General features: G+C 54.3%; 1 protein-coding gene and 1 long non-coding RNA gene across 2 annotated transcripts; both read left to right on the top strand.

The window, feature by feature from the left end:
• Window positions 1–46,594: 46,594 nt before the first annotated feature.
• Window positions 46,595–197,187, top strand: LOC142484982 (tripeptidyl-peptidase 1-like). Its single transcript, XM_075584221.1, has 4 exons — window positions 46,595–46,747; window positions 47,120–47,278; window positions 178,895–179,029; window positions 193,786–197,187. The coding sequence occupies exons 1-4, from the start codon at window positions 46,610–46,612 to the stop codon at window positions 193,921–193,923; spliced, it is 570 nt and encodes a 189-aa protein (XP_075440336.1). The 5' UTR covers window positions 46,595–46,609; the 3' UTR covers window positions 193,924–197,187.
• LOC142484981 (uncharacterized) lies at window positions 183,458–184,278 on the top strand. The gene is made up of 3 exons (XR_012798327.1): window positions 183,458–183,777; window positions 183,886–183,939; window positions 184,102–184,278. It is a non-coding gene; the product is annotated as an uncharacterized LOC142484981 (long non-coding RNA).
• Window positions 197,188–284,441: the final 87,254 nt, after the last annotated feature.

The following is a 284,441-nucleotide window of genomic DNA, read 5'->3' as shown; positions in this document are numbered from 1 at the left end:
ATGGGGGAAGGTGGGGATGGATAACATGGGGAAGGTGGGGGTGGATAACATGGGGAAAGGTGGGGATGGATAACATGGGGGAAGGTGGGGATGGATAACATGGGGGAAGGTGAGGATGGATAACATGGGGAAAGATGGGGATGGATAACATGGGGGAAGGTGGGGATGGATAACATGGGGGAAGGTGGGGATGGATAACATGGGGGAAGGTGGGGATGGATAACATGGGGAAGGTGGGGATGGATAACATGGGAGAAGGTGGAGATGGATAACATGGGGGAAGGTGGGGATGGATAACATGGGGGAAGGTGGGGATGGATAACATGGGGGAAGGTGGGGATGGATAACATGGGGGAAGGTGGGGATGGATAACATGGGGGAAGGTGGGGATGGATAACATGGGGGAAGGTGGGGATGGATAACATGGGGGAAGATGGGGATGGATAACATGGGGGAAGGTGGGGATGGATAACATGGGGGAAGGTGGGGATGGATAACATGGGGGAAGGTGGGGATGGATAACATGGGGGAAGGTGGGGATGGATAACATGGGGGAAGGTGGGGATGGATAACATGGGAGAAGGTGGGGATGGATAACATGGGGGAAGGTGGGGATGGATAACATGGGGGAAGGTGGGGATGGATAACATGGGAGAAGGTGGGGATTGATAACATGGGGGAAGGTGGGGATTGATAACATGGGGGAAGGTGGGGTTGGATAACATGGGGAAGGTGGGGATGGATAACATGGGGAAAGATGGGGATGGATAACATGGGGGAAGGTGGGGATGGATAACATGGGGGAAGGTGAGGATGGATAACATGGGGAAAGATGGGGATGGATAACATGGGGGAAGGTGGGGATGGATAACATGGGGGAAGGTGGGGATGGATAACATGGGGGAAGGTGGGGATGGATAACATGGGGGAAGATGGGGATGGATAACATGGGGGAAGGTGGGGATGGATAACATGGGGGAAGGTGGGGATGGATAACATGGGGGAAGGTGGGGATGGATAACATGGGGGAAGGTGTGGATGGATAACATGGGGAAAGATGGGGATGGATAACATGGGGAAGGTGGGGATGGATAACATGGGAGAAGGTGGGGATGGATAACATGGGGGAAGGTGGGGGATGGATAACATGGGGGAAGGTGGGGATGGATAACATGGGGGAAGGTGGGGATGGATAACATGGGAGAAGGTGGGGATGGATAACATGGGGGAAGGTGGGGATGGATAACATGGGGGAAGGTGGGGATGGATAACATGGGAGAAGGTGGGGATTGATAACATGGGGGAAGGTGGGGATTGATAACATGGGGGAAGGTGGGGATGGATAACATGGGAGAAGGTGGGGATGGATAACATGGGGGAAGGTGGGGATGGATAACATGGGGGAAGGTGGGGATGGATAACATGGGAGAAGGTGGGGATTGATAACATGGGGGAAGGTGGGGATTGATAACATGGGGGAAGGTGGGGATGGATAACATGGGGGAGGGTGGGGATGGATAACATGGGGGAAGGTGGGGATGGATAACATGGGGGAAGGTGGGGATGGATAACATGGGGGAAGGTGGGGATGGATAACATGGGGGAAGGTGGGGATGGATAACATGGGGGAAGGTGGGGATGGATAACATGGGGAAGGTGGGGATGGATAACATGGGAGAAGGTGGGGATGGATAACATGGGGGAAGGTGGGGATGGATAACATGGGGGAAGGTGGGGATGGATAACATGGGGGAAGGTGGGGATGGATAACATGGGAGAAGGTGGGGATGGATAACATGGGGGAAGGTGGGGATGGATAACATGGGGGAAGGTGGGGATGGATAACATGGGAGAAGGTGGGGATTGATAACATGGGGGAAGGTGGGGATTGATAACATGGGGGAAGGTGGGGTTGGATAACATGGGGAAGGTGGGGATGGATAACATGGGGAAAGATGGGGATGGATAACATGGGGGAAGGTTGGGATGGATAACATGGGGGAAGGTGAGGATGGATAACATGGGGAAAGATGGGGATGGATAACATGGGGGAAGGTGGGGATGGATAACATGGGGGAAGGTGGGGATGGATAACATGGGGGAAAGTGGGGATGGATAACTTTGGGAAGGTGGGGATGGATAACATGGGAGAAGGTGGGGATGGATAACATGGGGGAAGGTGGGGATGGATAACATGGGGGAAGGTGGGGATGGATAACATGGGGGAAGGTGGGGATGGATAACATGGGAGAAGGTGGGGATGGATAACATGGGGGAATGTGGGGATGGATAACATGGGGGAAGGTTGGGATGGATAACATGGGGGAAGGTTGGGATGGATAACATGGGGGAAGGTGGGGATGGATAACATGGGGGAAGGTGGGGATGGATAACATGGGGGAAGGTGGGGATGGATAACATGGGGGAAGGTGGGGATGGATAACATACAGTAGGAGAAGGTGGGGATGGATAACATGGGAGAAGGTGGGGATGGATAACATGGGGGAAGGTGGGGATGGATAACATGGGGGAAGGTGGGGATGGATAACATGGGGGAAGGTGGGGATGGATAACATGGGGAAAGATGGGGATGGATAACATGGGGAAGGTGGGGATGGATAACATGGGAGAAGGTGGGGATGGATAACATGGGGGAAGGTGGGGATGGATAACATGGGGGAAGGTGGGGATGGATAACATGGGGGAAGGTGTGGATGGATAACATGGGTAAAGATGGGGATGGATAACATGGGAAAGGTGGGGATGGATAACATGGGAGAAGGTGGGAATGGATAACATGGGGGAAGGTGGGGATGGATAACATGGGGGAAGGTGGGGATGGATAACATGGGGGAAGGTGGGGATGGATAACATGGGGGAAGTTTGGGATGGATAACATGGGGGAAGGTGGGGATGGATAACATGGGGGAAGGTGGGGATGGATAACATGGGGGAAGGTGTGGATGGATAACATGGGGAAAGATGGGGATGGATAACATGGGGAAGGTGGGGATGGATAACATGGGAGAAGGTGGGGATGGATAACATGGGGGAAGGTGGGGATGGATAACATGGGGGAAGGTGGGGATGGATAACATGGGGGAAGGTGGGGATGGATAACATGGGAGAAGGTGGGGATGGATAACATGGGGGAAGGTGGGGATGGATAACATGGGGGAAGGTGGGGATGGATAACATTGGAGAAGGTGGGGATTGATAACATGGGGGAAGGTGGGGATGGATAACATGGGAGAAGGTGGGGATGGATAACATGGGGGAAGGTGGGGATGGATAACATGGGGGAAGGTGAGGATGGATAACATGGGGGAAGGTGGGGATGGATAACATGGGAGAAGGTGGGGATTGATAACATGGGGGAAGGTGTGGATGGATAACATGGGGGAAGGTGGGGATGGATAACAGTGGGGAATGTGGGGATGGATAACATGGGGGAAGGTTGGGATGGATAACATGGGGGAAGGTTGGGATGGATAACATGGGAGAAGGTGGGGATGGATAACATGGGGGAAGGTGGGGATGGATAACATGGGGAAGGTGGGGATGGATAACATGGGAGAAGGTGGGGTTGGAGAACATGGGGGATGGTGGGGATGGATAACATGGGAGAAGGTGGGGATGGATAACATGGGGGAAGGTGGGGATGGATAAAATGGGGAAGGTGGGGATGGATAACATGGGGGAATGTGGGGATGGATAACATGGGGGAAGGTGGGGATGGATAACATGGGGGAAGGTGGTCATGGATAACATGGGAGAAGGTGGGGATGGATAACATGGGGGAAGGTGGGGATGGATAACATGGGGGAAGGTGGGGATGGATAACATGGGAGAAGGTGGGGATTGATAACATGGGGGAAGGTGGGGATGGATAACATGGGAGAAGGTGGGGATGGATAACATGGGGGAAGGTGGGGATGGATAACATGGGGGAAGGTGAGGATGGATAACATGGGGGAAGGTGGGGATGGATAACATGGGAGAAGGTGGGGATTGATAACATGGGGGAAGGTGTGGATGGATAACATGGGGGAAGGTGGGGATGGATAACAGTGGGGAATGTGGGGATGGATAACATGGGGGAAGGTTGGGATGGATAACATGGGGGAAGGTTGGGATGGATAACATGGGAGAAGGTGGGGATGGATAACATGGGGGAAGGTGGGGATGGATAACATGGGGAAGGTGGGGATGGATAACATGGGAGAAGGTGGGGATGGATAACATGGGGGATGGTGGGGATGGATAACATGGGAGAAGGTGGGGATGGATAACATGGGGGAAGGTGGGGATGGATAAAATGGGGAAGGTGGGGATGGATAACATGGGGGAATGTGGGGATGGATAACATGGGGGAAGGTGGGGATGGATAACATGGGGGAAGGTGGGCATGGATAACATGGGAGAAGGTGGGGATGGATAACATGGGGGAAGGTGGGGATGGATAACATGGGGGAAGGTGGGGATGGATAACATGGGAGAAGGTGGGGATTGATAACATGGGGGAAGGTGGGGATTGATAACATGGGGGAAGGTGGGGATGGATAACATGGGGGAGGGTTGGGATGGATAACATGGGGGAAGGTGGGGATGGATAACATGGGGGAAGGTGGGGATGGATAACATGGGGGAAGGTGGGGATGGATAACATGGGGGAAGGTGGGGATGGATAACGTGGGGAAGGTGGGGATGGATAACATGGGAGAAGGTGGGGATGGATAACATGGGGGAAGGTGGGGATGGATAACATGGGGGAAGGTGGGGATGGATAACATGGGGGAAGGTGGGGATGGATAACATGGGGGAAGGTGGGGATGGATAACATGGGAGAAGGTGGGGATTGATAACATGGGGGAATGTGTGGATGGATAACATGGGGGAAGGTTGGGATGGATAACATGGGGGAGGGTGGGGATGGATAACATGGGGGAAGGTGGGGATGGATAACAAGGGGGAAGGTGGGGATGGATAACATGGGGAAGGTGGGGATGGATAACATGGGAGAAGGTGGGGATGGATAACATGGGGGAAGGTGGGGATGGATAACATGGGGGAAGGTGGGGATGGATAACATGGGGGAAGGTGGGGATGGATAACATGGGAGAAGGTGGGGATGGATAACATGGGGGAAGGTGGGGATGGATAACATGGGGGAAGGTGGGGATGGATAACATGGGAGAAGGTGGGGATTGATAACATGGGGGAAGGTGGGGATTGATAACATGGGGGAAGGTGGGGATGGATAACATGGGGAAGGTGGGGATGGATAACATGTGGAAAGATGGGGATGGATAACATGGGGGAAGGTGAGGATGGATAACATGGGGAAAGATGGGGATGGATAACATGGGGGAAGGTGGGGATGGATAACATGGGGGAAGGTGGGGATGGATAACATGGGGGAAGGTGGGGATTGATAACATGGGGGAAGGTGGGGATGGATAACGTGGGGAAGGTGGGGATGGATAACATGGGAGAAGGTGGGGATGGATAACATGGGGGAAGGTGGGGATGGATAACATGGGGGAAGGTGGGGATGGATAACATGGGGGAAGGTGGGGATGGATAACATGGGAGAAGGTGGGGATGGATAACGTGGGGGAAGGTGGGGATGGATAACATGGGAGAAGGTGGGGATGGATAACATGGGGGAAGGTGGGGATGGATAACATGGGGGAAGGTGGGGATGGATAACATGGGGGAAGGTGGGGATGGATAACATGGGAGAAGGTGGGGATGGATAACGTGGGGGAAGGTGGGGATGGATAACATAGGGGAAGGTGGGGATGGATAACATGGGAGAAGGTGGGGATTGATAACATGGGGGAAGGTGGGGATTGATAACATGGGGGAAGGTGGGGATGGATAACATGGGGAAGGTGGGGATGGATAACATGTGGAAAGATGGGGATGGATAACATGGGGGAAGGTGAGGATGGATAACATGGGGAAAGATGGGGATGGATAACATGGGGGAAGGTGGGGATGGATAACATGGGGGAAGGTGGGGATGGATAACATGGGGGAAAGTGCGGATGGATTACATGGGGAAGATGGGGATGGATAACATGGGAGAAGGTGGGGATGGATAACATGGGGGAAGGTGGGGATGGATAACATGGGGGAAGGTGGGGATGGATAACATGGGGGAAGGTGGGGATGGATAACATGGGAGAAGGTGGGGATGGATAACATGGGGGAAGGTGGGGATGGATAACATGGGGGAAGGTTGGGATGGATAACATGGGGGAAGGTGGGGATGGATAACATGGGGGAAGGTGGGGATGGATAACATGGGGGAAGGTGGGGATGGATAACATGGGGGAAGGTGGGGATGGATAACATGGGGGAAGGTAGGGATGGATAACATGGGGGAAGGTTGGGATGGATAACATGGGGGAAGGTGGGGATGGATAACATGGGGGAAGGTGGGGATGGATAACATGGGGAAGGTGGGGATGGATAACATGGAGGAAGGTGGGGATGGATAACATGGGGGAAGGTGGGGATGGATAACATGGGGAAGGTGGGGATGGATAACATGGAGGAAGGTGGGGATGGATAACATGGGGGAAGGTGGGGATGGATAACATGGGGGAAGGTGGGGATGGATAACATGGGAGAAGGTGTGGATTTATAACATGGGGGAAGGTGGGGATGGATAACATGGGGGAAGGTGGGGATGGATAACATAGGGGAAGGTGGGAATGGATAACATGGGGGAAGGTGGGGATGGATAACATGGGGGAAGGTGGGGATGGATAACATGGGGGAAGGTAGGGATGGATAACGTGGGGATGGATAACATGGGGGAAGGTGGGGATGGATAACATGGGGGAAGGTGGGGATGGATAACATGAGGGAAGGTGGGGATGGATAACATGGGAGAAGGTGGGGATGGATAACATGGGGGAAGGTGGGGATGGATAACATGGGGGAAGGTGGGGATGGATAACATGGGGAAGGTTGGGATGGATAACATGGAGGAAGGTGGGGATGGATAACATGGGGGAAGGTGGGGATGGATAACATGGGGGAAGGTGGGGATGGATAACATGGGAGAAGGTGTGGATTTATAACATGGGGGAAGGTGGGGATGGATAACATGGGGGAAGGTGGGGATGGATAACATAGGGGAAGGTGGGGATGGATAACATGGGGGAAGGTGGGGATGTATAACATGGGAGAAGGTGGGGATGGATAACATGGGGGAAGGTGGGGATGGATAACATGGGAGATGGTGGGGATGGATAACATGGGGGAAGGTGGGGATGGATAACATGGGAGAAGGTGGGGATGGATAACATGGGGGAAGGTGGAGATGGATAACATGGGAGAAGGTGGGGATGGATAACATGGGGGAAGGTGGGGATGGATAACATGGGGGAAGGTGGGGATGGATAACATGGGGGTAGGTGGGGATGGATAACAAGGGGGAAGGTGGGGATGGATAACATGGGAGAAGGTGGGGATGGATAACATGGGGGTAGGTGGGGATGGATAACAAGGGGGAAGGTGGGGATAGATAACATGGGAGAAGGTGGGGATGGATAACATGGGGGAAGGTGGGGATGGATAACATGGGGGAAGGTGGGGATTGATAACATGGGAGAAGGTGGGGATGGATAACATGGGAGAAGGTGTGGATGGATAACATGGGGGAAGGTGGGGATGGATAACATGGGAGAAGGTGGGGATGGATAACATGGGGGAAGGTGGGGATGGATAACATGGGGGAAGGTGGGGATGGATAACATGGGGAAGGTGGGGATGGATAACATGGAGGAAGGTGGGGATGGATAACATGGGGGAAGGTGGGGATGGATAACATGGGGAAGGTGGGGATGGATAACATGGGGAAGGTGGGGATGGATAACATGGAGGAAGGTGGGGATGGATAACATGGGGGAAGGTGGGGATGGATAACATGGGGGAAGGTGGGGATGGATAACATGGGGAAGGTGGGGATGGATAACATGGAGGAAGGTGGGGATGGATAACATGGGGGAAGGTGGGGATGGATAACATGGGGGAAGGTGGGGATGGATAACATGGGAGAAGGTGTGGATTTATAACATGGGGGAAGGTGGGGATAGATAACATGGGGGAAGGTGGGAATGGATAACATGGGGGAAGGTGGGGATGGATAACATGGGGGAAGGTGGGGATGGATAACATGGGGGAAGGTAGGGATGGATAACGTGGGGATGGATAACATGGGGGAAGGTGGGGATGGATAACATGGGGGAAGGTGGGGATGGATAACATGGGGGAAGGTGGGGATGGATAACATGGGAGAAGGTGGGGATGGATAACATGGGGGAAGGTGGGGATGGATAACATGGGGGAAAGTGGGGATGGATAACATGGGGAAGGTTGGGATGGATAACATGGAGGAAGGTGGGGATGGATAACATGGGGGAAGGTGGGGATGGATAACATGGGGGAAGGTGGGGATGGATAACATGGGAGAAGGTGTGGATTTATAACATGGGGGAAGGTGGAGATGGATAACATGGGGGAAGGTGGGGATGGATAACATAGGGGAAGGTGGGGATGGATAACATGGGGGAAGGTGGGGATGGATAACATGGGAGAAGGTGGGGATTGATAACATGGGGGAAGGTGGGGATTGATAACATGGGGGAAGGTGGGGATGGATAACATGGGGGAGGGTTGGGATGGATAACATGGGGGAAGGTGGGGATGGATAACATGGGGGAAGGTGGGGATGGATAACATGGGGGAAGGTGGGGATGGATAACATGGGGGAAGGTGGGGATGGATAACGTGGGGAAGGTGGGGATGGATAACATGGGAGAAGGTGGGGATGGATAACATGGGGGAAGGTGGGGATGGATAACATGGGGGAAGGTGGGGATGGATAACATGGGGGAAGGTGGGGATGGATAACATGGGAGAAGGTGGGGATTGATAACATGGGGGAATGTGTGGATGGATAACATGGGGGAAGGTTGGGATGGATAACATGGGGGAGGGTTGGGATGGATAACATGGGGGAAGGTGGGGATGGATAACAAGGGGGAAGGTGGGGATGGATAACATGGGGAAGGTGGGGATGGATAACATGGGAGAAGGTGGGGATGGATAACATGGGGGAAGGTGGGGATGGATAACATGGGGGAAGGTGGGGATGGATAACATGGGGGAAGGTGGGGATGGATAACATGGGGGAAGGTGGGGATGGATAACATGGGAGAAGGTGGGGATGGATAACATGGGGGAAGGTGGGGATGGATAACATGGGGGAAGGTGGGGATGGATAACATGGGAGAAGGTGGGGATTGATAACATGGGGGAAGGTGGGGATTGATAACATGGGGGAAGGTGGGGATGGATAACATGGGGAAGGTGGGGATGGATAACATGTGGAAAGATGGGGATGGATAACATGGGGGAAGGTGAGGATGGATAACATGGGGAAAGATGGGGATGGATAACATGGGGGAAGGTGGGGATGGATAACATGGGGGAAGGTGGGGATGGATAACATGGGGGAAGGTGGGGATGGATAACATGGGGGAAGGTGGGGATGGATAACGTGGGGAAGGTGGGGATGGATAACATGGGAGAAGGTGGGGATGGATAACATGGGGGAAGGTGGGGATGGATAACATGGGGGAAGGTGGGGATGGATAACATGGGGGAAGGTGGGGATGGATAACATGGGAGAAGGTGGGGATTGATAACATGGGGGAATGTGTGGATGGATAACATGGGGGAAGGTTGGGATGGATAACATGGGGGAGGGTGGGGATGGATAACATGGGGGAAGGTGGGGATTGATAACATGGGGGAAGGTGGGGATGGATAACATGGGGAAGGTGGGGATGGATAACATGGGAGAAGGTGGGGATGGATAACATGGGGGAAGGTGGGGATGGATAACATGGGGGAAGGTGGGGATGGATAACATGGGGGAAGGTGGGGATGGATAACATGGGGGAAGGTGGGGATGGATAACATGGGAGAAGGTGGGGATGGATAACATGGGGGAAGGTGGGGATGGATAACATGGGGGAAGGTGGGGATGGATAACATGGGGGAAGGTGGGGATGGATAACATGGGGGAAGGTGGGGATGGATAACATGGGAGAAGGTGGGGATGGATAACGTGGGGGAAGGTGGGGATGGATAACATGGGGGAAGGTGGGGATGGATAACATGGGAGAAGGTGGGGATTGATAACATGGGGGAAGGTGGGGATTGATAACATGGGGGAAGGTGGGGATGGATAACATGGGGAAGGTGGGGATGGATAACATGTGGAAAGATGGGGATGGATAACATGGGGAAGGTGAGGATTGATAACATGGGGAAAGATGGGGATGGATAACATGGGGGAAGGTGGGGATGGATAACATGGGGGAAGGTGGGGATGGATAACATGGGGGAAAGTGCGGATGGATTACATGGGGAAGATGGGGATGGATAACATGGGAGAAGGTGGGGATGGATAACATGGGGGAAGGTGGGGATGGATAACATGGGGGAAGGTGGGGATGGATAACATGGGGGAAGGTGGGGATGGATAACATGGGAGAAGGTGGGGATGGATAACATGGGGGAAGGTGGGGATGGATAACATGGGGGAAGGTTGGGATGGATAACATGGGGGAAGGTGGGGATGGATAACATGGGGGAAGGTGGGGATGGATAACATGGGGGAAGGTGGGGATGGATAACATGGGGGAAGGTGGGGATGGATAACATGGGGGAAGGTGGGGATGGATAACATGGGGGAAGGTTGGGATGGATAACATGGGGGAAGGTGGGGATGGATAACATGGGGGAAGGTGGGGATGGATAACATGGGGAAGGTGGGGATGGATAACATGGAGGAAGGTGGGGATGGATAACATGGGGGAAGGTGGGGATGGATAACATGGGGAAGGTGGGGATGGATAACATGGAGGAAGGTGGGGATGGATAACATGGGGGAAGGTGGGGATGGATAACATGGGGGAAGGTTGGGATGGATAACATGGGGGAAGGTGGGGATGGATAACATGGGGGAAGGTGGGGATGGATAACATGGGAGAAGGTGGGGATGGATAACATGGGGGAAGGTGGGGATGGATAACATGGGGGAAGGTGGGGATGGATAACATGGGAGAAGGTGTGGATTTATAACATGGGGGAAGGTGGGGATGGATAACATGGGGGAAGGTGGGGATGGATAACATAGGGGAAGGTGGGAATGGATAACATGGGGGAAGGTGGGGATGGATAACATGGGGGAAGGTGGGGATGGATAACATGGGGGAAGGTAGGGATGGATAACGTGGGGATGGATAACATGGGGGAAGGTGGGGATGGATAACATGAGGGAAGGTGGGGATGGATAACATGGGAGAAGGTGGGGATGGATAACATGGGGGAAGGTGGGGATGGATAACATGGGGGAAGGTGGGGATGGATAACATGGGGAAGGTTGGGATGGATAACATGGAGGAAGGTGGGGATGGATAACATGGGGGAAGGTGGGGATGGATAACATGGGGGAAGGTGGGGATGGATAACATGGGAGAAGGTGTGGATTTATAACATGGGGGAAGGTGGGGATGGATAACATGGGGGAAGGTGGGGATGGATAACATACACTGGCGACACACTTTATTCGAGCTCGGCTAGTACCCCGAATTCGGGTATACCCGGGTGTATTGAGGTTTGTGACTGTTTTCTGCCCGGGTGCATTGAGGTATTTTCCAAGCAGGGATTGAAGCATTTTATTCCCGCTGGCTGCAATACTGCACAGTATATATATATATACTGCATTACAATTCATGAATTTATGCCATCTGGTAGACACGCGAAGCATTGCAGCCTATTAAATCCTAATCATTATCATTTAACAGATCAGCCGCCTGTCAGCCAGGCATGAACCCAGGCTGGGAAGGCAAACACAACGGGGCTTGTCAGAGGTGAGGAGCGGCGCATTCCAGGTATCTGCCAGGTACATACTGGGTATTTGCTCGAATAAAGTGTGTCGGTGCAGTAGGGGAAGGTGGGGATGGATAACATGGGGGAAGGTGGGGATGTATAACATGGGAGAAGGTGGGGATGGATAACATGGGGGAAGGTGGGGATGGATAACATGGGAGATGGTGGGGATGGATAACATGGGGGAAGGTGGGGATGGATAACATGGGAGAAGGTGGGGATGGATAACATGGGGGAAGGTGGAGATGGATAACATGGGAGAAGGTGGGGATGGATAACATGGGGGAAGGTGGGGATGGATAACATGGGGGAAGGTGGGGATGGATAACATGGGGGTAGGTGGGGATGGATAACAAGGGGGAAGGTGGGGATGGATAACATGGGAGAAGGTGGGGATGGATAACATGGGGGTAGGTGGGGATGGATAACATGGGGGAAGGTGGGGATGGATAACATGGGAGAAGGTGGGGATGGATAACATGGGGGAAGGTGGGGATGGATAACATGGGGGAAGGTTGGGATGGATAACATGGGGGAAGGTGGGGATGGATAACATGGGGGAAGGTGGGGATGGATAACATGGGGGAAGGTGGGGATGGATAACATGGGGGAAGGTGGGGATGGATAACATGGGGGAAGGTGGGGATGGATAACATGGGGGAAGGTTGGGATGGATAACATGGGGGAAGGTGGGGATGGATAACATGGGGGAAGGTGGGGATGGATAACATGGGGAAGGTGGGGATGGATAACATGGAGGAAGGTGGGGATGGATAACATGGGGGAAGGTGGGGATGGATAACATGGGGAAGGTGGGGATGGATAACATGGAGGAAGGTGGGGATGGATAACATGGGGGAAGGTGGGGATGGATAACATGGGGGAAGGTGGGGATGGATAACATGGGAGAAGGTGTGGATTTATAACATGGGGGAAGGTGGGGATGGATAACATGGGGGAAGGTGGGGATGGATAACATAGGGGAAGGTGGGAATGGATAACATGGGGGAAGGTGGGGATGGATAACATGGGTGAAGGTGGGGATGGATAACATGGGGGAAGGTAGGGATGGATAACGTGGGGATGGATAACATGGGGGAAGGTGGGGATGGATAACATGGGGGAAGGTGGGGATGGATAACATGAGGGAAGGTGGGGATGGATAACATGGGAGAAGGTGGGGATGGATAACATGGGGGAAGGTGGGGATGGATAACATGGGGGAAGGTGGGGATGGATAACATGGGGAAGGTTGGGATGGATAACATGGAGGAAGGTGGGGATGGATAACATGGGGGAAGGTGGGGATGGATAACATGGGGGAAGGTGGGGATGGATAACATGGGAGAAGGTGTGGATTTATAACATGGGGGAAGGTGGGGATGGATAACATGGGGGAAGGTGGGGATGGATAACATAGGGGAAGGTGGGGATGGATAACATGGGGGAAGGTGGGGATGTATAACATGGGAGAAGGTGGGGATGGATAACATGGGGGAAGGTGGAGATGGATAACATGGGAGATGGTGGGGATGGATAACATGGGGGAAGGTGGGGATGGATAACATGGGAGAAGGTGGGGATGGATAACATGGGGGAAGGTGGAGATGGATAACATGGGAGAAGGTGGGGATGGATAACATGGGGGAAGGTGGGGATGGATAACATGGGGGAAGGTGGGGATGGATAACATGGGGGTAGGTGGGGATGGATAACAAGGGGGAAGGTGGGGATGGATAACATGGGAGAAGGTGGGGATGGATAACATGGGGGTAGGTGGGGATGGATAACAAGGGGGAAGGTGGGGATAGATAACATGGGAGAAGGTGGGGATGGATAACATGGGGGAAGGTGTGGATGGATAACATGGGGGAAGGTGGGGATTGATAACATGGGAGAAGGTGGGGATGGATAACATGGGAGAAGGTGTGGATGGATAACATGGGGGAAGGTGGGGATGGATAACATGGGAGAAGGTGGGGATGGATAACATGGGGGAAGGTGGGGATGGATAACATGGGGGAAGGTGGGGATGGATAACATGGGGAAGGTGGGGATGGATAACATGGAGGAAGGTGGGGATGGATAACATGGGGGAAGGTGGGGATGGATAACATGGGGAAGGTGGGGATGGATAACATGGGGAAGGTGGGGATGGATAACATGGAGGAAGGTGGGGATGGATAACATGGGGGAAGGTGGGGATGGATAACATGGGGGAAGGTGGGGATGGATAACATGGGGAAGGTGGGGATGGATAACATGGAGGAAGGTGGGGATGGATAACATGGGGGAAGGTGGGGATGGATAACATGGGGGAAGGTGGGGATGGATAACATGGGAGAAGGTGTGGATTTATAACATAGGGGAAGGTGGGGATAGATAACATGGGGGAAGGTGGGAATGGATAACATGGGGGAAGGTGGGGATGGATAACATGGGGGAAGGTGGGGATGGATAACATGGGGGAAGGTAGGGATGGATAACGTGGGGATGGATAACATGGTGGGAAGGTGGGGATGGATAACATGGGGGAAGGTGGGGATGGATAACATGGGGGAAGGTGGGGATGGATAACATGGGAGAAGGTGGGGATGGATAACATGGGGGAAGGTGGGGATGGATAACATGGGGGAAAGTGGGGATGGATAACATGGGGAAGGTTGGGATGGATAACATGGAGGAAGGTGGGGATGGATAACATGGGGGAAGGTGGGGATGGATAACATGGGGGAAGGTGGGGATGGATAACATGGGAGAAGGTGTGGATTTATAACATGGGGGAAGGTGGGGATGGATAACATGGGGGAAGGTGGGGATGGATAACATAGGGGAAGGTGGGGATGGATAACATGGGGGAAGGTGGGGATGGATAACATGGGAGAAGGTGGGGATGGATAACATGGGGGAAGGTGGGGATGGATAACATGGGAGATGGTGGGGATGGATAACATGGGGGAAGGTGGGGATGGATAACATGGGAGAAGGTGGGGATGGATAACATGGGGGAAGGTGGAGATGGATAACATGGGAGAAGGTGGGGATGGATAACATGGGGGAAGGTGGGGATGGATAACATGGGGGAAGGTGGGGATGGATAACATGGGGGTAGGTGGGGATGGATAACAAGGGGGAAGGTGGGGATGGATAACATGGGAGAAGGTGGGGATGGATAACATGGGGGTAGGTGGGGATGGATAACAAGGGGGAAGGTGGGGATAGATAACATGGGAGAAGGTGGGGATGGATAACATGGGGGAAGGTGTGGATGGATAACATGGGGGAAGGTGGGGATGGATAACATGGGGGAAGGTAGGGATGGATAACGTGGGGATGGATAACATGGGGGAAGGTGGGGATGGATAACATGGGGGAAGGTGGGGATGGATAACATGGGGGAAGATGTGGATGGATAACATGGGAGAAGGTGGGGATGGATAACATGGGAGAAGGTGTGGATGGATAACATGGGGGAAGGTTGGGATTGATAACATGGGAGAAGGTGGGGATGGATAACAAGGGGGAAGGTGGGGATGGATAACATGGGAGAAGGTGTGGATGGATAACACGGGGGAAGGTTGGGATTGATAACATGGGAGAAGGTGGGGATGGATAACATGGGGGAAGGTGGGGATGGATAACATGGGGGAAGGTGGGGATGGATAACATGGGGGAAGGTGGGGATGGATAACATGGGGGAAGGTAGGGATGGATAACGTGGGGATGGATAACATGGGGGAAGGTGGGGATGGATAACATGGGGGAAGGTGGGGATGGATAACATGGGGGAAGATGTGGATGGATAACATGGGAGAAGGTGGGGATGGATAACATGGGAGAAGGTGAGGATGGATAACATGGGGGAAGGTTGGGATTGATAACATGGGAGAAGGTGGGGATGGATAACATGGGGGAAGGTGGGGATGGATAACATGGGGGAAGGTGGGGATGGATAACATGGGAGAAGGTGGAGATGGATAACACGGGGGAAGGTGGGGATGGATAACATGGGGGAAGGTGGGGATAGATAACATGGGGGCAGGTGGGGATGGTTAACATGGGGAAGGTGGGGATGGATAACATGGGGGAAGGTGGGGATGGATAACATGGGGAAGGTGGGGATGGATAACATGGGAGAAGGTGTGGATGGATAACATGGGGAAAGGTGGGGATGGATAACATGGGGGAAGGTGGGGATGGATAACATGGGGGAAGGTTGGGATGGATAACATGGGGGAAGGTGGGGATGGATATCATGGGGGAAGGTGGGGATGGATAACATGGGAGAAGGCGGGGATGGATAACATGGGGAAGGTGGGGATGGATAACATGGGGGAAGGTGGGGATGGATAACATGGGAGAAGGTTGGGATGGATAACATAGGGGAAGGTGGGGATGGATAACATGGGGGATGGTTGGGATTGATAACATGGGTGAAGGTTGGGATGGATAACATGGGAGAAGGTGTGGATGGATAACATGGGGGAAGGTGGGGATGGATAACATGGGGGAAGGTGGGGATGGATAACATGGAGGAAGGTGGGGATGAATAACATGGGGGAAGGTGGGGATGGATAACATGGAGGAAGGTGGGGATGAATAACATGGGGGAAGGTGGGGATGGATAACATGGGAGAAGGTGGGGATGGATAACATGGGGGAAGGTGGGGATGGATAACATGGGGGAAGGTGGGGATGGATAACATGGGAGAAGGTGGGGGTGGATAACATGGGAGAAGGTGGGGATGGATAACATGGGGGAAGGTGGGGATGGATAACATGGGGGAAGGTGGGGGTGAATAACATGGGAGAAGGTGGGGATGGATAACATGGGGGAAGGTGGGGATAGATAACATGGGGGAAGGTGGGGATGGATAACATGGGGGAAGGTGTGGATGGATAACATGGGGGAAGGTTGGGATGGATAACATGGGGGAAGGTGGGGATGGATATCATGGGGGAAGGTGGGGATGGATAACATGGGAGAAGGTGGGGATGGATAACATGGGGGAAGGTGGGGATGGATAACATGGGGGAAGGTGGGGATGGATAACATGGGGGAAGGTGGGGATGGATAACATGGGAGAAGGTGGGGATGGATAACATGGGGGAAGGTGGAGATGGATAACATGGGAGAAGGTGGGGATGGATAACATGGGGGAAGGTGGGGATGGATAACATGGGGGAAGGTGGGGATGGATAACATGGGGGTAGGTGGGGATGGATAACAAGGGGGAAGGTGGGGATGGATAACATGGGAGAAGGTGGGGATGGATAACATGGGGGTAGGTGGGGATGGATAACAAGGGGGAAGGTGGGGATAGATAACATGGGAGAAGGTGGGGATGGATAACATGGGGGCAGGTGTGGATGGATAACATGGGGGAAGGTGGGGATGGATAACATGGGGGAAGGTAGGGATGGATAACGTGGGGATGGATAACATGGGGGAAGGTGGGGATGGATAACATGGGGGAAGGTGGGGATGGATAACATGGGGGAAGATGTGGATGGATAACATGGGAGAAGGTGGGGATGGATAACATGGGAGAAGGTGTGGATGGATAACATGGGGGAAGGTTGGGATTGATAACATGGGAGAAGGTGGGGATGGATAACAAGGGGGAAGGTGGGGATGGATAACATGGGAGAAGGTGTGGATGGATAACACGGGGGAAGGTTGGGATTGATAACATGGGAGAAGGTGGGGATGGATAACATGGGGGAAGGTGGGGATGGATAACATGGGGGAAGGTGGGGATGGATAACATGGGGGAAGGTGGGGATGGATAACATGGGGGAAGGTAGGGATGGATAACGTGGGGATGGATAACATGGGGGAAGGTGGGGATGGATAACATGGGGGAAGGTGGGGATGGATAACATGGGGGAAGATGTGGATGGATAACATGGGAGAAGGTGGGGATGGATAACATGGGAGAAGGTGAGGATGGATAACATGGGGGAAGGTTGGGATTGATAACATGGGAGAAGGTGGGGATGGATAACATGGGGGAAGGTGGGGATGGATAACATGGGGGAAGGTGGGGATGGATAACATGGGAGAAGGTGGAGATGGATAACATGGGGGAAGGTGGGGATGGATAACATGGGGGAAGGTGGGGATAGATAACATGGGGGCAGGTGGGGATGGTTAACATGGGGAAGGTGGGGATGGATAACATGGGGGAAGGTGGGGATGGATAACATGGGGAAGGTGGGGATGGATAACATGGGAGAAGGTGTGGATGGATAACATGGGGAAAGGTGGGGATGGATAACATGGGGGAAGGTGGGGATGGATAACATGGGGGAAGGTTGGGATGGATAACATGGGGGAAGGTGGGGATGGATATCATGGGGGAAGGTGGGGATGGATAACATGGGAGAAGGCGGGGATGGATAACATGGGGAAGGTGGGGATGGATAACATGGGGGAAGGTGGGGATGGATAACATGGGAGAAGGTTGGGATGGATAACATAGGGGAAGGTGGGGATGGATAACATGGGGGATGGTTGGGATTGATAACATGGGTGAAGGTTGGGATGGATAACATAGGGGAAGGTGGGTATGGATAACATGGGAGAAGGTGTGGATGGATAACATGGGGGAAGGTGGGGATGGATAACATGGGGGAAGGTGGGGATGGATAACATGGAGGAAGGTGGGGATGAATAACATGGGGGAAGGTGGGGATGGATAACATGGGAGAAGGTGGGGATGGATAACATGGGGGAAGGTGGGGATGGATAACATGGGGGAAGGTGGGGATGGATAACATGGGAGAAGGTGGGGGTGGATAACATGGGAGAAGGTGGGGATGGATAACATGGGGGAAGGTGGGGATGGATAACATGGGGGAAGGTGGGGGTGAATAACATGGGAGAAGGTGGGGATGGATAACATGGGGGAAGGTGGGGATAGATAACATGGGGGAAGGTGGGGATGGATAACATGGGGGAAGGTGTGGATGGATAACATGGGGGAAGGTTGGGATGGATAACATGGGGGAAGGTGGGGATGGATATCATGGGGGAAGGTGGGGATGGATAACATGGGAGAAGGTGGGGATGGATAACATGGGGGAAGGTGGGGATGGATAACATGGGGGAAGGTGGGGATGGATAACATGGGGGAAGGTGGGGATGGATAACATTGGGGAAGGTGGGGATGGATAACATGGGGGAAGGTGGGGATGGATAACATGGGGGAAGGTGGGGATGGATAACATGGGAGAAGGTGGGGATGGATAACATGGGAGAAGGTGTGGATGGATAACATGGGGGAAGGTTGGGATTGATAACATGGGAGAAGGTGGGGATGGATAACATGGGGGAAGGTGGGGATGGATAACATAGGGGAAGGTGGGGATGGATAACATGGGAGAAGGTGGGGATGGATAACATGGGGGAAGGTGGGGATGGATAACATGGGGGAAGGTGGGGATGGATAACATGGGGGCAGGTGGGGATGGTTAACATGGGGAAGGTGGGGATGGATAACATGGGGGAAGGTGGGGATGGATAACATGGGGAAGGTGGGGATGGATAACATGGGAGAAGGTGTGGATGGATAACATGGGGAAAGGTGGGGATGGATAACATGGGGGAAGGTGGGGATGGATAACATGGGGGAAGGTTGGGATGGATAACATGGGGGAAGGTGGGGATGGATAACATGGTGGTGGGGATGGATAACATGGGGGAAGGTGGGGATGGTTAACATGGGGGAAGGTGGGGATGGTTAACATGGGGGAAGGTGGGGATGGTTAACATGGGGAAGGTGGGGATGGATAACATGGGGAAGGTGGGGATGGATAACATGGGGAAGGTGGGGATGGATAACATGGGGGAAGGTGGGGATGGATAACATGGGGGAAGGTTGGGATGGATAACATGGGGGAAGGTGGGGATGGATAACATGGGAGAAGGTTGGGATGGATAACATAGGGAAGGTGGGGATGGATAACATGGGGGATGGTTGGGATGGATAACATAGGGGAAGGTGGGGATGGATAACATGGGAGAAGGTGTGGATGGATAACATGGGGGAAGGTGGGGTGGATAACATGGGGGAAGGTAGGGATGGATAACATGGAGGAAGGTGGGGATGGATAACATGGGGGAAGGTGGGGATGGATAACATGGGAGAAGGTGGGGATGGATAACATGGGGGAAGGTGGGGATGGATAACATGGGGGAAGGTGGGGATGGATAACATGGGAGAAGGTGGGGGTGGATAACATGGGAGAAGGTGGGGATGGATAACATGGGGGAAGGTGGGGATGGATAACATGGGGGAAGGTGGGGGTGAATAATATGGGAGAAGGTGGGGATGGATAACATGGGGGAAGGTGGGGATGGATAACATGGGGGAAGGTGGGGATGGAGAACATGGGGGAAGGTGTGGATGGATAACATGGGGGAAGGTTGGGATGGATAACATGGGGGAAGGTGGGGATGGATAACATGGGAGAAGGTGGGGATGGATAACATGGGAGAAGGTGGGGATGGATAACATGGGGGAAGGTGGGGATGGATAACATGGGGGAAGGTGGGGATGGATAACATGGGGGCAGGTGGGGATGGTTAACATGGGGAAGGTGGGGATGGATAACATGGGGGAAGGTGGGGATGGATAACATGGGGAAGGTGGGGATGGATAACATGGGAGAAGGTGTGGATGGATAACATGGGGAAAGGTGGGGATGGATAACATGGGGGAAGGTGGGGATGGATAACATAGGGGAAGGTTGGGATGGATAACATGGGGGAAGGTGGGGATGGATAACATGGTGGTGGGGATGGATAACATGGGGGAAGGTGGGGATGGTTAACATGGGGGAAGGTGGGGATGGTTAACATGGGGGAAGGTGGGGATGGTTAACATGGGGAAGGTGGGGATGGATAACATGGGGAAGGTGGGGATTGATAACATGGGGAAGGTGGGGATGGATAACATGGGGGAAGGTGGGGATGGATAACATGGGGGAAGGTTGGGATGGATAACATGGGGGAAGGTGGGGATGGATAACATGGGAGAAGGTTGGGATGGATAACATAGGGAAGGTGGGGATGGATAACATGGGGGATGGTTGGGATTGATAACATGGGGGAAGGTTGGGATGGATAACATAGGGGAAGGTGGGGATGGATAACATGGGAGAAGGTGTGGATGGATAACATGGGGGCAGGTGGGGGTGGATAACATGGGGGAAGGTGGGGATGGATAACATGGAGGAAGGTGGGGATGGATAACATGGGGGAAGGTGGGGATGGATAACATGGGAGAAGGTGGGGATGGATAACATGGGGGAAGGTGGGGATGGATAACATGGGGGAAGGTGGGGATGGATAACATGGGAGAAGGTGGGGGTGGATAACATGGGAGAAGGTGGGGATGGATAACATGGGGGAAGGTGGGGATGGATAACATGGGGGAAGGTGGGGGTGAATAATATGGGAGAAGGTGGGGATGGATAACATGGGGGAAGGTGGGGATGGATAACATGGGGGAATGTGGGGATGGATAACATGGGGGAAGGTGTGGATGGATAACATGGGGGAAGGTTGGGATGGATAACATGGGGGAAGGTGGGGATGATAACATGGGAGAAGGTGGGGATGGATAACATGGGGGAAGGTGGGGATTGATAACATGGGGGAAGGTGGGGATGGATAACATGGGAGAAGGTGGGGGTGGATAACATGGGAGTAGGTGGGGATGGATAACATGGGGAAGGTGGGGATGGATAACATGGGAGAAGGTGGGGATGGATAACATGGGGGAAGGTGGGGATGGATAACATGGGGGAAGGTGGGGATGGATAACATGGGGGAAGGTGTGGATGGATAACATGGGGGAAGGTAGGGATGGATAACGTGGGGATGGATAACATGGGGGAAGGTGGGGATGGATAACATGGGGGAAGGTGGGGATGGATAACATGAGGGAAGGTGGGGATGGATAACATGGGAGAAGGTGGGGATGGATAACATGGGGGAAGGTGGGGATGGATAACATGGGGGAAGGTGGGGATGGATAACATGGGGAAGGTTGGGATGGATAACATGGAGGAAGGTGGGGATGGATAACATGGGGGAAGGTGGGGATGGATAACATGGGGGAAGGTGGGGATGGATAACATGGGAGAAGGTGTGGATTTATAACATGGGGGAAGGTGGGGATGGATAACATGGGGGAAGGTGGGGATGGATAACATAGGGGAAGGTGGGGATGGATAACATGGGGGAAGGTGGGGATGTATAACATGGGAGAAGGTGGGGATGGATAACATGGGGGAAGGTGGGGATGGATAACATGGGAGATGGTGGGGATGGATAACATGGGGGAAGGTGGGGATGGATAACATGGGAGAAGGTGGGGATGGATAACATGGGGGAAGGTGGAGATGGATAACATGGGAGAAGGTGGGGATGGATAACATGGGGGAAGGTGGGGATGGATAACATGGGGGAAGGTGGGGATGGATAACATGGGGGTAGGTGGGGATGGATAACAAGGGGGAAGGTGGGGATGGATAACATGGGAGAAGGTGGGGATGGATAACATGGGGGTAGGTGGGGATGGATAACAAGGGGGAAGGTGGGGATAGATAACATGGGAGAAGGTGGGGATGGATAACATGGGGGAAGGTGTGGATGGATAACATGGGGGAAGGTGGGGATTGATAACATGGGAGAAGGTGGGGATGGATAACATGGGAGAAGGTGTGGATGGATAACATGGGGGAAGGTGGGGATGGATAACATGGGAGAAGGTGGGGATGGATAACATGGGGGAAGGTGGGGATGGATAACATGGGGGAAGGTGGGGATAGATAACATGGGGAAGGTGGGGATGGATAACATGGAGGAAGGTGGGGATGGATAACATGGGGGAAGGTGGGGATGGATAACATGGGGAAGGTGGGGATGGATAACATGGGGAAGGTGGGGATGGATAACATGGAGGAAGGTGGGGATGGATAACATGGGGGAAGGTGGGGATGGATAACATGGGGGAAGGTGGGGATGGATAACATGGGGAAGGTGGGGATGGATAACATGGAGGAAGGTGGGGATGGATAACATGGGGGAAGGTGGGGATGGATAACATGGGGGAAGGTGGGGATGGATAACATGGGAGAAGGTGTGGATTTATAACATAGGGGAAGGTGGGGATAGATAACATGGGGGAAGGTGGGAATGGATAACATGGGGGAAGGTGGGGATGGATAACATGGGGGAAGGTGGGGATGGATAACATGGGGGAAGGTAGGGATGGATAACGTGGGGATGGATAACATGGGGGAAGGTGGGGATGGATAACATGGGGGAAGGTGGGGATGGATAACATGGGGGAAGGTGGGGATGGATAACATGGGAGAAGGTGGGGATGGATAACATGGGGGAAGGTGGGGATGGATAACATGGGGGAAGGTGGGGATGGATAACATGGGGGAAGGTGGGGATGGATAACATGGGGGAAAGTGGGGATGGATAACATGGGGAAGGTTGGGATGGATAACATGGAGGAAGGTGGGGATGGATAACATGGGGGAAGGTGGGGATGGATAACATGGGGGAAGGTGGGGATGGATAACATGGGAGAAGGTGTGGATTTATAACATGGGGGAAGGTGGGGATGGATAACATGGGGGAAGGTGGGGATGGATAACATAGGGGAAGGTGGGGATGGATAACATGGGGGAAGGTGGGGATGGATAACATGGGAGAAGGTGGGGATGGATAACATGGGGGAAGGTGGGGATGGATAACATGGGAGATGGTGGGGATGGATAACATGGGGGAAGGTGGGGATGGATAACATGGGAGAAGGTGGGGATGGATAACATGGGGGAAGGTGGAGATGGATAACATGGGGGAAGGTGGGGATGGATAACATGGGGGAAGGTGGGGATGGTTAACATGGGGGAAGGTGGGGATGGTTAACATGGGGAAGGTGGGGATGGATAACATGGGGAAGGTGGGGATGGATAACATGGGGAAGGTGGGGATGGATAACATGGGGGAAGGTGGGGATGGATAACATGGGGGAAGGTTGGGATGGATAACATGGGGGAAGGTGGGGATGGATAACATGGGGGAAGGTAGGGATGGATAACGTGGGGATGGATAACATGGGGGAAGGTGGGGATGGATAACATGGGGGAAGGTGGGGATGGATAACATGGGGGAAGATGTGGATGGATAACATGGGAGAAGGTGGGGATGGATAACATGGGAGAAGGTGTGGATGGATAACATGGGGGAAGGTTGGGATTGATAACATGGGAGAAGGTGGGGATGGATAACAAGGGGGAAGGTGGGGATGGATAACATGGGAGAAGGTGTGGATGGATAACACGGGGGAAGGTTGGGATTGATAACATGGGAGAAGGTGGGGATGGATAACATGGGGGAAGGTGGGGATGGATAACATGGGGGAAGGTGGGGATGGATAACATGGGGGAAGGTGGGGATGGATAACATGGGGGAAGGTAGGGATGGATAACGTGGGGATGGATAACATGGGGGAAGGTGGGGATGGATAACATGGGGGAAGGTGGGGATGGATAACATGGGGGAAGATGTGGATGGATAACATGGGAGAAGGTGGGGATGGATAACATGGGAGAAGGTGAGGATGGATAACATGGGGGAAGGTTGGGATTGATAACATGGGAGAAGGTGGGGATGGATAACATGGGGGAAGGTGGGGATGGATAACATGGGGGAAGGTGGGGATGGATAACATGGGAGAAGGTGGAGATGGATAACATGGGGGAAGGTGGGGATGGATAACATGGGGGAAGGTGGGGATAGATAACATGGGGGCAGGTGGGGATGGTTAACATGGGGAAGGTGGGGATGGATAACATGGGGGAAGGTGGGGATGGATAACATGGGGAAGGTGGGGATGGATAACATGGGAGAAGGTGTGGATGGATAACATGGGGAAAGGTGGGGATGGATAACATGGGGGAAGGTGGGGATGGATAACATGGGGGAAGGTTGGGATGGATAACATGGGGGAAGGTGGGGATGGATATCATGGGGGAAGGTGGGGATGGATAACATGGGAGAAGGCGGGGATGGATAACATGGGGAAGGTGGGGATGGATAACATGGGGGAAGGTGGGGATGGATAACATGGGAGAAGGTTGGGATGGATAACATAGGGGAAGGTGGGGATGGATAACATGGGGGATGGTTGGGATTGATAACATGGGTGAAGGTTGGGATGGATAACATAGGGGAAGGTGGGTATGGATAACATGGGAGAAGGTGTGGATGGATAACATGGGGGAAGGTGGGGATGGATAACATGGGGGAAGGTGGGGATGGATAACATGGAGGAAGGTGGGGATGAATAACATGGGGGAAGGTGGGGATGGATAACATGGGAGAAGGTGGGGATGGATAACATGGGGGAAGGTGGGGATGGATAACATGGGGGAAGGTGGGGATGGATAACATGGGAGAAGGTGGGGGTGGATAACATGGTAGAAGGTGGGGATGGATAACATGGGGGAAGGTGGGGATGGATAACATGGGGGAAGGTGGGGGTGAATAACATGGGAGAAGGTGGGGATGGATAACATGGGGGAAGGTGGGGATAGATAACATGGGGGAAGGTGGGGATGGATAACATGGGGGAAGGTGTGGATGGATAACATGGGGGAAGGTTGGGATGGATAACATGGGGGAAGGTGGGGATGGATATCATGGGGGAAGGTGGGGATGGATAACATGGGAGAAGGTGGGGATGGATAACATGGGGGAAGGTGGGGATGGATAACATGGGGGAAGGTGGGGATGGATAACATGGGGGAAGGTGGGGATGGATAACATTGGGGAAGGTGGGGATGGATAACATGGGGGAAGGTGGGGATGGATAACATGGGGGAAGGTGGGGATGGATAACATGGGAGAAGGTGGGGATGGATAACATGGGAGAAGGTGTGGATGGATAACATGGGGGAAGGTTGGGATTGATAACATGGGAGAAGGTGGGGATGGATAACATGGGGGAAGGTGGGGATGGATAACATAGGGGAAGGTGGGGATGGATAACATGGGAGAAGGTGGGGATGGATAACATGGGGGAAGGTGGGGATGGATAACATGGGGGAAGGTGGGGATGGATAACATGGGGGCAGGTGGGGATGGTTAACATGGGGAAGGTGGGGATGGATAACATGGGGGAAGGTGGGGATGGATAACATGGGGAAGGTGGGGATGGATAACATGGGAGAAGGTGTGGATGGATAACATGGGGAAAGGTGGGGATGGATAACATGGGGGAAGGTGGGGATGGATAACATGGGGGAAGGTTGGGATGGATAACATGGGGGAAGGTGGGGATGGATAACATGGTGGTGGGGATGGATAACATGGGGGAAGGTGGGGATGGTTAACATGGGGGAAGGTGGGGATGGTTAACATGGGGGAAGGTGGGGATGGTTAACATGGGGAAGGTGGGGATGGATAACATGGGGAAGGTGGGGATGGATAACATGGGGAAGGTGGGGATGGATAACATGGGGGAAGGTGGGGATGGATAACATGGGGGAAGGTTGGGATGGATAACATGGGGGAAGGTGGGGATGGATAACATGGGAGAAGGTTGGGATGGATAACATAGGGAAGGTGGGGATGGATAACATGGGGGATGGTTGGGATTGATAACATGGGGGAAGGTTGGGATGGATAACATAGGGGAAGGTGGGGATGGATAACATGGGAGAAGGTGTGGATGGATAACATGGGGGAAGGTGGGGTGGATAACATGGGGGAAGGTAGGGATGGATAACATGGAGGAAGGTGGGGATGGATAACATGGGGGAAGGTGGGGATGGATAACATGGGAGAAGGTGGGGATGGATAACATGGGGGAAGGTGGGGATGGATAACATGGGGGAAGGTTGGGATGGATAACATGGGAGAAGGTGGGGGTGGATAACATGGGAGAAGGTGGGGATGGATAACATGGGGGAAGGTGGGGATGGATAACATGGGGGAAGGTGGGGGTGAATAATATGGGAGAAGGTGGGGATGGATAACATGGGGGAAGGTGGGGATGGATAACATGGGGGAAGGTGGGGATGGAGAACATGGGGGAAGGTGTGGATGGATAACATGGGGGAAGGTTGGGATGGATAACATGGGGGAAGGTGGGGATGGATAACATGGGAGAAGGTGGGGATGGATAACATGGGAGAAGGTGGGGATGGATAACATGGGGGAAGGTGGGGATGGATAACATGGGGGAAGGTGGGGATGGATAACATGGGGGCAGGTGGGGATGGTTAACATGGGGAAGGTGGGGATGGATAACATGGGGGAAGGTGGGGATGGATAACATGGGGAAGGTGGGGATGGATAACATGGGAGAAGGTGTGGATGGATAACATGGGGAAAGGTGGGGATGGATAACATGGGGGAAGGTGGGGATGGATAACATAGGGGAAGGTTGGGATGGATAACATGGGGGAAGGTGGGGATGGATAACATGGTGGTGGGGATGGATAACATGGGGGAAGGTGGGGATGGTTAACATGGGGGAAGGTGGGGATGGTTAACATGGGGGAAGGTGGGGATGGTTAACATGGGGAAGGTGGGGATGGATAACATGGGGAAGGTGGGGATTGATAACATGGGGAAGGTGGGGATGGATAACATGGGGGAAGGTGGGGATGGATAACATGGGGGAAGGTTGGGATGGATAACATGGGGGAAGGTGGGGATGGATAACATGGGAGAAGGTTGGGATGGATAACATAGGGAAGGTGGGGATGGATAACATGGGGGATGGTTGGGATTGATAACATGGGGGAAGGTTGGGATGGATAACATAGGGGAAGGTGGGGATGGATAACATGGGAGAAGGTGTGGATGGATAACATGGGGGAAGGTGGGGTGGATAACATGGGGGAAGGTGGGGATGGATAACATGGAGGAAGGTGGGGATGGATAACATGGGGGAAGGTGGGGATGGATAACATGGGAGAAGGTGGGGATGGATAACATGGGGGAAGGTGGGGATGGATAACATGGGGGAAGGTGGGGATGGATAACATGGGAGAAGGTGGGGGTGGATAACATGGGAGAAGGTGGGGATGGATAACATGGGGGAAGGTGGGGATGGATAACATGGGGGAAGGTGGGGGTGAATAATATGGGAGAAGGTGGGGATGGATAACATGGGGGAAGGTGGGGATGGATAACATGGGGGAATGTGGGGATGGATAACATGGGGGAAGGTGTGGATGGATAACATGGGGGAAGGTTGGGATGGATAACATGGGGGAAGGTGGGGATGATAACATGGGAGAAGGTGGGGATGGATAACATGGGGGAAGGTGGGGATTGATAACATGGGGGAAGGTGGGGATGGATAACATGGGAGAAGGTGGGGGTGGATAACATGGGAGTAGGTGGGGATGGATAACATGGGGAAGGTGGGGATGGATAACATGGGAGAAGGTGGGGATGGATAACATGGGGGAAGGTGGGGATGGATAACATGGGGGAAGGTGGGGATGGATAACATGGGGGAAGGTGTGGATGGATAACATGGGGGAAGGTAGGGATGGATAACGTGGGGATGGATAACATGGGGGAAGGTGGGGATGGATAACATGGGGGAAGGTGGGGATGGATAACATGAGGGAAGGTGGGGATGGATAACATGGGAGAAGGTGGGGATGGATAACATGGGGGAAGGTGGGGATGGATAACATGGGGGAAGGTGGGGATGGATAACATGGGGAAGGTTGGGATGGATAACATGGAGGAAGGTGGGGATGGATAACATGGGGGAAGGTGGGGATGGATAACATGGGGGAAGGTGGGGATGGATAACATGGGAGAAGGTGTGGATATATAACATGGGGGAAGGTGGGGATGGATAACATGGGGGAAGGTGGGGATGGATAACATAGGGGAAGGTGGGGATGGATAACATGGGGGAAGGTGGGGATGTATAACATGGGAGAAGGTGGGGATGGATAACATGGGGGAAGGTGGGGATGGATAACATGGGAGATGGTGGGGATGGATAACATGGGGGAAGGTGGGGATGGATAACATGGGAGAAGGTGGGGATGGATAACATGGGGGAAGGTGGAGATGGATAACATGGGAGAAGGTGGGGATGGATAACATGGGGGAAGGTGGGGATGGATAACATGGGGGAAGGTGGGGATGGATAACATGGGGGTAGGTGGGGATGGATAACAAGGGGGAAGGTGGGGATGGATAACATGGGAGAAGGTGGGGATGGATAACATGGGGGTAGGTGGGGATGGATAACAAGGGGGAAGGTGGGGATAGATAACATGGGAGAAGGTGGGGATGGATAACATGGGGGAAGGTGTGGATGGATAACATGGGGGAAGGTGGGGATTGATAACATGGGAGAAGGTGGGGATGGATAACATGGGAGAAGGTGTGGATGGATAACATGGGGGAAGGTGGGGATGGATAACATGGGAGAAGGTGGGGATGGATAACATGGGGGAAGGTGGGGATGGATAACATGGGGGAAGGTGGGGATGGATAACATGGGGAAGGTGGGGATGGATAACATGGAGGAAGGTGGGGATGGATAACATGGGGGAAGGTGGGGATGGATAACATGGGGAAGGTGGGGATGGATAACATGGGGAAGGTGGGGATGGATAACATGGAGGAAGGTGGGGATGGATAACATGGGGGAAAGTGGGAATGGATAACATGGGGGAAGGTGGGGATGGATAACATGGGGAAGGTGGGGATGGATAACATGGAGGAAGGTGGGGATGGATAACATGGGGGAAGGTGGGGATGGATAACATGGGGGAAGGTGGGGATGGATAACATGGGAGAAGGTGTGGATTTATAACATAGGGGAAGGTGGGGATAGATAACATGGGGGAAGGTGGGAATGGATAACATGGGGGAAGGTGGGGATGGATAACATGGGGGAAGGTGGGGATGGATAACATGGGGGAAGGTAGGGATGGATAACGTGGGGATGGATAACATGGGGGAAGGTGGGGATGGATAACATGGGGGAAGGTGGGGATGGATAACATGGGGGAAGGTGGGGATGGATAACATGGGAGAAGGTGGGGATGGATAACATGGGGGAAGGTGGGGATGGATAACATGGGGGAAGGTGGGGATGGATAACATGGGGGAAGGTGGGGATGGATAACATGGGGGAAAGTGGGGATGGATAACATGGGGAAGGTTGGGATGGATAACATGGAGGAAGGTGGGGATGGATAACATGGGGGAAGGTGGGGATGGATAACATGGGGGAAGGTGGGGATGGATAACATGGGAGAAGGTGTGGATTTATAACATGGGGGAAGGTGGGGATGGATAACATGGGGGAAGGTGGGGATGGATAACATAGGGGAAGGTGGGGATGGATAACATGGGGGAAGGTGGGGATGGATAACATGGGAGAAGGTGGGGATGGATAACATGGGGGAAGGTGGGGATGGATAACATGGGAGATGGTGGGGATGGATAACATGGGGGAAGGTGGGGATGGATAACATGGGAGAAGGTGGGGATGGATAACATGGGGGAAGGTGGAGATGGATAACATGGGGGAAGGTGGGGATGGATAACATGGGGGAAGGTGGGGATGGTTAACATGGGGGAAGGTGGGGATGGTTAACATGGGGAAGGTGGGGATGGATAACATGGGGAAGGTGGGGATGGATAACATGGGGAAGGTGGGGATGGATAACATGGGGGAAGGTGGGGATGGATAACATGGGGGAAGGTTGGGATGGATAACATGGGGGAAGGTGGGGATGGATAACATGGGAGAAGGTTTGGATGGATAACATAGGGAAGGTGGGGATGGATAACATGGGGGATGGTTGGGATTGATAACATGGGGGAAGGTTGGGATGGATAACATAGGGGAAGGTGGGGATGGATAACATGGGAGAAGGTGTGGATGGATAACATGGGGGAAGGTGGGGTGGATAACATGGGGGAAGGTAGGGATGGATAACATGGAGGAAGGTGGGGATGGATAACATGGGGGAAGGTGGGGATGGATAACATGGGAGAAGGTGGGGATGGATAACATGGGGGAAGGTGGGGATGGATAACATGGGGGAAGGTGGGGATGGATAACATGGGAGAAGGTGGGGGTGGATAACATGGGAGAAGGTGGGGATGGATAACATGGGGGAAGGTGGGGATGGATAACATGGGGGAAGGTGGGGGTGAATAATATGGGAGAAGGTGGGGATGGATAACATGGGGGAAGGTGGGGATGGATAACATGGGGGAAGGTGGGGATGGATAACATGGGGGAAGGTGTGGATGGATAACATGGGGGAAGGTTGGGATGGATAACATGGGGGAAGGTGGGGATGGATAACATGGGAGAAGGTGGGGATGGATAACATGGGAGAAGGTGGGGATGGATAACATGGGGGAAGGTGGGGATGGATAACATGGGGGAAGGTGGGGATGGATAACATGGGGGCAGGTGGGGATGGTTAACATGGGGAAGGTGGGGATGGATAACATGGGGGAAGGTGGGGATGGATAACATGGGGAAGGTGGGGATGGATAACATGGGAGAAGGTGTGGATGGATAACATGGGGAAAGGTGGGGATGGATAACATGGGGGAAGGTGGGGATGGATAACATAGGGGAAGGTTGGGATGGATAACATGGGGGAAGGTGGGGATGGATAACATGGTGGTGGGGATGGATAACATGGGGGAAGGTGGGGATGGTTAACATGGGGGAAGGTGGGGATGGTTAACATGGGGGAAGGTGGGGATGGTTAACATGGGGAAGGTGGGGATGGATAACATGGGGAAGGTGGGGATTGATAACATGGGGAAGGTGGGGATGGATAACATGGGGGAAGGTGGGGATGGATAACATGGGGGAAGGTTGGGATGGATAACATGGGGGAAGGTGGGGATGGATAACATGGGAGAAGGTTGGGATGGATAACATAGGGAAGGTGGGGATGGATAACATGGGGGATGGTTGGGATTGATAACATGGGGGAAGGTTGGGATGGATAACATAGGGGAAGGTGGGGATGGATAACATGGGAGAAGGTGGGGTGGATAACATGGGGGAAGGTGGGGATGGATAACATGGAGGAAGGTGGGGATGGATAACATGGGGGAAGGTGGGGTGGATAACATGGGGGAAGGTGGGGATGGATAACATGGAGGAAGGTGGGGATGGATAACATGGGGGAAGGTGGGGATGGATAACATGGGAGAAGGTGGGGATGGATAACATGGGGGAAGGTGGGGATGGATAACATGGGGGAAGGTGGGGATGGATAACATGGGAGTAGGTGGGGGTGGATAACATGGGAGAAGGTGGGGATGGATAACATGGGGGAAGGTGGGGATGGATAACATGGGGGAAGGTGGGGGTGAATAATATGGGAGAAGGTGGGGATGGATAACATGGGGGAAGGTGGGGATGGATAACATGGGGGAAGGTGGGGATGGATAACATGGGGGAAGGTGTGGATGGATAACATGGGGGAAGGTTGGGATGGATAACATGGGGGAAGGTGGGGATGGATAACATGGGAGAAGGTGGGGATGGATAACATGGGGGAAGGTGGGGATTGATAACATGGGGGAAGGTGGGGATGGATAACATGGGAGAAGGTGGGGGTGGATAACATGGGAGTAGGTGGGGATGGATAACATGGGGAAGGTGGGGATGGATAACATGGGAGAAGGTGGGGATGGATAACATGGGGGAAGGTGGGGATGGATAACATGGGGGAAGGTGGGGATGGATAACATGGGGGAAGGTGTGGATGGATAACATGGGGGAAGGTTGGGATGGATAACATGGGGGAAGGTGGGGATGGATATCATGGGGGAAGGTGGGGATGGATAACATGGGAGAAGGTGGGGATGGATAACATGGGGGAAGGTGGGGATGGATAACATGGGGGAAGGTGGGGATGGATAACATGGGGGAAGGTGGGGATGGATAACATTGGGGAAGGTGGGGATGGATAACATGGGGGAAGGTGGGGATGGATAACATGGGGGAAGGTGGGGATGGATAACATGGGAGAAGGTGGGGATGGATAACATGGGAGAAGGTGTGGATGGATAACATGGGGGAAGGTTGGGATTGATAACATGGGAGAAGGTGGGGATGGATAACATGGGGGAAGGTGGGGATGGATAACATAGGGGAAGGTGGGGATGGATAACATGGGAGAAGGTGGGGATGGATAACATGGGGGAAGGTGGGGATGGATAACATGGGGGAAGGTGGGGATGGATAACATGGGGGCAGGTGGGGATGGTTAACATGGGGAAGGTGGGGATGGATAACATGGGGGAAGGTGGGGATGGATAACATGGGGAAGGTGGGGATGGATAACATGGGAGAAGGTGTGGATGGATAACATGGGGAAAGGTGGGGATGGATAACATGGGGGAAGGTGGGGATGGATAACATGGGGGAAGGTTGGGATGGATAACATGGGGGAAGGTGGGGATGGATAACATGGTGGTGGGGATGGATAACATGGGGGAAGGTGGGGATGGTTAACATGGGGGAAGGTGGGGATGGTTAACATGGGGGAAGGTGGGGATGGTTAACATGGGGAAGGTGGGGATGGATAACATGGGGAAGGTGGGGATGGATAACATGGGGGAAGGTGGGGATGGATAACATGGGGAAGGTGGGGATGGATAACATGGGGAAGGTGGGGATGGATAACATGGGGGAAGGTGGGGATGGATAACATGGGGAAGGTGGGGATGGATAACATGGGGGATGGTTGGGATTGATAACATGGGGGAAGGTTGGGATGGATAACATAGGGGAAGGTGGGGATGGATAACATGGGAGAAGGTGTGGATGGATAACATGGGGGAAGGTGGGGTGGATAACATGGGGGAAGGTGGGGATGGATAACATGGAGGAAGGTGGGGATGGATAACATGGGGGAAGGTGGGGATGGATAACATGGGAGAAGGTGGGGATGGATAACATGGGGGAAGGTGGGGATGGATAACATGGGGGAAGGTGGGGATGGATAACATGGGAGAAGGTGGGGGTGGATAACATGGGAGAAGGTGGGGATGGATAACATGGGGGAAGGTGGGGATGGATAACATGGGGGAAGGTGGGGGTGAATAATATGGGAGAAGGTGGGGATGGATAACATGGGGGAAGGTGGGGATGGATAACATGGGGGAAGGTGGGGATGGATAACATGGGGGAAGGTGTGGATGGATAACATGGGGGAAGGTTGGGATGGATAACATGGGGGAAGGTGGGGATGGATAACATGGGAGAAGGTGGGGATGGATAACATGGGGGAAGGTGGGGATTGATAACATGGGGGAAGGTGGGGATGGATAACATGGGAGAAGGTGGGGGTGGATAACATGGGAGTAGGTGGGGATGGATAACATGGGGAAGGTGGGGATGGATAACATGGGAGAAGGTGGGGATGGATAACATGGGGGAAGGTGGGGATGGATAACATGGGGGAAGGTGGGGATGGATAACATGGGGGAAGGTGTGGATGGATAACATGGGGGAAGTTTGGGATGGATAACATGGGGGAAGGTGGGGATGGATATCATGGGGGAAGGTGGGGATGGATAACATGGGAGAAGGTGGGGATGGATAACATGGGGGAAGGTGGGGATGGATAACATGGGGGAAGGTGGGGATGGATAACATGGGGGAAGGTGGGGATGGATAACATTGGGGAAGGTGGGGATGGATAACATGGGGGAAGGTGGGGATGGATAACATGGGGGAAGGTGGGGATGGATAACATGGGAGAAGGTGGGGATGGATAACATGGGAGAAGGTGTGGATGGATAACATGGGGGAAGGTGGGGATGGTTAACATGGGGGAAGGTGGGGATGGTTAACATGGGGAAGGTGGGGATGGATAACATGGGGAAGGTGGGGATGGATAACATGGGGAAGGTGGGGATGGATAACATGGGGGAAGGTGGGGATGGATAACATGGGAGAAGGTGGGGATGGATAACATGGGGGAAGGTGGGGATGGATAACATGGGGGAAGGTGGGGATGGATAACATGGGGGCAGGTGGGGATGGTTAACATGGGGAAGGTGGGGATGGATAACATGGGGGAAGGTGGGGATGGATAACATGGGGAAGGTGGGGATGGATAACATGGGAGAAGGTGTGGATGGATAACATGGGGAAAGGTGGGGATGGATAACATGGGGGAAGGTGGGGATGGATAACATGGGGGAAGGTTGGGATGGATAACATGGGGGAAGGTGGGGATGGATAACATGGTGGTGGGGATGGATAACATGGGGGAAGGTGGGGATGGTTAACATGGGGGAAGGTGGGGATGGTTAACATGGGGGAAGGTGGGGATGGTTAACATGGGGAAGGTGGGGATGGATAACATGGGGAAGGTGGGGATGGATAACATGGGGGAAGGTGGGGATGGATAACATGGGGAAGGTGGGGATGGATAACATGGGGAAGGTGGGGATGGATAACATGGGGGAAGGTGGGGATGGATAACATGGGGAAGGTGGGGATGGATAACATGGGGGATGGTTGGGATTGATAACATGGGGGAAGGTTGGGATGGATAACATAGGGGAAGGTGGGGATGGATAACATGGGAGAAGGTGTGGATGGATAACATGGGGGAAGGTGGGGTGGATAACATGGGGGAAGGTGGGGATGGATAACATGGAGGAAGGTGGGGATGGATAACATGGGGGAAGGTGGGGATGGATAACATGGGAGAAGGTGGGGATGGATAACATGGGGGAAGGTGGGGATGGATAACATGGGGGAAGGTGGGGATGGATAACATGGGAGAAGGTGGGGGTGGATAACATGGGAGAAGGTGGGGATGGATAACATGGGGGAAGGTGGGGATGGATAACATGGGGGAAGGTGGGGGTGAATAATATGGGAGAAGGTGGGGATGGATAACATGGGGGAAGGTGGGGATGGATAACATGGGGGAAGGTGGGGATGGATAACATGGGGGAAGGTGTGGATGGATAACATGGGGGAAGGTTGGGATGGATAACATGGGGGAAGGTGGGGATGGATAACATGGGAGAAGGTGGGGATGGATAACATGGGGGAAGGTGGGGATTGATAACATGGGGGAAGGTGGGGATGGATAACATGGGAGAAGGTGGGGGTGGATAACATGGGAGTAGGTGGGGATGGATAACATGGGGAAGGTGGGGATGGATAACATGGGAGAAGGTGGGGATGGATAACATGGGGGAAGGTGGGGATGGATAACATGGGGGAAGGTGGGGATGGATAACATGGGGGAAGGTGTGGATGGATAACATGGGGGAAGTTTGGGATGGATAACATGGGGGAAGGTGGGGATGGATATCATGGGGGAAGGTGGGGATGGATAACATGGGAGAAGGTGGGGATGGATAACATGGGGGAAGGTGGGGATGGATAACATGGGGGAAGGTGGGGATGGATAACATGGGGGAAGGTGGGGATGGATAACATTGGGGAAGGTGGGGATGGATAACATGGGGGAAGGTGGGGATGGATAACATGGGGGAAGGTGGGGATGGATAACATGGGAGAAGGTGGGGATGGATAACATGGGAGAAGGTGTGGATGGATAACATGGGGGAAGGTGGGGATGGTTAACATGGGGGAAGGTGGGGATGGTTAACATGGGGAAGGTGGGGATGGATAACATGGGGAAGGTGGGGATGGATAACATGGGGAAGGTGGGGATGGATAACATGGGGGAAGGTGGGGATGGATAACATGGGGGAAGGTTGGGATGGATAACATGGGGGAAGGTGGGGATGGATAACATGGGAGAAGGTTGGGATGGATAACATAGGGAAGGTGGGGATGGATAACATGGGGGATGGTTGGGATTGATAACATGGGGGAAGGTTGGGATGGATAACATAGGGGAAGGTGGGGATGGATAACATGGGAGAAGGTGTGGATGGATAACATGGGGGAAGGTGGGGTGGATAACATGGGGGAAGGTGGGGATGGATAACATGGAGGAAGGTGGGGATGGATAACATGGGGGAAGGTGGGGATGGATAACATGGGAGAAGGTGGGGATGGATAACATGGGGGAAGGTGGGGATGGATAACATGGGGGAAGGTGGGGATGGATAACATGGGAGAAGGTGGGGGTGGATAACATGGGAGAAGGTGGGGATGGATAACATGGGGGAAGGTGGGGATGGATAACATGGGGGAAGGTGGGGGTGAATAATATGGGAGAAGGTGGGGATGGATAACATGGGGGAAGGTGGGGATGGATAACATGGGGGAAGGTGGGGATGGATAACATGGGGGAAGGTGTGGATGGATAACATGGGGGAAGGTTGGGATGGATAACATGGGGGAAGGTGGGGATGGATAACATGGGAGAAGGTGGGGATGGATAACATGGGGGAAGGTGGGGATTGATAACATGGGGGAAGGTGGGGATGGATAACATGGGAGAAGGTGGGGGTGGATAACATGGGAGTAGGTGGGGATGGATAACATGGGGAAGGTGGGGATGGATAACATGGGAGAAGGTGGGGATGGATAACATGGGGGAAGGTGGGGATGGATAACATGGGGGAAGGTGGGGATGGATAACATGGGGGAAGGTGTGGATGGATAACATGGGGGAAGGTTGGGATGGATAACATGGGGGAAGGTGGGGATGGATATCATGGGGGAAGGTGGGGATGGATAACATGGGAGAAGGTGGGGATGGATAACATGGGGGAAGGTGGGGATGGATAACATGGGGGAAGGTGGGGATGGATAACATGGGGGAAGGTGGGGATGGATAACATTGGGGAAGGTGGGGATGGATAACATGGGGGAAGGTGGGGATGGATAACATGGGGGAAGGTGGGGATGGATAACATGGGAGAAGGTGGGGATGGATAACATGGGAGAAGGTGTGGATGGATAACATGGGGGAAGGTTGGGATTGATAACATGGGAGAAGGTGGGGATGGATAACATGGGGGAAGGTGGGGATGGATAACATAGGGGAAGGTGGGGATGGATAACATGGGAGAAGGTGGGGATGGATAACATGGGGGAAGGTGGGGATGGATAACATGGGGGAAGGTGGGGATGGATAACATGGGGGCAGGTGGGGATGGTTAACATGGGGAAGGTGGTGATGGATAACATGGGGGAAGGTGGGGATGGATAACATGGGGAAGGTGGGGATGGATAACATGGGAGAAGGTGTGGATGGATAACATGGGGAAAGGTGGGGATGGATAACATGGGGGAAGGTGGGGATGGATAACATGGGGGAAGGTTGGGATGGATAACATGGGGGAAGGTGGGGATGGATAACATGGTGGTGGGGATGGATAACATGGGGGAAGGTGGGGATGGTTAACATGGGGGAAGGTGGGGATGGTTAACATGGGGGAAGGTGGGGATGGTTAACATGGGGAAGGTGGGGATGGATAACATGGGGAAGGTGGGGATGGATAACATGGGGAAGGTGGGGATGGATAACATGGGGGAAGGTGGGGATGGATAACATGGGGGAAGGTTGGGATGGATAACATGGGGGAAGGTGGGGATGGATAACATGGGAGAAGGTGGGGATGGATAACATGGGGGAAGGTGGGGTGGATAACATGGGGGAAGGTGGGGATGGATAACATGGAGGAAGGTGGGGATGGATAACATGGGGGAAGGTGGGGATGGATAACATGGGAGAAGGTGGGGATGGATAACATGGGGGAAGGTGGGGATGGATAACATGGGGGAAGGTGGGGATGGATAACATGGGAGAAGGTGGGGGTGGATAACATGGGAGAAGGTGGGGATGGATAACATGGGGGAAGGTGGGGATGGATAACATGGGGGAAGGTGGGGGTGAATAATATGGGAGAAGGTGGGGATGGATAACATGGGGGAAGGTGGGGATGGATAACATGGGGGAAGGTGGGGATGGATAACATGGGGGAAGGTGTGGATGGATAACATGGGGGAAGGTTGGGATGGATAACATGGGGGAAGGTGGGGATGGATAACATGGGAGAAGGTGGGGATGGATAACATGGGGGAAGGTGGGGATTGATAACATGGGGGAAGGTGGGGATGGATAACATGGGAGAAGGTGGGGGTGGATAACATGGGAGTAGGTGGGGATGGATAACATGGGGAAGGTGGGGATGGATAACATGGGAGAAGGTGGGGATGGATAACATGGGGGAAGGTGGGGATGGATAACATGGGGGACGGTGGGGATGGATAACATGGGGAAAGGTGGGGATGGATAACATGGGGGAAGGTGGGGATGGATAACATAGGGGAAGGTGGGGTTGGATAACATGGGAGAAGGTGGGGATGGATAACATGGGGGAAGGTGTGGATGGATAACATGGGGGAAGGTGGGGATGGATAACATGGGGGTAGGTGGGGATGGATAACATGGGGGAAGGTGGGGATGGATAACATGGGGGAAGGTGGGGATGGATAACATGGGAGAAGGTGGGGATGGATAACATGGGGGAAGGTGGGGATGGATAACATGGGGGAAGGTGGGGATGGATAACATGGGGGAAGGTGGGGATGGATAATATGGGGGAAGGTGGGGATGGATAACATGGGGGAAGGTGGGGATGGATAATATGGGGGAAGGTGGGGATGGATAACATGGGGGAAGGTGGGGATGGATAACATGGGGAAGGTGGGGATGGATAACATGGAGGAAGGTGGGGATGGATAACATGGGGGAAGGTGGGGATGGATAACATGGGGGAAGGTGGGGATGTATAACATGGGGGATGGTGGGGATGGATAACATGGGGGAAGGTGGGGATGGATAACATGGGGAAGGTGGGGATGGATAACATGGGGAAGGTGGGGATGGATAACATGGGGAAGGTGGGGATGGATAACATGGGGGAAGGTGGGGATGGATAACATGGGGATAGGTGGGGATGGATAACATGGGAGAAGGTGGGGATGGATAACATAGGGGAAGGTAAGGATGGATAACATAGGGGAAGGTAAGGATGGATAACATGGGGGAAGGTGGGGATGGATAACATGGGGGTAGGTGGGGATGGATAACATGGGAGAAGGTGGGGATGGATAACATGGGGGAAGGTGGGGATGGATAACATGGAGGAAGGTGGGGATGGATAACATCGGGTTAGGTGGGGATGGATAACATGGGGGAAGGTTGGGATGGATAACATGGGGGAAGGTGGGGATGGATAACATGGGGGAAGGTAGGGGATGGATAACATGGGGGAAGGTGGGGATGGATAACATGGGGGATGGTGGGGATGGATAACATGGGGGAAGGTGGGGATGGATAACATGGGGAAGGTGGGGATGGATAACATGGGGAAGGTGGGGATGGATAACATGGGGAAGGTGGGGATGGATAACATGGGGGAAGGTGTGGATGGATAACATGGAGGAAGGTGGGGATGGATAACATGGGGGAAGGTGGGGATGGATAACATGGGGGAAGGTGGGGATGGATAACATGGGGGAAGGTGGGGATGGATAACATGGGGAAGGTTTGGATGGATAACATGGGGGAAGGTTGGGATGGATAACATGGGGGAAGGTGGGGTTGGATAACATGGGGGAAGGTTGGGATGGATAACATGGGGGAAGGTGGGGATGGATAACATGGGGGAAGGTGGGGATGGATAACATGGGGGAAGGTGGGGATTGATAACATGGGGGAAGGTGGGGATTGATAACATGGGGGAAGGTTGGGATTGATAACATGGGGGAAGGTGGGGATGGATAACATGGGGGAAGGTGGGGATGGATAACATGGGGAAGGTGGGGATGGATAACATGGGGGAAGGTGGGGATGGATAACATGGGGGAAGGTGGGGATGGATAACATGGGGGAAGGTGGGGATGGATAACATGGGGGAAGATGGGGATGGATAACATGGGGGAAGATGGGGATTGATAACATGGGGGAAGATGGGGATTGATAACATGGGGGAAGGTTGGGATTGATAACATGGGGGAAGGTGGGGATGGATAACATGGGGGAAGGTGGGGATGGATAACATGGGGAAGGTGGGGATGGATAACATGGGGGAAGGTGGGGATGGATAACATGGGGGAAGGTGGGGATGAATAACATGGGGGAAGGTGGGGATGGATAACATGGGGGAAGGTGGGGATGGATAACATGGGGGAAGGTAGGGATGGATAACATGGGGGAAGGTGGGGATGGATAACATGGGGGAAGGTTGGGATGGATAACATGGGGGAAGGTGGGGATGGATAACATGGGGGAAGGTGGGGATGGATAACATGGGGGAAGGTGGGGATAGATAACATGGGGGAAGGTGGGGATAGATAACATGGGGGAAGGTGGGGATTGATAACATGGGGGAAGGTTGGGATTGATAACATGGGGGAAGTTTGGGATTGATAACATGGGGGAAGGTGGGGTGGATAACATGGGGGAAGGTGGGGATGGATAACATGGGGAAGGTGGGGATGGATAACATGGGGGAAGGTGGGGATGGATAACATGGGGGAAGGTGGGGATGGATAACATGGGGGAAGGTGGGGATTGATAACATGGGGGAAGGTGGGGATTGATAACATGGGGGAAGGTTGGGATTGATAACATGGGGGAAGGTGGGGATGGATAACATGGGGGAAGGTGGGGATGGATAACATGGGGAAGGTTGGGGATGGATAACATGGGGGAAGGTGGGGATGGATAACATGGGGGAAGGTGGGGATGGATAATATGGGGGAAGGTGGGGATGGATAACATGGGGGAAGGTGGGGATGGATAATATGGGGGAAGGTGGGGATGGATAACATGGGGGAAGGTGGGGATGGATAACATGGGGAAGGTGGGGATGGATAACATGGAGGAAGGTGGGGATGGATAACATGGGGGAAGGTGGGGATGGATAACATGGGGGAAGGTGGGAATGTATAACATGGGGGATGGTGGGGATGGATAACATGGGGGAAGGTGGGGATGGATAACATGGGGAAGGTGGGGATGGATAACATGGGGAAGGTGGGGATGGATAACATGGGGAAGGTGGGGATGGATAACATGGGGGAAGGTGGGGATGGATAACATGGGGGAAGGTAGGGATGGATAACATGGGGATAGGTGGGGATGGATAACATGGGAGAAGGTTGGGATGGATAACATAGGGGAAGGTAAGGATGGATAACATGGGGGAAGGTGGGGATGGATAACATGGGGGTAGGTGGGGATGGATAACATGGGAGAAGGTGGGGATGGATAACATGGGAGAAGGTGGGGATGGATAACATGGGGGAAGGTGGGGATGGATAACATGGAGGAAGGTGGGGATGGATAACATCGGGTTAGGTGGGGATGGATAACATGGGGGAAGGTTGGGATGGATAACATGGGGGAAGGTGGGGATGGATAACATGGGGGAAGGTAGGGGATGGATAACATGGGGGAAGGTGGGGATGGATAACATGGGGGATGGTGGGGATGGATAACATGGGGGAAGGTGGGGATGGATAACATGGGGAAGGTGGGGATGGATAACATGGAGGAAGGTGGGGATGGATAACATCGGGTTAGGTGGGGATGGATAACATGGGGGAAGGTTGGGATGGATAACATGGGAGAAGGTGGGGATGGATAACATGGGGGAAGGTGGGAAAGGATAACATGGAGGAAGGTGGGGATGGATAACATGGGGGAAGGTGGGGATGGATAACATGGGAGAAGGTGGGGATGGATAACATGGGGGAAGGTGGGGATGGATAACATGGAGGAAGGTGGGGATGGATAACATCGGGTTAGGTGGGGATGGATAACATGGGGGAAGGTTGGGATGGATAACATGGGGGAAGGTGGGGATGGATAACATGGGGGAAGGTAGGGGATGGATAACATGGGGGAAGGTGGGGATGGATAACATGGGGGATGGTGGGGATGGATAACATGGGGGAAGGTGGGGATGGATAACATGGGGAAGGTGGGGATGGATAACATGGGGAAGGTGTGGATGGATAACATGGAGGAAGGTGGGGATGGATAACATGGGGGAAGGTGGGGATGGATAACATGGGGGAAGGTGGGGATGGATAACATGGGGAAGGTTTGGATGGATAACATGGGGGAAGGTTGGGATGGATAACATGGGGGAAGGTTGGGATGGATAACATGGGGGAAGGTGGGGTTGGATAACATGGGGGAAGGTTGGGATGGATAACATGGGGGAAGGTGGGGATGGATAACATGGGGGAAGGTGGGGATGGATAACATGGGGGAAGGTGGGGATAGATAACATGGGGGAAGGTGGGGATTGATAACATGGGGGAAGGTGGGGATTGATAACATGGGGGAAGGTTGGGATTGATAACATGGGGGAAGGTGGGGATGGATAACATGGGGGAAGGTGGGGATGGATAACATGGGGAAGGTGGGGATGGATAACATGGGGGAAGGTGGGGATGGATAACATGGGGGAAGGTGGGGATGGATAACATGGGGGAAGGTGGGGATGGATAACATGGGGGAAGATGGGGATGGATAACATGGGGGAAGATGGGGATTGATAACATGGGGGAAGATGGGGATTGATAACATGGGGGAAGGTTGGGATTGATAACATGGGGGAAGGTGGGGATGGATAACATGGGGGAAGGTGGGGATGGATAACATGGGGAAGGTGGGGATGGATAACATGGGGGAAGGTGGGGATGGATAACATGGGGGAAGGTGGGGATGGATAACATGGGGGAAGGTGGGGATGGATAACATGGGGGAAGGTGGGGATGGATAACATGGGGGAAGGTAGGGATGGATAACATGGGGGAAGGTGGGGATGGATAACATGGGGGAAGGTTGGGATGGATAACATGGGGGAAGGTGGGGATGGATAACATGGGGGAAGGTGGGGATGGATAACATGGGGGAAGGTGGGGATAGATAACATGGGGGAAGGTGGGGATAGATAACATGGGGGAAGGTGGGGATTGATAACATGGGGGAAGGTTGGGATTGATAACATGGGGGAAGTTTGGGATTGATAACATGGGGGAAGGTGGGGTGGATAACATGGGGGAAGGTGGGGATGGATAACATGGGGAAGGTGGGGATGGATAACATGGGGGAAGGTGGGGATGGATAACATGGGGGAAGGTGGGGATGGATAACATGGGGGAAGGTGGGGATTGATAACATGGGGGAAGGTGGGGATTGATAACATGGGGGAAGGTTGGGATTGATAACATGGGGGAAGGTGGGGATGGATAACATGGGGGAAGGTGGGGATGGATAACATGGGGAAGGTTGGGGATGGATAACATGGGGGAAGGTGGGGATGGATAACATGGGGGAAGGTGGGGATGGATAACATGGGGGAAGGTGGGGATGGATAACATGGGGGAAGGTGGGGATGGATAACATGGGGGAAGGTAGGGATGGATAACATGGGGGAAGGTGGGGATGAATAACATGGGGGAAGGTGGGGATGGATAACATGGGGGAAGGTGGGGATTGATAACATGGGGGAAGGTTGGGATTGATAACATGGGGGAAGTTTGGGATTGATAACATGGGGGAAGGTGGGGTGGATAACATGGGGGAAGGTGGGGATGGATAACATGGGGAAGGTGGGGATGGATAACATGGGGGAAGGTGGGGATTGATAACATGGGGGAAGGTTGGGATTGATAACATGGGGGAAGGTGGGGATGGATAACATGGGGGAAGGTGGGGATGGATAACATGGGGGAAGGTAGGGATGGATAACATGGGGGAAGGTGGGGATGAATAACATGGGGGAAGGTGGGGATGGATAACATGGGGGAAGGTGGGGATGGATAACATGGGGGAAGGTGGGGATGGATAACATGGGGGAAAGTGGGGATGGATAACATGGGGGAAGGTAGGGATGGATAACATGGGGGAAGGTGGGGATGGATAACATGGGGGAAGGTGGGGATGGATAACATGGGGGAAGGTGGGGATGGATAACATGGGGGAAGGTGGGGATGGATAACATGGGGGAAGGTGGGGATTGATAACATGGGGGAAGGTTGGGATGGATAACATGGGGGAAGGTGGCGATGGATAACATGGGGGAAGGTGGGGATTGATAACATGGGGGAAGGTGGGGATTGATAACATGGGGGAAGGTGGGGATGGATAACATGGGGAAGGTGGGGATGGATAACATGGGGGAAGGTGGGGATGGATAACATGGGGAAGGTGGGGATGGATAACATGGGGGAAGGTGTGGATAAATAACATGGGGGAAGGTGGGGACTGATAACATGGGGGTAGGTGGGGATGGATAACATGGGGGAAGGTGGGGATGGATAACATGGGGGAAGGTGGGGATGGATAACATGGGGGAAGGTGGGGATGGATAACATGGGGGAAGGTGGGGATGGATAACATGGGGGAAGGTGGGGATGGATAACATGGGGGAAGGTGGGGATGGATAACATGAGGGAAGGTGGGGATGGATAACATGGGGGAAGGTGGGGATGGATAACATGGGGGAAGGTGAGGATTGATAACATGGGGGAAGGTGGGGATGGATAACATGGGGGAAGGTGGGGATGGTTAACATGGGAGAAGGTGGGGATGGATAACATGGGGGAAGGTGGGGATGAATAACATGGGGGAAGGTGAGGATTGATAACGAGGGAAGGTGGGGATGGATAACATGGGGGAAGGTGGGGATGGATAACATGGAGGAAGGTGGGGATAGATAACATGGGGAAATACAACTGTGGTTGCTATGTTATAGACATGAAGGAGAAATGGTTACAAAGTAAAATATCATCTTTTGTATCTGAAGAGTCCCAGGGTTACAGAGTATCTTCCCTTGGATCTGAGGGATCTCAGGGTTGAGGAGTATCTTCCCTTGGATCTGAGGGATCTCATGGTTACAGAGTATCTTCCCTTGGATCTGAGGGATCTCAGGGTTACAGAGTATCTTCCTTGGATCTGAGGGATTTCAGGGTTACAGAGTATTTTCTTAATGTTGCAGAGAGCAAGCTTCCTATTGTATCTGCTCCTGAGCTAGGCAGTATGGACGCGTGTTCCATAGCTGGTTAGAGGAGTATTATTGTCACAGTGTTTATGTTACCTCTGATCATGGGTCTAATGTTAAATAAAAGAGCACAGTCCTGCATTCAGGATGTTCTGCTCCTGCGGTTGGAAGAGGCCTTGTGTGTCGGGACATCTTCTCCTAGCCCGTGTGCTTTGATAATGTGCGCTTGCTGTTCAGAGAATGAAGGAGCGTGTGATTGTGGAATTATGGTAGAAAGGTCCTCACATTAACGGGGTGAGGGGAAATCTTATGGAGTGATGGCTGGTTATGGGAAGTCTATTTATTGTGTTAAGATTTGAATAAATATAGGGGTAATAGTCGTAGAGGTAATATCAGTTGTACTGAGTTTGTTTGATATTGGGACACTGCTCAGGTACAGTATGCGATTGGATACACACAAATCTCCTGTGGTTAAGATGTCTATTTATGGTGATTAGGAAATATGAGAAGACCCATATTGGAGCTCCTTCCAGAGCTGTGTATCTCCTCGTATCACAGGTCATAATAAAATCCCTCTTTATTATGGTGTCTCCTCACAGCCCCTATGTAACCTCAGTGGGGGGGACATCCTTTAAGAACCCCTTCCAGGTGACCTGCGAGGTGACAGATTACATCAGTGGCGGCGGCTTCAGCAATGTCTTCCCCATGCCAGACTATCAGGTACTGGAAGGTCTATCTCTCTAGGCCTTTGTGGTGATTAGTCATTTTAGTGTTTTTCTCTTGTTCCAGGACTGTCCCTCTCTGTATCTCCCTGAGTGGATGTCTTCTGCACTCTCTCTATTGAATATTCCCCAATGAGTAAGAAAATGATACATAGTTCCATGTGGCACAATCTCACTGTACTGAATAAGCCCCGGTGTGTCTGCAGTGGATAACTCTTCCTCTATAAACTGTCTAACATTTACTTTGCCTCTCTCCAGGTCTCCATGTGGGTTGCTCTCTTCTCTCTGTAAATGATTGTCCTGCTGTCCCTCTTTCTATCTGTGACTAGCTGTCTCTGTTCTCCATCTCTCTCTCTTGCTCTGTCTCCAGGTCTCTGCCGTGGGGCGATATCTGAAGGCTCCGGTAAAGTTGCCCCCGGGTAGTTATTATAACCGCAGCGGGCGAGCTTACCCTGATGTGGCAGCTCTGTCTGACAACTACTGGGTGGTGACAAACCGTGTCCCGATCCCATGGGTGTCTGGCACCTCGGTGAGTGTCAGAGTTCATACGTTTACCCTCGGGCTACTGGAGCATGTCTTTAAATGTAGTTACATTGTATCTCGTCCTCTTGGTCACCTCACTGTGAGGTCAGTCTGTGTATTGTTATCTCCTTCTCAGGTCATTCTCAGTATATGGGATGTGCTTCTCTCTCTATTACACTGTATCTCCTCTCTCAGGCTGTGTGTGCTTCTCTCTCTCTCACACTGTACCTCCTCTCTCAGGCTGTGTCTGCTTCTCTCTCTGTTACACTGTACCTCCTCTCTCAGGCTGTGTCTGCTTCTCTCTCACACTGTATCTCCTCTCTCAGGCTGTGTCTGCTTCTCTCTCTATTACACTGTATCTCCTCTCTCAGGCTGTGTCTGCTTCTCTATCACACTGTATCTCCACTCAGGCTCTGCCTGCTTCTCTCTCACACTGTATCTCCTCTCTCAGGCTGTGTCTGCTTCTCTCCCTGTTACACTGTATCTCCTCTCTCAGGCTGTGCCTGCTTCTCTCTCTATTACACTGTATCTCCTCTCTCAGGCTGTGTCTGCTTCTCTCTCTATTACACTGTATCTCCTCTCTCAGGCTGTGTCTGCTTCTCTCTCACACTGTATCTCCTCTCAGGCTGTGCCTGCTTCTCTCTCACACTGTATCTCCTCTCTCAGGCTGTGTCTGCTTCTCTCCCTGTTACACTATATCTCCTCTCTCAGGCTGTGTCTGCTTCTCTCTCTGTTACACTGTAACTCCTCTCTCAGGCTGTGTCTGCTTCTCTCCCTGTCACACTGTATCTCCTCTCTCAGGCTGTGTCTGCTTCTCTCTCTGTTACACTGTATCTCCTCTCTCAGGCTGTGCCTGCTTCTCTCCCTGTCACACTGTATCTTCTCTCTCAGGCTGTGTCTGCTTCTCTCTCTGTTACACTGTATCTCCTCTCTCAGGCTGTGTCTGCTTCTCTCCCTGTCACACTGTATCTCCTCTCTCAGGCTGTGCCTGCTTCTCTCTCTGTTACACTGTATCTCCTCTCTCAGGCTGTGTCTGCTTCTCTCTCTGTTACACTGTATCTCCTCTCTCAGGCTGTGTCTGCTTCTCTCTATTACACTGTATCTCCTCTCTCAGGCTGTGTCTGCTTCTCTCTCTATTACACTGTATCTCCTCTCTCAGGCTGTGTCTGCTTCTCTCTCTGTTACACTGTATCTCCTCTCTCAGGCTGTGTCTGCTTCTCTCTCTATTACACTGTATCTCCTCTCTCAGGCTGTGTCTGCTTCTCTCTCTGTTACACTGTATCTCCTCTCTCAGGCTGTGTCTGCTTCTCTCTCTGTTACACTGTATCTCCTCTCTCATGCTGTGTCTGCTTCTCTCCCTTTCACACTGTATCTCCTCTCTCAGGCTGTGTCTGCTTCTCTCTCTGTTACACTGTATCTCCTGTCTCAGGCTGTGTCTGCTTCTCTCTCTGTTACACTGTACCTCCTCTCTCAGGCTGTGCCTGCTTCTCTCCCTGTCACACTGTATCTCCTCTCTCAGGCTGTGTCTGCTTCTCTCTCTGTTACACTGTATCTCCTCTCTCAGACTGTGTCTGATTCTCTCTCTGTCACACTGTACCTCCTCTCTCAGGCTGTGTCTGCTTCTCTCTCTGTTACACTGTATCTCCTCTCTCAGACTGTGTCTGATTCTCTCCCTGTTACACTGTATCTCCTCTCTCAGGCTGTGTATGCTTCTCTCTCACACTGTACCTCGTCTCTCAGGCTGTGCATGCTTCTCTCCCTGTTACACTGTACCTCCTCTCTCAGGCTGTGTCTGCTTCTCTCTCACACTGTACCTCCTCTCTCAGGATGTGCCTGCTTCTCTCTCACACTGTACCTCCTCTCTCAGGCTGTGCCTGCTTCTCTCTCACACTGTACCTCCTCTCTCAGGCTGTGTCTGCTTCTCTCTCACACTGTACCTCCTCTCTCAGGCTGTGCCTGCTTCTCTCTCACACTGTACCTCCTCTCTCAGGCTGTGCCTGCTTCTCTCTCTCACACTGTACCTCCTCTCTCAGGCTGTGCCTGCTTCTCTCTCACACTGTACCTCCTCTCTCAGGCTGTGCCTGCTTCTCTCTCACACTGTACCTCCTCTCTCAGGCTGTGCCTGCTTCTCTCTCTCACACTGTACCTCCTCTCTCAGGCTGTGCCTGCTTTTCTCTCACACTGTACCTCCTCTCTCAGGCTGTGCCTGCTTCTCTCTCACACTGTACCTCCTCTCTCAGGCTGTGTCTGCTTCTCTCTCACACTGTACCTCCTCTCTCAGGCTGTGCCTGCTTCTCTCTCACACTGTACCTCCTCTCTCAGGCTGTGCCTGCTTCTCTCTCTCACACTGTACCTCCTCTCTCAGGCTGTGCCTGCTTCTCTCTCACACTGTATCTCCTCTCTCAGGCTGTGCCTGCTTCTCTCTCACACTGTATCTCCTCTCTCAGGCTGTGCCTGCTTCTCTCTCACACTGTATCTCCTCTCTCAGGCTGTGCCTGCTTCTCTCTCACACTGTACCTCCTCTCTCAGGCTGTGGGTGCTTCTCTCTCACACTGTACCTCCTCTCTCAGGCTGTGTCTGCTTCTCTCTCACACTGTACCTCCTCTCTCAGGCTGTGCCTGCTTCTCTCACACACTGTATCTCCTCTCTCAGGCTGTGCCTGCTTCTCTCTCACACTGTATCTCCTCTCTCAGGCTGTGTCTCCTTCTCTCTCTCACTGTACCTCCTCTCTCAGGCTGTGCCTGCTTCACTCTCTCTCACACTGTACCTCCTCTCTCAGGCTGTGTCTGCTTCTCTCTCACACTGTATCTCCTCTCTCAGGCTGTGTCTGCTTCTCTCTCACACACTGTACCTCCTCTCTCAGGCTGTGTCTGCTTCTCTCTCACACTGTACCTCCTCTCTCAGGCTGTGTCTGCTTCTCTCTCACACTGTATCTCCTCTCTCAGGCTGTGTCTGCTTCTCTCTCTCACACTGTACCTCCTCTCTCAGGCTGTGTCTGCTTCTCTCTCTCACACTGTATCTCCTCTCTCAGACTGTGTCTGCTTCTCTCTCACACTGTACCTCCTCTCTCAGGCTGTGTCTGCTTCTCTCTCACACTGTACCTCCTCTGTCAGGCTGTGTGTGCTTCTCTCACACTGTATCTCCTCTCTCAGGCTGTGCCTGCTTCTCTCTCACACTGTATCTCCTCTCTCAGGCTGTGTCTGCTTCTCTCTCTGTTACACTGTATCTCCTCTCTCAGGCTGTGTCTGCTTCTCTCTCTGTTACACTGTATCTCCTCTCTCAGGCTGTGTCTGCTTCTCTCTCTGTTACACTGTACCTCCTCTCTCAGGCTGTGCCTGCTTCTCTCCCTGTCACACTGTATCTCCTCTCTCAGGCTGTGTCTGCTTCTCTCTCTGTTACACTGTATCTCCTCTCTCAGACTGTGTCTGATTCTCTCTCTGTCACAATGTACCTCCTCTCTCAGGCTGTGTCTGCTTCTCTCTCTGTTACACTGTATCTCCTCTCTCAGACTGTGTCTGATTCTCTCCCTGTTACACTGTATCTCCTCTCTCAGGCTGTGTATGCTTCTCTCTCACACTGTACCTCGTCTCTCAGGCTGTGCATGCTTCTCTCCCTTTTACACTGTACCTCCTCTCTCAGGCTGTGTCTGCTTCTCTCTCACAATGTACCTCCTCTCTCAGGATGTGCCTGCTTCTCTCTCACACTGTACCTCCTCTCTCAGGCTGTGCCTGCTTCTCTCTCACACTGTACCTCCTCTCTCAGGCTGTGTCTGCTTCTCTCTCACACTGTACCTCCTCTCTCAGGCTGTGCCTGCTTCTCTCTCACACTGTACCTCCTCTCTCAGGCTGTGCCTGCTTCTCTCTCTCACACTGTACCTCCTCTCTCAGGCTGTGCCTGCTTCTCTCCCTGTTACACTGTATCTCCTCTCTCAGGCTGTGTATGCTTCTCTCTCACACTGTACCTCGTCTCTCAGGCTGTGCATGCTTCTCTCCCTGTTACACTGTACCTCCTCTCTCAGGCTGTGTCTGCTTCTCTCTCACAATGTACCTCGTCTCTCAGGCTGTGCATGCTTCTCTCCCTGTTACACTGTACCTCCTCTCTCAGGCTGTGCCTGCTTCTCTCTCACACTGTACCTCCTCTCTCAGGCTGTGTCTGCTTCTCTCTCACACTGTACCTCCTCTCTCAGGCTGTGCCTGCTTCTCTCTCACACTGTACCTCCTCTCTCAGGCTGTGCCTGCTTCTCTCTCTCACACTGTACCTCCTCTCTCAGGCTGTGCCTGCTTCTCTCTCACACTGTACCTCCTCTCTCAGGCTGTGCCTGCTTCTCTCTCACACTGTATCTCCTCTCTCAGGCTGTGCCTGCTTCTCTCTCACACTGTATCTCCTCTCTCAGGCTGTGCCTGCTTCTCTCTCACACTGTATCTCCTCTCTCAGGCTGTGCCTGCTTCTCTCTCACACTGTACCTCCTCTCTCAGGCTGTGTGTGCTTCTCTCTCACACTGTACCTCCTCTCTCAGGCTGTGTCTGCTTCTCTCTCACACTGTACCTCCTCTCTCAGGCTGTGCCTGCTTCTCTCACACACTGTATCTCCTCTCTCAGGCTGTGCCTGCTTCTCTCTCACACTGTACCTCCTCTCTCAGGCTGTGCCTGCTTCACTCTCTCTCACACTGTACCTCCTCTCTCAGGCTGTGTCTGCTTCTCTCTCACACTGTACCTCCTCTCTCAGGCTGTGTCTGCTTCTCTCTCACACTGTACCTCCTCTCTCAGGCTGTGCCTGCTTCTCTCTCACACTGTACCTCCTCTCTCAGGCTGTGTCTGCTTCTCTCTCACACTGTATCTCCTCTCTCAGGCTGTGTCTGCTTCTCTCTCATACTGTACCTCCTCTCTCAGGCTGTGTCTGCTTCTCTCTCACACTGTATCTCCTCTCTCAGGCTGTGTCTGCTTCTCTCTCACACTGTACTTCCTCTCTCAGGCTGTGTCTGCTTCTCTCTCATACTGTACCTACTCTCTCAGGCTGTGTCTGCTTCTCTCTCACACTGTACCTCCTCTGTCAGGCTGTGTCTGCTTCTCTCTCACACTGTACCTCCTCTCTCAGGCTGTGTCTGCTTCTCTCTCACACTGTACCTCCTCTCTCAGGCTGTGTCTGCTTCTCTCTCACACTGTACCTCCTCTCTCAGGCTGTGCCTGCTTCTCTCTCTCACACTGTACCTCCTCTCTCAGGCTGTGTCTGCTTCTCTCTCACACTGTATCTCCTCTCTCAGGCTGTGCCTGCTTCTCTCTCACACTGTATCTCCTCTCTCAGGCTGTGTATGCTTCTCTCTCACACTGTACCTCCTCTCTCAGGCTGTGTCTGCTTCTCTCTCACACTGTATCTCCTCTCTCAGGCTGTGCCTGCTTCTCTCTCACACTGTACCTCCTCTCTCAGGCTGTGTCTGCTTCTCTCTCACACTGTACCTCCTCTCTCAGGCTGTGTCTGCTTCTCTCTCACACTGTACCTCCTCTCTCAGGCTGTGCCTGCTTCTCTCTCACACTGTATCTCCTCTCTCAGGCTGTGCCTGCTTCTCTCTCACACTGTACCTCCTCTCTCAGGCTGTGTCTGCTTCTCTCTCACACTGTACCTCCTCTCTCAGGCTGTGCCTGCTTCTCTCTCACACTGTATCTCCTCTCTCAGGCTGTGCCTGCTTCTCTCTCACACTGTACCTCCTCTCTCAGGCTGTGCCTGCTTCTCTCTCACACTGTATCTCCTCTCTCAGGCTGTGCCTGCTTCTCTCTCACACTGTACCTCCTCTCTCAGGCTGTGCCTGCTTCTCTCTCACACTGTACCTCCTCTCTCAGGCTGTGCCTGCTTCTCTCTCACACTGTACCTCCTCTCTCAGGCTGTGCCTGCTTCTCTCTCACACTGTATCTCCTCTCTCAGGCTTTGCCTGCTTCTCTCTCACACTGTATCTCCTCTCTCAGGCTGTGTCTGCTTCTCTCTCACACTGTATCTCCTCTCTCAGGCTGTGCCTGCTTCTCTCTCACACTGTACCTCCTCTCTCAGGCTGTGCCTGCTTCTCTCTTTCTCACACAGTACCTCCTCTCTCAGGCTGTGTCTGCTTCTCTCTCCCACTGTAACTCCTCTCTCAGGCTGTGCCTGCTTCTCTCTCACACTGTACCTCCTCTCTCAGGCTGTGTCTGCTTCTCTCTCTCACACTGTACCTCCTCTCTCAGGCTGTGCCTGCTTATCTCTCACACTGTACCTCCTCTCTGAGGCTGTGCCTGCTTCTCTCTCACACTGTACCTCCACTCTCAGGCTGTGTCTGCTTCTCTCTCACACTGTACCTCCTCTCTCAGGCTGTGTCTGCTTCTCTCTCTCACACTGTATCTCCTCTCTCAGGCTGTGTCTGCTTCTCTCTCTCACACCGTATCTCCTCTCTCAGGCTGTGTCTGCTTCTCTCTCTCACTGTATCTCCTCTCTCAGGCTGTGTGTGCTTCTCTCTCACACTGTACCTCCTCTCTCAGGCTGTGTCTGCTTCTCTCACACACTGTACCTCCTCTCTCAGGCTGTTTCTGCTTCTCTCTCACACAGTACCTCCTCTCTCAGGCTGTGTCTGCTTCTCTCTCACACTGTTCCTCCTCTCTCAGGCTGTGCCTGCTTCTCTCTCACACTGTACCTCCTCTCAGGCTGTGCCTGCTTCTCTCTCACACTGTACCTCCTCTCTCAGGCTGTGTCTGCTTCTCTCTCACACTGTACCTCCTCTCTCAGGCTGTGTGTGCTTCTCTCTCACACTGTACCTCCTCTCGCAGGCTGTGTCTGCATCTCTCTCACACTGTATCTCCTCTCTCAGGCGGTGTCTGCTTCTCTCTCACACTGTACCTCGTCTCTCAGGCTGTGTCTGCTTCTCTCTCACACTGTACCTCCTCTCTCAGGCTGTGCCTGCTTCTCTCTCACACTGTACCTCGTCTCTCAGGCTGTGTCTGCTTCTCTCTCTCACACTGTACCTCCTCTCTCAGGCTGTGTCTGCTTCTCTCTCTCACACTGTATCTCCTCTCTCAGGCTGTTTCTTCTTCTCTCTCACACTGTACCTCCTCTCTCAGGCTGTGCCTTCTTCTCTCTCACACTGTACCTCGTCTCTCAGGCTGTGTCTGCTTCTCTCTCACACTGTACCTCCTCTCTCAGGCTGTGTCTGCTTCTCTCTCACACTGTACCTCCCCTCTCAGGCTGTGCCTGCTTCTCTCTCACACTGTATCTCCTCTCTCAGGCTGTGCCTTCTCTCTCACACTGTACCTCGTCTCTCAGGCTGTGTCTGCTTCTCTCTCACACTGTACCTCCTCTCTCAGGCTGTGCCTGCTTCTCTCTCACACTGTATCTCCTCTCTCAGGCTGTGCCTGCTTCTCTCTCACACTGTACCTCCTCTCTCAGGCTGTGCCTGCTTTTCTCTCACACTGTATCTCCTCTCTCAGGCTGTGCCTTCTTCTCTCTCACACTGTATCTCCTCTCTCAGGCTGTGCCTGCTTCTCTCTCACACTGTACCTCGTCTCTCAGGCTGTGTCTGCTTCTCTCTCACACTGTACCTCCTCTCTCAGGGTGTGTGTGCTTCTCTCTCACACTGTATCTCCTCACTCAGGCTGTGTCTGCTTCTCTCTCACACTGTACCTCCTCTCTCAGGCTGTGCCTGCTTCTCTCTCACACTGTACCTCCTCTCTCAGGCTGTGCCTGCTTCTCTCTCACACTGTACCTCCTCTCTCAGGCTGTGTCTGCTTCTCTCTCACACTGTACCTCCTCTCTCAGGCTGTGTCTGCTTCTCTCTCACACTGTACCTCGTCTCTCAGGCTGTGTCTGCTTCTCTCTCACACTGTACCTCCTCTCTCAGGCTGTGTCTGCTTCTCTCTCACACTGTACCTCCTCTCTCAGGCTGTGTCTGCTTCTCTCTCACACTGTACCTCCTCTCTCAGGCTGTGTCTGCTTCTCTCTCACACTGTATCTCCTCTCAGGCTGTGCCTGCTTCTCTCTCTGTTACACTATATCTCCTCTCTCAGGCTGTGCCTGCTTCTCTCTCACACTGTATCTCCTCTCTCAGGCTGTGTCTGCTTCTCTCTCACACTGTATCTCCTCTTTCAGGCTGTGTCTGCTTCTCTCTCACACTGTATCTCCTCTCTCAGGCTGTGTCTGCTTCTCTCTCACACTGTACCTCCTCTCTCAGGCTGTGCCTGCTTCTCTCTCACACTGTACCTCCTCTCTCAGGCTGTGCCTGCTTCTCTCTCACACTGTACCTCCTCTCTCAGGCTGTGTCTGCTTCTCTCTCACACTGTACCTCCTCTCTCAGGCTGTGTCTGCTTCTCTCTCACACTGTACCTCCTCTCTCAGGCTGTGTCTGCTTCTCTCTCACACTGTATCTCCTCTCTCAGGCTGTGTCTGCTTCTCTCTCACACAGTACCTCCTCTCTCAGGCTGTGCCTGCTTCTCTCTCACACTGTATCTCCTCTCTCAGGCTGTGTCTGCTTCTCTCTCACACTGTATCTCCTCTCTCAGGCTGTGCCTGCTTCTCTCTCACACTGTATCTCCTCTCTCAGGCTGTGTCTGCTTCTCTCTCTCACACTGTATCTCCTCTCTCAGGCTGTGCCTGCATCTCTCTCTGTTACACTGTATCTCCTCTCTCAGACTGTGTCTGCTTCTCTCTCACACTGTATCTCCTCTCTCAGGCTGTGTCTGCTTCTCTCTCTCACACTGTATCTCCTCTCTCAGGCTGTGCCTGCTTCTCTCTCACACTGTACCTCCTCTCTCAGGCTGTGCCTGCTTCTCTCTCACACTGTACCTCCTCTCTCAGGCTGTGTCTGCTTCTCTCTCACACTGTACCTCCTCTCTCAGGCTGTGTCTGCTTCTCTCTCACACTGTACCTCGTCTCTCAGGCTGTGTCTGCTTCTCTCTCACACTGTACCTCCTCTCTCAGGCTGTGTCTGCTTCTCTCTCACACTGTACCTCCTCTCTCAGGCTGTGTCTGCTTCTCTCTCACACTGTACCTCCTCTCTCAGGCTGTGTCTGCTTCTCTCTCACACTGTATCTCCTCTCAGGCTGTGCCTGCTTCTCTCTCTGTTACACTATATCTCCTCTCTCAGGCTGTGCCTGCTTCTCTCTCACACTGTATCTCCTCTCTCAGGCTGTGTCTGCTTCTCTCTCACACTGTATCTCCTCTTTCAGGCTGTGTCTGCTTCTCTCTCACACTGTATCTCCTCTCTCAGGCTGTGTCTGCTTCTCTCTCACACTGTACCTCCTCTCTCAGGCTGTGCCTGCTTCTCTCTCACACTGTACCTCCTCTCTCAGGCTGTGCCTGCTTCTCTCTCACACTGTACCTCCTCTCTCAGGCTGTGTCTGCTTCTCTCTCACACTGTACCTCCTCTCTCAGGCTGTGTCTGCTTCTCTCTCACACTGTACCTCCTCTCTCAGGCTGTGTCTGCTTCTCTCTCACACTGTATCTCCTCTCTCAGGCTGTGTCTGCTTCTCTCTCACACAGTACATCCTCTCTCAGGCTGTGCCTGCTTCTCTCTCACACTGTATCTCCTCTCTCAGGCTGTGTCTGCTTCTCTCTCACACTGTATCTCCTCTCTCAGGCTGTGCCTGCTTCTCCCTCACACTGTATCTCCTCTCTCAGGCTGTGTCTGCTTCTCTCTCTCACACTGTATCTCCTCTCTCAGGCTGTGCCTGCTTCTCTCTCTGTTACACTGTATCTCCTCTCTCAGACTGTGTCTGCTTCTCTCTCACACTGTATCTCCTCTCTCAGGCAGTGTCTGCTTCTCTCTCTCACACTGTATCTCCTCTCTCAGGCTGTGCCTGCTTCTCTCTCTGTTACACTGTTCCTCCTCTCTCAGGCTGTGTCTGCTTCTCTCTCTCACACTGTATCTCCTCTCTCAGGCTGTGCCTGCTTCTCTCTCTGTTACACTGTATCTCCTCTCTCAGACTGTGTCTGCTTCTCTCTCACACTGTATCTCCTCTCTCAGGCTGTGCCTGCTTCTCTCTCACACTGTATCTCCTCTCTCAGGCTGTGCCTGCTTCTCTCTCACACTGTACCTCCTCTCTCAGGCTGTGCCTGCTTCTCTCTCACACTGTATCTCCTCTCTCAGGCTGTGCCTGCTTCTCTCTCACACTGTACCTCCTCTCTCAGGCTGTGTCTGCTTCTCTCTCACACTGTACCTCCTCTCTCAGGCTGTGTCTGCTTCTCTCTCACACTGTACCTCCTCTCTCAGGCTGTGCCTGCTTCTCTCTCACACTGTACCTCCTCTCTCAGGTTGTGTCTGCTTCTCTCTCACACTGTACCTCCTCTCTCAGGCTGTGCCTGCTTCTCTCTCTCTCACACTGTATCTCCTCTCTCAGGCTGTGTCTGCTTCTCTCTCTCACACTGTACCTCCTTTCTCAGGCTGTGTCTGCTTCTCTCTCACACTGTACCCCCTCTCTCAGGCTGTGCCTGCTTCTCTCTCTCTCACACTGTATCTCCTCTCTCAGGCTGTGTCTGCTTCTCTCTCTCACACTGTATCTCCTCTCTCAGGCTGTGCCTGCTTCTCTCTCTCACACTGTACCTCCTCTCTCAGGCTGTGTCTGATTCTCTCTCACACTGTTTTTCCTCTCAGGCTGTGCCTGCTTCTCTCTCACACTGTACCTCCTCTCTCAGGCTGTGTGTGCTTCTCTCTCACACTGTACCTCCTCTCTCAGGCTGTGTCTGCTTCTCTCTCACACTGTACCTCCTCTCTCAGGCGGTGTCTGCTTCTCTCTCACACTGTACCTCCTCTCTCAGGCTGTGTCTGCTTCTCTCTCAAACTGTATCTCCTCTCTCAGGCTGTGCCTGCTTCTCTCTCACACTGTACCTCCTCTCTCAGACTGTGTCTGCTTCTCTCTCACACTGTACCTCCTCTCTCAGGCTGTGTCTGCTTCTCTCTCACACTGTATCTCCTCTCTCAGGCTGTGCCTGCTTCTCTCTCACACACTGTATCTCCTCTCTCAGGCTGTGTCTGCTTCTCTCTCACACTGTACCTCCTCTCTCAGGCTGTGTCTGCTTCTCTCTCACACTGTATCTCCTCTCTCAGGCTGTGTCTGCTTCTCTCTCTCACACACTGTATCTCCTCTCTCAGGCTGTGCCTGCTTCTCTCTCTCTCACACTGTACCTCCTCTCTCAGGCTGTGCCTGCTTCTCTCCCTGTTACACTGTATCTCCTCTCTCAGGCTGTGCCTGCTTCTCTCTCACACTGTATCTCCTCTCTCAGGCTTTGCCTACTTCTCTCTCACACTGTATCTCCTCTCTCAGGCTGTGCCTGCTTCTTTCTCTCTCACACTGTATCTCCTCTCTCAGGCTGTGCCTGCTTCTCTCTCACACTGTACCTCCTCTCTCAGGCTGTGTATGCTTCTCTCTCACACTGTACCTCCTCTCTCAGGCTGTGCCTGCTTCTCTCTCACACTGTACCTCCTCTCTCAGGCTGTGCCTGCTTCTCTCTCACACTGTACCTCCTCTCTCAGGCTATGCCTGCTTCTCTCTCACACTGTACCTCCTCTCTCAGGCTGTGCCTGCTTCTCTCTCACACTGTATCTCCTCTCTCAGGCTGTGCCTGCTTCTCTCTCACACTGTATCTCCTCTCTCTGGCTGTGCCTGCTTCTCTCTCACACTGTATCTCCTCTCTCAGGCTGTGCCTGCTTCTCTCTCACACTGTACCTCCTCTCTCAGGCTGTGCCTGCTTCTCTCTCACACTGTACCTCCTCTCTCAGGCTGTGTCTGCTTCTCTCTCACACTGTACCTCCTCTCTCAGGCTGTGCCTGCTTCTCTCTCACACTGTACCTCCTCTCTCAGGCTGTGTCTGCTTCTCTCTCACACTGTATCTCCTCTCTCAGGCTGTGTGTGCTTCTCTCTCACACTGTATCTCCTCTCTCAGGCTGTGTCTGCTTCTCTCTCACACTGTATCTCCTCTCTCAGGCTGTGTGTGCTTCTCTCTCACACTGTATCTCCTCTCTCAGGCTGTGTCTGCTTCTCTCTCTCTCTGTTACACTGTACCTCCTCTCTCAGGCTGTGTCTGCTTCTCTCTCTCACACTGTATCTCCTCTCTCAGGCTGTGTGTGCTTCTCTCTCACACTGTATCTCCTCTCTCAGGCTGTGTCTGCTTCTCTCTCTCAAACTGTACCTCCTCTCTCAGGCTGTGTCTGCTTCTCTCTCTCACACTGTATCTCCTCTCTCAGGCTGTGCCTGCTTCTCTCTCACACTGTACCTCCTCTCTCAGGCTGTGTCTGCTTCTCTCTCACACTGTATCTCCTCTCTCAGGCTGTGCCTGCTTCTCTCTCACACTGTACCTCCTCTCTCAGGCTGTGTCTGCTTCTCTCTCACACTGTACCTCCTCTCTCAGGCTGTGTGTGCTTCTCTCTCACACTGTATCTCCTCTCTCAGGCTGTGTGTGCTTCTCTCTCACACTGTATCTCCTCTCTCAGGCTGCGTCTGCTTCTCTCTCACACTGTATCTCCTCTCTCAGGCTGTGTGTGCTTCTCTCTCACACTGTATCTCCTCTCTCAGGCTGTGTCTGCTTCTCTCTCACACTGTATCTCCTCTCTCCGGCTGTGCCTGCTTCTCTCTCACACTGTACCTCCTCTCTCAGGCTGTGCCTGCTTCTCTCTCACACTGTACCTCCTCTCTCAGGCTGTGTCTGCTTCTCTCTCATACTGTACCTCCTCTCTCAGGCTGTGTCTGCTTCTCTCTCACACTGTATCTCCTCTCTCAGGCTGTGTCTGCTTCTCTCTCACACTGTATCTCCTCTCTCAGGCTGTGTCTGCTTCTCTCTCACACTGTATCTCCTCTCTCAGGCTGTGTGTGCTTCTCTCTCACACTGTATCTCCTCTCTCAGGCTGTGTCTGCTTCTCTCTCACACTGTATCTCCTCTCTCAGGCTGTGCCTGCTTCTCTCTCACACTGTACCTCCTCTCTCAGGCTGTGTCTGCTTCTCTCCCTGTTACACTGTACCTCCTCTCTCAGGCTGTGTCTGCTTCTCTCCCTGTTACACTGTATCTCCTCTCTCAGGCTGTGTCTGCTTCTCTCTCACACTGTACCTCCTCTCTCAGGCTGTGTGTGCTTCTCTCTCACACTGTATCTCCTCTCTCAGGCTGTGTGTGCTTCTCTCTCACACTGTATCTCCTCTCTCAGGCTGTGTCTGCTTCTCTCTCACACTGTATCTCCTCTCTCAGGCTGTGTCTGCTTCTCTCTCACACTGTATCTCCTCTCTCAGTCTGTGTCTGCTTCTCTCTCACACTGTATCTCCTCTCTCAGGCTGTGTCTGCTTCTCTCTCACACTGTATCTCCTCTCTCAGGCTGTGCCTGCTTCTCTCTCACACTGTACCTCCTCTCTCAGGCTGTGTCTGCTTCTCTCCCTGTTACACTGTACCTCCTCTCTCAGGCTGTGTCTGCTTCTCTCCCTGTTACACTGTATCTCCTCTCTCAGGCTGTGCCTGCTTCTCTCTCACACTGTACCTCCTCTCTCAGGCTGTGTCTGCTTCTCTCTCTCCCTGTTACACTGTACCTCCTCTCTCAGGCTGTGTGTGCTTCTCTCTCACACTGTATCTCCTCTCTCAGGCTGTGTCTGCTTCTCTCTCACACTGTTCCTCCTCTCTCAGGCTGTGCCTGCTTCTCTCTCACACTGTTCCTCCTCTCTCAGGCTTTGTCTGCTTCTCTCTCACACTGTATCTCATCTCTCAGGCTGTGCCTGCTTCTCTCTCACAATGTACCTCCTCTCTCAGGCTGTGTCTGCTTCTCTCTCACACTGTATCTCCTCTCTCAGGCTGTGGCTGCTTCTCTCTCACACTGTACCTCCTCTCTCAAGCTGTGCCTGCTTCTCTCTCTCTCACACTGTATCTCCTCTCTCAGGCTGTGTCTGCTTCTCTCTCTCACACTGTATATCCTCTCTCAGGCTGTGCCTGCTTCTCTCTCTCACACTGTACCTCCTCTCTCAGGCTGTGTCTGCTTCTCTCTCACACTGTATCTCCTCTCAGGCTGTGCCTGCTTCTCTCTCACACTGTACCTCCTCTCTCAGGCTGTGTGTGCTTCTCTCTCACACTGTACCTCCTCTCTCAGGCTTTGTCTGCTTCTCTCTCACACTGTACCTCCTCTCTCAGGCTGTGTCTGCTTCTCTCTCACACTGTATCTCCTCTCTCAGACTGTGTCTGCTTCTCTCTCACACTGTACCTCCTCTCTCAGGCTGTGTCTGCTTCTCTCTCACACTGTATCTCCTCTCTCAGACTGTGTCTGCTTCTCTCTCACACTGTACCTCCTCTCTCAGGCTGTGTCTGCTTCTCTCTCACACTGTACCTCCTCTCTCAGGCTGTGTGTGCTTCTCTCACACTGTATCTCCTCTCTCAGGCTGTGTATGCTTCTCTCTCACACTGTATCTCCTCTCTCAGGCTGTGTCTGCTTCTCTCTCTGTTACACTGTATCTCCTCTCTCAGGCTGTGTCTGCTTCTCTCTCTGTTACACTGTATCTCCTCTCTCATGCTGTGTCTGCTTCTCTCCCTTTCACACTGTATCTCCTCTCTCAGGCTGTGTCTGCTTCTCTCTCTGTTACACTGTATCACCTGTCTCAGGCTGTGTCTGCTTCTCTCTCTGTTACACTGTACCTCCTCTCTCAGGCTGTGCCTGCTTCTCTCCCTGTCACACTGTATCTCCTCTCTCAGGCTGTGTCTGCTTCTCTCTCTGTTACACTGTATCTCCTCTCTCAGACTGTGTCTGATTCTCTCTCTGTCACACTGTACCTCCTCTCTCAGGCTGTGTCTGCTTCTCTCTCTGTTACACTGTATCTCCTCTCTCAGACTGTGTCTGATTCTCTCCCTGTTACACTGTATCTCCTCTCTCAGGCTGTGTATGCTTCTCTCTCACACTGTACCTCGTCTCTCAGGCTGTGCATGCTTCTCTCCCTGTTACACTGTACCTCCTCTCTCAGGCTGTGTCTGCTTCTCTCTCACACTGTACCTCCTCTCTCAGGCTGTGCCTGCTTCTCTCTCACACTGTACCTCCTCTCTCAGGCTGTGCCTGCTTCTCTCTCACACTGTACCTCCTCTCTCAGGCTGTGTCTGCTTCTCTCTCTCACACTGTATCTCCTCTCTCGGGCTGTGTCTGCTTCTCTCTCACACTGTATCTCCTCTCTCAGGCTGTGCCTGCTTCTCTCTCACACTGTATCTCCTCTCTCAGGCTGTGCCTGCTTCTCTCTCACACTGTATCTCCTCTCTCAGGCTGTGCCTGCTTCTCTCTCACACTGTATCTCCTCTCTCAGGCTGTGCCTGCTTCTCTCTCACACTGTACCTCCTCTCTCAGGCTGTGTGTGCTTCTCTCTCACACTGTACCTCCTCTCTCAGGCTGTGTCTGCTTCTCTCTCACACTGTATCTCCTCTCTCAGGCTGTGTGTGCTTCTCTCTCACACTGTACCTCCTCTCTCAGGCTGTGCCTGCTTCTCTCACACACTGTATCTCCTCTCTCAGGCTGTGCCTGCTTCTCTCTCACACTGTACCTCCTCTCTCAAGCTGTGCCTGCTTCACTCTCTCTCACACTGTACCTCCTCTCTCAGGCTGTGTCTGCTTCTCTCTCACACTGTATCTCCTCTCTCAGGCTGTGTCTGCTTCTCTCTCTCACACTCTACCTCCTCTCTCAGGCTGTGTCTGCTTCTCTCTCACACTGTACCTCCTCTCTCAGGCGGTGTCTGCTTCTCTCTCACACTGTATCTCCTCTCTCAGGCTGTGCCTGCTTCTCTCTCACACTGTATCTCCTCTCTCAGGCTGTGCCTGCTTCTCTCTCACACTGTATCTCCTCTCTCAGGCTGTGCCTGCTTCTCTCTCACACTGTATCTCCTCTCTCAGGCTGTGCCTGCTTCTCTCTCACACTGTACCTCCTCTCTCAGGCTGTGTGTGCTTCTCTCTCACACTGTACCTCCTCTCTCAGGCTTTGTCTGCTTCTCTCTCACACTGTATCTCCTCTCTCAGGCTGTGTGTGCTTCTCTCTCACACTGTACCTCCTCTCTCAGGCTGTGCCTGCTTCTCTCACACACTGTATCTCCTCTCTCAGGCTGTGCCTGCTTCTCTCTCACACTGTACCTCCTCTCTCAGGCTGTGCCTGCTTCACTCTCTCTCACACTGTACCTCCTCTCTCAGGCTGTGTCTGCTTCTCTCTCACACTGTATCTCCTCTCTCAGGCTGTGTCTGCTTCTCTCTCTCACACTGTACCTCCTCTCTCAGGCTGTGTCTGCTTCTCTCTCACACTGTACCTCCTCTCTCAGGCTGTGTCTGCTTCTCTCTCACACTGTATCTCCTCTCTCAGGCTGTGTCTGCTTCTCTCTCACACTGTACCTCCTCTCTCAGGCTGTGTCTGCTTCTCTCTCTCACACTGTACCTCCTCTCTCAGGCTGTGTCTGCTTCTCTCTCACACTGTACCTCCTCTCTCAGGCTGTGCCTGCTTCTCTCTCACACTGTACCTCCTCTCTCAGGCTGTGCCTTCTCTCTCACACTGTATCTCCTCTCTCAGGCTGTGTCTGCTTCTCTCTCACACTGTACCTCCTCTCTCAGGCTGTGTCTGCTTCTCTCTCACACTGTATCTCCTCTCTCAGGCTGTGCCTGCTTCTCTCTCACACTGTACCTCCTCTCTCAGGCTGTGTGTGCTTCTCTCACACTGTATCTCCTCTCTCAGGCTGTGCCTGCTTCTCTCTCACACTGTATCTCCTCTCTCAGGCTGTGTCTGCTTCTCTCTCTGTTACACTGTATCTCCTCTCTCAGGCTGTGTCTGCTTCTCTCTCTGTTACACTGTATCTCCTCTCTCAGACTGTGTCTGCTTCTCTCTATTACACTGTATCTCCTCTTTCAGGCTGTGTCTGCTTCTCTCTCACACTGTATCTCCTCTCTCAGGCTGTGCCTGCTTCTCTCTCACACTGTACCTCCTCTCTCATGCTGTGTCTGCTTCTCTCTCACACTGTACCTCGTCTCTCAGGCTGTGTCTGCTTCTCTCTCACACTGTACCTCCTCTCTCAGGCTGTGTCTGCTTCTCTCTCACACTGTATCTCCTCTCTCAGGCTGTGCCTGCTTCTCTCTCACACTGTACCTCCTCTCTCAGGCTGTGCCTGCTTCTCTCTCACACTGTACCTCCTCTCTCAGGCTGTGCCTGCTTCTCTCTCACACTGTATCTCCTCTCTCAGGCTGTGCCTGCTTCTCTCTCTCACACTGTATATCCTCTCTCAGGCTGTGTCTGCTTCTCTCACACACTGTACCTCCTCTCTCAGGCTGGGTCTGCTTCTCTCTCTGTTACACTGTATCTCCTCTCTCAGGCTGTGTCTGCTTCTCTCTCTCTCACACTGTATCTCCTCTCTCAGGCTGTGTCTGCTTCTCTCTCACACTGTACCTCCTCTCTCAGGCTGTGCCTGCTTCTCTCTCACACTGTATCTCCTCTCTCAGGCTGTGCCTGCTTCTCTCTCACACTGTATCTCCTCTCTCAGGCTGTGCCTGCTTCTCTCTCACACTGTATCTCCTCTCTCAGGCTGTGCCTGCTTCTCTCTCACACTGTACCTCCTCTCTCAGGCTGTGTGTGCTTCTCTCTCACACTGTACCTCCTCTCTCAGGCTGTGTCTGCTTCTCTCTCACACTGTATCTCCTCTCTCAGGCTGTGTGTGCTTCTCTCTCACACTGTACCTCCTCTCTCAGGCTGTGCCTGCTTCTCTCACACACTGTATCTCCTCTCTCAGGCTGTGCCTGCTTCTCTCTCACACTGTACCTCCTCTCTCAAGCTGTGCCTGCTTCACTCTCTCTCACACTGTACCTCCTCTCTCAGGCTGTGTCTGCTTCTCTCTCACACTGTATCTCCTCTCTCAGGCTGTGTCTGCTTCTCTCTCTCACACTCTACCTCCTCTCTCAGGCTGTGTCTGCTTCTCTCTCACACTGTACCTCCTCTCTCAGGCGGTGTCTGCTTCTCTCTCACACTGTATCTCCTCTCTCAGGCTGTGCCTGCTTCTCTCTCACACTGTATCTCCTCTCTCAGGCTGTGCCTGCTTCTCTCTCACACTGTATCTCCTCTCTCAGGCTGTGCCTGCTTCTCTCTCACACTGTATCTCCTCTCTCAGGCTGTGCCTGCTTCTCTCTCACACTGTACCTCCTCTCTCAGGCTGTGTGTGCTTCTCTCTCACACTGTACCTCCTCTCTCAGGCTTTGTCTGCTTCTCTCTCACACTGTATCTCCTCTCTCAGGCTGTGTGTGCTTCTCTCTCACACTGTACCTCCTCTCTCAGGCTGTGCCTGCTTCTCTCACACACTGTATCTCCTCTCTCAGGCTGTGCCTGCTTCTCTCTCACACTGTACCTCCTCTCTCAGGCTGTGCCTGCTTCACTCTCTCTCACACTGTACCTCCTCTCTCAGGCTGTGTCTGCTTCTCTCTCACACTGTATCTCCTCTCTCAGGCTGTGTCTGCTTCTCTCTCTCACACTGTACCTCCTCTCTCAGGCTGTGTCTGCTTCTCTCTCACACTGTACCTCCTCTCTCAGGCTGTGTCTGCTTCTCTCTCACACTGTATCTCCTCTCTCAGGCTGTGTCTGCTTCTCTCTCACACTGTACCTCCTCTCTCAGGCTGTGTCTGCTTCTCTCTCTCACACTGTACCTCCTCTCTCAGGCTGTGTCTGCTTCTCTCTCACACTGTACCTCCTCTCTCAGGCTGTGCCTGCTTCTCTCTCACACTGTACCTCCTCTCTCAGGCTGTGCCTTCTCTCTCACACTGTATCTCCTCTCTCAGGCTGTGTCTGCTTCTCTCTCACACTGTACCTCCTCTCTCAGGCTGTGTCTGCTTCTCTCTCACACTGTATCTCCTCTCTCAGGCTGTGCCTGCTTCTCTCTCACACTGTACCTCCTCTCTCAGGCTGTGTGTGCTTCTCTCACACTGTATCTCCTCTCTCAGGCTGTGCCTGCTTCTCTCTCACACTGTATCTCCTCTCTCAGGCTGTGTCTGCTTCTCTCTCTGTTACACTGTATCTCCTCTCTCAGGCTGTGTCTGCTTCTCTCTCTGTTACACTGTATCTCCTCTCTCAGACTGTGTCTGCTTCTCTCTATTACACTGTATCTCCTCTTTCAGGCTGTGTCTGCTTCTCTCTCACACTGTATCTCCTCTCTCAGGCTGTGCCTGCTTCTCTCTCACACTGTACCTCCTCTCTCATGCTGTGTCTGCTTCTCTCTCACACTGTACCTCGTCTCTCAGGCTGTGTCTGCTTCTCTCTCACACTGTACCTCCTCTCTCAGGCTGTGTCTGCTTCTCTCTCACACTGTATCTCCTCTCTCAGGCTGTGCCTGCTTCTCTCTCACACTGTACCTCCTCTCTCAGGCTGTGCCTGCTTCTCTCTCACACTGTACCTCCTCTCTCAGGCTGTGCCTGCTTCTCTCTCACACTGTATCTCCTCTCTCAGGCTGTGCCTGCTTCTCTCTCTCACACTGTATATCCTCTCTCAGGCTGTGTCTGCTTCTCTCACACACTGTACCTCCTCTCTCAGGCTGGGTCTGCTTCTCTCTCTGTTACACTGTATCTCCTCTCTCAGGCTGTGTCTGCTTCTCTCTCTCTCACACTGTATCTCCTCTCTCAGGCTGTGTCTGCTTCTCTCTCACACTGTACCTCCTCTCTCAGGCTGTGCCTGCTTCTCTCTCACACTGTACCTCCTCTCTCAGGCTGTGTCTGCTTCTCTCTCACACTGTATCTCCTCTCTCAGGCTGTGTCTGCTTCTCTCTCACACTGTACCTCCTCTCTCAGGCTGTGCCTGCTTCTCTCTCACACTGTACCTCCTCTCTCAGGCTGTGTCTGCTTCTCTCTCACACTGTACCTCCTCTCTCAGGCTGTGCCTGCTTCTCTCTCACACTGTATCTCCTCTCTCAGGCTGTGTCTGCTTCTCTCTCACACTGTACCTCCTCTCTCAGGCTGTGTCTGCTTCTCTCTCTGTTACACTGTATCTCCTCTCTCAGGCTGTGCCTGCTTCTCTCTCACACTGTACCTCCTCTCTCAGGCTGTGTGTGCTTCTCTCTCACACTGTATCTCCTCTCTCAGGCTGTGCCTGCTTCTCTCTCACACTGTATCTCCTCTCTCAGGCTGTGTCTGCTTCTCTCTCACACTGTACCTCCTCTCTCAGGCTGTGTCTGCTTCTCTCTCTCTCACACTGTACCTCCTCTCTCAGGCTGTGTGTGCTTCTCTCACACTGTATCTCCTCTCTCAGGCTGTGCCTGCTTCTCTCTCACACTGTATCTCCTCTCTCAGGCTGTGTCTGCTTCTCTCTCTCTCACACTGTATCTCCTCTCTCAGGCTGTGTCTGCTTCTCTCTCACACTGTACCTCCTCTCTCAGGCTGTGCCTGCTTCTCTCTCACACTGTATCTCCTCTCTCAGGCTGTGTCTGCTTCTCTCTCTGTTACACTGTATCTCCTCTCTCAGGCTGTGCCTGCTTCTCTCTCACACTGTACCTCCTCTCTCAGGCTGTGTGTGCTTCTCTCTCACACTGTACCTCCTCTCTCAGGCTGTGCCTGCTTCTCTCTCACACTGTACCTCCTCTCTCAGGCTCTGCCTTCTCTCTCACACTGTATCTCCTCTCTCAGGCTGTGTCTGCTTCTCTCTCACACTGTACCTCCTCTCTCAGGCTGTGTCTGCTTCTCTCTCACACTGTATCTCCTCTCTCAGGCTGTGCCTGCTTCTCTCTCACACTGTACCTCCTCTCTCAGGCTGTGTGTGCTTCTCTCACACTGTATCTCCTCTCTCAGGCTGTGCCTGCTTCTCTCTCACACTGTATCTCCTCTCTCAGGCTGTGTCTGCTTCTCTCTCTGTTACACTGTATCTCCTCTCTCAGGCTGTGTCTGCTTCTCTCTCTGTTACACTGTATCTCCTCTCTCAGACTGTGTCTGCTTCTCTCTATTACACTGTATCTCCTCTTTCAGGCTGTGTCTGCTTCTCTCTCACACTGTATCTCCTCTCTCAGGCTGTGCCTGCTTCTCTCTCACACTGTACCTCCTCTCTCAGGCTGTGTCTGCTTCTCTCTCACACTGTACCTCGTCTCTCAGGCTGTGTCTGCTTCTCTCTCACACTGTACCTCCTCTCTCAGGCTGTGTCTGCTTCTCTCTCACACTGTATCTCCTCTCTCAGGCTGTGCCTGCTTCTCTCTCACACTGTACCTCCTCTCTCAGGCTGTGCCTGCTTCTCTCTCACACTGTACCTCCTCTCTCAGGCTGTGCCTGCTTCTCTCTCACACTGTATCTCCTCTCTCAGGCTGTGCCTGCTTCTCTCTCTCACACTGTATATCCTCTCTCAGGCTGTGTCTGCTTCTCTCACACACTGTACCTCCTCTCTCAGGCTGGGTCTGCTTCTCTCTCTGTTACACTGTATCTCCTCTCTCAGGCTGTGTCTGCTTCTCTCTCTCTCACACTGTATCTCCTCTCTCAGGCTGTGTCTGCTTCTCTCTCACACTGTACCTCCTCTCTCAGGCTGTGCCTGCTTCTCTCTCACACTGTATCTCCTCTCTCAGGCTGTGTCTGCTTCTCTCTCACACTGTACCTCCTCTCTCAGGCTGTGCCTGCTTCTCTCTCACACTGTACCTCCTCTCTCAGGCTGTGTCTGCTTCTCTCTCACACTGTACCTCCTCTCTCAGGCTGTGCCTGCTTCTCTCTCACACTGTATCTCCTCTCTCAGGCTGTGTCTGCTTCTCTCTCACACTGTACCTCCTCTCTCAGGCTGTGTCTGCTTCTCTCTCTGTTACACTGTATCTCCTCTCTCAGGCTGTGCCTGCTTCTCTCTCACACTGTACCTCCTGTCTCAGGCTGTGTGTGCTTCTCTCTCACACTGTATCTCCTCTCTCAGGCTGTGCCTGCTTCTCTCTCACACTGTATCTCCTCTCTCAGGCTGTGTCTGCTTCTCTCTCACACTGTACCTCCTCTCTCAGGCTGTGTGTGCTTCTCTCTCACACTGTACCTCCTCTCTCAGGCTGTGCCTGCTTCTCTCTCACACTGTACCTCCTCTCTCAGGCTGTGCCTGCTTCTCTCTCACACTGTACCGCCTCTCTCAGGCTGTGTCTGCTTCTCTCACACACTGTACCTCCTCTCTCAGGCTGTGTCTGCTTCTCGCTCTCACACTGTATCTCCTCTCTCAGGCTGTGTCTGCTTCTCTCTCACACTGTACCTCCTCTCTCAGGCTGTGTCTGCTTCTCTCTCTCACACTGTATCTCCTCTCTCAGGCTGTGTCTGCTTCTCTCTCACACTGTACCTCCTCTCCCAGGCTGTGTCTGCTTCTCTCTCACACTGTACCTCGTCTCTCAGGCTGTGCCTGCTTCTCTCTCACACACTGTATCATCTCTCTCAGGCTGTGCCTGCTTCTCTCTCTCTCACACTGTACCTCCTCTCTCAGGCTGTGTCTGCTTCGCTCTCTGTTACACTGTATCTCCTCTCTCAGGCTGTGCCTGCTTCTCTCTCACACTGTACCTCCTCTCTCAGGCTGTGCCTGCTTCTCTCTCACACTGTACCTCCTCTCTCAGGCTGTGCCTGCTTCTCTCTCACACTGTACCTCCTCTCTCAGGCTGTGCCTGCTTCTCTCTCACACTGTACCTCCTCTCTCAGGCTGTGTCTGCTTCTCTCTCACACTGTACCTCGTCTCTCAGGCTGTGTCTGCTTCTCTCTCACACTGTACCTCCTCTCTCAGGCTGTGCCTGCTTCTCTCTCACACTGTATCTCCTCTCTCAGGCTGTGCCTGCTTCTCTCTCACACTGTACCTCCTCTCTCAGGCTGTGTCTGCTTCGCTCTCTGTTACACTGTACCTCCTCTCTCAGGCTGTGCCTGCTTCTCTCTCACACTGTATCTCCTCTCTCCGGCTGTGTGTGCTTCTCTCTCACACTGTACCTCCTCTCTCAGGCTGTGTCTGCTTCTCTCTCTGTTACACTGTATCTCCTCTCTCAGGCTGTGTCTGCTTCTCTCTCACACTGTACCTCCTCTCTCAGGCTGTGTCTGCTTCTCTCTCTCACACTGTATCTCCTCTCTCAGGCTGTGTCTGCTTCTCTCTCACACTGTACCTCCTCTCTCAGGCTGTGTCTGCTTCTCTCTCACACTGTACCTCCTCTCTCAGGCTGTGCCTGCTTCTCTCTCACACTGTACCTCCTCTCTCAGGCTGTGCCTGCTTCTCTCTCACACTGTACCTCCTCTCTCAGGCTGTGTCTGCTTCTCTCTCACACTGTACCTCCTCTCTCAGGCTGTGTCTGCTTCACTCTCATACTGTACCTCCTCTCTCAGGCTGTGCCTGCTTCTCTCTCACACTGTATCTCCTCTCTCAGGCTGTGTATGCTTCTCTCTCACACTGTACCTCCTCTCTCAGGCTGTGTCTGCTTCTCTCTCACACTGTATCTCCTCTCTCAGGCAGTGCCTGCTTCTCTCTCACACTGTACCTCCTCTCTCAGGCTGTGTCTGCTTCTCTCTCACACTGTACCTCCTCTCTCAGGCTGTGTCTGCTTCTCTCTCACACTGTACCTCCTCTCTCAGGCTGTGCCTGCTTCTCTCTCACACTGTATCTCCTCTCTCAGGCTGTGCCTGCTTCTCTCTCACACTGTACCTCCTCTCTCAGGCTGTGTCTGCTTCTCTCTCACACTGTACCTCCTCTCTCAGGCTGTGCCTGCTTCTCTCTCACACTGTATCTCCTCTCTCAGGCTGTGCCTGCTTCTCTCTCACACTGTATCTCCTCTCTCAGGCTGTGCCTGCTTCTCTCTCACACTGTATCTCCTCTCTCAGGCTGTGCCTGCTTCTCTCTCACACTGTACCTCCTCTCTCAGGCTGTGCCTGCTTCTCTCTCACACTGTATCTCCTCTCTCAGGCTGTGCGTGCTTCTCTCTCACACTGTACCTCCTCTCTCAGGCTGTGCCTGCTTCTCTCTCACACTGTATCTCCTCTCTCAGGCTGTGCCTGCTTCTCTCTCACACTGTACCTCCTCTCTCAGGCTGTGTCTGCTTCTCTCTCACACTGTACCTCCTCTCTCAGGCTGTGCCTGCTTCTCTCTCACACTGTATCTCCTCTCTCAGGCTGTGTCTGCTTCTCTCTCACACTGTACCTCCTCTCTCAGGCTGTGCCTGCTTCTCTCTCACACTGTACATCCTCTCTGAGGCTGTGCCTGCTTCTCTCTCACACTGTACCTCCACTCTCAGGCTGTGTCTGCTTCTCTCTCACACTGTACCTCCTCTCTCAGGCTGTGTCTGCTTCTCTCTCTCACACTGTATCTCCTCTCTCAGGCTGTGTCTGCTTCTCTCTCTCACACCGTATCTCCTCTCTCAGGCTGTGTCTGCTTCTCTCTCACACTGTATCTCCTCTCTCAGGCTGTGTGTGCTTCTCTATCACACTGTACCTCCTCTCTCAGGCTGTGTCTGCTTCTCTCTCACACTGTACCTCCTCTCTCAGGCTGTGTCTGCTTCTCTCTCACACTGTATCTCCTCTCTCAGGCTGTGTCTGCTTCTCTCTCACACTGTATCTCCTCTCAGGCTGTGCCTGCTTCTCTCTCACACTGTACCTCCTCTCTCAGGCTGTGTCTGCTTCTCTCTCACACTGTAACTCCTCTCTCAGGCTGTGTGTGCTTCTCTCTCACACTGTACCTCCTCTCGCAGGCTGTGTCTGCATCTCTCTCACACTGTATCTCCTCTCTCAGGCTGTGTCTGCTTCTCTCTCACACTGTATCTCCTCTCTCAGGCTGTGTCTGCTTCTCTCTCACACTGTACCTCCTCTCTCAGGCTGTGCCTGCTTCTCTCTCACACTGTACCTCCTCTCTCAGGCTGTGCCTGCTTCTCTCTCACACTGTACCTCGTCTCTCAGGCTGTGTCTGCTTCTCTCTCTCACACTGTACCTCCTCTCTCAGGCTGTGTCTGCTTCTCTCTCACACTGTACCTCCTCTCTCAGGCTGTGCCTGCTTCTCTCTCACACTGTACCTCGTCTCTCAGGCTGTGTGTGCTTCTCTCTCACACTGTACCTCCTCTCGCAGGCTGTGTCTGCATCTCTCTCACACTGTATCTCCTCTCTCAGGCTGTGTCTGCTTCTCTCTCACACTGTACCTCGTCTCTCAGGCTGTGTCTGCTTCTCTCTCACACTGTATCTCCTCTCTCAGGCTGTGCCTGCTTCTCTCTCACACTGTACCTCGTCTCTCAGGCTGTGTCTGCTTCTCTCTCTCACACTGTATCTCCTCTCTCAGGCTGTGTCTGCTTCTCTCTCACACTGTACCTCGTCTCTCAGGCTGTGTCTGCTTCTCTCTCACACTGTACCTCCTCTCTCAGGCTGTGCCTGCTTCTCTCTCACACTGTACCTCGTCTCTCAGGCTGTGTCTGCTTCTCTCTCTCACACTGTACCTCCTCTCTCAGGCTGTGTCTGCTTCTCTCTCACACTGTATCTCCTCTCTCAGGCTGTGTCTGCTTCTCTCTCTCACACTGTACCTCCTCTCTCAGGCTGTGTGTGCTTCTCTCTCACACTGTATCTCCTCTCTCAAGCTGTTTCTTCTTCTCTCTCACACTGTACCTCCTCTCTCAGGCTGTGCCTTCTTCTCTCTCACACTGTACCTCGTCTCTCAGGCTGTGTCTGCTTCTCTCTCACACTGTACCTCCTCTCTCAGGCTGTGTCTGCTTCTCTCTCACACTGTACCTCCCCTCTCAGGCTGTGCCTGCTTCTCTCTCACACTGTATCTCCTCTCTCAGGCTGTGCCTTCTTCTCTCTCACACTGTACCTCGTCTCTCAGGCTGTGTCTGCTTCTCTCTCACACTGTACCTCCTCTCTCAGGCTGTGTGTGCTTCTCTCTCACACTGTATCTCCTCTCTCAGGCTGTTTCTTCTTCTCTCTCACACTGTACCTCCTCTCTCAGGCTGTGCCTTCTTCTCTCTCACACTGTACCTCGTCTCTCAGGCTGTGTCTGCTTCTCTCTCACACTGTACCTCCTCTCTCAGGCTGTGTCTGCTTCTCTCTCACACTGTACCTCCCCTCTCAGGCTGTGCCTGCTTCTCTCTCACACTGTATCTCCTCTCTCAGGCTGTGCCTTCTCTCTCACACTGTACCTCGTCTCTCAGGCTGTGTCTGCTTCTCTCTCACACTGTACCTCCTCTCTCAGGCTGTGCCTGCTTCTCTCTCACACTGTATCTCCTCTCTCAGGCTGTGCCTGCTTCTCTCTCACACTGTACCTCCTCTCTCAGGCTGTGCCTGCTTTTCTCTCACACTGTATCTCCTCTCTCAGGCTGTGCCTGCTTCTCTCTCACACTGTATCTCCTCTCTCAGGCTGTGCCTGCTTCTCTCTCACACTGTACCTCGTCTCTCAGGCTGTGTCTGCTTCTCTCTCACACTGTACCTCCTCTCTCAGGCTGTGCCTGCTTCTCTCTCACACTGTACCTCGTCTCTCAGGCTGTGTCTGCTTCTCTCTCTCACACTGTACCTCCTCTCTCAGGCTGTGTCTGCTTCTCTCTCACACTGTACCTCCTCTCTCAGGCTGTGCCTGCTTCTCTCTCACACTGTACCTCGTCTCTCAGGCTGTGTGTGCTTCTCTCTCACACTGTACCTCCTCTCGCAGGCTGTGTCTGCATCTCTCTCACACTGTATCTCCTCTCTCAGGCTGTGTCTGCTTCTCTCTCACACTGTATCTCCTCTCTCAGGCTGTGTCTGCTTCTCTCTCACACTGTACCTCCTCTCTCAGGCTGTGTCTGCTTCTCTCTCACACTGTACCTCCTCTCTCAGGCTGTGCCTGCTTCTCTCTCACACTGTACCTCCTCTCTCAGGCTGTGCCTGCTTCTCTCTCACACTGTACCTCCTCTCTCAGGCTGTGTCTGCTTCTCTCTCACACTGTACCTCCTCTCTCAGGCTGTGTCTGCTTCACTCTCATACTGTACCTCCTCTCTCAGGCTGTGCCTGCTTCTCTCTCACACTGTATCTCCTCTCTCAGGCTGTGTCTGCTTCTCTCTCACACTGTATCTCCTCTCTCAGGCTGTGTCTGCTTCTCTCTCACACTGTATCTCCTCTCTCAGGCTGTGTGTGCTTCTCTCTCACACTGTACCTCCTCTCTCAGGCTGTGTCTGCTTCTCTCTCACACTGTACCTCCTCTCTCAGGCTGTGTCTGCTTCTCTCTCACACTGTACCTCCTCTCTCAGGCTGTGCCTGCTTCTCTCTCACACTGTATCTCCTCTCTCAGGCTGTGCCTGCTTCTCTCTCACACTGTACCTCCTCTCTCAGGCTGTGTCTGCTTCTCTCTCACACTGTACCTCCTCTCTCAGGCTGTGCCTGCTTCTCTCTCACACTGTATCTCCTCTCTCAGGCTGTGCCTGCTTCTCTCTCACACTGTATCTCCTCTCTCAGGCTGTGCCTGCTTCTCTCTCACACTGTATCTCCTCTCTCAGGCTGTGCCTGCTTCTCTCTCACACTGTACCTCCTCTCTCAGGCTGTGCCTGCTTCTCTCTCACACTGTATCTCCTCTCTCAGGCTGTGCGTGCTTCTCTCTCACACTGTACCTCCTCTCTCAGGCTGTGCCTGCTTCTCTCTCACACTGTATCTCCTCTCTCAGGCTGTGCCTGCTTCTCTCTCACACTGTACCTCCTCTCTCAGGCTGTGTCTGCTTCTCTCTCACACTGTACCTCCTCTCTCAGGCTGTGCCTGCTTCTCTCTCACACTGTATCTCCTCTCTCAGGCTGTGTCTGCTTCTCTCTCACACTGTACCTCCTCTCTCAGGCTGTGCCTGCTTCTCTCTCACACTGTACATCCTCTCTGAGGCTGTGCCTGCTTCTCTCTCACACTGTACCTCCACTCTCAGGCTGTGTCTGCTTCTCTCTCACACTGTACCTCCTCTCTCAGGCTGTGTCTGCTTCTCTCTCTCACACTGTATCTCCTCTCTCAGGCTGTGTCTGCTTCTCTCTCTCACACCGTATCTCCTCTCTCAGGCTGTGTCTGCTTCTCTCTCACACTGTATCTCCTCTCTCAGGCTGTGTGTGCTTCTCTATCACACTGTACCTCCTCTCTCAGGCTGTGTCTGCTTCTCTCTCACACTGTACCTCCTCTCTCAGGCTGTGTCTGCTTCTCTCTCACACTGTATCTCCTCTCTCAGGCTGTGTCTGCTTCTCTCTCACACTGTATCTCCTCTCAGGCTGTGCCTGCTTCTCTCTCACACTGTACCTCCTCTCTCAGGCTGTGTCTGCTTCTCTCTCACACTGTAACTCCTCTCTCAGGCTGTGTGTGCTTCTCTCTCACACTGTACCTCCTCTCGCAGGCTGTGTCTGCATCTCTCTCACACTGTATCTCCTCTCTCAGGCTGTGTCTGCTTCTCTCTCACACTGTATCTCCTCTCTCAGGCTGTGTCTGCTTCTCTCTCACACTGTACCTCCTCTCTCAGGCTGTGCCTGCTTCTCTCTCACACTGTACCTCCTCTCTCAGGCTGTGCCTGCTTCTCTCTCACACTGTACCTCGTCTCTCAGGCTGTGTCTGCTTCTCTCTCTCACACTGTACCTCCTCTCTCAGGCTGTGTCTGCTTCTCTCTCACACTGTACCTCCTCTCTCAGGCTGTGCCTGCTTCTCTCTCACACTGTACCTCGTCTCTCAGGCTGTGTGTGCTTCTCTCTCACACTGTACCTCCTCTCGCAGGCTGTGTCTGCATCTCTCTCACACTGTATCTCCTCTCTCAGGCTGTGTCTGCTTCTCTCTCACACTGTACCTCGTCTCTCAGGCTGTGTCTGCTTCTCTCTCACACTGTATCTCCTCTCTCAGGCTGTGCCTGCTTCTCTCTCACACTGTACCTCGTCTCTCAGGCTGTGTCTGCTTCTCTCTCTCACACTGTATCTCCTCTCTCAGGCTGTGTCTGCTTCTCTCTCACACTGTACCTCGTCTCTCAGGCTGTGTCTGCTTCTCTCTCACACTGTACCTCCTCTCTCAGGCTGTGCCTGCTTCTCTCTCACACTGTACCTCGTCTCTCAGGCTGTGTCTGCTTCTCTCTCTCACACTGTACCTCCTCTCTCAGGCTGTGTCTGCTTCTCTCTCACACTGTATCTCCTCTCTCAGGCTGTGTCTGCTTCTCTCTCTCACACTGTACCTCCTCTCTCAGGCTGTGTGTGCTTCTCTCTCACACTGTATCTCCTCTCTCAAGCTGTTTCTTCTTCTCTCTCACACTGTACCTCCTCTCTCAGGCTGTGCCTTCTTCTCTCTCACACTGTACCTCGTCTCTCAGGCTGTGTCTGCTTCTCTCTCACACTGTACCTCCTCTCTCAGGCTGTGTCTGCTTCTCTCTCACACTGTACCTCCCCTCTCAGGCTGTGCCTGCTTCTCTCTCACACTGTATCTCCTCTCTCAGGCTGTGCCTTCTTCTCTCTCACACTGTACCTCGTCTCTCAGGCTGTGTCTGCTTCTCTCTCACACTGTACCTCCTCTCTCAGGCTGTGTGTGCTTCTCTCTCACACTGTATCTCCTCTCTCAGGCTGTTTCTTCTTCTCTCTCACACTGTACCTCCTCTCTCAGGCTGTGCCTTCTTCTCTCTCACACTGTACCTCGTCTCTCAGGCTGTGTCTGCTTCTCTCTCACACTGTACCTCCTCTCTCAGGCTGTGTCTGCTTCTCTCTCACACTGTACCTCCCCTCTCAGGCTGTGCCTGCTTCTCTCTCACACTGTATCTCCTCTCTCAGGCTGTGCCTTCTCTCTCACACTGTACCTCGTCTCTCAGGCTGTGTCTGCTTCTCTCTCACACTGTACCTCCTCTCTCAGGCTGTGCCTGCTTCTCTCTCACACTGTATCTCCTCTCTCAGGCTGTGCCTGCTTCTCTCTCACACTGTACCTCCTCTCTCAGGCTGTGCCTGCTTTTCTCTCACACTGTATCTCCTCTCTCAGGCTGTGCCTGCTTCTCTCTCACACTGTATCTCCTCTCTCAGGCTGTGCCTGCTTCTCTCTCACACTGTACCTCGTCTCTCAGGCTGTGTCTGCTTCTCTCTCACACTGTACCTCCTCTCTCAGGCTGTGCCTGCTTCTCTCTCACACTGTACCTCGTCTCTCAGGCTGTGTCTGCTTCTCTCTCTCACACTGTACCTCCTCTCTCAGGCTGTGTCTGCTTCTCTCTCACACTGTACCTCCTCTCTCAGGCTGTGCCTGCTTCTCTCTCACACTGTACCTCGTCTCTCAGGCTGTGTGTGCTTCTCTCTCACACTGTACCTCCTCTCGCAGGCTGTGTCTGCATCTCTCTCACACTGTATCTCCTCTCTCAGGCTGTGTCTGCTTCTCTCTCACACTGTACCTCGTCTCTCAGGCTGTGTCTGCTTCTCTCTCACACTGTACCTCCTCTCTCAGGCTGTGCCTGCTTCTCTCTCACACTGTACCTCGTCTCTCAGGCTGTGTCTGCTTCTCTCTCTCACACTGTATCTCCTCTCTCAGGCTGTGTCTGCTTCTCTCTCACACTGTACCTCGTCTCTCAGGCTGTGTCTGCTTCTCTCTCACACTGTACCTCCTCTCTCAGGCTGTGCCTGCTTCTCTCTCACACTGTACCTCGTCTCTCAGGCTGTGTCTGCTTCTCTCTCTCACACTGTACCTCCTCTCTCAGGCTGTGTCTGCTTCTCTCTCACACTGTATCTCCTCTCTCAGGCTGTGTCTGCTTCTCTCTCTCACACTGTACCTCCTCTCTCAGGCTGTGTGTGCTTCTCTCTCACACTGTATCTCCTCTCTCAAGCTGTTTCTTCTTCTCTCTCACACTGTACCTCCTCTCTCAGGCTGTGCCTTCTTCTCTCTCACACTGTACCTCGTCTCTCAGGCTGTGTCTGCTTCTCTCTCACACTGTACCTCCTCTCTCAGGCTGTGTCTGCTTCTCTCTCACACTGTACCTCCCCTCTCAGGCTGTGCCTGCTTCTCTCTCACACTGTATCTCCTCTCTCAGGCTGTGCCTTCTTCTCTCTCACACTGTACCTCGTCTCTCAGGCTGTGTCTGCTTCTCTCTCACACTGTACCTCCTCTCTCAGGCTGTGTGTGCTTCTCTCTCACACTGTATCTCCTCTCTCAGGCTGTTTCTTCTTCTCTCTCACACTGTACCTCCTCTCTCAGGCTGTGCCTTCTTCTCTCTCACACTGTACCTCGTCTCTCAGGCTGTGTCTGCTTCTCTCTCACACTGTACCTCCTCTCTCAGGCTGTGTCTGCTTCTCTCTCACACTGTACCTCCCCTCTCAGGCTGTGCCTGCTTCTCTCTCACACTGTATCTCCTCTCTCAGGCTGTGCCTTCTCTCTCACACTGTACCTCGTCTCTCAGGCTGTGTCTGCTTCTCTCTCACACTGTACCTCCTCTCTCAGGCTGTGCCTGCTTCTCTCTCACACTGTATCTCCTCTCTCAGGCTGTGCCTGCTTCTCTCTCACACTGTACCTCCTCTCTCAGGCTGTGCCTGCTTTTCTCTCACACTGTATCTCCTCTCTCAGGCTGTGCCTGCTTCTCTCTCACACTGTATCTCCTCTCTCAGGCTGTGCCTGCTTCTCTCTCACACTGTACCTCGTCTCTCAGGCTGTGTCTGCTTCTCTCTCACACTGTACCTCCTCTCTCAGGCTGTGCCTGCTTCTCTCTCACACTGTACCTCGTCTCTCAGGCTGTGTCTGCTTCTCTCTCACACTGTACCTCCTCTCTCAGGCTGTGTGTGCTTCTCTCTCACACTGTATCTCCTCACTCAGGCTGTGTCTGCTTCTCTCTCACACTGTACCTCCTCTCTCAGGCTGTGCCTGCTTCTCTCTCACACTGTACGTCCTCTCTCAGGCTGTGCCTGCTTCTCTCTCACACTGTACCTCCTCTCTCAGGCTGTGTCTGCTTCTCTCTCACACTGTACCTCCTCTCTCAGGCTGTGTCTGCTTCTCTCTCACACTGTACCTCGACTCTCAGGCTGTGCCTGCTTCTCTCTCACACTGTATCTCCTCTTTCAGGCTGTGTCTGCTTCTCTCTCACACTGTATCTCCTCTCTCAGGCTGTGTCTGCTTCTCTCTCACACTGTACCTCCTCTCTCAGGCTGTGCCTGCTTCTCTCTCACACTGTACCTCCTCTCTCAGGCTGTGCCTGCTTCTCTCTCACACTGTACCTCCTCTCTCAGGCTGTGTCTGCTTCTCTCTCACACTGTACCTCCTCTCTCAGGCTGTGTGTGCTTCTCTCTCACACTGTACCTCCTCTCTCAGGCTGTGCCTGCTTCTCTCTCACACTGTACCTCCTCTCTCAGGCTGTGCCTGCTTCTCTCTCACACTGTAACGCCTCTCTCAGGCTGTGTCTGCTTCTCTCTCTCACACTGTATCTCCTCTCTCAGGCTGTGTCTGCTTCTCTCTCACACTGTACCTCCTCTCTCAGGCTGTGTCTGCTTCTCTCTCTCACACTGTATCTCCTCTCTCAGGCTGTGTCTGCTTCTCTCTCACACTGTACCTCCTCTCTCAGGCTGTGTCTGCTTCTCTCTCACACTGTACCTCGTCTCTCAGGCTGTGCCTGCTTCTCTCTCACACTGTACCTCCTCTCTCAGGCTGTGTCTGCTTCTCTCTCACACTGTACCTCGTCTCTCAGGCTGTGTCTGCTTCTCTCTCACACACTGTATCATCTCTCTCAGGCTGTGCCTGCTTCGCTCTCTGTTACACTGTATCTCCTCTCTCAGGCTGTGCCTGCTTCTCTCTCACACTGTACCTCCTCTCTCAGGCTGTGCCTGCTTCTCTCTCACACTGTACCTCCTCTCTCAGGCTGTGTCTGCTTCTCTCTCACACTGTATCTCCTCTCTCAGGCTGTGCCTGCTTCTCTCTCACACTGTACCTCCTCTCTCAGGCTGTGCCTGATTCTCTCTCACACTGTATCTCCTCTCTCAGGCTGTGCCTGCTTCTCTCTCACTCTGTATCTCCTCTCTCAGGCTGTGCCTGCTTCTCTCTCACACTGTACCTCCTCTCTCAGGCTGTGCCTGCTTCTCTCTCACACTGTATCTACTCTCTCTGGCTGTGCATGCTTCTCTCTCACACTGTACCTCCTCTCTCAGGCTGTGCCTGCTTCTCTCTCACACTGTACCTCCTCTCTCAGGCTGTGCCTGCTTCTCTCTCACACTGTACCTCCTCTCTCAGGCTGTGCCTGCTTCTCTCTCACACTGTACCTCCTCTCTCAGGCTGTGTCTGCTTCTCTCTCACACTGTACCTCCTCTCTCAGGCTGTGTCTGCTTCTCTCTCATACTGTACCTCCTCTCTCAGGCTGTGCCTGCTTCTCTCTCACACTGTATCTCCTCTCTCAGGCTGTGTATGCTTCTCTCTCACACTGTACCTCCTCTCTCAGGCTGTGTCTGCTTCTCTCTCACACTGTATCTCCTCTCTCAGGCTGTGCCTGCTTCTCTCTCACACTGTATCTCCTCTCTCAGGCTGTGCCTGCTTCTCTCTCACACTGTATCTCCTCTCTCAGGCTGTGCCTGCTTCTCTCTCACACTGTATCTCCTCTCTCAGGCTGTGTCTGCTTCTCTCTCACACTGTACCTCCTCTCTCAGGCTGTGCCTGCTTCTCTCTCACACTGTATCTCCTCTCTCAGGCTGTGCGTGCTTCTCTCTCACACTGTACCTCCTCTCTCAGGCTGTGCCTGCTTCTCTCTCACACTGTATCTCCTCTCTCAGGCTGTGCCTGCTTCTCTCTCACACTGTACCTCCTCTCTCAGGCTGTGCCTGCTTCTCTCTCACACTGTACTTCCTCTCTCAGGCTGTGCCTGCTTCTCTCTCACACTGTATCTCCTCTCTCAGGCTGTGCCTGCTTCTCTCTCACACTGTATCTCCTCTCTCAGGTTGTGCCTGCTTCTCTCTCACACTGTACCTCCTCTCTCAGGCTGTGCCTGCTTCTCTCTCACACTGTATCTCCTCTCTCAGGCTGTGCCTGCTTCTCTCTCACACTGTATCTCCTCTCTCAGGCTGTGTGTGCTTCTCTCTCACACTGTACCTCCTCTCTCAGGCTGTGCCTGCTTCTCTCCCTGTTACACTGTATCTCCTCTCTCAGGCTGTGTCTGCTTCTCTCTCACACTGTATCTCCTCTCTCAGGCTGTGCCTGCTTCTCTCTCACACTGTACCTCCTCTCTCAGGCTGTGCCTGCTTCTCTCTTTCTCACACAGTACCTCCTCTCTCAGGCTGTGTCTGCTTCTCTCTCACACTGTAACTCCTCTCTCAGGCTGTGCCTGCTTCTCTCTCACACTGTACCTCCTCTCTCAGGCTGTGTCTGCTTCTCTCTCTCACACTGTACCTCCTCTCTCAGGCTGTGCCTGCTTCTCTCTCACACTGTACCTCCTCTCTGAGGCTGTGCCTGCTTCTCTCTCACACTGTACCTCCACTCTCAGGCTGTGTCTGCTTCTCTCTCACACTGTACCTCCTCTCTCAGGCTGTGTCTGCTTCTCTCTCTCACACTGTATCTCCTCTCTCAGGCTGTGTCTGCTTCTCTCTCTCACACCGTATCTCCTCTCTCAGGCTGTGTCTGCTTCTCTCTCACACTGTATCTCCTCTCTCAGGCTGTGTGTGCTTCTCTCTCACACTGTACCTCCTCTCTCAGGCTGTGTCTGCTTCTCTCTCACACTGTACCTCCTCTCTCAGGCTGTGTCTGCTTCTCTCTCACACTGTATCTCCTCTCTCAGGCTGTGTCTGCTTCTCTCTCACACTGTACCTCCTCTCAGGCTGTGCCTGCTTCTCTCTCACACTGTACCTCCTCTCTCAGGCTGTGTCTGCTTCTCTCTCACACTGTACCTCCTCTCTCAGGCTGTGTGTGCTTCTCTCTCACACTGTACCTCCTCTCGCAGGCTGTGTCTGCATCTCTCTCACACTGTATCTCCTCTCTCAGGCTGTGTCTGCTTCTCTCTCACACTGTATCTCCTCTCTCAGGCTGTGTCTGCTTCTCTCTCACACTGTACCTCCTCTCTCAGGCTGTGCCTGCTTCTCTCTCACACTGTACCTCGTCTCTCAGGCTGTGTCTGCTTCTCTCTCTCACACTGTACCTCCTCTCTCAGGCTGTGTCTGCTTCTCTCTCTCACACTGTATCTCCTCTCTCAGGCTGTGTCTGCTTCTCTCTCTCACACTGTACCTCCTCTCTCAGGCTGTGTGTGCTTCTCTCTCACACTGTATCTCCTCTCTCAAGCTGTTTCTTCTTCTCTCTCACACTGTACCTCCTCTCTCAGGCTGTGCCTTCTTCTCTCTCACACTGTACCTCGTCTCTCAGGCTGTGTCTGCTTCTCTCTCACACTGTACCTCCTCTCTCAGGCTGTGTCTGCTTCTCTCTCACACTGTACCTCCCCTCTCAGGCTGTGCCTGCTTCTCTCTCACACTGTATCTCCTCTCTCAGGCTGTGCCTTCTTCTCTCTCACACTGTACCTCGTCTCTCAGGCTGTGTCTGCTTCTCTCTCACACTGTACCTCCTCTCTCAGGCTGTGTCTGCTTCTCTCTCACACTGTATCTCCTCTCTCAGGCTGTTTCTTCTTCTCTCTCACACTGTACCTCCTCTCTCAGGCTGTGTCTGCTTCTCTCTCACACTGTACCTCCTCTCTCAGGCTGTGCCTGCTTCTCTCTCACACTGTACCTCCTCTCTCAGGCTGTGTCTGCTTCTCTCTCACACTGTATCTCCTCTCTCAGGCTGTGTCTGCTTCTCTCTCACACAGTACCTCCTCTCTCAGGCTGTGCCTGCTGCTCTCTCACACTGTATCTCCTCTCTCAGGCTGTGTGTGCTTCTCTCTCACACTGTATCTCCTCTCTCAGGCTGTGTGTGCTTCTCTCTCACACTGTACCTCCTCTCTCAGGCTGTGTCTGCTTCTCTCTCTCTCACACTGTATCTCCTCTCTCAGGCTGTGTCTGCTTCTCTCTCTCACACCGTATCTCCTCTCTCAGGCTGTGTCTGCTTCTCTCTCACACTGTATCTCCTCTCTCAGGCTGTGTGTGCTTCTCTCTCACACTGTACCTCCTCTCTCAGGCTGTGTCTGCTTCTCTCTCACACTGTACCTCCTCTCTCAGGCTGTGTCTGCTTCTCTCTCACACTGTATCTCCTCTCTCAGGCTGTGTCTGCTTCTCTCTCACACTGTACCTCCTCTCAGGCTGTGCCTGCTTCTCTCTCACACTGTACCTCCTCTCTCAGGCTGTGTCTGCTTCTCTCTCACACTGTACCTCCTCTCTCAGGCTGTGTGTGCTTCTCTCTCTCTCACACTGTATCTCCTCTCTCAGGCTGTGTCTGCTTCTCTCTCACACTGTATCTCCTCTCTCAGGCTGTGCCTGCTTCTCTCTCACACTGTACCTCCTCTCTCAGGCTGTGCCTGATTCTCTCTCACACTGTATCTCCTCTCTCAGGCTGTGCCTGCTTCTCTCTCACTCTGTATCTCCTCTCTCAGGCTGTGCCTGCTTCTCTCTCACACTGTACCTCCTCTCTCAGGCTGTGCCTGCTTCTCTCTCACACTGTATCTACTCTCTCTGGCTGTGCATGCTTCTCTCTCACACTGTACCTCCTCTCTCAGGCTGTGCCTGCTTCTCTCTCACACTGTACCTCCTCTCTCAGGCTGTGCCTGCTTCTCTCTCACACTGTACCTCCTCTCTCAGGCTGTGCCTGCTTCTCTCTCACACTGTACCTCCTCTCTCAGGCTGTGTCTGCTTCTCTCTCACACTGTACCTCCTCTCTCAGGCTGTGTCTGCTTCTCTCTCATACTGTACCTCCTCTCTCAGGCTGTGCCTGCTTCTCTCTCACACTGTATCTCCTCTCTCAGGCTGTGTATGCTTCTCTCTCACACTGTACCTCCTCTCTCAGGCTGTGTCTGCTTCTCTCTCACACTGTATCTCCTCTCTCAGGCTGTGCCTGCTTCTCTCTCACACTGTATCTCCTCTCTCAGGCTGTGCCTGCTTCTCTCTCACACTGTATCTCCTCTCTCAGGCTGTGCCTGCTTCTCTCTCACACTGTATCTCCTCTCTCAGGCTGTGTCTGCTTCTCTCTCACACTGTACCTCCTCTCTCAGGCTGTGCCTGCTTCTCTCTCACACTGTATCTCCTCTCTCAGGCTGTGCGTGCTTCTCTCTCACACTGTACCTCCTCTCTCAGGCTGTGCCTGCTTCTCTCTCACACTGTATCTCCTCTCTCAGGCTGTGCCTGCTTCTCTCTCACACTGTACCTCCTCTCTCAGGCTGTGCCTGCTTCTCTCTCACACTGTACTTCCTCTCTCAGGCTGTGCCTGCTTCTCTCTCACACTGTATCTCCTCTCTCAGGCTGTGCCTGCTTCTCTCTCACACTGTATCTCCTCTCTCAGGTTGTGCCTGCTTCTCTCTCACACTGTACCTCCTCTCTCAGGCTGTGCCTGCTTCTCTCTCACACTGTATCTCCTCTCTCAGGCTGTGCCTGCTTCTCTCTCACACTGTATCTCCTCTCTCAGGCTGTGTGTGCTTCTCTCTCACACTGTACCTCCTCTCTCAGGCTGTGCCTGCTTCTCTCCCTGTTACACTGTATCTCCTCTCTCAGGCTGTGTCTGCTTCTCTCTCACACTGTATCTCCTCTCTCAGGCTGTGCCTGCTTCTCTCTCACACTGTACCTCCTCTCTCAGGCTGTGCCTGCTTCTCTCTTTCTCACACAGTACCTCCTCTCTCAGGCTGTGTCTGCTTCTCTCTCACACTGTAACTCCTCTCTCAGGCTGTGCCTGCTTCTCTCTCACACTGTACCTCCTCTCTCAGGCTGTGTCTGCTTCTCTCTCTCACACTGTACCTCCTCTCTCAGGCTGTGCCTGCTTCTCTCTCACACTGTACCTCCTCTCTGAGGCTGTGCCTGCTTCTCTCTCACACTGTACCTCCACTCTCAGGCTGTGTCTGCTTCTCTCTCACACTGTACCTCCTCTCTCAGGCTGTGTCTGCTTCTCTCTCTCACACTGTATCTCCTCTCTCAGGCTGTGTCTGCTTCTCTCTCTCACACCGTATCTCCTCTCTCAGGCTGTGTCTGCTTCTCTCTCACACTGTATCTCCTCTCTCAGGCTGTGTGTGCTTCTCTCTCACACTGTACCTCCTCTCTCAGGCTGTGTCTGCTTCTCTCTCACACTGTACCTCCTCTCTCAGGCTGTGTCTGCTTCTCTCTCACACTGTATCTCCTCTCTCAGGCTGTGTCTGCTTCTCTCTCACACTGTACCTCCTCTCAGGCTGTGCCTGCTTCTCTCTCACACTGTACCTCCTCTCTCAGGCTGTGTCTGCTTCTCTCTCACACTGTACCTCCTCTCTCAGGCTGTGTGTGCTTCTCTCTCACACTGTACCTCCTCTCGCAGGCTGTGTCTGCATCTCTCTCACACTGTATCTCCTCTCTCAGGCTGTGTCTGCTTCTCTCTCACACTGTATCTCCTCTCTCAGGCTGTGTCTGCTTCTCTCTCACACTGTACCTCCTCTCTCAGGCTGTGCCTGCTTCTCTCTCACACTGTACCTCGTCTCTCAGGCTGTGTCTGCTTCTCTCTCTCACACTGTACCTCCTCTCTCAGGCTGTGTCTGCTTCTCTCTCTCACACTGTATCTCCTCTCTCAGGCTGTGTCTGCTTCTCTCTCTCACACTGTACCTCCTCTCTCAGGCTGTGTGTGCTTCTCTCTCACACTGTATCTCCTCTCTCAAGCTGTTTCTTCTTCTCTCTCACACTGTACCTCCTCTCTCAGGCTGTGCCTTCTTCTCTCTCACACTGTACCTCGTCTCTCAGGCTGTGTCTGCTTCTCTCTCACACTGTACCTCCTCTCTCAGGCTGTGTCTGCTTCTCTCTCACACTGTACCTCCCCTCTCAGGCTGTGCCTGCTTCTCTCTCACACTGTATCTCCTCTCTCAGGCTGTGCCTTCTTCTCTCTCACACTGTACCTCGTCTCTCAGGCTGTGTCTGCTTCTCTCTCACACTGTACCTCCTCTCTCAGGCTGTGTCTGCTTCTCTCTCACACTGTATCTCCTCTCTCAGGCTGTTTCTTCTTCTCTCTCACACTGTACCTCCTCTCTCAGGCTGTGTCTGCTTCTCTCTCACACTGTATCTCCTCTCTCAGGCTGTGTCTGCTTCTCTCTCACACAGTACCTCCTCTCTCAGGCTGTGCCTGCTGCTCTCTCACACTGTATCTCCTCTCTCAGGCTGTGTGTGCTTCTCTCTCACACTGTATCTCCTCTCTCAGGCTGTGTGTGCTTCTCTCTCACACTGTACCTCCTCTCTCAGGCTGTGTCTGCTTCTCTCTCTCTCACACTGTATCTCCTCTCTCAGGCTGTGTCTGCTTCTCTCTCTCACACCGTATCTCCTCTCTCAGGCTGTGTCTGCTTCTCTCTCACACTGTATCTCCTCTCTCAGGCTGTGTGTGCTTCTCTCTCACACTGTACCTCCTCTCTCAGGCTGTGTCTGCTTCTCTCTCACACTGTACCTCCTCTCTCAGGCTGTGTCTGCTTCTCTCTCACACTGTATCTCCTCTCTCAGGCTGTGTCTGCTTCTCTCTCACACTGTACCTCCTCTCAGGCTGTGCCTGCTTCTCTCTCACACTGTACCTCCTCTCTCAGGCTGTGTCTGCTTCTCTCTCACACTGTACCTCCTCTCTCAGGCTGTGTGTGCTTCTCTCTCACACTGTACCTCCTCTCGCAGGCTGTGTCTGCATCTCTCTCACACTGTATCTCCTCTCTCAGGCTGTGTCTGCTTCTCTCTCACACTGTATCTCCTCTCTCAGGCTGTGTCTGCTTCTCTCTCACACTGTACCTCCTCTCTCAGGCTGTGCCTGCTTCTCTCTCACACTGTACCTCGTCTCTCAGGCTGTGTCTGCTTCTCTCTCTCACACTGTACCTCCTCTCTCAGGCTGTGTCTGCTTCTCTCTCTCACACTGTATCTCCTCTCTCAGGCTGTGTCTGCTTCTCTCTCTCACACTGTACCTCCTCTCTCAGGCTGTGTGTGCTTCTCTCTCACACTGTATCTCCTCTCTCAAGCTGTTTCTTCTTCTCTCTCACACTGTACCTCCTCTCTCAGGCTGTGCCTTCTTCTCTCTCACACTGTACCTCGTCTCTCAGGCTGTGTCTGCTTCTCTCTCACACTGTACCTCCTCTCTCAGGCTGTGTCTGCTTCTCTCTCACACTGTACCTCCCCTCTCAGGCTGTGCCTGCTTCTCTCTCACACTGTATCTCCTCTCTCAGGCTGTGCCTTCTTCTCTCTCACACTGTACCTCGTCTCTCAGGCTGTGTCTGCTTCTCTCTCACACTGTACCTCCTCTCTCAGGCTGTGTCTGCTTCTCTCTCACACTGTATCTCCTCTCTCAGGCTGTTTCTTCTTCTCTCTCACACTGTACCTCCTCTCTCAGGCTGTGTCTGCTTCTCTCTCACACTGTACCTCCTCTCTCAGGCTGTGCCTGCTTCTCTCTCACACTGTACCTCCTCTCTCAGGCTGTGTCTGCTTCTCTCTCACACTGTATCTCCTCTCTCAGGCTGTGTCTGCTTCTCTCTCACACAGTACCTCCTCTCTCAGGCTGTGCCTGCTTCTCTCTCACACTGTATCTCCTCTCTCAGGCTGTGTGTGCTTCTCTCTCACACTGTATCTCCTCTCTCAGGCTGTGTGTGCTTCTCTCTCACACTGTACCTCCTCTCTCAGGCTGTGTCTGCTTCTCTCTCTGTTACACTGTATCTCCTCTCTCAGGCTGTGCCTGCTTCTCTCTCACACTGTATCTCCTCTCTCAGGCTGTGTCTGCTTCTCTCTCACACTGTATCTCCTCTCTCAGGCTGTGTCTGCTTCTCTCTCACACTGTACCTCCTCTCTCAGGCTGTGCCTGCTTCTCTCTCACACTGTACCTCCTCTCTCAGGCTGTGCCTGCTTCTCTCTCACACTGTACCGCCTCTCTCAGGCTGTGTCTGCTTCTCTCTCACACTGTACCTCCTCTCTCAGGCTGTGTCTGCTTCTCTCCCTCACACTGTATCTCCTCTCTCAGGCTGTGTCTGCTTCTCTCTCACACTGTACCTCCTCTCTCAGGCTGTGTCTGCTTCTCTCTCTCACACTGTATCTCCTCTCTCAGGCTGTGTCTGCTTCTCTCTCACACTGTACCTCCTCTCTCAGGCTGTGTCTGCTTCTCTCTCACACTGTACCTCGTCTCTCAGGCTGTGCCTGCTTCTCTCTCACACTGTACCTCCTCTCTCAGGCTGTGTCTGCTTCTCTCTCACACTGTACCTCCTCTCTCAGGCTGTGTCTGCTTCTCTCTCACACTGTATCTCCTCTCTCAGGCTGTTTCTTCTTCTCTCTCACACTGTACCTCCTCTCTCAGGCTGTGTCTGCTTCTCTCTCACACTGTACCTCCTCTCTCAGGCTGTGCCTGCTTCTCTCTCACACTGTACCTCCTCTCTCAGGCTGTGTCTGCTTCTCTCTCACACTGTATCTCCTCTCTCAGGCTGTGTCTGCTTCTCTCTCACACAGTACCTCCTCTCTCAGGCTGTGCCTGCTTCTCTCTCTCACACTGTATCTCCTCTCTCAGGCTGTGTCTGCTTCTCTCTCACACTGTACCTCCTCTCTCAGGCTGTGTCTGCTTCTCTCTCTCACACTGTATCTCCTCTCTCAGGCTGTGTCTGCTTCTCTCTCACACTGTACCTCCTCTCTCAGGCTGTGTCTGCTTCTCTCTCTCACACTGTATCTCCTCTCTCAGGCTGTGTCTGCTTCTCTCTCACACTGTACCTCCTCTCTCAGGCTGTGTCTGCTTCTCTCTCACACTGTACCTCGTCTCTCAGGCTGTGCCTGCTTCTCTCTCACACTGTACCTCGTCTCTCAGGCTGTGTCTGCTTCTCTCTCACACTGTACCTCCTCTCTCAGGCTGTGTCTGCTTCTCTCTCACACTGTATCTCCTCTCTCAGGCTGTTTCTTCTTCTCTCTCACACTGTACCTCCTCTCTCAGGCTGTGTCTGCTTCTCTCTCACACTGTACCTCCTCTCTCAGGCTGTGCCTGCTTCTCTCTCACACTGTACCTCCTCTCTCAGGCTGTGTCTGCTTCTCTCTCACACTGTATCTCCTCTCTCAGGCTGTGTCTGCTTCTCTCTCACACAGTACCTCCTCTCTCAGGCTGTGCCTGCTTCTCTCTCACACTGTATCTCCTCTCTCAGGCTGTGTGTGCTTCTCTCTCACACTGTATCTCCTCTCTCAGGCTGTGTGTGCTTCTCTCTCACACTGTACCTCCTCTCTCAGGCTGTGTCTGCTTCTCTCTCTGTTACACTGTATCTCCTCTCTCAGGCTGTGCCTGCTTCTCTCTCACACTGTATCTCCTCTCTCAGGCTGTGTCTGCTTCTCTCTCACACTGTACCTCCTCTCTCAGGCTGTGTGTGCTTCTCTCTCACACTGTACCTCCTCTCTCAGGCTGTGCCTGCTTCTCTCTCACACTGTACCTCCTCTCTCAGGCTGTGCCTGCTTCTCTCTCACACTGTACCGCCTCTCTCTGGCTGTGTCTGCTTCTCTCTCACACTGTACCTCCTCTCTCAGGCTGTGTCTGCTTCTCTCTCTCACACTGTATCTCCTCTCTCAGGCTGTGTCTGCTTCTCTCTCACACTGTACCTACTCTCTCAGGCTGTGTCTGCTTCTCTCTCTCACACTGTATCTCCTCTCTCAGGCTGTGTCTGCTTCTCTCTCACACTGTACCTCCTCTCTCAGGCTGTGTCTGCTTCTCTCTCACACTGTACCTCGTCTCTCAGGCTGTGCCTGCTTCTCTCTCACACTGTACCTCCTCTCTCAGGCTGTGTCTGCTTCTCTCTCACACTGTACCTCGTCTCTCAGGCTGTGTCTGCTTCTCTCTCACACACTGTATCATCTCTCTCAGGCTGTGCCTGCTTCGCTCTCTGTTACACTGTATCTCCTCTCTCAGGCTGTGCCTGCTTCTCTCTCACACTGTACCTCCTCTCTCAGGCTGTGCCTGCTTCTCTCTCACACTGTACCTCCTCTCTCAGGCTGTGTCTGCTTCTCTCTCACACTGTATCTCCTCTCTCAGGCTGTGCCTGCTTCTCTCTCACACTGTACCTCCTCTCTCAGGCTGTGCCTGCTTCTCTCTCACACTGTATCTCCTCTCTCAGGCTGTGCCTGCTTCTCTCTCACACTGTATCTCCTCTCTCAGGCTGTGCCTGCATCTCTCTCACACTGTACCTCCTCTCTCAGGCTGTGCCTGCTTCTCTCTCACACTGTATCTACTCTCTCTGGCTGTGCATGCTTCTCTCTCACACTGTACCTCCTCTCTCAGGCTGTGCCTGCTTCTCTCTCACACTGTACCTCCTCTCTCAGGCTGTGCCTGCTTCTCTCTCACACTGTACCTCCTCTCTCAGGCTGTGCCTGCTTCTCTCTCACACTGTACCTCCTCTCTCAGGCTGTGTCTGCTTCTCTCTCACACTGTACCTCCTCTCTCAGGCTGTGTCTGCTTCTCTCTCATACTGTACCTCCTCTCTCAGGCTGTGCCTGCTTCTCTCTCACACTGTATCTCCTCTCTCAGGCTGTGTATGCTTCTCTCTCACACTGTACCTCCTCTCTCAGGCTGTGTCTGCTTCTCTCTCACACTGTATCTCCTCTCTCAGGCTGTGCCTGCTTCTCTCTCACACTGTACCTCCTCTCTCAGGCTGTGTCTGCTTCTCTCTCACACTGTACCTCCTCTCTCAGGCTGTGTCTGCTTCTCTCTCACACTGTACCTCCTCTCTCAGGCTGTGCCTGCTTCTCTCTCACACTGTATCTCCTCTCTCAGGCTGTGCCTGCTTCTCTCTCACACTGTACCTCCTCTCTCAGGCTGTGTCTGCTTCTCTCTCACACTGTACCTCCTCTCTCAGGCTGTGCCTGCTTCTCTCTCACACTGTATCTCCTCTCTCAGGCTGTGCCTGCTTCTCTCTCACACTGTATCTCCTCTCTCAGGCTGTGCCTGCTTCTCTCTCACACTGTATCTCCTCTCTCAGGCTGTGCCTGCTTCTCTCTCACACTGTATCTCCTCTCTCAGGCTGTGTCTGCTTCTCTCTCACACTGTACCTCCTCTCTCAGGCTGTGCCTGCTTCTCTCTCACACTGTATCTCCTCTCTCAGGCTGTGCGTGCTTCTCTCTCACACTGTACCTCCTCTCTCAGGCTGTGCCTGCTTCTCTCTCACACTGTATCTCCTCTCTCAGGCTGTGCCTGCTTCTCTCTCACACTGTACCTCCTCTCTCAGGCTGTGCCTGCTTCTCTCTCACACTGTACCTCCTCTCTCAGGCTGTGCCTGCTTCTCTCTCACACTGTATCTCCTCTCTCAGGCTGTGCCTGCTTCTCTCTCACACTGTATCTCCTCTCTCAGGCTGTGCCTGCTTCTCTCTCACACTGTATCTCCTCTCTCAGGCTGTGTCTGCTTCTCTCTCACACTGTATCTCCTCTCTCAGGCTGTGCCTGCTTCTCTCTCACACTGTACCTCCTCTCTCAGGCTGTGCCTGCTTCTCTCTCACACTGTATCTCCTCTCTCAGGCTGTGCCTGCTTCTCTCTCACACTGTATCTCCTCTCTCAGGCTGTGTCTGCTTCTCTCTCACACTGTATCTCCTCTCTCAGGCTGTGCCTGCTTCTCTCTCACACTGTACCTCCTCTCTCAGGCTGTGCCTGCTTCTCTCTTTCTCACACAGTACCTCCTCTCTCAGGCTGTGTCTGCTTCTCTCTCACACTGTAACTCCTCTCTCAGGCTGTGCCTGCTTCTCTCTCACACTGTACCTCCTCTCTCAGGCTGTGTCTGCTTCTCTCTCTCACACTGTACCTCCTCTCTCAGGCTGTGCCTGCTTCTCTCTCACACTGTACCTCCTCTCTGAGGCTGTGCCTGCTTCTCTCTCACACTGTACCTCCACTCTCAGGCTGTGTCTGCTTCTCTCTCACACTGTACCTCCTCTCTCAGGCTGTGTCTGCTTCTCTCTCTCACACCGTATCTCCTCTCTCAGGCTGTGTCTGCTTCTCTCTCACACTGTATCTCCTCTCTCAGGCTGTGTGTGCTTCTCTCTCACACTGTACCTCCTCTCTCAGGCTGTGTCTGCTTCTCTCTCACACTGTACCTCCTCTCTCAGGCTGTGTCTGCTTCTCTCTCACACTGTATCTCCTCTCTCAGGCTGTGTCTGCTTCTCTCTCACACTGTACCTCCTCTCAGGCTGTGCCTGCTTCTCTCTCACACTGTACCTCCTCTCTCAGGCTGTGTCTGCTTCTCTCTCACACTGTACCTCCTCTCTCAGGCTGTGTGTGCTTCTCTCTCACACTGTACCTCCTCTCGCAGGCTGTGTCTGCATCTCTCTCACACTGTATCTCCTCTCTCAGGCTGTATCTGCTTCTCTCTCACACTGTATCTCCTCTCTCAGGCTGTGTCTGCTTCTCTCTCACACTGTACCTCGTCTCTCAGGCTGTGTCTGCTTCTCTCTCACACTGTACCTCCTCTCTCAGGCTGTGCCTGCTTCTCTCTCACACTGTACCTCCTCTCTGAGGCTGTGCCTGCTTCTCTCTCACACTGTACCTCCACTCTCAGGCTGTGTCTGCTTCTCTCTCTCACACTGTACCTCCTCTCTCAGGCTGTGTCTGCTTCTCTCTCTCACACCGTATCTCCTCTCTCAGGCTGTGTCTGCTTCTCTCTCACACTGTATCTCCTCTCTCAGGCTGTGTGTGCTTCTCTCTCACACTGTACCTCCTCTCTCAGGCTGTGTCTGCTTCTCTCTCACACTGTACCTCCTCTCTCAGGCTGTGCCTGCTTCTCTCTCACACTGTATCTCCTCTCTCAGGCTGTGTCTGCTTCTCTCTCACACTGTACCTCCTCTCAGGCTGTGCCTGCTTCTCTCTCACACTGTACCTCCTCTCTCAGGCTGTGTCTGCTTCTCTCTCACACTGTACCTCCTCTCTCAGGCTGTGTGTGCTTCTCTCTCACACTGTACCTCCTCTCGCAGGCTGTGTCTGCATCTCTCTCACACTGTATCTCCTCTCTCAGGCTGTATCTGCTTCTCTCTCACACTGTATCTCCTCTCTCAGGCTGTGTCTGCTTCTCTCTCACACTGTACCTCGTCTCTCAGGCTGTGTCTGCTTCTCTCTCACACTGTACCTCCTCTCTCAGGCTGTGCCTGCTTCTCTCTCACACTGTACCTCGTCTCTCAGGCTGTGTCTGCTTCTCTCTCTCACACTGTACCTCCTCTCTCAGGCTGTGTCTGCTTCTCTCTCTCACACTGTATCTCCTCTCTCAGGCTGTGTCTGCTTCTCTCTCTCACACTGTACCTCCTCTCTCAGGCTGTGTGTGCTTCTCTCTCACACTGTATCTCCTCTCTCAAGCTGTTTCTTCTTCTCTCTCACACTGTACCTCCTCTCTCAGGCTGTGCCTTCTTCTCTCTCACACTGTACCTCGTCTCTCAGGCTGTGTCTGCTTCTCTCTCACACTGTACCTCCTCTCTCAGGCTGTGTCTGCTTCTCTCTCACACTGTACCTCCCCTCTCAGGCTGTGCCTGCTTCTCTCTCACACTGTATCTCCTCTCTCAGGCTGTGCCTTCTTCTCTCTCACACTGTACCTCGTCTCTCAGGCTGTGTCTGCTTCTCTCTCACACTGTACCTCCTCTCTCAGGCTGTGTGTGCTTCTCTCTCACACTGTATCTCCTCTCTCAGGCTGTTTCTTCTTCTCTCTCACACTGTACCTCCTCTCTCAGGCTGTGCCTTCTTCTCTCTCACACTGTACCTCGTCTCTCAGGCTGTGCCTGCTTCTCTCTCACACTGTACCTCCTCTCTCAGGCTGTGCCTGCTTCTCTCTCACACTGTATCTCCTCTCTCAGGCTGTGCCTGCTTCTCTCTCACACTGTACCTCCTCTCTCAGGCTGTGTCTGCTTCTCTCTCACACTGTACCTCCTCTCTCAGGCTGTGTCTGCTTCTCTCTCACACTGTACCTCCCCTCTCAGGCTGTGCCTGCTTCTCTCTCACACTGTATCTCCTCTCTCAGGCTGTGCCTTCTCTCTCACACTGTACCTCGTCTCTCAGGCTGTGTCTGCTTCTCTCTCACACTGTACCTCCTCTCTCAGGCTGTGCCTGCTTCTCTCTCACACTGTATCTCCTCTCTCAGGCTGTGCCTGCTTCTCTCTCACACTGTACCTCCTCTCTCAGGCTGTGCCTGCTTTTCTCTCACACTGTATCTCCTCTCTCAGGCTGTGCCTTCTTCTCTCTCACACTGTATCTCCTCTCTCAGGCTGTGCCTGCTTCTCTCTCACACTGTACCTCGTCTCTCAGGCTGTGTCTGCTTCTCTCTCACACTGTACCTCCTCTCTCAGGCTGTGCCTGCTTCTCTCTCACACTGTACCTCGTCTCTCAGGCTGTGTCTGCTTCTCTCTCACACTGTACCCCGTCTCTCAGGCTGTGTGTGCTTCTCTCTCACACTGTATCTCCTCACTCAGGCTGTGTCTGCTTCTCTCTCACACTGTACCTCCTCTCTCAGGCTGTGCCTGCTTCTCTCTCACACTGTACCTCCTCTCTCAGGCTGTGCCTGCTTCTCTCTCACACTGTACCTCCTCTCTCAGGCTGTGTCTGCTTCTCTCTCACACTGTACCTCCTCTCTCAGGCTGTGTCTGCTTCTCTTTCACACTGTACCTCGTCTCTCAGGCTGTGTCTGCTTCTCTCTCACACTGTACCTCCTCTCTCAGGCTGTGTCTGCTTCTCTCTCACACTGTACCTCCTCTCTCAGGCTGTGTCTGCTTCTCTCTCACACTGTACCTCCTCTCTCAGGCTGTGTCTGCTTCTCTCTCACACTGTATCTCCTCTCAGGCTGTGCCTGCTTCTCTCTCTGTTACACTATATCTCCTCTCTCAGGCTGTGCCTGCTTCTCTCTCACACTGTATCTCCTCTCTCAGGCTGTGTCTGCTTCTCTCTCACACTGTACCTCCTCTCTCAGGCTGTGTGTGCTTCTCTCTCACACTGTATCTCCTCTCTCAGGCTGTTTCTTCTTCTCTCTCACACTGTACCTCCTCTCTCAGGCTGTGCCTTCTTCTCTCTCACACTGTACCTCGTCTCTCAGGCTGTGCCTGCTTCTCTCTCACACTGTACCTCCTCTCTCAGGCTGTGCCTGCTTCTCTCTCACACTGTATCTCCTCTCTCAGGCTGTGCCTGCTTCTCTCTCACACTGTACCTCCTCTCTCAGGCTGTGTCTGCTTCTCTCTCACACTGTACCTCCTCTCTCAGGCTGTGTCTGCTTCTCTCTCACACTGTACCTCCCCTCTCAGGCTGTGCCTGCTTCTCTCTCACACTGTATCTCCTCTCTCAGGCTGTGCCTTCTCTCTCACACTGTACCTCGTCTCTCAGGCTGTGTCTGCTTCTCTCTCACACTGTACCTCCTCTCTCAGGCTGTGCCTGCTTCTCTCTCACACTGTATCTCCTCTCTCAGGCTGTGCCTGCTTCTCTCTCACACTGTACCTCCTCTCTCAGGCTGTGCCTGCTTTTCTCTCACACTGTATCTCCTCTCTCAGGCTGTGCCTTCTTCTCTCTCACACTGTATCTCCTCTCTCAGGCTGTGCCTGCTTCTCTCTCACACTGTACCTCGTCTCTCAGGCTGTGTCTGCTTCTCTCTCACACTGTACCTCCTCTCTCAGGCTGTGCCTGCTTCTCTCTCACACTGTACCTCGTCTCTCAGGCTGTGTCTGCTTCTCTCTCACACTGTACCCCGTCTCTCAGGCTGTGTGTGCTTCTCTCTCACACTGTATCTCCTCACTCAGGCTGTGTCTGCTTCTCTCTCACACTGTACCTCCTCTCTCAGGCTGTGCCTGCTTCTCTCTCACACTGTACCTCCTCTCTCAGGCTGTGCCTGCTTCTCTCTCACACTGTACCTCCTCTCTCAGGCTGTGTCTTCTTCTCTCTCACACTGTACCTCCTCTCTCAGGCTGTGTCTGCTTCTCTTTCACACTGTACCTCGTCTCTCAGGCTGTGTCTGCTTCTCTCTCACACTGTACCTCCTCTCTCAGGCTGTGTCTGCTTCTCTCTCACACTGTACCTCCTCTCTCAGGCTGTGTCTGCTTCTCTCTCACACTGTACCTCCTCTCTCAGGCTGTGTCTGCTTCTCTCTCACACTGTATCTCCTCTCAGGCTGTGCCTGCTTCTCTCTCTGTTACACTATATCTCCTCTCTCAGGCTGTGCCTGCTTCTCTCTCACACTGTATCTCCTCTCTCAGGCTGTGTCTGCTTCTCTCTCACACTGTATCTCCTCTCTCAGGCTGTGTCTGCTTCTCTCTCACACAGTATCTCCTCTTTCAGGCTGTGTCTGCTTCTCTCTCACACTGTATCTCCTCTCTCAGGCTGTGTCTGCTTCTCTCTCACACTGTACCTCCTCTCTCAGGCTGTGCCTGCTTCTCTCTCACACTGTACCTCCTCTCTCAGGCTGTGCCTGCTTCTCTCTCACACTGTACCTCCTCTCTCAGGCTGTGTCTGCTTCTCTCTCACACTGTACCTCCTCTCTCAGGCTGTGTCTGCTTCTCTCTCACACTGTACCTCCTCTCTCAGGCTGTGTCTGCTTCTCTCTCACACTGTATCTCCTCTCTCAGGCTGTGTCTGCTTCTCTCTCACACAGTACCTCCTCTCTCAGGCTGTGCCTGCTTCTCTCTCACACTGTATCTCCTCTCTCAGGCTGTGTCTGCTTCTCTCTCACACTGTATCTCCTCTCTCAGGCTGTGCCTGCTTCTCTCTCACACTGTACCTCCTCTCTCAGGCTGTGCCTGCTTCTCTCTCACACTGTACCTCCTCTCTCAGGCTGTGTCTGCTTCTCTCTCACACTGTATCTCCTCTCTCAGGCTGTGCCTGCTTCTCTCTCACACTGTACCTCCTCTCTCAGGCTGTGCCTGCTTCTCTCTCACACTGTATCTCCTCTCTCAGGCTGTGCCTGCTTCTCTCTCACACTGTATCTCCTCTCTCAGGCTGTGCCTGCATCTCTCTCACACTGTACCTCCTCTCTCAGGCTGTGCCTGCTTCTCTCTCACACTGTATCTACTCTCTCTGGCTGTGCATGCTTCTCTCTCACACTGTACCTCCTCTCTCAGGCTGTGCCTGCTTCTCTCTCACACTGTACCTCCTCTCTCAGGCTGTGCCTGCTTCTCTCTCACACTGTACCTCCTCTCTCAGGCTGTGCCTGCTTCTCTCTCACACTGTACCTCCTCTCTCAGGCTGTGTCTGCTTCTCTCTCACACTGTACCTCCTCTCTCAGACTGTGTCTGCTTCTCTCTCATACTGTACCTCCTCTCTCAGGCTGTGCCTGCTTCTCTCTCACACTGTATCTCCTCTCTCAGGCTGTGTATGCTTCTCTCTCACACTGTACCTCCTCTCTCAGGCTGTGTCTGCTTCTCTCTCACACTGTATCTCCTCTCTCAGGCTGTGCCTGCTTCTCTCTCACACTGTACCTCCTCTCTCAGGCTGTGTCTGCTTCTCTCTCACACTGTACCTCCTCTCTCAGGCTGTGTCTGCTTCTCTCTCACACTGTACCTCCTCTCTCAGGCTGTGCCTGCTTCTCTCTCACACTGTATCTCCTCTCTCAGGCTGTGCCTGCTTCTCTCTCACACTGTACCTCCTCTCTCAGGCTGTGCCTGCTTCTCTCTCACACTGTACCTCCTCTCTCAGGCTGTGTCTGCTTCTCTCTCACACTGTATCTCCTCTCTCAGGCTGTGCCTGCTTCTCTCTCACACTGTACCTCCTCTCTCAGGCTGTGCCTGCTTCTCTCTCACACTGTATCTCCTCTCTCAGGCTGTGCCTGCTTCTCTCTCACACTGTATCTCCTCTCTCAGGCTGTGCCTGCTTCTCTCTCACACTGTACCTCCTCTCTCAGGCTGTGCCTGCTTCTCTCTCACACTGTACCTCCTCTCTCAGGCTGTGCCTGCTTCTCTCTCACACTGTACCTCCTCTCTCAGGCTGTGTCTGCTTCTCTCTCACACTGTACCTCCTCTCTCAGGCTGTGTCTGCTTCTCTCTCATACTGTACCTCCTCTCTCAGGCTGTGCCTGCTTCTCTCTCACACTGTATCTACTCTCTCTGGCTGTGCATGCTTCTCTCTCACACTGTACCTCCTCTCTCAGGCTGTGCCTGCTTCTCTCTCACACTGTACCTCCTCTCTCAGGCTGTGCCTGCTTCTCTCTCACACTGTACCTCCTCTCTCAGGCTGTGCCTGCTTCTCTCTCACACTGTACCTCCTCTCTCAGGCTGTGTCTGCTTCTCTCTCACACTGTACCTCCTCTCTCAGGCTGTGTCTGCTTCTCTCTCATACTGTACCTCCTCTCTCAGGCTGTGCCTGCTTCTCTCTCACACTGTATCTCCTCTCTCAGGCTGTGTATGCTTCTCTCTCACACTGTACCTCCTCTCTCAGGCTGTGTCTGCTTCTCTCTCACACTGTATCTCCTCTCTCAGGCTGTGCCTGCTTCTCTCTCACACTGTACCTCCTCTCTCAGGCTGTGTCTGCTTCTCTCTCACACTGTACCTCCTCTCTCAGGCTGTGTCTGCTTCTCTCTCACACTGTACCTCCTCTCTCAGGCTGTGCCTGCTTCTCTCTCACACTGTATCTCCTCTCTCAGGCTGTGCCTGCTTCTCTCTCACACTGTACCTCCTCTCTCAGGCTGTGTCTGCTTCTCTCTCACACTGTACCTCCTCTCTCAGGCTGTGCCTGCTTCTCTCTCACACTGTATCTCCTCTCTCAGGCTGTGCCTGCTTCTCTCTCACACTGTATCTCCTCTCTCAGGCTGTGCCTGCTTCTCTCTCACACTGTATCTCCTCTCTCAGGCTGTGCCTGCTTCTCTCTCACACTGTATCTCCTCTCTCAGGCTTTGTCTGCTTCTCTCTCACACTGTACCTCCTCTCTCAGGCTGTGCCTGCTTCTCTCTCACACTGTATCTCCTCTCTCAGGCTGTGCGTGCTTCTCTCTCACACTGTACCTCCTCTCTCAGGCTGTGCCTGCTTCTCTCTCACACTGTATCTCCTCTCTCAGGCTGTGCCTGCTTCTCTCTCACACTGTACCTCCTCTCTCAGGCTGTGCCTGCTTCTCTCTCACACTGTACCTCCTCTCTCAGGCTGTGCCTGCTTCTCTCTCACACTGTATCTCCTCTCTCAGGCTGTGCCTGCTTCTCTCTCACACTGTATCTCCTCTCTCAGGCTGTGCCTGCTTCTCTCTCACACTGTACCTCCTCTCTCAGGCTGTGCCTGCTTCTCTCTCACACTGTATCTCCTCTCTCAGGCTGTGCCTGCTTCTCTCTCACACTGTATCTCCTCTCTCAGGCTGTGTCTGCTTCTCTCTCACACTGTATCTCCTCTCTCAGGCTGTGCCTGCTTCTCTCTCACACTGTACCTCCTCTCTCAGGCTGTGCCTGCTTCTCTCTTTCTCACACAGTACCTCCTCTCTCAGGCTGTGTCTGCTTCTCTCTCACACTGTAACTCCTCTCTCAGGCTGTGCCTGCTTCTCTCTCACACTGTACCTCCTCTCTCAGGCTGTGTCTGCTTCTCTCTCTCACACTGTACCTCCACTCTCAGGCTGTGCCTGCTTCTCTCTCACACTGTACCTCCTCTCTGAGGCTGTGCCTGCTTCTCTCTCACACTGTACCTCCACTCTCAGGCTGTGTCTGCTTCTCTCTCACACTGTACCTCCTCTCTCAGGCTGTGTCTGCTTCTCTCTCTCACACCGTATCTCCTCTCTCAGGCTGTGTCTGCTTCTCTCTCACACTGTATCTCCTCTCTCAGGCTGTGTGTGCTTCTCTCTCACACTGTACATCCTCTCTCAGGCTGTGTCTGCTTCTCTCTCACACTGTACCTCCTCTCTCAGGCTGTGTCTGCTTCTCTCTCACACTGTATCTCCTCTCTCAGGCTGTGTCTGCTTCTCTCTCACACTGTACCTCCTCTCAGGCTGTGCCTGCTTCTCTCTCACACTGTACCTCCTCTCTCAGGCTGTGTCTGCTTCTCTCTCACACTGTACCTCCTCTCTCAGGCTGTGTGTGCTTCTCTCTCACACTGTACCTCCTCTCGCAGGCTGTGTCTGCATCTCTCTCACACTGTATCTCCTCTCTCAGGCTGTATCTGCTTCTCTCTCACACTGTATCTCCTCTCTCAGGCTGTGTCTGCTTCTCTCTCACACTGTACCTCGTCTCTCAGGCTGTGTCTGCTTCTCTCTCACACTGTACCTCCTCTCTCAGGCTGTGCCTGCTTCTCTCTCACACTGTACCTCCTCTCTGAGGCTGTGCCTGCTTCTCTCTCACACTGTACCTCCACTCTCAGGCTGTGTCTGCTTCTCTCTCTCACACTGTACCTCCTCTCTCAGGCTGTGTCTGCTTCTCTCTCTCACTCCGTATCTCCTCTCTCAGGCTGTGTCTGCTTCTCTCTCACACTGTATCTCCTCTCTCAGGCTGTGTGTGCTTCTCTCTCACACTGTACCTCCTCTCTCAGGCTGTGTCTGCTTCTCTCTCACACTGTACCTCCTCTCTCAGGCTGTGTCTGCTTCTCTCTCACACTGTATCTCCTCTCTCAGGCTGTGTCTGCTTCTCTCTCACACTGTACCTCCTCTCAGGCTGTGCCTGCTTCTCTCTCACACTGTACCTCCTCTCTCAGGCTGTGTCTGCTTCTCTCTCACACTGTACCTCCTCTCTCAGGCTGTGTGTGCTTCTCTCTCACACTGTACCTCCTCTCGCAGGCTGTGTCTGCATCTCTCTCACACTGTATCTCCTCTCTCAGGCTGTATCTGCTTCTCTCTCACACTGTATCTCCTCTCTCAGGCTGTGTCTGCTTCTCTCTCACACTGTACCTCGTCTCTCAGGCTGTGTCTGCTTCTCTCTCACACTGTACCTCCTCTCTCAGGCTGTGCCTGCTTCTCTCTCACACTGTACCTCGTCTCTCAGGCTGTGTCTGCTTCTCTCTCTCACACTGTACCTCCTCTCTCAGGCTGTGTCTGCTTCTCTCTCTCACACTGTATCTCCTCTCTCAGGCTGTGTCTGCTTCTCTCTCTCACACTGTACCTCCTCTCTCAGGCTGTGTGTGCTTCTCTCTCACACTGTATCTCCTCTCTCAAGCTGTTTCTTCTTCTCTCTCACACTGTACCTCCTCTCTCAGGCTGTGCCTTCTTCTCTCTCACACTGTACCTCGTCTCTCAGGCTGTGTCTGCTTCTCTCTCACACTGTACCTCCTCTCTCAGGCTGTGTCTGCTTCTCTCTCACACTGTACCTCCCCTCTCAGGCTGTGCCTGCTTCTCTCTCACACTGTATCTCCTCTCTCAGGCTGTGCCTTCTTCTCTCTCACACTGTACCTCGTCTCTCAGGCTGTGTCTGCTTCTCTCTCACACTGTACCTCCTCTCTCAGGCTGTGTGTGCTTCTCTCTCACACTGTATCTCCTCTCTCAGGCTGTTTCTTCTTCTCTCTCACACTGTACCTCCTCTCTCAGGCTGTGCCTTCTTCTCTCTCACACTGTACCTCGTCTCTCAGGCTGTGCCTGCTTCTCTCTCACACTGTACCTCCTCTCTCAGGCTGTGCCTGCTTCTCTCTCACACTGTATCTCCTCTCTCAGGCTGTGCCTGCTTCTCTCTCACACTGTACCTCCTCTCTCAGGCTGTGTCTGCTTCTCTCTCACACTGTACCTCCTCTCTCAGGCTGTGTCTGCTTCTCTCTCACACTGTACCTCCCCTCTCAGGCTGTGCCTGCTTCTCTCTCACACTGTATCTCCTCTCTCAGGCTGTGCCTTCTCTCTCACACTGTACCTCGTCTCTCAGGCTGTGTCTGCTTCTCTCTCACACTGTACCTCCTCTCTCAGGCTGTGCCTGCTTCTCTCTCACACTGTATCTCCTCTCTCAGGCTGTGCCTGCTTCTCTCTCACACTGTACCTCCTCTCTCAGGCTGTGCCTGCTTTTCTCTCACACTGTATCTCCTCTCTCAGGCTGTGCCTGCTTCTCTCTCACACTGTATCTCCTCTCTCAGGCTGTGCCTGCTTCTCTCTCACACTGTACCTCGTCTCTCAGGCTGTGTCTGCTTCTCTCTCACACTGTACCTCCTCTCTCAGGCTGTGCCTGCTTCTCTCTCACACTGTACCTCGTCTCTGAGGCTGTGTCTGCTTCTCTCTCACACTGTACCCCGTCTCTCAGGCTGTGTGTGCTTCTCTCTCACACTGTATCTCCTCACTCAGGCTGTGTCTGCTTCTCTCTCACACTGTACCTCCTCTCTCAGGCTGTGCCTGCTTCTCTCTCACACTGTACCTCCTCTCTCAGGCTGTGCCTGCTTCTCTCTCACACTGTACCTCCTCTCTCAGGCTGTGTCTGCTTCTCTCTCACACTGTACCTCCTCTCTCAGGCTGTGTCTGCTTCTCTTTCACACTGTACCTCGTCTCTCAGGCTGTGTCTGCTTCTCTCTCACACTGTACCTCCTCTCTCAGGCTGTGTCTGCTTCTCTCTCACACTGTACCTCCTCTCTCAGGCTGTGTCTGCTTCTCTCTCACACTGTACCTCCTCTCTCAGGCTGTGTCTGCTTCTCTCTCACACTGTATCTCCTCTCAGGCTGTGCCTGCTTCTCTCTCTGTTACACTATATCTCCTCTCTCAGGCTGTGCCTGCTTCTCTCTCACACTGTATCTCCTCTCTCAGGCTGTGTCTGCTTCTCTCTCACACTGTATCTCCTCTCTCAGGCTGTGTCTGCTTCTCTCTCACACTGTATCTCCTCTTTCAGGCTGTGTCTGCTTCTCTCTCACACTGTATCTCCTCTCTCAGGCTGTGTCTGCTTCTCTCTCACACTGTACCTCCTCTCTCAGGCTGTGCCTGCTTCTCTCTCACACTGTACCTCCTCTCTCAGGCTGTGCCTGCTTCTCTCTCACACTGTACCTCCTCTCTCAGGCTGTGTCTGCTTCTCTCTCACACTGTACCTCCTCTCTCAGGCTGTGTCTGCTTCTCTCTCACACTGTACCTCCTCTCTCAGGCTGTGTCTGCTTCTCTCTCACACTGTATCTCCTCTCTCAGGCTGTGTCTGCTTCTCTCTCACACAGTACCTCCTCTCTCAGGCTGTGCCTGCTTCTCTCTCACACTGTATCTCCTCTCTCAGGCTGTGTCTGCTTCTCTCTCACACTGTATCTCCTCTCTCAAGCTGTGCCTGCTTCTCTCTCACACTGTATCTCCTCTCTCAGGCTGTGTCTGCTTCTCTCTCACACACTGTATCTCCTCTCTCAGGCTGTGCCTGCTTCTCTCTCTGTTACACTGTATCTCCTCTCTCAGGCTGTGTCTGCTTCTCTCTCACACTGTATCTCCTCTCAGGCTGTGCCTGCTTCTCTCTCTGTTACACTATATCTCCTCTCTCAGGCTGTGCCTGCTTCTCTCTCACACTGTATCTCCTCTCTCAGGCTGTGTCTGCTTCTCTCTCACACTGTATCTCCTCTCTCAGGCTGTGTCTGCTTCTCTCTCACACTGTATCTCCTCTTTCAGGCTGTGTCTGCTTCTCTCTCACACTGTATCTCCTCTCTCAGGCTGTGTCTGCTTCTCTCTCACACTGTACCTCCTCTCTCAGGCTGTGCCTGCTTCTCTCTCACACTGTACCTCCTCTCTCAGGCTGTGCCTGCTTCTCTCTCACACTGTACCTCCTCTCTCAGGCTGTGTCTGCTTCTCTCTCACACTGTACCTCCTCTCTCAGGCTGTGTCTGCTTCTCTCTCACACTGTACCTCCTCTCTCAGGCTGTGTCTGCTTCTCTCTCACACTGTATCTCCTCTCTCAGGCTGTGTCTGCTTCTCTCTCACACAGTACCTCCTCTCTCAGGCTGTGTCTGCTTCTCTCTCACACTGTACCTCCTCTCTCAGGCTGTGTCTGCTTCTCTCTCACACTGTATCTCCTCTCAGGCTGTGCCTGCTTCTCTCTCTGTTACACTATATCTCCTCTCTCAGGCTGTGCCTGCTTCTCTCTCACACTGTATCTCCTCTCTCAGGCTGTGTCTGCTTCTCTCTCACACTGTATCTCCTCTCTCAGGCTGTGTCTGCTTCTCTCTCACACTGTATCTCCTCTTTCAGGCTGTGTCTGCTTCTCTCTCACACTGTATCTCCTCTCTCAGGCTGTGTCTGCTTCTCTCTCACACTGTACCTCCTCTCTCAGGCTGTGCCTGCTTCTCTCTCACACTGTACCTCCTCTCTCAGGCTGTGCCTGCTTCTCTCTCACACTGTACCTCCTCTCTCAGGCTGTGTCTGCTTCTCTCTCACACTGTACCTCCTCTCTCAGGCTGTGTCTGCTTCTCTCTCACACTGTACCTCCTCTCTCAGGCTGTGTCTGCTTCTCTCTCACACTGTATCTCCTCTCTCAGGCTGTGTCTGCTTCTCTCTCACACAGTACCTCCTCTCTCAGGCTGTGCCTGCTTCTCTCTCACACTGTATCTCCTCTCTCAGGCTGTGTCTGCTTCTCTCTCACACTGTATCTCCTCTCTCAAGCTGTGCCTGCTTCTCTCTCACACTGTATCTCCTCTCTCAGGCTGTGTCTGCTTCTCTCTCACACACTGTATCTCCTCTCTCAGGCTGTGCCTGCTTCTCTCTCTGTTACACTGTATCTCCTCTCTCAGACTGTGTCTGCTTCTCTTTCACACTGTATCTCCTCTCTCAGGCTGTGCCTGCTTCTCTCTCACACTGTATCTCCTCTCTCAGGCTGTGTCTGCTTCTCTCTCACACTGTACCTCCTCTCTCAGGCTGTGCCTGCTTCTCTCTCACACTGTACCTCGTCTCTCAGGCTGTGTCTGCTTCTCTCTCACACTGTACCCCGTCTCTCAGGCTGTGTGTGCTTCTCTCTCACACTGTATCTCCTCACTCAGGCTGTGTCTGCTTCTCTCTCACACTGTACCTCCTCTCTCAGGCTGTGCCTGCTTCTCTCTCACACTGTACCTCCTCTCTCAGGCTGTGCCTGCTTCTCTCTCACACTGTACCTCCTCTCTCAGGCTGTGTCTGCTTCTCTCTCACACTGTACCTCCTCTCTCAGGCTGTGTCTGCTTCTCTTTCACACTGTACCTCGTCTCTCAGGCTGTGTCTGCTTCTCTCTCACACTGTACCTCCTCTCTCAGGCTGTGTCTGCTTCTCTCTCACACTGTACCTCCTCTCTCAGGCTGTGTCTGCTTCTCTCTCACACTGTACCTCCTCTCTCAGGCTGTGTCTGCTTCTCTCTCACACTGTATCTCCTCTCAGGCTGTGCCTGCTTCTCTCTCTGTTACACTATATCTCCTCTCTCAGGCTGTGCCTGCTTCTCTCTCACACTGTATCTCCTCTCTCAGGCTGTGTCTGCTTCTCTCTCACACTGTATCTCCTCTCTCAGGCTGTGTCTGCTTCTCTCTCACACTGTATCTCCTCTTTCAGGCTGTGTCTGCTTCTCTCTCACACTGTATCTCCTCTCTCAGGCTGTGTCTGCTTCTCTCTCACACTGTACCTCCTCTCTCAGGCTGTGCCTGCTTCTCTCTCACACTGTACCTCCTCTCTCAGGCTGTGCCTGCTTCTCTCTCACACTGTACCTCCTCTCTCAGGCTGTGTCTGCTTCTCTCTCACACTGTACCTCCTCTCTCAGGCTGTGTCTGCTTCTCTCTCACACTGTACCTCCTCTCTCAGGCTGTGTCTGCTTCTCTCTCACACTGTATCTCCTCTCTCAGGCTGTGTCTGCTTCTCTCTCACACAGTACCTCCTCTCTCAGGCTGTGCCTGCTTCTCTCTCACACTGTATCTCCTCTCTCAGGCTGTGTCTGCTTCTCTCTCACACTGTATCTCCTCTCTCAAGCTGTGCCTGCTTCTCTCTCACACTGTATCTCCTCTCTCAGGCTGTGTCTGCTTCTCTCTCACACACTGTATCTCCTCTCTCAGGCTGTGCCTGCTTCTCTCTCTGTTACACTGTATCTCCTCTCTCAGACTGTGTCTGCTTCTCTTTCACACTGTATCTCCTCTCTCAGGCTGTGCCTGCTTCTCTCTCACACTGTATCTCCTCTCTCAGGCTGTGCCTGCTTCTCTCTCACACTGTATCTCCTCTCTCAGGCTGTGCCTGCTTCTCTCTCACACTGTACCTCCTCTCTCAGGCTGTGCCTGCTTCTCTCTCACACTGTATCTCCTCTCTCAGGCTGTGCCTGCTTCTCTCTCACACTGTACCTCCTCTCTCAGGCTGTGTCTGCTTCTCTCTCTCTCACACTGTATCTCCTCTCTCAGGCTGTGTCTGCTTCTCTCTCACTGTACCTCCTCTCTAAGGCTGTGTCTGCTTCTCTCTCACACTGTACCTCCTCTCTCAGGCTGTGTCTGCTTCTCTCTCACACTGTACCTCCTCTCTCAGGCTGTGCCTGCTTCTCTCTCACACTGTACCTCCTCTCTCAGGTTGTGTCTGCTTCTCTCTCACACTGTACCTCCTCTCTCAGGCTGTGCCTGCTTCTCTCTCTCTCACACTGTATCTCCTCTCTCAGGCTGTGTCTGCTTCTCTCTCTCACACTGTACCTCCTTTCTCAGGCTGTGTCTGCTTCTCTCTCACACTGTACCCCCTCTCTCAGGCTGTGCCTGCTTCTCTCTCTCTCACACTGTATCTCCTCTCTCAGGCTGTGTCTGCTTCTCTCTCTCACACTGTATCTCCTCTCTCAGGCTGTGCCTGCTTCTCTCTCTCACACTGTACCTCCTCTCTCAGGCTGTGTCTGATTCTCTCTCACACTGTTTTTTCTCTCAGACTGTGTCTGCTTCTCTCTCACACTGTATCTCCTCTCTCAGGCTGTGCCTGCTTCTCTCTCACACTGTATCTCCTCTCTCAGGCTGTGCCTGCTTCTCTCTCACACTGTATCTCCTCTCTCAGGCTGTGCCTGCTTCTCTCTCACACTGTACCTCCTCTCTCAGGCTGTGCCTGCTTCTCTCTCACACTGTATCTCCTCTCTCAGGCTGTGCCTGCTTCTCTCTCACACTGTACCTCCTCTCTCAGGCTGTGTCTGCTTCTCTCTCTCTCACACTGTATCTCCTCTCTCAGGCTGTGTCTGCTTCTCTCTCACTGTACCTCCTCTCTCAGGCTGTGTCTGCTTCTCTCTCACACTGTACCTCCTCTCTCAGGCTGTGTCTGCTTCTCTCTCACACTGTACCTCCTCTCTCAGGCTGTGCCTGCTTCTCTCTCACACTGTACCTCCTCTCTCAGGTTGTGTCTGCTTCTCTCTCACACTGTACCTCCTCTCTCAGGCTGTGCCTGCTTCTCTCTCTCTCACACTGTATCTCCTCTCTCAGGCTGTGTCTGCTTCTCTCTCTCACACTGTACCTCCTTTCTCAGGCTGTGTCTGCTTCTCTCTCACACTGTACCCCCTCTCTCAGGCTGTGCCTGCTTCTCTCTCTCTCACACTGTATCTCCTCTCTCAGGCTGTGTCTGCTTCTCTCTCTCACACTGTATCTCCTCTCTCAGGCTGTGCCTGCTTCTCTCTCTCACACTGTACCTCCTCTCTCAGGCTGTGTCTGATTCTCTCTCACACTGTTTTTCCTCTCAGGCTGTGCCTGCTTCTCTCTCACACTGTACTTCCTCTCTCAGGCTGTGCCTGCTTCTCTCTCACACTGTATCTCCTCTCTCAGGCTGTGTCTGCTTCTCTCTCACTGTACCTCCTCTATCAGGCTGTGTCTGCTTCTCTCTCACACTGTACCTCCTCTCTCAGGCTGTGTCTGCTTCTCTCTCACACTGTACCTCCTCTCTCAGGCTGTGCCTGCTTCTCTCTCACACTGTACCTCCTCTCTCAGGTTGTGTCTGCTTCTCTCTCACACTGTACCTCCTCTCTCAGGCTGTGCCTGCTTCTCTCTCTCTCACACTGTATCTCCTCTCTCAGGCTGTGTCTGCTTCTCTCTCTCACACTGTACCTCCTTTCTCAGGCTGTGTCTGCTTCTCTCTCACACTGTACCCCCTCTCTCAGGCTGTGCCTGCTTCTCTCTCTCTCACACTGTATCTCCTCTCTCAGGCTGTGTCTGCTTCTCTCTCTCACACTGTATCTCCTCTCTCAGGCTGTGCCTGCTTCTCTCTCTCACACTGTACCTCCTCTCTCAGGCTGTGTCTGATTCTCTCTCACACTGTTTTTCCTCTCAGGCTGTGCCTGCTTCTCTCTCACACTGTACTTCCTCTCTCAGGCTGTGCCTGCTTCTCTCTCACACTGTACCTCCTCTCTCAGGCTGTGTCTGCTTCTCTCTCACACTGTACCTCCTCTCTCAGGCGGTGTCTGCTTCTCTCTCACACTGTACCTCCTCTCTCAGGCTGTGTCTGCTTCTCTCTCTCACACTGTACCTCCTCTCTCAGGCTGTGTCTGCTTCTCTCTCACACTGTACCTCCTCTCTCAGGCTGTGCCTGCTTCTCTCTCACACTGTACCTCGTCTCTCAGGCTGTGTGTGCTTCTCTCTCACACTGTACCTCCTCTCGCAGGCTGTGTCTGCATCTCTCTCACACTGTATCTCCTCTCTCAGGCTGTGTCTGCTTCTCTCTCACACTGTATCTCCTCTCTCAGGCTGTGTCTGCTTCTCTCTCACACTGTACCTCCTCTCTCAGGCTGTGTCTGCTTCTCTCTCACACTGTACCTCCTCTCTCAGGCTGTGCCTGCTTCTCTCTCACACTGTACCTCCTCTCTCAGGCTGTGCCTGCTTCTCTCTCACACTGTACCTCCTCTCTCAGGCTGTGTCTGCTTCTCTCTCACACTGTACCTCCTCTCTCAGGCTGTGTCTGCTTCACTCTCATACTGTACCTCCTCTCTCAGGCTGTGCCTGCTTCTCTCTCACACTGTACCTCCTCTCTCAGGCTGTGCCTGCTTCTCTCTCACACTGTACCTCCTCTCTCAGGCTGTGCCTGCTTCTCTCTCACACTGTACCTCCTCTCTCAGGCTGTGCCTGCTTCTCTCTTTCTCACACAGTACCTCCTCTCTCAGGCTGTGTCTGCTTCTCTCTCACACTGTAACTCCTCTCTCAGGCTGTGCCTGCTTCTCTCTCACACTGTACCTCCTCTCTCAGGCTGTGTCTGCTTCTCTCTCTCACACTGTACCTCCTCTCTCAGGCTGTGCCTGCTTCTCTCTCACACTGTACCTCCTCTCTGAGGCTGTGCCTGCTTCTCTCTCACACTGTACCTCCACTCTCAGGCTGTGTCTGCTTCTCTCTCACACTGTACCTCCTCTCTCAGGCTGTGTCTGCTTCTCTCTCTCACACCGTATCTCCTCTCTCAGGCTGTGTCTGCTTCTCTCTCACACTGTATCTCCTCTCTCAGGCTGTGTGTGCTTCTCTCTCACACTGTACCTCCTCTCTCAGGCTGTGTCTGCTTCTCTCTCACACTGTACCTCCTCTCTCAGGCTGTGTCTGCTTCTCTCTCACACTGTATCTCCTCTCTCAGGCTGTGTCTGCTTCTCTCTCACACTGTACCTCCTCTCAGGCTGTGCCTGCTTCTCTCTCACACTGTACCTCCTCTCTCAGGCTGTGTCTGCTTCTCTCTCACACTGTACCTCCTCTCTCAGGCTGTGTGTGCTTCTCTCTCACACTGTACCTCCTCTCGCAGGCTGTGTCTGCATCTCTCTCACACTGTATCTCCTCTCTCAGGCTGTATCTGCTTCTCTCTCACACTGTATCTCCTCTCTCAGGCTGTGTCTGCTTCTCTCTCACACTGTACCTCGTCTCTCAGGCTGTGTCTGCTTCTCTCTCACACTGTACCTCCTCTCTCAGGCTGTGCCTGCTTCTCTCTCACACTGTACCTCCTCTCTGAGGCTGTGCCTGCTTCTCTCTCACACTGTACCTCCACTCTCAGGCTGTGTCTGCTTCTCTCTCTCACACTGTACCTCCTCTCTCAGGCTGTGTCTGCTTCTCTCTCTCACACCGTATCTCCTCTCTCAGGCTGTGTCTGCTTCTCTCTCACACTGTATCTCCTCTCTCAGGCTGTGTGTGCTTCTCTCTCACACTGTACCTCCTCTCTCAGGCTGTGTCTGCTTCTCTCTCACACTGTACCTCGTCTCTCAGGCTGTGTCTGCTTCTCTCTCACACTGTATCTCCTCTCTCAGGCTGTGTCTGCTTCTCTCTCACACTGTACCTCCTCTCAGGCTGTGCCTGCTTCTCTCTCACACTGTACCTCCTCTCTCAGGCTGTGTCTGCTTCTCTCTCACACTGTACCTCCTCTCTCAGGCTGTGTGTGCTTCTCTCTCACACTGTACCTCCTCTCGCAGGCTGTGTCTGCATCTCTCTCACACTGTATCTCCTCTCTCAGGCTGTATCTGCTTCTCTCTCACACTGTATCTCCTCTCTCAGGCTGTGTCTGCTTCTCTCTCACACTGTACCTCGTCTCTCAGGCTGTGTCTGCTTCTCTCTCACACTGTACCTCCTCTCTCAGGCTGTGCCTGCTTCTCTCTCACACTGTACCTCGTCTCTCAGGCTGTGTCTGCTTCTCTCTCTCACACTGTACCTCCTCTCTCAGGCTGTGTCTGCTTCTCTCTCTCACACTGTATCTCCTCTCTCAGGCTGTGTCTGCTTCTCTCTCTCACACTGTACCTCCTCTCTCAGGCTGTGTGTGCTTCTCTCTCACACTGTATCTCCTCTCTCAAGCTGTTTCTTCTTCTCTCTCACACTGTACCTCCTCTCTCAGGCTGTGCCTTCTTCTCTCTCACACTGTACCTCGTCTCTCAGGCTGTGTCTGCTTCTCTCTCACACTGTACCTCCTCTCTCAGGCTGTGTCTGCTTCTCTCTCACACTGTACCTCCCCTCTCAGGCTGTGCCTGCTTCTCTCTCACACTGTATCTCCTCTCTCAGGCTGTGCCTTCTTCTCTCTCACACTGTACCTCGTCTCTCAGGCTGTGTCTGCTTCTCTCTCACACTGTACCTCCTCTCTCAGGCTGTGTGTGCTTCTCTCTCACACTGTATCTCCTCTCTCAGGCTGTTTCTTCTTCTCTCTCACACTGTACCTCCTCTCTCAGGCTGTGCCTTCTTCTCTCTCACACTGTACCTCGTCTCTCAGGCTGTGCCTGCTTCTCTCTCACACTGTACTTCCTCTCTCAGGCTGTGCCTGCTTCTCTCTCACACTGTATCTCCTCTCTCAGGCTGTGCCTGCTTCTCTCTCACACTGTACCTCCTCTCTCAGGCTGTGTCTGCTTCTCTCTCACACTGTACCTCCTCTCTCAGGCTGTGTCTGCTTCTCTTTCACACTGTACCTCCCCTCTCAGGCTGTGCCTGCTTCTCTCTCACACTGTATCTCCTCTCTCAGGCTGTGCCTTCTCTCTCACACTGTACCTCGTCTCTCAGGCTGTGTCTGCTTCTCTCTCACACTGTACCTCCTCTCTCAGGCTGTGCCTGCTTCTCTCTCACACTGTATCTCCTCTCTCAGGCTGTGCCTGCTTCTCTCTCACACTGTACCTCCTCTCTCAGGCTGTGCCTGCTTTTCTCTCACACTGTATCTCCTCTCTCAGGCTGTGCCTGCTTCTCTCTCACACTGTATCTCCTCTCTCAGGCTGTGCCTGCTTCTCTCTCACACTGTACCTCGTCTCTCAGGCTGTGTCTGCTTCTCTCTCACACTGTACCTCCTCTCTCAGGCTGTGCCTGCTTCTCTCTCACACTGTACCTCGTCTCTCAGGCTGTGTCTGCTTCTCTCTCACACTGTACCCCGTCTCTCAGGCTGTGTGTGCTTCTCTCTCACACTGTATCTCCTCACTCAGGCTGTGTCTGCTTCTCTCTCACACTGTACCTCCTCTCTCAGGCTGTGCCTGCTTCTCTCTCACACTGTACCTCCTCTCTCAGGCTGTGCCTGCTTCTCTCTCACACTGTACCTCCTCTCTCAGGCTGTGTCTGCTTCTCTCTCACACTGTACCTCCTCTCTCAGGCTGTGTCTGCTTCTCTTTCACACTGTACCTCGTCTCTCAGGCTGTGTCTGCTTCTCTCTCACACTGTACCTCCTCTCTCAGGCTGTGTCTGCTTCTCTCTCACACTGTACCTCCTCTCTCAGGCTGTGTCTGCTTCTCTCTCACACTGTACCTCCTCTCTCAGGCTGTGTCTGCTTCTCTCTCACACTGTATCTCCTCTCAGGCTGTGCCTGCTTCTCTCTCTGTTACACTATATCTCCTCTCTCAGGCTGTGCCTGCTTCTCTCTCACACTGTATCTCCTCTCTCAGGCTGTGTCTGCTTCTCTCTCACACTGTATCTCCTCTCTCAGGCTGTGTCTGCTTCTCTCTCACACTGTATCTCCTCTTTCAGGCTGTGTCTGCTTCTCTCTCACACTGTATCTCCTCTCTCAGGCTGTGTCTGCTTCTCTCTCACACTGTACCTCCTCTCTCAGGCTGTGCCTGCTTCTCTCTCACACTGTACCTCCTCTCTCAGGCTGTGCCTGCTTCTCTCTCACACTGTACCTCCTCTCTCAGGCTGTGTCTGCTTCTCTCTCACACTGTACCTCCTCTCTCAGGCTGTGTCTGCTTCTCTCTCACACTGTACCTCCTCTCTCAGGCTGTGTCTGCTTCTCTCTCACACTGTATCTCCTCTCTCAGGCTGTGTCTGCTTCTCTCTCACACAGTACCTCCTCTCTCAGGCTGTGCCTGCTTCTCTCTCACACTGTATCTCCTCTCTCAGGCTGTGTCTGCTTCTCTCTCACACTGTATCTCCTCTCTCAAGCTGTGCCTGCTTCTCTCTCACACTGTATCTCCTCTCTCAGGCTGTGTCTGCTTCTCTCTCACACACTGTATCTCCTCTCTCAGGCTGTGCCTGCTTCTCTCTCTGTTACACTGTATCTCCTCTCTCAGACTGTGTCTGCTTCTCTTTCACACTGTATCTCCTCTCTCAGGCTGTGCCTGCTTCTCTCTCACACTGTATCTCCTCTCTCAGGCTGTGCCTGCTTCTCTCTCACACTGTATCTCCTCTCTCAGGCTGTGCCTGCTTCTCTCTCACACTGTACCTCCTCTCTCAGGCTGTGCCTGCTTCTCTCTCACACTGTATCTCCTCTCTCAGGCTGTGCCTGCTTCTCTCTCACACTGTACCTCCTCTCTCAGGCTGTGTCTGCTTCTCTCTCTCTCACACTGTATCGCCTCTCTCAGGCTGTGTCTGATTCTCTCTCACTGTACCTCCTCTCTCAGGCTGTGTCTGCTTCTCTCTCACACTGTACCTCCTCTCTCAGGCTGTGTCTGCTTCTCTCTCACACTGTACCTCCTCTCTCAGGCTGTGCCTGCTTCTCTCTCACACTGTACCTCCTCTCTCAGGTTGTGTCTGCTTCTCTCTCACACTGTACCTCCTCTCTCAGGCTGTGCCTGCTTCTCTCTCTCTCACACTGTATCTCCTCTCTCAGGCTGTGTCTGCTTCTCTCTCTCACACTGTACCTCCTTTCTCAGGCTGTGTCTGCTTCTCTCTCACACTGTACCCCCTCTCTCAGGCTGTGCCTGCTTCTCTCTCTCTCACACTGTATCTCCTCTCTCAGGCTGTGTCTGCTTCTCTCTCTCACACTGTATCTCCTCTCTCAGGCTGTGCCTGCTTCTCTCTCTCACACTGTACCTCCTCTCTCAGGCTGTGTCTGATTCTCTCTCACACTGTTTTTTCTCTCAGACTGTGTCTGCTTCTCTCTCACACTGTATCTCCTCTCTCAGGCTGTGCCTGCTTCTCTCTCACACTGTATCTCCTCTCTCAGGCTGTGCCTGCTTCTCTCTCACACTGTATCTCCTCTCTCAGGCTGTGCCTGCTTCTCTCTCACACTGTACCTCCTCTCTCAGGCTGTGCCTGCTTCTCTCTCACACTGTATCTCCTCTCTCAGGCTGTGCCTGCTTCTCTCTCACACTGTACCTCCTCTCTCAGGCTGTGTCTGCTTCTCTCTCTCTCACACTGTATCTCCTCTCTCAGGCTGTGTCTGCTTCTCTCTCACTGTACCTCCTCTCTCAGGCTGTGTCTGCTTCTCTCTCACACTGTACCTCCTCTCTCAGGCTGTGTCTGCTTCTCTCTCACACTGTACCTCCTCTCTCAGGCTGTGCCTGCTTCTCTCTCACACTGTACCTCCTCTCTCAGGTTGTGTCTGCTTCTCTCTCACACTGTACCTCCTCTCTCAGGCTGTGCCTGCTTCTCTCTCTCTCACACTGTATCTCCTCTCTCAGGCTGTGTCTGCTTCTCTCTCTCACACTGTACCTCCTTTCTCAGGCTGTGTCTGCTTCTCTCTCACACTGTACCCCCTCTCTCAGGCTGTGCCTGCTTCTCTCTCTCTCACACTGTATCTCCTCTCTCAGGCTGTGTCTGCTTCTCTCTCTCACACTGTATCTCCTCTCTCAGGCTGTGCCTGCTTCTCTCTCTCACACTGTACCTCCTCTCTCAGGCTGTGTCTGATTCTCTCTCACACTGTTTTTCCTCTCAGGCTGTGCCTGCTTCTCTCTCACACTGTACTTCCTCTCTCAGGCTGTGCCTGCTTCTCTCTCACACTGTACCTCCTCTCTCAGGCTGTGTCTGCTTCTCTCTCACACTGTACCTCCTCTCTCAGGCGGTGTCTGCTTCTCTCTCACACTGTACCTCCTCTCTCAGGCTGTGTCTGCTTCTCTCTCAAACTGTACCTCCTCTCTCAGGCTGTGCCTGCTTCTCTCTCACACTGTACCTCCTCTCTCAGACTGTGTCTGCTTCTCTCTCACACTGTAACTCCTCTCTCAGACTGTGTCTGCTTCTCTCTCACACTGTACCTCCTCTCTCAGGCTGTGTCTGCTTCTCTCTCACACTGTACCTCCTCTCTCAGGCTGTCTGCTTCTCTCTCACACTGTATCTCCTCTCTCAGGCTGTGTCTGCTTCTCTCTCTCACACACTGTATCTCCTCTCTCAGGCTGTGCCTGCTTCTCTCTCTCTCTCACTGTACCTCCTCTCTCAGGCTGTGTCTGCTTCTCTCCCTGTTACACTGTATCTCCTCTCTCAGGCTTTGCCTACTTCTCTCTCACACTGTATCTCCTCTCTCAGGCTGTGCCTGCTTCTCTCTCTCTCACACTGTATCTCCTCTCTCAGGCTGTGCCTGCTTCTCTCTCACACTGTACCTCCTCTCTCAGGCTGTGTATGCTTCTCTCTCACACTGTACCTCCTCTCTCAGGCTGTGCCTGCTTCTCTCTCACACTGTACCTCCTCTCTCAGGCTGTGCCTGCTTCTCTCTCACACTGTACCTCCTCTCTCAGGCTGTGCCTGCTTCTCTCTCACACTGTACCTCCTCTCTCAGGCTGTGCCTGCTTCTCTCTCACACACTGTATCTCCTCTCTCAGGCTGTGCCTGCTTCTCTCTCACACTGTACCTCCTCTCTCAGGCTGTGCCTGCTTCTCTCACACTGTACCTCCTCTCTCAGGCTGTGTCTGCTTCTCTCTCACACTGTATCTCCTCTCTCAGGCTGTGCCTGCTTCTCTCTCACACTTTATCTCCTCTCTCTGGCTGTGCCTGCTTCTCTCTCACACTGTATCTCCTCTCTCAGGCTGTGCCTGCTTCTCTCTCACACTGTATCTCCTCTCTCAGGCTGTGCCTGCTTCTCTCTCACACTGTACCTCCTCTCTCAGGCTGTGTCTGCTTCTCTCTCACACTGTACCTCCTCTCTCAGGCTGTGCCTGCTTCTCTCTCACACTGTACCTCCTCTCTCAGGCTGTGTCTGCTTCTCTCTCACACTGTATCTCCTCTCTCAGGCTGTGTGTGCTTCTCTCTCACACTGTACCTCCTCTCTCAGGCTGTGTCTGCTTCTCTCTCACACTGTATCTCCTCTCTCAGGCTGTGTGTGCTTCTCTCTCACACTGTATCTCCTCTCTCAGGCTGTGTCTGCTTCTCTCTCACACTGTACCTCCTCTCTCAGGCTGTGTCTGCTTCTCTCTCTCACACTGTATCTCCTCTCTCAGGCTGTGTGTGCTTCTCTCTCACACTGTATCTCCTCTCTCAGGCTGTGTCTGCTTCTCTCTCACACTGTACCTCCTCTCTCAGGCTGTGTCTGCTTCTCTCTCTCACTCTGTACCTCCTCTCTCAGGCTGTGTCTGCTTCTCTCTCTCACACTGTATCTCCTCTCTCAGGCTGTGCCTGCTTCTCTCTCACACTGTACCTCCTCTCTCAGGCTGTGTCTGCTTCTCTCTCACACTGTATCTCCTCTCTCAGGCTGTGCCTGCTTCTCTCTCACACTGTATCTCCTCTCTCAGGCTGTGTCTGCTTCTCTCTCACACTGTATCTCCTCTCTCAGGCTGTGTGTGCTTCTCTCTCACACTGTATCTCCTCTCTCAGGCTGTGTCTGCTTCTCTCTCACACTGTACCTCCTCTCTCAGGCTGTGCCTGCTTCTCTCTCACACTGTATCTCCTCTCTCAGGCTGTGTCTGCTTCTCTCTCACACTGTATCTCCTCTCTCAGGCTGTGTCTGCTTCTCTCTCACACTGTACCTCCTCTCTCAGGCTGTGTCTGCTTCTCTCCCTGTTACACTGTACCTCCTCTCTCAGGCTGTGTCTGCTTCTCTCCCTGTTACACTGTATCTCCTCTCTCAGGCTGTGCCTGCTTCTCTCTCACACTGTACCTCCTCTCTCAGGCTGTGTGTGCTTCTCTCTCACACTGTATCTCCTCTCTCAGGCTGTGTGTGCTTCTCTCTCACACTGTATCTCCTCTCTCAGGCTGCGTCTGCTTCTCTCTCACACTGTATCTCCACTCTCAGGCTGTGTGTGCTTCTCTCTCACACTGTATCTCCTCTCTCAGGCTGTGTCTGCTTCTCTCTCACACTGTATCTCCTCTCTCCGGCTGTGCCTGCTTCTCTCTCACACTGTACCTCCTCTCTCAGGCTGTGCCTGCTTCTCTCTCACACTGTACCTCCTCTCTCAGGCTGTGTCTGCTTCTCTCTCATACTGTACCTCCTCTCTCAGGCTGTGTCTGCTTCTCTCTCACACTGTATCTCCTCTCTCAGGCTGTGTCTGCTTCTCTCTCACACTGTATCTCCTCTCTCAGGCTGTGTCTGCTTCTCTCTCACACTGTATCTCCTCTCTCAGGCTGTGTGTGCTTCTCTCTCACACTGTATCTCCTCTCTCAGGCTGTGTCTGCTTCTCTCTCACACTGTACCTCCTCTCTCAGGCTGTGTCTGCTTCTCTCTCACACTGTATCTCCTCTCTCAGTCTGTGCCTGCTTCTCTCTCACACTGTACCTCCTCTCTCAGGCTGTGTCTGCTTCTCTCCCTGTTACACTGTACCTCCTCTCTCAGGCTGTGTCTGCTTCTCTCTCACACTGTATCTCCTATCTCAGGCTGTGCCTGCTTCTCTCTCACACTGTACCTCCTCTCTCAGGCTGTGTCTGCTTCTCTCCCTGTTACACTGTATCTCCTCTCTCAGGCTGTGTCTGCTTCTCTCCCTGTTACACTGTATCTCCTCTCTCAGGCTGTGCCTGCTTCTCTCTCACACTGTACCTCCTCTCTCAGGCTGTGTCTGCTTCTCTCTCACACTGTATCTCCTCTCTCAGGCTGTGTCTGCTTCTCTCCCTGTTACACTGTACCTCCTCTCTCAGGCTGTGTCTGCTTCTCTCCCTGTTACACTGTATCTCCTCTCTCAGGCTGTGCCTGCTTCTCTCTCACACTGTACCTCCTCTCTCAGGCTGTGTGTGCTTCTCTCTCACACTGTATCTCCTCTCTCAGGCTGTGTCTGCTTCTCTCTCACACTGTTCCTCCTCTCTCAGGCTGTGCCTGCTTCTCTCTCACACTGTTCCTCCTCTCTCAGGCTTTGTCTGATTCTCTCTCACACTGTATCTCATCTCTCAGGCTGTGCCTGCTTCTCTCTCACAATGTACCTCCTCTCTCAGGCTGTGTCTGCTTCTCTCTCACACTGTATCTCCTCTCTCAGGCTGTGTCTGCTTCTCTCTCACACTGTACCTCCTCTCTCAGGCTGTGCCTGCTTCTCTCTCTCTCACACTGTATCTCCTCTCTCAGGCTGTGTCTGCTTCTCTCTCTCACACTGTATATCCTCTCTCAGGCTGTGCCTGCTTCTCTCTCTCACACTGTACCTCCTCTCTCAGGCTGTGTCTGCTTCTCTCTCACACTGTATCTCCTCTCAGGCTGTGCCTGCTTCTCTCTCACACTGTACCTCCTCTCTCAGGCTTTGTCTGCTTCTCTCTCACACTGTACCTCCTCTCTCAGGCTGTGTCTGCTTCTCTCTCACACTGTACCTCCTCTCTCAGGCTGTGTCTGCTTCTCTCTCACACTGTACCTCCTCTCTCAGGCTGTGCCTGCTTCTCTCTCACACTGTACCTCCTCTCTCAGACTGTGTCTGCTTGTCTCTCACACTGTAACTCCTCTCTCAGACTGTGTCTGCTTCTCTCTCACACTGTAACTCCTCTCTCAGGCTGTGCCTGCTTCTCTCTCTGTTACACTGTATCTCCTCTCTCGGGCTGTGTCTGCTTCTCTCTCTCTCACACACTGTATCTCCTCTCTCAGGCTGTGTCTGCTTCTCTCTCACACTGTATCTCCTCTCTCAGGCTGTGTCTGCTTCTCTCTCACACTGTATCTCCTCTCTCAGGCTGTGTGTGCTTCTCTCTCACACTGTATCTCCTCTCTCAGGCTGTGTCTGCTTCTCTCTCACACTGTACCTCCTATCTCAGGCTGTGTCTGCTTCTCTCTCACACTGTATCTCCTCTCTCAGGCTGTGCCTGCTTCTCTCTCACACTGTACCTGCTCTCTCAGGCTGTGTCTGCTTCTCTCCCTGTTACACTGTACCTCCTCTCTCAGGCTGTGTCTGCTTCTCTCCCTGTTACACTGTATCTCCTCTCTCAGGCTGTGCCTGCTTCTCTCTCACACTGTACCTCCTCTCTCAGGCTGTGTCTGCTTCTCTCTCACACTGTATCTCCTCTCTCAGGCTGTGTGTGCTTCTCTCTCACACTGTATCTCCTCTCTCAGGCTGTGTCTGCTTCTCTCTCACACTGTATCTCCTCTCTCAGGCTGTGTGTGCTTCTCTCTCACACTGTATCTCCTCTCTCAGGCTGTGTCTGCTTCTCTCTCACACTGTATCTCCTCTCTCAGGCTGTGTCTGCTTCTCTCTCACACTGTATCTCCTCTCTCAGGCTGTGCCTGCTTCTCTCTCACACTGTACCTCCTCTCTCAGGCTGTGTCTGCTTCTCTCCCTGTTACACTGTACCTCCTCTCTCAGGCTGTGTCTGCTTCTCTCCCTGTTACACTGTATCTCCTCTCTCAGGCTGTGCCTGCTTCTCTCTCACACTGTACCTCCTCTCTCAGGCTGTGTGTGCTTCTCTCTCACACTGTATCTCCTCTCTCAGGCTGTGTCTGCTTCTCTCTCACACTGTTCCTCCTCTCTCAGGCTGTGCCTGCTTCTCTCTCACACTGTTCCTCCTCTCTCAGGCTTTGTCTGCTTCTCTCTCACACTGTATCTCATCTCTCAGGCTGTGCCTGCTTCTCTCTCTCACACTGTACCTCCTCTCTCAGGCTGTGTATGCTTCTCTCTCACACTGTACCTCCTCTCTCAGGCTGTGTCTTCTTCTCTCTCACACTGTACCTCCTCTCTCAGGCTGTGTATGCTTCTCTCTCACACTGTACCTCCTCTCTCAGGCTGTGTCTGCTTCTCTCTCACACTGTATCTCCTCTCTCAGGCTGTGTCTGCTTCTCTCTCACACTGTACCTCCTCTCTCAGGCTGTGCCTGCTTCTCTCTCTCTCACACTGTATCTCCTCTCTCAGGCTGTGTCTGCTTCTCTCTCTCACACTGTATATCCTCTCTCAGGCTGTGCCTGCTTCTCTCTCTCACACTGTACCTCCTCTCTCAGGCTGTGTCTGCTTCTCTCTCACACTGTATCTCCTCTCAGGCTGTGCCTGCTTCTCTCTCACACTGTACCTCCTCTCTCAGGCTGTGTGTGCTTCTCTCTCACACTGTACCTCCTCTCTCAGGCTTTGTCTGCTTCTCTCTCACACTGTACCTCCTCTCTCAGGCTGTGTCTGCTTCTCTCTCACACTGTACCTCCTCTCTCAGGGTGTGTCTGCTTCTCTCTCACACTGTACCTCCTCTCTCAGGCTGAGCCTGCTTCTCTCTCACACTGTACCTCCTCTCTCAGACTGTGTCTGCTTCTCTCTCACACTGTAACTCCTCTCTCAGACTGTGTCTGCTTCTCTCTCACACTGTAACTCCTCTCTCAGGCTGTGCCTGCTTCTCTCTCTGTTACACTGTATCTCCTCTCTCGGGCTGTGTCTGCTTCTCTCTCTCTCACACACTGTATCTCCTCTCTCAGGCTGTGCCTGCTTCTCTCTCTCACACTGTACCTCCTCTCTCAGGCTGTGTCTGCTTCTCTCTCACACTGTATCTCCTCTCAGGCTGTGCCTGCTTCTCTCTCACACTGTACCTCCTCTCTCAGGCTTTGTCTGCTTCTCTCTCACACTGTACCTCCTCTCTCAGGCTGTGTATGCTTCTCTCTCACACTGTACCTCCTCTCTCAGGCTGTGCCTGCTTCTCTCTCACACTGTACCTCCTCTCTCAGGCTGTGCCTGCTTCTCTCTCAAACTGTACCTCCTCTCTCAGGCTGTGCCTGCTTCTCTCTCACACTGTACCTCCTCTCTCAGGCTGTGCCTGCTTCTCTCTCACACTGTATCTCCTCTCTCAGGCTGTGTCTGCTTCTCTCTCACACTGTACCTCCTCTCTCAGGCTGTGTCTGCTTCTCTCTCACACTGTACCTCCTCTCTCAGGCTGTGTCTGCTTCTCCCTCACACTGTACCTCCTCTCTCAGGCTGTGCCTGCTTCTCTCTCACACTGTACCTCCTCTCTCAGGCTGTGCCTGCTTCTCTCTCACACTGTACCTCCTCTCTCAGGCTGTGTCTGCTTCTCTCTCTCACACTGTATCTCCTCTCTCAGGCTGTGTGTGCTTCTCTCTCACACTGTATCTCCTCTCTCAGGCTGTGCCTGCTTCTCTCTCACACTGTATCTTCTCTCTCAGGCTGTGCCTGCTTCTCTCTCACACTGTACCTCCTCTCTCAGGCTGTGTCTGCTTCTCTCTCACACTGTATCTCCTCTCTCAGGCTGTGTGTGCTTCTCTCTCACACTGTATCTCCTCTCTCAGGCTGTGCCTTCTTCTCTCTCACACTGTACCTCCTCTCTCCGGCTGTGCCTGCTTCTCTCTCACACTGTACCTCCTCTCTCAGGCTGTGTCTGCTTCTCTCTCTCACACTGTATCTCCTCTCTCAGGCTGTGCCTGCTTCTCTCTCACACTGTACCTCCTCTCTCAGGCTGTGTCTGCTTCTCTCTCACACTGTATCTCCTCTCTCAGGCTGTGTCTGCTTCTCTCCCTGTTACACTGTACCTCCTCTCTCAGGCTGTGTCTGCTTCTCTCCCTGTTACACTGTATCTCCTCTCTCAGGCTGTGCCTGCTTCTCTCTCACACTGTACCTCCTCTCTCAGGCTGTGTGTGCTTCTCTCTCACACTGTATCTCCTCTCCCAGGCTGTGTCTGCTTCTCTCTCACACTGTTCCTCCTCTCTCAGGCTGTGCCTGCTTCTCTCTCACACTGTTCCTCCTCTCTCAGGCTTTGTCTGATTCTCTCTCACACTGTATCTCATCTCTCAGGCTGTGCCTGCTTCTCTCTCACAATGTACCTCCTCTCTCAGGCTGTGTCTGCTTCTCTCTCACACTGTATCTCCTCTCTCAGGCTGTGTCTGCTTCTCTCTCACACTGTACCTCCTCTCTCAGGCTGTGCCTGCTTCTCTCTCTCTCACACTGTATCTCCTCTCTCAGGCTCTGTCTGCTTCTCTCTCTCACACTGTATATCCTCTCTCAGGCTGTGCCTGCTTCTCTCTCTCACACTGTACCTCCTCTCTCAGGCTGTGTCTGCTTCTCTCTCACACTGTATCTCCTCTCAGGCTGTGCCTGCTTCTCTCTCACACTGTACCTCCTCTCTCAGGCTTTGTCTGCTTCTCTCTCACACTGTACCTCCTCTCTCAGGCTGTGTCTGCTTCTCTCTCACACTGTACCTCCTCTCTCAGGCTGTGTCTGCTTCTCTCTCACACTGTACCTCCTCTCTCAGGCTGTGCCTGCTTCTCTCTCACACTGTACCTCCTCTCTCAGACTGTGTCTGCTTGTCTCTCACACTGTAACTCCTCTCTCAGACTGTGTCTGCTTCTCTCTCACACTGTAACTCCTCTCTCAGGCTGTGCCTGCTTCTCTCTCTGTTACACTGTATCTCCTCTCTCGGGCTGTGTCTGCTTCTCTCTCTCTCACACACTGTATCTCCTCTCTCAGGCTGTGTCTGCTTCTCTCTCACACTGTATCTCCTCTCTCAGGCTGTGTCTGCTTCTCTCTCACACTGTATCTCCTCTCTCAGGCTGTGTGTGCTTCTCTCTCACACTGTATCTCCTCTCTCAGGCTGTGTCTGCTTCTCTCTCACACTGTACCTCCTATCTCAGGCTGTGTCTGCTTCTCTCTCACACTGTATCTCCTCTCTCAGGCTGTGCCTGCTTCTCTCTCACACTGTACCTGCTCTCTCAGGCTGTGTCTGCTTCTCTCCCTGTTACACTGTACCTCCTCTCTCAGGCTGTGTCTGCTTCTCTCCCTGTTACACTGTATCTCCTCTCTCAGGCTGTGCCTGCTTCTCTCTCACACTGTACCTCCTCTCTCAGGCTGTGTCTGCTTCTCTCTCACACTGTATCTCCTCTCTCAGTCTGTGTGTGCTTCTCTCTCACACTGTATCTCCTCTCTCAGGCTGTGTCTGCTTCTCTCTCACACTGTATCTCCTCTCTCAGGCTGTGTGTGCTTCTCTCTCACACTGTATCTCCTCTCTCAGGCTGTGTCTGCTTCTCTCTCACACTGTATCTCCTCTCTCAGGCTGTGTCTGCTTCTCTCTCACACTGTATCTCCTCTCTCAGGCTGTGCCTGCTTCTCTCTCACACTGTACCTCCTCTCTCAGGCTGTGTCTGCTTCTCTCCCTGTTACACTGTACCTCCTCTCTCAGGCTGTGTCTGCTTCTCTCCCTGTTACACTGTATCTCCTCTCTCAGGCTGTGCCTGCTTCTCTCTCACACTGTACCTCCTCTCTCAGGCTGTGTGTGCTTCTCTCTCACACTGTATCTCCTCTCTCAGGCTGTGTCTGCTTCTCTCTCACACTGTTCCTCCTCTCTCAGGCTGTGCCTGCTTCTCTCTCACACTGTTCCTCCTCTCTCAGGCTTTGTCTGCTTCTCTCTCACACTGTATCTCATCTCTCAGGCTGTGCCTGCTTCTCTCTCTCACACTGTACCTCCTCTCTCAGGCTGTGTATGCTTCTCTCTCACACTGTACCTCCTCTCTCAGGCTGTGTCTGCTTCTCTCTCACACTGTACCTCCTCTCTCAGGCTGTGTATGCTTCTCTCTCACACTGTACCTCCTCTCTCAGGCTGTGTCTGCTTCTCTCTCACACTGTATCTCCTCTCTCAGGCTGTGTCTGCTTCTCTCTCACACTGTACCTCCTCTCTCAGGCTGTGCCTGCTTCTCTCTCTCTCACACTGTATCTCCTCTCTCAGGCTGTGTCTGCTTCTCTCTCTCACACTGTATATCCTCTCTCAGGCTGTGCCTGCTTCTCTCTCTCACACTGTACCTCCTCTCTCAGGCTGTGTCTGCTTCTCTCTCACACTGTATCTCCTCTCAGGCTGTGCCTGCTTCTCTCTCACACTGTACCTCCTCTCTCAGGCTGTGTGTGCTTCTCTCTCACACTGTACCTCCTCTCTCAGGCTTTGTCTGCTTCTCTCTCACACTGTACCTCCTCTCTCAGGCTGTGTCTGCTTCTCTCTCACACTGTACCTCCTCTCTCAGGGTGTGTCTGCTTCTCTCTCACACTGTACCTCCTCTCTCAGGCTGAGCCTGCTTCTCTCTCACACTGTACCTCCTCTCTCAGACTGTGTCTGCTTCTCTCTCACACTGTAACTCCTCTCTCAGACTGTGTCTGCTTCTCTCTCACACTGTAACTCCTCTCTCAGGCTGTGCCTGCTTCTCTCTCTGTTACACTGTATCTCCTCTCTCGGGCTGTGTCTGCTTCTCTCTCTCTCACACACTGTATCTCCTCTCTCAGGCTGTGTCTGCTTCTCTCTCTCTCACACACTGTACCTCCTCTCTCAGGCTGTGCCTGCTTCTCTCTCACACTGTACCTCCTCTCTCAGGCTGTGTATGCTTCTCTCTCACACTGTACCTCCTCTCTCAGGCTGTGCCTGCTTCTCTCTCACACTGTACCTCCTCTCTCAGGCTGTGCCTGCTTCTCTCTCAAACTGTACCTCCTCTCTCAGGCTGTGCCTGCTTCTCTCTCACACTGTACCTCCTCTCTCAGGCTGTGCCTGCTTCTCTCTCACACTGTATCTCCTCTCTCAGGCTGTGTCTGCTTCTCTCTCACACTGTACCTCCTCTCTCAGGCTGTGTCTGCTTCTCTCTCACACTGTACCTCCTCTCTCAGGCTGTGTCTGCTTCTCTCTCACACTGTACCTCCTCTCTCAGGCTGTGTCTGCTTCTCCCTCACACTGTACCTCCTCTCTCAGGCTGTGCCTGCTTCTCTCTCACACTGTACCTCCTCTCTCAGGCTGTGCCTGCTTCTCTCTCACACTGTACCTCCTCTCTCAGGCTGTGCCTGCTTCTCTCTCACACTGTACCTCCTCTCTCAGGCTGTGTCTGCTTCTCTCTCTCACACTGTATCTCCTCTCTCAGGCTGTGTGTGCTTCTCTCTCACACTGTATCTCCTCTCTCAGGCTGTGCCTGCTTCTCTCTCACACTGTATCTCCTCTCTCAGGCTGTGCCTGCTTCTCTCTCACACTGTACCTCCTCTCTCAGGCTGTGTCTGCTTCTCTCTCACACTGTATCTCCTCTCTCAGGCTGTGTGTGCTTCTCTCTCACACTGTATCTCCTCTCTCAGGCTGTGCCTTCTTCTCTCTCACACTGTACCTCCTCTCTCCGGCTGTGCCTGCTTCTCTCTCACACTGTACCTCCTCTCTCAGGCTGTGTCTGCTTCTCTCTCTCACACTGTATCTCCTCTCTCAGGCTGTGTGTGCTTCTCTCTCACACTGTATCTCCTCTCTCAGGCTGTGCCTGCTTCTCTCTCACACTGTATCTCCTCTCTCAGGCTGTGCCTGCTTCTCTCTCACACTGTACCTCCTCTCTCAGGCTGTGTTTGCTTCTCTCTCACACTGTATCTCCTCTCTCAGGCTGTGTGTGCTTCTCTCTCACACTGTATCTCCTCTCTCAGGCTGTGCCTTCTTCTCTCTCACACTGTACCTCCTCTCTCCGGCTGTGTCTGCTTCTCTCTCACACTGTACCTCCTCTCTCAGGCTGTGCCTGCTTCTCTCACACTGTACCTCCTCTCTCAGGCTGTGTGTGCTTCTCTCACACTGTATCTCCTCTCTCAGGCTGTGCCTGCTTCTCTCTCACACTGTACCTCCTCTCTCAGGCTGTGCCTGCTTCTCTCTCACACTGTACATCCTCTCTCAGGCTGTGTCTGCTTCTTTCTCACACTGTACCTCCTCTCTCAGGCTGTGTCTGCTTCTCTCTCACACTGTATCTCCTCTCTCAGGCTGTGCCTGCTTCTCTCTCACACTGTATCTCCTCTCTCAGGCTGTGCCTGCTTCTCTCTCACACTGTACCTCCTCTCTCAGGCTGTGTGTGCTTCTCTCTCACACTGTATCTCCTCTCTCAGGCTGTGTCTGCTTCTCTCTCACACTGTTCCTCCTCTCTCAGGCTGTGCCTGCTTCTCTCTCACACTGTTCCTCCTCTCTCAGGCTTTGTCTGCTTCTCTCTCACACTGTATCTCATCTCTCAGGCTGTGCCTGCTTCTCTCTCACACTGTACCTCTTCTCTCAGGCTGTGTCTGCTTCTCTCTCACACTGTTCCTCCTCTCTCAGGCTTTGTCTGCTTCTCTCTCACACTGTACCTCCTCTCTCAGGCTGTGTCTGCTTCTCTCTCACACTGTACCTCCTCTCTCAGGCTGTGTCTGCTTCTCTCTCACACTGTATCTCCTCTCTCAGGCTGTGTCTGCTTCTCTCTCTCACACTGTATATCCTCTCTCAGGCTGTGCCTGCTTCTCTCTCTCACACTGTACCTCCTCTCTCAGGCTGTGCCTGCTTCTCTCTCTCTCACACTGTATCTCCTCTCTCAGGCTGTGTCTGCTTCTCTCTCTCACACTGAATATCCTCTCTCAGGCTGTGCCTGATTCTCTCTCTCACACTGTATCTCCTCTCTCAGGCTGTGTCTGCTTCTCTCTCACACTGTATCTCCTCTCAGGCTGTGCCTGCTTCTCTCTCACACTGTACCTCCTCTCTCAGGCTGTGTGTGCTTCTCTCTCACACTGTACCTCCTCTCTCAGGCTTTGTCTGCTTCTCTCTCACACTGTACCTCCTCTCTCAGGCTGTGTCTGCTTCACTCTCACACTGTACCTCCTCTCTCAGGGTGTGTCTGCTTCTCTCTCACACTGTACCTCCTCTCTCAGGCTGTGTCTGCTTCTCTCTCTCACACTGTATCTCCTCTCTCAGGCTGTGTGTGCTTCTCTCTCACACTGTATCTCCTCTCTCAGGCTGTGCCTGCTTCTCTCTCACACTGTATCTCCTCTCTCAGGCTGTGCCTGCTTCTCTCTCACACTGTACCTCCTCTCTCAGGCTGTGTCTGCTTCTCTCTCACACTGTATCTCCTCTCTCAGGCTGTGTGTGCTTCTCTCTCACACTGTATCTCCTCTCTCAGGCTGTGCCTTCTTCTCTCTCACACTGTACCTCCTCTCTCCGGCTGTGTCTGCTTCTCTCTCACACTGTACCTCCTCTCTCAGGCTGTGCCTGCTTCTCTCACACTGTACCTTCTCTCTCAGGCTGTGTGTGCTTCTCTCACACTGTATCTCCTCTCTCAGGCTGTGCCTGCTTCTCTCTCACACTGTACCTCCTCTCTCAGGCTGTGCCTGCTTCTCTCTCACACTGTACCTCCTCTCTCAGGCTGTGTCTGCTTCTCTCCCTGTTATACTGTACCTCCTCTCTCAGGCTGTGTCTGCTTCTCTCTCACACTGTATCTCCTCTCTCAGGCTGTGTCTGCTTCTCTCTCACACTGTACCTCCTCTCTCAGGCTGTGTCTGCTTCTCTCTCACACTGTATCTCCTCTCTCAGGCTGTGCCTGCTTCTCTCTCACACTGTATCTCCTCTCTCAGGCTGTGTCTGCTTCTCTCTCACACTGTATCTCCTCTCTCAGGCTGTGCCTGCTTCTCTCTCACACTGTACCTCCTCTCTCAGGCTGTGTGTGCTTCTCTCTCACACTGTATCTCCTCTCTCAGGCTGTGTCTGCTTCTCTCTCACACTGTATCTCCTCTCTCAGGCTGTGCCTGCTTCTCTCTCACACTGTACCTCCTCTCTCAGGCTGTCTCTGCTTCTCTCTCACACTGTATCTCCTCTCAGGCTGTGTCTGCTTCTCTCTCACACTGTATCTCCTCTCTCAGGCTGTGTCTGCTTCTCTCCCTGTTACACTGTACCTCCTCTCTCAGGCTGTGTCTGCTTCTCTCCCTGTTACACTGTATCTCCTCTCTCAGGCTGTGCCTGCTTCTCTCTCACACTGTACCTCCTCTCTCAGGCTGTGTGTGCTTCTCTCTCACACTGTATCTCCTCTCTCAGGCTGTGTCTGCTTCTCTCTCACACTGTTCCTCCTCTCTCAGGCTGTGCCTGCTTCTCTCTCACACTGTTCCTCCTCTCTCAGGCTTTGTCTGCTTCTCTCTCACACTGTATCTCATCTCTCAGGCTGTGCCTGCTTCTCTCTCACACTGTACCTCCTCTCTCAGGCTGTGTCTGCTTCTCTCTCACACTGTATCTCCTCTCTCAGGCTGTGTCTGCTTCTCTCTCACACTGTACCTCCTCTCTCAGGCTGTGCCTGCTTCTCTCTCTCTCACACTGTATCTCCTCTCTCAGGCTGTGTCTGCTTCTCTCTCTCACACTGTATATCCTCTCTCAGGCTGTGCCTGCTTCTCTCTCTCACACTGTACCTCCTCTCTCAGGCTGTGTCTGCTTCTCTCTCACACTGTATCTCCTCTCAGGCTGTGCCTGCTTCTCTCTCACACTGTACCTCCTCTCTCAGGCTGTGTGTGCTTCTCTCTCACACTGTACCTCCTCTCTCAGGCTTTGTCTGCTTCTCTCTCACACTGTACCTCCTCTCTCAGGCTGTGTCTGCTTCTCTCTCACACTGTACGTCCTCTCTCAGGGTGTGTCTGCTTCTCTCTCACACTGTACCTCCTCTCTCAGGCTGTGCCTGCTTCTCTCTCACACTGTACCTCCTCTCTCAGACTGTGTCTGCTTCTCTCTCACACTGTAACTCCTCTCTCAGACTGTGTCTGCTTCTCTCTCACACTGTAACTCCTCTCTCAGGCTGTGCCTGCTTCTCTCTCTGTTACACTGTATCTCCTCTCTCGGGCTGTGTCTGCTTCTCTCTCTCTCACACACTGTATCTCCTCTCTCAGGCTGTGTCTGCTTCTCTCTCTCTCACACACTGTACCTCCTCTCTCAGGCTGTGCCTGCTTCTCTCTCACACTGTACCTCCTCTCTCAGGCTGTGTATGCTTCTCTCTCACACTGTACCTCCTCTCTCAGGCTGTGCCTGCTTCTCTCTCACACTGTACCTCCTCTCTCAGGCTGTGCCTGCTTCTCTCTCAAACTGTACCTCCTCTCTCAGGCTGTGCCTGCTTCTCTCTCACACTGTACCTCCTCTCTCAGGCTGTGCCTGCTTCTCTCTCACACTGTACCTCCTCTCTCAGGCTGTGCCTGCTTCTCTCTCACACTGTACCTCCTCTCTCAGGCTGTGTGTGCTTCTCTCTCACACTGTATCTCCTCTCTCAGGCTGTGTCTGCTTCTCTCTCACACTGTATCTCCTCTCTCAGGCTGTGCCTGCTTCTCTCTCACACTGTACCTCCTCTCTCAGGCTGTGTCTGCTTCTCTCTCACACTGTATCTCCTCTCAGGCTGTGTCTGCTTCTCTCTCACACTGTATCTCCTCTCTCAGGCTGTGTCTGCTTCTCTCCCTGTTACACTGTACCTCCTCTCTCAGGCTGTGTCTGCTTCTCTCCCTGTTACACTGTATCTCCTCTCTCAGGCTGTGCCTGCTTCTCTCTCACACTGTACCTCCTCTCTCAGGCTGTGTGTGCTTCTCTCTCACACTGTATCTCCTCTCTCAGGCTGTGTCTGCTTCTCTCTCACACTGTTCCTCCTCTCTCAGGCTGTGCCTGCTTCTCTCTCACACTGTTCCTCCTCTCTCAGGCTTTGTCTGCTTCTCTCTCACACTGTATCTCATCTCTCAGGCTGTGCCTGCTTCTCTCTCACACTGTACCTCCTCTCTCAGGCTGTGTCTGCTTCTCTCTCACACTGTATCTCCTCTCTCAGGCTGTGTCTGCTTCTCTCTCACACTGTACCTCCTCTCTCAGGCTGTGCCTGCTTCTCTCTCTCTCACACTGTATCTCCTCTCTCAGGCTGTGTCTGCTTCTCTCTCTCACACTGTATATCCTCTCTCAGGCTGTGCCTGCTTCTCTCTCTCACACTGTACCTCCTCTCTCAGGCTGTGTCTGCTTCTCTCTCACACTGTATCTCCTCTCAGGCTGTGCCTGCTTCTCTCTCACACTGTACCTCCTCTCTCAGGCTGTGTGTGCTTCTCTCTCACACTGTACCTCCTCTCTCAGGCTTTGTCTGCTTCTCTCTCACACTGTACCTCCTCTCTCAGGCTGTGTCTGCTTCTCTCTCACACTGTACCTCCTCTCTCAGGGTGTGTCTGCTTCTCTCTCACACTGTACCTCCTCTCTCAGGCTGTGCCTGCTTCTCTCTCACACTGTACCTCCTCTCTCAGACTGTGTCTGCTTCTCTCTCACACTGTAACTCCTCTCTCAGACTGTGTCTGCTTCTCTCTCACACTGTAACTCCTCTCTCAGGCTGTGCCTGCTTCTCTCTCTGTTACACTGTATCTCCTCTCTCGGGCTGTGTCTGCTTCTCTCTCTCTCACACACTGTATCTCCTCTCTCAGGCTGTGTCTGCTTCTCTCTCTCTCACACACTGTACCTCCTCTCTCAGGCTGTGCCTGCTTCTCTCTCACACTGTACCTCCTCTCTCAGGCTGTGTATGCTTCTCTCTCACACTGTACCTCCTCTCTCAGGCTGTGCCTGCTTCTCTCTCACACTGTACCTCCTCTCTCAGGCTGTGCCTGCTTCTCTCTCAAACTGTACCTCCTCTCTCAGGCTGTGCCTGCTTCTCTCTCACACTGTACCTCCTCTCTCAGGCTGTGCCTGCTTCTCTCTCACACTGTATCTCCTCTCTCAGGCTGTGCCTGCTTCTCTCTCACACTGTATCTCCTCTCTCAGGCTGTGTCTGCTTCTCTCTCACACTGTACCTCCTCTCTCAGGCTTTGTCTGCTTCTCTCTCACACTGTACCTCCTCTCTCAGGCTGTGCCTGCTTCTCTCTCACACTGTACCTCCTCTCTCAGGCTGTGTCTGCTTCTCTCTCTCACACTGTATCTCCTCTCTCAGGCTGTGTGTGCTTCTCTCTCACACTGTATCTCCTCTCTCAGGCTGTGCCTGCTTCTCTCTCACACTGTATCTCCTCTCTCAGGCTGTGCCTGCTTCTCTCTCACACTGTACCTCCTCTCTCAGGCTGTGTCTGCTTCTCTCTCACACTGTATCTCCTCTCTCAGGCTGTGTGTGCTTCTCTCTCACACTGTATCTCCTCTCTCAGGCTGTGCCTTCTTCTCTCTCACACTGTACCTCCTCTCTCCGGCTGTGCCTGCTTCTCTCTCACACTGTACCTCCTCTCTCAGGCTGTGTCTGCTTCTCTCTCTCACACTGTATCTCCTCTCTCAGGCTGTGTGTGCTTCTCTCTCACACTGTATCTCCTCTCTCAGGCTGTGCCTGCTTCTCTCTCACACTGTATCTCCTCTCTCAGGCTGTGCCTGCTTCTCTCTCACACTGTATCTCCTCTCTCAGGCTGTGTCTGCTTCTCTCTCACACTGTATCTCCTCTCTCAGGCTGTGTGTGCTTCTCTCTCACACTGTATCTCCTCTCTCAGGCTGTGCCTTCTTCTCTCTCACACTGTACCTCCTCTCTCCGGCTGTGTCTGCTTCTCTCTCACACTGTACCTCCTCTCTCAGGCTGTGCCTGCTTCTCTCACACTGTACCTTCTCTCTCAGGCTGTGTGTGCTTCTCTCACACTGTATCTCCTCTCTCAGGCTGTGCCTGCTTCTCTCTCACACTGTACCTCCTCTCTCAGGCTGTGCCTGCTTCTCTCTCACACTGTACCTCCTCTCTCAGGCTGTGTCTGCTTCTCTCCCTGTTATACTGTACCTCCTCTCTCAGGCTGTGTCTGCTTCTCTCTCACACTGTATCTCCTCTCTCAGGCTGTGTCTGCTTCTCTCTCACACTGTACCTCCTCTCTCAGGCTGTGTCTGCTTCTCTCTCACACTGTATCTCCTCTCTCAGGCTGTGCCTGCTTCTCTCTCACACTGTATCTCCTCTCTCAGGCTGTGTCTGCTTCTCTCTCACACTGTATCTCCTCTCTCAGGCTGTGCCTGCTTCTCTCTCACACTGTACCTCCTCTCTCAGGCTGTGTGTGCTTCTCTCTCACACTGTATCTCCTCTCTCAGGCTGTGTCTGCTTCTCTCTCACACTGTATCTCCTCTCTCAGGCTGTGCCTGCTTCTCTCTCACACTGTACCTCCTCTCTCAGGCTGTGTCTGCTTCTCTCTCACACTGTATCTCCTCTCAGGCTGTGTCTGCTTCTCTCTCACACTGTATCTCCTCTCTCAGGCTGTGTCTGCTTCTCTCCCTGTTACACTGTACCTCCTCTCTCAGGCTGTGTCTGCTTCTCTCCCTGTTACACTGTATCTCCTCTCTCAGGCTGTGCCTGCTTCTCTCTCACACTGTACCTCCTCTCTCAGGCTGTGTGTGCTTCTCTCTCACACTGTATCTCCTCTCTCAGGCTGTGTCTGCTTCTCTCTCACACTGTTCCTCCTCTCTCAGGCTGTGCCTGCTTCTCTCTCACACTGTTCCTCCTCTCTCAGGCTTTGTCTGCTTCTCTCTCACACTGTATCTCATCTCTCAGGCTGTGCCTGCTTCTCTCTCACACTGTACCTCCTCTCTCAGGCTGTGTCTGCTTCTCTCTCACACTGTATCTCCTCTCTCAGGCTGTGTCTGCTTCTCTCTCACACTGTACCTCCTCTCTCAGGCTGTGCCTGCTTCTCTCTCTCTCACACTGTATCTCCTCTCTCAGGCTGTGTCTGCTTCTCTCTCTCACACTGTATATCCTCTCTCAGGCTGTGCCTGCTTCTCTCTCTCACACTGTACCTCCTCTCTCAGGCTGTGTCTGCTTCTCTCTCACACTGTATCTCCTCTCAGGCTGTGCCTGCTTCTCTCTCACACTGTACCTCCTCTCTCAGGCTGTGTGTGCTTCTCTCTCACACTGTACCTCCTCTCTCAGGCTTTGTCTGCTTCTCTCTCACACTGTACCTCCTCTCTCAGGCTGTGTCTGCTTCTCTCTCACACTGTACGTCCTCTCTCAGGGTGTGTCTGCTTCTCTCTCACACTGTACCTCCTCTCTCAGGCTGTGCCTGCTTCTCTCTCACACTGTACCTCCTCTCTCAGACTGTGTCTGCTTCTCTCTCACACTGTAACTCCTCTCTCAGACTGTGTCTGCTTCTCTCTCACACTGTAACTCCTCTCTCAGGCTGTGCCTGCTTCTCTCTCTGTTACACTGTATCTCCTCTCTCGGGCTGTGTCTGCTTCTCTCTCTCTCACACACTGTATCTCCTCTCTCAGGCTGTGTCTGCTTCTCTCTCTCTCACACACTGTACCTCCTCTCTCAGGCTGTGCCTGCTTCTCTCTCACACTGTACCTCCTCTCTCAGGCTGTGTATGCTTCTCTCTCACACTGTACCTCCTCTCTCAGGCTGTGCCTGCTTCTCTCTCACACTGTACCTCCTCTCTCAGGCTGTGCCTGCTTCTCTCTCAAACTGTACCTCCTCTCTCAGGCTGTGCCTGCTTCTCTCTCACACTGTACCTCCTCTCTCAGGCTGTGCCTGCTTCTCTCTCACACTGTACCTCCTCTCTCAGGCTGTGCCTGCTTCTCTCTCACACTGTACCTCCTCTCTCAGGCTGTGTCTGCTTCTCTCTCACACTGTATCTCCTCTCAGGCTGTGTCTGCTTCTCTCTCACACTGTATCTCCTCTCTCAGGCTGTGTCTGCTTCTCTCCCTGTTACACTGTACCTCCTCTCTCAGGCTGTGTCTGCTTCTCTCCCTGTTACACTGTATCTCCTCTCTCAGGCTGTGCCTGCTTCTCTCTCACACTGTACCTCCTCTCTCAGGCTGTGTGTGCTTCTCTCTCACACTGTATCTCCTCTCTCAGGCTGTGTCTGCTTCTCTCTCACACTGTTCCTCCTCTCTCAGGCTGTGCCTGCTTCTCTCTCACACTGTTCCTCCTCTCTCAGGCTTTGTCTGCTTCTCTCTCACACTGTATCTCATCTCTCAGGCTGTGCCTGCTTCTCTCTCACACTGTACCTCCTCTCTCAGGCTGTGTCTGCTTCTCTCTCACACTGTATCTCCTCTCTCAGGCTGTGTCTGCTTCTCTCTCACACTGTACCTCCTCTCTCAGGCTGTGCCTGCTTCTCTCTCTCTCACACTGTATCTCCTCTCTCAGGCTGTGTCTGCTTCTCTCTCTCACACTGTATATCCTCTCTCAGGCTGTGCCTGCTTCTCTCTCTCACACTGTACCTCCTCTCTCAGGCTGTGTCTGCTTCTCTCTCACACTGTATCTCCTCTCAGGCTGTGCCTGCTTCTCTCTCACACTGTACCTCCTCTCTCAGGCTGTGTCTGCTTCTCTCTCACACTGTACCTCCTCTCTCAGGGTGTGTCTGCTTCTCTCTCACACTGTACCTCCTCTCTCAGGCTGTGCCTGCTTCTCTCTCACACTGTACCTCCTCTCTCAGACTGTGTCTGCTTCTCTCTCACACTGTAACTCCTCTCTCAGACTGTGTCTGCTTCTCTCTCACACTGTAACTCCTCTCTCAGGCTGTGCCTGCTTCTCTCTCTGTTACACTGTATCTCCTCTCTCGGGCTGTGTCTGCTTCTCTCTCTCTCACACACTGTATCTCCTCTCTCAGGCTGTGTCTGCTTCTCTCTCTCTCACACACTGTACCTCCTCTCTCAGGCTGTGCCTGCTTCTCTCTCACACTGTACCTCCTCTCTCAGGCTGTGTATGCTTCTCTCTCACACTGTACCTCCTCTCTCAGGCTGTGCCTGCTTCTCTCTCACACTGTACCTCCTCTCTCAGGCTGTGCCTGCTTCTCTCTCAAACTGTACCTCCTCTCTCAGGCTGTGCCTGCTTCTCTCTCACACTGTACCTCCTCTCTCAGGCTGTGCCTGCTTCTCTCTCACACTGTATCTCCTCTCTCAGGCTGTGCCTGCTTCTCTCTCACACTGTATCTCCTCTCTCAGGCTGTGTCTGCTTCTCTCTCACACTGTACCTCCTCTCTCAGGCTTTGTCTGCTTCTCTCTCACACTGTACCTCCTCTCTCAGGCTGTGCCTGCTTCTCTCTCACACTGTACCTCCTCTCTCAGGCTGTGTCTGCTTCTCTCTCTCACACTGTATCTCCTCTCTCAGGCTGTGTGTGCTTCTCTCTCACACTGTATCTCCTCTCTCAGGCTGTGCCTGCTTCTCTCTCACACTGTATCTCCTCTCTCAGGCTGTGCCTGCTTCTCTCTCACACTGTACCTCCTCTCTCAGGCTGTGTCTGCTTCTCTCTCACACTGTATCTCCTCTCTCAGGCTGTGTGTGCTTCTCTCTCACACTGTATCTCCTCTCTCAGGCTGTGCCTTCTTCTCTCTCACACTGTACCTCCTCTCTCCGGCTGTGCCTGCTTCTCTCTCACACTGTACCTCCTCTCTCAGGCTGTGTCTGCTTCTCTCTCTCACACTGTATCTCCTCTCTCAGGCTGTGTGTGCTTCTCTCTCACACTGTATCTCCTCTCTCAGGCTGTGCCTGCTTCTCTCTCACACTGTATCTCCTCTCTCAGGCTGTGCCTGCTTCTCTCTCACACTGTATCTCCTCTCTCAGGCTGTGTCTGCTTCTCTCTCACACTGTACCTCCTCTCTCAGGCTTTGTCTGCTTCTCTCTCACACTGTACCTCCTCTCTCAGGCTGTGCCTGCTTCTCTCTCACACTGTACCTCCTCTCTCAGGCTGTGTCTGCTTCTCTCTCTCACACTGTATCTCCTCTCTCAGGCTGTGTGTGCTTCTCTCTCACACTGTATCTCCTCTCTCAGGCTGTGTGTGCTTCTCTCTCACACTGTATCTCCTCTCTCAGGCTGTGCCTTCTTCTCTCTCACACTGTACCTCCTCTCTCCGGCTTTGTCTGCTTCTCTCTCACACTGTACCTCCTCTCTCAGGCTGTGCCTGCTTCTCTCACACTGTACCTCCTCTCTCAGGCTGTGTGTGCTTCTCTCACACTGTATCTCCTCTCTCAGGCTGTGCCTGCTTCTCTCTCACACTGTACCTCCTCTCTCAGGCTGTGCCTGCTTCTCTCTCACACTGTACCTCCTCTCTCAGGCTGTGTCTGCTTCTCTCTCACACTGTACCTCCTCTCTCAGGCTGTGTCTGCTTCTCTCTCACACTGTATCTCCTCTCTCAGGCTGTGCCTGCTTCTCTCTCACACTGTATCTCCTCTCTCAGGCTGTGCCTGCTTCTCTCTCACACTGTACCTCCTCTCTCAGGCTGTGTCTGCTTCTCTCTCACACTGTACCTCCTCTCTCAGGCTGTGCCTGCTTCTCTCTCACACTGTATCTCCTCTCTCAGGCTGTGTCTGCTTCTCTCTCACACTGTACCTCCTCTCTCAGGCTGTGCCTGCTTCTCTCTCACACTGTACCTCCTCTCTCAGGCTGTGTGTGCTTCTCTCTCACACTGTATCTCCTCTCTCAGGCTGTGCCTTCTTCTCTCTCACACTGTACCTCCTCTCTCAGGCTGTGTCTGCTTCTCTCTCACACTGTACCTCCTCTCTCAGGCTGTGTCTGCTTCTCTCCCTGTTACACTGTACCTCCTCTCTCAGGCTGTGTCTGCTTCTCTCCCTGTTACACTGTATCTCCTCTCTCAGGCTGTGCCTGCTTCTCTCTCACACTGTACCTCCTCTCTCAGGCTGTGTGTGCTTCTCTCTCACACTGTATCTCCTCTCTCAGGCTGTGTCTGCTTCTCTCTCACACTGTACCTCCTCTCTCAGGCTGTGTGTGCTTCTCTCTCACACTGTTCCTCCTCTCTCAGGCTGTGCCTGCTTCTCTCTCACACTGTTCCTCCTCTCTCAGGCTTTGTCTGCTTCTCTCTCACACTGTATCTCATCTCTCAGGCTGTGCCTGCTTCTCTCTCACAATGTACCTCCTCTCTCAGGCTGTGTCTGCTTCTCTCTCACACTGTATCTCCTCTCTCAGGCTGTGTCTGCTTCTCTCTCTCACACTGTATATCCTCTCTCAAGCTGTGCCTGCTTCTCTCTCTCACACTGTACCTCCTCTCTCAGGCTGTGTCTGCTTCTCTCTCACACTGTATCTCCTCTCAGGCTGTGCCTGCTTCTCTCTCACACTGTACCTCCTCTCTCAGGCTGTGCCTGCTTCTCTCTCTCACACTGTACCTCCTCTCTCAGGCTGTGTCTGCTTCTCTCCCTGTTACACTGTACCTCCTCTCTCAGGCTGTGTCTGCTTCTCTCCCTGTTACACTGTATCTCCTCTCTCAGGCTGTGCCTGCTTCTCTCTCACACTGTACCTCCTCTCTCAGGCTGTGTGTGCTTCTCTCTCACACTGTATCTCCTCTCTCAGGCTGTGTCTGCTTCTCTCTCACACTGTTCCTCCTCTCTCAGGCTGTGCCTGCTTCTCTCTCACACTGTTCCTCCTCTCTCAGGCTTTGTCTGCTTCTCTCTCACACTGTATCTCATCTCTCAGGCTGTGCCTGCTTCTCTCTCACAATGTACCTCCTCTCTCAGGCTGTGTCTGCTTCTCTCTCACACTGTATCTCCTCTCTCAGGCTGTGTCTGCTTCTCTCTCACACTGTACCTCCTCTCTCAGGCTGTGCCTGCTTCTCTCTCTCTCACACTGTATCTCCTCTCTCAGGCTGTGTCTGCTTCTCTCTCACACTGTACCTCCTCTCTCAGGCTGTGCCTGCTTCTCTCTCTCTCACACTGTATCTCCTCTCTCAGGCTGTGTCTGCTTCTCTCTCTCACACTGTATATCCTCTCTCAGGCTGTGCCTGCTTCTCTCTCTCACACTGTACCTCCTCTCTCAGGCTGTGTCTGCTTCTCTCTCACACTGTATCTCCTCTCAGGCTGTGCCTGCTTCTCTCTCACACTGTACCTCCTCTCTCAGGCTTTGTCTGCTTCTCTCTCACACTGTACCTCCTCTCTCAGGCTGTGTCTGCTTCTCTCTCACACTGTACCTCCTCTCTCAGGCTGTGTCTGCTTCTCTCTCACACTGTACCTCCTCTCTCAGACTGTGTCTGCTTGTCTCTCACACTGTAACTCCTCTCTCAGACTGTGTCTGCTTCTCTCTCACACTGTAACTCCTCTCTCAGGCTGTGCCTGCTTCTCTCTCTGTTACACTGTATCTCCTCTCTCGGGCTGTGTCTGCTTCTCTCTCTCTCACACACTGTATCTCCTCTCTCAGGCTGTGTCTGCTTCTCTCTCACACTGTATCTCCTCTCTCAGGCTGTGTCTGCTTCTCTCTCACACTGTATCTCCTCTCTCAGGCTGTGTGTGCTTCTCTCTCACACTGTATCTCCTCTCTCAGGCTGTGTCTGCTTCTCTCTCACACTGTACCTCCTATCTCAGGCTGTGTCTGCTTCTCTCTCACACTGTATCTCCTCGCTCAGGCTGTGCCTGCTTCTCTCTCACACTGTACCTGCTCTCTCAGGCTGTGTCTGCTTCTCTCCCTGTTACACTGTACCTCCTCTCTCAGGCTGTGTCTGCTTCTCTCCCTGTTACACTGTATCTCCTCTCTCAGGCTGTGCCTGCTTCTCTCTCACACTGTACCTCCTCTCTCAGGCTGTGTCTGCTTCTCTCTCACACTGTATCTCCTCTCTCAGGCTGTGTGTGCTTCTCTCTCACACTGTATCTCCTCTCTCAGGCTGTGTCTGCTTCTCTCTCACACTGTATCTCCTCTCTCAGGCTGTGCCTGCTTCTCTCTCACACTGTATCTCCTCTCTCAGGCTGTGTCTGCTTCTCTCTCACACTGTATCTCCTCTCTCAGGCTGTGTGTGCTTCTCTCTCACACTGTATCTCCTCTCTCAGGCTGTGCCTTCTTCTCTCTCACACTGTACCTCCTCTCTCCGGCTGTGTCTGCTTCTCTCTCACACTGTACCTCCTCTCTCAGGCTGTGCCTGCTTCTCTCACACTGTACCTTCTCTCTCAGGCTGTGTGTGCTTCTCTCACACTGTATCTCCTCTCTCAGGCTGTGCCTGCTTCTCTCTCACACTGTACCTCCTCTCTCAGGCTGTGCCTGCTTCTCTCTCACACTGTACCTCCTCTCTCAGGCTGTGTCTGCTTCTCTCCCTGTTATACTGTACCTCCTCTCTCAGGCTGTGTCTGCTTCTCTCTCACACTGTATCTCCTCTCTCAGGCTGTGTCTGCTTCTCTCTCACACTGTACCTCCTCTCTCAGGCTGTGTCTGCTTCTCTCTCACACTGTATCTCCTCTCTCAGGCTGTGCCTGCTTCTCTCTCACACTGTATCTCCTCTCTCAGGCTGTGTCTGCTTCTCTCTCACACTGTATCTCCTCTCTCAGGCTGTGCCTGCTTCTCTCTCACACTGTACCTCCTCTCTCAGGCTGTGTGTGCTTCTCTCTCACACTGTATCTCCTCTCTCAGGCTGTGTCTGCTTCTCTCTCACACTGTATCTCCTCTCTCAGGCTGTGCCTGCTTCTCTCTCACACTGTACCTCCTCTCTCAGGCTGTGTCTGCTTCTCTCTCACACTGTATCTCCTCTCAGGCTGTGTCTGCTTCTCTCTCACACTGTATCTCCTCTCTCAGGCTGTGTCTGCTTCTCTCCCTGTTACACTGTACCTCCTCTCTCAGGCTGTGTCTGCTTCTCTCCCTGTTACACTGTATCTCCTCTCTCAGGCTGTGCCTGCTTCTCTCTCACACTGTACCTCCTCTCTCAGGCTGTGTGTGCTTCTCTCTCACACTGTATCTCCTCTCTCAGGCTGTGTCTGCTTCTCTCTCACACTGTTCCTCCTCTCTCAGGCTGTGCCTGCTTCTCTCTCACACTGTTCCTCCTCTCTCAGGCTTTGTCTGCTTCTCTCTCACACTGTATCTCATCTCTCAGGCTGTGCCTGCTTCTCTCTCACACTGTACCTCCTCTCTCAGGCTGTGTCTGCTTCTCTCTCACACTGTATCTCCTCTCTCAGGCTGTGTCTGCTTCTCTCTCACACTGTACCTCCTCTCTCAGGCTGTGCCTGCTTCTCTCTCTCTCACACTGTATCTCCTCTCTCAGGCTGTGTCTGCTTCTCTCTCTCACACTGTATATCCTCTCTCAGGCTGTGCCTGCTTCTCTCTCTCACACTGTACCTCCTCTCTCAGGCTGTGTCTGCTTCTCTCTCACACTGTATCTCCTCTCAGGCTGTGCCTGCTTCTCTCTCACACTGTACCTCCTCTCTCAGGCTGTGTGTGCTTCTCTCTCACACTGTACCTCCTCTCTCAGGCTTTGTCTGCTTCTCTCTCACACTGTACCTCCTCTCTCAGGCTGTGTCTGCTTCTCTCTCACACTGTACGTCCTCTCTCAGGGTGTGTCTGCTTCTCTCTCACACTGTACCTCCTCTCTCAGGCTGTGCCTGCTTCTCTCTCACACTGTACCTCCTCTCTCAGACTGTGTCTGCTTCTCTCTCACACTGTAACTCCTCTCTCAGACTGTGTCTGCTTCTCTCTCACACTGTAACTCCTCTCTCAGGCTGTGCCTGCTTCTCTCTCTGTTACACTGTATCTCCTCTCTCGGGCTGTGTCTGCTTCTCTCTCTCTCACACACTGTATCTCCTCTCTCAGGCTGTGTCTGCTTCTCTCTCTCTCACACACTGTACCTCCTCTCTCAGGCTGTGCCTGCTTCTCTCTCACACTGTACCTCCTCTCTCAGGCTGTGTATGCTTCTCTCTCACACTGTACCTCCTCTCTCAGGCTGTGCCTGCTTCTCTCTCACACTGTACCTCCTCTCTCAGGCTGTGCCTGCTTCTCTCTCAAACTGTACCTCCTCTCTCAGGCTGTGCCTGCTTCTCTCTCACACTGTACCTCCTCTCTCAGGCTGTGCCTGCTTCTCTCTCACACTGTACCTCCTCTCTCAGGCTGTGCCTGCTTCTCTCTCACACTGTACCTCCTCTCTCAGGCTGTGTGTGCTTCTCTCTCACACTGTATCTCCTCTCTCAGGCTGTGTCTGCTTCTCTCTCACACTGTATCTCCTCTCTCAGGCTGTGCCTGCTTCTCTCTCACACTGTACCTCCTCTCTCAGGCTGTGTCTGCTTCTCTCTCACACTGTATCTCCTCTCAGGCTGTGTCTGCTTCTCTCTCACACTGTATCTCCTCTCTCAGGCTGTGTCTGCTTCTCTCCCTGTTACACTGTACCTCCTCTCTCAGGCTGTGTCTGCTTCTCTCCCTGTTACACTGTATCTCCTCTCTCAGGCTGTGCCTGCTTCTCTCTCACACTGTACCTCCTCTCTCAGGCTGTGTGTGCTTCTCTCTCACACTGTATCTCCTCTCTCAGGCTGTGTCTGCTTCTCTCTCACACTGTTCCTCCTCTCTCAGGCTGTGCCTGCTTCTCTCTCACACTGTTCCTCCTCTCTCAGGCTTTGTCTGCTTCTCTCTCACACTGTATCTCATCTCTCAGGCTGTGCCTGCTTCTCTCTCACACTGTACCTCCTCTCTCAGGCTGTGTCTGCTTCTCTCTCACACTGTATCTCCTCTCTCAGGCTGTGTCTGCTTCTCTCTCACACTGTACCTCCTCTCTCAGGCTGTGCCTGCTTCTCTCTCTCTCACACTGTATCTCCTCTCTCAGGCTGTGTCTGCTTCTCTCTCTCACACTGTATATCCTCTCTCAGGCTGTGCCTGCTTCTCTCTCTCACACTGTACCTCCTCTCTCAGGCTGTGTCTGCTTCTCTCTCACACTGTATCTCCTCTCAGGCTGTGCCTGCTTCTCTCTCACACTGTACCTCCTCTCTCAGGCTGTGTGTGCTTCTCTCTCACACTGTACCTCCTCTCTCAGGCTTTGTCTGCTTCTCTCTCACACTGTACCTCCTCTCTCAGGCTGTGTCTGCTTCTCTCTCACACTGTACCTCCTCTCTCAGGGTGTGTCTGCTTCTCTCTCACACTGTACCTCCTCTCTCAGGCTGTGCCTGCTTCTCTCTCACACTGTACCTCCTCTCTCAGACTGTGTCTGCTTCTCTCTCACACTGTAACTCCTCTCTCAGACTGTGTCTGCTTCTCTCTCACACTGTAACTCCTCTCTCAGGCTGTGCCTGCTTCTCTCTCTGTTACACTGTATCTCCTCTCTCGGGCTGTGTCTGCTTCTCTCTCTCTCACACACTGTATCTCCTCTCTCAGGCTGTGTCTGCTTCTCTCTCTCTCACACACTGTACCTCCTCTCTCAGGCTGTGCCTGCTTCTCTCTCACACTGTACCTCCTCTCTCAGGCTGTGTATGCTTCTCTCTCACACTGTACCTCCTCTCTCAGGCTGTGCCTGCTTCTCTCTCACACTGTACCTCCTCTCTCAGGCTGTGCCTGCTTCTCTCTCAAACTGTACCTCCTCTCTCAGGCTGTGCCTGCTTCTCTCTCACACTGTACCTCCTCTCTCAGGCTGTGCCTGCTTCTCTCTCACACTGTATCTCCTCTCTCAGGCTGTGCCTGCTTCTCTCTCACACTGTATCTCCTCTCTCAGGCTGTGTCTGCTTCTCTCTCACACTGTACCTCCTCTCTCAGGCTTTGTCTGCTTCTCTCTCACACTGTACCTCCTCTCTCAGGCTGTGCCTGCTTCTCTCTCACACTGTACCTCCTCTCTCAGGCTGTGTCTGCTTCTCTCTCTCACACTGTATCTCCTCTCTCAGGCTGTGTGTGCTTCTCTCTCACACTGTATCTCCTCTCTCAGGCTGTGCCTGCTTCTCTCTCACACTGTATCTCCTCTCTCAGGCTGTGCCTTCTTCTCTCTCACACTGTACCTCCTCTCTCCGGCTGTGCCTGCTTCTCTCTCACACTGTACCTCCTCTCTCAGGCTGTGTCTGCTTCTCTCTCTCACACTGTATCTCCTCTCTCAGGCTGTGTGTGCTTCTCTCTCACACTGTATCTCCTCTCTCAGGCTGTGCCTGCTTCTCTCTCACACTGTATCTCCTCTCTCAGGCTGTGCCTGCTTCTCTCTCACACTGTATCTCCTCTCTCAGGCTGTGTCTGCTTCTCTCTCACACTGTACCTCCTCTCTCAGGCTTTGTCTGCTTCTCTCTCACACTGTACCTCCTCTCTCAGGCTGTGCCTGCTTCTCTCTCACACTGTACCTCCTCTCTCAGGCTGTGTCTGCTTCTCTCTCTCACACTGTATCTCCTCTCTCAGGCTGTGTGTGCTTCTCTCTCACACTGTATCTCCTCTCTCAGGCTGTGTGTGCTTCTCTCTCACACTGTATCTCCTCTCTCAGGCTGTGCCTTCTTCTCTCTCACACTGTACCTCCTCTCTCCGGCTTTGTCTGCTTCTCTCTCACACTGTACCTCCTCTCTCAGGCTGTGCCTGCTTCTCTCACACTGTACCTCCTCTCTCAGGCTGTGTGTGCTTCTCTCACACTGTATCTCCTCTCTCAGGCTGTGCCTGCTTCTCTCTCACACTGTACCTCCTCTCTCAGGCTGTGCCTGCTTCTCTCTCACACTGTACCTCCTCTCTCAGGCTGTGTCTGCTTCTCTCTCACACTGTACCTCCTCTCTCAGGCTGTGTCTGCTTCTCTCTCACACTGTATCTCCTCTCTCAGGCTGTGCCTGCTTCTCTCTCACACTGTATCTCCTCTCTCAGGCTGTGCCTGCTTCTCTCTCACACTGTACCTCCTCTCTCAGGCTGTGTCTGCTTCTCTCTCACACTGTACCTCCTCTCTCAGGCTGTGCCTGCTTCTCTCTCACACTGTATCTCCTCTCTCAGGCTGTGTCTGCTTCTCTCTCACACTGTACCTCCTCTCTCAGGCTGTGCCTGCTTCTCTCTCACACTGTACCTCCTCTCTCAGGCTGTGTGTGCTTCTCTCTCACACTGTATCTCCTCTCTCAGGCTGTGCCTTCTTCTCTCTCACACTGTACCTCCTCTCTCAGGCTGTGTCTGCTTCTCTCTCACACTGTACCTCCTCTCTCAGGCTGTGTCTGCTTCTCTCCCTGTTACACTGTACCTCCTCTCTCAGGCTGTGTCTGCTTCTCTCCCTGTTACACTGTATCTCCTCTCTCAGGCTGTGCCTGCTTCTCTCTCACACTGTACCTCCTCTCTCAGGCTGTGTGTGCTTCTCTCTCACACTGTATCTCCTCTCTCAGGCTGTGTCTGCTTCTCTCTCACACTGTTCCTCCTCTCTCAGGCTGTGCCTGCTTCTCTCTCACACTGTTCCTCCTCTCTCAGGCTTTGTCTGCTTCTCTCTCACACTGTATCTCATCTCTCAGGCTGTGCCTGCTTCTCTCTCACAATGTACCTCCTCTCTCAGGCTGTGTCTGCTTCTCTCTCACACTGTATCTCCTCTCTCAGGCTGTGTCTGCTTCTCTCTCTCACACTGTATATCCTCTCTCAAGCTGTGCCTGCTTCTCTCTCTCACACTGTACCTCCTCTCTCAGGCTGTGTCTGCTTCTCTCTCACACTGTATCTCCTCTCAGGCTGTGCCTGCTTCTCTCTCACACTGTACCTCCTCTCTCAGGCTGTGCCTGCTTCTCTCTCTCACACTGTACCTCCTCTCTCAGGCTGTGTCTGCTTCTCTCCCTGTTACACTGTACCTCCTCTCTCAGGCTGTGTCTGCTTCTCTCCCTGTTACACTGTATCTCCTCTCTCAGGCTGTGCCTGCTTCTCTCTCACACTGTACCTCCTCTCTCAGGCTGTGTGTGCTTCTCTCTCACACTGTATCTCCTCTCTCAGGCTGTGTCTGCTTCTCTCTCACACTGTTCCTCCTCTCTCAGGCTGTGCCTGCTTCTCTCTCACACTGTTCCTCCTCTCTCAGGCTTTGTCTGCTTCTCTCTCACACTGTATCTCATCTCTCAGGCTGTGCCTGCTTCTCTCTCACAATGTACCTCCTCTCTCAGGCTGTGTCTGCTTCTCTCTCACACTGTATCTCCTCTCTCAGGCTGTGTCTGCTTCTCTCTCACACTGTACCTCCTCTCTCAGGCTGTGCCTGCTTCTCTCTCTCTCACACTGTATCTCCTCTCTCAGGCTGTGTCTGCTTCTCTCTCACACTGTACCTCCTCTCTCAGGCTGTGCCTGCTTCTCTCTCTCTCACACTGTATCTCCTCTCTCAGGCTGTGTCTGCTTCTCTCTCTCACACTGTATATCCTCTCTCAGGCTGTGCCTGCTTCTCTCTCTCACACTGTACCTCCTCTCTCAGGCTGTGTCTGCTTCTCTCTCACACTGTATCTCCTCTCAGGCTGTGCCTGCTTCTCTCTCACACTGTACCTCCTCTCTCAGGCTTTGTCTGCTTCTCTCTCACACTGTACCTCCTCTCTCAGGCTGTGTCTGCTTCTCTCTCACACTGTACCTCCTCTCTCAGGCTGTGTCTGCTTCTCTCTCACACTGTACCTCCTCTCTCAGACTGTGTCTGCTTGTCTCTCACACTGTAACTCCTCTCTCAGACTGTGTCTGCTTCTCTCTCACACTGTAACTCCTCTCTCAGGCTGTGCCTGCTTCTCTCTCTGTTACACTGTATCTCCTCTCTCGGGCTGTGTCTGCTTCTCTCTCTCTCACACACTGTATCTCCTCTCTCAGGCTGTGTCTGCTTCTCTCTCACACTGTATCTCCTCTCTCAGGCTGTGTCTGCTTCTCTCTCACACTGTATCTCCTCTCTCAGGCTGTGTGTGCTTCTCTCTCACACTGTATCTCCTCTCTCAGGCTGTGTCTGCTTCTCTCTCACACTGTACCTCCTATCTCAGGCTGTGTCTGCTTCTCTCTCACACTGTATCTCCTCTCTCAGGCTGTGCCTGCTTCTCTCTCACACTGTACCTGCTCTCTCAGGCTGTGTCTGCTTCTCTCCCTGTTACACTGTACCTCCTCTCTCAGGCTGTGCCTGCTTCTCTCTCACACTGTACCTCCTCTCTCAGGCTGTGTCTGCTTCTCTCTCACACTGTATCTCCTCTCTCAGGCTGTGTGTGCTTCTCTCTCACACTGTATCTCCTCTCTCAGGCTGTGTCTGCTTCTCTCTCACACTGTATCTCCTCTCTCAGGCTGTGTGTGCTTCTCTCTCACACTGTATCTCCTCTCTCAGGCTGTGTCTGCTTCTCTCTCACACTGTATCTCCTCTCTCAGGCTGTGTCTGCTTCTCTCTCACACTGTATCTCCTCTCTCAGGCTGTGCCTGCTTCTCTCTCACACTGTACCTCCTCTCTCAGGCTGTGTCTGCTTCTCTCCCTGTTACACTGTACCTCCTCTCTCAGGCTGTGTCTGCTTCTCTCCCTGTTACACTGTATCTCCTCTCTCAGGCTGTGCCTGCTTCTCTCTCACACTGTACCTCCTCTCTCAGGCTGTGTGTGCTTCTCTCTCACACTGTATCTCCTCTCTCAGGCTGTGTCTGCTTCTCTCTCACACTGTTCCTCCTCTCTCAGGCTGTGCCTGCTTCTCTCTCACACTGTTCCTCCTCTCTCAGGCTTTGTCTGCTTCTCTCTCACACTGTATCTCATCTCTCAGGCTGTGCCTGCTTCTCTCTCTCACACTGTACCTCCTCTCTCAGGCTGTGTATGCTTCTCTCTCACACTGTACCTCCTCTCTCAGGCTGTGTCTGCTTCTCTCTCACACTGTACCTCCTCTCTCAGGCTGTGTATGCTTCTCTCTCACACTGTACCTCCTCTCTCAGGCTGTGTCTGCTTCTCTCTCACACTGTATCTCCTCTCTCAGGCTGTGTCTGCTTCTCTCTCACACTGTACCTCCTCTCTCAGGCTGTGCCTGCTTCTCTCTCTCTCACACTGTATCTCCTCTCTCAGGCTGTGTCTGCTTCTCTCTCTCACACTGTATATCCTCTCTCAGGCTGTGCCTGCTTCTCTCTCTCACACTGTACCTCCTCTCTCAGGCTGTGTCTGCTTCTCTCTCACACTGTATCTCCTCTCAGGCTGTGCCTGCTTCTCTCTCACACTGTACCTCCTCTCTCAGGCTGTGTGTGCTTCTCTCTCACACTGTACCTCCTCTCTCAGGCTTTGTCTGCTTCTCTCTCACACTGTACCTCCTCTCTCAGGCTGTGTCTGCTTCTCTCTCACACTGTACCTCCTCTCTCAGGGTGTGTCTGCTTCTCTCTCACACTGTACCTCCTCTCTCAGGCTGAGCCTGCTTCTCTCTCACACTGTACCTCCTCTCTCAGACTGTGTCTGCTTCTCTCTCACACTGTAACTCCTCTCTCAGACTGTGTCTGCTTCTCTCTCACACTGTAACTCCTCTCTCAGGCTGTGCCTGCTTCTCTCTCTGTTACACTGTATCTCCTCTCTCGGGCTGTGTCTGCTTCTCTCTCTCTCACACACTGTATCTCCTCTCTCAGGCTGTGTCTGCTTCTCTCTCTCTCACACACTGTACCTCCTCTCTCAGGCTGTGCCTGCTTCTCTCTCACACTGTACCTCCTCTCTCAGGCTGTGTATGCTTCTCTCTCACACTGTACCTCCTCTCTCAGGCTGTGCCTGCTTCTCTCTCACACTGTACCTCCTCTCTCAGGCTGTGCCTGCTTCTCTCTCAAACTGTACCTCCTCTCTCAGGCTGTGCCTGCTTCTCTCTCACACTGTACCTCCTCTCTCAGGCTGTGCCTGCTTCTCTCTCACACTGTACCTCCTCTCTCAGGCTGTGTCTGCTTCTCTCTCACACTGTATCTCCTCTCTCAGGCTGTGTGTGCTTCTCTCTCACACTGTATCTCCTCTCTCAGGCTGTGCCTTCTTCTCTCTCACACTGTACCTCCTCTCTCCGGCTGTGCCTGCTTCTCTCTCACACTGTACCTCCTCTCTCAGGCTGTGTCTGCTTCTCTCTCTCACACTGTATCTCCTCTCTCAGGCTGTGTGTGCTTCTCTCTCACACTGTATCTCCTCTCTCAGGCTGTGCCTTCTTCTCTCTCACACTGTACCTCCTCTCTCCGGCTGTGTCTGCTTCTCTCTCACACTGTACCTCCTCTCTCAGGCTGTGCCTGCTTCTCTCACACTGTACCTCCTCTCTCAGGCTGTGTGTGCTTCTCTCACACTGTATCTCCTCTCTCAGGCTGTGCCTGCTTCTCTCTCACACTGTACCTCCTCTCTCAGGCTGTGCCTGCTTCTCTCTCACACTGTACCTCCTCTCTCAGGCTGTGTCTGCTTCTCTCTCACACTGTACCTCCTCTCTCAGGCTGTGCCTGCTTCTCTCTCACACTGTATCTCCTCTCTCAGGCTGTGCCTGCTTCTCTCTCACACTGTACCTCCTCTCTCAGGCTGTGTATGCTTCTCTCTCACACTGTACCTCCTCTCTCAGGCTGTGCCTGCTTCTCTCTCACACTGTACCTCCTCTCTCAGGCTGTGCCTGCTTCTCTCTCAAACTGTACCTCCTCTCTCAGGCTGTGCCTGCTTCTCTCACACTGTACCTCCTCTCTCAGGCTGTGTGTGCTTCTCTCACACTGTATCTCCTCTCTCAGGCTGTGCCTGCTTCTCTCTCACACTGTACCTCCTCTCTCAGGCTGTGCCTGCTTCTCTCTCACACTGTACCTCCTCTCTCAGGCTGTGTCTGCTTCTCTCTCACACTGTACCTCCTCTCTCAGGCTGTGCCTGCTTCTCTCTCACACTGTATCTCCTCTCTCAGGCTGTGCCTGCTTCTCTCTCACACTGTACCTCCTCTCTCAGGCTGTGTATGCTTCTCTCTCACACTGTACCTCCTCTCTCAGGCTGTGCCTGCTTCTCTCTCACACTGTACCTCCTCTCTCAGGCTGTGCCTGCTTCTCTCTCAAACTGTACCTCCTCTCTCAGGCTGTGCCTGCTTCTCTCTCACAATGTACCTCCTCTCTCAGGCTGTGCCTGCTTCTCTCTCACACTGTATCTCCTCTCTCAGGCTGTGTCTGCTTCTCTCTCACACTGTACCTCCTCTCTCAGGCTGTGTCTGCTTCTCTCTCACACTGTACCTCCTCTCTCAGGCTGTGTCTGCTTCTCTCTCACACTGTACCTCCTCTCTCAGGCTGTGCCTGCTTCTCTCTCACACTGTACCTCCTCTCTCAGGCTGTGCCTGCTTCTCTCTCACACTGTACCTCCTCTCTCAGGCTGTGTCTGCTTCTCTCTCTCACACTGTATCTCCTCTCTCAGGCTGTGTGTGCTTCTCTCTCACACTGTATCTCCTCTCTCAGGCTGTGCCTGCTTCTCTCTCACACTGTATCTCCTCTCTCAGGCTGTGCCTGCTTCTCTCTCACACTGTACCTCCTCTCTCAGGCTGTGTCTGCTTCTCTCTCACACTGTATCTCCTCTCTCAGGCTGTGTGTGCTTCTCTCTCACACTGTATCTCCTCTCTCAGGCTGTGCCTTCTTCTCTCTCACACTGTACCTCCTCTCTCCGGCTGTGCCTGCTTCTCTCTCACACTGTACCTCCTCTCTCAGGCTGTGTCTGCTTCTCTCTCTCACACTGTATCTCCTCTCTCAGGCTGTGTGTGCTTCTCTCTCACACTGTATCTCCTCTCTCAGGCTGTGCCTGCTTCTCTCTCACACTGTATCTCCTCTCTCAGGCTGTGCCTGCTTCTCTCTCACACTGTACCTCCTCTCTCAGGCTGTGTCTGCTTCTCTCTCACACTGTATCTCCTCTCTCAGGCTGTGTGTGCTTCTCTCTCACACTGTATCTCCTCTCTCAGGCTGTGCCTTCTTCTCTCTCACACTGTACCTCCTCTCTCCGGCTGTGTCTGCTTCTCTCTCACACTGTACCTCCTCTCTCAGGCTGTGCCTGCTTCTCTCACACTGTACCTCCTCTCTCAGGCTGTGTGTGCTTCTCTCACACTGTATCTCCTCTCTCAGGCTGTGCCTGCTTCTCTCTCACACTGTACCTCCTCTCTCAGGCTGTGCCTGCTTCTCTCTCACACTGTACCTCCTCTCTCAGGCTGTGTCTGCTTCTCTCTCACACTGTACCTCCTCTCTCAGGCTGTGTCTGCTTCTCTCTCACACTGTATCTCCTCTCTCAGGCTGTGCCTGCTTCTCTCTCACACTGTATCTCCTCTCTCAGGCTGTGCCTGCTTCTCTCTCACACTGTACCTCCTCTCTCAGGCTGTGTGTGCTTCTCTCTCACACTGTATCTCCTCTCTCAGGCTGTGTCTGCTTCTCTCTCACACTGTTCCTCCTCTCTCAGGCTGTGCCTGCTTCTCTCTCACACTGTTCCTCCTCTCTCAGGCTTTGTCTGCTTCTCTCTCACACTGTATCTCATCTCTCAGGCTGTGCCTGCTTCTCTCTCACACTGTACCTCTTCTCTCAGGCTGTGTCTGCTTCTCTCTCACACTGTTCCTCCTCTCTCAGGCTTTGTCTGCTTCTCTCTCACACTGTACCTCCTCTCTCAGGCTGTGTCTGCTTCTCTCTCACACTGTACCTCCTCTCTCAGGCTGTGTCTGCTTCTCTCTCACACTGTATCTCCTCTCTCAGGCTGTGTCTGCTTCTCTCTCTCACACTGTATATCCTCTCTCAGGCTGTGCCTGCTTCTCTCTCTCACACTGTACCTCCTCTCTCAGGCTGTGCCTGCTTCTCTCTCTCTCACACTGTATCTCCTCTCTCAGGCTGTGTCTGCTTCTCTCTCTCACACTGAATATCCTCTCTCAGGCTGTGCCTGATTCTCTCTCTCACACTGTATCTCCTCTCTCAGGCTGTGTCTGCTTCTCTCTCACACTGTATCTCCTCTCAGGCTGTGCCTGCTTCTCTCTCACACTGTACCTCCTCTCTCAGGCTGTGTGTGCTTCTCTCTCACACTGTACCTCCTCTCTCAGGCTTTGTCTGCTTCTCTCTCACACTGTACCTCCTCTCTCAGGCTGTGTCTGCTTCACTCTCACACTGTACCTCCTCTCTCAGGGTGTGTCTGCTTCTCTCTCACACTGTACCTCCTCTCTCAGGCTGTGTCTGCTTCTCTCTCTCACACTGTATCTCCTCTCTCAGGCTGTGTGTGCTTCTCTCTCACACTGTATCTCCTCTCTCAGGCTGTGCCTGCTTCTCTCTCACACTGTATCTCCTCTCTCACGCTGTGCCTGCTTCTCTCTCACACTGTACCTCCTCTCTCAGGCTGTGTCTGCTTCTCTCTCACACTGTATCTCCTCTCTCAGGCTGTGTGTGCTTCTCTCTCACACTGTATCTCCTCTCTCAGGCTGTGCCTTCTTCTCTCTCACACTGTACCTCCTCTCTCCGGCTGTGTCTGCTTCTCTCTCACACTGTACCTCCTCTCTCAGGCTGTGCCTGCTTCTCTCACACTGTACCTTCTCTCTCAGGCTGTGTGTGCTTCTCTCACACTGTATCTCCTCTCTCAGGCTGTGCCTGCTTCTCTCTCACACTGTACCTCCTCTCTCAGGCTGTGCCTGCTTCTCTCTCACACTGTACCTCCTCTCTCAGGCTGTGTCTGCTTCTCTCCCTGTTATACTGTACCTCCTCTCTCAGGCTGTGTCTGCTTCTCTCTCACACTGTATCTCCTCTCTCAGGCTGTGTCTGCTTCTCTCTCACACTGTACCTCCTCTCTCAGGCTGTGTCTGCTTCTCTCTCACACTGTATCTCCTCTCTCAGGCTGTGCCTGCTTCTCTCTCACACTGTATCTCCTCTCTCAGGCTGTGTCTGCTTCTCTCTCACACTGTATCTCCTCTCTCAGGCTGTGCCTGCTTCTCTCTCACACTGTACCTCCTCTCTCAGGCTGTGTGTGCTTCTCTCTCACACTGTATCTCCTCTCTCAGGCTGTGTCTGCTTCTCTCTCACACTGTATCTCCTCTCTCAGGCTGTGCCTGCTTCTCTCTCACACTGTACCTCCTCTCTCAGGCTGTGTCTGCTTCTCTCTCACACTGTATCTCCTCTCAGGCTGTGTCTGCTTCTCTCTCACACTGTATCTCCTCTCTCAGGCTGTGTCTGCTTCTCTCCCTGTTACACTGTACCTCCTCTCTCAGGCTGTGTCTGCTTCTCTCCCTGTTACACTGTATCTCCTCTCTCAGGCTGTGCCTGCTTCTCTCTCACACTGTACCTCCTCTCTCAGGCTGTGTGTGCTTCTCTCTCACACTGTATCTCCTCTCTCAGGCTGTGTCTGCTTCTCTCTCACACTGTTCCTCCTCTCTCAGGCTGTGCCTGCTTCTCTCTCACACTGTTCCTCCTCTCTCAGGCTTTGTCTGCTTCTCTCTCACACTGTATCTCATCTCTCAGGCTGTGCCTGCTTCTCTCTCACACTGTACCTCCTCTCTCAGGCTGTGTCTGCTTCTCTCTCACACTGTATCTCCTCTCTCAGGCTGTGTCTGCTTCTCTCTCACACTGTACCTCCTCTCTCAGGCTGTGCCTGCTTCTCTCTCTCTCACACTGTATCTCCTCTCTCAGGCTGTGTCTGCTTCTCTCTCTCACACTGTATATCCTCTCTCAGGCTGTGCCTGCTTCTCTCTCTCACACTGTACCTCCTCTCTCAGGCTGTGTCTGCTTCTCTCTCACACTGTATCTCCTCTCAGGCTGTGCCTGCTTCTCTCTCACACTGTACCTCCTCTCTCAGGCTGTGTGTGCTTCTCTCTCACACTGTACCTCCTCTCTCAGGCTTTGTCTGCTTCTCTCTCACACTGTACCTCCTCTCTCAGGCTGTGTCTGCTTCTCTCTCACACTGTACCTCCTCTCTCAGGGTGTGTCTGCTTCTCTCTCACACTGTACCTCCTCTCTCAGGCTGTGCCTGCTTCTCTCTCACACTGTACCTCCTCTCTCAGACTGTGTCTGCTTCTCTCTCACACTGTAACTCCTCTCTCAGACTGTGTCTGCTTCTCTCTCACACTGTAACTCCTCTCTCAGGCTGTGCCTGCTTCTCTCTCTGTTACACTGTATCTCCTCTCTCGGGCTGTGTCTGCTTCTCTCTCTCTCACACACTGTATCTCCTCTCTCAGGCTGTGTCTGCTTCTCTCTCTCTCACACACTGTACCTCCTCTCTCAGGCTGTGCCTGCTTCTCTCTCACACTGTACCTCCTCTCTCAGGCTGTGTATGCTTCTCTCTCACACTGTACCTCCTCTCTCAGGCTGTGCCTGCTTCTCTCTCACACTGTACCTCCTCTCTCAGGCTGTGCCTGCTTCTCTCTCAAACTGTACCTCCTCTCTCAGGCTGTGCCTGCTTCTCTCTCACACTGTACCTCCTCTCTCAGGCTGTGCCTGCTTCTCTCTCAAACTGTACCTCCTCTCTCAGGCTGTGCCTGCTTCTCTCTCACACTGTATCTCCTCTCTCAGGCTGTGCCTGCTTCTCTCTCACACTGTATCTCCTCTCTCAGGCTGTGTCTGCTTCTCTCTCACACTGTACCTCCTCTCTCAGGCTTTGTCTGCTTCTCTCTCACACTGTACCTCCTCTCTCAGGCTGTGCCTGCTTCTCTCTCACACTGTACCTCCTCTCTCAGGCTGTGTCTGCTTCTCTCTCTCACACTGTATCTCCTCTCTCAGGCTGTGTGTGCTTCTCTCTCACACTGTATCTCCTCTCTCAGGCTGTGCCTGCTTCTCTCTCACACTGTATCTCCTCTCTCAGGCTGTGCCTGCTTCTCTCTCACACTGTACCTCCTCTCTCAGGCTGTGTCTGCTTCTCTCTCACACTGTATCTCCTCTCTCAGGCTGTGTGTGCTTCTCTCTCACACTGTATCTCCTCTCTCAGGCTGTGCCTTCTTCTCTCTAACACTGTACCTCCTCTCTCCGGCTGTGCCTGCTTCTCTCTCACACTGTACCTCCTCTCTCAGGCTGTGTCTGCTTCTCTCTCTCACACTGTATCTCCTCTCTCAGGCTGTGTGTGCTTCTCTCTCACACTGTATCTCCTCTCTCAGGCTGTGCCTGCTTCTCTCTCACACTGTATCTCCTCTCTCAGGCTGTGCCTGCTTCTCTCTCACACTGTACCTCCTCTCTCAGGCTGTGTCTGCTTCTCTCTCACACTGTATCTCCTCTCTCAGGCTGTGTGTGCTTCTCTCTCACACTGTATCTCCTCTCTCAGGCTGTGCCTTCTTCTCTCTCACACTGTACCTCCTCTCTCCGGCTGTGTCTGCTTCTCTCTCACACTGTACCTCCTCTCTCAGGCTGTGCCTGCTTCTCTCACACTGTACCTCCTCTCTCAGGCTGTGTGTGCTTCTCTCACACTGTATCTCCTCTCTCAGGCTGTGCCTGCTTCTCTCTCACACTGTACCTCCTCTCTCAGGCTGTGCCTGCTTCTCTCTCACACTGTACCTCCTCTCTCAGGCTGTGTCTGCTTCTCTCTCACACTGTACCTCCTCTCTCAGGCTGTGTCTGCTTCTCTCTCACACTGTATCTCCTCTCTCAGGCTGTGCCTGCATCTCTCTCACACTGTATCTCCTCTCTCAGGCTGTGCCTGCTTCTCTCTCACACTGTACCTCCTCTCTCAGGCTGTGTCTGCTTCTCTCTCACACTGTACCTCCTCTCTCAGGCTGTGCCTGCTTCTCTCTCACACTGTATCTCCTCTCTCAGGCTGTGTCTGCTTCTCTCTCACACTGTACCTCCTCTCTCAGGCTGTGCCTGCTTCTCTCTCACACTGTACCTCCTCTCTCAGGCTGTGTGTGCTTCTCTCTCACACTGTATCTCCTCTCTCAGGCTGTGCCTTCTTCTCTCTCACACTGTACCTCCTCTCTCAGGCTGTGTCTGCTTCTCTCTCACACTGTACCTCCTCTCTCAGGCTGTGTCTGCTTCTCTCCCTGTTACACTGTACCTCCTCTCTCAGGCTGTGTCTGCTTCTCTCCCTGTTACACTGTATCTCCTCTCTCAGGCTGTGCCTGCTTCTCTCTCACACTGTACCTCCTCTCTCAGGCTGTGTGTGCTTCTCTCTCACACTGTATCTCCTCTCTCAGGCTGTGTCTGCTTCTCTCTCACACTGTTCCTCCTCTCTCAGGCTGTGCCTGCTTCTCTCTCACACTGTTCCTCCTCTCTCAGGCTTTGTCTGCTTCTCTCTCACACTGTATCTCATCTCTCAGGCTGTGCCTGCTTCTCTCTCACAATGTACCTCCTCTCTCAGGCTGTGTCTGCTTCTCTCTCACACTGTATCTCCTCTCTCAGGCTGTGCCTGCTTCTCTCTCTCTCACACTGTATCTCCTCTCTCAGGCTGTGTCTGCTTCTCTCTCTCACACTGTATATCCTCTCTCAGGCTGTGCCTGCTTCTCTCTCTCACACTGTACCTCCTCTCTCAGGCTGTGTCTGCTTCTCTCTCACACTGTATCTCCTCTCAGGCTGTGCCTGCTTCTCTCTCACACTGTACCTCCTCTCTCAGGCTGTGCCTGCTTCTCTCTCTCACACTGTACCTCCTCTCTCAGGCTGTGTCTGCTTCTCTCCCTGTTACACTGTACCTCCTCTCTCAGGCTGTGTCTGCTTCTCTCCCTGTTACACTGTATCTCCTCTCTCAGGCTGTGCCTGCTTCTCTCTCACACTGTACCTCCTCTCTCAGGCTGTGTGTGCTTCTCTCTCACACTGTATCTCCTCTCTCAGGCTGTGTCTGCTTCTCTCTCACACTGTTCCTCCTCTCTCAGGCTGTGCCTGCTTCTCTCTCACACTGTTCCTCCTCTCTCAGGCTTTGTCTGCTTCTCTCTCACACTGTATCTCATCTCTCAGGCTGTGCCTGCTTCTCTCTCACAATGTACCTCCTCTCTCAGGCTGTGTCTGCTTCTCTCTCACACTGTATCTCCTCTCTCAGGCTGTGTCTGCTTCTCTCTCACACTGTACCTCCTCTCTCAGGCTGTGCCTGCTTCTCTCTCTCTCACACTGTATCTCCTCTCTCAGGCTGTGTCTGCTTCTCTCTCACACTGTACCTCCTCTCTCAGGCTGTGTCTGCTTCTCTCTCACACTGTACCTCCTCTCTCAGGCTGTGCCTGCTTCTCTCTCACACTGTACCTCCTCTCTCAGACTGTGTCTGCTTGTCTCTCACACTGTAACTCCTCTCTCAGACTGTGTCTGCTTCTCTCTCACACTGTAACTCCTCTCTCAGGCTGTGCCTGCTTCTCTCTCTGTTACACTGTATCTCCTCTCTCGGGCTGTGTCTGCTTCTCTCTCTCTCACACACTGTATCTCCTCTCTCAGGCTGTGTCTGCTTCTCTCTCACACTGTATCTCCTCTCTCAGGCTGTGTCTGCTTCTCTCTCACACTGTATCTCCTCTCTCAGGCTGTGTGTGCTTCTCTCTCACACTGTATCTCCTCTCTCAGGCTGTGTCTGCTTCTCTCTCACACTGTACCTCCTATCTCAGGCTTTGTCTGCTTCTCTCTCACACTGTATCTCCTCTCTCAGGCTGTGCCTGCTTCTCTCTCACACTGTACTTCCTCTCTCAGGCTGTGTCTGCTTCTCTCCCTGTTACACTGTACCTCCTCTCTCAGGCTGTGTCTGCTTCTCTCTCACACTGTATCTCCTCTCTCAGGCTGTGCCTGCTTCTCTCTCACACTGTACCTGCTCTCTCAGGCTGTGTCTGCTTCTCTCCCTGTTACACTGTACCTCCTCTCTCAGGCTGTGTCTGCTTCTCTCCCTGTTACACTGTATCTCCTCTCTCAGGCTGTGCCTGCTTCTCTCTCACACTGTACCTCCTCTCTCAGGCTGTGTCTGCTTCTCTCTCACACTGTATCTCCTCTCTCAGGCTGTGTGTGCTTCTCTCTCACACTGTATCTCCTCTCTCAGGCTGTGTCTGCTTCTCTCTCACACTGTATCTCCTCTCTCAGGCTGTGTGTGCTTCTCTCTCACACTGTATCTCCTCTCTCAGGCTGTGTCTGCTTCTCTCTCACACTGTATCTCCTCTCTCAGGCTGTGCCTGCTTCTCTCTCACACTGTACCTCCTCTCTCAGGCTGTGTCTGCTTCTCTCCCTGTTACACTGTACCTCCTCTCTCAGGCTGTGTCTGCTTCTCTCCCTGTTACACTGTATCTCCTCTCTCAGGCTGTGCCTGCTTCTCTCTCACACTGTACCTCCTCTCTCAGGCTGTGTGTGCTTCTCTCTCACACTGTATCTCCTCTCTCAGGCTGTGTCTGCTTCTCTCTCACACTGTATCTCCTCTCTCAGGCTGTGCCTGCTTCTCTCTCACACTGTATCTCCTCTCTCAGGCTGTGTCTGCTTCTCTCTCACACTGTATCTCCTCTCTCAGGCTGTGTCTGCTTCTCTCTCACACTGTACCTGCTCTCTCAGGCTGTGTCTGCTTCTCTCCCTGTTACACTGTACCTCCTCTCTCAGGCTGTGTCTGCTTCTCTCCCTGTTACACTGTATCTCCTCTCTCAGGCTGTGCCTGCTTCTCTCTCACACTGTACCTCCTCTCTCAGGCTGTGTCTGCTTCTCTCTCACACTGTATCTCCTCTCTCAGGCTGTGTGTGCTTCTCTCTCACACTGTATCTCCTCTCTCAGGCTGTGTCTGCTTCTCTCTCACACTGTATCTCCTCTCTCAGGCTGTGTGTGCTTCTCTCTCACACTGTATCTCCTCTCTCAGGCTGTGTCTGCTTCTCTCTCACACTGTATCTCCTCTCTCAGGCTGTGTCTGCTTCTCTCTCACACTGTATCTCCTCTCTCAGGCTGTGCCTGCTTCTCTCTCACACTGTACCTCCTCTCTCAGGCTGTGTCTGCTTCTCTCCCTGTTACACTGTACCTCCTCTCTCAGGCTGTGTCTGCTTCTCTCCCTGTTACACTGTATCTCCTCTCTCAGGCTGTGCCTGCTTCTCTCTCACACTGTACCTCCTCTCTCAGGCTGTGTGTGCTTCTCTCTCACACTGTATCTCCTCTCTCAGGCTGTGTCTGCTTCTCTCTCACACTGTTCCTCCTCTCTCCGGCTGTGCCTGCTTCTCTCTCACACTGTACCTCCTCTCTCAGGCTGTGTGTGCTTCTCTCTCACACTGTATCTCCTCTCTCAGGCTGTGTCTGCTTCTCTCTCACACTGTTCCTCCTCTCTCAGGCTGTGCCTGCTTCTCTCTCACACTGTTCCTCCTCTCTCAGGCTGTGTCTGCTTCTCTCTCACACTGTACCTCCTCTCTCAGGCTGTGCCTGCTTCTCTCTCACACTGTACCTCCTCTCTCAGGCTGTGTCTGCTTCTCTCTCTCACACTGTATATCCTCTCTCAGGCTGTGCCTTCTTCTCTCTCTCACACTGTACCTCCTCTCTCAGGCTGTGTCTGCTTCTCTCTCACACTGTATCTCCTCTCAGGCTGTGCCTGCTTCTCTCTCACACTGTATATCCTCTCTCAGGCTTTGTCTGCTTCTCTCTCACACTGTACCTCCTCTCTCAGGCTGTGTCTGCTTCTCTCTCACACTGTACCTCCTCTCTCAGGGTGTGTTTGCTTCTCTCTCACACTGTTCCTCCTCTCTCAGGCTGTGCCTGCTTCTCTCTCACACTGTTCCTCCTCTCTCAGGCTGTGTCTGCTTCTCTCTCACACTGTACCTCCTCTCTCAGGCTGTGCCTGCTTCTCTCTCACACTGTACCTCCTCTCTCAGGCTGTGTCTGCTTCTCTCTCTCACACTGTATATCCTCTCTCAGGCTGTGCCTTCTTCTCTCTCTCACACTGTACCTCCTCTCTCAGGCTGTGTCTGCTTCTCTCTCACACTGTATCTCCTCTCTCTGGCTGTGCCTGCTTCTCTCTCACACTGTACCTCCTCTCTCAGGCTGTGCCTGCTTCTCTCTCACACTGTACCTCCTCTCTCAGGCTGTGCCTGCTTCTCTCTCTCACACTGTATCTCCTCTCTCAGGCTGTGTCTGCTTCTCTCTCACACTGTACCTCCTCTCTCAGGCTGTGTCTGCTTCTCTCTCACACTGTATCTCCTCTCTCAGGCTGTGCCTGCTTCTCTCTCACACTGTACCTCCTCTCTCAGGCTGTGTCTGCTTCTCTCTCACACTGTACCTCCTCTCTCAGGCTGTGTGTGCTTCTCTCTCACACTGTATCTCCTCTCTCAGGCTGTGTCTGCTTCTCTCTCACACTGTACCTCCTCTCTCCGGCTGTGTCTGCTTCTCTCTCACACTGTATCTCCTCTCTCCGGCTGTGCCTGCTTCTCTCTCACACTGTACCCCCTCTCTCCGGCTGTGTCTGCTTCTCTCTCACACTGTACCCCCTCTCTCAGGCTGTGCCTGCTTCTCTCTCACACTGTACCTCCTCTCTCAGGCTGTGCCTGCTTCTCTCTCACACTGTATCTCCTCTCTCAGGCTGTTCCTGCTTCTCTCTCACACTGTACCTCCTCTCTCAGGCTGTGCCTGCTTCTCTCTCACACTGTACCTCCTCTCTCAGGCTGTGCCTGCTTCTTTCTCGCACTGTATCTCCTCTCTCAGGCTGTGCCTGCTTCTCTCTCACACTGTATCTCCTCTCTCAGGCTGTGCCTGCTTCTCTCTCTCTCCCACTGTATCTCCTCTCTCAGGCTGTGTCTGCTTCTCTCTCTCACACTGTATCTCCTCTCTCAGGCTGTGCCTGCTTCTCTCTCACACTGTACCTCCTCTCTCAGGCTGTGTATGCTTCTCTCTCACACTGTACCTCCTCTCTCAGGCTGTGTCTGCTTCTCTCTCTCACACTGTACCTCCTCTCTCAGGCTGTGTCTGCTTCTCTCTCACACTGTACCTCCTCTCTCAGGCTGTGTCTGCTTCTCTCTCACAATGTACCTCCTCTCTCAGGCTGTGTCTGCTTCTCTCTCACACTGTACCTCCTCTCTCAGGCTGTGCCTGCTTCTCTCTCACACTGTACCTCCTCTCTCAGGCTGTGCCTGCTTCTCTCTCACACTGTATCTCCTCTCTCAGGCTGTTCCTGCTTCTCTCTCACACTGTACCTCCTCTCTCAGGCTGTGCCTGCTTCTCTCTCACACTGTACCACCTCTCTCAGGCTGTGCCTGCTTCTCTCTCACACTGTACCTCCTCTCTCAGGCTGTGTCTGCTTCTCTCTCACACTGTATCTCCTCTCTCCGGCTGTGCCTGCTTCTCTCTCACACTGTACCCCCTCTCTCCGGCTGTGTCTGCTTCTCTCTCACACTGTACCCCCTCTCTCAGGCTGTGCCTGCTTCTCTCTCACACTGTACCTCCTCTCTCAGGCTGTGCCTGCTTCTCTCTCACACTGTATCTCCTCTCTCAGGCTGTTCCTGCTTCTCTCTCACACTGTACCTCCTCTCTCAGGCTGTGCCTGCTTCTCTCTCACACTGTACCTCCTCTCTCAGGCTGTGCCTGCTTCTTTCTCGCACTGTATCTCCTCTCTCAGGCTGTGCCTGCTTCTCTCTCACACTGTATCTCCTCTCTCAGGCTGTGCCTGCTTCTCTCTCTCTCCCACTGTATCTCCTCTCTCAGGCTGTGTCTGCTTCTCTCTCTCACACTGTATCTCCTCTCTCAGGCTGTGCCTGCTTCTCTCTCACACTGTACCTCCTCTCTCAGGCTGTGTATGCTTCTCTCTCACACTGTACCTCCTCTCTCAGGCTGTGTCTGCTTCTCTCTCTCACACTGTACCTCCTCTCTCAGACTGTGTCTGCTTCTCTCTCACACTGTACCTCCTCTCTCAGGCTGTGTCTGCTTCTCTCTCACAATGTACCTCCTCTCTCAGGCTGTGTCTGCTTCTCTCTCACACTGTACCTCCTCTCTCAGGCTGTGCCTGCTTCTCTCTCACACTGTACCTCCTCTCTCAGGCTGTGCCTGCTTCTCTCTCACACTGTATCTCCTCTCTCAGGCTGTTCCTGCTTCTCTCTCACACTGTACCTCCTCTCTCAGGCTGTGCCTGCTTCTCTCTCACACTGTACCTCCTCTCTCAGGCTGTGCCTGCTTCTCTCTCACACTGTACCTCCTCTCTCAGGCTGTGTCTGCTTCTCTCTCACACTGTATCTCCTCTCTCAGGCTGTGTGTGCTTCTCTCTCACACTGTATCTCCTCTCTCCGGCTGTGCCTTCTTCTCTCTCACACTGTACCTCCTCTCTCCGGCTGTGCCTGCTTCTCTCTCACACTGTACCTCCTCTCTCAGGCTGTGCCTGCTTCTCTCTCACACTGTACCTCCTCTCTCAGGCTGTGCCTGCTTCTTTCTCGCACTGTATCTCCTCTCTCAGGCTGTGCCTGCTTCTCTCTCACACTGTATCTCCTCTCTCAGGCTGTGCCTGCTTCTCTCTCACACTGTACCTCCTCTCTCCGGCTGTGCTTGCTTCTCTCTCACACTGTACCTCCTCTCTCAGGCTGTGCCTGCTTCTCTCTCTCTCACACTGTATCTCCTCTCTCAGGCTGTGCCTGCTTCTCTCTCACACTGTATCTCCTCTCTCAGGCTGTGTCTGCTTCTCTCTCTCACACTGTATCTCCTCTCTCAGGCTGTGCCTGCTTCTCTCTCACACTGTATCTCCTCTCTCAGGCTGTGTCTGCTTCTCTCTCACACTGTACCTCCTCTCTCAGGCTGTGCCTGCTTCTCTCTCACACTGTACCTCCTCTCTCAGGCTGTGTCTGCTTCTCTCTCACACTGTACCTCCTCTCTCAGGCTGTGTCTGCTTCTCTCTCACACTGTATCTCCTCTCTCAGGCTGTGCCTGCTTCTCTCTCACACTGTATCTCCTCTCTCAGGCTGTGCCTGCTTCTCTCTCACACTGTACCTCCTCTCTCAGGCTGTGTCTGCTTTTCTCTCACACTGTACCTCCTCTCTCAGGCTGTGCCTGCTTCTCTCACACTGTACCTCCTCTCTCAGGCTGTGTGTGCTTCTCTCACACTGTATCTCCTCTCTCAGGCTGTGCCTGCTTCTCTCTCACACTGTACCTCCTCTCTCAGGCTGTGTCTGCTTCTCTCTCTGTTACACTGTATCTCCTCTCTCAGGCTGTGTCTGCTTCTCTCTCACACTGTACCTCCTCTCTCAGGCTGTGTCTGCTTCTCTCTCTCACACTGTATCTCCTCTCTCAGGCTGTGTCTGCTTCTCTCTCTCACACTGTATCTCCTCTCTCAGGCTGTGGCTGCTTCTCTCTCACACTGTACCTCCTCTCTCAGGCTGTGTCTGCTTCTCTCTCACACTGTATCTCCTCTCTCAGGCTGTGTCTGCTTCTCTCTCACACTGTACCTCCTCTCTCAGGCTGTGTCTGCTTCTCTCTCACACTGTACCTCCTCTCTCAGGCTGTGCCTGCTTCTCTCTCACACTGTATCTCCTCTCTCAGTCTGTGCCTGCTTCTCTCTCACACTGTACCTCCTCTCTCAGGCTGTGTGTGCTTCTCTCTCACACACTGTACCTCCTCTCTCAGGCTGTGCCTGCTTCTCTCTCACACTGTACCTCCTCTCTCAGGCTGTGCCTGCTTCTCTCTCTCTCACACTGTATCTCCTCTCTCAGGCTGTGTGTGCTTCTCTCTCACACTGTACCTCCTCTCTCAGGCTGTGTCTGCTTCTCTCTCACACTGTATCTCCTCTCTCAGGCTGTGTCTGCTTCTCTCTCACACTGTATCTCCTCTCTCAGGCTGTGTGTGCTTCTCTCTCACACTGTATCTCCTCTCAGGCTGTGTCTGCTTCTCTCTCACACTGTACCTCCTCTCTCAGGCTGTGTCTGCTTCTCTCTCTCACACTGTACCTCCTCTCTCAGGCTGTGCCTGCTTCTCTCTCACACTGTACCTCCTCTCTCTGGCTGTGTCTGTTTCTCTCTCACACTGTATCTCCTCTCTCAGGCTGTGCGTGCTTCTCTCCCTGTTACACTGTACCTCCTCTCTCAGGCTGTGCCTGCTTCTCTCTCTCACACTGTACCTCCTCTCTCAGGCTGTGTCTGCTTCTCTCTCACACTGTAACTCCTCTCTCTGGCTGTGCCTGCTTCTCTCTCACTCTGTTCCTCCTCTCTCAGGCTGTGTCTGCTTCTCTCTCTCACACTGTACCTCCTCTCTCCGGCTGTGCCTGCTTCTCTCTCACACTGTTCCTCCTCTCTCAGGCTGTGTCTGCTTCTCTCTCTCACACTGTTCCTCCTCTCTCAGGCTTTGTCTGCTTCTCTCTCACACTGTACCTCCTCTCTCAGGCTGTGCCTGCTTCTCTCTCTCACACTGTACCTCCTCTCTCAGGCTGTGCCTGCTTCTCTTTCACACTGTACCTCCTCTCTCAGGCTGTGCCTGCTTCTCTCTCACACTGTTCCTCCTCTCTCAGGCTGTGTGTGCTTCTCTCTCTCACACTGTTCCTCCTCTCTCAGGCTGTGTCTGCTTCTCTCTCTCACACTGTTCCTCCTCTCTCAGGCTGTGTCTGCTTCTCTCTCACACTGTACCTCCTCTCTCAGGCTGTGCCTGCTTCTCTCTCACACTGTACCTCCTCTCTCAGGCTGTGTCTGCTTCTCTCTCACACTGTACCTCCTCTCTCAGGCTGTGCCTGCTTCTCTCTCACACTGTACCTCCTCTCTCAGGCTGTGTCTGCTTCTCTCTCTCACACTGTATCTCCTCTCTCAGGCTGTGTCTGCTTCTCTCTCTCACACTGTATCTCCTCTCAGGCTGTGTCTGCTTCTCTCTCTCACACTGTACCTCCTCTCTCAGGCTGTGTCTGCTTCTCTCTCACACTGTATCTCCTCTCTCAGGCTGTGCCTGCTTCTCTCTCACACTGTACCTCCTCTCTCAGGCTGTGTCTGCTTCTCTCTCACACTGTATCTCCTCTCTCAGGCTGTGTCTGCTTCTCTCTCACACTGTACCTCCTCTCTCAGGCTGTGTCTGCTTCTCTCTCTCACACTGTATCTCCTCTCTCAGGCTGTGTCTGCTTCTCTCTCTCACACTGTATCTCCTCTCTCAGGCTGTGGCTGCTTCTCTCTCACACTGTACCTCCTCTCTCAGGCTGTGTCTGCTTCTCTCTCACACTGTATCTCCTCTCTCAGGCTGTGTCTGCTTCTCTCTCACACTGTACCTCCTCTCTCAGGCTGTGTCTGCTTCTCTCTCACACTGTACCTCCTCTCTCAGGCTGTGCCTGCTTCTCTCTCACACTGTATCTCCTCTCTCAGGCTGTGCCTGCTTCTCTCTCACACTGTACCTCCTCTCTCAGGCTGTGTGTGCTTCTCTCTCACACACTGTACCTCCTCTCTCAGGCTGTGCCTGCTTCTCTCTCACACTGTACCTCCTCTCTCAGGCTGTGCCTGCTTCTCTCTCTCTCACACTGTATCTCCTCTCTCAGGCTGTGTGTGCTTCTCTCTCACACTGTACCTCCTCTCTCAGGCTGTGTCTGCTTCTCTCGCACACTGTATCTCCTCTCTCAGGCTGTGTCTGCTTCTCTCTCACACTGTATCTCCTCTCTCAGGCTGTGTGTGCTTCTCTCTCACACTGTATCTCCTCTCAGGCTGTGTCTGCTTCTCTCTCACACTGTACCTCCTCTCTCAGGCTGTGTCTGCTTCTCTCTCTCACACTGTACCTCCTCTCTCAGGCTGTGCCTGCTTCTCTCTCACACTGTACCTCCTCTCTCTGGCTGTGTCTGTTTCTCTCTCACACTGTATCTCCTCTCTCAGGCTGTGCGTGCTTCTCTCCCTGTTACACTGTACCTCCTCTCTCAGGCTGTGCCTGCTTCTCTCTCTCACACTGTACCTCCTCTCTCAGGCTGTGTCTGCTTCTCTCTCACACTGTACCTCCTCTCTCTGGCTGTGCCTGCTTCTCTCTCACACTGTTCCTCCTCTCTCAGGCTGTGTCTGCTTCTCTCTCTCACACTGTACCTCCTCTCTCCGGCTGTGCCTGCTTCTCTCTCACACTGTTCCTCCTCTCTCAGGCTGTGTCTGCTTCTCTCTCTCACACTGTTCCTCCTCTCTCAGGCTTTGTCTGCTTCTCTCTCACACTGTACCTCCTCTCTCAGGCTGTGCCTGCTTCTCTCTCTCACACTGTACCTCCTCTCTCAGGCTGTGCCTGCTTCTCTTTCACACTGTACCTCCTCTCTCAGGCTGTGCCTGCTTCTCTCTCACACTGTTCCTCCTCTCTCAGGCTGTGTGTGCTTCTCTCTCTCACACTGTTCCTCCTCTCTCAGGCTGTGCCTGCTTCTCTCTCACACTGTACCTCCTCTCTCAGGCTGTGTCTGCTTCTCTCTCACACTGTACCTCCTCTCTCAGGCTGTGCGTGCTTCTCTCTCACACTGTACCCCCTCTCTCCGGCTGTGTCTGCTTCTCTCTCACACTGTATCTCCTCTCTCCGGCTGTGCCTGCTTCTCTCTCACACTGTACCTCCTCTCTCAGGCTGTGCCTGCTTCTCTCTCACACTGTACCTCCTCTCTCAGGCTGTGTCTGCTTCTCTCTCACACTGTACCTCCTCTCTCAGGCTGTGCCTGCTTCTCTCTCACACTGTACCTCCTCTCTCAGGCTGTGTCTGCTTCTCTCTCTCACACTGTATCTCCTCTCTCAGGCTGTGTCTGCTTCTCTCTCTCACACTGTATCTCCTCTCAGGCTGTGTCTGCTTCTCTCTCTCACACTGTACCTCCTCTCTCAGGCTGTGTCTGCTTCTCTCTCACACTGTATCTCCTCTCTCAGGCTGTGCCTGCTTCTCTCTCACACTGTACCTCCTCTCTCAGGCTGTGTCTGCTTCTCTCTCACACTGTATCTCCTCTCTCAGGCTGTGTCTGCTTCTCTCTCACACTGTACCTCCTCTCTCAGGCTGTGTCTGCTTCTCTCTCTCACACTGTATCTCCTCTCTCAGGCTGTGTCTGCTTCTCTCTCTCACACTGTATCTCCTCTCTCAGGCTGTGGCTGCTTCTCTCTCACACTGTACCTCCTCTCTCAGGCTGTGTCTGCTTCTCTCTCACACTGTATCTCCTCTCTCAGGCTGTGTCTGCTTCTCTCTCACACTGTACCTCCTCTCTCAGGCTGTGTCTGCTTCTCTCTCACACTGTACCTCCTCTCTCAGGCTGTGCCTGCTTCTCTCTCACACTGTATCTCCTCTCTCAGGCTGTGCCTGCTTCTCTCTCACACTGTACCTCCTCTCTCAGGCTGTGTGTGCTTCTCTCTCACACACTGTACCTCCTCTCTCAGGCTGTGCCTGCTTCTCTCTCACACTGTACCTCCTCTCTCAGGCTGTGCCTGCTTCTCTCTCTCTCACACTGTATCTCCTCTCTCAGGCTGTGTGTGCTTCTCTCTCACACTGTACCTCCTCTCTCAGGCTGTGTCTGCTTCTCTCTCACACTGTATCTCCTCTCTCAGGCTGTGTCTGCTTCTCTCTCACACTGTATCTCCTCTCTCAGGCTGTGTGTGCTTCTCTCTCACACTGTATCTCCTCTCAGGCTGTGTCTGCTTCTCTCTCACACTGTACCTCCTCTCTCAGGCTGTGTCTGCTTCTCTCTCTCACACTGTACCTCCTCTCTCAGGCTGTGCCTGCTTCTCTCTCACACTGTACCTCCTCTCTCTGGCTGTGTCTGTTTCTCTCTCACACTGTATCTCCTCTCTCAGGCTGTGCGTGCTTCTCTCCCTGTTACACTGTACCTCCTCTCTCAGGCTGTGCCTGCTTCTCTCTCTCACACTGTACCTCCTCTCTCAGGCTGTGTCTGCTTCTCTCTCACACTGTACCTCCTCTCTCTGGCTGTGCCTGCTTCTCTCTCACACTGTTCCTCCTCTCTCAGGCTGTGTCTGCTTCTCTCTCTCACACTGTACCTCCTCTCTCCGGCTGTGCCTGCTTCTCTCTCACACTGTTCCTCCTCTCTCAGGCTGTGTCTGCTTCTCTCTCTCACACTGTTCCTCCTCTCTCAGGCTTTGTCTGCTTCTCTCTCACACTGTACCTCCTCTCTCAGGCTGTGCCTGCTTCTCTCTCTCACACTGTACCTCCTCTCTCAGGCTGTGCCTGCTTCTCTTTCACACTGTACCTCCTCTCTCAGGCTGTGCCTGCTTCTCTCTCACACTGTTCCTCCTCTCTCAGGCTGTGTGTGCTTCTCTCTCTCACACTGTTCCTCCTCTCTCAGGCTGTGTCTGCTTCTCTCTCTCACACTCTTCCTCCTCTCTCAGGCTGTGTCTGCTTCTCTCTCACACTGTACCTCCTCTCTCAGGCTGTGCCTGCTTCTCTCTCACACTGTACCTCCTCTCTCAGGCTGTGTCTGCTTCTCTCTCTCACACTGTATCTCCTCTCTCAGGCTGTGTCTGCTTCTCTCTCTCACACTGTATCTCCTCTCAGGCTGTGTCTGCTTCTCTCTCTCACACTGTACCTCCTCTCTCAGGCTGTGTCTGCTTCTCTCTCACACTGTATCTCCTCTCTCAGGCTGTGCCTGCTTCTCTCTCACACTGTACCTCCTCTCTCAGGCTGTGTCTGCTTCTCTCTCACACTGTATCTCCTCTCTCAGGCTGTGTCTGCTTCTCTCTCTCACACTGTATCTCCTCTCTCAGGCTGTGGCTGCTTCTCTCTCACACTGTACCTCCTCTCTCAGGCTGTGTCTGCTTCTCTCTCACACTGTATCTCCTCTCTCAGGCTGTGTCTGCTTCTCTCTCACACTGTACCTCCTCTCTCAGGCTGTGTCTGCTTCTCTCTCACACTGTACCTCCTCTCTCAGGCTGTGCCTGCTTCTCTCTCACACTGTATCTCCTCTCTCAGGCTGTGCCTGCTTCTCTCTCACACTGTACCTCCTCTCTCAGGCTGTGTGTGCTTCTCTCTCACACACTGTACCTCCTCTCTCAGGCTGTGCCTGCTTCTCTCTCACACTGTACCTCCTCTCTCAGGCTGTGCCTGCTTCTCTCTCTCTCACACTGTATCTCCTCTCTCAGGCTGTGTGTGCTTCTCTCTCACACTGTACCTCCTCTCTCAGGCTGTGTCTGCTTCTCTCTCACACTGTATCTCCTCTCTCAGGCTGTGTCTGCTTCTCTCTCACACTGTATCTCCTCTCTCAGGCTGTGTGTGCTTCTCTCTCACACTGTATCTCCTCTCAGGCTGTGTCTGCTTCTCTCTCACACTGTACCTCCTCTCTCAGGCTGTGTCTGCTTCTCTCTCTCACACTGTACCTCCTCTCTCAGGCTGTGCCTGCTTCTCTCTCACACTGTACCTCCTCTCTCTGGCTGTGTCTGTTTCTCTCTCACACTGTATCTCCTCTCTCAGGCTGTGCGTGCTTCTCTCCCTGTTACACTGTACCTCCTCTCTCAGGCTGTGCCTGCTTCTCTCTCTCACACTGTACCTCCTCTCTCAGGCTGTGTCTGCTTCTCTCTCACACTGTACCTCCTCTCTCTGGCTGTGCCTGCTTCTCTCTCACACTGTTCCTCCTCTCTCAGGCTGTGTCTGCTTCTCTCTCTCACACTGTACCTCCTCTCTCCGGCTGTGCCTGCTTCTCTCTCACACTGTTCCTCCTCTCTCAGGCTGTGTCTGCTTCTCTCTCTCACACTGTTCCTCCTCTCTCAGGCTTTGTCTGCTTCTCTCTCACACTGTACCTCCTCTCTCAGGCTGTGCCTGCTTCTCTCTCTCACACTGTACCTCCTCTCTCAGGCTGTGCCTGCTTCTCTTTCACACTGTACCTCCTCTCTCAGGCTGTGCCTGCTTCTCTCTCACACTGTTCCTCCTCTCTCAGGCTGTGTGTGCTTCTCTCTCTCACACTGTTCCTCCTCTCTCAGGCTGTGTCTGCTTCTCTCTCTCACACTGTTCCTCCTCTCTCAGGCTGTGTCTGCTTCTCTCTCACACTGTACCTCCTCTCTCCGGCTGTGCCTGCTTCTCTCTCACACTGTACCTCCTCTCTCAGGCTGTGTCTGCTTCTCTCTCACACTGTATCTCCTCTCTCAGGCTGTGCCTGCTTCTCTCTCACACTGTACCTCCTCTCTCAGGCTGTGTCTGCTTCTCTCTCACACTGTATCTCCTCTCTCAGGCTGTGTCTGCTTCTCTCTCACACTGTACCTCCTCTCTCAGGCTGTGTCTGCTTCTCTCTCTCACACTGTATCTCCTCTCTCAGGCTGTGTCTGCTTCTCTCTCTCACACTGTATCTCCTCTCTCAGGCTGTGGCTGCTTCTCTCTCACACTGTACCTCCTCTCTCAGGCTGTGTCTGCTTCTCTCTCACACTGTATCTCCTCTCTCAGGCTGTGTCTGCTTCTCTCTCACACTGTACCTCCTCTCTCAGGCTGTGTCTGCTTCTCTCTCACACTGTACCTCCTCTCTCAGGCTGTGCATGCTTCTCTCTCACACTGTATCTCCTCTCTCAGGCTGTGCCTGCTTCTCTCTCACACTGTACCTCCTCTCTCAGGCTGTGTGTGCTTCTCTCTCACACACTGTACCTCCTCTCTCAGGCTGTGCCTGCTTCTCTCTCACACTGTACCTCCTCTCTCAGGCTGTGCCTGCTTCTCTCTCTCTCACACTGTATCTCCTCTCTCAGGCTGTGTGTGCTTCTCTCTCACACTGTACCTCCTCTCTCAGGCTGTGTCTGCTTCTCTCTCACACTGTATCTCCTCTCTCAGGCTGTGTCTGCTTCTCTCTCACACTGTATCTCCTCTCTCAGGCTGTGTGTGCTTCTCTCTCACACTGTATCTCCTCTCAGGCTGTGTCTGCTTCTCTCTCACACTGTACCTCCTCTCTCAGGCTGTGTCTGCTTCTCTCTCTCACACTGTACCTCCTCTCTCAGGCTGTGCCTGCTTCTCTCTCACACTGTACCTCCTCTCTCTGGCTGTGTCTGTTTCTCTCTCACACTGTATCTCCTCTCTCAGGCTGTGCGTGCTTCTCTCCCTGTTACACTGTACCTCCTCTCTCAGGCTGTGCCTGCTTCTCTCTCTCACACTGTACCTCCTCTCTCAGGCTGTGTCTGCTTCTCTCTCACACTGTACCTCCTCTCTCTGGCTGTGCCTGCTTCTCTCTCACACTGTTCCTCCTCTCTCAGGCTGTGTCTGCTTCTCTCTCTCACACTGTACCTCCTCTCTCCGGCTGTGCCTGCTTCTCTCTCACACTGTTCCTCCTCTCTCAGGCTGTGTCTGCTTCTCTCTCTCACACTGTTCCTCCTCTCTCAGGCTTTGTCTGCTTCTCTCTCACACTGTACCTCCTCTCTCAGGCTGTGCCTGCTTCTCTCTCTCACACTGTACCTCCTCTCTCAGGCTGTGCCTGCTTCTCTTTCACACTGTACCTCCTCTCTCAGGCTGTGCCTGCTTCTCTCTCACACTGTTCCTCCTCTCTCAGGCTGTGTGCGCTTCTCTCTCTCACACTGTTCCTCCTCTCTCAGGCTGTGTCTGCTTCTCTCTCTCACACTGTTCCTCCTCTCTCAGGCTGTGTCTGCTTCTCTCTCACACTGTACCTCCTCTCTCCGGCTGTGCCTGCTTCTCTCTCACACTGTACCTCCTCTCTCAGGCTGTGTCTGCTTCTCTCTCACACTGTATCTCCTCTCTCAGGCTGTGCCTGCTTCTCTCTCACACTGTACCTCCTCTCTCAGGCTGTGTCTGCTTCTCTCTCACACTGTATCTCCTCTCTCAGGCTGTGTCTGCTTCTCTCTCACACTGTACCTCCTCTCTCAGGCTGTGTCTGCTTCTCTCTCTCACACTGTATCTCCTCTCTCAGGCTGTGTCTGCTTCTCTCTCTCACACTGTATCTCCTCTCTCAGGCTGTGGCTGCTTCTCTCTCACACTGTACCTCCTCTCTCAGGCTGTGTCTGCTTCTCTCTCACACTGTATCTCCTCTCTCAGGCTGTGTCTGCTTCTCTCTCACACTGTACCTCCTCTCTCAGGCTGTGTCTGCTTCTCTCTCACACTGTACCTCCTCTCTCAGGCTGTGCCTGCTTCTCTCTCACACTGTATCTCCTCTCTCAGGCTGTGCCTGCTTCTCTCTCACACTGTACCTCCTCTCTCAGGCTGTGTGTGCTTCTCTCTCACACACTGTACCTCCTCTCTCAGGCTGTGCCTGCTTCTCTCTCACACTGTACCTCCTCTCTCAGGCTGTGCCTGCTTCTCTCTCTCTCACACTGTATCTCCTCTCTCAGGCTGTGTGTGCTTCTCTCTCACACTGTACCTCCTCTCTCAGGCTGTGTCTGCTTCTCTCTCACACTGTATCTCCTCTCTCAGGCTGTGTCTGCTTCTCTCTCACACTGTATCTCCTCTCTCAGGCTGTGTGTGCTTCTCTCTCACACTGTATCTCCTCTCAGGCTGTGTCTGCTTCTCTCTCACACTGTACCTCCTCTCTCAGGCTGTGTCTGCTTCTCTCTCTCACACTGTACCTCCTCTCTCAGGCTGTGCCTGCTTCTCTCTCACACTGTACCTCCTCTCTCTGGCTGTGTCTGTTTCTCTCTCACACTGTATCTCCTCTCTCAGGCTGTGCGTGCTTCTCTCCCTGTTACACTGTACCTCCTCTCTCAGGCTGTGCCTGCTTCTCTCTCTCACACTGTACCTCCTCTCTCAGGCTGTGTCTGCTTCTCTCTCACACTGTACCTCCTCTCTCTGGCTGTGCCTGCTTCTCTCTCACACTGTTCCTCCTCTCTCAGGCTGTGTCTGCTTCTCTCTCTCACACTGTACCTCCTCTCTCCGGCTGTGCCTGCTTCTCTCTCACACTGTTCCTCCTCTCTCAGGCTGTGTCTGCTTCTCTCTCTCACACTGTTCCTCCTCTCTCAGGCTTTGTCTGCTTCTCTCTCACACTGTACCTCCTCTCTCAGGCTGTGCCTGCTTCTCTCTCTCACACTGTACCTCCTCTCTCAGGCTGTGCCTGCTTCTCTTTCACACTGTACCTCCTCTCTCAGGCTGTGCCTGCTTCTCTCTCACACTGTTCCTCCTCTCTCAGGCTGTGTGTGCTTCTCTCTCTCACACTGTTCCTCCTCTCTCAGGCTGTGTCTGCTTCTCTCTCTCACACTGTTCCTCCTCTCTCAGGCTGTGTCTGCTTCTCTCTCACACTGTACCTCCTCTCTCCGGCTGTGCCTGCTTCTCTCTCACACTGTACCTCCTCTCTCAGGCTGTGTCTGCTTCTCTCTCACACTGTATCTCCTCTCTCAGGCTGTGCCTGCTTCTCTCTCACACTGTACCTCCTCTCTCAGGCTGTGTCTGCTTCTCTCTCACACTGTATCTCCTCTCTCAGGCTGTGTCTGCTTCTCTCTCACACTGTACCTCCTCACTCAGGCTGTGTCTGCTTCTCTCTCTCACACTGTATCTCCTCTCTCAGGCTGTGTCTGCTTCTCTCTCTCACACTGTATCTCCTCTCTCAGGCTGTGGCTGCTTCTCTCTCACACTGTACCTCCTCTCTCAGGCTGTGTCTTCTTCTCTCTCACACTGTATCTCCTCTCTCAGGCTGTGTCTGCTTCTCTCTCACACTGTACCTCCTCTCTCCGGCTGTGTCTGCTTCTCTCTCACACTGTACCTCCTCTCTCAGGCTGTGCCTGCTTCTCTCTCACACTGTATCTCCTCTCTCAGGCTGTGCCTGCTTCTCTCTCACACTGTACCTCCTCTCTCAGGCTGTGTGTGCTTCTCTCTCACACACTGTACCTCCTCTCTCAGGCTGTGCCTGCTTCTCTCTCACACTGTACCTCCTCTCTCAGGCTGTGCCTGCTTCTCTCTCTCTCACACTGTATCTCCTCTCTCAGGCTGTGTGTGCTTCTCTCTCACACTGTACCTCCTCTCTCAGGCTGTGTCTGCTTCTCTCTCACACTGTATCTCCTCTCTCAGGCTGTGTCTGCTTCTCTCTCACACTGTATCTCCTCTCTCAGGCTGTGTGTGCTTCTCTCTCACACTGTATCTCCTCTCAGGCTGTGTCTGCTTCTCTCTCACACTGTACCTCCCCTCTCAGGCTGTGTCTGCTTCTCTCTCTCACACTGTACCTCCTCTCTCAGGCTGTGCCTGCTTCTCTCTCACACTGTACCTCCTCTCTCTGGCTGTATCTGTTTCTCTCTCACACTGTATCTCCTCTCTCAGGCTGTGCGTGCTTCTCTCCCTGTTACACTGTACCTCCTCTCTCAGGCTGTGCCTGCTTCTCTCTCTCACACTGTACCTCCTCTCTCAGGCTGTGTCTGCTTCTCTCTCACACTGTACCTCCTCTCTCTGGCTGTGCCTGCTTCTCTCTCACACTGTTCCTCCTCTCTCAGGCTGTGTCTGCTTCTCTCTCTCACACTGTACCTCCTCTCTCCGGCTGTGCCTGCTTCTCTCTCACACTGTTCCTCCTCTCTCAGGCTGTGTCTGCTTCTCTCTCTCACACTGTTCCTCCTCTCTCAGGCTTTGTCTGCTTCTCTCTCACACTGTACCTCCTCTCTCAGGCTGTGCCTGCTTCTCTCTCTCACACTGTACCTCCTCTCTCAGGCTGTGCCTGCTTCTCTTTCACACTGTACCTCCTCTCTCAGGCTGTGCCTGCTTCTCTCTCACACTGTTCCTCCTCTCTCAGGCTGTGTCTGCTTCTCTCTCTGTTACACTGTATCTCCTCTCTCAGGCTGTGTCTGCTTCTCTCTCACACTGTACCTCCTCTCTCAGGCTGTGTCTGCTTCTCTCTCACACTGTATCTCCTCTCTCAGGCTGTGCCTGCTTCTCTCTCACACTGTACCTCCTCTCTCAGGCTGTGTCTGCTTCTCTCTCACACTGTACCTCCTCTCTCAGGCTGTGTGTGCTTCTCTCTCACACTGTATCTCCTCTCTCAGGCTGTGTCTGCTTCTCTCTCACACTGTACCTCCTCTCTCCGGCTGTGTCTGCTTCTCTCTCACACTGTATCTCCTCTCTCCGGCTGTGCCTGCTTCTCTCTCACACTGTACCCCCTCTCTCCGGCTGTGTCTGCTTCTCTCTCACACTGTATCTCCTCTCTCCGGCTGTGCCTGCTTCTCTCTCACACTGTACCTCCTCTCTCAGGCTGTGCCTGCTTCTCTCTCACACTGTACCTCCTCTCTCAGGCTGTGTCTGCTTCTCTCTCACACTGTACCTCCTCTCTCAGGCTGTGCCTGCTTCTCTCTCACACTGTACCTCCTCTCTCAGGCTGTGTCTGCTTCTCTCTCTCACACTGTATCTCCTCTCTCAGGCTGTGTCTGCTTCTCTCTCTCACACTGTATCTCCTCTCAGGCTGTGTCTGCTTCTCTCTCTCACACTGTACCTCCTCTCTCAGGCTGTGTCTGCTTCTCTCTCACACTGTATCTCCTCTCTCAGGCTGTGCCTGCTTCTCTCTCACACTGTACCTCCTCTCTCAGGCTGTGTCTGCTTCTCTCTCACACTGTATCTCCTCTCTCAGGCTGTGTCTGCTTCTCTCTCACACTGTACCTCCTCTCTCAGGCTGTGTCTGCTTCTCTCTCTCACACTGTATCTCCTCTCTCAGGCTGTGTCTGCTTCTCTCTCTCACACTGTATCTCCTCTCTCAGGCTGTGGCTGCTTCTCTCTCACACTGTACCTCCTCTCTCAGGCTGTGTCTGCTTCTCTCTCACACTGTATCTCCTCTCTCAGGCTGTGTCTGCTTCTCTCTCACACTGTACCTCCTCTCTCAGGCTGTGTCTGCTTCTCTCTCACACTGTACCTCCTCTCTCAGGCTGTGCCTGCTTCTCTCTCACACTGTATCTCCTCTCTCAGGCTGTGCCTGCTTCTCTCTCACACTGTACCTCCTCTCTCAGGCTGTGTGTGCTTCTCTCTCACACACTGTACCTCCTCTCTCAGGCTGTGCCTGCTTCTCTCTCACACTGTACCTCCTCTCTCAGGCTGTGCCTGCTTCTCTCTCTCTCACACTGTATCTCCTCTCTCAGGCTGTGTGTGCTTCTCTCTCACACTGTACCTCCTCTCTCAGGCTGTGTCTGCTTCTCTCTCACACTGTATCTCCTCTCTCAGGCGGTGTCTGCTTCTCTCTCACACTGTATCTCCTCTCTCAGGCTGTGTGTGCTTCTCTCTCACACTGTATCTCCTCTCAGGCTGTGTCTGCTTCTCTCTCACACTGTACCTCCTCTCTCAGGCTGTGTCTGCTTCTCTCTCTCACACTGTACCTCCTCTCTCAGGCTGTGCCTGCTTCTCTCTCACACTGTACCTCCTCTCTCTGGCTGTGTCTGTTTCTCTCTCACACTGTATCTCCTCTCTCAGGCTGTGCGTGCTTCTCTCCCTGTTACACTGTACCTCCTCTCTCAGGCTGTGCCTGCTTCTCTCTCTCACACTGTACCTCCTCTCTCAGGCTGTGTCTGCTTCTCTCTCACACTGTACCTCCTCTCTCTGGCTGTGCCTGCTTCTCTCTCACACTGTTCCTCCTCTCTCAGGCTGTGTCTGCTTCTCTCTCTCACACTGTACCTCCTCTCTCCGGCTGTGCCTGCTTCTCTCTCACACTGTTCCTCCTCTCTCAGGCTGTGTCTGCTTCTCTCTCTCACACTGTTCCTCCTCTCTCAGGCTTTGTCTGCTTCTCTCTCACACTGTACCTCCTCTCTCAGGCTGTGCCTGCTTCTCTCTCTCACACTGTACCTCCTCTCTCAGGCTGTGCCTGCTTCTCTTTCACACTGTACCTCCTCTCTCAGGCTGTGCCTGCTTCTCTCTCACACTGTTCCTCCTCTCTCAGGCTGTGTGTGCTTCTCTCTCTCACACTGTTCCTCCTCTCTCAGGCTGTGTCTGCTTCTTTCTCTCACACTGTTCCTCCTCTCTCAGGCTGTGTCTGCTTCTCTCTCACACTGTTCCTCCTCTCTCAGGCTGTGTCTGCTTCTCTGTCTCACACTGTACCTCCTCTCTCAGGCTGTGCCTGCTTCTCTCTCACACTGTTCCTCCTCTCTCAGGCTGTGTCTGCTTCTCTCTCACACTGTATCTCCTCTCTCAGGCTGTGTCTGCTTCTCTCTCTCACACTGTATCTCCTCTCTCAGGCTGTGTCTGCTTCTCTCCCTGTTACACTGTATCTCCTCTCTAAGGCTGTGTCTGCTTCTCTCTCACACTGTATCTCCTCTCTCAGGCTGTGTCTGCTTCTCTCTCACACTGTACCTCCTCTCTCAGGCTGTGTCTGCTTCTCTCTCACACTGTATCTCCTCTCTTAGGCTGTGCCTGCTTCTCTCTCACACTGTATCTCCTCTCTCCGGCTGTGCCTGCTTCTCTCTCACACTGTACCTCGTCTCTCAGGCTGTGCCTGCTTCTCTCTCACACTGTACCTCCTCTCTCAGGCTGTGCCTGCTTCTCTCTCACACTGTACCTCCTCTCTCAGGCTGTGTGTGCTTCTCTCTCTCTCACACTGTACCTCCTCTCTCAGGCTGTGTGTGCTTCTCTCTCACACTGTATCTCCTCTCTCAGGCTGTGCCTGCTTCTCTCTCACACTGTACCTCCTCTCTCAGGCTGTGCCTGCTTCTCTCTCACACTGTACCTCCTCTCTCAGGCTGTGTGTGCTTCTCTCTCTCTCACACTGTACCTCCTCTCTCAGGCTGTGTGTGCTTCTCTCTCACACTGTATCTCCTCTCTCAGGCTGTGCCTGCTTCTCTCTCACACTGTACCTCCTCTCTCAGGCTGTGCCTGCTTCTCTCTCTCACACTGTATCTCCTCTCTCAGGCTGTGTCTGCTTCTCTCTCACACTGTATCTCCTCTCTCAGGCTGTGCCTGCTTCTCTCTCTCACACTGTACCTCCTCTCTCAGGCTGTGCCTGCTTCTCTCTGTTACACTGTATCTCCTCTCTCAGGCTGTGTCTGCTTCTCTCTCACACTGTACCTCCTCTCTCAGGCTGTGTCTGCTTCTCTCTCACACTGTATCTCCTCTCTCAGGCTGTGTCTGCTTCTCTCTCACACTTTATCTCCTCTCTCAGGCTGTGCCTGCTTCTCTCTCTGTTACACTGTACCTCCTCTCTCAGGCTGTGCCTGCTTCTCTCTCACACTGTTCCTCCTCTCTCAGGCTGTGCCTGCTTCTCTCTCTCACACTGTACCTCCTCTCTCAGGCTGTGCCTGCTTCTCTCTCACACTGTTCCTCCTCTCTCAGGCTGTGTCTGCTTCTCTCTCTGTTACACTGTATCTCCTCTCTCAGGCTGTGTCTGCTTCTCTCTCTGTTACACTGTATCTCCTCTCTCAGGCTGTGTGTGCTTCTCTCTCACACTGTACCTCCTCTCTCAGGCTGTGTCTGCTTCTCTCTCACACTGTACCTCCTCTCTCAGGCTGTGTCTGCTTCTCTCTCACACTGTACCTCCTCTCTCAGGCTGTGCCTGCTTCTCTCTCTCACACTGTACCTCCTCTCTCAGGCGGTGTCTGATTCTCTCTCACACTGTATCTCCTCTCTCAGGCTGTGTCTGCTTCTCTCTCTCTCACACTGTACCTCCTCTCTCAGGCTGTGCCTGCTTCTCTCTCACACTGTTCCTCCTCTCTCAGGCTGTGTCTGCTTCTCTCTCTCACACTGTTCCTCCTCTCTCAGGCTGTGTCTGCTTCTCTCTCACACTGTACCTCCTCTCTCAGGCTGTGCCTGCTTCTCTCCCTGTTACACTGTATCTCCTCTCTCAGGCTGTGTCTGCTTCTCTCTCACACTGTACCTCCTCTCTCAGGCTGTGTCTGCTTCTCTCTCACACTGTATCTCCTCTCTCAGGCTGTGCCTGCTTCTCTCTCACACTGTATCTCCTCTCTCCGGCTGTGCCTGCTTCTCTCTCACACTGTACCTCGTCTCTCAGGCTGTGCCTGCTTCTCTCTCACACTGTACCTCCTCTCTCAGGCTGTGCCTGCATCTCTCTCACACTGTATCTCCTCTCTCCGGCTGTGCCTGCTTCTCTCTCACACTGTATCTCCTCTCTCAGGCTGTGTCTGCATCTCTCTCACACTGTATCTCCTCTCTCAGGCTGTGCCTGCATCTCTCTCACACTGTATCTCCTCTCTCAGGCTGTGCTTGCTTCTCTCTCTCTCACACTGTACCTCCTCTCTCAGGCTGGGTGTGCTTCTCTCTCACACTGTATCTCCTCTCTCAGGCTGTGCCTGCTTCTCTCTCACACTGTATCTCCTCTCTCAGGCTGTGTCTGCTTCTCTCTCACACTGTACCTCCTCTCTCAGGCTGTGTCTGCTTCTCTCTCACACTGTACCTCCTCTCTCAGGCTGTGCCTGCTTCTCTCTCTCACACTGTACCTCCTCTCTCAGGCTGTGTCTGCTTCTCTCTCACACTGTATCTCCTCTCTCAGGCTGTGTCTGCTTCTCTCTCTCTCACACTGTACCTCCTCTCTCAGGCTGTGCCTGCTTCTCTCTCACACTGTTCCTCCTCTCTCAGGCTGTGTCTGCTTCTCTCTCTCACACTGTTCCTCCTCTCTCAGGCTGTGTCTGCTTCTCTCTCACACTGTACCTCCTCTCTCAGGCTGTGCCTGCTTCTCTCCCTGTTACACTGTATCTCCTCTCTCAGGCTGTGTCTGCTTCTCTCTCACACTGTACCTCCTCTCTCAGGCTGTGTCTGCTTCTCTCTCACACTGTATCTCCTCTCTCAGGCTGTGCCTGCTTCTCTCTCACACTGTATCTCCTCTCTCCGGCTGTGCCTGCTTCTCTCTCACACTGTACCTCGTCTCTCAGGCTGTGCCTGCTTCTCTCTCACACTGTACCTCCTCTCTCAGGCTGTGCCTGCATCTCTCTCACACTGTATCTCCTCTCTCCGGCTGTGCCTGCTTCTCTCTCACACTGTATCTCCTCTCTCAGGCTGTGCCTGCATCTCTCTCACACTGTATCTCCTCTCTCAGGCTGTGCTTGCTTCTCTCTCTCTCACACTGTACCTCCTCTCTCAGGCTGGGTGTGCTTCTCTCTCACACTGTATCTCCTCTCTCAGGCTGTGCCTGCTTCTCTCTCACACTGTATCTCCTCTCTCAGGCTGTGTCTGCTTCTCTCTCACACTGTACCTCCTCTCTCAGGCTGTGTCTGCTTCTCTCTCACACTGTACCTCCTCTCTCAGGCTGTGCCTGCTTCTCTCTCTCACACTGTACCTCCTCTCTCAGGCTGTGTCTGCTTCTCTCTCACACTGTATCTCCTCTCTCAGGCTGTGTCTGCTTCTCTCTCTCTCACACTGTACCTACTCTCTCAGGCTGTGCCTGCTTCTCTCTCACACTGTTCCTCCTCTCTCAGGCTGTGTCTGCTTCTCTCTCTCACACTGTTCCTCCTCTCTCAGGCTGTGTCTGCTTCTCTCTCTCACACTGTTCCTCCTCTCTCAGGCTGTGTCTGCTTCTCTCTCACACTGTATCTCCTCTCTCAGGCTGTGCCTGCTTCTCTCTCACACTGTATCTCCTCTCTCCGGCTGTGCCTGCTTCTCTCTCACACTGTACCTCGTCTCTCAGGCTGGGTGTGCTTCTCTCTCACACTGTATCTCCTCTCTCAGGCTGTGCCTGCTTCTCTCTCACACTGTATCTCCTCTCTCAGGCTGTGTCTGCTTCTCTCTCACACTGTACCTCCTCTCTCAGGCTGTGCCTGCTTCTCTCTCACACTGTACCTCCTCTCTCAGGCTGTGCCTGCTTCTCTCTCACACTGTATCTCCTCTCTCAGGCTGTGTCTGCTTCTCTCTCACACTGTATCTCCTCTCTCAGGCTGTGCCTGCTTCTCTCTCACACTGTATCTCCTCTCTCAGGCTGTGTCTGCTTCTCTCTCACACTGTACCTCCTCTCTCAGGCTGTGCCTGCTTCTCTCTGTTACACTGTATCTCCTCTCTCAGGCTGTGTCTGCTTCTCTCTCTCACTGTACCTCCTCTCTCAGGCTGTGTCTGCTTCTCTCTCACACTGTACCTCCTCTCTCAGGCTGTGTCTGCTTCTCTCTCACACTGTACCTCCTCTCTCAGGCTGTGCCTGCTTCTCTCTCACACTGTATCTCCTCTCTCAGGCTGTGCCTGCTTCTCTCTCACACTGTATCTCCTCTCTCAGGCTGTGTCTGCTTCTCTCTCACACTGTATCTCCTCTCTCAGGCTGTGTCTGCTTCTCTCTCACACTGTACCTCCTCTCTCAGGCTGTGTCTGCTTCTCTCTCACACTGTACCTCCTCCTCAGGCCTCCACCCCTGTGTTTGGGGGGGTGCTGGCTCTCATTAATGACCGTCGGATACAGAAAGGTCTCTCCCCTCTTGGCTTCCTGAATCCGGCTCTGTACCTCCTGCAGGGGAATGGCAGCAATGCGCTGTATGATGTAAGTACTGCGGCGTGCTCTCTGTATGTACCTCCCCGCTATCTCTCGCCCCCTCCCACCGTCTCTCGCCACCTCCCGCCATCTCTCTCCCCCTCCCCCTCCCACCATCTCACCCCCTTTCCCCCCGTTTCGTGACCCCCCCCCTCTCAGTCTTTTGCCCCTCATCCCCGCCCCCTTCCCTCTGTCTTTCGCCCCTCCTCCTCGTCATTTCTTGCCATCTCCCGCTGTCTCTCGCCTCCTCCCTGCCGTCTCTTGCCCCCCACCCCGTCGTCTCTTGCCACCTCCCGCCATCTTACCCCCTCCACTCCCTGCGTCTCTTGCCCCCTCCCCTCAGTCTTTGGCCCCCCTCCCTGCCGTCTCTCTCCCCCCCTCCCCGCCATCTCTCGACCCCTTCCCTTGGTCTATCGTCCCCCTCCCTGCCGTCTCTCACCCCCTCCCCGCCGTCTCTCACCCCCTCCCCGACGTCTCTCGCCCCCTTCACCATCTGTAGTTGTGCTGTAATACAGTATTTTATGTGTTTTTACCTTCCCAGTAGTGCCAGCGCGCAGGGAGTGCCAGCGCGCAGGGAGTGCCAGCGCGCAGGGAGTGCCAGCGCGCAGGGAGTGCCAGCGCGCAGGGAGTGCCAGCGCGCAGGGAGTGCCAGCGAGCACAGGTGGCTGTGGTATGAATTTCAAGGGGGGTTTGCAGGGAAAGTGTTGGCAGATTGTGTCTAACTAGGTGGGGCCCAGAGTTGCTGGTTCCCCTAAAAATGTACCCAGGAATCAGGTCGGGCGCCTGGATGCACGTAGACACATGGTCCCTGTAATATCTCCCCTTGAAAACGCTTGTGCGACTCACCACAGGGTTTCCCTGCTTCAGCACAGACCAGAAAGGTAAAAGGGGCATAGGGATGTGAGGTGTCCCTGAACCAGTCAAGTGGTCCCTAGGTTAAGGGGGATACTCATTTGATGCCGAGTTCACCCTGGACCTGGTATAGGGTTTCTGCGGTGCTCCAATCATCTAAGGCTGTGAGGGGAGTCTTAGAATCCGCGCTAAGTTTATTATAAAGGGAGTGGGGGGAAATGGCGTGCACTTTCTTCTTCTATTCCCCATAACCAGGCAGACTTAGGATTGGTAAATTTTATTAACAAAGTGTGTAAGTACATGTATGCGTGTGCGCAGTAAAGTGAGGCACAGGGAGGAAAAGTGTTCCTGTAGCTGCGGGGATCAGGGGGTGCAGGGGGATCAGGGGGTTCAGTGGGTGCTCCCGCTAGGTAATAAAGCCGAGAGGTTTTTATTAATATGTAAGTCAGGTTTTGCAGAGTGTAAGGTACATTGTATTAGCAAAGTGTATTGAAACATATACTTGTGCATTGTACCAAGCTGCTGCCACTCTGTCACTCAGAGGTGTGAGGGCCACGTGTTCAGGATAGATAAGCAGTGCCACGCTGTCACTCAGAGGTGTGAGGGCCACGTGTTCAGGATAGATAAGCAGTGCCACTCTGTCACTCAGAGGTGTGAGGGCCACGTGTTCAGGATAGATAAGCAGTGCCACGCTGTCACTCAGAGGTGTGAGGGCCATGTGTTCAGGATAGCTAAGCAGTGCCACTCTGTCACTCAGAGGTGTGAGGGCCACGTGTTCAGGATAGATAAGCAGTGCCACGCTGTCACTCAGAGGTGTGAGGGCCATGTGTTCAGGATAGATAAGCAGTGCCACGCTGTCACTCAGAGGTGTGAGGGCCATGTGTTCAGGATAGATAAGCAGTGCCACTCTGTCACTCAGAGGTGTGAGGGCCATGTGTTCAGGATAAATAAGCAGTGCCACGCTGTCACTCAGAGGTGTGAGGGCCATGTGTTCAGGATAGATAAGCAGTGCCACGCTGTCACTCAGAGGTGTGAGGGCCATGTGTTCAGGATAGATAAGCAGTGCCACTCTGTCACTCAGAGGTGTGAGGGCCATGTGTTCAGGATAGATAAGCAGTGCCACTCTGTCACTCAGAGGTGTGAGGGCCATGTGTTCAGGATAGATAAGCAGTGCCACGCTGTCACTCAGAGGTGTGAGGGCCATGTGTTCAGGATAGATAAGCAGTGCCACGCTGTCACTCAGAGGTGTGAGGGCCATGTGTTCAGGATAGCTAAGCAGTGCCACGCTGTCACTCAGAGGTGTGAGGGCCACGTGTTCAGGATAGCTAAGCAGTGCCACTCTGTCACTCAGAGGTGTGAGGGCCATGTGTTCAGGATAGATAAGCAGTGCCACTCTGTCACTCAGAGGTGTGAGGGCCATGTGTTCAGGATAGCTAAGCAGTGCCACTCTGTCACTCAGAGGTGTGAGGGCCATGTGTTCAGGATAAATAAGCAGTGCCACGCTGTCACTCAGAGGTGTGAGGGCCATGTGTTCAGGATAGATAAGCAGTGCCACGCTGTCACTCAGAGGTGTGAGGGCCATGTGTTCAGGATAAATAAGCAGTGCCACGCTGTCACTCAGAGGTGTGAGGGCCATGTGTTCAGGATAGATAAGCAGTGCCACTCTGTCACTCAGAGGTGTGAGGGCCATGTGTTCAGGATAGCTAAGCAGTGCCACGCTGTCACTCAGAGGTGTGAGGGCCATGTGTTCAGGATAGATAAGCAGTGCCACGCTGTCACTCAGAGGTGTGAGGGCCATGTGTTCAGGATAGCTAAGCAGTGCCACTCTGTCACTCAGAGGTGTGAGGGCCATGTATTCAGGATAGATAAGCAGTGCCACGCTGTCACTCAGAGGTGTGAGGGCCATGTGTTCAGGATAGATAAGCAGTGCCACTCTCTCACTCAGAGGTGTGAGGGCCATGTGTTCAGGATAGATAAGCAGTGCCACTCTGTCACTCAGAGGTGTGAGGGCCACGTGTTCAGGATAGATAAGCTGTGCCACGCTGTCACTCAGAGGTGTGAGGGCCATGTGTTCAGGATAGATAAGCAGTGCCACGCTGTCACTCAGAGGTGTGAGGGCCATGTGTTCAGGATAGATAAGCAGTGCCACGCTGTCACTCAGAGGTGTGAGGGCCATGTGTTCAGGATAGATAAGCAGTGCCACGCTGTCACTCAGAGGTGTGAGGGCCATGTGTTCAGGATAGATAAGCAGTGCCACGCTGTCACTCAGAGGTGTGAGGGCCATGTGTTCAGGATAGATAAGCAGTGCCACTCTGTCTCACTCAGAGGTGTGAGGGCCATGTGTTCAGGATAGATAAGCAGTGCCACGCTGTCACTCAGAGGTGTGAGGGCCATGTGTTCAGGATAGATAAGCAGTGCCACGCTGTCACTCAGAGGTGTGAGGGCCATGTGTTCAGGATAGATAAGCAGTGCCACGCTGTCACTCAGAGGTGTGAGGGCCATGTGTTCAGGATAGATAAGCAGTGCCACTCTGTCACTCAGAGGTGTGAGGGCCACGTGTTCAGGATAGATAAGCTGTGCCACGCTGTCACTCAGAGGTGTGAGGGCCATGTGTTCAGGATAGATAAGCAGTGCCACGCTGTCACTCAGAGGTGTGAGGGCCATGTGTTCAGGATAGATAAGCAGTGCCACGCTGTCACTCAGAGGTGTGAGGGCCATGTGTTCAGGATAGATAAGCAGTGCCACGCTGTCACTCAGAGGTGTGAGGGCCATGTGTTCAGGATAGATAAGCAGTGCCACGCTGTCACTCAGAGGTGTGAGGGCCATGTGTTCAGGATAGATAAGCAGTGCCACTCTGCCTCACTCAGAGGTGTGAGGGCCATGTGTTCAGGATAGATAAGCAGTGCCACTCTGTCACTCAGAGGTGTGAGGGCCATGTGTTCAGGATAGATAAGCAGTGCCACTCTGTCTCACTCAGAGGTGTGAGGGCCATGTGTTCAGGATAGATAAGCAGTGCCACGCTGTCACTCAGAGGTGTGAGGGCCATGTATTCAGGATAGATAAGCAGTGCCACTCTGTCACTCAGAGGTGTGAGGGCCATGTGTTCAGGATAGATAAGCAGTGCCACTCTGTCACTCAGAGGTGTGAGGGCCATGTGTTCAGGATAGATAAGCAGTGCCACTCTGTCACTCAGAGGTGTGAGGGCCATGTGTTCAGGATAGATAAGCAGTGCCACGCTGTCACTCAGAGGTGTGAGGGCCATGTGTTCAGGATAGATAAGCAGTGCCACGCTGTCACTCAGAGGTGTGAGGGCCATGTGTTCAGGATAGATAAGCAGTGCCACGCTGTCACTCAGAGGTGTGAGGGCCATGTGTTCAGGATAGCTAAGCAGTGCCACTCTGTCACTCAGAGGTGTGAGGGCCATGTGTTCAGGATAGATAAGCAGTGCCACTCTGTCACTCAGAGGTGTGAGGGCCACGTGTTCAGGATAGATAAGCAGTGCCACTCTGCCTCACTCAGAGGTGTGAGGGCCATGTGTTCAGGATAGCTAAGCAGTGCCACGCTGTCACTCAGAGGTGTGAGGGCCATGTGTTCAGGATAGATAAGCAGTGCCATGCTGTCTCACTCAGAGGTGTGAGGGCCATGTGTTCAGGATAGATAAGCAGTGCCACTCTGTCACTCAGAGGTGTGAGGGCCATGTGTTCAGGATAGATAAGCAGTGCCACTCTCTCACTCAGAGGTGTGAAGGCCATGTGTTCAGGATAGATAAGCAGTGCCACTCTCTCACTCAGAGGTGTGAGGGCCATGTGTTCAGGATAGATAAGCAGTGCCACTCTGCCTCACTCAGAGGTGTGAGGGCCATGTGTTCAGGATAGATAAGCAGTGCCACTCTGCCTCACTCAGAGGTGTGAGGGCCATGTATTCAGGATAGCTAAGCAGTGCCACGCTGTCACTCAGAGGTGTGAGGGCCATGTGTTCAGGATAGATAAGCAGTGCCACGCTGTCACTCAGAGGTGTGAGGGCCATGTGTTCAGGATAGCTAAGCAGTGCCACTCTGTCACTCAGAGGTGTGAGGGCCACGTGTTCAGGATAGATAAGCAGTGCCACTCTGTCACTCAGAGGTGTGAGGGCCATGTATTCAGGATAGCTAAGCAGTGCCACGCTGTCACTCAGAGGTGTGAGGGCCATGTGTTCAGGATAGATAAGCAGTGCCACGCTGTCACTCAGAGGTGTGAGGGCCATGTGTTCAGGATAGCTAAGCAGTGCCACTCTGCCTCACTCAGAGGTGTGAGGGCCATGTGTTCAGGATAGATAAGCAGTGCCACGCTGTCACTCAGAGGTGTGAGGGCCATGTGTTCAGGATAGATAAGCAGTGCCACTCTGTCACTCAGAGGTGTGAGGGCCATGTGTTCAGGATAGATAAGCAGTGCCACGCTGTCACTCAGAGGTGTGAGGGCCATGTGTTCAGGATAGATAAGCAGTGCCACGCTGTCACTCAGAGGTGTGAGGGCCATGTGTTCAGGATAGATAAGCAGTGCCACGCTGTCACTCAGAGGTGTGAGGGCCATGTGTTCAGGATAGATAAGCAGTGCCACTCTGTCACTCAGAGGTGTGAGGGCCATGTGTTCAGGATAGATAAGCAGTGCCACGCTGTCACTCAGAGGTGTGAGGGCCATGTGTTCAGGATAGATAAGCAGTGCCACGCTGTCACTCAGAGGTGTGAGGGCCATGTGTTCAGGATAGATAAGCAGTGCCACGCTGTCACTCAGAGGTGTGAGAGCCATGTGTTCAGGATAGATAAGCAGTGCCACTCTGTCACTCAGAGGTGTGAGGGCCATGTGTTCAGGATAGATAAGCAGTGCCACTCTGTCACTCAGAGGTGTGAGGGCCATGTGTTCAGGATAGATAAGCAGTGCCACTCTGTCTCACTCAGAGGTGTGAGGGCCATGTGTTCAGGATAGCTAAGCAGTGCCATGCTGTCACTCAGAGGTGTGAAGGCCATGTGTTCAGGATAGATAAGCAGTGCCACGCTGTCACTCAGAGGTGTGAGGGCCATGTGTTCAGGATAGATAAGCAGTGCCACTCTGTCTCACTCAGAGGTGTGAGGGCCATGTGTTCAGGATAGATAAGCAGTGCCACTCTGTCACTCAGAGGTGTGAGGGCCATGTGTTCAGGATAGATAAGCAGTGCCACGCTGTCACTCAGAGGTGTGAGGGCCATGTGTTCAGGATAGATAAGCAGTGCCACTCTGTCACTCAGAGGTGTGAGGGCCACGTGTTCAGGATAGATAAGCAGTGCCACTCTGTCACTCAGAGGTGTGAGGGCCACGTGTTCAGGATAGCTAAGCAGTGCCACGCTGTCACTCAGAGGTGTGAGGGCCATGTGTTCAGGATAGATAAGCAGTGCCACGCTGTCACTCAGAGGTGTGAGGGCCATGTGTTCAGGATAGATAAGCAGTGCCACTCTGTCACTCAGAGGTGTGAGGGCCATGTGTTCAGGATAGATAAGCAGTGCCACGCTGTCACTCAGAGGTGTGAGGGCCATGTGTTCAGGATAGATAAGCAGTGCCACGCTGTCACTCAGAGGTGTGAGGGCCACGTGTTCAGGATAGATAAGCAGTGCCATGCTGTCACTCAGAGGTGTGAGGGCCATGTGTTCAGGATAGATAAGCAGTGCCACTCTCTCACTCAGAGGTGTGAGGGCCATGTATTCAGGATAGATAAGCAGTGCCACTCTCTCACTCAGAGGTGTGAGGGCCATGTGTTCAGGATAGATAAGCAGTGCCACTCTGTCACTCAGAGGTGTGAGGGCCATGTGTTCAGGATAGATAAGCAGTGCCATGCTGTCACTCAGAGGTGTGAGGGCCATGTGTTCAGGATAGATAAGCAGTGCCACTCTGTCACTCAGAGGTGTGAGGGCCATGTATTCAGGATAGATAAGCAGTGCCACGCTGTCACTCAGAGGTGTGAGGGCCATGTGTTCAGGATAGATAAGCAGTGCCACGCTGTCACTCAGAGGTGTGAGGGCCATGTGTTCAGGATAGATAAGCAGTGCCACTCTGTCACTCAGAGGTGTGAGGGCCATGTGTTCAGGATAGATAAGCAGTGCCACTCTGTCACTCAGAGGTGTGAGGGCCATGTGTTCAGGATAGATAAGCTGTGCCACGCTGTCACTCAGAGGTGTGAGAGCCATGTGTTCAGGATAGATAAGCAGTGCCACTCTGTCTCACTCAGAGGTGTGAGGGCCATGTGTTCAGGATAGATAAGCAGTGCCATGCTGTCACTCAGAGGTGTGAAGGCCATGTGTTCAGGATAGATAAGCAGTGCCACGCTGTCACTCAGAGGTGTGAGGGCCATGTGTTCAGGATAGATAAGCAGTGCCACGCTGTCACTCAGAGGTGTGAGGGCCATGTGTTCAGGATAGATAAGCAGTGCCACTCTGTCACTCAGAGGTGTGAGGGCCATGTGTTCAGGATAGCTAAGCAGTGCCACTCTGTCTCACTCAGAGGTGTGAGGGCCATGTGTTCAGGATAGATAAGCAGTGCCATGCTGTCACTCAGAGGTGTGAGGGCCATGTGTTCAGGACAGCTAAGTAGTGTCCACATCCTCAGGTCAGGAGACACGATTTACATTTCAGGCTGTCTATCCAGACTTAGCGGAGCCAGCGAGGTGTTCGCTGGGTGAAGTTGCTGCTTGTGGGAATATTTCCCATTGGCTGATTCATATTTCCAGCCCACACGTTTTTTCAGGCTGGCTCAACACGCCCCATGTCTCTGACATCATCAGCCAGGTGCGCCCTGCTCTGATTGGCTACTGAGAAAGTTCTCACGCTCCTGATAGGGAGATAGAATTCTGTGAATGAAACGGAGAGGTTTTTGAAACCCGTCCGCGGCTCAGATTTGGCAGCTCCCAAGTTCTCCGATTTCTCCCAAGTTCTCCGATTTCTCCCAAGTTCTCCGATTTCTCCCAAGTTCTCCGATTTCTCCCAAGTTCTCCGATTTCTCCCAAGTTCTCCGATTTCTCCCAAGTTCTCCGATTTCTCCCAAGTTTTTAGATTCTCCCAAGATTCTAAAGTTTTTCCAGTTTCCAGCAAGAATGAGGCGAGTCTCTGCTTCAGCAAAATCTGCCTGGAATCTTGGCAGCTACTAGACTATTGAGGGTAAACTTCTTGATGTTGAAGTCCCTGCACCCAGTATAGTTTTGTTACCCCAGTCCCAAGTAAGTGCCTCATGCTGCAAGCAGCAATAAGCCCCTTATCGCCATCTTAGCGCCATCTTAGCGCCATCTTAGCACCATCTTATCACCAAAACAGCCCACTGCTATTCAGTAAGCCCCGATAAGCTGGCCATAAGAGCAAAACTCATTTTTTATCCCGAAAAAAACAAAACAAAGCGCTGACCGCTCGGCGATAAGCCGTTTTCCGCTGCTCATCGCCAGCTTTTCCAACTCGCTGTATTCTAGTCACCCTGGTCCGCGTCTCGCAGCTGACCGCCGCTCTAGATTGGAGGTTTCCTCTCGAAATCATCTCGCCACAAAAAGTTGTCAAGAAAGTGGGGAGAAGCTGGGGGTGAGCGGCGAGACGGCACTTAGAAAAAATCTGGCCTTTTTCCTGCCTGGGATTGATGCTGGGGGTCTCCGGAGCTGATATCCATTAATACCAGCACCGGAGCCCCCCGGCATGCATCAGATGCAGGAAAAATGCATTTACAGCCCACTTCATTACCTTAGCGGCTAACCGCTAAGGCAATGAAGGGGTTAACCACCAGTGCCATGTTTATTTTGGGTAGCGGGGGTGAGTAAAGGTGGTATTTGGCCCATGGTGGGTGTTTAGGCCTTGCGGGGGGATTGCGGGAGGAGTAAACCCCTTCATTACCTTAGCGTTTAATACTTCTAAGGTAATGAAGGGGCTAACCCCTCCTGCTACCCACCCATAAGACCTAAACACCCATACTTGAGGCTAATACCCCTGTCACCCACCCCCGCTACCCACAATAAAACAAAATAATCACAACAGCCCCACTACCCACCTCCTAGGCCCCCAATAAACATTACACTATCTATTACAGCACCCACCCCCTGTGCCCCCATAAAACCATTTTTTATTTTTTACACACACAATTAATACCACAGGCCGGTGGGGGTGGCTGTTGAACCAATTCCCGCCCAAATGTGACGTCACAAGCCATATTTAAGGCCGTGACGCCTCATTTGAGCCCAAGAAGACGACGAGACAGCATCGGTTGGGATCTACCCTGGGTTTTTATGGATTGACAGAAGATTAAGAACATTAATAAATAATTACAGAAGAAGATAGAAGAAGCGGATTGAAATGAAAGAAGATTTGGGTACCTGATCCGGATCGTCATGGCGGATGGCATCGGATGGAGTTTCAGGCCTTTGGGTACGTGAGCTTCCTGTACCCCCGGGAGTCGGAGGGCCACCGCTTCTAATGGTAAATAATATATTGAATGTTTGTAAATGTCTCTTTTTACAGATTTTTCGATTTGATCTGTATTTTTTTCTTTTTTTCATTGCCCATTGACTGGTAATGTATTAATCTGTACCACTTTAGGATACAGACCAATACATTATTAGCATTTGTTTTTAATTTCTTGCTTTGCATTGAGTGTGATTGTTTCGTTTCAGTTTATTCTGTGGATGTAATTGTTTGTCATTTTGCTGCCTTATTTTTAATTGTTGGTGCGTTTGATTTTTGTATTTTATTAATGATGTCTTGTGTTGGGCACTGCTTTTAATGGTTGTGTTGGGCACTGCTTTTAATGGTTGTGTTGGGCACTGCTTTTAATGGTTGTGTTGGGCACTGCTTTTAATGGTTGTGTTGGGCACTGCTTTTAATGGTTGTGTTGGGCACTGCTTTTAATGGTTGTATTGGCACTGCTTTTAATGGTTGTGTTGCCGAGTTGTTTTATTAATTAATTGCTTTGTTGGTTAATAGCTCTATTAATTAATTGTTATGTTGGTTAGTGTTTGTATTAATTTATTGCATTAGTTGGCTAGTGTTTTTATTTATTGAATTGGGATGTTTAGGTGTTTTAGTTTGTTTTATTATTGTATCTTTTGGGCATTCATGTATTTTGATTAGGATGCCCATTGAGTGCTATAGTGGCTTATCAGGCTCATATTATTATTATATGGGTATGATGTACCACTATGACACTCAATGGGTACAGGGTTGGTATAGTGTGGGGTGGGTAGTTAGGCCTCCCGGCTGGGTAGCAGGACAGGGTAGGTTAACCCCTTAAGTACTGAAGCGGTTATTGACCTCTAAGGTGATTAAGAGGCTAGGGGCCATTAGAATGAATTTTGATATCTATTTTTCTGGCAACGGAGGACATGGACCTGCAGTAAGCCGACAAGGACGTCCTTCACATTGGCTGGGGTAAGTAGAACGGTTTTATTTACTTTATTTATGCTGCATGGCTAATGTTGTGTTTAATAATGGGCAAATAATCAATTATCCATATCTGGACCACCCGGGGACCCCCGGACGCCCACGGGGACCACACGAGGACCCATGGGGCATACCTGCGGGGAAGAACCGGGGGCCCCACAGCTGTGGCGGCCCCCAGACCGCCCTGGGAACCACCTGATGGCCCCCAGACCCCCGTGGGGATGACCGTGGACCCCCAGACACCCGTGGGGACCACCTGTGGACCCCATTGGGGCCCGCTGGGACCATCTGGAGGCCCACAGAGCCTAGGGGGGACCACCCGAAGGCCCCCAGACACCCGGGGACCCCTGCCGGCCTGTGGTATTATTCGTGTGAGTAAAAAAATAATGGTTTAATGTGGGGGCACAGGGGGTGGGGTGTGTATTAGATATTATAATGTTTATTGGGGGCATAGGAGGTGGGTAGTTGGGCTGTTGTGTGTATTTGTGTTTATTGTGGGTAGCGGGGGTGGGTGAAGGGGGTAGTAGCCTCCAGGATGGGTGTTTAGGCCTTGTGGGTGGGTAGCAGGAGGGGTTGACCCCTTCATTACCTTAGTGGTATTAAATGCTAAGGTTATGAAGGGGTTAACTCCTACCGCAATTCCCCCGCAAGGCCTAAACAACCATCAAGGACCAAATACCACCTTCACCCACCCCTGCTACCCAAAATAAATATGGCACTGGTGTTTAACCCCTTCATTGCCTTAGCGGATCACCGCTAAGGTAATGAAGCTGCTTTAACGTCATTTTTATTAATAGTGTGCGGGAGCAGGGGGTCCCCTGAGCTGAACCACTTTATTTCAGCCTCGGGAACCCCTGATTCACGAGTTACAGGCCCTGGTATGGGGCAATGTGTCCCGGTACTGCCGCCATTTTTAAAGCGTCCGCGTGAAATAACCAGGGGATTTAAATACCAGGGCCTGTAATTCTGAAAGCAGGGGGTCCCCGAGGCTGAAATCAAAGCGCTTAATCTCAGGAGACCCCCTGTTCCCACACACTAGTAATAAATTACATTAAAGCAGCTTCATCACCTTAGCAGAGAGCCGCTATTGTAACGATTTTTTAAATTGTTTAAATTTGTGTTTTAATAATAGTGTAGATGAGCAGGGGGTCTCAGGAGCTGAACCGCGTTGGTTTCAGGTGCGAGGACCTCCTGCTTCCCGAGATACAGGCCCCGTTATGGGGTGCCGGTATCCCCTATGCTTTTTGGTTTCCCACGGTCACGTGACGCGGGACATTCCAAAGCTTCGGAAAGACTGGCACCCCATAACGGGGCCTGTATCTCAGGAAGCAGGGGGTCCCCGCATCTGAAACCAACGCGGTTCTGCTCCCGAGACCCCCTGCTCACGTGCACTAGTATTATAATTGAAATGAAAAAAGCCGTTCTCGGAGGGTGCAATCCTATCGGTGGCGGGTACTCGCCGGGTGAGCCCTTCTCGGAGGGTGTAATCCTATCGGTGGCGGGTACTCGCCGGGTGAGCCTTTCTCGGAGGGTGCAATCCTATCGGTGGCGGGTACTCGCCGGGTGAGCCTTTCTCGGAGGGTGCAATCCTATCGGTGGCGGGTACTCGCCGGGTGAGCCTTTCTCGGAGGGTGCAATCTTATCGGTGGCGGGTACTCGCCTGGTGAGCCTTTCTCGGAGGGTGTAATCCTATCGGTGGCGGGTACTCGCCGGGTGAGCCCTTCTCGGAGGGTGTAATCCTATCGGTGGCGGGTACTCGCCGGGTGAGCCTTTCTCGGAGGGTGCAATCTTATCGGTGGCGGGTACTCGCCGGGTGAGCCCTTCTCGGAGAGCAGATCCTATCGGTGGCGGGTACTCGCCGGGTGAGCCTTTCTCGGAGGGTGTAATCCTATCGGTGGCGGGTACTCGCCTGGTGAGCCTTTCTCGGAGGGTGTAATCCTATCGGTGGCGGGTACTCGCCGGGTGAGCCTTTCTCGGAGGGTGTAATCCTATCGGTGGCGGGTACTCGCCGGGTGAGCCTTTCTCGGAGGGTGTAATCCTATCGGTGGCGGGTACTCGCCGGGTGAGCCCTTCTCGGAGGGTGTAATCCTATCGGTGGCGGGTACTCGCCTGGTGAGCCTTTCTCGGAGGGTGTAATCCTATCGGTGGCGGGTACTCGCCGGGTGAGCCTTTCTCGGAGGGTGCAATCCTATCGGTGGCGGGTACTCGCCGGGTGAGCCTTTCTCGGAGGGTGTAATCCTATCGGTGGCGGGTACTCGCCGGGTGAGCCTTTCTCGGAGGGTGTAATCCTATCGGTGGCGGGTACTCGCCGGGTGAGCCCTTCTCGGAGGGTGTAATCCTATCGGTGGCGGGTACTCGCCGGGTGAGCCCTTCTCGGAGAGCAGATCCTATCGGTGGCGGGTACTCGCCGGGTGAGCCCTTCTCGGAGGGTGTAATCCTATCGGTGGCGGGTACTCGCCGGGTGAGCCCTTCTCGGAGAGCAGATCCTATCGGTGGCGGGTACTCGCTGGGTGTGCCCTTCTCAGAGAGCAGATCCTATTGGTGGCGGGTACTCGCCGGGTGAGCCCTTCTCGGAGAGCAGATCCTATCGGTGGTGGGTACTCGCCGGGTGAGCCCTTCTCGGAGAGCAGATCCTATCGGTGGCGGGTACTCGCCGGGTGAGCCTTTCTCGGAGAGCAGATCCTATCGGTGGCGGGTACTCGCCGGGTGAGCCCTTCTCGGAGAGCAGATCCTATCGGTGGCGGGTACTCGCCGGGTGAGCCTTTCTCGGAGGGTGTAATCCTATCGGTGGCGGGTACTCGCCGGGTGAGCCCTTCTCGGAGAGCAGATCCTATCGGTGGCGGGTACTCGCCGGGTGAGCCCTTCTCGGAGGGTGTAATCCTATCGGTGGCGGGTACTCGCCGGGTGAACCTTTCTCGGAGAGCAGATCCTATCGGTGGCGGGTACTCGCCGGGTGAGCCCTTCTCGGAGGGTGTAATCCTATCGGTGGCGGGTACTCGCCGGGTGAACCTTTCTCGGAGAGCAGATCCTGTCGGTGGCGGGTACTCGCCGGGTGAGCCCTTCTCGGAGAGCAGATCCTGTCGGTGGCGGGTACTCGCCGGGTGAGCCCTTCTCGGAGAGCAGATCCTGTCGGTGGCGGGTACTCGCCGGGTGAGCCCTTCTCGGAGAGCAGATCCTATCGGTGGCGGGTACTCGCCGGGTGAGCCTTTCTCGGAGGGTGTAATCCTATCGGTGGCGGGTACTCGCCGGGTGAGCCCTTCTCGGAGGGTGTAATCCTATCGGTGGCGGGTACTCGCCGGGTGAACCTTTCTCGGAGAGCAGATCCTATCGGTGGCGGGTACTCGCCGGGTGAGCCCTTCTCGGAGGGTGTAATCCTATCGGTGGCGGGTACTCGCCGGGTGAACCTTTCTCGGAGAGCAGATCCTGTCGGTGGCGGGTACTCGCCGGGTGAGCCCTTCTCGGAGAGCAGATCCTGTCGGTGGCGGGTACTCGCCGGGTGAGCCCTTCTCGGAGAGCAGATCCTGTCGGTGGCGGGTACTCGCCGGGTGAGCCCGTCTCGGAGGGTGTAATCCTATCGGTGGCGGGTACTCGCCGGGTGAGCCCTTCTCGGAGGGTGTAATCCTATCGGTGATGGGTACTCGCCGGGTGAACCTTTCTCGGAGAGCAGATCCTATCGGTGGCGGGTACTCGCCGGGTGAACCTTTCTCGGAGAGCAGATCCTATCGGTGGCGGGTACTCGCCGGGTGAGCCCTTCTCGGAGAGCAGATCCTGTCGGTGGCGGGTACTCGCCGGGTGAGCCCTTCTCGGAGAGCAGATCCTGTCGGTGGCGGGTACTCGCCGGGTGAGCCCTTCTCGGAGAGCAGATCCTATCGGTGGCGGGTACTCGCCATGTTTGGAGAAGTCGCTGGAATTCGGGCCTCCCTGCAACACGGCAAAAACATGGCGAGTTCAGACCCTGCCGATAATTTCTATCGGACTTTGCTGCAGTGGCCCTACGTGGCCCTACGTGGCCCTACATGCGCTTCTCTCTCTATTTTGTGTAACTTTGCGTGTTTGCCTATTTTAAGTAAATAAACTACAATTTATTTCATCATCTCGTTTTGCTCAGTGATATGATCCCGGTATAAAGGTGTAATTGCCTGGTCTCCCGTGATACCCCTCCCACTGTCTCTCGCCCCCTCCCCTGCGTCTCTCGCCCCCTCCTGCTGTCTCTCGCCCCCTCTCCCTCCCCGCTGTCTCTCGCCCACTCTCCGCCGTCTCTTGCCCCCTCCCCGCCGTCTCTCACCCCCCTCCTCGCCGTCTCTCGCCCCCTCCCATCCTTTCTCGCCCCCCTCCCCGCCGTCTCTCGCCCCCTACCCGCCGTCTCTCACCCCCTCTCCGCTGTCTCTCGCCCCCCCTACTGACTCTCGCTCCCCCCTGCTGTCTCTCGCCCCCCCCGTCCCTGCCGTCTCTCGCCCCCCCCCTCCGCCCCCCCCCCTCACCCTCTCTCTGTGTCCCCGCAGGTCACAGAAGGCTGTCACTTGTCCTGCATCGATGACCTGGTTTTGGGGCAGGGATTCTGTGCAACTACAAGCTGGGACCCGGTGACGGGCTGGGGGACCCCCAACTACCCCGTGTTACTGCGTGCCCTGCTACCCTAATACCCCAACCACCTTGAGTTACTGCGTGCCCTGCTGCCTTAATACCCCTTCTACCCTGTGTTACTGCGTGCCCTGCTGCCTTAATACCCCAACTACCTGTTACTGCGTGCCCTGCTCCCATAATACCCTTACTACCCCGTGTTACTGAGTGCCCTCCTGTCTTAATACCCCTAATACCCCACGTTACTGCGTGCCCAGCTGTCCAAATACCCCTACTACCCCGCATTACTGCATGGCTCGCTGTCCTAATACCACTAATACCCCGCATTACTGCATGGCTCGCTGTCCTAATACCCCACGTTACTGCGTGCCCAGCTGTCCAAATACCCCTACTACCCCGCGTTATTGCATGGCTCGCTGTCCTAATACCACTAATACCCCACGTTACTGCATGACTCGCTGTCCTAATACCCCGCGTTACTGCGTGGCTCGCTGTCCTAATACCCAGCGTTACTGCGTGGCTCGCTGTCCTAATACCCCGCGTTACTGCGTGGCTCGCTGTCCTAATACCACTAATACCCCGCGTTACTGCGTGGCTCGCTGTCCTAATACCCCGCGTTACTGCGTGGCTCGCTGTCCTAATACCCCACGTTACTGCGTGGCTCGCTGTCCTAATACCCCGCGTTACTGCGTGGCTTGCTGTCCTAATACCCCGCGTTACTGCGTGGCTCGCTGTCCTAATACCCCGCGTTACTGCCTGCCCTGAAAGCTCCTTTAATCCTCTATCACTTTCCCTTCACTATTAATGGGACGTCCCTGTATATTACACACATAATACTGCCTGCAGTGCCCAGATACCTGCTGATACCACGTGTCCACGTGTTTATACCGCTCTGTTCATAATCCCGTGTCTATCGATGCATCCTCCTTACCGGAGATGTGGCCACGTAAGCAGATAGTTAGAGCTATGAATGTGGCCGCGTGGGAGAGGATAGAGTTATGAATGTGACCACGTGCGAGAGGATAGAGTTGTGTACGTGGCCGCGTGGGAGAGTGTAGAGTTGTGTACGTGGCCGCGTGGGAGCGGAAAGAGTTGTGTACATGGCCACGTGTGAGAGGATAAAGTTGTGTACGTGGCCGCGTGGGAGAGAATAGTTGTGTATGTGGCCATGTGGGAGAGGGTAGTTGTGTACGTAGCCACGTGGGAGAGGATAGAGTTGTGTACGTGGCCGCGTGTGAGAGGATAGAGTTGTGTACGTGGCCGCGTGGGAGAGGATAGAGTTGTGTACGTGGCCACGTGTGAGAGGATAGAGTTGTGTACATGGCCGCGTGGGAGAGGATAGAGTTGTGTACGTGGCCGTGTGGGAGAGGATAGAGTGGTGTGCGTGGACGCGTGGGAGAGAATAGAGTTGTGTACGTGGCCGCGTGTGAGAGGATAGAGTTGTGTACGTGGCCGCGTGTGAGAGGATAGAGTTGTGTGCGTGGACGCGTGGGAGAGGATAGAGTTGTTTGCGTGGACGCGTGGGAGAGGGTAGAGTTGTGTGCGTGGACGCGTGGGAGAGGATAGAGTTGTGTGCGTGGACGCGTGGGAGAGGGTAGAGTTGTGTGCGTGGACGCGTGGGAGAGGATAGAGTGGTGTGCGTGGCCGTGTGGGAGAGGATAGAGTTGTGTGCGTGGACACGTGGGAGAGGATAGAGTTGTGTGCGTGGACACATGGGAGAGGATAGAGTTGTGTGCGTGGACACGTGGGAGAGGATAGAGTTGTGTGCGTGGATGCGTGGGAGAGGGTAGAGTTGTGTGCGTGGACGCGTGGGAGAGGATAGAGTGGTGTGCGTGGACGCGTGGGAGAGAATAGTTAGACATTTACACAAGGATGTGGGAATCTGCCAGTTAGGACATTGAGAAATCCTTACTAACTACTACCCCCTACAAACATACTAGTACCCTGATACCCCATACTAGTGTCAACACACTTCAACTATTAATACCCCCTCTAGTCAATAATTTCATACTCTCTTCTCTGATATTCTGACTCCTAATTCAGTATCAGTGTCCCCGCTGCCATGTATACCCCTTCTAATACCACGCTAATTCAGTATCAGTGTCCCCTGCTGCCATGTATACCCCTTCTAATACCACGCTAATTCAGTATCAGTGTCCCCGCTGCCATGTATACCCCTTCTAATACCACGCTAATTCAGTATCAGTGTCCCCGCTGCCATGTATACCCCTTCTAATACCACGCTAATTCAGTATCAGTGTCCCCGCTGCCATGTATACCCCTTCTAATACCACGCTAATTCAGTATCAGTGTCCCCGATGCCATGTATACCCCTTCTAATACCACGCTAATTCAGTATCAGTGTCCCCGATGCCATGTGTACCCCTTCTAATACCACGCTAATTCAGTATCAGTGTCCCCGATGCCATGTATACCCCTTCTAATACCACGCTAATTCAGTATCAGTGTCCCCGATGCCATGTATACCCCTTCTAATACCACACTAATTCAGTATCAGTTTCCTCGATGCCATGTATACCCCTTCTAATACCACGCTAATTCAGTATCAGTGTCCCCTGCTGCCATGTATACCCCTTCTAATACCACGCTAATTCAGTATCAGTGTCCCCGCTGCCATGTATACCCCTTCTAATACCACGCTAATTCAGTATCAGTGTCCCCGCTGCCATGTATACCCCTTCTAATACCACGCTAATTCAGTATCAGTGTCCCCGCTGCCATGTATACCCTTCTAATACCACGCTAATTCAGTATCAGTGTCCCCGCTGCCATGTATACCCCTTCTAATACCACGCTAATTCAGTATCAGTGTCCCCGCTGCCATGTGTACCCCTTCTAATACCACGCTAATTCAGTATCAGTGTCCCCGCTGCCATGTATACCCCTTCTAATACCACGCTAATTCAGTATCCGTGTCCCCGCTGCCATGTATACCCCTTCTAATACCACGCTAATTCAGTATCAGTGTCCCCGCTGCCATGTGTACCCCTTCTAATACCACGCTAATTCAGTATCAGTGTCCCCGCTGCCATGTGTACCCCTTCTAATACCACGCTAATTAGTGCGATCTGTAATCTCAGGGAGGTGTGTGTGTGTGCGTGTGTGTACCCACAGCATGAACACACAGACACAATGTACAGCACTCTGTCACTGCACCACAAAGTGTGCACATCGGTACCACAGGGGCAGGTACACACGCCGGCTCATTAAAGAGAAACCGTGGCCACAAGCACCAAACATGGCGGCTCTGTTTTTTGCCGATCTGCTGATCAGATGAATTATTAAAAGTTAATTTTAAGTTACCCGCTCTCCAGGTCATTTATTTTGCGTTCCCGTGGTGCATCGCGCATTCTTCACTTATAGCCACGAGCTGCCACTGATCTGAACCGACTCCGTCATACACTCGTAATGAGATCTCATCAGTGGCTCTCCCACCAAAACTCCACCGTGAGCTGTCCCAGGCACCGGCTCCGTGTCCTCCTGTCATGTGAGGAACACAGCGAGGAAATCCCATGAAACGTGTCTTTTAGTGGGATGACAGAATCACTGTTTTATGCCGCGTGTCCGGCTTTGATTCTCTGTACTGCGGGGTGGCGGGGTCCCCCGGACGTGTCCCCCACGCGTGTCCAGCTTGGATTCTCTGTCCTGTGGGGTCCCCCGGACGTGTCCCCCACGCGTGTCCAGCTTGGATTCTCTGTCCTGCGGGGTGGCGGGGTCCCCCGGACGTGTCCCCCACGCGTGTCCGGCTTTGATTATCCTGCGGGGTGGCGGGTCCCCCGGACGTGTCACCCACGCGTGTCCACCTTGGATTCACTGTCCTGCGGGTGGCGGGGTCCCTCGGACGTGTCCCCCACGCGTGTCCAGCTTGGATTCTCTGTCCTGCGGGGTGGCGGGGTCCCCCACACGTGTCCGGCTTTGATTATCCTGCGGGGTGGCAGGGTCCCCTGGACGTGTCTCCCACGTGTGTCCGGCTTGGATTCACTGTCCTGCGGGGTCCCCCGGCCGTGTCCCCCACGCGTGTCCAGTTTGGATTCTCTGTCCTGCGGGGTGGCGGGGTCCCTCGGACGTGTCCCCCACGCGTGTCCAGCTTGGATTCTCTGTCCTGCGGGGTGGCGGGGTCCCTCGGACGTGTCCCCCACGCGTGTCCAGCTTGGATTCTCTGTCCTGCGGGGTCCCCCGGACGTGTCCCCCACGCGTGTCCAGCTTGGATTCTCTGTCCTGCGGGGTGGCGGGGTCCCCCGGACGTGTCCCCCACGCGTGTCCGGCTTTGATTATCCTGCGGGGTGGCGGGTCCCCCGGACGTGTCACCCACGCGTGTCCACCTTGGATTCACTGTCCTGCGGGTGGCGGGGTCCCTCGGACGTGTCCCCCACGCGTGTCCAGCTTGGATTCTCTGTCCTGCGGGGTGGCGGGGTCCCCCACACGTGTCCGGCTTTGATTATCCTGCGGGGTGGCGGGGTCCCCTGGACGTGTCTCCCACGTGTGTCCGGCTTGGATTCACTGTCCTGCGGGGTCCCCCGGCCGTGTCCCCCACGCGTGTCCAGCTTGGATTCTCTGTCCTGCGGGGTGGCGGGGTCCCTCGGACGTGTCCCCCACGCGTGTCCAGCTTGGATTCTCTGTCCTGCGGGGTGGCGGGGTCCCTCGGACGTGTCCCCCACGCGTGTCCAGCTTGGATTCTCTGTCCTGCGGGGTCCCCCGGCCGTGTCCCCCACGCGTGTCCAGCTTTGATTCTCTGTCCTGCGGGGTGGCGGGGTCCCCCGGACGTGTCCCCCACGCGTGTCCGGCTTTGATTATCCTGCGGGGTGGCGGGGTCCCCCGGACGTGTCCCCCACGCGTGTCCAGCTTGGATTCTCTGTCCTGCGGGGTCCCCCGGCCGTGTCCCCCACGCGTGTCCGGCTTTGATTCTCTGTCCTGCGGGGTGGCGGGGTCCCCCGGACGTGTCCCCCACGCGTGTCCGGCTTTGATTCTCTGTCCTGCAGGGTGGCGGGGTCCCCCGGACGTGTCCCCCACGCGTGTCCAGCTTTGATTCTCTGTCCTGCGGGGTGGCGGGGTCCCCCGGCCGTGTCCCCCACGCGTGTCCAGCTTTGATTCTCTGTCCTGCGGGGTGGCGGGGTCCCCCGGACGTGTCCCCCACGCGTGTCCAGCTTTGATTCTCTGTCCTGCGGGGTGGCGGGGTCCCCCGGCCGTGTCCCCCACGCGTGTCCAGCTTGGATTCTCTGTCCTGCGGGGTGGCGGGGTCCCCCGGACGTGTCCCCCACGCGTGTCCGGCTTTGATTATCCTGCGGGGTGGCGGGGTCCCCCGGCCGTGTCCCCCACGCGTGTCCGGCTTTGATTCTCTGTCCTGCGGGGTGGCGGGGTCCCCCGGACGTGTCCCCCACGCGTGTCCAGCTTGGATTCTCTGTCCTGCGGGGTGGCGGGGTCCCCCGGACGTGTCCCCCACGCGTGTCCGGCTTTGATTATCCTGCGGGGTGGCGGGGTCCCCCGGACGTGTCCCCCACACGTGTCCGGCTTTGATTCTCTGTCCTGCAGGGTGGCGGGGTCCCCCGGACGTGTCCCCCACGCGTGTCCAGCTTTGATTCTCTGTCCTGCGGGGTGGCGGGGTCCCCCGGCCGTGTCCCCCACGCGTGTCCAGCTTTGATTCTCTGTCCTGCGGGGTGGCGGGGTCCCCCGGACGTGTCCCCCACGCGTGTCCGGCTTTGATTATCCTGCGGGGTGGCGGGGTCCCCCGGACGTGTCCCCCACGCGTGTCCAGCTTGGATTCTCTGTCCTGCGGGTGGCGGGGTCCCCCGGCCGTGTCCCCCACGTGTGTCCAGCTTGGATTCTCTGTCCTGCGGGGTCCCCCGGCCGTGTCCCCCACGCGTGTCCAGCTTGGATTCTCTGTCCTGCGGGGTGGCGGGGTCTCCCACGCGTGTCCAGCTTGGATTCTCTGTCCTGCGGGGTGGCGGGGTCCCCCGGACGTGTCCCCCACGCGTGTCCACCTTGGATTCTCTGTCCTGCGGGGTGGCGGGGTCCCCCGGACGTGTCCCCCACGCGTGTCCAGCTTGGATTCTCTGTCCTGCGGGGTGGCGGGGTCCCCCGGCCGTGTCCCCCACGCGTGTCCAGCTTTGATTCTCTGTCCTGTGGGGTGGCGGGGTCCCCCGGCCGTGTCCCCCACGCGTGTCCAGCTTGGACTCTCTGTCCTGCGGGGTGGCGGGGTCCCCCACGTGTGTCCAGCTTTGATTCTCTGTCCTGCGGGGTGGCGGGGTCCCCCGGACGTGTCTCCCACGCGTGTCCGGCTTGGATTCTCTGTCCTGCGGGGTGTCGGGGTCCCCCGGACGTGTCCCCCACGCGTGGCCACCTTGGATTCTCTGTCCTGCGGGGTGTCGGTGTTCCCGGGACGTGTCCCCCACGCGTGGCCACCTTGGATTCTCTGTCCTGCGGGGTGGCGGGGGCCCCGGGACGTGTCCCCCACGCGTGGCCACCTTGGATTCTCTGTCCTGCGGGGTGGCGGGGTCCCCTGGACGTGTCCCCCACGCGTGGCCACCTTGGATTCTCTGTCCTGCGGGGTGGCGGGGTCCCCTGGACGTGTCCCCCACGCGTGGCCACCTTGGATTCTCTGTCCTGCGGGGTGGCGGGGGCCCCGGGACGTGTCCCCCACGCGTGGCCACCTTGGATTCTCGGTCCTGCGGGGTGGCGGGGGCCCCGGGACGTGTCCCCCACGCGTGGCCACCTTGGATTCTCTGTCCTGCGGGGTGGCGGGGTCCCCCGGACGTGTCACCCACGCGTGGCCACCTTGGATTCTCTGTCCTGCGGGGTCCCCCGGCCGTGTCCCCCACGCGTGGCCACTTTGGATTCTCTGTCCTGCGGGGTGGCGGGGTCCCCTGGACGTGTCCCCCACGCGTGGCCACCTTGGATTCTCTGTCCTGCGGGGTGGCGGGGTCCCCTGGACGTGTCCCCCACGCGTGGCCACCTTGGATTCTCTGTCCTGCGGGGTGGCGGGGTCCCCGGGACGTGTCCCCCACGCGTGGCCACCTTGGATTCTCTGTCCTGCGGGGTGGCGGGGTCCCCGGGACGTGTCCCCCACGCGTGGCCACCTTGGATTCTCGGTCCTGCGGGGTGGCGGGGTCCCCCGGACGTGTCCCCCACACGTGTCCGGCTTGGACTCTCTGTCCTGCGGGGTGGCGGGGTCCCCCGGACGTGTCTCCCACGCGTGTCCGGCTTGGATTCTCTGTCCTGCGGGGTGTCGGGGTCCCCCGGACGTGTCCCCCACGCGTGGCCACCTTGGATTCTCTGTCCTGCGGGGTGGCGGGGTCCCCGGGACGTGTCCCCCACGCGTGGCCACCTTGGATTCTCTGTCCTGCGGGGTGGCGGGGTCCCCGGGACGTGTCCCCCACGCGTGGCCACCTTGGATTCTCGGTCCTGCGGGGTGGCGGGGTCCCCCGGACGTGTCCCCCACACGTGTCCGGCTTGGACTCTCTGTCCTGCGGGGTGGCGGGGTCCCCCGGACGTGTCCCCCACACGTGTCCGGCTTGGATTCTCGGTCCTGCGGGGTGGCGGGGGCCCCGGGTCGTATCCCCCACGCGTGGCCACCTTGGATTCTCTGTCCTGCGGGGTGGCCGGGGCCCCGGGACGTGTCCCCCACGCGTGGCCACCTTGGATTCTTGCTCCTGCGGGGTGGCGGGGTCCCCGGGACGTGTCCCCCACGCGTGGCCACCTTGGATTCTCGGTCCTGCGGGGTGGCGGGGTCCCCGGGATGTATCCCCCACGCGTGGCCACCTTGGATTCTCAGTCCTGCGGGGTGGCGGGGTCCCCCGGACGTGTCCCCCACGCGTGTCCGGCTTTGATTCTCTGTCCTGCGGGGTGGCGGGGTCCCCCGGCCGTGTCCCCCACGCGTGTCCAGCTTTGATTCTCTGTCCTGCGGGGTGGCGGGGTCCCCCGGACGTGTCCCCCACGCGTGTCCGGCTTTGATTATCCTGCGGGGTGGCGGGGTCCCCCGGCCGTGTCCCCCACGCGTGTCCAGCTTTGATTCTCTGTCCTGCAGGGTGGCGGGGTCCCCCGGACGTGTCCCCCACGCGTGTCCAGCTTTGATTCTCTGTCCTGCGGGGTGGCGGGGTCCCCCGGACGTGTCCCCCACGCGTGTCCAGCTTTGATTCTCTGTCCTGCGGGGTGGCGGGGTCCCCCGGACGTGTCCCCCACGCGTGTCCAGCTTTGATTCTCTGTCCTGCGGGGTGGCGGGGTCCCCCGGACGTGTCCCCCACGCGTGTCCAGCTTGGATTCTCTGTCCTGCGGGGTGGCGGGGTCCCCCGGCCGTGTCCCCCACGCGTGTCCAGCTTGGATTCTCTGTCCTGCGGGGTGGCGGGGTCCCCCGGACGTGTCCCCCACGCGTGTCCGGCTTTGATTATCCTGCGGGGTGGCGGGGTCCCCCGGCCGTGTCCCCCACGCGTGTCCAGCTTGGATTCTCTGTCCTGCGGGTGGCGGGGTCCCCCGGCCGTGTCCCCCACGTGTGTCCAGCTTGGATTCTCTGTCCTGCGGGGTGGCGGGGTCCCCCGGACGTGTCCCCCACGCGTGTCCGGCTTTGATTATCCTGCGGGGTGGCGGGGTCCCCCGGCCGTGTCCCCCACGCGTGTCCAGCTTGGATTCTCTGTCCTGCGGGGTGGCGGGGTCCCCCGGCCGTGTCCCCCACACGTGTCTGGCTTTGATTATCCTGCGGGGTGGCGGGGTCCCCTGGACGTGTCTCCCACGTGTGTCCGGCTTTGATTCTCTGTCCTGCGGGGTGGCGGGGTCCCCCGGACGTGTCCCCCACACGTGTCCGGCTTGGACTCTCTGTCCTGCGGGGTGGCGGGGTCCCCCGGACGTGTCCCCCACACGTGTCCGGCTTGGATTCTCGGTCCTGCGGGGTGGCGGGGGCCCCGGGTCGTATCCCCCACGCGTGGCCACCTTGGATTCTCTGTCCTGCGGGGTGGCGGGGGCCCCGGGACGTGTCCCCCACGCGTGGCCACCTTGGATTCTCGCTCCTGCGGGGTGGCGGGGTCCCCGGGACGTGTCCCCCACGCGTGGCCACCTTGGATTCTCGGTCCTGCGGGGTGGCGGGGTCCCCGGGATGTATCCCCCACGCGTGGCCACCTTGGATTCTCAGTCCTGCGGGGTGGCGGGGTCCCCCGGACGTGTCCCCCACGCGTGTCCGGCTTTGATTCTCTGTCCTGCGGGGTGGCGGGGTCCCCCGGCCGTGTCCCCCACGCGTGTCCAGCTTTGATTCTCTGTCCTGCGGGGTGGCGGGGTCCCCCGGACGTGTCCCCCACGCGTGTCCGGCTTTGATTATCCTGCGGGGTGGCGGGGTCCCCCGGCCGTGTCCCCCACGCGTGTCCAGCTTTGATTCTCTGTCCTGCGGGGTGGCGGGGTCCCCCGGACGTGTCCCCCACGCGTGTCCAGCTTTGATTCTCTGTCCTGCGGGGTGGCGGGGTCCCCCGGACGTGTCCCCCACGCGTGTCCAGCTTTGATTCTCTGTCCTGCGGGGTGGCGGGGTCCCCCGGCCGTGTCCCCCACGCGTGTCCAGCTTTGATTCTCTGTCCTGCGGGGTGGCGGGGTCCCCCGGACGTGTCCCCCACGCGTGTCCAGCTTTGATTCTCTGTCCTGCGGGGTGGCGGGGTCCCCCGGCCGTGTCCCCCACGCGTGTCCAGCTTGGATTCTCTGTCCTGCGGGGTGGCGGGGTCCCCCGGACGTGTCCCCCACGCGTGTCCGGCTTTGATTATCCTGCGGGGTGGCGGGGTCCCCCGGCCGTGTCCCCCACGCGTGTCCAGCTTGGATTCTCTGTCCTGCGGGTGGCGGGGTCCCCCGGCCGTGTCCCCCACGTGTGTCCAGCTTGGATTCTCTGTCCTGCGGGGTGGCGGGGTCCCCCGGACGTGTCCCCCACGCGTGTCCGGCTTTGATTATCCTGCGGGGTGGCGGGGTCCCCCGGCCGTGTCCCCCACGCGTGTCCAGCTTGGATTCTCTGTCCTACGGGGTGGCGGGGTCCCCCGGCCGTGTCACCCACACGTGTATGGCTTTGATTATCCTGCGGGGTGGCGGGGTCCCCTGGACGTGTCTCCCACGTGTGTCCGGCTTTGATTCTCTGTCCTGCGGGGTGGCGGGGTCCCCCGGCCGTGTCCCCCACACGTGTCCGGCTTTGATTATCCTGCGGGGTGGCGGGGTCCCCCGGCCGTGTCCCCCACGCGTGTCCAGCTTGGATTCTCTGTCCTGCGGGGTGGCGGGGTCCCCCGGCCGTGTCCCCCACACGTGTCCGGCTTTGATTATCCTGCGGGGTGGCGGGGTCCCCCGGCCGTGTCCCCCACGCGTGTCCAGCTTTGATTCTCTGTCCTGCGGGGTGGCGGGGTCCCCCGGACGTGTCCCCCACGCGTGTCCGGCTTTGATTATCCTGCGGGGTGGCGGGGTCCCCCGGACGTGTCCCCCACACGTGTCCGGCTTTGATTCTCTGTCCTGCAGGGTGGCAGGGTCCCCCGGACGTGTCCCCCACGCGTGTCCAGCTTTGATTCTCTGTCCTGCGGGGTGGCGGGGTCCCCCGGCCGTGTCCCCCATGCGTGTCCAGCTTTGATTCTCTGTCCTGCGGGGTGGCGGGGTCCCCCGGACGTGTCCCCCACGCGTGTCCGGCTTTGATTATCCTGCGGGGTGGCGGGGTCCCCCGGACGTGTCCCCCACGCGTGTCCAGCTTGGATTCTCTGTCCTGCGGGTGGCGGGGTCCCCCGGCCGTGTCCCCCACGTGTGTCCAGCTTGGATTCTCTGTCCTGCGGGGTCCCCCGGCCGTGTCCCCCACGCGTGTCCAGCTTGGATTCTCTGTCCTGCGGGGTGGCGGGGTCCCCCGGACGTGTCCCCCACGCGTGTCCACCTTGGATTCTCTGTCCTGCGGGGTGGCGGGGTCCCCCGGACGTGTCCCCCACGCGTGTCCAGCTTGGATTCTCTGTCCTGCGGGGTGGCGGGGTCCCCCGGCCGTGTCCCCCACGCGTGTCCAGCTTGGATTCTCTGTCCTGCGGGGTGGCGGGGTCCCCCGGCCGTGTCCCCCACGCGTGTCCAGCTTGGACTCTCTGTCCTGCGGGGTGGCGGGGTCCCCCACGTGTGTCCAGCTTTGATTCTCTGTCCTGCGGGGTGGCGGGGTCCCCCGGACGTGTCTCCCACGCGTGTCCGGCTTGGATTCTCTGTCCTGCGGGGTGTCGGGGTCCCCCGGACGTGTCCCCCACGCGTGGCCACCTTGGATTCTCTGTCCTGCGGGGTGTCGGGGTTCCCGGGACGTGTCCCCCACGCGTGGCCACCTTGGATTCTCTGTCCTGCGGGGTGGCGGGGGCCCCGGGACGTGTCCCCCACGCGTGGCCACCTTGGATTCTCTGTCCTGCGGGGTGGCGGGGTCCCCTGGACGTGTCCCCCACGCGTGGCCACCTTGGATTCTCTGTCCTGCGGGGTGGCGGGGTCCCCTGGACGTGTCCCCCACGCGTGGCCACCTTGGATTCTCTGTCCTGCGGGGTGGCGGGGGTCCCGGAACGTGTCCCCCACGCGTGGCCACCTTGGATTCTCTGTCCTGCGGGGTGGCGGGGTCCCCCGGACGTGTCCCCCACACGTGGCTACCTTGGATTCTCTGTCCTGCGGTTTCCCCCGGCCGTGTCCCCCACGCGTGGCCACCTTGGATTCTCTGTCCTGCGGGGTGGCGGGGTCCCCTGGACGTGTCCCCCACGCGTGGCCACCTTGGATTCTCTGTCCTGCGGGGTGGCGGGGTCCCCTGGACGTGTCCCCCACGCGTGGCCACCTTGGATTCTCTGTCCTGCGGGGTGGCGGGGTCCCCGGGACGTGTCCCCCACGCGTGGCCACCTTGGATTCTCTGTCCTGCGGGGTGGCGGGGTCCCCGGGACGTGTCCCCCACGCGTGGCCACCTTGGATTCTCGGTCCTGCGGGGTGGCGGGGTCCCCCGGACGTGTCCCCCACACGTGTCCGGCTTGGACTCTCTGTCCTGCGGGGTGGCGGGGTCCCCCGGACGTGTCTCCCACGCGTGTCCGGCTTGGATTCTCTGTCCTGCGGGGTGTCGGGGTCCCCCGGACGTGTCCCCCACGCGTGGCCACCTTGGATTCTCTGTCCTGCGGGGTGGCGGGGTCCCCGGGACGTGTCCCCCACGCGTGGCCACCTTGGATTCTCTGTCCTGCGGGGTGGCGGGGTCCCCGGGACGTGTCCCCCACGCGTGGCCACCTTGGATTCTCGGTCCTGCGGGGTGGCGGGGTCCCCCGGACGTGTCCCCCACACGTGTCCGGCTTGGACTCTCTGTCCTGCGGGGTGGTGGGGTCCCCCGGACGTGTCCCCCACACGTGTCCGGCTTGGATTCTCGGTCCTGCGGGGTGGCGGGGGCCCCGGGACGTGTCCCCCACGCGTGGCCACCTTGGATTCTCTGTCCTGCGGGGTGGTGGGGGCCCCGGGACGTGTCCCCCACGCGTGGCCACCTTGGATTCTCGCTCCTGCGGGGTGGCGGGGTCCCCGGGACGTGTCCCCCACGCGTGGCCACCTTGGATTCTCGGTCCTGCGGGGTGGCGGGGTCCCCGGGACGTATCCCCCACGCGTGGCCACCTTGGATTCTCAGTCCTGCGGGGTGGCGGGGTCCCCCGGACGTGTCCCCCACGCGTGGCCACCTTGGATTCTCGGTCCTGCGGGGTGGCGGGTTCCCCCACGCTTGTAGAGGGAAATCTGTGCCTGATTTATAATAACATTTATTACAAATGATATAAAATCAGGAGATTTTATCCAGAAATGACCCTTTCACTGCCGGCATCATGCTGCAGGCCACGGCAGGAGTGAATGGGTTAATTCCAGCACAATAAATAAAGTATATATGACGGCCACGGACGGTGCTTTGTGTTTTTCTGTTCCGTGGGCGCTCAGGAGTGTGCAGATAAAGGAGAATAACTTCACTAGAAAAGGCTGCGTGTAGTTATATATTCTAACGATCTCAGCTAATAGAGGACAGATTTATAGGAAAAGCTTAGACTAGAGACCATTGCAAATGCGCGTGGTAGCGCTGATCTGACCGGAACCTTTTATTAAAACCTAAAGAACAGAACTCCCCGGGGAACGGCACATTTCATTTTGCATTTGTGACCAGTTGTAACAGAGAGGCAGGAAGAATGAGAACTATCCTAACTAAACATTGGGAGACCCCGAAGATCGATCCGGTGCTGGGACCCAGTATCGCAGACAGACCTAATAAATAAACTGGCACCCAGCGCCTTGAGATCACATGCACAGAAGAATGGAGATGGTTGGTTGAGTCGTAGCAATGGTTTCTTTGGCAGCAGAACACGCCGTCAGTTCAAATCCCAGAATAGAATGGATTTTTGCTCCAATATAACAGGGGAGAATTTTGTAATAAAATCCGGCATTATGTGCAGGTCGGACCACATGGTTTATGTGCTAGAATGCCCCCTGTATGTTACAGTATGGGGGGTAAAACGCTGAGACCTATACGGACCAGAATAATAGAACATTTGAGTAATATTAAACGAACATTGGTCCCCCACAGTGTAGCTAATCCTACTGTGGAATCTCATCACGGGGACCCTTCCGGTTGGAAGTACATGGCGATGGAACATGTTTTGGAATCTCATCACGGGGACCCTACCGGTTGGAAGTACATGGCGATGGAACATGTTTTGGAATCTCATCACGGGGACCCTTCCGGTTGGAAGTACATGGCGATGGAACATGTTTTGGAATCTCATCACGGGGACCCTTCCGGTTGGAAGTACATGGCGATGGAACATGTTTTGCAGCATTGGAGAGGGGAGACTGAAGTCAGGAATTGTTAAAGAGAGAGGCTTAATGAATCCATAAGTTGAGGACCTTAACACCAAGAGGTCTCAACATGGAGTTAGACATTGATTCTTTTTTACAGTAATTTGACTTTCTTTCTCATCTCCCCCCTTTTTTTTGTCCTGTTATCGTCACAGGTTGGGAAGTGTTAATCCGTTATCTGTATTTTATACTTACTGTATACATTTTGCTGTATTATGTAATATTTATTCCTGGCTAACATCAGCGCTAGGTCATTGGGTATCTTGTTAGGGTTTTAGGACAACCTAGGTCTATCGTGGGGCACTAAACTCTACGATTAGCGGGAGGGATACGTAGATTTTGGTCAGTATAATTAAGTGTAATTACCTGTAGGAACTCAAAAGAATACAAATGGTATCATGTACGTTCATCAATAGGAAGCACATTAATTCAGAATGCATTGTATTCATTTCATTTTGCATCGCAGCTTTGTAGATTAGATCAAGTGTCAATTGAGAAAGCCCGGTATGGGTTAAAATAAAGGGTCATGCAGGTATATACAATAGAGAGACTGTCTCTGAAATATATTGTATAGCATATTTCAACAGGCGGTGGAGGGGACGTTGTGGATACTGGACCTTCCCGTATTAGGAATGGAGTGTGATACATGTTTATATTATTAGAAATAGGATCTGTATTTCTGAACCATCTAAGTTGCACATTTATGTGCAAGATTTCACGAAATTTGTTGCATTAGGTACAGACGAGACCACGAGTATTCTAATGCTTGCCTTAAACTAGTCCGGTTGCATTCTGGGTATGTGCTGGGTGTAACCTGGCTAGTTTAAGGCAAGTTTAAGGCATTTCTGCATTGACTAACGACCCATCAGATTAACACAGCAGGGGTCCCTGGCAGTCCCATTCAGTTTGAATGGGACTGCCAGGGACCCCCGCTGTTAATCTGATGGGCCATTAATCAATGCAGAAATGCTGGGGCTAGTTTAAGGCTAGTTTACGGCATGTATCCAGCATGTACCTGGGTCTTTTTGGCGATTGCCACTGGTTTGTGTTAGAATAGTCGCAGTCTCTGCTGTACGTCATCTCTTTTTGTAAAGGTTCATCTTATGTATATTATTCAAGGTACACTTTTACGAGTAAGTTATTTTGTAATTTGTGGTAATAGGTAGATCATTTTGGCCAGGTCAAGAGACCTGGTCTCCCGTGACAGGCCTTCTTTCTGGTGGCAGAGGTGGGATCCGATTGAGTCTATGATATATCATTGTGAAAGGTTGAGTCCCAGCCTTTTTATTTAAAGAAGCAGCAGCATCAGACCCTGGGAAGAATGAAAGAGGCTTTTGCTGTTCTCTGCCCTTCTTTTTATTAGGTATGCCACATTCAGGTGTACAACAACCAGTTCCCCCAGCGTGATGTCTCCAGCCACAGAGTAGCCAGCAATATCTGCATTAGAAAGTTTGCATCCTTTCACTGAAGTTCCACAGACATCCTCATATCACATAACAGCAACAAGGAGTGCAGAAAAAGAACAACCTCATATCACATAACAGCAAAAAGGAGTGCAGAAGGGAACAACCTCATATCACATAGCAGCAACAAGGCGTGCAGAAGGGGACAACCTCATATCACATAGCAACAACAAGGAGTGCAGAAGGGAACACCCTCATATCACACAGCAGCAACAAGGCGTGCAGAAGGGAACAACCTCATATCACACAGCAGCAACAAGGAGTGCAGAAGGGAACAACCTCATATCACATAGCACCAACAAGGAGTGCAGAAGGGGACAACCTCATATCACATAGCAGCAACAAGGAGTGCAGAAGGGGACAACCTCATATCACATAGCAGCAACAAGGCGTGCAGAAGGGGACAACCTCATATCACATAGCAACAACAAGGAGTGCAGAAGGGAACACCCTCATATCACATAGCAGCAACAAGGCGTGCAGAAGGGAACACCCTCATATCACATAGCAGCAACAAGGAGTGCAGAAGGGAACAACCTCATATCACATAGCAGCAACAAGGAGTGCAGAAGGGAACAACCTCATATCACATAGCAGCAACAAGGAGTGCAGAAGGGAACAACTTCATATCACATAGCAGCAACAAGGAGTGCAGCAGGCCCCAGGGAAAGAAACTCCCTCCCTTTTATTACTGGTTAATTAGGACACAACCAAATGAAGTAAACCACACAGGGGAGTTGTCTCCCAAAACTTATACAATTAGCAAACATAATACACTTCACACAACATACAATTTTCTATAGCAAGCCCCAAAACAGTACCTTTCACAAACATCCCATGCATGTCTTTACTCTGCAAAATAAATGACATTCAGTATCACTTACGTTAATCCCCCCCCCCCCCCATACCATGGTATAATCCACCCTGGATGGTATGCAGGAAGGAAACGCCCTTTTCCTTTTTAACAGAGACTGCCCATGGCTGTGTAACATCAAACTGTGTTTAACACCAACCATACCTGCATTATACTGACTGACCTAGGACACCACATTAAAGGTTAGTAAAGTTTCAGGTAAAGGAAACAAAAAAAAATCGCTGGGCCCAGCAAAAAGCAAAACAGAAAAAGAAAGGGGGTGCACTTGATGCCAGAAAGCAAACATGCATTTAACTTATACCATAGTACAAGCAGCCCTGTCACAATCATCCTGCGGGATCATATAGCATAGCGGGAAACTCAAAGATTGCGAGTTCCCAAAGCAAGGAGGTACCATACACACATTTCACAAGAGCACTAAAAAATACAGATTCCCTTTGTCACCTAACTTTGTGCCTGCGGGCGAATATGGATAAGTGATCGGGACAGTTCGGGTACTGGGACCGCTCCCAGATTGTTACCAGGTGTGAAAGTTATGGATTACCGGCGGCTGGTCGGTCAAAGGTACAGCTGAAGGAGGTCTTGGAATTCCATGAAGCCAGTATTGCTTTACCTGAGGGCAACGAGCCCATACCTGCAGCAGCAGTGATCACACTTCAGCCCGGGGCGCAGGAGGTTAATCCAGTGTTACGCTGTGCTCACCACAAACAAGAGGAGACCCCTGTACTGAGGTGGGAGTATGAACACACCAGCCACAGACACGGGGATCACATCCGGAGTGTAGAGTAGTCATGCTAGCCGGGTCTGGGGTAAAGAGGTCAGGGTTGTCATTAAATCTTGCCATGGTCAGGTTTGGAGAGTGCAGGATGGTCGAGGTACAATGCTGTGGTCGGAAGTATGGAGAGCAGGATGGTCGAGGTGCAATGCCGTAGTCTGGAGTATGGAGAGCAGGATGGTCGAGGTACAATGCTGTGGTCGGGAGTATGGAGAGCAGGATGGTCTAGGTGCAATGCCGTGGTCGGGAGTATGGAGAGCAGGATGGTCGAGGTGCAATGCTGTGGTCTGGGTTAGAGAGGAGCAGAGGGTCAGAGCTAGCCAAGGTCAGAGTTCCAGAAAGCAGCTGGTCCATGGGCAAGCCGGGTCGGTACACGAAGGGTTAACTAGAAGCAAGGCACAACTGGAGCGAGGCAAGACAGGAGTGGTAAACCCTGTAACACAAACTATGCTCAGCCAAAGAGCCTGTGGCTCAGCTGAGCATATATACAGGGCTGGGCCAATCCCCATGGAGGGTGGAGCGGAGGCGGCCTCCCCGGGAGCCTGTGGTAGGTGGTGCGATAGAAGCACAGCTGCAGCTTGTAAAAGCAGATGATTGTTTCCACGGAGCTCAGGAGCGCCACGTTCGTGCGCCGCGCATCGGGAGCATGCAACGTGATTTAGTGCCCACCTCTGCGGCATCATGTGACGCGAACACGATCCAAAGTTCTGCCAACTGGTCACGTGCAGGGCTGCCAGGCCTCAGGGATCCTCACATCCAGCCCCGGAGGGAGAGGACATGTGGAGGGAGAGGGCGATCACCGGGATAATGGTGAAGGACTGGTTCTTGGGAGTGTGCGGTAGGGGTAGTCCCCGTGGCTACTGGACCCGCCACCCCTGGAATCACCGCACTTCTTGCCTCATGGGGAGAGAGGGCTACAGCAGATGAGAGGATTCAGATGCTGGCAGCCGTGCACGGACAAGTGTCCCCTCACTCCCAGCTGATCAACGGGGAGCAAGCTGTCCCCCAAGTGTCCCCTCACTCCCACCTCATCAACGGGGAGCAAGCTGTCCCCCAAGTGTCCCCTCACTCCCACCTGCTCAACGGGGAGCAAGACTTTCCCGAGTGGACCACCACAGTCTCAACAAGTTTGTGGATGGCACCGACAAAATTGACGGTTTTCTCAGTGACTTTGAGACCCAATGTCACAGATCCCGGGTGCCACCACAGACTGGGTGTTGTGACTACTCGCAGGCCTGGGGAATCCATCCCAGGAGTCTCCAGGCTATCCCTCTGTATCCTGCCGCACCGTGCAGTACCGCAGCCCTGCTCCTCAGCGGGGTGTGGCTCGGGTCCAGGCGGTCTCAGCCTCTCGCAAGCGGGGAACCTGTCCCAGGAGTCTCCAGGCTGTCCCTCTGTATCCTGCCGCACCGTGCAGTAACGCAGCCCTGCTCCTCAGCGGGGTGTGGCTCGGGTCTCAGCCTCTCGCAGGCGGGGAACCCGTCCCAGGAGTCTCCTGGCTGTCCCTCTGTATCCTGCCGCACCGTGCAGTAACGCAGCCCTGCTCCTCAGCGGGGTGTGGCTCGGGTCTCAGTCTCTCGCAGGCGGGGAACCCGTCCCAGGAGTCTCCAGGCTGTCACTCTGTATCCTGCCGCATGGTGCAGTACCGCAGCCCTGCTCCTCAGCAGGGTGTGGCTCGGGTCTCAGCCTCTCGCAGGCGGGGAACCCATCCCAGGAGTCTCCAGGCTGTCCCTCTGTATCCTGCCGCACCCTGCTCCTCAGCGGGGTGTGGCTCGGGGCCCACACGGTCTCAGCCTCTCGCAGGCGGGGAACCTTTCCCAGGAGTCTCCAGGCTGTCCCTCTGTATCCTGCCGCACCATGCAGTACCGCAGCCCTGCTCCTCAGCGGGGTGTGGCTCGGGTCTCAGACTCTCGCAGGCCTGGGGAACCCATCCCAGGAGTCTCCAGGCTGTCCCTCTGTATCCTGCCGCACCGTGCAGTACCGCAGCCCTGCTCCTCAGCGGGGTGTGGCTCGGGTCTCAGCCTCTCGCAGGCGGGGAACCCATCCCAGGAGTCTCCAGGCTGTCCCTGTGTATCCTGCCGCACCGTGCAGTACCGCAGCCCTGCTCCTCAGCGGGGTGTGGCTCGGGTCTCAGCCTCTCGCAGGCGGGGAACCTGTCCCAGGAGTCTCCAGGCTGTCCCTCTGTATCCTGCCGCACCGTGCAGTACCGCAGCCCTGCTCCTCAGCGGGGTGTGGCTCGGGTCCCAGCCTCTCGCAGGCCTGGGGAACCTGTCCCAGGAGTCTCCAGGCTATCCCTCTGTATCCTGCCGCACCATGCTGTACCGCAGCCCTGCTCCTCAGCGGGGTGTGGCTCGGGTCTCAGCCTCTCGCAGGCGGGGAACCTGTCCCAGGAGTCTCCAGGCTGTCCCTCTGTATCCTGCCGCACCGTGCAGTACCGCAGCCCTGCTCCTCAGCGGGGTGTGGCTCGGGTCCCAGCCTCTCGCAGGCCTGGGGAACCTGTCCCAGGAGTCTCCAGGCTATCCCTCTGTATCCTGCCGCACCATGCTGTACCGCAGCCCTGCTCCTCAGCGGGGTGTGGCTCGGGTCTCAGCCTCTCGCAGGCGGGGAACCTGTCCCAGGAGTCTCCAGGCTGTCCCTCTGTATCCTGCCGCACCGTGCAGTAACGCAGCCCTGCTCCTCAGCGGGGTGTGGCTCGGGTCTCAGCCTCTCGCAGGCAGGGGAACCTGTCCCAGGAGTCTCCAGGCTGTCCCTCTGTATCCTGCCGCACCGAGCAGTAACGCAGCCCTGCTCCTCAGCGGGGTGTGGCTCGGGTCTCAGCCTCTCGCAGGCGGGGAACCCATCCCAGGAGTCTCCAGGCTGTCCCTCTGTATCCTGCCGCACCGTGCAGTACCGCAGCCCTGCTCCTCAGCCGGGTGTGGCTCGGGTCCCAGCCTCTCGCAGGCGGGGAACCCGTCCCAGGAGTCTCCAGGCTGTCCCTCTGTATCCTGCCGCACCGTGCAGTACCGCAGCCCTGCTCCTCAGCGGGGTGTGGCTCGGGTCTCAGCCTCTCGCAGGTGGGGAACCTGTCCCAGGAGTCTCCAGGCTGTCCCTCTGTATCCTGCCGCACCGTGCAGTACCGCAGCCCTGCTCCTCAGCGGGGTGTGGCTCGGGTCTCACCCTCTCGCAGGCCTGGGGAACCCGTCCCAGGAGCCTCCAGGCTGTCCCTCTGTATCCTGCCGCACCGTGCAGTACCTCAGCCCTGCTCCTCAGCGGGGTGTGGCTCGGGTCTCAGCCTCTCGCAGGCCTGGGGAACCCATCCCAGGTGTCTCCAGGCTGTCCCTCTGTATCCTGCCACACCGTGCAGTACCGCAGCCCTGCTCCTCAGCGGGGTGTGGCTCGGGTCTCAGCCTCTCGCAGGCGGGGAACCCATCCCAGGAGTCTCCAGGCTGTCCCTCTGTATCCTGCCGCACCGTGCAGTACCGCAGCCCTGCTCCTCAGCGGGGTGTGGCTCGGGTCTCAGCCTCTCGCAGGCGGGGAACCCGTCCCAGGAGTCTCCAGGCTGTCCCTCTGTATCCTGCCGCACCGTGCAGTACCGCAGCCCTGCTCCTCAGCGGGGTGTGGCTCGGGTCTCAGCCTCTCGCAGGCCTGGGGAACCCGTCCCAGGAGTCTCCAGGCTGTCCCTCTGTATCCTGCCGCACCGTGCAGTACCGCAGCCCTGCTCCTCAGCGGGGTGTGGCTCGGGTCTCAGCCTCTCGCAGGTTGGGAACCCATCCCAGGAGTCTCCAGGCTGTCCCTCTGTATCCTGCCGCACCGTGCAGTACCGCAGCCCTGCTCCTCAGCGGGGTGTGGCTCGGGTCTCAGCCTCTCGCAGGCCTGGGGAACCCGTCCCAGGAGTCTCCAGGCTGTCCCTCTGTATCCTGCCGCACCGTGCAGTACCGCAGCCCTGCTCCTCAGCGGGGTGTGGCTCGGGTCCCAGATTCTCGCAGGCCTGGGGAACCCGTCCCAGGAGTCTCCAGGCTGTCCCTCTGTATCCTGCCGCACCGTGCAGTACCGCAGCCCTGCTCCTCAGCGGGGTGTGGCTCGGGTCCCAGGCTGTCCCTCTGTATCCTGCCGCACCGTGCAGTACCGCAGCCCTGCTCCTCAGCGGGGTGTGGCTCGGGTCCCAGACTGTCCCTCTGTATCCTGCCGCACCGTGCAGTACCGCAGCCCTGCTCCTCAGCGGGGTGTGGCTCGGGTCTCAGCCTCTCGCAGGCGGGGAACCCATCCCAGGAGTCTCCAGGCTGTCCCTCTGTATCCTGCCGCACCGTGCAGTACCGCAGCCCTGCTCCTCAGCGGGGTGTGGCTCGGGTCTCAGCCTCTCGCAGGTGGGGAACCTGTCCCAGGAGTCTCCAGGCTGTCCCTCTGTATCCTGCCGCACCGTGCAGTACCGCAGCCCTGCTCCTCAGCGGGGTGTGGCTCGGGTCCCAGACTCTCGCAGGTGGGGAACCCGTCCCAGAAGTCTCCAGGCTGTCCCTCTGTATCCTGCCGCACCGTGCAGTAACGCAGCCCTGCTCCTCAGTGGGGTGTGGCTCGGGTCTCACCCTCTCGCAGGCCTGGGGAACCCGTCCCAGGAGCCTCCAGGCTGTCCCTCTGTATCCTGCCGCACCGTGCAGTACCTCAGCCCTGCTCCTCAGCGGGGTGTGGCTCGGGTCTCAGCCTCTCGCAGGCCTGGGGAACCCATCCCAGGTGTCTCCAGGCTGTCCCTCTGTATCCTGCCACACCGTGCAGTACCGCAGCCCTGCTCCTCAGCGGGGTGTGGCTCGGGTCTCAGCCTCTCGCAGGCGGGGAACCCATCCCAGGAGTCTCCAGGCTGTCCCTCTGTATCCTGCCGCACCGTGCAGTACCGCAGCCCTGCTCCTCAGCGGGCTGTGGCTCGGGTCTCAGCCTCTCGCAGGCGGGGAACCCGTCCCAGGAGTCTCCAGGCTGTCCCTCTGTATCCTGCCGCACCGTGCAGTACCGCAGCCCTGCTCCTCAGCGGGGTGTGGCTCGGGTCTCAGCCTCTCGCAGGCCTGGGGAACCCGTCCCAGGAGTCTCCAGGCTGTCCCTCTGTATCCTGCCGCACCGTGCAGTACCGCAGCCCTGCTCCTCAGCGGGGTGTGGCTCGGGTCCCAGATTCTCGCAGGCCTGGGGAACCCGTCCCAGGAGTCTCCAGGCTGTCCCTCTGTATCCTGCCGCACCGTGCAGTACCGCAGCCCTGCTCCTCAGCGGGGTGTGGCTCGGGTCCCAGACTGTCCCTCTGTATCCTGCCGCACCGTGCAGTACCGCAGCCCTGCTCCTCAGCGGGGTGTGGCTCGGGTCTCAGCCTCTCGCAGGCGGGGAACCCGTCCCAGGAGTCTCCAGGCTGTCCCTCTGTATCCTGCCGCACCGTGCAGTACCGCAGCCCTGCTCCTCAGCGGGGTGTGGCTCGGGTCTCAGCCTCTCGCAGGTGGGGAACCCATCCCAGGAGTCTCCAGGCTGTCCCTCTGTATCCTGCCGCACCGTGCAGTACCGCAGCCCTGCTCCTCAGCGGGGTGTGGCTCGGGTCTCAGCCTCTCGCAGGTGGGGAACCTGTCCCAGGAGTCTCCAGGCTGTCCCTCTGTATCCTGCCGCACCGTGCAGTACCGCAGCCCTGCTCCTCAGCGGGGTGTGGCTCGGGTCTCACCCTCTCGCAGGCCTGGGGAACCCGTCCCAGGAGCCTCCAGGCTGTCCCTCTGTATCCTGCCGCACCGTGCAGTACCTCAGCCCTGCTCCTCAGCGGGGTGTGGCTCGGGTCTCAGCCTCTCGCAGGCCTGGGGAACCCATCCCAGGTGTCTCCAGGCTGTCCCTCTGTATCCTGCCACACCGTGCAGTACCGCAGCCCTGCTCCTCAGCGGGGTGTGGCTCGGGTCTCAGCCTCTCGCAGGCGGGGAACCCATCCCAGGAGTCTCCAGGCTGTCCCTCTGTATCCTGCCGCACCGTGCAGTACCGCAGCCCTGCTCCTCAGCGGGGTGTGGCTCGGGTCTCAGCCTCTCGCAGGTGGGGAACCCGTCCCAGGAGTCTCCAGGCTGTCCCTCTGTATCCTGCCGCACCGTGCAGTACCGCAGCCCTGCTCCTCAGCGGGGTGTGGCTCGGGTCTCAGCCTCTCGCAGGCCTGGGGAACCCGTCCCAGGAGTCTCCAGGCTGTCCCTCTGTATCCTGCCGCACCGTGCAGTACCGCAGCCCTGCTCCTCAGCGGGGTGTGGCTCGGGTCTCAGCCTCTCGCAGGTTGGGAACCCATCCCAGGAGTCTCCAGGCTGTCCCTCTGTATCCTGCCGCACCGTGCAGTACCGCAGCCCTGCTCCTCAGCGGGGTGTGGCTCGGGTCTCAGCCTCTCGCAGGCCTGGGGAACCCGTCCCAGGAGTCTCCAGGCTGTCCCTCTGTATCCTGCCGCACCGTGCAGTACCGCAGCCCTGCTCCTCAGCGGGGTGTGGCTCGGGTCCCAGATTCTCGCAGGCCTGGGGAACCCGTCCCAGGAGTCTCCAGGCTGTCCCTCTGTATCCTGCCGCACCGTGCAGTACCGCAGCCCTGCTCCTCAGCGGGGTGTGGCTCGGGTCCCAGGCTGTCCCTCTGTATCCTGCCGCACCGTGCAGTACCGCAGCCCTGCTCCTCAGCGGGGTGTGGCTCGGGTCCCAGACTGTCCCTCTGTATCCTGCCGCACCGTGCAGTACCGCAGCCCTGCTCCTCAGCGGGGTGTGGCTCGGGTCTCAGCCTCTCGCAGGCGGGGACCCCGTCCCAGGAGTCTCCAGGCTGTCCCTCTGTATCCTGCCGCACCGTGCAGTACCGCAGCCCTGCTCCTCAGCGGGGTGTGGCTCGGGTCTCAGCCTCTCGCAGGCGGGGAACCCGTCCCAGAAGTCTCCAGGCTGTCCCTCTGTATCCTGCCGCACCGTGCAGTACCGCAGCCCTGCTCCTCAGCGGGGTGTGGCTCGGGTCCCAGACTCTCGCAGGCGGGGAACCCGTCCCAGGAGTCTCCAGGCTGTCCCTCTGTATCCTGCCGCACCGTGCAGTACCGCAGCCCTGCTCCTCAGCGGGGTGTGGCTCAGGTCTCAGCCTCTCGCAGGCCTGGGGAACCCGTCCCAGGAGTCTCCAGGCTGTCCCTCTGTATCCTGCCGCACCGTGCAGTACCGCAGCCCTGCTCCTCAGCGGGGTGTGGCTCAGGTCCCAGCCTCTCGCAGGCCTGGGGAACCCGTCCCAGGAGTCTCCAGGCTGTCCCTCTGTATCCTGCCGCACCGTGCAGTACCGCAGCCCTGCTCCTCAGCGGGGTGTGGCTCGGGTCCCAGCCTCTCGCAGGCCTGGGGAACCCGTCCCAGGAGTCTCCAGGCTGTCCCTCTGTATCCTGCCGCACCGTGCAGTACCGCAGCCCTGCTCCTCAGCGGGGTGTGGCTCAGGTCCCAGCCTCTCGCAGGCCTGGGGAACCCGTCCCAGGAGTCTCCAGGCTGTCCCTCTGTATCCTGCCGCACCGTGCAGTACCGCAGCCCTGCTCCTCAGCGGGGTGTGGCTCGGGTCCCAGACTCTCGCAGGCGGGGAACCCGTCCCAGGAGTCTCCAGGCTGTCCCTCTGTATCCTGCCGCACCGTGCAGTACCGCAGCCCTGCTCCTCAGCGGGGTGTGGCTCGGGTCTCAGCCTCTCGCAGGCCTGGGGAACCCGTCCCAGGAGTCTCCAGGCTGTCCCTCTGTATCCTGCCGCACCGTGCAGTACCGCAGCCCTGCTCCTCAGCGGGGTGTGGCTCGGGTCCCAGATTCTCGCAGGCCTGGGGAACCCGTCCCAGGAGTCTCCAGGCTGTCCCTCTGTATCCTGCCGCACCGTGCAGTACCGCAGCCCTGCTCCTCAGCGGGGTGTGGCTCGGGTCCCAGGCTGTCCCTCTGTATCCTGCCGCACCGTGCAGTACCGCAGCCCTGCTCCTCAGCGGGGTGTGGCTCGGGTCCCAACCTCTCACAGGCGGGGAACCCGTCCCAGGAGTCTCCAGGCTGTCCCTCTGTATCCTGCCGCACCGTGCAGTACCGCAGCCCTGCTCCTCAGCGGGGTGTGGCTCGGGTCCCAGACTCTCGCAGGCGGGGAACCCATCCCAGGAGTCTCCAGGCTGTCCCTCTGTATCCTGCCGCACCGTGCAGTACCGCAGCCCTGCTCCTCAGCGGGGTGTGGCTCGGGTCCCAGCCTCTCGCAGGCGGGGAACCCGTCCCAGGAGTCTCCAGGCTGTCCCTCTGTATCCTGCCGCACCGTGCAGTAACGCAGCCCTGCTCCTCAGCGGGGTGTGGCTCGGGTCTCAGCCTCTCGCAGGCCTTGGGAACCCGTCCCAGAAGTCTCCAGGCTGTCCCTCTGTATCCTGCCGCACCGTGCAGTACCGCAGCCCTGCTCCTCAGCGGGGTGTGGCTCGGGTCCCAGACTCTCGCAGGCGGGAACCCGTCCCAGGAGTCTCCAGGCTGTCCCTCTGTATCCTGCCGCACCGTGCAGTACCGCAGCCCTGCTCCTCAGCGGGGTGTGGCTCGGGTCTCAGCCTCTCGCAGGCGGGGAACCCATCCCAGGAGTCTCCAGGCTGTCCCTCTGTATCCTGCCGCACCGTGCAGTACCGCAGCCCTGCTCCTCAGCGGGGTGTGGCTCGGGTCTCAGCCTCTCGCAGGTGGGGAACCCGTCCCAGGAGTCTCCAGGCTGTCCCTCTGTATCCTGAAGCACCGTGCAGTACCGCAGCCTGCTCCTCAGCGGGGTGTGGCTCGGGTCCCAGGCTGTCCCTCTGTATCCTGCCGCACCGTGCAGTACCGCAGCCCTGCTCCTCAGCGGGGTGTGGCTCGGGTCCCAGGTGGTCTCAACCTCTCGCAGGCGGGGAACCCATCCCAGGAGTCTCCAGGCTGTCCCTCTGTATCCTGCCGCACCGTGCAGTACCGCAGCCCTGCTCCTCAGCGGGGTGTGGCTCGGGTCCCAGACTCTCGCAGGCGGGGAACCCATCCCAGGTGTCTCCAGGCTGTCCCTCTGAATCCTGCCGCACCGTGCAGTACCGCAGCCCTGCTCCTCAGCGGGGTGTGGCTCGGGTCCCAGGCTGTCCCTCTGTATCCTGCCGCACCGTGCAGTATCGCAGCCCTGCTCCTCAGCGGGGTGTGGCTCGGGTCTCAGCCTCTCGCAGGCGGGGAACCCATCCCAGGAGTCTCCAGGCTGTCCCTCTGTATCCTGCCGCACCGTGCAGTACCGCAGCCCTGCTCCTCAGCGGGGTGTGGCTCGGGTCCCAGACTCTCGCAGGCCTGGGGAACCCGTCCCAGAAGTCTCCAGGCTGTCCCTCTGTATCCTGCCGCATCGTGCAGTACCGCAGCCCTGCTCCTCAGCGGGGTGTGGCTCGGGTCCCAGACTCTCGCAGGCCTGGGGAACCCGTCCCAGGAGTCTCCAGGCTGTCCCTCTGTATCCTGCCGCACCGTGCAGTACCGCAGCCCTGCTCCTCAGCGGGGTGTGGCTCGGGTCTCAGCCTCTCGCAGGCGGGGAACCCGTCCCAGGAGTCTCCAGGCTGTCCCTCTGTATCCTGCCGCACCGTGCAGTACCGCAGCCCTGCTCCTCAGCGGGGTGTGGCTCGGGTCTCAGCCTCTCGCAGGCCTGGGGAACCCGTCCCAGGAGTCTCCAGGCTGTCCCTCTGTATCCTGCCGCACCGTGCAGTACCGCAGCCCTGGTCCTCAGCGGGGTGTGGCTCGGGTCTCAGCCTCTCGCAGGCGGGGAACCTGTCCCAGGAGTCTCCAGGCTGTCCCTCTGTATCCTGCCGCACCGTGCAGTACCGCAGCCCTGCTCCTCAGCGGGGTGTGGCTCGGGTCTCAGCCTCTCGCAGGCCTGGGGAACCCGTCCCAGAAGTCTCCAGGCTGTCCCTCTGTATCCTGCCGCACCGTGCAGTACCGCAGCCCTGCTCCTCAGCGGGGTGTGTCTCGGGTCTCAGCCTCTCGCAGGCCTGGGGAACCCGTCCCAGGAGTCTCGAGGCTGTCCCTCTGTATCCTGCCGCACCGTGCAGTACCGCAGCCCTGCTCCTCAGCGGGGTGTGGCTCGGGTCCCAGGCTGTCCCTCTGTATCCTGCCGCACCGTGCAGTACCGCAGCCCTGCTCCTCAGCGGGGTGTGGCTCGGGTCCCAGGCTGTCCCTCTGTATCCTGCCGCACCGTGCAGTACCGCAGCCCTGCTCCTCAGCGGGGTGTGGCTCGGGTCTCAGCCTCTCGCAGGCCGGGGAACCCGTCCCAGGAGTCTCCAGGCTGTCCCTCTGTATCCTGCCGCACCGTGCAGTACCGCAGCCCTGCTCCTCAGCGGGGTGTGGCTCGGGTCCCAGGCTGTCCCTCTGTATCCTGCCGCACCGTGCAGTACCGCAGCCCTGCTCCTCAGCGGGGTGTGGCTCGGGTCTCAGCCTCTCGCAGGCGGGGAACCCGTCCCAGGAGTCTCCAGGCTGTCCCTCTGTATCCTGCCGCACCGTGCAGTACCGCAGCCCTGCTCCTCAGCGGGGTGTGGCTCGGGTCCCAGCCTCTCGCAGGCGGGGAACCCGTCCCAGGAGTCTCCAGGCTGTCCCTCTGTATCCTGCCGCACCGTGCAGTACCGCAGCCCTGCTCCTCAGCGGGGTGTGGCTCGGGTCCCAGGCTGTCCCTCTGTATCCTGCCGCACCGTGCAGTACCGCAGCCCTGCTCCTCAGCGGGGTGTGGCTCGGGTCCCAGGCTGTCCCTCTGTATCCTGCCGCACCATGCAGTACCGCAGCCCTGCTCCTCAGCGGGGTGTGGCTCGGGTCTCAGCCTCTCGCAGGCCGGGGAACCCGTCCCAGGAGTCTCCAGGCTGTCCCTCTGTATCCTGCCGCACCGTGCAGTACCGCAGCCCTGCTCCTCAGCGGGGTGTAGCTCGGGTCCCAGCCTCTCGCAGGCCTGGGGAACCCGTCCCAGGAGTCTCCAGGCTGTCCCTCTGTATCCTGCCGCACCGTGCAGTACCGCAGCCCTGCTCCTCAGCGGGGTGTGGCTCGGGTCCCAGACTCTCGCAGGCGGGGAACCCATCCCAGAAGTCTCCAGGCTGTCCCTCTGTATCCTGCCGCACCGTGCAGTACCGCAGCCCTGCTCCTCAGCGGGGTGTGGCTCGGGTCTCAGCCTCTCGCAGTCCTGGGGAACCCATCCCAGGAGTCTCCAGGCTGTCCCTCTGTATCCTGCCGCACCGTGCAGTACCGCAGCCCTGCTCCTCAGCGGGGTGTGGCTCGGGTCCCAGGCTGTCCCTCTGTATCCTGCCGCACCGTGCAGTACCGCAGCCCTGCTCCTCAGCGGGGTGTGGCTCGGGTCTCAGCCTCTCGCAGGCGGGGAACCCGTCCCAGGAGTCTCCAGGCTGTCCCTCTGTATCCTGCCGCACCGTGCAGTACCGCAGCCCTGCTCCTCAGCGGGGTGTGGCTCGGGTCCCAGGCTGTCCCTCTGTATCCTGCCGCACCGTGCAGTACCGCAGCCCTGCTCCTCAGCGGGGTGTGGCTCGGGTCTCAGACTCTCGCAGGCGGGGAACTGTACCAATCCTACTGCTTGGGGAAAAGTCTTTCCTCTCTGGTAGCTTGCTGACTGCCATATAGACCTCCTTGCAATCAGGAGTTGTCTGAATTGGGTGCACCTGCAGACTACCTCTTCAGATAAGTTAACCTCTTGCACCCTGGAAAGGTGCGCGCGTTGGTACATATTTTATTTATTTATATATATATACACATGTAGAGGTATCAGTACCGTGTTAGCCGAGCTTCAATAATCAAAAAATAAATAGATGATACCGTTCTGTGGCTAACGAAATGCTTTTATTTGTGCGAGCTTTCGAGATACACTGATCTCTTCTTCCGGCGGTGTTACAGGGCTGCGGTACTGCACGGTGCGGAAAAAAGAGAGATCCAGCGCTACACGGATTTCAAGATAATGAATTTATTGTGGCACAATAAATTCATTATCTTGAAATCCGTGTAGCGCTGGATCTCTCTTTTTTCCTCAGTGTACTTTGGAAATTCCTGGCAGGTACTTTCTTGAACCAGCAGCACCGGTAAACTGTATGTATTTGTTTATATATTGTGGTGTGCAGCCTTAACCCCCCTTTACATTGGTACTGCACGGTGCGGCAGGATACAGAGGGTCAGCCTGGAGACTCCTGGGACGGGTTCCCCGCCTGCGAGAGTCTGAGACCCGAGCCACACCCCGCTGAGGAGCAGGGCTGCGGTACTGCACGGTGCGGCAGGATACAGAGGGACAGCCTGGAGACTCCTGGGACGGGTTCCCCAGGCCTGCGAGAGGCTGAGACCCGAGCCACACCCCGCTGAGGAGCAGGGCTGCGGTACTGCACGGTGCGGCAGGATACAGAGGGACAGCCTGGAGACTCCTGGGACGGGTTCCCCAGGCCTGCGAGAGGCTGAGACCCGAGCCACACCCCGCTGAGGAGCAGGGCTGCGGTACTGCACGGTGCGGCAGGATACAGAGGGACAGCCTGTAGACTCCTGGGACGGGTTCCCCAGGCCTGCGAGAGGCTGGGACCCGAGCCACACCCCGCTGAGGAGCAGGGCTGCGGTACTGCACGGTGCGGCAGGATACAGAGGGACAGCCTGGAGACTTCTGGGATGGGTTCCCCGCCTGCGAGAGGCTGAGACCCGAGCCACACCCTGCTGAGGAGCAGGGCTGCGGTACTGCACGGTGCGGCAGGATACAGAGGGACAGCCTGGAGACTCCTGGGACGGGTTCCCCGCCTGCGAGAGGCTGGGACCCGAGCCACACCCCGCTGAGGAGCAGGGCTGCGGTACTGCACGGTGCGGCAGGATACAGAGGGACAGCCTGGAGACTTCTGGGACGGGTTCCCCGCCTGCGAGAGGCTGAGACCCGAGCCACACCCCGCTGAGGAGCAGGGCTGCGGTACTCCACGGTGCGGCAGGATACAGAGGGACAGCCTGGAGACTCCTGGGACGGGTTCCCCAGGCCTGCGAGAGTCTGGGACCAGAGCCACACCCCGCTGAGGAGCAGGGCTGCGGTACTGCACTGTGCGGCAGGATACAGAGGGACAGCCTGGAGACTCCTGGGATGGGTTCCCCGCCTACGAGAGTCTGGGACCCGAGCCACACCCCGCTGAGGAGCAGGGCTGCGGTACTGCACGGTGCGGCAGGATACAGAGGGACAGCCTGGAGACTCCTGGGACGGGTTCCCCAGGCCTGCGAGAGACTGGGACCCGAGCTACACCCCGCTGAGGAGCAGGGCTACGGTACTGCACGGTGCGGCAGGATACAGAGGGACAGCCTGGAGACTCCTGGGACGGGTTCCCCACCTGCGAGAGGCTGGGACCCGAGCCACACCCCGCTGAGGAGCAGGGCTGCGGTACTGCACGGTGCGGCAGGATACAGAGGGACAGCCTGGGACCCGAGCCACACCCCGCTGAGGAGCAGGGCTGCGGTACTGCACGGTGCGGCAGGATACAGAGGGACAGCCTGGAGACTTCTGGGACGGGTTCCCCGCCTGCGAGAGTCTGGGACCCGAGCCACACCCCGCTGAGGAGCAGGGCTGCGTTACTGCACGGTGCGGTAGGATACAGAGGGACAGCCTGGGACCCGAGCCACACCCCGCTGAGGAGCAGGGCTGCGGTACTGCACGGTGCGGCAGGATACAGAGGGACAGCCTGGAGACTCCTGGGATGGGTTCCCCAGGCCTGCGAGAGGCTGGGACCCGAGCTACACCCCGCTGAGGAGCAGGGCTGCGGTACTGCACGGTGCGGCAGGATACAGAGGGACAGCCTGGAGACTTCTGGGACGGGTTCCCCGCCTGCGAGAGTCTGGGACCCGAGCCACACCCCGCTGAGGAGCAGGGCTGCGGTACTGCACGGTGCGGCAGGATACAGAGGGACAGCCTGGAGACTCCTGGGACGGGTTCCCCAGGCCTGCGAGAGGCTGAGACCCGAGCCACACCCCGCTGAGGAGCAGGGCTGCGGTACTGCACGGTGTGGCAGGATACAGAGGGACAGCCTGGAGACTCCTGGGACGGGTTCCCCACCTGCGAGAAGCTGGGACCCGAGCCACACCCCGCTGAGGAGCAGGGCTGCGGTACTGCACGGTGAGGCAGGATACAGAGGGACAGCCTGGGACCCGAGCCACACCCCGCTGAGGAGCAGGGCTGCGGTACTGCACGGTGCGGCAGGATACAGAGGGACAGCCTGGAGACTTCTGGGACGGGTTCCCCGCCTGCGAGAGTCTGGGACCCGAGCCACACCCCGCTGAGGAGCAGGGCTGCGGTACTGCACGGTGCGGCAGGATACAGAGGGACAGCCTGGAGACTCCTGGGACGGGTTCCCCAGGCCTGCGAGAGGCTGAGACCCGAGCCACACCCCGCTGAGGAGCAGGGCTGCGGTACTGCATGGTGTGGCAGGATACAGAGGGACAGCCTGGAGACTTCTGGGACGGGTTCCCCAGGCCTGCGAGAGGCTGAGACCTGAGCCACACCCCGCTGAGGAGCAGGGCTGCGGTACTGCACGGTGCGGCAGGATACAGAGGGACAGCCTGGAGACTCCTGGGACGGGTTCCCCAGGCCTGCGAGAGGCTGGGACCCGAGCCACACCCCGCTGAGGAGCAGGGCTGCGGTACTGCACGGTGCGGCAGGATACAGAGGGACAGCCTGGAGACTCCTGGGACGGGTTCCCCAGGCCTGCGAGAGGCTGGGACCCGAGCTACACCCCGCAGAGGAGCAGGGCTGCGGTACTGCACGGTGCGGCAGGATACAGAGGGACAGCCTGGAGACTTCTGGGACGGGTTCCCCGCCTGCGAGAGTCTGGGACCCGAGCCACTCCCGGCTGAGGAGCAGGGCTGCGGTACTGCACGGTGCGGCAGGATACAGAGGGACAGCCTGGAGACTCCTGGGACAGGTTCCCCGCCTGCGAGAGGCTGAGACCCGAGCCACACCCCGCTGAGGAGCAGGGCTGCGGTACTGCATGGTGCGGCAGGATACAGAGGGACAGCCTGGAGACTCCTGGGACGGGTTCCCCGCCTGCGAGAGTCTGGGACCCGAGCCACACCCTGCTGAGGAGCAGGGCTGCGGTACTGCACGGTGCGGCAGGATACAGAGTGACAGCCTGGAGACTCCTGGGACGGGTTCCCCAGGCCTGCGAGAGGCTGAGACCCGAGCCACACCCCGCTGAGGAGCAGGGCTGCGGTACTGCACGGTGCGGCAGGATACAGAGGGACAGCCTGGAGACTTCTGGGACGGGTTCCCCAGGCCTGCGAGAGGCTGAGACCTGAGCCACACCCCGCTGAGGAGCAGGGCTGCGGTACTGCACGGTGCGGCAGGATACAGAGGGACAGCCTGGAGACTCCTGGGACGGGTTCCCCAGGCCTGCGAGAGGCTGGGACCCGAGCCACACCCCGCTGAGGAGCAGGGCTGCGATACTGCACGGTGCGGCAGGATACAGAGGGACAGCCTGGAGACTCCTGGGACGAGTTTCCCGCCTGCGAGAGGCTGGGACCCGAGCCACACCCCGCTGAGGAGCAGGGCTGCGTTACTGCACGGTGCGGCAGGATACAGAGGGACAGCCTGGAGACTCCTGGGACGGGTTCCCCAGGCCTTCGAGAGGCTGGGACCCGAGCTACACCCCGCTGAGGAGCAGGGCTGCGGTACTGCACGGTGCGGCAGGATACAGAGGGACAGCCTGGAGACTCCTGGGACGGGTACCCCGCCTGCGAGAGGCTGAGACCCGAGCCACACCCCGCTGAGGAGCAGGGCTGCGGTACTGCACGGTGCGGCAGGATACAGAGGGACAGCCTGGAGACTCCTGGGACGGGTTCCCCAGGCCTGCGAGAGGCTGAGACCCGAGCCACACCCCGCTGAGGAGCAGGGCTGCGGTACTGCACGGTGCGGCAGGATACAGAGGGACAGCCTGGAGACTTCTGGGACGGGTTCCCCGCCTGCGAGAGTCTGGGACCCGAGCCACACCCCGCTGAGGAGCAGGGCTGCGGTACTGCACGGTGCGGCAGGATACAGAGGGACAGCCTGGAGACTCCTGGGATGGGTTCCCCGCCTGCGAGAGGCGGAGACCCGAGCCACACCCCGCTGAGGAGCAGGGCTGCGGTACTGCACGGTGCGGCAGGATATAGAGGGACAGCCTGGAGACTCCTGGGATGGGTTCCCCGCCTGCGAGAGGCTGAGACCCGAGCCACACCCCGCTGAGGAGCAGGCTGCGTTACTGCACGGTGCGGCAGGATACAGAGGGACAGCCTGGAGACTCCTGGGAAAGGTTCCCCGCCTGCGAGAGTCTGAGACCCGAGCCACACCCCACTGAGGAGCAGGGCTGCAGTACTGCACGGTGCGGCAGGATACAGAGGGACAGCCTGGAGACTCCTGGGACGGGTTCCCTGCCTGCGAGAGGCTGGGACCCGAGCCACACCCCGCTGAGGAGCAGGGCTGCGGTACTGCACGGTGCGGCAGGATACAGAGGGACAGCCTGGAGACTCCTGGGACGGGTTCCCCACCTGCGAGAGGCTGGGACCCGAGCCACACCCCGCTGAGGAGCAGGGCTGCGGTACTGCACGGTGCGGCAGGATACAGAGGGACAGCCTGGGACCCGAGCCACACCCCGCTGAGGAGCAGGGCTGCGGTACTGCACGGTGCGGCAGGATACAGAGGGACAGCCTGGAGACTTCTGGGACGGGTTCCCCGCCTGCGAGAGTCTGGGACCCGAGCCACACCCCGCTGAGGAGCAGGGCTGCGTTACTGCACGGTGCGGCAGGATACAGAGGGACAGCCTGGGACCCGAGCCACACCCCGCTGAGGAGCAGGGCTGCGGTACTGCACGGTGCGGCAGGATACAGAGGGACAGCCTGGAGACTCCTGGGACGGGTTCCCCAGGCCTGCGAGAGGCTGGGACCCGAGCTACACCCCGCTGAGGAGCAGGGCTGCGGTACTGCACGGTGCGGCAGGATACAGAGGGACAGCCTGGAGACTTCTGGGACGGGTTCCCCGCCTGCGAGAGTCTGGGACCCGAGCCACACCCCGCTGAGGAGCAGGGCTGCGGTACTGCACGGTGCGGCAGGATACAGAGGGACAGCCTGGAGACTCCTGGGACGGGTTCCCCAGGCCTGCGAGAGGCTGAGACCCGAGCCACACCCCGCTGAGGAGCAGGGCTGCGGTACTGCACGGTGCGGCAGGATACAGAGGGACAGCCTGGAGACTTCTGGGACGGGTTCCCCAGGCCTGCGAGAGGCTGAGACCTGAGCCACACCCCGCTGAGGAGCAGGGCTGCGGTACTGCACGGTGCGGCAGGATACAGAGGGACAGCCTGGAGACTCCTGGGACGGGTTCCCCAGGCCTGCGAGAGGCTGGGACCCGAGCCACACCCCGCTGAGGAGCAGGGCTGTGGTACTGCACGGTGCGGCAGGATACAGAGGGACAGCCTGGAGACTCCTGGGACGGGTTCCCCAGGCCTGCGAGAGGCTGGGACCCGAGCCACACCCCGCTGAGGAGCAGGGCTGCGTTACTGCACGGTGCGGCAGGATACAGAGGGACAGCCTGGGACCCGAGCCACACCCCGCTGAGGAGCAGGGCTGCGGTACTGCACGGTGCGGCAGGATACAGAGGGACAGCCTGGAGACTTCTGGGACGGGTTCCCCGCCTGCGAGAGTCTGGGACCCGAGCCACACCCCGCTGAGGAGCAGGGCTGCGGTACTGCACGGTGCGGCAGGATACAGAGGGACAGCCTGGAGACTTCTGGGACGGGTTCCCCGCCTGCGAGAGTCTGGGACCCGAGCCACACCCCGCTGAGGAGCAGGGCTGCGGTACTGCACGGTGCGGCAGGATACAGAGGGACAGCCTGGAGACTCCTGGGACGGGTTCCCCAGGCCTGCGAGAGGCTGAGACCCGAGCCACACCCCGCTGAGGAGCAGGGCTGCGGTACTGCACGGTGTGGCAGGATACAGAGGGACAGCCTGGAGACTTCTGGGACGGGTTCCCCAGGCCTGCGAGAGGCTGAGACCTGAGCCACACCCCGCTGAGGAGCAGGGCTGCGGTACTGCACGGTGCGGCAGGATACAGAGGGACAGCCTGGAGACTCCTGGGACGGGTTCCCCAGGCCTGCGAGAGGCTGGGACCCGAGCCACACCCCGCTGAGGAGCAGGGCTGCGGTACTGCACGGTGCGGCAGGATACAGAGGGACAGCCTGGAGACTCCTGGGACGGGTTCCCCAGGCCTGCGAGAGGCTGGGACCCGAGCTACACCCCACTGAGGAGCAGGGCTGCGGTACTGCACGGTGCGGCAGGATACAGAGGGACAGCCTGGAGACTTCTGGGACGGGTTCCCCGCCTGCGAGAGTCTGGGACCCGAGCCACTCCCCGCTGAGGAGCAGGGCTGCGGTACTGCACGGTGCGGCAGGATACAGAGAGACAGCCTGGAGACTCCTGGGACGGGTTCCCCAGGCCTGCGAGAGGCTGAGACCCGAGCCACACCCCGCTGAGGAGCAGGGCTGCGGTACTGCACGGTGCGGCAGGATACAGAGGGACAGCCTGGAGACTTCTGGGACGGGTTCCCCAGGCCTGCGATAGGCTGAGACCTGAGCCACACCCCGCTGAGGAGCAGGGCTGCGGTACTGCACGGTGCGGCAGGATACAGAGGGACAGCCTGGAGACTCCTGGGACGGGTTCCCCAGGCCTGCGAGAGGCTGGGACCCGAGCCACACCCCGCTGAGGAGCAGGGCTGCGGTACTGCACGGTGCGGCAGGATACAGAGGGACAGCCTGGAGACTCCTGGGACGGGTTCCCCAGGCCTGCGAGAGGCTGGGACCCGAGCTACACCCCGCTGAGGAGCAGGGCTGCGGTACTGCACGGTGCGGCAGGATACAGAGGGACAGCCTGGAGACTCCTGGGACGGGTTCCCCGCCTGCGAGAGGCTGAGACCCGAGCCACACCCCGCTGAGGAGCAGGGCTGCGGTACTGCACGGTGCGGCAGGATACAGAGGGAAAGCCTGGAGACTCCTGGGACGGGTTCCCCGCCTGCGAGAGGCTGAGACCCGAGCCACACCCCGCTGAGGAGCAGGGCTGCGGTACTGCACGGTGCGGCAGGATACAGAGGGACAGCCTGGAGACTCCTGGGATGGGTTCCCCGCCTGCGAGAGGCGGAGACCCGAGCCACACCCTGCTGAGGAGCAGGGCTGCGGTACTGCACGGTGCGGCAGGATACAGAGGGACAGCCTGGAGACTCCTGGGATGGGTTCCCCGCCTGCGAGAGGCGGAGACCCGAGCCACACCCCGCTGAGGAGCAGGGCTGCGTTACTGCACGGTGCGGCAGGATACAGAGGGACAGCCTGGAGACTCCTGGGAAAGGTTCCCCGCCTGCGAGAGTCTGAGACCCCGAGTCACACCCCACTGAGGAGCAGGGCTGCGGTACTGCACGGTGCGGCAGGATAAAGAGGGACAGCCTGGAGACTCCTGGGATGGGTTCCCCAGGCCTACGATAGTCTGGGACCCGAGCCACACCCCGCTGAGGAGCAGGGCTGCGTTACTGCACGGTGCGGCAGGATACAGAGGGACAGCCTGGAGACTCCTGGGACGGGTTCCCCAGGCCTGCGAGAGGCTGAGACCCGAGCCACACCCCGCTGAGGAGCAGGGCTGCGGTACTGCACGGTGCGGCAGGATACAGAGGGTCAGCCTGGAGACTCCTGGGACGGGTTCCCCAGGCCTGCGAGAGGCTGAGACCCGAGCCACACCCCGCTGAGGAGCAGGGCTGCGGTACTGCACGGTGCGGCAGGATACAGAGGGACAGCCTGGAGACTTCTGGGACGGGTTCCCCGCCTGCGAGAGTCTGGGACCCGAGCCACACCCCGCTGAGGAGCAGGGCTGCGGTACTGCACGGTGCGGCAGGATACAGAGGGACAGCCTGGAGACTCCTGGGACGGGTTCCCCAGGCCTGCGAGAGGCTGGGACCCGAGCTACACCCCGCTGAGGAGCAGGGCTGTGGTACTGCACGGTGCGGCAGGATACAGAGGGACAGCCTGGAGACTTCTGGGACGGGTTCCCCGCCTGCGAGAGTCTGGGACCCGAGCCACATCCCGCTGAGGAGCAGGGCTGCGGTACTGCACGGTGCGGCAGGATACAGAGGGACAGCCTGGAGACTCCTGGGATGGGTTCCCCGCCTGCGAGAGGCGGAGACCCGAGCCACACCCCGCTGAGGAGCAGGGCTGTGGTACTGCACGGTGCGGCAGGATACAGAGGGACAGCCTGGAGACTCCTGGGACGGGTTCCCCAGGCCTGCGAGAGTCTGAGACCCGAGCCACACCCCGCTGAGGAGCAGGGCTGCGGTACTGCACGGTGCGGCAGGATACAGAGGGACAGCCTGGAGACTCCTGGGACGGGTTCCCCAGGCCTGCGAGAGGCTGAGACCCGAGCCACACCCCGCTGAGGAGCAGGGCTGCGGTACTGCACGGTGCGGCAGGATACAGAGGGACAGCCTGGAGACTTCTGGGACGGGTTCCCCAGGCCTGCGAGAGGCTGAGACCTGAGCCACACCCCGCTGAGGAGCAGAGCTGCGGTACTGCACGGTGCGGCAGGATACAGAGGGACAGCCTGGAGACTCCTGGGACGGGTTCCCCAGGCCTGCGAGAGGCTGGGACCCGAGATACACCCCGCTGAGGAGCAGGGCTGCGGTACTGCACGGTGCGGCAGGATACAGAGGGACAGCCTGGAGACTCCTGGGATGGGTTCCCCACCTGCGAGAGGCTGGGACCCGAGCCACACCCCGCTGAGGAGCAAGGCTGCGGTACTGCATGGTGCGGCAGGATACAGAGGGACAGCCTGGAGACTCCTGGGACGGGTTCCCCAGGCCTGCGAGAGTCTGGGACCCGAGCCACACCCCGCTGAGGAGCAGGGCTGCGGTACTGCACGGTGCGGCAGGATACAGAGGGACAGCCTGGAGACTCCTGGGACGGGTTCCCCGGCCTGCGAGAGGCTGAGACCCGAGCCACACCCCGCTGAGGAGCAGGGCTGCGGTACTGCACGGTGCGGCAGGATACAGAGGGACAGCCTGGAGACTCCTGGGATGGGTTCCCCAGGCCTGCGAGAGGCTGAGACCCGAGCCACACCCCGCTGAGGAGCAGGGTTGCGGTACTGCACGGTGCGGCAGGATACAGAGGGACAGCCTGGAGACTCCTGGGACGGGTTCCCCAGGCCTGCGAGAGGCTGAGACCCGAGCCACACCCCGCTGAGGAGCAGGGCTGCGGTACTGCACGGTGCGGCAGGATACAGAGGGACAGCCTGGAGACTCCTGGGATGGGTTCCCCGCCTGTGAGAGGTTGAGACTGCCTGGGACCCGAGCCACACCCCGCTGAGGAGCAGGGCTGCGGTACTGCACGGTGCGGCAGGATACAGAGGGACAGCCTGGAGACTCCTGGGAAAGGTTCCCCGCCTGCGAGAGGCTGGGACCCGAGCCACACCCCGCTGAGGAGCAGGGCTGCGGTACTGCACGGTGCGGCAGGATACAGAGGGACAGCCTGGAGACTCCTGGGAAGGGTTCCCCGCCTGCGAGAGGCTGAGACCCGAGCCACACCCCCCTGAGGAGCAGGGCTGCGGTACTGCACGGTGCGGCAGGATACAGAGGGACAGCCTGGAGACTCCTGGGATGGGTTCCCCGCCTGTGAGAGGCTGAGACCCGAGCCACACCCCGCTGAGGAGCAGGGCTGCGGTACTGCACGGTGCGGCAGGATACAGAGGGACAGCCTGGAGACTCCTGGGACGGGTTCCCCGCCTGCGAGAGGCTGAGACCCGAGCCACACCCCGCTGAGGAGCAGGCTGCGTTACTGCACGGTGCGGCAGGATACAGAGGGACAGCCTGGAGACTTCTGGGACGGGTTCCCCACCTGCGAGAGTCTGGGACCCGAGCCACACCCCGCTGAGGAGCAGGGCTGCGGTACTGCACGGTGTGGCAGGATACAGAGGGACAGCCTGGAGACTCCTGGGACGGGTTCCCCAGGCCTGCGAGAATCTGGGACCCGAGCCACACCCCGCTGAGGAGCAGGGCTGCGGTACTGCACGGTGCGGCAGGATACAGAGGGACAGTCTGGAGACTCCTGGGACGGGTTCCCCAGGCCTGCGAGAGGCTGAGACCCGAGCCACACCCCGCTGAGGAGCAGGGCTGCGGTACTGCACGGTGCGGCAGGATACAGAGGGACAGCCTGGAGACTCCTGGGATGGGTTCCCCGCCTGCGAGAGGCTGAGACCCGAGCCACTCCCCGCTGAGGAGCAGGGCTGCAGTACTGCACGGTGCGGCAGGATACAGAGGGACAGACTGGGTTCCGAGCCACACCCCGCTGAGGAGCAGGGCTGCGGTACTGCACGGTGCGGCAGGATACAGAGGGACAGCCTGGAGACTCCTGGGATGGGTTCCCCGCCTGCGAGAGGTTGAGACCACCTGGGACCCGAGCCACACCCCGCTGAGGAGCAGGGCTGCGGTACTGCACGGTGCGGCAGGATACAGAGGGACAGACTGGGACCCGAGCCACACCCCGCTGAGGAGCAGGGCTGCGGTACTGCACGGTGCGGCAGGATACAGAGGGACAGCCTGGAGACTCCTGGGATGGGTTCCCCGCCTGCGAGAGGCTGAGACCCGAGCCACACCCCGCTGAGGAGCAGGGCTGCGGTACTGCACGGTGCGGCAGGATACAGAGGGACAGCCTGGAGACTCCTGGGACGGGTTCCCCGCCTGCGAGAGGCTGAGACCCGAGCCACACCCCGCTGAGGAGCAGGCTGCGTTACTGCACGGTGCGGCAGGATACAGAGGGACAGCCTGGAGACTCCTGGGAAAGGTTCCCCGCCTGCGAGAGGCTGAGACCCGAGCCACACCCCGCTGAGGAGCAGGGCTGCGGTACTGCATGGTGCGGCAGGATACAGAGGGACAGCCTGGAGACTCCTGGGAAAGGTTCCCCGCCTGCGAGAGTCTGAGACCCGAGCCACACCCCACTGAGGAGCAGGGCTGCGGTACTGCATGGTGCGGCAGGATACAGAGGGACAGCCTGGAGACTCCTGGGACGGGTTCCCCAGGCCTACGAGAGTCTGGGACCCGAGCCACACCCCGCTGAGGAGCAGGGCTGCGTTACTGCATGGTGCGGCAGGATACAGAGGGACAGCCTGGAGACTCCTGGGACGGGTTCCCCAGGCCTGCGAGAGGCTGAGACCCGAGCCAGACCCCGCTGAGGAGCAGGGCTGCGGTACTGCACGGTGCGGCAGGATACAGAGGGACAGCCTGGAGATTCCTGGGACGGGTTCCCCGGCCTGCGAGAGGCTGAGACCGCCTGGGACCGGCTAGCCACATCCTGATCATGCGCATAACAACTGCCATTAATAATGTCTCAACTACACTCTCACCAGAGCGGAGATCAGCAGAGTACTGTCCGCAGAATACAATGTTCGCGCATGCGCAATGCGCAACATGACGACAAGCGCCCATACACAGTGAGGGCTGCTCTATAGTAAACTCGCTGCTCATAAAGACAGGTGACATGCGCATAGCAGATTGCCTGGGATATCGCCTCATATAGATGTTGTCTCAACTGCACTATCACCAAAATAAAGATCTCCAAGACGCTGTCAGCGTCATCCAATTTTCGCGCATGCGCTGTATGTAACATAACGGCGAGCTGCCATTCTCACTTGGGACATTATTACAGAGAATGTTAACAGCGCCACCTAGCTGGAACCTGGTATATCCTGTGTGTGAAATAGAGGAAGTAATCAACCAGCATACAATATGCAGGAGGGTTTGAAGGAGGGTTTTTGGCGCGAAAAACGTCACTTATGTTAGCCCTATTTAAGCGTCCTTGCTCCCAGCCTCCAGTACCACCCGAGAAGAAGCCTTAGCGGGCGAAACGCGTTGGTGGGACTTGTTAATGTTGCTGCTGCTGACCCTGCCTGCTAGCACTTTATTGGGACAATTTACCTGTTCCTTGGAAGTTATTTTCTTGATGGGGACTTTGCTTGCCAGAGACTACAGAGCCTTACCAATGGGGAGCTAAGTATCTTCCTAATTTTTCCCATCCTTATGACACGTGTTTGGGTCACTGAAGTGCTTTCCCTCAATGTTTAGACATTGCCATGTATTATATGTCTAACTACATACTTATAGGTCTCTGTTCAGCGATGTTTTGTATACTGGTATAGCAGACCCATTTATTATTTTCTTTATTTTTCATTTTATCATATGTGTTTCATTCGAGGTTAATTATTTTTTAGTATCCACATTCATGCCGGCTTCTTTTTTCATCATGGGAACTCAGTCCCCATGGTGATTAATTAGTATTTTTGGATATTTTCCTCAGTTTGTTTGATTCCTATATGGTATATTTTGTTCTCCTGGGATTTATTCATTTATTTTGCTCTATCTAGCTAGGCAGGTTCTTCAGTCAGCTGTGTGTGTTTTTTCATTGGTTTTTTTTATTTAATAAATTACTGTCATTATTTTGCATATATTTGTCTGAGTGCTTCTTAGAGGTTTCTTTTTCTGTGTTTCTTTATATATATAATTAAAAGATCACTTGTGAACATATTCACGTCTTAGGCAGGTCTGCAACCCTGCCTCTCACCATTATCACCCAGCATACAGCGCTTCCACTACAGCAAGGGATTCTGGGAAATGACATGCAAATGAGCACACAATGTGTCACCTTTTGTCTGAAAAACCATTGTTACATGGAGCCCATATAAGCTAATGCTCGCTGCTAACACAGCTTTAAAGCACAGCGTGGGAATCAAATGCAAAGCCAGAGTAACCACTCACAGACATGTTTCACCCTTAATGGGTCTCAGTGTGAGGTTGGTTGTACTGCTGGCTTTGCATTTTCAAGGCTGTAGGGTTTACCGTCACGTTTTAAGTTTTGGTGGGTGAAAAAGGCAACAAGAAACCTCCACGTATTGCATATAGCAAATAAAAAGATCACTTGTGAGCACATTCACATGTCTTAGGCAGGTCTGCATACGGGGGAGGTTTCTTGTTGCCTTTTTCACCCACCAAAACTTGAAACGTGTATATATATTGTGACAAACGGCTTACTCCGGGGCTCCGCCGTCTGTCCGGGACTGTTAGAACACGGTCTTTTAGGGTAGGTTAAATGATGAGACGTCACGTACTGTTCCTTTAAACAGGCTATGCCTGGTTTATTCAGTCCCAGGCACTGAGACTGCCACAGTTTAAACAGAAAACAAAGCCAAACAAAAAGCTGCTCGTCTGAGCGATAACTTAAACTTAGATGTCCCTGACTCAGAGTTGGAAGTGGCTTGTCCACTTCCACCAACAAAATAAGTACCTTTGCAGTCTTTAGACAAACTAACAGAATGAATGAAGCGATTTGGGAAAGAGGCTTTCTCACCCCTCTGCAGTTCAGCAGCCTTCCAGGCTCTTGGGCGGGGCTCAGAGGAAACAGGAAACAGGTCTTATATACCTGAACTCTAATCAGCATGACAGGTGACAGAAAACAGGCAGCAGACAAACTGTGGAATGGAGTGCCTGTACCACGAGGCTGCCCTGTTCAGCTTAGACAGGACAGAAACTGTTCAGTATCCTGGGAGCCCTGTATATGGAGTTTATTACCAACCCCTGGTTTCTGTCACATATCCTCCCCCCCAGCTCAGACCTCGAGGGGTGAGCGACCATGGATATTAGGGAGTGCATCCTTGACAACCCGTCGGCATTGCCATGTTTGTGCCCCGACCTGTGTTCCACAGAAAATTTAAAGGGCTGTAGGCTTAGGAACCACCTGGTCACCCTAGCGTTCTTCTCCCTATTTTGACACATCCAGGTAAGGGGTGCATGATCTGTGACCAATCGGAACTTTCTCCCCAACAGATAATACTTGAGTGTCTCTACAGCCCACTTTATTGCGAGACACTCTTTCTCGACTATGGAGTAATTTTTCTCCTGGGGATTTAGTTTCCTACTTAAATAAAGGATGGGGTGCTCCTCCCCTTGAGACTCCTGGGAGAGTACCGCCCCCAGCCCTACCTCAGATGCGTCGGTTTGGACTACGAACTCTTTGGAGAAGTCAGGTGTGACCAACACTGGTTGGGCACAGAGAGCTTCTTTCAAGCTTCTAAAGGCCTGTTCGGCTTCGGGGGACCACTTTACCATTAGCGGTCCTCTTGCTTTTGTGAGGTCGGTTAGTGGGGTTGCCTTAGTTGCAAAATTGGGAATAAACCTCCTATAGTAGCCAATTAACCCCAAAAAGGTCCTTACTTGTTTTTTTGTGACTGGCCTTGGCCAATTTTGTATCGCCTCTACTTTGAGTGTTTGTGGTTTGAGTAACCCTCTACCAATAGAATACCCCAGATACTTGGCCTCCTCCAGACCAATAGTGCATTTAGCGGGGTTAGCAGTTAGTCCAGCAGACCGAACTGCGTCGAGCACAGCTTGGACCTTTGGAAGGTGGGACTGCCAATCTTCACTATGGATTACCACATCATCCAGGTAGGCGGCAGCGTACCGAACATGTGGTTTTAAAATTTTATCCATCATTCTTTGGAATGTGGCGGGAGCTCCATGTAAGCCAAAAGGCAGCACCTTATATTGAAAGAGGCCGTCTGGGGTTGAGAAGGCTGTTTTTTCTTTTGCCCTTTCTGTGAGGGGAACCTGCCAGTACCCTTTTGTTAGGTCTAGGGTTGTGAGATATCGGGCTTTGCCCAGTCTCTCTACAAGTTCATCCACCCTGGGCATAGGATAAGTATCAAATTTTGACACCGCGTTTAGTTTCCGGTAGTCATTACAAAACCTTGTTGTACCGTCTGGCTTTGGGACTAAAACTATAGGGCTGTTCCACCCACTTTGGGATTCCTCAATTACGCCTAGTTTTAGCATTTTTTTAACCTCTAAACTTATAGCCTCTCTCTTGGCCTCTGGGATTCGGTACGGTTTAAGGTTAACTCGGACCCCCGGTTCAGAGACTATGTCATGTTTAATTACGTTAGTTTTACCTGGCTGTGTAGAGAAGATTTCTTTGTTCCTTCTCACTAAACTCTGGACCTCTCGTTTCTGATGCACGGACAGTGTTTCAGCTATGCTAACCTCTGGGTCAGTTTCTTGATTCTCTGACGGACCTGGGGGTACTAGGGTTAACAAGACCTCTCTATCTTTCCAGGGCTTGAGTAGGTTTATATGGTAAATTTGCTCAGGTTTCCTCCTACCTGGCTGCCTTACCCTATAATTTACTTCTCCCACTCTTTCCAAGACCTCATATGGCCCATGCCATTTAGCAAGGAATTTACTCTCCACGGTGGGAACCAGAACTAGTACCCTATCACCTGGAAAAAAAATTCTGACCCTAGCACCCTTATTATACGTATTCCTTTGTGCTTCTTGAGCTTTCTCCATGTGTTCCCTCACTATGGGTAGGACTGCAGCAATGCGGTCCTGCATTTGGGCAACATGCTCTATTACACTTCTGTAAGGGGTAACCTCGTGTTCCCAAGTTTCTTTGGCTATATCCAGTAAGCCCCTTGGATGTCGGCCATACAATAGTTCAAACGGGGAGAAGCCTGTGGATGACTGGGGAACTTCCCTAATGGCAAATAACAGGTATGGTAACAAACAGTCCCAGTTTTTCCCATCCTTATCGACCGCCCGGCGTAACATGCTCTTTAAGGTTTTATTGAACCTTTCCACTAAACCATCTGTTTGTGGATGATAGACTGAGGTTCTGAGATGCTTGATTTTTAGGAGTTTACATAGCTCTTTTGTTACTTGGGACATAAATGGTGTTCCCTGGTCAGATAAGATCTCTTTAGGAATTCCGACCCGGGAAAACAGAAGTACTAACTCTTTTGCTATGTTTTTAGCAGAGGTGCTACGTAGGGGAACTGCCTCCGGATATCGGGTAGCATAATCTAATATTACCAATATATGCTGATGTCCCCTAGCAGACTTTATTAGGGGTCCTACTAGATCCATAGCAATCCGGTCAAATGGTACCTCTATTATGGGAAGGGGTACCAATGGGCTGCGGTATGCTTTGAACGGGGCGGTGATCTGACATTCTGGGCATGAGGAACAATAGTTTGTAATTTCTGCCAGAACCCCAGGCCAATAAAAGCTTCGGAGAACCTTTTCTTTTGTCTTTTCCACCCCTAGGTGTCCCCCCAATGGATGACTATGTGCGAGGTGTAATACTACGTTACGGAATGTCCGTGGTACCAACAATTGTTTAGTTGTAACTGATTTTCTTTTATCAACCCGATATACTAGGTCGTTCTCTACCTCGAAGTAGGGGTAAGCAAGTGACCTATCTGGTTGGCCATGAGTACTATTCTGGTCCCGTATATTTCCCCTTGCTACCGCTAATGTGGGGTCCTCCCACTGGGCCTTCTTAAAACTCCCAGGACTGACCTCTAGGTCAGCGAGGGTCTTATCCTGTACTGGGGTGGTAAGTGCCTGATCAACATCTTGATTTGGGGTATTCCCTACCAAAGTAGTGATGGGGAAGGGAATTTCACAGCACTCCTCCTTTTCCCCCTTCTTATTTGGGCCCTCGTCAACCTCCATTTCTGAAAAAGGGAAAGGATTTGTTTCTTCTAACACTTCGTTATGGTCTGCTATTGAACTCTGGGCGCTATTCTGAGCTGGGGACCACATTTTTAGAAAATGGGGAAAGTCGGTCCCTATTAACACATCATGTGCCAGTTTGGGTACAACACCCACCTTGAAATCTAAAGAACCAAATTCTGTTTAAAAAAAAACATCAACAGTGGAATATTCATGATTATCCCCATGTATACAACAAATTGCCACTCTTTGTGAACTGTTTACCTGTTTCTTCTTAATGGGCAATAGGTATTCGGACACTAGTGTGACCATACTCCCAGAGTCAAGAAGTGCCCGAACCCTCTTACCATTAACCTTTACAAATGCCCACAGATGGTTATTCAAGGGGTCCTCTGGGCTAGGGCCCATACATTGGGACAACAGCGAATAAGGTTCCACGCTGTTGCATTGCATGGGCTCATCATTTAGTGGGCAGATTTTTGCTGTGTGGCCCCTCTCATGACAATTTACACATTTAGGTACATAGTCTGTGTCCCACTTAGAGCCTTTTCCCGGCTCCCCATGTTGGCTATTGCCCTTAGTGTGCGAACCACTGTTGCTGGAGCGGCGTGAAGGTGGTCGCCGCTCTTCAGCGCCCCTTAACCCCGGTACCCTTTTACCGTCTCTGGAAGAGTCCTGGAACCTCGGATAGTGGGGTTGCTCCACGACTGTGGGTTGCGGGTGCTCTTCTGCTGCACTGTACCTTTCTGCAAGGGCCACAAGCTCATCCGCATTGTGGGGGTCACTCCGACTGACCCAACGGCGTAAGGCAGAGGGAAGTTTCCTCAAGAACTGGTCCATGACCAACCGTTCCACGATGTGGCTTGCTGAGTTGATCTCGGGTTGTAGCCACTTCCGGGCGAGGTGGATGAGGTCATACATCTGGCTTCGGGTGGCTTTATCCATCGTGAAGGACCATGCGTGAAACCTTTGGGCACGAACAGCCGTGGTTACGCCGAGGCGGGCGAGGATCTCGAACTTCAATTTTGCATAGACGTTAGCTTCGGCTGGCTCTAGATCAAAGTAAGCCTTCTGGGGTTCGCCGCTTAGGAAGGGTGCGATTAGACCAGCCCACTCAGCTTCTGGCCATCCCTCTCTCTGTGCCGTGCGTTCAAACGTGAGAAGATAGGCTTCCACATCATCCGAGGGTCCCATCTTCTGAAGGTAGTGGCTTGCCCTGGTCATTTTCGGAACTGGGGCTGCCTCTGCCAGTGGAAGGTTACTGATAGTCCCCCTCAGGATCTCGAGTTCCTGCTGTAAGCCCTGAGCGAACCGCTTTTGCTCCTCTCTCAGCAGGCGGTTTGTCTCTTGCTGGTTTGCATTAGTCTCTTGCTGGGCTATTAACAGCTGTCGCTGGGTTTCACTCGCCTGTTGCTGGGCTTCATTCGCGTCTTTCTGGACAGCGACATTGCGTACCAGCGCACTCACCACGTCTTCCATCTTGTTTGGAGAGAGAGAAAAAAAAAACCTTCTTTTTTTTTTTTTTTTTTTTAAAGTTCTTTAACCCCCAGACCTTTCAGTGTTCTGCCCGCATTCTCCACCATATGTGACAAACGGCTTACTCCGGGGCTCCGCCGTCTGTCCGGGACTGTTAGAACAAGGTCTTTTAGGGTAGGTTAAATGATGAGACGTCACGTACTGTTCCTTTAAACAGGCTATGCCTGGTTTATTCAGTCCCAGGCACTGAGACTGCCACAGTTTAAACAGAAAACAAAGCCAAACAAAAAGCTGCTCGTCTGAGCGATAACTTAAACTTAGATGTCCCTGACTCAGAGTTGGAAGTGGCTTGTCCACTTCCACCAACAAAATAAGTACCTTTGCAGTCTTTAGACAAACTAACAGAATGAATGAAGCGATTTGGGAAAGAGGCTTTCTCACCCCTCTGCAGTTCAGCAGCCTTCCAGGCTCTTGGGCGGGGCTCAGAGGAAACAGGAAACAGGTCTTATATACCTGAACTCTAATCAGCATGACAGGTGACAGAAAACAGGCAGCAGACAAACTGTGGAATGGAGTGCCTGTACCACGAGGCTGCCCTGTTCAGCTTAGACAGGACAGAAACTGTTCAGTATCCTGGGAGCCCTGTATATGGAGTTTATTACCAACCCCTGGTTTCTGTCACAATATATATATATATATATATATATATATATATATATATATATATATATATATATGAAAAAAGAAAAGAAACAGGCGCACATCTAGTGCATTAAAGTATAACAAATAGTTTATAGAACAATAAAAACAGTCAAATGCCCACTCACAAAAGTACAGGGTTTAAAAGCAGGTATGAGATAGGCTCTCATAAGCCAGTACTGCCGTCTGGTATCAGCAATGGAGTCCTCTCCTGTCTGCTCTCCGCATGGTCTGAGCAACCGGAAATGACGTACCTCCGGTCGGGTGCACCGCACAGGAAATCCCTCCGGGAACCAGCACCTCCAGTTCCTTGCTTCTGGTCAGTGAGACATCAGGGGAAGAGGATCCAGCGTTTCTTTCCTCACAGCCTCACACAGCCTGCAGCGTCTCGCAACCCGCAAAGGTAAAGTTCGTGGGGAAGTGACAACCTCAGCCTTAGCCACGCCCTACGCGTTTCGTCATCTATGATGACTTCATCAATTAAAAAGTTTGGTAAAAAATTAACCAGTTAGTGACCTTAAACATCATTAAATAACAGTCATAGTAGACTGATTATGATGACCGCACTAAATCATTTAAAAATATATATATAATTATATAATCAAATCGTTACTTAGATTAGCCATTAGAAAATATACTTAGATTAGCTATTAAAAAATATTTATACTATTTACAAGTGTTTAACCATTATGAAATAGTATTGAAGACTAAGTGATTTACTAGTAGCACTAAGTAGGTGATTATTATCTAGAACTGTATAAACTAGAAATAGTACTAGTAGTGATTTTAAAATACTAGTTTGATTTAGAGTAAGAACCAAATGAGAAATCAAAAGTTATACAGAGTGATTAACAATTGAAAATTAAAGAATAAAAGGTATATAATAAAAATAATATATCAAGAATTGGAAACAATATAAATCCTACAAATCATTAAACAAGTATATACATTTTAAAAACATAGAATAACATCACAATAATACCAGATGTCTGATAATTATTAGTAAAGAAGTAGATGGAATAATATCCTCTCCGTTAATTACTAATATATACACCTGATGTATCCATTATTTGATTCTCAGGTATGTGGATTCCAGTTGGAGCCATTGGTGCAGCAAAGGATGATTTTTAAGCATGAACAGAAGAAACCTCAGCATGAATCATGAGATGTTGTGTGTGTGTCATAATTATAATGTAATTAGTAATAATACTTAGCCTGTAAGTTACACAGACTGTCTATGTATATCTAAATGTGTATGACTAGTGTGATAGCCTATAATAGCTATTCTAGTGTATATGTGAAAAAGTGTATATGTATATATGTTATGTAGCCCTTTTTGTGAACCGGCCTGACCCACCCAATCTCACATTGGCCCCTCGTGGTCTAACCGGTCCCTTTCCCTGCGGCACACCTCTTCTAAGGGACTACTGGTAACTGCATAACACCTGTGGCTCCAGGAGATCTGAGCCTCCGCTAGCTGGGAGCCTGGGGAAACCCTTACCATTTACTTGGTGCAGCGCCTCCACTTACCCAGGATCCCCGTTATGAAAGATAGCCCTGGGTAAGAAATACAACAACAACACATATATGATACTAACACTTTACTTGATAACATAGAACCATAACACAACATAACCTTATGCAATACTGGAGCACCTTATGCCCAATGTCTGGTGTTCCCACCCAGTGTCCTGTAATCCCCCACACCCAATGTCCCGTACTCCTACGGAGGTCGTGGGTGACTGCGCAGTCACTAATTAATCTAATAGGCCTGTTGGTGCACATGTGTAGAAATACCTTCCGAGCACTCCGATGCTCGGGCCTGCAACACTCTTCTCAAAGGGTCAGACGTGCGATGCATCCGTCTGATCCTATCCAGGTAACTTCTCCAGGACCCCAACGAGGGTCCCACCGCTTCACGGGAACACAACCGTCTCACGGTAACACAACCGTCTCACGGGAACAGCAACCGTCTCACGGGAACAGCAACCGTCTCACAGGAACAGCAACCGCCGCTATCCCTATCTCTCCCTAACTAACCCTAACGTGACAGGAACCCTAACCTAGGGCCTGTCCCTGATGATCTATAAAATAGTGTGTGTGATGTAAGTGATATCATGGTTAATTGTATTGTAGAAATAAAATACAAGTAGTTATGGATGCCAATATGAATATGAATTTGAAATAAAAATTGAAATAAAAATTGTGTTTTTATAATTGTATTAAACATATGTATTTGATCAAATTATGGTAGGACTATTCGTGAATCCGAAACAGATACATCCACAATATCAGTATATAACCAATTTGATCACCTCCAATGTGGCTATTTTGTTTTAATGGATATATAATCCCTCAATTGGAATATTAGTAAATATATGAATAGTTTAATATCATTATGGGGAGATATGAATGATGACCTGACACATGACCAAAGTTCGGAGGGAATGCAATAAAGCATTCAACCCAGACCTCCGAAGGATCACCCTCATGTGGGTGATCACACTATGGTACTAATGTCAATGTGGTCATTATGTCCTTTTGGAAACGTAGTGTCTAATATGTACATCCAATAAGTTTCCCTCATACATAGTCTTTTAAAGCGATCTCCTCCCATATATGAGGGGGGAATGCATTCGATGCCCATAACCCATAGGGATCTTGGATCTTTTAGATGTTTAGTACAATAGTGGCGGGAGAGGCTATGTGTCTGGCATCCATGAATAACATTTCTTCGGTGCTCTAAAAACCTTGTACTTAGAGCCCTTGATGTACGGCCTACGTATTGTAAGCCGCACTCACATGATATCAGATATATAACATACCCACTGAGACAGTTAATATAATCTGTTATTTCATGCGAAATGCCATTTGATTGTGATGTAAATGTATTTGTTGTAACCAGATGTTTACACGTAAGACACCTGCCTCTCCCACATCCAAAATTCCCCCCTTCACTGATGGAGCCGGAAATGTCCAATCTATTTGTATTGAACGCTTTTGGTGTTTTTAATTTACTTGGAGCTATCAATGTTTTGATACTCCTTGCTTTTCTGAAAATCACAGGGGCATGTTTTGGCAATAGGTGACCAATTTCAGGATCGCTACACAGAATGTTCCAGAGACAGTTCAGAATTTTTTTGATTTGTTTTGCAGACTGATTGTATTGCGTGATACATTTTGGTGTGGATCCTCTACTCTTATCCTCACTTCTAGTATTACATAATGTTTTTAATTTAGATTTTTCCAGCAGTGCGTCACGATTTAGAAGACCAGCATCTTTGAATGCTTTGTTAACAATAGTCATATCATAGCCTTTTTCTTGAAATTTTCCTGATAGATCTTTACCTTGAATAAGGAAATCAGCGTCCATCGAACAGTTGCGTCTTATCCTGTGAAACTGACTCTTACACTGGCGACACACTTTATTCGAGCTCGGCTAGTCCCACGAATTCGGGTATACCCGGGTGTATTGAGGTTTGTGACTGTTTTCTGCCCGAGTGCATTGAGGTATTTTCCAGGCAGGGATTGAAGCATTTTATTCCCGCTGGCTGCAATACTGCACAGTATATATTGTGACAGAAACCAGGGGTTGGTAATAAACTCCATATACAGGGCTCCCAGGATACTGAACAGTTTCTGTCCTGTCTAAGCTGAACAGGGCAGCCTCGTGGTACAGGCACTCCATTCCACAGTTTGTCTGCTGCCTGTTTTCTGTCACCTGTCATGCTGATTAGAGTTCAGGTATATAAGACCTGTTTCCTGTTTCCTCTGGGCCCCCGCCCAAGAGCCTGGAAGGCTGCTGAACTGCAGAGGGGTGAGAAAGCCTCTTTCCCAAATCGCTTCATTCATTCTGTTAGTTTGTCTAAAGACTGCAAAGGTACTTATTTTGTTGGTGGAAGTGGATAAGCCACTTCCAACTCTGAGTCAGGGACATCTAAGTTTAAGTTATCGCTCAGACGAGCAGCTTTTTGTTTGGCTTTGTTTTCTGTTTAAACTGTGGCAGTCTCAGTGCCTGGGACTGAATAAACCAGGCATAGCCTGTTTAAAGGAACAGTACGTGACGTCTCATCATTTAACCTACCCTAAAAGACCGTGTTCTAACAGTCCCGGACAGACGGCGGAGCCCCGGAGTAAGCCGTTTGTCACATATGGTGGAGAATGCGGGCAGAACACTAAAAGGTCTGGGGGTTAAAGAACTTTAAAGAAAAAAAAAAAAAAAAAAAGGTTTTTTTTTTCTCTCTTCAAACAAGATGGAAGACGTGGTGAATGCGCTGGTACGCAATGTCGCTGTCCAGAGAGACGCGAATGAAGCCCTGCAACAGGCGAATGCAAACCAGCAAGAGACAAACCGCTTGCTGAAAGAGGAGCAACAGCGGTTCGCTCAGGGCTTACAGCAGGAACTCGAGATCCTGAGGGAGACTATCAGTAACCTTCCACTGGCAGCGGCAGCCCCAGTTCCGAAAATGACCAGGGCAAGCCACTACCTTCAGAAGATGGGACCCTCGGATGATGTGGAAGCCTATCTTCTCACGTTTGAACGCACGGCACAGAGAGAGGGATGGCCAGAAGCTGAGTGGGCTGGTCTAATCGCACCCTTCCTAAGCGGCGAACCCCAGAAGGCTTACTTTGATCTAGAGCCAGCCGAAGCTAACGTCTATGCAAAATTGAAGTTCGAGATCCTCGCCCGCCTCGGCGTAACCACGGCTGTTCGCGCCCAAAGGTTTCACGCATGGTCCTTCACGATGGATAAAGCCACCCGAAGCCAGATGTATGACCTCATCCACCTCGCCCGGAAGTGGCTACAACCCGAGATCAACTCAGCAAGCCACATCGTGGAACGGTTGGTCATGGACCAGTTCTTGAGGAAACTTCCCTCTGCCTTACGCCATTGGGTCAGTCGGAGTGACCCCCACAATGCGGATGAGCTTGTGGCCCTCGTAGAAAGGTACAATGCAGCAGGAGAGCACCCGCAACCCACAGTCGTGGAGCAACCCCACTACCCGAGGTTCCAGGACTCTTCCAGAGACGGTAAAAGGGTACCGGGGTTAAGGGGAGCTGAAGAGCGGCGACCACCTTCACGCAGCACCAGCAACAGTGGTTCGCACACTAAGGGCAATAGCCAACATGGGGAGCCGGGAAAAGGCTCTAAGTGGGACACAGACTATGTACCTAAATGTGTAAATTGTCATGAGAGGGGCCACACAGCAAAAATCTGCCCACTAAATGAGGAGCCCATGCAATGCAACAGCGTGGAACCTTATTCGCTGTTGTCCCAATGTATGGGCCCTAGCCCAGAGGACCCCTTGAATAACCATCTGTGGGCATTTGTAAAGGTTAATGGTAAGAGGGTTCGGGCACTTCTTGACTCTGGGAGTATGGTCACACTAGTGTCCGAATACCTATTGCCCATTAAGAAGAAACAGGTAAACAGTTCACAAAGAGTGGCAATTTGTTGTATACATGGGGATAATCATGAATATTCCACTGTTGATGTTTTTTTTGAAACAGAATTTGGTTCTTTAGATTTCAAGGTGGGTGTTGTACCCAAACTGGCACATGATGTGTTAATAGGGACCGACTTTCCCCATTTTCTAAAAATGTGGTCCCCAGCTCAGAATAGCGCCCAGAGTTCAATAGCAGACCATAACGAAGTGTTAGAAGAAACAAATCCTTTCCCTTTTTCAGAAATGGAGGTTGACGAGGGCCCAAATAAGAAAGGGGAAAAGGAGGAGTGCTGTGAAATTCCCTTCCCCATCACTACTTTGGTAGGGAATACCCCAAATCAAGATGTTGATCAGGCACTTACCACCCCAGTACAGGATAAGACCCTCGCTGACCTAGAGGTCAGTCCTGGGAGTTTTAAGAAGGCCCAGTGGGAGGACCCCACATTAGCGGTAGCAAGGGGAAATATACGGGACCAGAATAGTACTCATGGCCAACCAGATAGGTCACTTGCTTACCCCTACTTCGAGGTAGAGAACGACCTAGTATATCGGGTTGATAAAAGAAAATCAGTTACAACTAAACAATTGTTGGTACCACGGACATTCCGTAACGTAGTATTACACCTCGCACATAGTCATCCATTGGGGGGACACCTAGGGGTGGAAAAGACAAAAGAAAAGGTTCTCCGAAGCTTTTATTGGCCTGGGGTTCTGGCAGAAATTACAAACTATTGTTCCTCATGCCCAGAATGTCAGATCACCGCCCCGTTCAAAGCATACCGCAGCCCATTGGTACCCCTTCCCATAATAGAGGTACCATTTGACCGGATTGCTATGGATCTAGTAGGACCCCTAATAAAGTCTGCTAGGAGACATCAGCATATATTGGTAATATTAGATTATGCTACCCGATATCCGGAGGCAGTTCCCCTACGTAGCACCTCTGCTAAAAACATAGCAAAAGAGTTAGTACTTCTGTTTTCCCGGGTCGGAATTCCTAAAGAGATCTTATCTGACCAGGGAACACCATTTATGTCCCAAGTAACAAAAGAGCTATGTAAACTCCTAAAAATCAAGCATCTCAGAACCTCAGTCTATCATCCACAAACAGATGGTTTAGTGGAAAGGTTCAATAAAACCTTAAAGAGCATGTTACGCCGGGCGGTCGATAAGGATGGGAAAAACTGGGACTGTTTGTTACCATACCTGTTATTTGCCATTAGGGAAGTTCCCCAGTCATCCACAGGCTTCTCCCCGTTTGAACTATTGTATGGCCGACATCCAAGAGGCTTACTGGATATAGCCAAAGAAACTTGGGAACACGAGGTTACCCCTTACAGAAGTGTAATAGAGCATGTTGCCCAAATGCAGGACCGCATTGCTGCAGTCCTACCCATAGTGAGGGAACACATGGAGAAAGCTCAAGAAGCACAAAGGAATACGTATAATAAGGGTGCTAGGGTCAGAATTTTTTTTCCAGGTGATAGGGTACTAGTTCTGGTTCCCACCGTGGAGAGTAAATTCCTTGCTAAATGGCATGGGCCATATGAGGTTTTGGAAAGAGTGGGAGAAGTAAATTATAGGGTAAGGCAGCCAGGTAGGAGGAAACCTGAGCAAATTTACCATATAAACCTACTCAAGCCCTGGAAAGATAGAGAGGTCTTGTTAACCCTAGTACCCCCAGGTCCGTCAGAGAATCAAGAAACTGACCCAGAGGTTAGCATAGCTGAAACACTGTCCGTGCATCAGAAACGAGAGGTCCAGAGTTTAGTGAGAAGGAACAAAGAAATCTTCTCTACACAGCCAGGTAAAACTAACGTAATTAAACATGACATAGTCTCTGAACCGGGGGTCCGAGTTAACCTTAAACCGTACCGAATCCCAGAGGCCAAGAGAGAGGCTATAAGTTTAGAGGTTAAAAAAATGCTAAAACTAGGCGTAATTGAGGAATCCCAAAGTGGGTGGAACAGCCCTATAGTTTTAGTCCCAAAGCCAGACGGTACAACAAGGTTTTGTAATGACTACCGGAAACTAAACGCGGTGTCAAAATTTGATACTTATCCTATGCCCAGGGTGGATGAACTTGTAGAGAGACTGGGCAAAGCCCGATATCTCACAACCCTAGACCTAACAAAAGGGTACTGGCAGGTTCCCCTCACAGAAAGGGCAAAAGAAAAAACAGCCTTCTCAACCCCAGACGGCCTCTTTCAATATAAGGTGCTGCCTTTTGGCTTACATGGAGCTCCCGCCACATTCCAAAGAATGATGGATAAAATTTTAAAACCACACGTTCGGTACGCTGCCGCCTACCTGGATGATGTGGTAATCCATAGTGAAGATTGGCAGTCCCACCTTCCAAAGGTCCAAGCTGTGCTCGACGCAGTTCGGTCTGCTGGACTAACTGCTAACCCCGCTAAATGCACTATTGGTCTGGAGGAGGCCAAGTATCTGGGGTATTCTATTGGTAGAGGGTTACTCAAACCACAAACACTCAAAGTAGAGGCGATACAAAATTGGCCAAGGCCAGTCACAAAAAAACAAGTAAGGACCTTTTTGGGGTTAATTGGCTACTATAGGAGGTTTATTCCCAATTTTGCAACTAAGGCAACCCCACTAACCGACCTCACAAAAGCAAGAGGACCGCTAATGGTAAAGTGGTCCCCCGAAGCCGAACAGGCCTTTAGAAGCCTGAAAGAAGCTCTCTGTGCCCAACCAGTGTTGGTCACACCTGACTTCTCCAAAGAGTTCGTAGTCCAAACCGACGCATCTGAGGTAGGGCTGGGGGCGGTACTCTCCCAGGAGTCTCAAGGGGAGGAGCACCCCATCCTTTATTTAAGTAGGAAACTAAATCCCCAGGAGAAAAATTACTCCATAGTCGAGAAAGAGTGTCTCGCAATAAAGTGGGCTGTAGAGACACTCAAGTATTATCTGTTGGGGAGAAAGTTCCGATTGGTCACAGATCATGCACCCCTTACCTGGATGTGTCAAAATAGGGAGAAGAACGCTAGGGTGACCAGGTGGTTCCTAAGCCTACAGCCCTTTAAATTTTCTGTGGAACACAGGTCGGGGCACAAACATGGCAATGCCGACGGGTTGTCAAGGATGCACTCCCTAATATCCATGGTCGCTCACCCCTCGAGGTCTGAGCTGGGGGGGAGGATATGTGACAGAAACCAGGGGTTGGTAATAAACTCCATATACAGGGCTCCCAGGATACTGAACAGTTTCTGTCCTGTCTAAGCTGAACAGGGCAGCCTCGTGGTACAGGCACTCCATTCCACAGTTTGTCTGCTGCCTGTTTTCTGTCACCTGTCATGCTGATTAGAGTTCAGGTATATAAGACCTGTTTCCTGTTTCCTCTGGGCCCCCGCCCAAGAGCCTGGAAGGCTGCTGAACTGCAGAGGGGTGAGAAAGCCTCTTTCCCAAATCGCTTCATTCATTCTGTTAGTTTGTCTAAAGACTGCAAAGGTACTTATTTTGTTGGTGGAAGTGGATAAGCCACTTCCAACTCTGAGTCAGGGACATCTAAGTTTAAGTTATCGCTCAGACGAGCAGCTTTTTGTTTGGCTTTGTTTTCTGTTTAAACTGTGGCAGTCTCAGTGCCTGGGACTGAATAAACCAGGCATAGCCTGTTTAAAGGAACAGTACGTGACGTCTCATCATTTAACCTACCCTAAAAGACCGTGTTCTAACAGTCCCGGACAGACGGCGGAGCCCCGGAGTAAGCCGTTTGTCACAATATATATATACTGCATTACAATTCATGAATTTATGCCATCTGGTAGACACGCGAAGCATTGCAGCCTATTAAATCCTAATCATTATCATTTAACAGATCAGCCGCCCGTCAGCCAGGCATGAACCCAGGCTGGGAAGGCAAACGCAACGGGGCTTGTCAGAGGTGAGGAGCGGCGCATTCCAGGTATCTGCCAGGTACATACTGGGTATTTGCTCGAATAAAGTGTGTCGGTGCAGTAGGTACATTGTCCAACCATTTTTTATAATGGTTGCTACCATATTGTAAATAGCTATTCGTTGCTACAGACTTAAAGTGTGTTCTTGTTTGAATTTTATGTTCATTACCCACAAATAGCTCCAGATCTAAGAATACTATAGTTTCTTGATGTATGTTATAGGTGAATTTCAGACCCATCTGGTTATCATTGAAGGACATTTTAAATACGTTATAGAACCTATTACCCCCGGTTAATACTCGTTTGGATTTAATTTACCCACATATGCCACCCCATTGGATGCTTTCATAGTTGGTTTTCATTAATCACAGTTTTGTATAGGCTGTATTAGAGGCGCTACTTCGTTCTTTTTGTTTTTTTTTATATATATATATATATATATACACGCACAAAAAGAGTACAGTACGTGACAGCACTAATCCAGAAATAAATGTCAAATATATGATAAATGGTGTTGATGTGCTAAATAATTAATAAGAACATATAGAAAATTGTGATGCCCCAGTCTGGAAAGAGAGAAGTATTACAGTAATATAATATTATAGTGCCAATGTAAATATGCAATGAAGGAAATTGCAGCCTCTAAAATGAACAAAATCAAAATAGAATGTGACCAAAAAAGAGAAATAGAGGCGCTTTCCTCAAATTATTAGCAGAACAATATTTATTAGTCTACTGCCTGTATAAATGGGGTATATCACTCCTCTTATCTGTGTTATTTATTTATAGAATGTGTTACCAGGAAGTAAAAGTTACCTCACGTTTTCATGCATGTCCTGGGCATAGCGTTAAGACAAATAATACAAATAAAGTTACATAAATGAACAGGGTATACATTATATACAAGACATTGCATGCACAGTTAAAGATAATTTGTATTATGAGCGTATGAAACAGTTACAGACCAGGTTAAAATGTGAGACAGCCTTAGATTTGAAAGAACTTAAACTGGTGGTGGATGTGAGAGTCTCTGGTAGGTTGTTCCAGTTTTGGGGTGCACGGTAAGAGAAGGAGGAGCGGCCAGATACTTTGTTGAGCCTTGGGACCATGAACAGTCTTTTGGAGTCTGATCTCAGGTGATAGGTGCTGCAGGTGGTAGGGGTGAGGAGCTTGTTCAGGTAGCTGGGTAGCTTGCCCATGAAGAATTTGAAGACAAGACAGGAAAGGTGAACTTTGCGCCTAGACTCTAGTGATGACCAATCTAGTTCTTTGAGCATTGTGCAGGGATGTGTGTTGTAGTTGCATTGGAGAACAAAACGACAAATTGAATTGTAGAGAGTACAGGCATTCCCCGCATTAACGTACGCAATGGGACCGGAGCATGTATGTGTAACGGGTTTTCCCCCCCCCCAATCGCAGATATATTGTGGGGGTGCAGGAAACATATGGTGTTACTCGGTGTTGTGCATTACCTGTTGGCTCACAGGAGGGCTGAGCTTCCGCCACGGGGAACCTGGGGCAATATACTAGCATATACAATTACAATGATGCAGCGCCTCCACCTGCGATGGCTCCCGCCAGAGGGGGAGTGGTTCCTCGCAGGACAATACCCAATAACCACATATAACTGATTGGATAAGAACGAATACCTTTTACTGCTGTGACTAGAAACATACAAGGTCAACAAGTAACCACAGGTGTCCCTTTCTAAAGGTAACCTGACTCAACGTCTCCTTGAGGTTAACGCTAATGGACACCACGGCGGGTGTCCACACTTTATGCGTCACGGCGGACGCTACTGTCCCAACACAATGATCCCACCCTCAAGTCCAGTGAGTCCCACCCAAAGTCTCGCACTCCTAATTCATAGACCAGCATGTGTGTGTATGTGTGTGACTGCACAGCCACTATGTCTGATGATAGGCCTTGTAGGTGGGTGAGTTACCTGCCGGGCTCCAGCCGCGGGTACTGCTATACCACGGGGGAATCGCTGGGGTGTCCTCCAAATGTTGGGGTGAATTCCGGCGTGGATAATATCACCGCTTCTCCCCGCCGTCTGTACCTTGACGAGAACCGGCTGATATCCACAGGCCGCAGTCAATCCGTACTGGGCCTCCGCAATTATAGTCTAGTAGTCTCTTAGAGTCCAAGCTTAGGCCCAAGCCTCTCGGTGGAAAGCACAGCGTCCGCTGGATTCCTAACTAGCGTATAGATAAAGGGTAGGGCCCCTAACCTAGGGCCTGTCCTTATCGCACTCCGCTAGGGTAACTCAGGGCTATCTGGGGCCTAGGGGAGTACTGGCCTAGTGCCGGGAGTCACTGACTCCAGCACCCTACGTCTTTCCCCTAGCTGCTCCAGTCACCAACTGCTAACGTGGTCCCTGCGCGCGAAATGTATCTCTTATGTTGCCAACAGAGCTCCTCCAGCCCTATTGGCTCCCTGGCGTCATGGGGCCGTTCCAAAGGCTCATGGGACTTGAAGTCCTTTTACAGAGCCCTCCTCTCATAGGCTAGTGCTTCGCGGGCTTCCTGGACCTTCCCTGCGCAGGCGCGAGCTCCCTGCAGTCCTCCCGGTGCTCCTAGCCCTTGCGCATGCGCAACGCCCGTAACAATGGCGGCGCCCTGCTCCGCGAACCGACAGAACCGCAGCAACGCGATCGCGGCCTTAACGACGGCCCGATCGCATCCCTGGCAACCGGCCGTAACCCTTAGTAACGTGCGACTCGCGCACCAGCAGAAGGGGGGTTAATACAGCAAGGGGGGCCCGCAAGGGGGACATGGCTACATCCTCCCCCCGGTAAAATCCCCAACGTCCTCGCTTGGGACACAACTCAATGTACAGCAGTATATAATGAAAATGCAATTGGAAACATAAGTTAGCACATGCATGACTCTATACAATATTGCACAATTCCGTGAGCATCACAATCACAGATTGGATCTTGCTCCGAGAACACTGCTGAGTCTCATAATGGGGTGCCCCCATCTGATCTTAGGCTACCCGAGTTGGAGGGTACCTGATTCTTTGGCTCCGTCAGAGCTGTTCTTCGGGCACTCCCTCGGGGGAGTAATAAGCACAGTCCTGAGGCTTAGCCTCTTCCCTTGAGGGGAGAAATGTCTCTGAATAGTCTCTGTTAGGCACAAAGCTTGGGCTCTGTGGATCCAAAGGCTGGCCTGTTGGTGCCACCTTAGTAGGCATTGGCCTACAGGGCTCTTTACCCGTAGCTCCTCCGGGAGGTGCCCCTTCTGTGGAGTAGTCCCTTTGAGAGGGTCCCTCCATAGGATCTTCAGGAGTGTCAGGGTGGGTCTCATTATGGACAGTCTCTTGACCCAGCTCTGATAAGTCGGGCTCACCGTTGAGCGGTGTGGCCAGTATCTCGGTCTCTTCATCTTCCACTTGTGGAATGGGGAGAAGATGATTGCGGTGCCATACCTTTACCCGGCCGTCTGTGTCTTTGATACGATAGACCGGGAGGCCAGGCATTTGAGATTCTATCTCATACACTCCGTCTCTCCAACGATCGGCCAGTTTGTGTTTTCCTGGGACGCCTAAGTTCCGAAGCAACACAGCGTCCCCTGGCCGAAGTTCCCGATATCTGACCTTATGGTCGTATCGCCTCTTATTATCAGCATTTAGCTTAGCGGTGGATTTCTCTGCCTGCTGGTACGCCTGCTGCAAGCTGTCTTTGAGTCGTTGTACATATTTAAAATGGGTAACATTATGTATCCCATCAGTTGAGACTCTAAGACGCATGTCCACTGGCAATCTCGCTTCTCTCCCAAACATCAGGAAATACGGGGAGAATCCCGTTGACTCGTGTCTGGTGCAATTGTACGCATGCACCAAGGTCTCTACATGTCCACTCCACTCCGATTTCTGAGCACTCTGTAGTGTTCCGAGCATGTCTAGTAATGTCCGATTAAACTGTTCGGGTAGAGCATCTCCTTCGGGGTGATACGGGGTCGTTCGGGATTTGGCAATGTTCAGCATTCGGTGCAGTTCCCTGATCAATGTACTCTCGAAATCCCGCCCTTGGTCAGAGTGAAGGCGGTTGGGAAGGCCGTAATGTACAAAGTACTTTTCCCATAATATCTTCGCCACGGTGATGGCTTTCTGGTCTTAGTAGGGAAGGCCTGAGCATACCGCGTGTAGTGGTCTGTGATGACCAGCACGTTGCATATTCCCCGGCTATCAGGCTCAATGCACAGAAAGTCCATACACACGAGGTCCATGGGACCAGAACTCTGCAGATGACCCATGGGGGCCGCTCGGGTAGGCAGGGTTTTTCGCTGTATACACCTAGTACATCGGCGACAGTGACGCTCGACGGCCTCTCGCATCTTAGGCCAAAAAAAACGATCTCGGACCAGCCCAAAGGTTTTGTCGGTACCAAGGTGCCCATGATCATCATGTAGGGACTTCAGCACCAGATATTGTAGGTTCTTAGGGAGGACTAGTTGTCTCCTATCCGGGTGGTTGTGGTACGGTACCACCCGATAGAGTAAGCAATTGTCTATTTCGAATTTGTCCCACTCCCGCATGAGCAAGGCCACCAAGTTTTTGGGCACGCGTTTAAGAAGGGCAGGGTTCTCCTTTGTTACGGCTCTCCGGATGATACTAACGACAGGATCTCGTACTTGGTAGTCTACCAGGTCCTTCCACCGTAACACCTTGTCATGCGTGATATTCATCCCTTTTGGGTCGCAGTAGGCGGCTGGGACAGCCTGCGACCGGCATCCCAATGAGTCGGCCACTCTTAATTCTGAAAAGGCCACTTGGCCGTTGACGATAGCGGCCATGCTACACATAGCTCTCACGCCGGGTCCTGGGATTTCCTCCCATTCCTCATCATCTGGAACAGCGCTTAACCCGGGTCGTCTGGAGAGGGCGTCAGCCCCTACATTCAAGGGCCCCGGCTTATATTTCATGGAGAATCTGTAACTGTTCAGGGCGGCCAACCAGCTGTGTCCGGCGGCGTCCAATTTGGCCGAGGTATTGACGTAGGTGAGGGGATTGTTATCTGTCCTTACTTCGAAGGCAACACCGTACAGGTAATCATGAAGCTTCTCGGTGATAGCCCACTTGAGAGCCAGGAACTCTAACTTGTGGACGGGATATCTGGTCACTGGGTGTCAAGCTGCGGCTGATGTAAGCTACAGGCCGCAGGCCCTCCGGGTGCTTCTGGTGCAGGACGGCACCCAGTCCATTGAGGCTGGCATCCACATGCAGGACGTATGGCTGTTCGGGATCCGCATATGCGAGCACGGGCGCTTCGGTCAGACACTTCTTCAGTTTCAGGAAGGCCTGCTCACACTCAGGTGTCCATTTGTCCCCGAACGGTTGGCGTGCCGATACAGCCTTCTTCCCGGTCTCTGACGGGTATATTTTCAACAGATTGTTCAGGGGTTTAGCCTTACTCGAGTACCCTTCCACGAAGCGGCGGTAATACCCACAGAATCCCAGGAAGGATCGCAACTCTGTGACGTTCTCGGGGCGAGGCCAGTTCACTACGGCCTCTACCTTGGCAGGGTCGGTGGCGATCCCTTTTGTGGACACTATGTGTCCCACGTAGGTCACCGAGGTATGGCAAAACCGGCACTTGTCTAGGGATAATTTCAAACCTTCGTTCCCCAGACGGTCGATCACCTTAAATAATCGTTCTTCGTGCTCTTCCAGAGTCCTTCCGAAGACGATGATATCATCCAGGTATACCAGACACTCCCGTGGAATCATGTCCCCGATAGTCTTCTCCATCAACCTTTGAAACGTAGCAGGCGCCCCACATATACCTTGGGGCATACGAGTAAATTGATAGAACCCCAGGGGGCAGACGAAAGCTGTTTTTTCTTGATCTTCCGCGCTCATAGGTACCTGATAGTACCCGGATCGGAGGTCGGGCACGCTGAACCATTGACTTCCATTCAGCGCGTTCAGTATCTCTTCGATGCGCGGGAGGTTGTACTGATCCGGTATCGTACGATTGTTCAAAGTCCGATAGTCGATGCACAGTCGTACGGATCCGTTCTTTTTACGCACCACCACTATGGGGGACGCGTATGGGCCTCGAGACTCTGTCAAAATCCCGGCATCTTCCATATCATGAAGGACGTTCCTTACGTTGTCTATATCCCGCGGGGCGAGGCGGCGTGATCGCTCTCGGAACGGGGTGGTATCACTCAATCGGATGGTGTGTTGGGCGCTGCGACTACACCCCACGTCCATCTCACTCGTGGAGAACACATGTCGTCGTTGAGTCAACTGCGTGGCCAGCCGCTCCTTCCAATGGTTGGACAATGTCGAATCACCGAAGTTGAAATCCAGCTCGACGAAACGCTCATCCGCGGCCGCCGCCTTCACCTCAGGTGTGTCTACTACCGGGCTGACCAGATATATGCCACCCAACTTCTGACCAGCATCCAACTCCATCGGGAAGGGAGAGATATTCTGCACATACACGTGGGTTCGGCGTGGAATCTTAGTTGCCCACTCCCTCACCTCCGGTAGTATCTTGTATCCTCTCTGGACCTCTTCTTCCGGAGTACTCTCCAGAGAGAAAAGCTGATCATCCCCACCTCGTTCAGGGTAACAACACCAGACAGGCAGTCTTTGTACTCCCCCCGGTAATATGGTCGTCAGTCCGGCCTGACGATTGTATAGGTCTCCATGTCGCTCAAGGGCATATATCCGTTGGCACTCTTCTCTTAGAACTGGATCTAGAAGTGCGGTGGCTAGAGGTAACTCGTTAGTCTCTTTCAGGTACGCCCGGAACACTGCTTGTACTATATCCGCGTTAGTGCCTAGAATGATCGGTACTTGTATTGACCTTGGGGTTCTGGGCATACCAAGGCCACTAACTGCATGGGGTGTCTGTTCCCGGTGTTCAGCTGGAGTATTTCCATCTGCACCTGTACAATTCCAGCGATAGGGTAGTCTTCGTTGCTTAGCCCTCGTACTGTCACGTGCTCAGCCGTTCGCAGGGTACAGTGCCGGAGGTGCTGGGCGTAGAACGGATGATATATGATGGTCACTTGCGACCCTGTATCCAGTAGGGCCGAGGCGTAGATCCCTTCTACTAATACTGGCACAATGGCTGCAGGGCCTACTTGGCTGTAAGCCCCTCGGTTGGGGGCATCCATCCCTGCCTCAGTATCCGCAGGGGCATTGGGGTTCCCTTGAGGGGTCTCCACGTCAGGTCCGGCGGCTTGTGCTCGGCATACCATCGTCCGGGCTGGGTTTCGTCGAGTGGAAGTTTTGTCCTCAGGAGGTTCCTCCCTTTCTGGGCAGGCCCGAGTGAAATGGCCCTTCTTACCGCAGGTGTAGCAAAGGAGGTCCCTTGATTCAGAACGGCCACGGTACGGGGGAGGGGAGTTGCAATTGGGCCTAGCTTTGGGGCCCGAGCCCTTAGGGGCGACCTCCTCTTCTGGAGTCGCGGGATTCTTGGCCTTGGCCCCAGCGGCTTTAGTTGGGTCACTGGGGGCAGACTCCTTAACCTTGGCGGGAGTATGCAACCGGCCATATGCCTCATGCTTGTTGATCTCATCCACTAGATCCTCCCAGCAAGGGGGGTCGTTCCGCATCAGGGAGCATTCCTCCATGATGGCGATAGGGTTGTCGGGAAGTGCTCCTTTCTGGAATTGATTCCAGCAATACTCATCCACCTGAGAGGACTTGATCTGGTCTCGTTTCCGCATATCCCATAGGACCTTCCTAATTCCGTGGAGATAGGCAGACAGCTCCTCCCCCAGCTTCTGGCGGAGGTTGAGGTACCTCAGCATCAGTTGGCCTTCATCCTCTGTTCGCCCGTAAGCACGCTCAAGCGTCTCTAACATTTTCTGAGCAGTGATATCTGCATGTTGATCCTTAGCCAGCCGAATAGTGATGGAAGCGGGGGTCCGTAGGCACTCCATTATGCGTTGTCGTTTGACTAGCTCTGGGCACGTCCATTCCTCTACAACCTGTGAAGTATACTCTATCCATGCGTCAAACGCCTCTTCGCCCGCCGGTGTCGGTTTAGTGCCTGAAAAGATTTTCAATTTACGATATTGCTGTTGCATCGATGCTTCAGCCCTGGCTCCTCCCAACTCGGCAAGACTTTGAGCTAACATTTGGATCTCATTTCTCCCGCTAGTGCAATACTGAGCGGCGGACTGTGGTCGGTGGCTGCACCTACAGTAGACTCACAATAGCTCTCAGGGGGAGAAGACGAGGCACACATATCTACCTCTTCCAAGTTCGTGCGGGAGCTGTTGGGTTCGGACTTGATGGGCCGCGCGGGGTACACCACCGCACAACTCGACTCCGCCGGGCCGTCAAACCACACGCTGGACGGTCCTTGTTCCTCATTTACATCTTGCCCAATGTCCACTAACACTGAATAATACCCCTTGGTCTCTGTACATTGATCTATCAAGGCTAGGGCGTTTGTACCCCGGAGATGAGAGTGTTGGCGCAAAGCTACTCGTATGGCCATAGACGGGACGTCTATAGGGATGCAGCACACCACAAGTGTGTGGGTCGGTGGCACTTCCAGCCTCATAGCCCACTCATATACTTCTGAGCGCGATAGGCACGGGAATATTGGTGACATTTTTGAACGTTTGTTGAATAGGGCACCCCAGGTCTAAGCTCTCAGCAGCGCCTCCAAATGTAACGGGTTTCCCCCCCCCCCCAATCGCAGATATATTGTGGGGGTGCAGGAAACATATGGTGTTACTCGGTGTTGTGCATTACCTGTTGGCTCACAGGAGGGCTGAGCTTCCGCCACGGGGAACCTGGGGCAATATACTAGCATATACAATTACAATGATGCAGCGCCTCCACCTGCGATGGCTCCCGCCAGAGGGGGAGTGGTTCCTCGCAGGACAATACCCAATAACCACATACAACTGATTGGATAAGAACGAATACCTTTCACTGCTGTGACTAGAAACATACAAGGTCAACAAGTAACAACAGGTGTCCCTTTCTAAAGGTAACCTGACTCAACGTCTCCTTGAGGTTAACGCTAATGGACACCACGGCGGGTGTCCACACTTTATGCGTCACGGCGGGCGCTACTGTCCCAACACAATGATCCCACCCTCAAGTCCAGTGAGTCCCACCCAAAGTCTCGCACTCCCAATTCATAGACCAGCATGTGTGTATATGTGTGTGACTGCACAGCCACTATGTCTGATGATAGGCCTTGTAGGTGGGTGAGTTACCTGCCCGGGCTCCAGCCGCGGGTACTGCTATACCACGGGGGAATCGCTGGGGTGTCCTCCAAATGTTGGGGTGAATTCCGGCGTGGATAATATCACCGCTTCTCCCCGCCGTCCGTACCTTGATGAGAACCGGCTGATATCCACAGGCCGCAGTCAATCCGTACTGGGCCTCCGCAATTATAGTCTAGTAGTCTCTTAGAGTCCAAGCTTAGGCCCAAGCCTCTCGGCGGAAATCTCTCTCACACCGCGCTAGTGGAGGGCGCCGCTCCAAAAATAGAAATCCTCGCACGCGTTTCGAGCAAGAAAGAGCAGCCTTGCTCGAAACGCGTGGGAGGAGTATTTCTATTTTTGTCTATGTCTAGTATCCGTTTTTATGTAGTTTAAATAAAGGTTTGTTATTCATTCTTGCTGGTGAGTCTCAGTACATCACAGTAGTGGCTGCTGCATCGATCTTTTTGCTCTCTTGCAAAATCTAAGGAAACCACATCAACTGCATTACCCTGCTCTAAATTCCTACTTACCTCCTCAAAGAAACAAGTAAGGTTAGTTTGGCAAGATCTATCCTTCATAAATCCATGCTGACTATTACTAATAATCTTGCAGTTAAGAGCTCCCCCAAAGCGTGAGATAGCACACACACGTTACAAGAGAAGTGAATAACACAGTCACTCTTTGTGCCCTCTCTTGTTGCCTGCGAGTGCATCATGGACAAGCGAGCTGGGAGAGTCCCTTCCTGGGATCGGGCCAGGCTCGTTGCCCGGTGTGAAGAGTGTGGGTTACCGACGGCTGGTCGGGCAAAGACACAGCTGGAGGAGGATTTGGAACAGTATGAGACACTCCATTACACCAGCGGCCATCAGGGGGTCACTCAGACGAGAGCCAAGCTTTTGCAGCCTTACTCCTGGCCGGAGGCATCAGGAGCAGTGGCAGAGTTCTTCCGCCCCGGTGATGCCTGCCAGCCTGCCAGCCAAAGGGTAAAGCAGGTGATTGTGTGCGGAGACTTCTGAACTCGTTACCAGTAATGGGGAACCTAGTTCAGGGGGTAACTAAGGCAGTGCTAGGGATCTTTGCTAGGACAGGTTCGCCTAGAAGGGTGCTAGCGGAGTTAGGGTGCCGGGTGAGTAGGCAGCCAGGGGCAGTAGCCAGGGCTAGGTAAGAGCAGCATAGGGTTCTGTTCTCTAACCAGCCGGGCAGGACACATAGTACAGATCATCCTGCGCCCACAAAGGATCTGTGCCCTCTGTGTCAGTATACCTACCCTCTATTTGCAGAGGTGGGGGGCAGTGTAGAGAGGGAGGTAGGTGAGATGCTGGCCCTAGGGGTAAGTGAACTGTCTCAGAGCCCTTGGGCTTGTCCGGTAGTCCCCGTACCTGAGGATGGGACCACCCGCTTCTGTGGTGACTGTCGGCAGCTCAATGCAAGGACGGTGTCAGGTGCCCATCCCATGCCCCACCGTAGTGAGCTCGTGGGGGCAAGGTATCTGACTACTGTGTTTATTCGTGATAATTTTGTAATTCAAGCTGTGTATGTTCTTTATGTAAATAAATACAATTTATTTTATTTCATGCTTTATTAAATAAAAAGATCCAAATGGTAAAGTGTTAATAAACATTTGCGAAAAAAACAGTATTTTTGTGTGTTTGCCTTTCCTGGGGTGCTAGCCAGCGGAGATTGCTAGTCTGAGTTTTAGGGCGGATTTTGCAGAGAAATTTATTTTAGATTGTGGCTATCTAGCGGGGTTCCCGAGTTATGGGATACCCCAAAGATGTACCAGGGAATCAGGTAAGATTCTCGGGCACATTGAAGAACAGTGCTCCGGTCAAACTCCTACCCTGGAAACATTCTTGCGGCTCACCGCCAGGGGTCCCTGCTTCAGCACAAACAAAGGTTAAAAGGGAATCAGGGATCAAGGTATCCCCAGAACGGTCCCGGGGTCTCAAGCATAAGGTGGGATGCCCATTTCATGCCCAAGTCACCCTGAACCTGGGACAAGGGTTCAGGGGGTGCTCCAGCTAAGTAATAAAACTGCAAGGACTTTATTTGTGTCTAAAGGTGAAGTCAGGCCTTTGCAGTGTGCCAGGGATAAGGCTGGGATAAAGTCAGGGTTTTGCAGTGTGCCAGGGATAAGGCTGGGATAAAGTCAGGGCGTTGCAGTGTGCCAGGGATAAGGCTGGGATAAAGTCAGGGCAATGCAATGTGCCAGGGATAAGGCTGGGATAAAGTCAGGGCGTTGCAGTGTGCCAGGGATAAAGTCAGGGATTTGCAGTGTGCCAGGGATAAGGCTGGGATAAAGTCAGGGCTTTGCAGTGTGCCAGGGATAAGGCTGGGATAAAGTCAGGGAGTTGCAGTGTGCCAGGGATAAAGTCAGGGCTTTGCAGTGTGCCAGGGATAAGGCTGGGATAAAGTCAGGGCGTTGCAGTGTGCCAGGGATAAAGTCAGGGCTTTGCAGTGTGCCAGGGATAAGGCTGGGATAAAGTCAGGGCGTTGCAGTGTGCCAGGGATAAGGCTGGGATAAAGTCAGGGCTTTGCAGTGTGCCAGGGATAAGGCTGGGATAAAGTCAGGGCTTTGCAGTGTGCCAGGGATAAGGCTGGGATAAAGTCAGGGCTTTGCAGTGTGCCAGGGATAAGGCTGGGATAAAGTCAGGGCTTTGCAGTGTGCCAGGGATAAGGCTGGGATAAAGTCAGGGCGTTGCAGTGTGCCAGGGATAAGGCTGGGATAAAGTCAGGGCTTTGCAGTGTGCCAGGGATAAAGTCAGGGCGTTGCAGTGTGCCAGGGATAAGGCTGGGATAAAGTCAGGGCTTTGCAGTGTGCCAGGGATAAGGCTGGGATAAAGTCAGGGCTTTGCAGTGTGCCAGGGATCAGGCTGGGATAAAGTCAGGGCTTTGCAGTGTGCCAGGGATAAGGCTGGGATAAAGTCAGGGCTTTGCAGTGTGCCAGGGATAAGGCTGGGATAAAGTCAGGGCGTTGCAGTGTGCCAGGGATAAGGCTGGGATAAAGTCAGGGCGTTGCAGTGTGCCAGGGATAAGGCTGGGATAAAGTCAGGGCTTTGCAGTGTGCCAGGGATAAGGCTGGGATAAAGTCAGGGCGTTGCAGTGTGCCAGGGATAAGGCTGGGATAAAGTCAGGGCGTTGCAGTGTGCCAGGGATAAGGCTGGGATAAAGTCAGGGCTTTGCAGTGTGCCAGGGATAAGGCTGGGATAAAGTCAGGGCGTTGCAGTGTGCCAGGGATAAGGCTGGGATAAAGTCAGGGAGTTGCAGTGTGCCAGGGATAAGGCTGGGATAAAGTCAGGGTGTTACAGTGTGCCAGGGATAAGGCTGGGATAAAGTCAGGGCTTTGCAGTGTGCCAGGGATAAGGCTGGGATAAAGTCAGGGCTTTGCAGTGTGCCAGGGATAAGGCTGGGATAAAGTCAGGGCTTTGCAGTGTGCCATGGATAAGGCTGGGATAAAGTCAGGGCTTTGCAGTGTGCCAGGGATGAGGCTGGGATAAAGTCAGGGCGTTGCAGTGTGCCAGGGATAAGGCTGGGATAAAGTCAGGGCTTTGCAGTGTGCCAGGGATAAGGCTGGGATAAAGTCAGGGCGTTGCAGTGTGCCAGGGATAAGGCTGGGATAAAGTCAGGGCTTTGCAGTGTGCCAGGGGTAAGGCTGGGATAAAGTCAGGGCGTTGCAGTGTGCCAGGGATAAGGCTGGGATAAAGTCAGGGCTTTGTAGTGTGCCAGGGATAAGGCTGGGATAAAGTCAGGGCTTTGCAGTGTGCCAGGGATAAGGCTGGGATAAAGTCAGGGATTTGCAGTGTGCCAGGGATAAGGCTGGGATAAAGTTAGGGCTTTGCAGTGTGCCAGGGATAAGGCTGGGATAAAGTCAGGGCTTTGCAGTGTGCCAGGGATAAGGCTGGGATAAAGTCAGGGCTTTGCAGTGTGCCAGGGATAAGGCTGGGATAAAGTCAGGGGTTTGCAGTGTGCCAGGGATAAGGCTGGGATAAAGTCAGGGGTTTGCAGTGTGCCAGGGATAAGCCTGGGATAAAATCAGGGCTTTGCAGTGTGCCAGGGATAAGCCTGGGATAAAATCAGGGCTTTGCAGTGTGCCAGGGATAAGGCTGGGATAAAGTCAGGGATTTGCAGTGTGCCAGGGATAAGCCTGGGATAAAGTCAGGGCTTTGCAGTGTGCCAGGGATAAGCCTGGGATAAAATCAGGGCTTTGCAGTGTGCCAGGGATAAGGCTGGGATAAAGTCAGGGATTTGCAGTGTGCCAGGGATAAGGCAGGGATAAAGTCAGGGCGTTGCAGTGTGCCAGCGATAAGGCTGGGATAAAGTCAGGGCTTTGCAGTGTGCCAGGGATAAGGCTGGGATAAAGTCAGGGCGTTGCAGTGTGCCAGGGATAAGGCTGGGATAAAGTCAGGGCGTTGCAGTGTGCCAGGGATAAGGCTGGGATAAAGTCAGGATGTTGCAGTGTGCCAGGGATAAGACTGGGATAAAGTCAGGGCGTTGCAGTGTGCCAGGGATAAGGCTGGGATAAAGTCAGGGCTTTGCAGTGTGCCAGGGATAAGGCTGGAATAAAGTCAGGGCTTTGCAGTGTGCCAGGGATAAGGCAGGGATAAAGTCAGGGCGTTGCAGTGTTCCAGGGATAAGGCTGGGATAAAGTCAGGGCGTTGCAGTGTGCCAGGGATAAGGCTGGGAAAAAGTCAGGGCTTTGCAGTGTGCCAGGGATAAGGCTAAGATAAAGTCAGGGCGTTGCAGTGTGCCAGAGATATGGCAGGGATAAAGTCAGGGATTTGCAGTGTGCCAGGGATAAGGCTGGGATAAAGTCAGGGCGTTACAGTGTGCCAGGGATAAGGCTGGGATAAAGTCAGGGCTTTGCAGTGTGCCAGGGATAAGGCTGGGATAAAGTCAGGGCGTTGCAGTGTGCCAGGGATAAGGCTGGGATAAAGTCAGGGCTTTGCAGTGTGCCAGGGATAAGGCTGGGATAAAGTCAGGGCGTTGCAGTGTGCCAGGGATCAGGCTGGGATAAAGTCAGGGCTTTGCAGTGTGCCAGGGATAAGGCTGGGATAAAGTCAGGGCGTTGCAGTGTGCCAGGGATCAGGCTGGGATAAAGTCAGGGCTTTGCAGTGTGCCAGGGATAAGGCTGGGATAAAGTCAGGGCGTTGCAGTGTGCCAGGGATAAGGCTGGGATAAAGTCAGGGCTTTGCAGTGTGCCAGGGATAAGGCTGGGATAAAGTCAGGGCGTTGCAGTGTGCCAGGGATAAGGCTGGGATAAAGTCAGGGCTTTGCAGTGTGCCAGGGATAAGGCTGGGATAAAGTCAGGGCGTTGCAGTGTGCCAGGGATAAGGCTGGGATAAAGTCAGGGCTTTGCAGTGTGCCAGGGATAAGGCTGGGATAAAGTCAGGGCGTTGCAGTGTGCCAGGGATAAGGCTGGGATAAAGTCAGGGCTTTGCAATGTGCCAGGGATAAGGCTGGGATAAAGTCAGGGCATTGCAGTGTGCCAGGGATAAGGCTGGGATAAAGTCAGGGCGTTGCAGTGTGCCAGGGATAAGGCTGGGATAAAGTCAGGGCTTTGCAGTGTGCCAGGGATAAGGCTGGGATAAAGTCAGGGCTTTGCAGTGTGCCAGGGATAAGGCTGGGATAAAGTCAGGGCGTTGCAGTGTGCCAGGGATATATGCTGGGATAAAGTCAGGGCGTTGCAGTGTGCCAGGGATAAGGCTGGGATAAAGTCAGGGCTTTGCAGTGTGCCAGGGATAAGGCTGGGATAAAGTCAGGGCTTTGCAGTGTGCAGGGATAAGGCTGGGATAAAGTCAGGGCTTTGCAGTGTGCCAGGGATAAGGCTGGGATAAAGTCAGGGCTTTGCCGTGTGCCAGGGATAAAGTCAGGGCTTTGCAGTGTGCCAGGGATAAGGCTGGGATAAAGTCAGGGCTTTGCAGTGTGCCAGGGATAAGGCTGGGATAAAGTCAGGGCTTTGCAGTGTGACAGGGATAAGGCTGGGATAAAGTCAGGGCTTTGCAGTGTGCCAGGGATAAGGCTGGGATAAAGTCAGGGCTTTGCAGTGTGCCAGGGATAAGGCTGGGATAAAGTCAGGGCTTTGCAGTGTGCCAGGGATAAGGCTGGGATAAAGTCAGGGCGTTGCAGTGTGCCAGGGATAAGGCTGGGATAAAGTCAGGGCGTTGCAGTATGCCAGGGATAAGGCTGGGATAAAGTCAGGGCGTTGCAGTGTGTCAGGGATAAGGCTGGGATAAAGTCAGGGCTTTGTAGTGTGCCAGGGATAAGGCTGGGATAAAGTCAGGGCTTTGCAGTGTGCCAGGGATAAGGCTGGGATAAAGTCAGGGCTTTGCAGTGTGCATGGGATAAGGCTGGGATATAGTCAGGGCGTTGCAGTGTGCCAGGGATAAGGCTGGGATAAAGTCAGGGCGTTGCAGTGTGCCAGGGATAAGGCTGGGATAAAGTCAGGGCGTTGCAGTATGCCAGGGATAAGGCTGGGATAAAGTCAGGGCGTTGCAGTGTGTCAGGGATAAGGCTGGGATAAAGTCAGGGCTTTGTAGTGTGCCAGGGATAAGGCTGGGATAAAGTCAGGGCTTTGCAGTGTGCCAGGGATAAGGCAGGGATAAAGTCAGTGCTTTGCAGTGTGCCAGGAATAAGGCTGGGATAAAGTCAGGGCTTTGCAGTGTGCATGGGATAAGGCTGGGATATAGTCAGGGCGTTGCAGTGTGCCAGGGATAAGGCTGGGATAAAGTCAGGGCTTTGCAGTGTGCCAGGGATATATGCTGGGATAAAGTCAGGGCTTTGCAGAGTGCCAGGGATAAGGCTTGGATAAAGTCAGGGCTTTGCAGTTTGCCAGGGATAAGGCTGGGATAAAGTCAGGGCATTGCAGTGTGCCAGGGATAAGGCTGGGATAAAGTCAGGGCGTTGCAGTGTGCCAGGGATAAGGCTGAGATAAAGTCAGGGGTTTGCAGTGTGCCAGGGATAAGGCTGGGATAAAGTCAGGGCGTTGCAGTGTGCCAGGGATAAGGCTGGGATAAAGTCAGGGCTTTGCAGTGCGCCAGGGATAAGGCTGGGATAAAGTCAGGGCTTTGCAGTGTGCCAGGGATAAGGCAGGGATAAAGTCAGGGCGTTGCAGTGTGCCAGGGAAAAGGCTGGGATAAAGTCAGGGCTTTGCAGTGCGCCAGGGATAAGGCTGGGATAAAGTCAGGGCTTTGCAGTGTGCCAGGGATAAGGCTGGGATAAAGTCAGGGCGTTGCAGTGTGCCAGGGATAAGGTTGGGATAAAGTCAGGTCTTTGCAGTGCGCCAGGGATAAGGCTGGGATAAAGTCAGGGCTTTGCAGTGTGCCAGGGATAAGGCTGGGATAAAGTCAGGGCGTTGCAGTGTGCCAGGAATAAGGCTGGGATAAAGTCAGGGCTTTGCAGTGTGCCAGGGATAAGGCTGGGATAAAGTCAGGGCTTTGCAGTGTGCCAGGGATATGTGCTGGGATAAAGTCAGGGCTTTGCAGTGTGCCAGGGATAAGGCTGGGATAAAGTCAGGCTTTGCAGTGTGCCAGGGATAAGGCTGGGATAAAGTCAGGGCGTTGCAGTGTGCCAGGGATAAGGCTGGGATAAAGTCAGGGCGTTGCAGTGTGCCGGGGATAAGGCTGGGATAAAGTCAGGGCTTTGCAGTGTGCCGGGGATAAGGCTGGGATAAAGTCAGGACTTTGCAGTGTGCAAGGGATAAGGCTGGGATAAAATCAGGGCTTTGCAGTGTGCCAGGGATAAGGCTGGGATAAAGTCAGGGTGTTGCAGTGTGCCAGGTATAAGGCTGTGATAAAGTCAGGGCTTTGCAGTGTGCCAGGGATAAGGCTCGGATAAAGTCAGGGCTTTGCAGTGTGCAGGGATAAGGCTGGGATAAAGTCAGGGCTTTGCAGTATGCCAGGGATAAGGCTGGGATAAAGTCAGGGCTTTGCAGTGTGCCAGGGATAAGGCTGGGAAAAGTAGGGAGTTGCAGTGTGCCAGGGATAAGGCTGGGATAAAGTCAGGGCGTTGCAGTGTGCCAGGGATAAGGCTGGGATAAAGTCAGGGCGTTGCAGTGTGCCAGGGATAAGGCTGGGATAAAGTCAGGGCTTTGCAGTGTGCCAGGGATAAGGCTGGGATAAAGTCAGGGCTTTGCAGTGTGCCAGGGATAAAGCTGGGATAAAGTCAGGGCGTTGCCGTGTGCCAGGGATAAGGCTGGGATAAAGTCAGGGCGTTGCAGTGTGCCAGGGATAAGGCTGGGATAAAGTCAGGTCGTTGCAGTGTGCCAGGGATAAGGCTGGGATAAAGTCAGGGCTTTGCAGTGTGCCAGGGATAAGGCTGGGATAAAGTCAGGGCGTTGCAGTGTGCCAGGGATAAGGCTGGGATAAAGTCAGGGCTTTGCAGTGTGCCAGGGATAAGGCTGGGATAAAGTCAGGGCTTTGCAGTGTGCCAGGGATATGTGCTGGGATAAAGTCAGGGCTTTGCAGTGTGCCAGGGATAAGGCTGGGATAAAGTCAGGGCTTTGCAGTGTGCCAGGGATAAGGCTGGGATAAAGTCAGGGCGTTGCAGTGTGCCGGGGATAAGGCTGGGATAAAGTCAGGGCGTTGCAGTGTGCCGGGGATAAGGCTAGGATAAAGTCAGGGCTTTGCAGTGTGCCGGGGATAAGGCTGGGATAAAGTCAGGACTTTGCAGTGTGCAAGGGATAAGGCTGGGATATAATCAGGGCTTTGCAGTGTGCCAGGGATAAGGCTGGGATAAAGTCAGGGTGTTGCAGTGTGCCAGGTATAAGGCTGGGATAAAGTCAGGGCTTTGCAGTGTGCCAGGGATAAGGCTCGGATAAAGTCAGGGCTTTGCAGTGTGCAGGGATAAGGCTGGGATAAAGTCAGGGCTTTGCAGTGTGCCAGGGATAAGGCTGGGATAAAGTCAGGGCTTTGCAGTGTGCCAGGGATAAGGCTGGGAAAAGTAGGGAGTTGCAGTGTGCCAGGGATAAGGCTGGGATAAAGTCAGGGCGTTGCAGTGTGCCAGGGATAAGGCTGGGATAAAGTCAGGCCTTTTCAGTGTGCCAGGGATAAGGCTGGGATAAAGTCAGGGCTTTGCAGTGTGCCAGGGATAAGGCTGGGATAAAGTCAGGGCGTTGCAGTGTGCCAGGGATAAGGCTGGGATAAAGTCAGGGCGTTGCAGTGTGCCAGGGATAAAGTCAGGGCTTTGCAGTGTGCCAGGGATAAGGCTGGGATAAAGTCAGGGCTTTTCAGTGTGCCAGGGATAAGGCTGGGATAAAGTCAGGGCTTTGCAGTGTGCCAGGGATAAGGCTGGGATAAAGTCAGGGCGTTGCAGTGTGCCAGGGATAAGGCTGGGATAAAGTCAGGGCGTTGCAGTGTGCCAGGGATACAGTTGGGATAAAGTCAGGGCTTTTCAGTGTGCCAGGGATAAGGCTGGGATAAAGTCAGGGCTTTGCAGTGTGCCAGGGATAAGGCTGGGATAAAGTCAGGGCTTTGCAGTGTGCCAGGGATAAGGCTGGGATAAAGTCAGGGCGTTGCAGTGTGCCAGGGATAAGGCTGGGATAAAGTCAGGGCTTTGCAGTGTGCCAGGGATAAGGCTGGGATAAAGTCAGGGCGTTGCAGTGTGCCAGGGATAAGGCTGGGATAAAGTCAGGGCGTTGCAGTGTGCCAGGGATAAGGCTGGGATAAAGTCAGGGCTTTGCAGTGTGCCAGGGATAAGGCTGGGATAAAGTCAGGGCGTTGCAGTGTGCCAGGGATAAAGTCAGGGCTTTGCAGTGTGCCAGGGATAAGGCTGGGATAAAGTCAGGCCTTTGCAGTGTGCCAGGGATAAGGCTGGGATAAAGTCAGGGTTTGCATTGTGCCAGGGATAAGGCTGGGATAAAGTCAGGGCTTTGCAGTGTGCCAGGGATAAGGCTGGGAAAAAGTCAGGGCTTTGCAGTGTGCCAGGGATAAGGCTGGGATAAAGTCAGGGGTTTGCAGTGTGCCAGGGATAAGGCTGGGATAAAGTCATGGCGTTGCAGTGTGCCAGGGATAAGGCTGGGATAAAGTCAGGGCTTTGCAGTGTGCCAGGGATAAGGCTGGGATAAAGTCAGGGCTTTGCAGTGTGCCAGGGATAAGGCTGGGATAAAGTCAGGGCGTTGCAGTGTGCCAGGGATAAGGCTGGGATAAAGTCAGGGCTTTGCAGTGTGCCAGGGATAAGGCTGGGATAAAGTCAGGGCTTTGCAGTGTGCCAGGGATAAGGCTGGGAAAAAGTCAGGGCTTTGCAGTGTGCCAGGGATAAGGCTGGGATAAAGTCAGGGCGTTGCAGTGTGCCAGGGATAAGGCTGGGATAAAGTCAGGGCTTTGCAGTGTGCCAGGGATAAGGCTGGGATAAAGTCAGGGCATTGCAATGTGCCAGGGATAAGGCTGGGATAAAGTCAGGGCGTTGCAGTGTGCCAGGGATAAGGCTGGGATAAAGTCAGGGCGTTGCAGTGTGCCAGGGATAAGGCTGGGATAAAGTCAGGGCGTTGCAGTATGCCAGGGATAAGGCTGGGATAAAGTCAGGGCGTTGCAGTGTGCCAGAGATATGGCAGGGATAAAGTCAGGGATTTGCAGTGTGCCAGGGATAAGGCTGGGATAAAGTCAGGGCGTTACAGTGTGCCAGGGATAAGGCTGGGATAAAGTCAGGGCTTTGCAGTGTGCCAGGGATAAGGCTGGGATAAAGTCAGGGCGTTGCAGTGTGCCAGGGATAAGGCTGGGATAAAGTCAGGGCTTTGCAGTGTGCCAGGGATAAGGCTGGGATAAAGTCAGGGCGTTGCAGTGTGCCAGGGATCAGGCTGGGATAAAGTCAGGGCTTTGCAGTGTGCCAGGGATAAGGCTGGGATAAAGTCAGGGCGTTGCAGTGTGCCAGGGATCAGGCTGGGATAAAGTCAGGGCTTTGCAGTGTGCCAGGGATAAGGCTGGGATAAAGTCAGGGCGTTGCAGTGTGCCAGGGATAAGGCTGGGATAAAGTCAGGGCTTTGCAGTGTGCCAGGGATAAGGCTGGGATAAAGTCAGGGCGTTGCAGTGTGCCAGGGATAAGGCTGGGATAAAGTCAGGGCTTTGCAGTGTGCCAGGGATAAGGCTGGGATAAAGTCAGGGCGTTGCAGTGTGCCAGGGATAAGGCTGGGATAAAGTCAGGGCTTTGCAGTGTGCCAGGGATAAGGCTGGGATAAAGTCAGGGCGTTGCAGTGTGCCAGGGATAAGGCTGGGATAAAGTCAGGGCTTTGCAATGTGCCAGGGATAAGGCTGGGATAAAGTCAGGGCATTGCAGTGTGCCAGGGATAAGGCTGGGATAAAGTCAGGGCGTTGCAGTGTGCCAGGGATAAGGCTGGGATAAAGTCAGGGCTTTGCAGTGTGCCAGGGATAAGGCTGGGATAAAGTCAGGGCTTTGCAGTGTGCCAGGGATAAGGCTGGGATAAAGTCAGGGCGTTGCAGTGTGCCAGGGATATATGCTGGGATAAAGTCAGGGCGTTGCAGTGTGCCAGGGATAAGGCTGGGATAAAGTCAGGGCTTTGCAGTGTGCCAGGGATAAGGCTGGGATAAAGTCAGGGCTTTGCAGTGTGCAGGGATAAGGCTGGGATAAAGTCAGGGCTTTGCAGTGTGCCAGGGATAAGGCTGGGATAAAGTCAGGGCTTTGCCGTGTGCCAGGGATAAAGTCAGGGCTTTGCAGTGTGCCAGGGATAAGGCTGGGATAAAGTCAGGGCTTTGCAGTGTGCCAGGGATAAGGCTGGGATAAAGTCAGGGCTTTGCAGTGTGACAGGGATAAGGCTGGGATAAAGTCAGGGCTTTGCAGTGTGCCAGGGATAAGGCTGGGATAAAGTCAGGGCTTTGCAGTGTGCCAGGGATAAGGCTGGGATAAAGTCAGGGCTTTGCAGTGTGCCAGGGATAAGGCTGGGATAAAGTCAGGGCGTTGCAGTGTGCCAGGGATAAGGCTGGGATAAAGTCAGGGCGTTGCAGTATGCCAGGGATAAGGCTGGGATAAAGTCAGGGCGTTGCAGTGTGTCAGGGATAAGGCTGGGATAAAGTCAGGGCTTTGTAGTGTGCCAGGGATAAGGCTGGGATAAAGTCAGGGCTTTGCAGTGTGCCAGGGATAAGGCTGGGATAAAGTCAGGGCTTTGCAGTGTGCATGGGATAAGGCTGGGATATAGTCAGGGCGTTGCAGTGTGCCAGGGATAAGGCTGGGATAAAGTCAGGGCGTTGCAGTGTGCCAGGGATAAGGCTGGGATAAAGTCAGGGCGTTGCAGTATGCCAGGGATAAGGCTGGGATAAAGTCAGGGCGTTGCAGTGTGTCAGGGATAAGGCTGGGATAAAGTCAGGGCTTTGTAGTGTGCCAGGGATAAGGCTGGGATAAAGTCAGGGCTTTGCAGTGTGCCAGGGATAAGGCAGGGATAAAGTCAGTGCTTTGCAGTGTGCCAGGAATAAGGCTGGGATAAAGTCAGGGCTTTGCAGTGTGCATGGGATAAGGCTGGGATATAGTCAGGGCGTTGCAGTGTGCCAGGGATAAGGCTGGGATAAAGTCAGGGCTTTGCAGTGTGCCAGGGATATATGCTGGGATAAAGTCAGGGCTTTGCAGAGTGCCAGGGATAAGGCTTGGATAAAGTCAGGGCTTTGCAGTTTGCCAGGGATAAGGCTGGGATAAAGTCAGGGCATTGCAGTGTGCCAGGGATAAGGCTGGGATAAAGTCAGGGCGTTGCAGTGTGCCAGGGATAAGGCTGAGATAAAGTCAGGGGTTTGCAGTGTGCCAGGGATAAGGCTGGGATAAAGTCAGGGCGTTGCAGTGTGCCAGGGATAAGGCTGGGATAAAGTCAGGGCTTTGCAGTGCGCCAGGGATAAGGCTGGGATAAAGTCAGGGCTTTGCAGTGTGCCAGGGATAAGGCAGGGATAAAGTCAGGGCGTTGCAGTGTGCCAGGGAAAAGGCTGGGATAAAGTCAGGGCTTTGCAGTGCGCCAGGGATAAGGCTGGGATAAAGTCAGGGCTTTGCAGTGTGCCAGGGATAAGGCTGGGATAAAGTCAGGGCGTTGCAGTGTGCCAGGGATAAGGTTGGGATAAAGTCAGGTCTTTGCAGTGCGCCAGGGATAAGGCTGGGATAAAGTCAGGGCTTTGCAGTGTGCCAGGGATAAGGCTGGGATAAAGTCAGGGCGTTGCAGTGTGCCAGGAATAAGGCTGGGATAAAGTCAGGGCTTTGCAGTGTGCCAGGGATAAGGCTGGGATAAAGTCAGGGCTTTGCAGTGTGCCAGGGATATGTGCTGGGATAAAGTCAGGGCTTTGCAGTGTGCCAGGGATAAGGCTGGGATAAAGTCAGGCTTTGCAGTGTGCCAGGGATAAGGCTGGGATAAAGTCAGGGCGTTGCAGTGTGCCAGGGATAAGGCTGGGATAAAGTCAGGGCGTTGCAGTGTGCCGGGGATAAGGCTGGGATAAAGTCAGGGCTTTGCAGTGTGCCGGGGATAAGGCTGGGATAAAGTCAGGACTTTGCAGTGTGCAAGGGATAAGGCTGGGATAAAATCAGGGCTTTGCAGTGTGCCAGGGATAAGGCTGGGATAAAGTCAGGGTGTTGCAGTGTGCCAGGTATAAGGCTGTGATAAAGTCAGGGCTTTGCAGTGTGCCAGGGATAAGGCTCGGATAAAGTCAGGGCTTTGCAGTGTGCAGGGATAAGGCTGGGATAAAGTCAGGGCTTTGCAGTATGCCAGGGATAAGGCTGGGATAAAGTCAGGGCTTTGCAGTGTGCCAGGGATAAGGCTGGGAAAAGTAGGGAGTTGCAGTGTGCCAGGGATAAGGCTGGGATAAAGTCAGGGCGTTGCAGTGTGCCAGGGATAAGGCTGGGATAAAGTCAGGGCGTTGCAGTGTGCCAGGGATAAGGCTGGGATAAAGTCAGGGCTTTGCAGTGTGCCAGGGATAAGGCTGGGATAAAGTCAGGGCTTTGCAGTGTGCCAGGGATAAAGCTGGGATAAAGTCAGGGCGTTGCCGTGTGCCAGGGATAAGGCTGGGATAAAGTCAGGGCGTTGCAGTGTGCCAGGGATAAGGCTGGGATAAAGTCAGGTCGTTGCAGTGTGCCAGGGATAAGGCTGGGATAAAGTCAGGGCTTTGCAGTGTGCCAGGGATAAGGCTGGGATAAAGTCAGGGCGTTGCAGTGTGCCAGGGATAAGGCTGGGATAAAGTCAGGGCTTTGCAGTGTGCCAGGGATAAGGCTGGGATAAAGTCAGGGCTTTGCAGTGTGCCAGGGATATGTGCTGGGATAAAGTCAGGGCTTTGCAGTGTGCCAGGGATAAGGCTGGGATAAAGTCAGGGCTTTGCAGTGTGCCAGGGATAAGGCTGGGATAAAGTCAGGGCGTTGCAGTGTGCCGGGGATAAGGCTGGGATAAAGTCAGGGCGTTGCAGTGTGCCGGGGATAAGGCTAGGATAAAGTCAGGGCTTTGCAGTGTGCCGGGGATAAGGCTGGGATAAAGTCAGGACTTTGCAGTGTGCAAGGGATAAGGCTGGGATATAATCAGGGCTTTGCAGTGTGCCAGGGATAAGGCTGGGATAAAGTCAGGGTGTTGCAGTGTGCCAGGTATAAGGCTGGGATAAAGTCAGGGCTTTGCAGTGTGCCAGGGATAAGGCTCGGATAAAGTCAGGGCTTTGCAGTGTGCAGGGATAAGGCTGGGATAAAGTCAGGGCTTTGCAGTGTGCCAGGGATAAGGCTGGGATAAAGTCAGGGCTTTGCAGTGTGCCAGGGATAAGGCTGGGAAAAGTAGGGAGTTGCAGTGTGCCAGGGATAAGGCTGGGATAAAGTCAGGGCGTTGCAGTGTGCCAGGGATAAGGCTGGGATAAAGTCAGGCCTTTTCAGTGTGCCAGGGATAAGGCTGGGATAAAGTCAGGGCTTTGCAGTGTGCCAGGGATAAGGCTGGGATAAAGTCAGGGCGTTGCAGTGTGCCAGGGATAAGGCTGGGATAAAGTCAGGGCGTTGCAGTGTGCCAGGGATAAAGTCAGGGCTTTGCAGTGTGCCAGGGATAAGGCTGGGATAAAGTCAGGGCTTTTCAGTGTGCCAGGGATAAGGCTGGGATAAAGTCAGGGCTTTGCAGTGTGCCAGGGATAAGGCTGGGATAAAGTCAGGGCGTTGCAGTGTGCCAGGGATAAGGCTGGGATAAAGTCAGGGCGTTGCAGTGTGCCAGGGATACAGTTGGGATAAAGTCAGGGCTTTTCAGTGTGCCAGGGATAAGGCTGGGATAAAGTCAGGGCTTTGCAGTGTGCCAGGGATAAGGCTGGGATAAAGTCAGGGCTTTGCAGTGTGCCAGGGATAAGGCTGGGATAAAGTCAGGGCGTTGCAGTGTGCCAGGGATAAGGCTGGGATAAAGTCAGGGCTTTGCAGTGTGCCAGGGATAAGGCTGGGATAAAGTCAGGGCGTTGCAGTGTGCCAGGGATAAGGCTGGGATAAAGTCAGGGCGTTGCAGTGTGCCAGGGATAAGGCTGGGATAAAGTCAGGGCTTTGCAGTGTGCCAGGGATAAGGCTGGGATAAAGTCAGGGCGTTGCAGTGTGCCAGGGATAAAGTCAGGGCTTTGCAGTGTGCCAGGGATAAGGCTGGGATAAAGTCAGGCCTTTGCAGTGTGCCAGGGATAAGGCTGGGATAAAGTCAGGGTTTGCATTGTGCCAGGGATAAGGCTGGGATAAAGTCAGGGCTTTGCAGTGTGCCAGGGATAAGGCTGGGAAAAAGTCAGGGCTTTGCAGTGTGCCAGGGATAAGGCTGGGATAAAGTCAGGGGTTTGCAGTGTGCCAGGGATAAGGCTGGGATAAAGTCATGGCGTTGCAGTGTGCCAGGGATAAGGCTGGGATAAAGTCAGGGCTTTGCAGTGTGCCAGGGATAAGGCTGGGATAAAGTCAGGGCTTTGCAGTGTGCCAGGGATAAGGCTGGGATAAAGTCAGGGCGTTGCAGTGTGCCAGGGATAAGGCTGGGATAAAGTCAGGGCTTTGCAGTGTGCCAGGGATAAGGCTGGGATAAAGTCAGGGCTTTGCAGTGTGCCAGGGATAAGGCTGGGAAAAAGTCAGGGCTTTGCAGTGTGCCAGGGATAAGGCTGGGATAAAGTCAGGGCGTTGCAGTGTGCCAGGGATAAGGCTGGGATAAAGTCAGGGCTTTGCAGTGTGCCAGGGATAAGGCTGGGATAAAGTCAGGGCATTGCAATGTGCCAGGGATAAGGCTGGGATAAAGTCAGGGCGTTGCAGTGTGCCAGGGATAAGGCTGGGATAAAGTCAGGGCGTTGCAGTGTGCCAGGGATAAGGCTGGGATAAAGTCAGGGCGTTGCAGTATGCCAGGGATAAGGCTGGGATAAAGTCAGGGCGTTGCAGTGTGCCAGGGATAAGGCTGGGATAAAGTCAGGGCTTTGCAGTGTGCCAGGGATCAGGCTGGGATAAAGTCAGGGCTTTGCAGTGTGCCAGGGATAAGGCTGGGATAAAGTCAGGGCGTTGCAGTGTGCCAGGGATAAGGCTGGGATAAAGTCAGGGCTTTGCAGTGTGCCAGGGGTAAGGCTGGGATAAAGTCAGGACGTTGCAGTGTGCCAGGGATAAGGCTGGGATAAAGTCAGGGCTTTGCAGTGTGCCAGGGATCAGGCTGGGATAAAGTCAGGGCTTTGCAGTGTGCCAGGGATAAGGCAGGGATAAAGTCAGGGCGTTGCAGTGTGCCAGGGATAAGGCTGGGATAAAGTCAGGGCTTTGCAGTGTGCCAGTGATAAGTCTGGGATAAATTCAGGGCTTTGTAGTGTGCCAGGGATAAGGCTGGGATAATGTCAGGGCGTTGCAGTGTGCCAGGGATAAGGCTGGGATAAAGTCAGGGCGTTGCAGTGTGCCAGGGATAAGGCTGGGATAAAGTCAGGGCTTTGCAGTGTGCAGGGATAAGGCTGGGATAAAGTCAGGGCTTTGCAGTGTGCCAGGGATAAGGCTGGGATAAAGTCAGGGCTTTGCAGTGTGCCAGGGATAAGGCTGGGATAAAGTCAGGGCTTTGCAGTGTGCCAGGGGTAAGGCTGGGATAAAGTCAGGGCTTTTCAGTGTGCCAGGGATAAGGCTGGGATAAAGTCAGGGCTTTGCAGTGTGCCAGGGATAAGGCTGGGATAAAGTCAGGGCTTTGCAGTGTGCCAGGGATAAGGCTGGGATAAAGTCAGGGCGTTGCAGTGTGCCAGGGATAAGGCTGGGATAAAGTCAGGGCGTTGCAGTGTGCCAGGGATAAAGTTGGGATAAAGTCAGGGCTTTTCAGTGTGCCAGGGATAAGGCTGGGATAAAGTGAGGGCGTTGCAGTGTGCCAGGCATAAGGCTGGGATAAAGTCAGGGCAATGCAGTGTGCCAGGGATAAGGCTGGGATAAAGTCAGGGCGTTGCAGTGTGCCAGGGATAAAGTCAGGGCTTTGCAGTGTGCCAGGGATAAGGCTGGGATAAAGTCAGGCCTTTGCAGTGTGCCAGGGATAAGGCTGGGATAAAGTCAGGGCTTTGCAGTGTGCCAGGGATAAGGCTGGGATAAAGTCAGGGCGTTGCAGTGTGCCAGGGATAAGGCTGGGATAAAGTCAGGGCTTTGCAGTGTGCCAGGGATAAGGCTGGGATAAAGTCAGGGCGTTGCAGTGTGCCAGGGATAAGGCTGGGATAAAGTCAGGGCTTTGCAGTATGCCAGGGATAAGGCTGGGATAAAGTCAGGGCTTTGCAGTGTGCCAGGGATAAAGTTGGGATAAAGTCAGGGCGTTGCAGTGTGCCAGGGATAAAGTTGGGATAAAGTCAGGTCGTTGCAGTGTGCCAGGGATAAGGCTGGGATAAAGTCAGGGCATTGCAGTGTGCCAGGGATAAGGCTGGGATAAAGTCAGGGCGTTGCAGTGTGCCAGGGATAAGGCTGGGATAAAGTCAGGGCTTTGCAGTATGCCAGGGATAAGGCTGGGATAAAGTCAGGGCTTTGCAGTGTGCCAGGGATAAGGCTGGGATAAAGTCAGGGCGTTGCAGTGTGCCAGGGATAAAGTTGGGATAAAGTCAGGGCTTTGCAGTGTGCCAGGGATAAGGCTGGGATAAAGTCAGGTCGTTGCAGTGTGCCAGGGATAAGGCTGGGATAAAGTCAGGGCATTGCAGTGTGCCAGGGATAAGGCTGGGATAAAGTCAGGGCGTTGCAGTGTACCAGGGATAAGGCTGGGATAAAGTCAGGGCGTTGCAGTGTGCCAGGGATAAGACTGGGATAAAGTCAGGGCTTTGCAGTGTGCCAGGGATAAAGTCAGGGCTTTGCAGTGTGCCAGGGATAAGGCTGGGATAAAGTCAGGCCTTTGCAGTGTGCCAGGGATAAGGCTGGGATAAAGTCAGGGCTTTGCAGTGTGCCAGGGATAAGGCTGGGATAAAGTCAGGGCTTTGCAGTGTGCCAGGGATAAGGCTGGGATAAAGTCAGGGGTTTGCACTGTGCCAGGGATAAGGCTGGGATAAAGTCAGGGCTTTGCAGTGTGCCAGGGATAAGGCTGGGATAAAGTCAGGGCGTTACAGTGTGCCAGGGATAAGGCTGGGATAAAGTCAGGGCTTTGCAGTGTGCCAGGGATAAGGCTGGGATAAAGTCAGGGCGTTGCAATGTGCCAGGGATAAGGCTGGGATAAAGTCAGGGCGTTGCAGTATGCCAGGGATAAGGCTGGGATAAAGTCAGGGCGTTGCAGTGTGCCAGGGATAAGGCTGGGATAAAGTCAGGGCTTTGCAGTGTGCCAGGGGTAAGGCTGGGATAAAGTCAGGGCGTTGCAGTGTGCCAGGGATAAGGCTGGGATAAAGTCAGGGCTTTGCAGTGTGCCAGGGATAAGGCTGGGATAAAGTCAGGGCTTTGCAGTGTGCCAGGGATAAGGCTGGGATAAAGTCAGGGCTTTGCAGTGTGCCAGGGATAAGGCTGGGATAAAGTCAGGGCGTTGCAGTGTGCCAGGGATAAAGTCAGGGCTTTGCAGTGTGCCAGGGATAAGGCTGGGATAAAGTCAGGCCTTTGCAGTGTGCCAGGGATAAGGCTGGGATAAATTCAGGGTTTGCATTGTGCCAGGGATAAGGCTGGGATAAAGTCAGGGCTTTGCAGTGTGCCAGGGATAAGGCTGGGATAAAGTCAGGGCTTTGCAGTGTGCCAGGGATAAGGCTGGGATAAAGTCAGGGCTTTGCAGTGTGCCAGGGATAAGGCTGGGATAAAGTCAGGGCTTTGCAGTGTGCCAGGGATAAAGCTGGGATAAAGTCAGAGCTTTGCAGTGTGCCAGGGATAAGGCTGGGATAAAGTCAGGGCTTTGCAGTGTGCCAGGGATAAGGCTGGGATAAAGTCAGGGCTTTGCAGTGTGCCAGGGATAAGGCTGGGATAAAGTCAGGGCATTGCAGTGTGCCAGGGATAAGGCTGGGATAAAGTCAGGGCTTTGCAGTGTGCCAGGGATAAGGCTGGGATAAAGTCAGGGCTTTGCAGTGTGCCAGGGATAAGGCTGGGATAAAGTCAGGGCTTTGCAGTGTGCCAGGGATAAGGCTGGGATAAAGTCAGGGCATTGCAGTGTGCCAGGGATAAGGCTGGGATAAAGTCAGGTCGTTGCAGTGTGCCAGGGATAAGGCTGGGATAAAGTCAGGGCTTTGCAGTGTGCCAGGGATAAGGCTAGGATAAAGTCAGGGCGTTGCAGTGTGCCAGGGATAAGGCTGGGATAAAGTCAGGGCTTTGCAGTGTGCCAGGGATAAGGCTGGGATAAAGTCAGGGCAATGCAATGTGCCAGGGATAAGGCTGGGATAAAGTCAGGGCTTTGCAGTGTGCCAGGGATAAGGCTGGGATAAAATCAGGGTGTTGCAGTGTGCCAGGGATAAGGCTGGGATAAAGTCAGGGCGTTGCAGTGTGCCAGGGATAAGGCTGGGATAAAGTCAGGGCTTTGCAGTGTGCCAGGGATAAGGCTGGGATAAAGTCAGGGCGTTGCAGTATGCCAGGGATAAGGCTGGGATAAAGTCAGGGCGTTGCAGTGTGCCAGGGATAAGGCTGGGATAAAGTCAGGGCTTTGCAGTGTGCCAGGGATAAGGCTGGGATAAAATTCAGGGCTTTGCAGTGTGCCAGGGATAAGGCTGGGATAAAGTCAGGGCGTTGCAGTGTGCCAGGGATAAGGCTGGGATAAAGTCAGGGCTTTGCAGTGTGCCAGGGATAAGGCTGGGATAAAGTCAGGGCTTTGCAGTGTGCCAGGGATAAGGCTGGGATAAAGTCAGGGCGTTGCAGTGTGCCAGGGATAAAGTCAGGGCTTTGCAGTGTGCCAGGGATAAGGCTGGGATAAAGTCAGGCCTTTGCAGTGTGCCAGGGATAAGGCTGGGATAAATTCAGGGTTTGCATTGTGCCAGGGATAAGGCTGGGATAAAGCCAGGGCTTTGCATTGTGCCAGGGATAAGGCTGGGATAAAGTCAGGGCTTTGCAGTGTGCCAGGGATAAGGCTGGGATAAAGTCAGGGCTTTGCAGTGTGCCAAGGATAAGGCTGGGATAAAGTCAGGGCTTTGCAGTGTGCTAGGGATAAGGCTGGGATAAAGTCAGGGCTTTGCAGTGTGCCAGGGATAAGGCTGGGATAAAATCAGGGTGTTGCAGTGTGCCAGGGATAAGGCTGGGATAAAGTCAGGGCGTTGCAGTGTGCCAGGGATAAGACTGGGATAAAGTCAGGGCTTTGCAGTGTGCCAGGGATAAGGCTGGGATAAAGTCAGGGCTTTGCAGTGTGCCAGGGATAAGGCTGGGATAAAGTCAGGGCGTTGCAGTGTGCCAGGGATAAGGCTGGGATAAAGTCAGGGCTTTGCAGTGTGCCAGGGATAAGGCTGGGATAAAGTCAGGGCTTTGCAGTGTGCCAGGGATAAGGCTGGGATAAAGTCAGGGCGTTGCAGTGTGCCAGGGATAAGGCTGGGATAAAGTCAGGGCTTTGCAGTGTGCCAGGGATAAGGCTGGGATAAAGTCAGGGCGTTGCAGTGTGCCAGGGATAAGGCTGGGATAAAGTCAGGGCGTTGCAGTGTGCCAGAGATAAGGCTGGGATAAAGTCAGGGCTTTGCAGTGTGCCAGGGATAAGGCTGGGATAAAGTCAGGGCTTTGCAGTGTGCCAGGGATAAGGCTGGGAAAGTCAGGGCTTTGCAGTGTGCCAGGGATAAGGCTGGGATAAAGTCAGGGCTTTGCAGTGTGCCAGGGATAAGGCTGGGATAAAGCCAGGGCTTTGCATTGTGCCAGGGATAAGGCTGGGATAAAGTCAGGGCTTTGCAGTGTGCCAGGGATAAGGCTGGGATAAAGTCAGGGCTTTGCAGTGTGCCAAGGATAAGGCTGGGATAAAGTCAGTGCTTTGCAGTGTGCTAGGGATAAGGCTGGGATAAAGTCAGGGCGTTGCAGTGTGCCAGGTATAAGGCTGGGATAAAGTCAGGGCGTTGCAGTGTGCCAGGGATAAGGCTGGGATAAAGTCAGGGCTTTGCAGTGTGCTAGGGATAAGGCTGGGATAAAGTCAGGGCGTTGCAGTGTGCCAGGGATAAGGCTGGGATAAAGTCAGGGTGTTGCAGTATGCCAGGGATAAGGCTGGGATAAAGTCAGGGCTTTGCAGTGTGCTAGGGATAAGGCTGGGATAAAGTCAGGGCGTTGCAGTGTGCCAGGGATAAGGCTGGGATAAAGTCAGGGCTTTGCAGTGTGCCAGGGATAAGGCTGGGATAAAGTCAGGGCTTTGCAGTGTGCCAGGGATAAGGCTGGGATAAAGTCAGGGCGTTGCAGTGTGCCAGGGATAAGGCTGGGATAAAGTCAGGGCTTTGCAGTGTGCCAGGGGTAAGGCTGGGATAAAGTCAGGGCGTTGCAGTGTGCCAGGGATAAGGCTGGGATAAAGTCAGGGCTTTGCAGTGTGCCAGGGATAAGGCTGGGATAAAGTCAGGGCTTTGCAGTGTGCCAGGGATAAGGCTGGGATAAAGTCAGGGCTTTGCAGTGTGCCAGGGATAAGGCTGGGATAAAGTCAGGGCGTTGCAGTGTGCCAGGTATAAGGCTGGGATAAAGTCAGGGCGTTGCAGTGTGCCAGGGATAAGGCTGGGATAAAGTCAGGGCTTTGCAGTGTGCTAGGGATAAGGCTGGGATAAAGTCAGGGCGTTGCAGTGTGCCAGGGATAAGGCTGGGATAAAGTCAGGGTGTTGCAGTATGCCAGGGATAAGGCTGGGATAAAGTCAGGGCTTTGCAGTGTGCTAGGGATAAGGCTGGGATAAAGTCAGGGCGTTGCAGTGTGCCAGGGATAAGGCTGGGATAAAGTCAGGGCTTTGCAGTGTGCCAGGGATAAGGCTGGGATAAAGTCAGGGCTTTGCAGTGTGCCAGGGATAAGGCTGGGATAAAGTCAGGGCGTTGCAGTGTGCCAGGGATAAGGCTGGGATAAAGTCAGGGCTTTGCAGTGTGCCAGGGGTAAGGCTGGGATAAAGTCAGGGCGTTGCAGTGTGCCAGGGATAAGGCTGGGATAAAGTCAGGGCTTTGCAGTGTGCCAGGGATAAGGCTGGGATAAAGTCAGGGCTTTGCAGTGTGCCAGGGATAAGGCTGGGATAAAGTCAGGGCTTTGCAGTGTGCCAGGGATAAGGCTGGGATAAAGTCAGGGCGTTGCAGTGTGCCAGGGATAAAGTCAGGGCTTTGCAGTGTGCCAGGGATAAGGCTGGGATAAAGTCAGGCCTTTGCAGTGTGCCAGGGATAAGGCTGGGATAAATTCAGGGTTTGCATTGTGCCAGGGATAAGGCTGGGATAAAGTCAGGGCTTTGCAGTGTGCCAGGGATAAGGCTGGGATAAAGTCAGGGCTTTGCAGTGTGCCAGGGATAAGGCTGGGATAAAGTCAGGGGTTTGCAGTGTGCCAGGGATAAGGCTGGGATAAAGTCATGGCGTTGCAGTGTGCCAGGGATAAGGCTGGGATAAAGTCAGGGCTTTGCAGTGTGCCAGGGATAAGGCTGGGATAAAGTCAGGGCGTTGCAGTGTGCCAGGGATAAGGCTGGGATAAAGTCAGGGCTTTGCAGTGTGCCAGGGATAAGGCTGGGATAAAGTCAGGGCTTTGCAGTGTGCCAGGGATAAGGCTGGGATAAAGTCAGGGCGTTGCAGTGTGCCAGGGATAAGGCTGGGATAAAGTCAGGGCTTTGCAGTGTGCCAGGGATAAGGCTGGGATAAAGTCAGGTCGTTGCAGTGTGCCAGGGATAAGGCTGGGATAAAGTCAGGGCGTTGCAGTGTGCCAGGGATAAGGCTGGGATAAAGTCAGGGCTTTGCAGTGTGCCAGGGATAAGGCTGGGATAAAGTCAGGTCGTTGCAGTGTGCCAGGGATAAGGCTGGGATAAAGTCAGGGCTTTTCAGTGTGCCAGGGATAAGGCTGGGATAAAGTCAGGGCTTTGCAGTGTGCCAGGGATAAGGCTGGGATAAAGTCAGGGCGTTGCAGTGTGCCAGGGATAAGGCTGGGATAAAGTCAGGGCTTTGCAGTGTGCCAGGGATAAGGCTGGGATAAAGTCAGGGCTTTGCAGTGCGCCAGGGATAAGGCTGGGATAAAGTCAGGGCGTTGCAGTGTGCCAGGGATAAGGCTGGGATAAAGTCAGGGCTTTGCAGTGTGCCAGGGATAAGGCTGGGATAAAGTCAGGGCTTTGCAGTGTGCCAGGGATAAGGCTGGGATAAAGTCAGGGCAATGCAATGTGACAGGGATAAGGCTGGGATAAAGTCAGGGCTTTGCAGTGTGCCAGGGATCAGGCTGGGATAAAGTCAGGGCTTTGCAGTGTGCCAGGGATAAGGCTGGGATAAAGTCAGGGCGTTGCAGTGTGCCAGGGATAAGGCTGGGATAAAGTCAGGGCTTTGCAGTGTGCCAGGGGTAAGGCTGGGATAAAGTCAGGGCGTTGCAGTGTGCCAGGGATAAGGCTGGGATAAAGTCAGGGCTTTGCAGTGTGCCAGGGATAAGGCTGGGATAAAGTCAGGGCTTTGCAATGTGCCAGGGATAAGGCTGGGATAAAGTCAGGGCGTTGCAGTGTGCCAGGGATAAGGCTGGGATAAAGTCAGGGCTTTGCAGTGTGCCAGGGATAAGGCTGGGATAAAGTCAGGGCGTTGCAGTGTGCCAGGGATAAGGCTGGGATAAAGTCAGGGCTTTGCAGTGTGCCAGAGATAAGGCTGGGATAAAGTCAGGGCTTTGCAGTGTGCCAGGGATAAGGCTGGGATAAAGTCAGGGCTTTGCAGTGTGCCAGGGATAAGGCTGGGATAAAGTCAGGGCTTTGCAGTGTGCCAGGGATAAGGCTGGGATAAAGTCAGGGCTTTGCAGTGTGCCAGGGATAAGGCTGGGATAAAGTCAGGGCTTTGCAGTGTGCCAGGGATAAGGCTGGGATAAAGTCAGGGCTTTGCATTGTGCCAGGGATAAGGCTGGGATAAAGTCAGGGCTTTGCAGTGTGCCAGGGATAAGGCTGGGATAAAGTCAGGGCTTTGCAGTGTGCCAAGGATAAGGCTGGGATAAAGTCAGGGCTTTGCAGTGTGCCAGGGATAAGGCATGGATGAAGTCAG

This window comes from Ascaphus truei, unplaced genomic scaffold, assembly GCF_040206685.1.
Source record: "Ascaphus truei isolate aAscTru1 unplaced genomic scaffold, aAscTru1.hap1 HAP1_SCAFFOLD_496, whole genome shotgun sequence".
Lineage (NCBI taxonomy): Eukaryota > Metazoa > Chordata > Amphibia > Anura > Ascaphidae > Ascaphus > Ascaphus truei.
This window is presented reverse-complemented; position numbering and strand designations above follow the sequence as displayed.

Coding starts and splice junctions, on each gene's coding strand:
- LOC142484982 (XM_075584221.1), top strand. CDS start 46,610: ATGGTGTCTCCTCACAGCCCCTATGTAACCTCAGTGGGGGGGACATCC. Junction 46,748..47,119: donor TCCCCATGCCAGACTATCAG/GTACTGGAAGGT, acceptor CTCTGTCTCCAG/GTCTCTGCCGTGGGGCGATA. Junction 179,030..193,785: donor GCAGCAATGCGCTGTATGAT/GTAAGTACTGCG, acceptor GTGTCCCCGCAG/GTCACAGAAGGCTGTCACTT.